This window comes from Musca autumnalis, unplaced genomic scaffold, assembly GCF_047663935.1.
Source record: "Musca autumnalis isolate F117 unplaced genomic scaffold, ASM4766393v1 scaffold_5, whole genome shotgun sequence".
In the NCBI taxonomy this organism is placed as follows: Eukaryota; Metazoa; Arthropoda; class Insecta; order Diptera; family Muscidae; genus Musca; species Musca autumnalis.
Window position 1 is genome coordinate 5,052,710 of NW_027412088.1, and position 288,358 is coordinate 5,341,067.

Below are 288,358 nucleotides of genomic sequence, written 5' to 3' on the forward strand. Positions count from 1 at the left end.
ATTGTTTATTTTGCGTTTTCAAATCCATCCAATAGTAAAAGAAGACATGTAATAACGGCCCTTAGTCGTTTGTAAAGAAAGAGTAAATTTTTTTAATTATAAAATGACTTCAAAAAAGTAATTATACAAAATGTCTACTCAAGTTTTACATTACCATGCCATGCCCAAACACGAACTGTTAAATCTATGACTTATGATTAATTGCAAGTATAGTAGCACTATGAGTATGTACAACATTGTGCATTGTATGTACAACATTGGGGAGCATTCATACAAAGATATGTATTTATGATTAGTACGTTTACATATAACGGGATGTATAAAAAACACTGGATTTCAAATATCTATTCCACTATTCCATGGCATATTCGTCAAACAAATTCTCAAGGCCTACACAAGGTCGAGCAATTAGCCCACTTTATTTATGTTATGATGTAAAATTATTGTGATGTAAAATCACTAATCACAATAACGCAAAATCTATTACAGTCGAAATCGCTTATAACGTCGGTCAAGGGACCGGCCAAAATCGGACTCTATAAGCGATAGTCGTTATAAACGATATTTATAAAAGAGGTAATATTATATTATGTATAGTGACGTTTGGGTATAAATACGTTATTTTATTAAGTAAATAAATAAAATCAATTCAATTTTTTACTTTTTCATTCTATAAATGACAAAATAATAAAAAAAGATCACCTTCAAAATATCACCTTTAAATAGGATATGGGTCTATTTCTAAGAGTCTGTTATTTTAGTTTGTGCCTTTGAATTCCGACATAAGTTTTAAATTTAACTCAGATCTGAGTTTTCAAAGGGTTTCAAAAAAACATTTTTGTTTGTAACATCTTCTGAGTAAATAAATTTTTGAAGAGTTTCTACAGCTAGACACGCCTCTGACACTTACAGCATTTGAAACTCTGTTCATTAGAATTGCTTCCATCTAAAACTTTAAATATTATATCGTCGTCATTATATATGGTCCATGGGTTGTAAAACAGATGTGACATTGGGTGGCAAACATTCAAGCTTAATTGACTTGAAACCGCCATCTTCGAACATGTTGTTGTTGTTGTAACAGTTCGGTTGTATTCGGAAGCTCTTTCCTGAAAATTATAAAGGAAGAATGGAACGAGAAAAGAAAATGGAAATATTATTAATCAGTTGTGTGAATAGGATTTGATGTTGGCAATTGAAGGAATTGTGCTACTTCAATTGGATGTGACCACAAATCAACAGGGGTTAGATTTGTGGGGGCGGACGGACAGTTGAATAGATGTGAAGTATCGTGAGGGCTCTGATGGCAGGAGGGGCACCTGTTTATGGTACCGGGAACAATGCGTTCTCTGTAGGAATTGAGAATGCTACTGTAACCAGACCTAAGTTGTGCCAGTATGGAACGAGTTTGCCTTGGAAGAAGCCTCTCACTATCCGAAATTGCTGGAGGATGTTGATTTAGGACTTTATTGTTTTTGTACACACTTATGGCTTCGGAGACCGCCCGTTGGTGCACAATGTTCAGGGAGTCCGTGTAAGACAATCGGTTGACGTCCGATGGAATGACGTCTTGGATGTCATCACGGTAACACCTGAAGTCCTTACGGATGCGTCTAGGTGGTGGATCTTCCATCACTACGTGACGGTTGGGGTGACTCGGCTGATGGCTAGCCAGCAGGAACTGTCTAGTCAGCAACACATTATGTTGCCTGACTGACAGCATCCTGGTCTCCTCATGAACATGTTGTGCATAAGTTTGGTATTTTGTTGTTGTTTGAGTTTGAAAAAATATACATAAAACAATTTCCTTCTTCGTATGATTCGACGTTATAACCGATAGCAAAATTCAAATATTTCACAAAAAATCGACGTTACAACCGATATGACGCTATAAGCGATGACGTTATAAACGATATTAATTTGTGTGGAATATAAAGGACAGAAATTCGGGACTTTTGGATTTCGTCGCTATAAGCGATATGACGTTATAAACGACGACGTTATAAGCGATTTCGACTGTATATTTGTTGTTGCAATATCATGTTCACAATTAGTAATTTTACAGAAAAAAAATGAAATTATGCGTTTCTAGATCGAGTCCCATAGTATGTTAAAATCATGAAATTGCTGTAGGAATTTGTTTGATTTGATTTAATATCTATTTTTAAAAGGAAATTGAAAAAGGACAATGGAACACGCATGATTCTATTATAAATGTCGGATTAACTGTGTTCAGAAATATTATATTTGATTAAGTGAGCTTACTTTGGAAAGAAAAGGCTTCAATTCAAACTGTACGCAAGGTAGGGCAAGTTCGAAAATTACTATAAGTAAATATGCAACAGGTTGTACTATTTAGATGATTATTTTGATTATTATATAAAATTATGTAAAGCCGCGAAAAATGATTATTTTGATTATTATATAAAATTATGAAAGACGCGAAGTCAAGTTCGTTCTATACATGTTCAAAAGTTTGTTTCATCACAAAGCACAAATATTATATATTTGTTCATATCTTCCAAAACAATATGCACACATAACAAATGGTGTATACTGATTTGAAAGAATAAGGGGCCCAAATAAAAAAATGATATCAGCTGGTTGCTATGGCCTACCTTGTAATGATTGGCTGACTTCCGAAACGGCAGTTGCTTTGTATTAGTGCATGAAACTAGAGGTTCTTAGTTCGAGTTGCATACTGGAGTAATTTTATGAAATTGCGTAGTGGGGAACTCGATCTAATAACCCCTAGTTGTATGCACTAATACAAAGCAACTGACGTTTCGGAAGACACCCATTGTACCATGGTCTATGTAAGGTCGCCTTATTGACCCACCTGTTGTGGGATTCTCTAACGCATTTTTTGGTTACCTACAAAAATCGGTTAAATTAAAATGCTTATATAAAAACAACTTGCATTTGGAAGGAAATAAGTTAGAGGATAGCGAAGCCGCCCCACAGTCGATGTGTCTGAGGAGCCTTCCTAAACCAAAGGCGAAACATGCATGTCACACAGTGGTGATTGTGTGGGTTCGTATCATCGGCTTTCCTTTTTCAAAAAGCATCTTGGTCAGTAAGCTCGTCTCTAACGAGAAATTCTGCCTTATTACGGTTGGCGTAGTCGTAGACGCTCAAGTGACGTAGACGTTGTCGTAGGCGTAGTCGTAAGTTAAATTTTTTATGTGATGAAAAATGATATACAACGACAATTTTTGACTTTTACAGCATGGTATATCTTTACAAAATCGAAAAAAATACATTCGTAATTCCCAGAACGGATTTCTCGTTTTAAATATAACATTTATTTTTTTTCATACGACAAATTGGTATTACGTATGGCGTAATACGACAAATGGGTATTACGTATGGCGTTGAAACACGAGGAAAGAGTCGTGTCCGATTTTGTAAACGACAACATATAAAAATAGAAACAAATCAATTTCAAAAGATTTTTTGGCAATGATTATTAAAACAGTATGTAGAATATCGCCTTCTTTTATGCCACTATAGGATAATGATGGACGTCAACTCTCCCCTCTTTAATAAGTTTGTGTTTAATCGATACTTTAGGAATCCTCAATTGTCATTTCCTATATTTTCGTCGTGGATAGGAGAGCATTCTTTTGTTTTTAGGGTTGCAAGATTTTGGAATCGGTTACCTCTTGACCTACGTAATTTTGCTTTCTCCACCTTTGTTTTTAAGAGAAGGTGTTTTGAGCATCTCTCTAATAGATTAATGTAGATTACTGTTTGTTTACTAGTCACTAGTTACAGGGTATACATATATACTTGTGATTTTTGTGGCTGGGGAGCCATATTTATATTGTTTGTTTTTTTTTGGACTTTTTTATGGATGTGGTTCCTGTAGACCTTCTATGTTCACTCTAGTGATTGAGTGAAACATAGCATTTATTGTGTAGGGACGTCCCTTGCTCATCTCCCCTCCACTTTTCTTAACATTTGTTAAGTGAAGTGCAGTGGTTAGTGGCTATGAATAGGGAGTCTATTTATATTTGTATTTCAATGAATTCCTTTGATAGTCATTAATCATAGTATGCATAGTATTTATGTATATATTTTATTTATGTATTTATATATATATATATTTAATTTTAATTATTTACTTCTAAGTTCTTGGTGTTTGGATATTGTAGTAAGATAATATAAGTTATTGGCCATGTTGGCTTTTTTATATTACAATTGATGAATAAATGAAATGAAATGAAATGAAACATATTGGAAAATAACTATAATAAATACAAACTTTACTACTTTTATTCATTTGCATAACAAAAATTTCGTGTTTTTATCGGATGACAAACTTTCTATTGAAAATCTGCTAGAGTCCTCATATAGCGATTCATGCAATGCGAAATTCTTAGTTTTTGTTCAGGAGATGATTTCGAACGAATTGTTTTACAATTAAAAAAATATATATATTTTTAATTTTGTATGAGAAAAAAATTTTCGTTGTCGTAAATGTTACGTGGTACCAAAAAATATCCCTACGACAACGACTTCGCCAACGACCACAAAAACGTCTACGCCGAACACTTATTTTGATTGTAAAAACTGTAGGATTAGTTGTTCTTCTGAATTAATAGTTTAAAAATGATCTACTAATAATTCTATTAACTTTTGTTAACAAAAGAATTCTTTAAAAATTAAAATTTTTGCTTTTTTGTACAAATACATACATAATACCAATTAGACGTTACGACACGTCAGTTTGCAATTTTGGATACGACAACGCCAACCGTAATAAGGGTGATTAATTAAAAAATTAATAAAAAATGACCTTTGCCTTTTAGGCAAAAATTTTCAAATAAAAATTAAAATGCCTTATTAAGGGGGATTCCTAATTTTTCAATGTACCTCTTGGCCATAACAGCTCAACTCGAAAGAGAATTAATTAAAATACTTATAATTTCGGTAATTAACGAAATCTTTCGCTAAGTTAACAGCCAAAATAAAGTTGTCGCTAAGTCATATTTTATTGATAAGAAGGGAGAAGGGAATCCCCTTCACCTCCGCTCTCTCCTTAAAGATAAAAACATTTGCATGTGATATTTTCAATGTATGGCAGAGTAACCAAAAGTAGTCTAACGACTTTGTATAAACATTGAATGTACGCATACAAGGTGATTATGAATGTAAACTCCCCGTGAGTTTTGTCTTTCTGCCGTTTCAACTTAAAGGAAAAAATGAGAAAACTCGCGGGGAGTTGATATTCATAATTGGGCTGATAGTCCTGTGCCAGACTATGACAATTTTCATTAACGTGAAAATGACATCAATTTGCAATTCTTAAACCAATGAAAAGCAATAAAAAACTTTAATTTTTAATGGTAAAACGCAGGTACGTAAAGGTTCTGTGTGTGGACGTCAATCAAATTTTAAAAGAGAATGGCAAAGAATTTTCTAATAAAAATTTTCAAGTTTCCAAATTCCTGACGATGTTTTACCAGTTAATGAAACGTTCGTCGCATAGAGTTTGATGAGTGGGACTTCGCTATATGTATTTTTTTTTCAATAGAAACTCCTTAGCTCAATTAATTAAAATCCTGTAACTTTATTCGAAAACATAAGCAAGTGACGTTTCAAAATTCAATATGGGCATATAATTATTTTTAACCGTTATTAAAAGTGGTGCAACATTAATGTTGGCAACACGAATCCTATGAATAAAGTTGGCAAGACAGTCTACAATTAGGGGTTGAAGATGAAACGAATAGCCAGTAACTCGTCGTAGCATAGTACAATTAATTTATTCCAACCATAGAGTATCCAGAGCAAATATCTAAGCAGAAAATTGATAAAAAGACAGCAGATTAAAATACAAGTATAACAAAATTATTTAGATTTTGTAAAGAAATAAAACAGCCATGTCAGGATAACACAAAACTCAAGGAAACAAGGGGAAAATCATTTAATTTTTGGAATAAATTTAACTTTATCATATTTTTGTTTTCATATTTGGGCTGATGTAATATTGTGAGTGGAGCAACCCTGTGTGAAAATTAGAATCGATTTTTCAATTTGCTTTCGTTTTTCTCCTACTTTTCTTCCATGCTAAAGATGTACCTTTCGAATTTTGATTTAGACCTGCATTATGTCACAGAAATCCTGTATTGAGTTGAATGAGATACGTAAGTTAGACGAGATTCTACGCCAATGTGAAATTTACGTATCGAAAAATAAGCAAACTCCTCTAGTGGATACCCGAAAGAAAAAATTCCAAATCCTTAGCTCCTCGAAGTTGCAGAAATTTGTGGAACGCGAACTCTTCTCGATGATGTGCACAGCCAACAGGATGAATAAAAAGAGTGTATTTGTTTCGGACATCCTTATGAATTCCAATTTGTTCTCATACAAGGACGAGAATGGCAAATACTTTTTACGTAACACTTGCCAAAAGAATCCCAACAACTTTCGCATGTACCACAAGATATTACGAAACAATATAGATGATGGCGAAGAGGAATTCATGTACCGGAAATGTGCGAAAAACGAACTGTCCCAGAACTGCTTGGAAAATATTAAAAATTGCCTGCACGAAAATTTGAAGCAGGGCAAAAAATATGGATCGAATGCGTACGAAGCAATACAACACAAACGCAAACAGCAACAACAACTATTGTACAAACAACAGCAACAACAATCAGCCAAGGTGGTACACCCACCGCAACACACACCAATAGAAAACTGCACATTAAAACCGATCCATAAAATGGAAATGAATGGATTGGGCAGTGTTTCGTGCGACAAATGTGAGAAACAGCGACATAAAGCTGTACTAATACAGACGCAAGCTGGTTTGAGCGGCATGGATAACACCAGCGAGAAAAGCAAAAAACCCAAATCGGAAGGTTATAGTGGTCACTACGAGCAAGGCGGAGCAGGAGGCACAGGGACTGGTGGTGGCGGAGGAGGGGTTTATTCGAAGTCGACAGTGCAAAGTAGTTGTCAGACAACGCCAGACGAAAAGCGAAAGAACGCAAACAGCAATAGTAACAAATACAAATTTTCCTCACAAATATTTGGTAGAAAACTCTCGTCTAAACATGTCAGCGAACATGGCGAAGACACAATGGACAAAGAGGCATTATTAAGTCCTAAAATGGAAATTAAATTTCCCGATCCTGTTGAAACGGTAAGTGACATATTAAGGTTTTCAGTAATCCTCTAATCGTTAGGGTAGGTTAAAGAACGCGCGACTGTCATTGTTGACAGCCACTTCACTCGGAGACCTTGTGTTCCATTGTTATCCTCTAATCGTAAAAACAAGACGGATTTAGGAATGTGATACAAAAAAAAGCGAATTCACACCATAGTCTTCAAAAGTCAAACGTTTTTGTGCGAAGAATGTACAAAAGATAGAAGAAAGCGATAAAATATTCTTTGCGAAGCTTAAATAAAGATGTTGTACAAAGACATTCTTTATATAAGTCCCAATTTATATTAGGCAATTTTCCTTCCGCCAATTGTCAGTTTGTCGATGAGAGAGGGTGTTCAGAGGCAAAGAGTTACCATATACCTCACCTCTCTCTCCCTTAAACTGACAATTGCCGCAAGGATAATTGCCTTATTTAAATTGGGACGAAGCTAAATATTTGTGAAAGTTTTATTTAATTGAATTAAGGAGTTTGTATTGAAAAAGTGATATCTAGAGAAGTCCACACACATTCAACCAATATGCCACGATCGTTTCGCTGGTGGTTTAATTCATCTCATCAGGCATATTAGATGTGGTGCTAGACAAAGGCTGATTTTGAAAACTTGTATATCGTCATCATAAATGCCCGAAGACGTAACCCACAAAATTAAAACTTTACACGAGAAGCAAAAAACGTTATAAAATGAAAACGGTGTTATAAAATATTGAAAATTTTTAGTATCGTGTTTTAAGACAGATATTTTTGGAAAAAAGTAATTTTTTCAGAATTTCAGAGCATACATTTAAAGAAACTAGTATAAATGAACTATTATAATTAAATTAGAACGGACTTATTGGCCTACGCGAATTTTATACTAGCAATCTGAAGGTGTTGGGTTCAATACCCAGTTCTCACGGTGATATTTCAATGGACCACAGTTAGGTGATGAGAGAAGTCTCCATTGTACCATCTGGGATGTTTGTGGAACAATTTTAATTGTACAATTAGGTGAACTGTCTATTCCAACCATCCCTATAATTTCTTATAATTATTTGGTCTGTTCCAGAACTGGAAGAATCTACTAATTATTACTATTTTTTCCGATAACATAAAGGAAAAAATGTTATCGTAGTAAAAATTAGTAGCTTCTTGCAGGTTCTGGAACATACCAATTTATAATTTCAATTGTATTAGACGATATTTAAATCTGGAATATTATATTTATTGTTGTATTTAAGTCAATTTATGGACAAAAAATAGTTAATATGTATAAATTAAGTGATCTGTAACAATTTAAATGTAACTTTTAATTCTCATAAGGAATATTGTCATACAACTAATGACAATCACTTGGAATTAAGCGTTTTAAATCTTGCATGTGTTGAAATTTCTTTTTTGAAACATTTAGCCTTTGTATGTACATCTGAGGAGGATCCACTGCCTTAAAATTTCCGAAACTTCTCTGTGGTAGAATCTGGTAGTCGTCATTGATATCAGTTTTAAAAAATATGATATTGCTAGGATCAAAAGCCAATGCTCGCAGTTTATTGACTGTAGGATCTCCTGTCTTTTTGTCTAAGTAAACCAATACAGAAAATTTGCGTTTTTCTCTGGACCTATTTGATTACTACAATTTATCCAATTATCTCTATTATACCATGGGTTGGTTGACAAGACCATTTTTGGCAAACTTACAGCCTAATCGTATCAGTCTTTAAAGAATACATCTTTGTATTAGAACGACGTGAATTTTAAGCATATACACGTTTTCGTATCAACGCCTTAAATTTTGAATATTTCCGTTCTTTATTTCTCTTGGAAAAATGAGCAATATCGAGACGATCTACTTTACATCCCGTCTTCATTTGTCTTGCATTGCCTTCCGAATAACCACATCCATTTGTCCGGTTATCATATTGTTTTCCATATGTGCGTTTTAGATGTTTATTTAAATCGGGGCATACGTCTTCTGTCATCGTCTTCAATTATTTCAATTATGGATTTTTTCTGTAAGACCATTAAAAACCGTTTATAGTAAAAGTTGTTGATTTAAAAATTAACTGAAATAATGGTCTTTGTGATTTTTGGAAAAAAAGCTACAATTCTTGAGATATCGTTACCTAATACTATGTTTACATTTACGAAATCCACTCGGTTTCAACTGTCAATTCCATTGCTCAATCGGTTCAGTAGAACCGGGTCTATACCCTCCCTCTGGTATTATAATTGCTGCAAAAATCAAAGACTACATTGTTTGTACTGCTGTTTAATTTTCAAATAATGTGGGTTACGCCTTTTGTGTTTTATGAAAATTACAGTATGCAGTTACGTCTATTGGCATTTCTTGAATAGGATCGTTTATTTTTAAACGTACCCAGCAAAAAGTTTGCCTCCAAAGAGGCAGTTAAATGATATGTACAAGTGATCTGGAAGTGCATCAAATTATGCATTTTCACTCATGATTTTTACAAGAGCGTGACTACTGAAAGAGGTACTCCGTTGCACTGCATTTTAACTTACCCTTTGGCATTGCATTTTAGGTAACCCTTTGGGGTTAAATAGGAGGCAGTCCAAAGCACGTGTTTTGATACAGGAAATTGTGGAAGCCATTACAAAATATCCCAGAACAAATAAAATGCATTTATTATTTGTGTAAAACAAAAATATTAAGAACTTTATCACATTAACACAAATTATGAAAATTCTCCATTGAATTCAATCGCAAACATGCGTGTTTTCTCCGCTCTCCATTTAATCCAAGCTGAACTGTTTTCGCTTCATCTGCTAAATGGGTTGTCTTCCCATCACCAGTTAAGATTTCGACATGTACTCCAACAGCACTCAATTCGGAAATTTTCTTCTCGTGAGTTACCGGAAAAATGTTCAAAAATTAAATATTATTTAGTTTGTATTAACAAATGTTTGGAAATGTTAACACGCTTATCTCTTATTGGAAAATGTATCGTCGGTGTCATGCTTAAGTGTTCCATACGCCATTTTTGATTTTTTGAGATACACATGGTTTCTAGGGTTTTCCGGTATGCTCTTTCTGAATTTCTAGTCGGCTTTCTCCTATCTGCTCTAGTTTACGAGATATCCACACCTCGACGGGAAAGCATAAACTTTTTTCTGTTATGAAATTAATATTTTATAAAATTACAAGTTTAAAAACACATTTCAAAAATCAGAATTTTAATTTTCGAATTAGTAGTATTTAAGCTATTGAGGCAAAGATGGAAATTTTTTTGTCACTTTGTTCCATGTGATTTACAATATTTCACATTTGTGTCATAAGTGCGGATATGGAACAAATCGACGAATTTTCGAAAAAATCTCTATAACTTTTATATTCCAATACATATTCCTCTAAATTTTTGCAATTATGTTCTATATACTATTATTAATATTTCAAGTCAAATATATAAATATTTGCTTTAGCCAGCTCCACGCAGTTGTGACGCAAAACATTAAAATGCGATTATCTCAAAACAGGCAAATGGCGTATGGAACACTTAAGCATGACACCGACGGTATGCCGCTGCCTGTAGAGATGTACAAACTGATTATTTCCATGTAGGGATCTCTAACAACTGCTAATAAAATTTAGCGAACGGAGTGCCTTTTTCACGACTCCGTTTGGACTGCATCCGTATGCTGTTAAATTGTGAGGAATTGGAGTGCCTTTTTCACGACTCCGCTGAACTGCATCCGGATGTTGTTAAAATGTGACAAATGGATGTGATTCTTTGGATTGCATCGAAATACTGTTAAAATGTGAGGATTGGAGTGCCTTTTTCACGACACCGTTTGAACTGCATCAAAACATGCCGTGACAGAACCAGTCCACATTGCACTATTTCCAATTTATTTTGCTGGGTAGAAGCTTGATACTTTGCCAGAGCATGTATTTTAGCTTTATGTATCAGATTCCATCAAAAAAGGAATCTCGGTTTCCATGTGGGTTACTTCTTCGGGCATTTGTGGTGACGATATATACTAAACTTATTGCAAATTTGCAGTTGTGAAGTATTTTTGAAGCCTTTTTACTATCAAGTCGGACTAGTGTCTGGTCTTCATGGAATCCTTCTTCAATACACACCCTCCACCATATGGAGGGTATAATTAAATTTGTCTTTCCATTTGTAACACATCGAAATATTCGTCGGAGACCCTATAAAGTATATATATTATTGATCAGTATAAAATTCTATGTCGATTTGATCATGTCCGTCTGTCCGTCCGTCTGTCTGTTGAAATCAAGATACAGCTCGCATTTTTAAAGATAGAGAGTCAAAATTTGGTACATGAAGTTTTTATTACTTGCAGGATGGTTGGTATTGAAAATGGGATATATCGGTCCACGTTTTGATATAGCCCCCATAGAACTGTACCTCCCGATTTTCGGTATTTTGAAGGTTTTAGCTTCATTATCCTACCAAAATGGCTGAAATTTGGTACGTAGTCTTCTTTAGGGGTATAAAACTTTCCCCCAGAATTTTGTCGGTATCGGTCCACACCTTCATATAACCCCCATAGAACGGTAGGTCCCGATTTTCGGTATTTTGAAGGTTTTTGCTTCATTAACACGCCGAAATGGCTGAAATTTGGTACTTAGTCTACGTTGGTGGTATAAAACTTTACCCCAGAACTTTGTCGGTATCGGTGCATGCCTTCATATAGCCCCCATAGAACGGTACCTCCCGATTTTCGGTATTTTGAACGTTGTGGCCTCAATATTCCACCGAAATGGCTGAAATTTGATATTTAGACTTCCTTTGGGGTACTCAAACTTCCCCTTTAAATTTGTCGGTATAGGTCCACGCCTTCAAATAGCCCCCATGGAAATATACCTCCCGATTTTTCCCATTTTGAAGGTTGTGGCTTCAATATTCCACCAAAATGGCTGAAATTTGGTATTTAGTCTTCAATGTGATATAAAACTGTTCGCCAGAAATTTGTCTGTACAGGTCCACGCTTTCATATTGCCCAATTTCTGACCAAAATTCGTCGGTATAGGTCCACGTTTCGATATAGCCCCCATAGAAGGGTACCTCCCGATTTTCGAAATACTGAAGATTGTGACGTCAATATCCAACCGAAATGGCTGAAATTCGTTATTTCGTCTTCCAAGAGTTATAAAATATTCCAGAAGAGTATTATCAGTATAGGTCCACGTCTTCCTATATTCCCATAGAAGCGTACTTCTTGATCTTTCGTATTTTTTAAGTTTTAGCCACATTCTCTTACCGAGATATAGGAAATTTGGTATTTAGTCTTCTTTGAGCCTAAAAACTTTCCGTCAGAAATTTGTCGGTATAGATCGACGTTTTAAAATAGCCCCCATAGAATGGTGCCTCACATTGTTTTACCGAAATTGCTGAAATTTAGTATTAAGTCCTCTTCATACACGAAAGGAAACTAATTATTCCATTTTACTTCAATTCAACTTGTGGTGGATGGTATAACAAGTTCGGCCCGGCCGAACTTAACGCCGTTTTTCCTTGTTTTTAAATTAATTCTCTAGACTTATTGTTTATGGAATTAAATTGTGGACCAACTATAATGCAATATTTTAACTTCCCTGTAGAAGAATTTTTAGTTAACGACAAAAATCGTTAGAAATTGCAACGCAAGGTTATGAATGAAAAGCACCAATAAATGCTGATATTCATGGTAGAACAAGAAAAGGTAGCAGCAATACCCAGCTGACTGAACTGGGCTGTAGTGTTAGTGTCAAATTCCATACGACATTTTATGTATTTATTTCTATGTTCGATGTATATTAGGGACATATATTTTTTGAAGAAAAAAAATATTCATCTGAAATAAAAACAATTTCCCATAAAGACTCCTTCATATCATTGACATGTAACCTCCTCCAGGTCCGAACTACATGTCGCACACTAAAACACCACTTATAGAGGTGGTACAATATTTGTTAATATGTGTGGTATTTTGTTAAACTTGAAAATAATAAAGCCCTAATAAACATGTGCTTCTTGTTTTCAAAAACAAAAGATTGAAACAGCTTCTCTTTTTTCAATGAATTACGAGCGACCCCAAAAATTTTTGCAAGAATTCTACTTCCTGCGTGATATTGTGCATTTAGTGGAATGATATGGAAACCTTCAAACTGAAAATCTAACGAGTTTTCATTTACATATGTTTTTCAAAATATTCAATCAAATGTGAAAAATTATTAGTTTTTTAAATTCCAATAATTTATAGACATTTCCTTATTTTGTTTACATCATGGTACAATAATACAGGTAGCATTATCATGCCAGCTGATGGTAACATAATGTGTCAACTGCATTGAATTGATGTCAAATTTTGACACCTTATGTTACCAACAATTGCCGATGCGGCTACCTGTGTATTTGTACCATGGTTTACATTTATATTTGACACTCATGGTAGAATCATTACATGGTAGGGCATTGCAAACAGCTGATTACAATTTTTTTCTATTGGTTTGCTTATTCTTTCAAATCAGTATACACAAATTGTGTATGTATGTGTATGGTTTTGAAAAATATGACAAAATATTTTATACATATTAAAATTCAGTCGAAATGAAAATTGTTATTACAACATTTATTATTTGTATTTATTACAACATTATGATGAAACAAACTTTTGAACATATACAGAACTGACTCTGTAAAGAAAACTTTGCCTTCCATTCATTTTTCGCGTTTTTAGTTAATGATCCAAAATAACTTATAAAAAGTACAACCTGTTGCATATTCAGTTATGGCAATTCTGACAGAATAAGCAAATACACCCAGGCCTTGTTTTTCACAATTTGGTCGAACCTGACCTACCTTCCAAATTATTGTACCATGTTTGACACTAACGTTCCAAACAAAAACAAATTCCTTTGTGGTTGTTGTTCGAGTTGTAATATTAACTTTACCTTAGCTTCGTTCCCGTACTTTTTAATAGTAAAACTCGTAAAAGAGAGAACTGCAATCAATTTGTTGTCACACACAAGTTTTTTGAAATAGTTCGGGAACGGAAAAATGGAAAATACGTCAAAAAAACTGGAACAAATGTCAAAGTCGGCATATCAGCCAATCAGACGCCGGCAACCATGTTACTATTTTTTTACTCGCCCAAATTTGTCGTGTAAAAAGTTTTTAAAGAGAACGTCATTCAGCGCCATTTTTGTTTAAAGAGAAGTGAACATTTTACAACTTTTTTGTGTACGGGAACGGTTTTTGGAGTAAAATGTGTAAAAGTCGTAAAAATTGTAAAAACTTTTTAGTTCTGGAACACAGCTCTTGTATTTGTTCTACCATGGCTGATATTGGTAGGCGACTACTTTACTTGTGTCGCTAACAAACCGAAAATTTTCGTTAATTACAGAAATTGTAATCATTTTAATTGTACCGATTTTTGTCGGCAACCACAATCTAAAAGGGTAATGTTGTCATAAAAGAGAGGAAGTCACGGAAGTCATTAGATTATGTTAAAGTTTTAACAACTAAGTTAAAAGAAGGACCCGCAAATTTAAATTGTAAAGCGTCCAAATATGTTTATTTTGTCCACTACTCGTATTCTAGTCCACTAAAATATCCCAAAGAAATCAATGACCCCAAGAGTTAAGAACATCCAATACTGAATCAATCTTATTAACAAATGTTTTTTTTTATTACTTTTTATTTTTAGGTTTTGTCATTGGGAGCCAATGTCTTGCCAGAACAAAAGAATATGGGAGCTAAAACGCATCGATGGACCATACTTCACTATTCACCGTTTAAAGCTGTTTGGGATTGGGTCATATTAATATTGGTGATGTACACGGCTATATTTACCCCATATGTTGCTGCATTTTTATTGGGTGAACAAGATTATCAGAGACGTACCAATAAGTATATAAACAGTGATCCTATAGTTATTGTGGATCTTATAGGTAATTGGAAAACAAAAACCTAGATGCAATATACAGAAAAACAAAACGCAAGGGCGAACTAAGAACACGAAAATATGTAATATTGAACAACAGTGTGATCAGGAAATATGATCTTCTAGCTATACCTTTCTCTATCTTTATCTGTGTGATCTTTCATGGTATTTCTTTTGTACAAATAAGATTATTGTCAGTAGACAAAGGTGTGTATTTAGGCCCATGGTGTGTACGACAGTGGTAGAATGCCAAGTTGTTTGACCGAAATCTGAATAGTTGTCATTAACGGGAGCACAAAAAAAGTATAAAAATATCAAAATATTTATGAATTCTATTAGTTTCCATGGCAGAGCTACTTACATGTGATGCGAAACAAGACAAGTGAATCGATCAACGACTGTCGCCTGAGCCTCAGCTACAAACGGTCTGTATACCCATGAATTTGTAAAGGTCAGACAATCTTCGAAGTCTTCTTTTTTACCTTTGGATCCCATTTGAGATTTAGGGTCTTTACGAATATTGCATGGAAACGAGTTTCAATTTAACCCATAACACATTTTGTAAGAGTTGGATCCACGAAACATCTTGTCCGTGATCTGACCGTTTACAATTTTCATGACCCTTTATATATGCATGTAACCACAGCCATATTAACTAACGGTTGCATGAACCTTCACCTAAACTTCAACACAGTTTGGCCATAAAAGTTGTTTTTTTAGTTTACTAGGATTGGCAAAAGGAAATTATTCATACTGACGGTAATTCGCTCTCGAGCCCAAATTATGCATTATTTATTTACTTCTTTTAATATACAAAATTCTGAGAGCGAAGAACGATTTTTGTACATTGTTCAATTTAAATTACTCTCCGAACAACGATAAAATATGTCCCATCTCTAACAAATGAGAGTATTTATAAAATAAATTAATTTTGACAGGCAAAATTTAAAATTTAAAATTTATGAAAACACCAACATTTTTAGAAAAACTGTAAAGCATGAATGAAAAGTAAACGGTGGAATGATTAGTACACATTCAAATCATTATCGGTACGTTTGGCACCACCTATAAATAAAGGTGGCAGCAAAATCTCTCTCTCTCTTGAACTTTCGGTCGACAAATGAAACAGTTTTGCCGCCCTACACCCGCACACACCTTATCTTATTGAATTGATGCATAGTACAGATCAAGTTTTTCTGATCCTTGAAATCCATACATATACTTTATGGGGTCTCTGATACCTATTTCAAAAACTATTAAAATATCCAATCTTTTTAATTGTCGAAATGAAATTCATAACTCATTGGACTCAATCTCTCAATGGGTTGACATTTCTTTTGACAATTAAAAGTTGTAGTGACATGTACACATGTGCAGAGACAATGAAAGCCGATCCAGGTAAGAAGGACAAACACTAAAGCAAATATCATCTGCGAGACCAGAGTTATCCTTTGGACCTTTCATTGAGTTCTCAACATAAAAGTGCATACATTCCACATTATATTAAATATGTAAATACTTCATCATTATGTACTTCACTCTCTCACACACACACACATCTTCATAGTTGGTGTCTTTTTTTGTTCATTCTCAAATTACATTGAATTTAATCATATTTATTTACTGTACAGTACAGTGCACAGTACAGTTTCAATTTCAATTTTCAATCATGATTAGTTCATGTCTAATAGCTAGTTTAGAAACGGCAATTAAAACTCTGATCTGATATATTTATCCAGGATTGATAAATACTGTCTGTATTGAATATATATAACTCTCTCAATTGTTATTCTATCACCTCTCTCTCTCTCTGTGTCATTCGGCAATATATTTTTATCCTTAATTTTTGCAGTTGATGTGACATTTATCGTCGATATTTTAATCAATTTTCGCACCACATTTGTCAATGGCCAAGATGAGGTGGTTTCCCATCCTGGTCGTATAGCGGTACATTACTTGAGTGGCTGGTTCCTAATAGATTTGGTGGCAGCCATTCCCTTCGATTTACTGTTGGTGGGCAGTGATACGGACGAGGTAAGTTTAGCCAGAAACATCAAACATTTCAGTATTTAGTTAAATGTGTAAAAATTAAGCGCATAGTAATTATTTTTGTTTTGTTTTTATATTTAATTTAATATCGTTATTATTATTATTATGAATAATAGATTGTATTTTGATTTAAATTTGTTTAAAATAAACTTAGTCATCCCTAGCAAAAGTACAAAATTTATAGAACAAAAAAATAATTGAAACAAAAATTCAAATCATTTTGCTTAGCTTTCTTATTTGAATTAAATAACAACCCCAAATTTTAGAAAGGAGGATTACTTTTTATTTTAATTTCAAGAAAGAAGAAAGTTATAGCCGACCCATTCTCATGTATTTGCTGTTTTTTTTTTCTGTTATCAAATAAGAGGATTAAAAGGGGCACCAGAAGACAATTGAAGGGTGTTTGAATGATTTTCAATATAGAAATGCTGATTGAAAATATGAGCACGTGATTCAGTCTCGAAGATTTCAACAAGTTTTACGATATGGGTACTTTTTTAGGTAATATTTCGAATCATTTTGGTTGTAATTCAAGAATTCTACACCATTTTCATATGTAATTCGAATAATTTCAGTTGTAATTCGAAGCATTTCACTTGTAATTTGAGAATTCCAATTGAATTTCGAATTATTTCATTTGTAATTTGAAAATTTCATTTGGAATTCGAATTATTTCTTTTGTAATTTCAGAATTCCATTTGATATTCGAATTATTTCATTTGTAATTTGAATTTTTTCATTTGTAATTCGAATTATTTCATTTGTAATTCGAATTGTTCCATTTGTAATTTGAATTTTCTTCATTTGAAATTCCAAACGAAAAAATTCGATTTACAAATAGAAAAATTTAAATTACAAATGGAAAAATTCGAATTACAAATTAAATAATTCGAATTACAAACGAAAAAATCAAATTACAAATCAAATAATTCGAATATCAAATGGAATTCTCAAATTACAAGTGAAATAATTCGAAATTCAATTCTCAAATTACAAGTGAAATGTTTCGAATTTCAAATGAAATAATCAAATTACAACTGAAATTCTTCGAATTATATTTGAAAATGGTGTATATATAATTTGTAACATTTTATTTGTAATTCGGGAATTCCGTTTTTAATTCGAAACATTTCAATTGTAATTTGAACTATTCCATTTGTAATGTACATGTGTATTTCGAATTATTCCATTTGTAATCGAAAAAAAACTAAATATAAAACCAATGAAACCATTTTTTTTTCGAATTACAAGCAGAACAATTCGTATTACAAATGAAATAATTCGAATTACAAATGAAATAATACGAATTACAAATAGAATAATTCGAATTTCAAATGGAATAATTCGAAATACAAATGCAATAATTCGAATTACAAATGGAATTATAGAATAACAATTGAATAGTTTCGAATTACTAATGAAATAATCGAATTACTAATGAAATGTTACGAATTACGATTGGAATGTTTCGAATTACATCTGAAAATGGTGTAGTGGGTTCAAATGTTTCAAAAAATTTACCATGCAATTTTCAATTCAAATTTATTGAGTCTTTTCCTTTTTCAACATCATTGTGAGTTTCAATGTATTTTGACAGCGATTTTTTTAGTCAGCTGGGCTTACTGCCCGGCCATATATACACAAGATAGATGTTTTTGATATTATGATGGCTTGTGTCTGACACTCTAACAATAATAGCTCTGTTCCCACACCTTTTTCACTGGTAAAAGTTGCAAAAGAGCGAACTGTAAAAAATTGCCACCACATCCAAATACGAGTATGAAAAATGACAGAAAAAAAAACTTGAAGAAATGTCAAAGTAAGCGTATCAGCCAATAAGAATCCAGCAATTATGTTAAAATTTTTTGCTCGCCCAAATTCGCGATGTTAAAAATTTATAAAGAGAAATCTATTCTTCGCCATTTTTGTTTTAAGAGAAGTGAACATTTGGGTATGAAACGTTTCTTTGCAAAAAAATATCCAAAAGTGGTGAAAATTTTAGAAACTTTTTAGTTCTGGAACACGATTGTTATATCAAAGTGTTGTTAGAAAAACCCCAGTAAAAATTAAGTCATTTAACTACGGGATGTCCCCAACTTTGGGACACCGTATTGTATACCCTATTTGGTTTGGTATACCATTTATGTTTTATGCAAATCATTGAATTTATTTTTTCCTTTTCCCAAGTAGAAGTACCTATAGAAAAGATTCCATTAGTCAACGAGTTGTGTATTATCGTAGAAAAAACATTAGCCTATGAAATTATATAGTTTTTATAAGAGGTAATTTAATTTTTTTGTTTTCTTTTATAAAACAATCTGGACCCCTTTAGTAAATATCCTTCATCACACCCTTCAATTGTATAAAGCCTCCTCCAATCACAGTATTTGAAGCACATAAATGGGTATTTTGTTTATTATTATTTTTTTGTGAAAGTTGAAATACAAAAACATTTTCAACTTCCTTGGTCCGATTCTAAATAAAAAACAGAGTATAAAATAAAAAACAAAAAACAAGGAAAATCGGACACTGTCAAGCCTACGTAAGTGAAAACAAAAATGAAAATACAAGCGTTATATACTATAAATAACAACAAAAAAATATATATATTTACTTTTTGGAAACCTTAATCAATAATATATTGGCTTTAAACGACTTTAAACCTTTTCATGACGTTTCGAATAATTTGAAGTAATATTAAAATCAAACTTAAAAACAGAACCTTGCTAAAGTGCAACATTCAATTGGAGCTACTTGTAAAACGTTTCTGAACACACCTCAGTCACAGTTTCTAATCATGGATTTTTATTTATTTCGATTGATTTGAGTTTCGTTATTGTTTTGAACATTTGACAGGGAACTAACTGGCACCCACCCACCCCCGTTACTAAACTGGAAACAGCGAAGACTTAACATAAATTGTTTTACACTATAAGTTTCTAATTAAACATATACATATATATACATACAGACATAGCTAGATAAACAAAACATTAGTTTAAACACACATATTATCATACAACAATGAAAACATACATACATACAAAACTAACAAAAATATAATTAATATTAATAATTAATGTGTTTAAAGCCAAGCGTTGTGTTAAATTTTTTAAATTATTGTTGTTGCTGCATACGATTTTTTTCTTTAGAATTTGGTAATTTTTATTGTTTTTATTTTAAAATAATTAATTTTACAATTGTTAGTGGAATGAACGTGGATACGGTGTTTAATAATTAAAACACATAAAATACATCTTCCAAATATGAAATAGGAAAGGCACACCTGGTGAACATAATCACTAGATATCAATTATGATGATGGGAGGAGACTGACTAGATTTTATAGCGGACACTTCGATTTTACATTTTAGAGGATGGTCCCTATTTGTCGTATTTTCAATTTTATTTAGACTTATATTTTGACGGATTTTCGAAGTAGATCCGATAAGTAAGCAATCGTCCGGACGATTAAAAATGTTTATGTTCACATGTAGAGAAATTTTGCCAATCCCACGGCGGCCGGTTCTATACACCAGATTGACTCGGAGGAATCTTCGACTTGGGGCCGCCACCTCAACAATTACCTGTAGAGATATTTTGCCAATCCCACGGCGGCCGGTTCTATACACCAGATTGATTCGGAGGAATCTTCGACTTGGGGCCGCCACCTCAACAATTACCTGTTTGTGTTCGTGTATTTTTTCACCAATGAAATGACAATTGTCCCTGAATGCCTGCCCCGAGCTCCTTTGGTCCGTGCCGAGATAGAGATCCGCATCCACCAGGTGTCATAGGGTTGTGTAGTTCCGGAACGAACTAGTTCCAAGGAAATATTCCGGCTAAGGAACTATTGACACTATATCCACCTCTTGCGTTTACATAGTTCCTTTAGTTCATATAGTTCCTTCGTTTTTCTGGTTCCTTCAATTTAACGCCTACGTCATCTTACGTTGTTGCTGTTTGTTCGCTGCAATTTATTTATTTTTATGTCAATTCATCCACCAAACCATGAAAACATTTCGGTCTCGGAACTATTTGGAACGAAGGAAACAAAAAGAGGGACGAAAGAGAAAAATTCGTTGAACTATTTCGATCTCGGAACTATTTGGAATGAAAAGAACGATGAAAGAGAAAAATTCGTTGAACCATTTCGGTCTCGGAACTATTTGGAATGAAAGAAACGATAAAAGAGAAAGGTTCGTTGAACTATATCGGTCTCGGAACTATTTGGAACTATGGAACTATATTAAGGAACTAGTTCCTTTTGGGAAAAGGAACTAGAAAGATCGATCCGCTCCGGGAACTAGATTGCCCAACTCTACAGATGTCAGCATCAATGAGATGTAATGTAGGGTGTACTTCCGAGGGTTCTCTGGCCTTAGTCACATCCAGGATTATTGCGATAGGTATATTGCTGCTTGCTGCACCAGAACATCTCCCAGCGTATCTCCAACTTCCTCCTCCGATTCTTCATCGTCGTCGGAATACGAAACGCCCCCACAGTCTCTCCAACCACAACAAACACAGCATATTACACCACAAATTCCTGCAATTACAACGGTCTCCGCAATAAGGTCAGGTAAATTGGGGATTTCTTTCTTTCTTTATAGAGAAGGTGCAGTCTTCGCATTGGCAGACGTACTTGAAAAGTACAAGACCGATATTACTGCCATACAGAAAATACGCTGGAAAGGCGTCACAACAACACCTAAAGGTGACGCACTGTATTATAGCTGCCATGACGTAAAGCATGAGTTTGGTTGTGGATTCGTAGTTAGTCGGAGACTAAAACATCTGGTATCCAGCTTCACCCCAGTGAATGAAAGACTTGCTGCAATTCGAATAAAAGCCAAATTCTTACACATCAGCTTTATTTGCGCTCATGCTCTCACTGAAGAAAAGGACGAACAGACCAAAGATATATTTTACGAGCGCTTAGAATCATTCTAGGCGATTTTAATGCCAAAATTGGAAAGGAGAATATCGTTGGCCCAACAGTCGGGAGATTCAGTCTCCACAGTGAAACATCTGACAACACGAAAGTTAGACATCGGTAAGCTGCAATCACAACAGATATCCACAGCATATTCCACTCAACTAGCCCAATTGCTTAATCAAAGCACTCCTCATCCCGAAACGTCTTTTCCGCAGGAAAAAGAGAGAGATGGAAAAGCGGGAGTGTGAAAAAATCGAGATGTACAGGAGCCAGAATGAAGTCCGAAAATTCTACCAAAGAGTCAAGCATCAAACTGATGGCTTTGGTACAGGCACATCCTCCTGTAGAGACCAGCAAGGTAATTTGGTAACTGATATAGATAGTGTACTCAGGATATGGAAAGAACATTTTTCAAATATGTTGGTATCCAATAGCAGCGAAGATACCACCGTCCCAATCCCAGAAGATGGTACTGGACAGGGGTGCCAAGTTGGTGGTTTTCCCGCTACTTGTGGTGATTTTTGACGTACAAAAACCACTGTTTTACCAGGAATGTCAACTGTTTTAAGGTAAAAATCGCTACAGACCTATGGTGCGTATGTGACTGTAGCAATTTTTACCTCGGAACAGTTGGCATCCCTGGTACTGAATGTATACCGCCCAGCCAAGATGAGGTAAAGACAGCAATAAATCGGCTGAAGAATAATAAGGCAGCAGGGGCCGATGGCTTACTAGCCGAGCTGCTCAAAACCGGAGGCGACACGCTGATAAGGTGTATTCATCAGCTAGTTAGCACCATCTGGCTGGAAGAACGAGTACCCGACGATGGAACCTGAGTATCCTGTGCCCCGTCCACAAGAAGGGAGATAAGACTGTATGCTCTAACTATAGGGGCATAAGTCTACTCCCTATTGCCTACAAGATCGTGTCAGGGATATCGTGCGAACGACTAAAGCCTATGGTGAACGAGATAATTGGACCATACCAATGCGGCTTTAGACCTGAAGTCCACCATTCACCAGATATTTACCCTGCGGCAAATCCTGGAGAAGACCCAAGAGATGCAGATCAACACCTACCACCTTTTTGTCGATTATAAAGCAGCATTCGACAGTCCCCTCCGATCAAAGGTATTCCACGCAATGTCTGAATTTGGTATCCCTGCAAAGCTCATCCGGCTTTGTAAAATGATTTTAACTGACACGAGGTCCTCAGTTAAAATAGGAAAGAACCTCTCCGAAGAGTTTGGTACCAAAAGAGGTTTCAGGCAAGGAGACAGCCTTTCGTGTGATCTCTACAACATCCTGCTGGAAAAGTTTATACGAGAAGCAAACGTCAAAAGAAGTGGCACAATCTACACCAATAGTCACATGTTACTTGCTTCTGCTGATGATATAGACATCATGGGCCGATCAGTAAAAGAAGTAACTGATACCTTTATAAAGGTCGAAGGAGAATCTGCTAAAGTGGGTCTGGCGGTAAACGGTGAGAAGACCAAGTTGATGGTGTCGACGCGCATTGAGTCCATTGCGTCCATTGAGCTCGGACCGACTGTGGAAGTTGGTTCCTATAATATTGAGGTAGTAAAAGACTTTGTCTACCTCGGCACCTCCGTAAACACAACAAACGACATCAGTTGTGAAATAAAAAGAAGAGTTGTATTGGCTAACAGATGCTACTTTGGTTTAAGTAAGCAGTTTAAAAACAAAGCCACATCTCGTCAAACAAAAATAACGCTCTACAAAGCACTGATACTACCCGTGCTGATGTATGGCTCCGAAGCCTGGGTACATGCGCAAGCAGACATGGCAGTGCTTGGTGTCGTATAAATACGGACCGCTTGGCGGTGCACGCAGAATTGGCAGGCCAAGGAATAGATGGCGCAAACAAGTGGATGATGAGATGAAAAGGCGCGGTATTCCAGAGTGCGAAGCAACAAATAGAGAGGAATGGAGATCTTGTCTTAGTTCGGCCTATGGAACAAATGTTCTGTAATGGGCCAGCTAAGTAAGTAAGTAAAATGACATAAGAATTAAAACTTTTGCATTAACACTTATTCGAATCGAACTTTAAATTTCTTTGTATAAGTTGCACCGATAGCAAATGTTTTGGACTCTCATGAAGTACATCTTGTACTGCTTCCGTAAATAACTTCATATTGGTATATCCAGCGATTATGTTCCTTATCATTTTCTTAAAGATTAAATAAAAAATGTCCTATGACAGAAGCAATAGATATACATACATGTTATAAGTTGTTTTTGATTTGAGTTCAATATTCTTTGTGAGAGAGGTAAAGTTTTTGGAATGGTCATCTTCTGTGAGATCTTGTGAGAACAAACAATTTGTCAGCCCCATCACGAACATTCATGCGGAATTCAATTGACGCGGAATAGATTTTTCTCGAGAAAACATTCCTCCAATCACGAATAATTTGCGGAAAATCTTTTAATTACCAAAAGGAACGATTATTTAGGCGGATATACTTCCAGAAGATGGACCAGTAAAAATCTTTTAAAAAGCGATTTCCAGTCCACAGAGGCTTCTAAAAGCTGAACTACAAAATCCTCAAAATACGTGAACGTAAAATACCCTTTCCAACGTGTTCGGTTCGAAACCTATACCAAAAAATTTACTCATGTCAACAATATTGTTGTAATAAGAACTATCCAAAATAAACTTTAAAATGTATGGGACCTTTTAGCGTGTTCCATGCTGTCCTTAAGCCCAAAAATTTGGACTTTTGTGGGGGAGGTACCGGAATGGAGTGGACCATCCATCCATTTGCCATCTACAAAGTTTGACCAAATCTTGCGCCATTTCGGTTGGTGGCCGTAGAGTTTTTACAGTTTTATGGTAATCATTTCAGAAAGTGTGGACTCGCCCTCCAAATTATACGGTCGTAAACGGGGCCTCGAGGACTATCTGCTGTAAAAAAAATTTCAAAACGATCAGCGATTTTTTCCTTTGTTTTCTTGTCGAATATATCTATTGCTATGTACATGGAGATTAAACTAGAACCGCGAAGTTTATTTATTATTTGAATTTTGTTGTTACGTATTCTGGAAAAAATAGTTTTCAAATTGTTTTTGCAGGCAAATGATAAATAAAACGGGTCAACCAACATATTTTTTGCATGTTTGTGTTTCTCTATTGATTTACTTCACATAATTCTTAAATCTAAACTATCAAATCTTAAAAAAATGTAAACAATCAATATTTACGTTAGGCCTGGTAGTAAAATTCCGATTTTACTCGTTTTTTCTTTCATTCACTCCTTTCTTTCACAGTAGACGAACGAAAAAAAAATCAAAATTGTAGAAAGTATTAGATTCTTCCTGTTTCAGCATTTTGTTTAACGTTTTAGCCTCTTAAAGAATTTCAGTTTTTAAATTAACATTCAGCACTACAATTGTTGTTTTATTAAAACATTATTGACAATAAAAACTAGACAGAAAAACATTTCACAATGAAGTGGAAAACTGTAATGAAGGTGTCGAAATTCACTTAGGATCCATCCATGCCTTTATAAAAGGTTTAGATTGCGAAAAGTGACTTTTGACCCATTCAATTGTAGTTCCTTTCAACTGACAAGTCCTTACCATACACACAAACAATAATACATTCCAAAAACCTAGCACACACACTATTACACTTTTGCAAACCAACAAGCGAAATTGGCAGATATTATTTCAGTTTATTTTCAAAACAAAAAACATTAAAACAAAACAGAAATTCAGAATTAGGAGCCGCCTTTTTAAACAAAACAAAACATTCAGCTTTTTTATACTTTCTTCTTCTATTTCTCTACAAAACACCCACCCTTCTTTCTCATTCTCATAATCGTACAAATTCTCTTTAATTTATTGTACAAAAATCTTAATAACAACAAAAAAAATCAAAAAACAATCTCTTTTTAAACTGTTATAATTCCGAATTTAATGTTGTTTTTATTAACAAACATATTTTACAGCTTGGCTTGGATAATGAAGAGGTATTAAAAGCCAGTTTCTACATTTCTTTAAACAAAAAAACCCAAAGCAACCAAAAAAAACAAAAACAACTTTAACTTTAATATTCCACAACATACACGATTTTTGTTTTTAAGTTTTTCAATATTTTCTACTACTTTGCATAAAGAATTTTGTGAATATTCGTATAAAAAAATTGTTTATTTATCCAATTTGTCAATCAGTCAGTCAGTCAGTCGGTCAAACAGACAGGGTACTAGGTATTATAGTTTAAAACTATCAAGCTTAAAACGCGTCAGTCACATTGTCCAAAAACGTTTAGAACGCATTGAAAGTTTTCTTTATTGACAAAGACAATCAATCCGCCCATCCATCCCTACCAAAAACAACTACAACAACAACAACTTGTAAGTATTTTAGACATCTCTGGCCAAGAATTTGTATTGCCTGTAAATACAAAAACAAATATTAACCTTTATCTCTCTCTCTGTTTTGACAAAAAATACTGCACCTCTCTCTCTGTCTCTCAAGTTCAAATGCAACAAAATTCAAAATTCTAAAAAAGAAGCACTTCATAATTGTTTTGAAACTAATTTTAAATGAAAAACAAAGTTATTGAATTCAAATGAACCAATGGCCGATCGACCTTCCACCGCCCTTCCTTCTTTCTAATGAAAATACACACTGCTTTCTTACGTTTGCAAAAAGTCTACAAAACAATTTAGTGTAGGATCTGCTGTAAGCCAAGTGTACCAAGTGACTGATTACCACCTCTACCTATGTACCTACATAACTACTTACAGAATAATGATGTACATCTTACAGTTTATTTATTTAGTTTGGTATTTTTTTCTTAATAAGATTTTATTTTGATTTTTAGATGTTGTTACATTAGAGATCCCTTTCCCCGAATAATCCCATCCAAAATACATTAGAGTTGTATAGTTCATGAACGAACTAGTTCAATTGAACGATTCATTGAAAAGAGCGTATGAACTAGATCAGTCGATATAGTTCATTATAGTTCACTGAACTATAATCAGAGTCGGTGACCGTACGATCAACGAACGATTCACAATCTAGTTCAACATGTCGTTCACATATACATAAAGTGACGGCGTCGTCTATGTTAAGGGATGCCTTCGTAATGTGATCAGTTTGTTTATGTTTTGGATCAAGGTACATGGAATAGCTTTCCGAAAATGAAGATTTCTACAAAAACATACGAGACAGAACATATTACAATAAGTCGAATCCATTACCTATTGAATCTGCCTTTTTGGATAGAAAAAAGGGGGAAAAATAAAAAGAAACACACACTCACAAAGCTTTTTTGCAATGACAATTTCTACACACACACAACATACGATTTTTTGCCAGCAACCTAAATGAAAGATGTTTTTTCTAAAATTAATTAATCTTTCTTTAAGAATACAATAAAACTATGCAAATGTACTATTTTTGTTATGGAGTAGTTAAATTAAATTAGTATTTTGTTAGTTTGTATTGGTGTATGTATGCGTTTTCATCAAACGACCGATTAAGAGCCGGTGAACGATTTTGATCCGAATGATTGAACTGGACAGTGAACTATGAACTAGATTACTGACCTAGTTCAGTTTAATGAGCTGAGCTATTGAACTAGATCTTTCAAATGAACTAGATTGTACAACTCTAAAATACATACACAGTTTAGTTTGAGCGGTGACTATTCACCATTGTATTGGAAAATTGTCTAAAACTTGAATATGCTGCACTAGAATTTCAGATGTTGCTTGCATGCGAGAGCGGTACCAAAATTGCCAATGCAGGCAATTGACGTGACTGCTTTCGTAGAATTAACGAAATAACTACATTTTTAACAAGGACATCAGAGTGTCTCAAAATGAATGGATAAAAAACAACAGGAAAAAAGACATTAGGGTCATGACTTTTTCATACATATATCATATCAATTAAAAATGGTTTGTGGGTGACCTTTTTTAATATTTAAATAGAATAAAAGTTATTTTTGTCATTCACTCTCGCAACTGAAAATGATTTTTGAGAAAAAAGTCAAAAAATCATAACCCTTATTATTACATGTTTCAAAAGGACAATGACCCTAAAAATGTGGGTTTCCTTCAACAAATTCCAAAATCGCAATCAGTGGGTCTGTTCAGTAACTTCTTAACAACTGTACTCATTGTTTAGTTTACAACAATTTTGTTTGAAAAAGTTACAACTTTTCAATCGATAAAAGTTACAGAATTCTTACGCAGGTCATAACACCAGAATTTTGTCCCTACAGTAGTTGTATTTATAGATGACCAATTATTCTGGGTTTTATGATCCCGTGTGTACGGTGGATTTGTCACTATAAGTACTATAACTGCCATAAAAACAAATTAATATCCTCCTGAGGATCTTAAATACTGATTTAGTTATATTTTGTTTAAAAATGTCGAGATTTTTTTACACAGTTCCACAAGGGTTCTTCAGTGCATACTTATTTTTTGTTTGTTTACATTTATGAAGTTTATATGGCACGGTGATGCAGTGATAAGCATGCTCGCTTTGCGCTCTTAATGTTGCGGGTTTGATTCCCAGGCCAGGCCACATCACATTTTTATAATGAAAATTAATGTAGGCGACAATTTAAACTAAGAGGTAGTTTACACTATCTATCAATGTCATATGACACGAAATAAAAACATTCCATATCTACCCACGCAGGCAATATGGAGACGTAATTTTATTAAATTTTTGCTGGTGTGGACGCACAAAGTAAATGGCGTAAGGAAAATCCCCAATATTGCACATATTAGCGACTATATAATGATGGAAAATGTCATGTCATATGACATTTACATATAGTGTAAACTACCCCTAAGAATAGTTCTTTGAATTCATATGTACATTGAAAAAATAATAATAAATAAAAAATTACTGCATTTAAACATCAGACAGAATAATGTCTTATATTAGTACAAAGTTGTATACGTCTTAAATGAATTTAAACAATCGATCGTGTCTGCATAGGCGATAGAAAGTACCTGCCCACGCGATAGTCGTACGCCGTAAGGATTGTTTGTGTAAACAATAAATAATCGCATTTCCATCTTTTTCGCTGACACTAAGTTGTTATTCAGGACAATCAAAGCAGAACTACAATAGCTGTGTTCTTTTACTTACCTGAGGTTAACATTTTGACTATTTGTTACTATTTTTAACCTGCAAAGCGTTCCTTAACCCCGAAAAGTGGCAAAACTGGAAGCAATTTTCAAGAGAGTGAGAGGGGAGAGAGAGCGAAAATGGCTTTCTCTTCTACCACAGGCTACCAGCAAAATTTCTGCAGGTAAAAAATGGCAGAACTGATTTTTCGACTTTTGTTTCACGATTATTTCACAATGAAGAAGAAAATGGACGAAAAACAGAAGAAAAAGTCGACCGCTGACAAAACTAAATAAAAAACTGTGAAATAAAAGACGAAAATTGATTTTTTATGTTTCTTTTTGACATTGCTGCCAGATCTACCATTTTTCCGTTCCTTTACTTTACTGGTAAAAATGTTCATGAGAGAGCAATTTTGAGCAATTTGGACACTTTTCTCTTTTACCACTCTTACCATTAAAAAAGTAAAGGAACAAAGCTAATATGTTTGTTATTGTAAAATTGTAAAGTGTCGTTCTGGTGAGTCGATTGCGATTGCTTTTTGTAGATGGAGTGAGTAACTCACTTCCAAATGCTTACAGCATGAGGAGGCATTGTGACTCACAAGAGAGCCCATGTGCTCTAAGTGAGCGTAAATTTCTTATCGCTCACAGCCTGTGTAGATGCTAACACGTTGTGAACAACAACAAATTTACGCTCATTGAGAGCACAAGAGAGACCCAAAAATGTTCTCTGCCTCACTCTGGCTTACAGGGTGGGATTTCAATGAGTAAAATTGTGTGTGTGCGGAGAGCGTAAGGCTTACTGAGAGCAAAAGTGCACACATTGCCTGAAATATTTCAAAAGAACTGTTGACTACTTTTTTAATGCAGCTAGCTTATGAATTCATATCCGATGCTGCGATTTTTTTTCGCTTTGCTACGCTTACAGCTCAAAAAAGCGAACAATGACAGCAAACTAAGCGAACGAAAGTAGAGTTGGGCAGTATCGGAACCACCTAGTTCCACCACCAAAAAACTATATTTTTATGTAACCGAATACTATGTTTATATTTACGAAATCCATTCGATTTCATCTGTCAATTCCATTGCGTATACGTCAAATGAAAACTCATCTGAAATCGATTGGATTTCATTTGACGTTTGAGCAATGGAATTGACAGTTGAAATCAAGTGGATTTCGTAAATGTAAACATAGTATAAGGTCGGAATTATGAAAACGCGTAAAAACACAAATGAAAGGGGGAAGTATTTAGAAGGACAGAAAAACGAACATAGTATCGGTGTCGGAACTAGATTTGCCCAACGGCAATCTTAAGCAATGCAAATGTAATGACTACTCAAATACGCAATAAAAGAGAATCAGCACTTGCAGACCTCTGGTTTATTCTTCGAAACATTATGTGTGTCTGGTCTTGCTAGAAGAAATTTCTCTAGCAAAAATTTGCAAGTTCTCAATGAAAAACTGCAAAGAGTGCTAACAGACAACAACAACTTGTACAAAACAGACTTTTGGGTAACCAGATAGACCTATTAACATGCCGACTCATTTTGGAACACACTATTAGGGTTCACAGTCGAAGTTCTCTATAAAGTATCTGCCGGACACGGAGAATTACTACGTTATAGTGAAAATTCGTTACAAAGAGACTATTGTGTGGAAATACATACGCATATGGGCCATTATTATATATGTTCTTTTACCATCTGACGAATTTGAAAACGCAAAATAAACCAATTTGGAGGCATTAAAAATATAATTTTTACATTCAAAGATAATACCAAAAAGTTCCCCCTTGGAATTCAATCATCACTTTTAACTTTAAGTTAACCGGAACGCTATAAATCTGTTCGGTAAACCAAACTATAACAAAAGAAGACTTGTAATAATGGGGGTATATGTACGTTTCGTAAAACGATTCGATATAGAGACGTTAGTTAAAATATTATTTCAAATATTTTCTCCGTTTTACTAGAAGTCCATATCCATTCACTTTAATGCACTCTGTATACGAAAGTCCCGCTCCTTTTGTCTTGTAAATATTAGAAATCTTTGTTATCTGAGCTATAGGGAATCTAATTTGGTCATTAGCAAGGACAATGTGATTTGCAGTAAAAGGAAATCAAAGTAAATGCAATACCTTTGAGGCACATCAACAAATATCACAATAAAGAAAAGCAAAAAAAACTCGAATGGAAAATGTTTAAAAACGCAACTCGAAAACACCTCAGTTTTGATCATGTAATATAGTAAGTACATAAGTAGTAGAATTCCACCCAAGAGGTAATAATCGATAGGTCGATAGAACTAAAACTATTTTTATGGGTTTATAAATCCAGAAAATGCAAGAATCAACACAGTTTTACTACGATAACAATTTTTCCTTTATGATACGAAGTGAACTAGACAACTTTGACTTTTTTTGGAAAGTTTCACAGTTTTAAGCCTAACAAGGCGTTTACACCAGACAGTTTGTCTTCAAATACAACTCTGATTTACTATCACATACATACATTTGTCGGCTGTCTCCCAGCTGTCCCTCAGTTTCTCACAGACAGTATGGTTAACAAATTTTTGAAATTTTTTGTAAAAAAGTTTGAGATAATAATTGAAATGTGTTGAAAACAAAAGAACATGAACAAAAACAAAGTTTGTGAACGGAAAACAAAAGGAAATCGATGATTTTCATTCATAATTTTACAACTGTTTTTTGCAGTTGTCGGGACGCCTACGTCACAGACGCAAGTTGTGGGATTTTGACAATCAATACATGAAGTCCACTGTCCTGTCATTTGTAAACGCAGTGTAAGCTTACCCAGGACAGTTTGACATACGACCATGTGTTGGGTTGTTTAAAGTGACTTGAAAAAATCACTTTACAAAAAAATGGAATTTACTTGTGAACATTATCGTTCGATAATTTTTCACAACTTTCGACGTGGATAATCGATAAATCACCATCTTATGGCACTATGAAAAACTGCTTTAATGGTTAATTCAATCGTACCGACACTCGCCAAATTCGGACGTTGTGCCAGAAAAAATAAAGCCGTGTGTGAACGGATAATGCCAGATCGCCATGTTATATACCGTGAGATAGAGACACCCTTGGGCATTTTTTCCACCAACTAATGTTTGATATTGCATGAACACCTGGCCACAAAAATGGATTTTTCTCGCTAGATCCAGCAAAATTGGTCAATCGCTCAAAAAAAGGATCTTGTGGATTGGTGCAAAAAAATTGTGAATAAAAATAATCGCGGTGTTTCAAACGACCTTTATAAGATCGTCACAGACGACTAATCTTGGATCTATGCATAGGAGCCCACAACAAAACAGGAATCGACCGTTCGGGTCTTAGACGGCGGGCCAAATCCAACGAAAGTTGTTCTTGGAAGAAGACCTTCTAAGCAAATGGTCGACTGTTTCTTCGGCAAAACTGACCGTGTGGCGACTATACGCCTTGAGAAATGTAGGAGGGTTAATTCTGTTAATTTGTTTGCCTGATGTCTCCTGAGAAATTCGAAAAACCAACAAGAGAAGACGAATCGTTCTGCATCATGACAATGCGAGCTCTCATACATCGATTTAAACCAGCGCCTGTTTGACCAGACAAAACGTGGAATTGATGAATCATGCGTCGTACAGCCCTGGGGATCGAATGACTTCCAGCATATCAAGAAAACAAGTAAGAACGGCGTTAAGTTCGGTCGGGCCGAACTTGTTATACCCTCCACCACAAGTTGTATTGAAGTTAAATGGAATAATTAGTTTCCTTTCGTATATGAAGAAGACTTGATACTAAATTTCAGCAATTTCGGTAAAACAATGTGAGGCACCATTCTATGGGGGCTATTTCAAAACGTCGATCTATACCGACAAATTTCTGACGCAAAGTTTTTAGGCTCAAAGAAGACTAAATACCAAATTTCGTATATTTCGGTAAGAGAAACTTAAAAAATATCGAAAATCAAGAAGTACGCTTCTATGGGACGTTGACCTATACTGATAATACTCTTCTGGAATATTTTATAACTCTTGGAAGACGAAATAACGAATTTCAGCCATTTCGGTTGGATATTGACGTCACAATCCTCAGTATTACGAAAATCGGAAGGTACCTTTCTATGGGGGCTATATCGAAACGTGGACCTATACCGACGAATTTTAGTCAGAAATGGGGCAGTATGAAAGCGGACCTGTACAGAGTACAGACATATTTCTGGCGAACAGTTTTACATCACATTGAAGACTAAATACCAAATTTCAGCCATTTTGGTGGAATATTGAAGACACAACCTTCAAAATACGATAAATCGGGAGGTACCTTTCCATGGGGGCTATATGAAGGCGTGGACCTATACCGACAAATTTAAAGGGGAAGTTTGAGTACCCCCACGAAGTCTAAATACCAAATTTCAGCCATTTCGGTGGAATATTGAGGCCACAACGTTCAAAATCGGGAGGTGCCGTTCTATGGGGGCTATATGAAGTTGTGGACCGATACCGACAAAATTCTGGGGGAAAGTTTTATACCCCTAAAGAAGACTACGTACCAATTTGGTAGGATAATGAAGCTAAAACCTTCAAAATACCGAAAATCGGGAGGTGCCGTTATATGGGGGCTATATGAAGGTGTGGACGGATACCGACAAAATTCTGGGGGAAAGTTTTGTACCCCTAAAGAAGACTACGTACCAAATTTCAGCCATTTTGGTAGGATAATGAAGTTGAAACCTTAAAAATACCGAAAATCGGGAGGTACCGTTCTATGGGGGCTATATCAAAACGTGGACCGATATATCCCATTTTCAATACCAACCATCCTGCAAGTAATAAAAACTTCTGTACCAAATTTTGACTCTCTATCTTTAAAATTTGCGAGCTGTATCTTGATTTCAACAGACAGACAGACGGACGGACGGACAGACGGACATGGTCAAATCGACATAGAATTTTATGCTGATCAATAATATATGGTGGAGGGTATAAAAAGGGCGTGGTCAGCGATTTTCGTCGCCATAAGATGCTGTAAAAGCGTTCAAAAACCATTTTTTGGAGGTGTCTCAATAAGCCACTGCAAACAACCCAACAACACATGGTCGTTTGTCAAATTGTCCTAAGTACGCTTGGGCTAAAAACTGTCAAACTTTCCAAAAAAATATCAAATGACGCCTGGCGATACTGCGTGTTGCCTAGGCCAGAAAGTTTTCTAGTGCCCCTCGCATGAAAAACAGATAATAAAAATTAATAGATTCTTGCATTTCTGGAACAGTCTTGTAATTACGAAAAATTGTCATTAATTATTCATATGAAGGTATTATTCAGATTTTTTTTAGGTTCCAGACAGGGAGCGATATACTTAAGTGAGTCTGATAACATCCTCAAAATCAGATGTAGACAACGAATGACTCTCTCACCCTCGTTTGCTTTTTTTCAAGGTTTCCTTCAAAATTGTTGGCTTAATTTAAATTCCACAAAATAAAAAATTTGAACTATTTGTGAAATATCTCTTAATTAGGTAGACAACATGTGCTGGCAAAACGAATTTTTAAGTTATTCGTTGTCTGTATAATCTTTTATTAGTCTATAAATCCCTTTATAGGTATATAATTGTCATTAAAAATTTCAGAATACATATTCATTCATTTGAATATTGAAAACGTCTATATAGTGCCAAACATAACTTGAAAGATATTGCATTTATAAACAAGTTACCTTCAAAATTGTATTTTAAAAAAAATACAGGTCAGGAGAAAAACATTTCTTAGCTAAGCATGATTTTTAATAATTATTACTTAGAAATTATAGATTTTTCTTAAATATTTTAGAAAACAACTCCACATTCGAAGAGATATTAATCGACTAATATGGATATGTTCCCCACAAGACAAAATTATATAATTGTTTTATTATTTTGTTCTTATTTACACGCCCCTTCCATTCAATGTTTCCGTTGAGTCATTAAGGCCATCGAATATTTGTCTATTGGAACACAATGATGTATTTGTTAAAGTTTTGTTACAATTTCTTCGTTGATTCAAATTCGAATTGTTCAAATTATAACCCGGAAGTGGGTTATAATTTTTACATTTTTTTACTTGAAAAGTATGTTCGGGAACGCACATTATACGTTACAATCTGCTCTTATATGACAATAATATAAGATCGATGAAAATGCTTATGTCTCTTATTCCAACCAGCCCACCAAAAATTTGGTAGTAACCCATTACCGTGTGATGTAAACAAGCTGCTTTCTGCATTACCGTCACGGTGCTCTTGAAGCAAGTTTAAATGGAAGGTTATTACACCTGGGAAGTTTTTGCGGATTCTGAAACTACAATGTTCATAGATGAGAAAAATCAAGAAACAAAAAAAATCGCCGGAGCGCTTTTTAAATAAATCGCGATTGAAGTCGGCATTTTTTGGGTTTTTTAGGTTTTCACGATGTTGCTTGGAAACCAGAAATCCTATCGAAATGGGACAAAAGAAAATGTTGTAGCTATGAAAATTTTCTACAAGACTGCACTTTATGATAATTTCGCAGGTTATACCGTTATTGAGATATAGAAGTTCAAATTGTGACAATACATTGACTGTGTCGCCCCCATATAAAACTATGTCATGACTGCAATTTCCCAACTTAAACTTATTTATCTCGAAAATGGTACAACCTAGGAAAAAAATACGAGAGCCAATCTTGTAGAGAATTTGCAAAGCTAAAAGATTCTCTTTAGTCCCATTTCGATAAGATTTACCATTTTCAAGCAAATCGTGAAAACCTAACAAAAAATCTGAAAATGTAAACATCTATATATCTCAAAAATGGTAAAACATAGGAACAAATCATATCGGTAAATCCTCTAGAAAATTTTAACAGCTACAACATTTTCTTTAGCCCTATTTCGATAGGACTTGCGGCTTCCAAGCAAAATCGCGAAAACCTAAAATAAACCTAACAATTTTAATTTTGACCGCGATTTATTTTAAAATCCCTTCAGCGATTTGTTCTTGTTTTTGGATTTTTCTCACCTATCAACATTGCTGTTTCAAAATCCGCAACAACATCCCAGGTGTAAGCGGTGTTCACATAAAGTTAGTTAAGGCGCAATATGTATGACATTGTTTTATAAGGTAACGATACAGTCAATGCATTGTCCCAATTTGAACTTCTATATCTCAATAACGGTAAAAACCACGAAATTATTGTAAAGGCCAATTTTGTAGAGATTTTTCATAGCTACAATATTTTCTTTAGTGCCATTTCCATATAAATTGTGGTTTCCAAGCAAAATCGTGAAAACCTTAAAAAGCGCTCCGGCTATTTTTTTGATTTTTGAATTTTTTCATCTATGAACAATGTAGTTTCAGAATCCACAAAAACTTCCCAGGTGTAAGCACATTCCATTTAAAATTGCTTCAAGAGCACCGTGCAGTAGGCTGAAAAATAATGGGTTATTCCTTAAAAATGTTACAAGACAAAACCAAACAAGGCACTGGAGTTTTGTGGAGTGTTGAAATTGATCGTAAAAATTCACTTCAATTGTTCTAAAAATATAACGTGTGTTGTTTACCTTTTTAGGAAGTGCTTCTTTCCCATGTAAAAATAATGACTTTGACGGTCGTTTTGCAGGTCGTCACTACTAACAAGAATAAAGTCATTACTTGGTAATGAAATTGTTTGGTGGGAGGGGAAAGGCATGGACGTGTGCTAAGTCCATTTGGTGTTTCGATTCCCTTTGATGAACATTCACAAAAAAGCATACTGAAACAATAAATTCAACAATCAATTAATTGATTCATCAATTAATCCAACATTCAGCCGGCCACTTCCAATATGGCAACATTCCGTGTAACCGGAGGACATCATCTAAACGAGGGATCCCCTATTGCAAATTGAAACCCCGCCCAAAACAATCTTTAACATCTATACATCATTGTTCTATCCTTTTTTTTTGTTATTTACTACTTTGTTTTACTTTTTTAAATTTGCAGGCCTTGTTCTCCTTCCTCCACAATTACAATTAACTAACCATATTCTTCTTCTTGTTCTATTAATCCACCCACCACTAACCAACCTTAACCCACAACTGCTGTAGTTAACAAAAAAATAACTAACAACTTAAAATAAGGTCCAAAGGGAGTATGTAGTTTGAAAATTTATCCGAATATAATCCCCATTACAATACATACACATACCGATACATACCGTTTTGAATAATATAGGAGCGTGTGTGTATTTGTGAGTAATTTTCATAACAAAGTCGTATGAAATTTCTTAGTGAAATTAGAATTGTAAAAAAAAAGTAAAGTTGTTTTTTTTTGTATATGGAATCCCCTAGGGACTTCCGCCTTTCAAAGTCCAATATTAAAAATATGTCATGAAAAGATTTAGTGTCGTTCAATTTTAGTTTAGTTCAATTTGAATTTGAATTTGAATTTCAGTTTCAGTTTCAATTCTGTTTCTCCCTGTGTTATCACCTTTCGGTTTGGTTTTGTGTATGTGTAAAATCTTCGTTTCGTTTCGATTGAATACTGAGTGTGTGATTTTGAGTTTTGAATTATAGTTTTTTCTTTTTTCCATTCTTGAATATCGATAACTTCTTCAATGCTTTCTTCTTCTTCAATTTTTTCGATTATTGTTTTAGTTTTTTTCTTTCTAGATTATGTTTCCTTGTTTTGGAAATCGAGTGTTGTTTAGATGCTTTTTAAAAACGATTTTAGTTGAAAACTTTTTCGTTTTTAGTTGTGAACACAATTTAATAGACATGGATCATGTCCAAAAACTAATTTTTAATCGGTAAAAACTAAAGACAAAACAACAACAACAAAATTAGTATAAAAACTAGATTTAATTTTATTTGTAATGTTTTAGCAAAAACAAAAGCCATAGCAAAACAAAAAAAAAAAAGCAAAAGAAAATAATAAGAAAACCACCTATACCGACCGACCACCATTACCACCAAAGTCAAACATACATACATATGTGTGAAGTATGTATTAAGTACATACATATATACATATGAGCCTTTTATATACATAATACATATGTAGAGATACAAATACATAATTTGTGTGTTTTTTTTTGGTTTTGTTTTTGTTTTGAAAACACCTCGCCGCACATTTACTAACGAGAGGAAGGTGGTTTCTTGCCAATATCATTGTTATTGTTATATTAAACTATCTAAACTAGAATGCCTAGGAGCTTTGGTTGATGGCGAAGAGTCCTTATTTAGTTGATGCATGCCCCGAATCAATTTCCAAAAATGTAACTGAATGTCACTTTGTCTTATCTTTTATTACCCAGACAACAACTCTGATTGGTCTTTTGAAAACAGCCCGTTTGCTGCGGCTGGTGAGGGTCGCACGGAAAATTGATCGTTATTCGGAATATGGAGCTGCTGTCTTGGTACTGCTTATGGCCACATTTGTTCTCATTGCACACTGGCTGGCTTGCATATGGTAATGTTTTTTTGTTACACAAACTGTGTGTGGGGCTGTTAAAACCTCAAACGTCTGTTTGAAAATTAAGAGAAAAAAACAACAACAAAATGGCTGCGGTCACAAAAATTGCCACAAATTATGATAAGATGTCATTGTTCAAATGCGCCTCGCTTCCCATACCAAAATTTAATTTCTCCAAATCCGTATTAATTCAAACTTTTTTTGAAATTTTGATGACTAATCGTTGTAATTTCGAAATTAGATTTATATATGGTCGAGGTGCATTAAACGATATGAATTTTTTTTGTAGCAATATTACCGATCGCAGCTGAGATTTGTAGTAATGTTATCTAATTATTTTTTGTTTAGATTTGAGTGCGTGGCGTTTTGACCACATTGTAAATTTTTCATTGACTACATCGAGTAAATGTTTGTGTGCGTAAAATATATACAAATTTACAAATGCAGCCAACACCATCACCACCCTTCTTGCTACAGTTTATTCGCCGATTAGTGTGAAGCACAATTAACATTTGTATTTTTGGTAAAATGTTTGGTATTACTGGACAATGGAAGGGAAGCAAATTAAACATACGGAAAAAAGGAAATATATATACGGAAGAAAAATTTTTCTTAAATCTTCACAATACGTGAAATCGGAAGTTTGAACTTTTGTGGGAAGCAACCCATAGTGTATCCATATAGTCCATCTTCAAATTTTCTGTAAATTTGAAAGAAATATTAGGTTAGGGGATGTATAGCCACTTGTGTAGCCAAATCCGGGACACTCTTCAAGAGTTATCTGGCTCACTAGCCATTTTGGTTGAAGGCCGAAGGTTTTTTTAAAGCTTTTGGGTAATTATTTCAGGAAGGATTGAGCATACTTAGTTGGCCCTCTACAGAATTTTGAATACAGCGATTTTCGTAATTATGTTAAGCAACTTCCACAGTTGGTCTAAAATCGATGGAGGCATTTCGCGTTAATACCATCAGCTTGGCCCAGTCAACGTTTACTGCTGGGATGCGGGTTATTGCAAAGACAGTATACTCAGCGATCCCACTGGGTTGTCTTTGCATTTGCTATTCTCACACACACTGTCCGTGAACAAAAACAAACGATAAACATCATTGGGTTGCTGCTTTTTTTCACTCATACATTCACACATGTTTTCGTTGTGATTGTATTTTGTTGGTCTCAACTGGTTTACTGCCAGACCCACTTTAGCAGATTTTCCTTCAACCATCATAAAGGTATCAGTTACCAGTAAAAGAATACGGATCGACCCATGAAGTCAATGTCGCCAGCATAAGCAAGTAACATATGTTGTGCTATTTCTCTTGAAGCTTGCCTCTCGTATAACCTTTTCCTGCAGGATGTTGAAGAGATCTGAAACCTCTTTTTGTACTGAACTGTTCAGAGAGGTTCTTTCCTATTTGGGATACCAAATTCAGACATGACTTGCAATACCTTTGAACGTAAGTTGTTGTTGATTTATGAGAAATTATTCCGAATCCTGGTAAAATTGAAATATAAACTTCTGGTGGCTGCTCTATAATCGGCAAAAAGTAAGTGTTGATCTGCATCTCTCGTTTTTTCAAGGATTTGCCTCAGGGTAAATATATGGTTAATGGTGGATTCACCCAATTATTTCGTTGACTATAGGCTTTAGTCGTTTGCCCAATATCCCTGACACTATGTTTTAAGTAGGGCATTAAGTCGGGGATGCAAGATACAAGCAACGACCCTAAATAGTTTGGTCATGCCAAAGCTCAGGACACTGACCATCACAAGTGGACTCTGACCTTGTCGTGATGTCACCTGGGGAGCTGCCTTTAACACCCGTTAGAGGTAGTGAGCTAACATGTGTCGCGCGTTCACCCATAGTAACCTATGAAAAAAAAAACAAAGAAAAAAATAAATAATGAAAAATGAGCCGCGAGAACTGCCTCCTGTAAAATTTTCAAATTAACCGAGACACGTCTTTAAACTGCACTTTTGCCAAAAATTTGAAAGTCCGAAAGTCGTATTCGAACCTAACCTATGTCTTGAAGAAATATCATGATGTGCAAAGTGAAGAAAAATTATAAGGGGGTTCTATTGAAGTGAACGGCATTATAGGTATGAAATATTCTTCACCTAATGTAGTGAAGAGGTTACTGTCTCTCTTCGCATTATTACTTAGCTACTTTTTATAAATCCGAGATATTTGAAATTAGAGACTATATCTGCTGTAGAGAAGGTTATCGTATATAAAAAGCGGAGAATCCCAACTTAAAAAAAAACCTTTCTAGAAGTGGTTGCTCGACTTTTCAAATTTCATTTTATATTATTAATAAATGCTTTTTATTAGACAACGGATTTTTGCACGTTTTAACCAATTGTAAACCGAGTTATTAATTGAGGATTTCAAAATTTTCAACAGATTTTGTCTGACACCTTTCTTTTCTCTTATGGACTTTGTCGGATTTTTTCGCCCATTGATGCTGTTTAGTATTTATTACAGTCCTAAAGCGATCTAATAATAAACATTAAAAATAATTCTCCCGCTTATTGAGACGTATATGTTTTTAGTTTTTCATCGCTGATGGATCGTTGAACATCACTATTAAAGGAAATTTGTGAATATGTCGTGTTTCTTAATAAGGGAGATACAGTACCACAGGTCATTCCTGAACATTTTCTGAAAATTTCATGAAATTAAGTTCAATAGTTTTGTAATAAAATGTATTGAAAAAAGTGGGCGTGGTCATTAGTTTTCAAGACCTAACATATTTAAAAAAGGGAGCTTGGTCCGGTATTTTGGCTCCAAATATGTACCTAAGGCCGGAGACACAACCCCATTGTCTAGCAAAATTAATGCTGAAACCGAAGTAATCATAGGTCTGGTATATACATATAGCGTTTGAAAGAGATGCTTGGGAAGGCACATTGCCACGGCAGACCTTGAGCATTTCCTGTAAATTTCATGGAAATCGGTTCAGTATTTTGGAGATATAGCATATTTAAAAAAGTAGACGTGGTCGGGTCTTTAGGCCCAAAAGAAGGAACTAGATTCTATATTAATTTTTAAATTTTCAAACCGATACATTCGTAATATTGCAAATGTAGCGTTTTTTTTAAGTATCAAACAAAATATGCAGCATATTTTCACCGGCAGCCATCCCTATACATCCCTGAAAATTTCAGTAAAAACGGTTCCGTAGTTTTGTAGATGCAAAATATTTTAAAAAGTGGGCGTTGTCAAGTCTTTGGGTCGGAAATAAGTACGTATGTATGTTTGGAGAAACAACCACAATTGTCTCGCAAATTAATTTTCAAACCGCTACATTCGTAATTATTGTAAATATATTTTTTTAAAAAATAGGGTATAGATGAAGTTACCCACCCCTTCCGAAATGCAACAAAATATGTAGCCTATTTTCACCGGTGGCCATCGCTGTACATTCCCTGACAATTTCAGGAACAGATTAAAATTGAAATTGAAAAAGTGGGCGTGGTCAAATTGTCTTTGCATACAAACCTAAGTTGGGTTATGGCGAACATTTCAAAAAAAGGATTATCCAAATCGGTCCAGCCGTTCTCAACTGTTGCCATTAGCAACGAACGACATTTGACTTTTATTTATAAAGATCGTTCAAATGATAGAAATTCGATGTCATATTGAAAATAATCAAAAAATCTATTTTTTAATAAACGAATTATTTGCGTTATAATTTTCAAAAATATGCAAAAGTCCGATCTCTACTTATTATATTCTGGAGCTTCAACGAACAATGAATTAATGACTCTTTTTTTCAAAAATTCAGTTTGGGTCTGTAGGAATTACCTTGAAAATCGCGATAGTAAGACTATAAAAATATATATAAAAATTATAATAAAAACATTTATAACAATATCAACATTGGTCAGTAAAAACGCATCAGATTTCGAAAAGGGTTGGTGATGGTGTGATAATGTGTATGCTCAGTATTTTCCAACAAAATATTTGTCTAATATTCGTATCGAAAAACACAGTGCAACAATATTGAGTATTTGACGCAGTTGAGGACCAACCAAATTCAGCTTGAACTACTCTATTCGCATACATACACACGCACGCAAGAATCTATTAAGGTGATGAACAAATAATTGACAAAACAACGACAAAACATCTTGAAAAATCATTCGAAACTCTTATGGGCTGTTTCTCTAAGACGACACGATTTTAAATCCGTTCGACCTACTATCAAACTTATGTATGTTTTCTGAAAAAAAAAAATATATACATAAAAATATTTCATTAATTCTTGTTTTCAATCAAACGACATTTTTCTCCAATAACAGGGATTTGGTATTAATTCGAACGAATTTGAATTCGCTTCGTCTTAGAGAAACAGGCCCTAAGTTCCCTTAAGAGGCATTGGTTCATGAAAAACTCAGAAATATGATGGGACAAAAAACCTACTTTTTTGCCACAATAGGCTTTGTTGTACACTAAGAACATGTATAAAATTGTCATCGGGTACAAGTTAATTTTTTAAATCGATGTTTATGTCTGTTATGTGTAGGCCACGCCGACATAAAGCTAGAATCTACTATGTAAATATTTAAAAATTATCATTTGCTAAAAATTTATTTAAACTTGTCCATAACATCTATGTTAAGTCTTGTCAATGTTTCCGTACCGAGCGACAATGGATTTGACAAAATAAATGACGTGTTTTGTTAAATATCGGTTGGTGTAAATGTGGCTTTACAGTAGAGCTGACAAACAATCGATATTCCCTACATTAAGTGGGGTACACACGATCACTTTTGCTCAAAAAATCGCTTGCTTGCCAGTGTGGCCTTTCATTTTTGTCAGTCATCAGGCAATCACAAAATATTTTGTGGTTGCTGGACAGTTTAACACTTATCGAAATTTCCGAAAAATCGACGGTCAACACTGATCGTGTGTACCCCGCTTTAGATATTTTCGATATTTCATTAAAAAATTATCGTTAATTTGTCATCACCATTAATTTGGAAATGAAAACGGTGGAAAATTTCTATCCTTTTCTTGAAATTTTGCACAAGTAGTTCACAGAAATATAAAGGAGAAAAAAAAACAATTGTTTTTATCTAATAAAAATACACAAAAATATAGTTTACTTTTCCGAAAAATTGCTTTAATTTAATAAAAATACACAAAAATACAGTTTACGTTTCCGAAAATTTTGTACGTGAGATTTAATCTGTTAATATCGATAGACAAAACTATCTATCGATATTGCATTTTTAAGAAATAATCAATATTATCGATAGAGCTATCGAGTTTTTGCCAGCTCTTCTTTACACACGATCAGTTTTGCCTGCGATTTTTCGGAATTATCGATAACTGTCCAACCGTCCAGCAACCACAAAATATTTTGTGATTGCCTGATGACTGACAAAAGTGAACGGCCACACTGGCAAACAACCGATTATTTGAGCAAAACTGACAGTCCAAACTGATCGTGTGTACTAGAGCTGGCAAACCATCGATATTTCCAACATTAGATATTTTCGATATAATGTTTTAAAATATCGATTGATATCGATATTATCGTTAACTTGTCATCACCATTAATTTGGAGATGAAAATGGCGGAAATGTCAATTATTTTCTTGAAAATATGCAAAAGTAGTTCACAGAAATGAAAAGGAGAATAAACAACTACTTTTATTTTATAAAAATGTAAAAAAATACATTTTATTTTACCGAAAAATGTGTACGTGTGACAACGGACTTATGTACTTTCTTACACACACATAACCGAAAAGCAGCGAATTTTCCGATAATATCGATAGACAAAACTATCTATCGATATTGAAATTTTAAATAATAATCGATATTATCGATAGTGCTATCGATTATTTGCCAGCTCTAGTGTGTACCCCATTTTACAGTAGAATTTCGATAATAAAACTGACAACTTCGATAAATCGTACAGTACTGTTAGCACTTGACGTCTCCTCAAATCAAAACCCTCGGTGAATCACGATCGTATTGTTCAAATCATGAAGTGTTCAATGATCAAGTCAATATTTTTTAAAATCGAACAACCCAAATTTAAACATCTGAAAAGCGAAAAATCGATAACTATAGATTTTTATTTGCTATAAGATCAACATTTTGCGTCTTATTTCACCAACTTTGCATTACAGCTGTAAAATAAAGAGCAGTACACATTGTCAGTTTTGAATGTCGATATTTCGCAGTTATCGATAACTGTCCAACCGTCCAGCAACCACGAAACATTTTGTGGTTGCATGATGAATGAAAAAATTAAAGGCCACACTAGCAAGCACCAACAAAGCTGTCATTCAAAACTGGCAATGTGTACTCAGCTTAAAAAAGTCGTGGGACTCTGTAAATAAATAACGGCGACGGCATTACAACGATGACCGTTTATAATTGGGATAAAAAACGAAAAATTGTCGGTAAGTGAAGGACTAACATAAGAAGTAGTCATCGCACTACACGATTGCGAATCGTGGGTATCATATTTGTTGTTCCTTCGCGAGGTGACTGTATGATTTGCGTGGGAATTAAACATGTCAATCAACTCGAAAGTATTATTTTTTTTTTTCATTTTCAAATATAAATTTTGCAATCAGCTTTGAAGGGATATTGCAAATTAGATTGTATAAAAATAATTATGTAATTTAATTAAATTGATAAACATTTTACAGGAAGAAAAGGTAATTATTAATTTTAACACTTTTTTGTCACAGCTTTGCGTATTTTAATTGTAGTATTTGCTTGCTTTATATGTTTGAATTCGATCCCGGTAATATTTCTATCCCCCAAATATCCTGCTTTTCAACAATGTAATATTTTTCTAACTTCTAACTTTGAGACATCTTGGAGACCTGTAAATAAATAAGTCTAGTTGCTTGGAAACCTCTAGCACCTGTAGTTTTTGTTTTTGCTCCTGTAATCCACTCCATATATTGGCTTCAATTCTTTTATAAAAAAGAATCTCTGGATATATGTCCTGAAAAACTTGTATAGATTTTGAATTTAAATATTTGTTTTACTAATCAATGTATGTTTTGTTTTTTCATTCTGCAGTGCAGCACAAAAGGAGTTGTTGTTGCATGTTTTCAAATTTGCGTGAACATAAAATGCTGTTGGAGTAAATTTACACGCCACAGAGCAGCATTCCACGATATAGTGAAAGTTGAAATGTCCTTTAGAAGAAAAAACATGTTTTTTCATTCACTTTCGCCTTCTTTTTCTTCTTCTATTCTATGTGCACAGAGGATGTGAAAACCAGTTAAGAAGTTTAATGTTTCGACGGGAAGTGAAAGTGAATCCGAAAACATATTCAGCAGATTTGGGTTTCGCTAATTTAAATTCCTTTTTTAATTGATGCTATTTTTCGAAATTTTATTTTGATGCCATCGCGGTGTTATACGCAAATTAAAGTTGGTTCGCTAATGTATCGTGTGATGGAAAAGAACCGAGCGAAGTTTCACATGCGATACATTGTGCAGTGGTTCCGGCCAAACGAAAATTGAAAGTATTTTTGGATTTTCAAAGGTAGAAAATAACACTGTGTGTAATTTTTTGAGTCATGGAAGAAAGTTAATCATATTCTGACACTGCAGCGTAATAGAAGACGGAAAATAAGACACGTGCCCCGGCGTGTTTTGCTATCACTTCCACTTTCAAGGTTATGGGCCCTCAAAAAGACTTGGGGCTTTGATGTCAAAACGTATCATTTTGTCATGCTCATATCTTCTAAACCGCAGAGAATTTTAATTTGCTCTCAGAGGCAAAGTTGTAGCTCTGGTCTTAAAGAACAAGAATTGAGAATGTATAAAACCCATCAAACTGCATGGTTAAGGTGAAAAACGTCAAGGTCAAATTTCTTTTATATTTTTTCTTGGGTTTTGTTCTACAGACATCAAACCGATCAAAACTCCTTTTCGTATCGAACTTTAATCAGGAAGGTTTTCAGAATATTTCTCCATTAAAATCTCCTAAAACGTTTTCATATTTTTATTTGGAACCACTGTACATTGCCGTGTCATTGCCACTTTTCTAAAAGGTCATTATCATTATATTACACATACATGTAGTCCATATCCTCTCTGCCCTTTCCTGTCGAACGAGGTATTCCTTTCATACTTATCGATATAACGTCCATCGTTTTGAAGACAATTACAATTTGTCGAAACCAAACATTGAAAAAAGTTGGATCAAGGGTGATAGAATCCATATAAATCCGTTATCGAATACTTACAGTATATAAAATGCACTCAAAACTAGCACAACGCAAAGCAGGAAAATTTAATTTAATTTCGTTTTTTTTTGCTAATGCTTCTCAAGTGAGCTTTTGACGCCTACAACAAAAATACAAACGAATTATTTTCGCTTCGCCTTTATTAAAATATCTCATTTAATTATTGTTATAAAATTATAACCAAATTTAAATGATAAACATTTTAGAAGCTTTAAAGACTTTTTTATTAAAACAAACAGCTTTTTGAGATTTAAAAATTAAAAATATTAATGAAAAAATTAAAAAAAAACATAAATAAACAAAAATTTTTTAGAGGTCAAACTTAAAAATGCTTTTAATATATGCCATAATAAAGTTTAAAATTAAATATTATTGAAAAATTTAATATTTGAAGCTGAAATATACATATTTTTCCAATTTCAGACTCTATAAAAACAACAAAACTTATTGATAATTTATATAACTTTTTCATTTTTAAACATCATCATAAACATTTTAAGAAAATATATTTTCTTATTTCTATAGGTTATTTAACAAAATTGTCTGGACACTGATTAATTTATTTATATATTTGAAATATTATATAAGGATGTATTTGCAAAACAAGTTTTTTTAAAACGAGTTCTCTCTGAAATCGAATTTTAATGTTTTTACAGATATCAGAACAGGTTTTTTTTTATTAAGAAAGCTCTTGTGGTAAAATAAATTATTAGCCGCCTGTTTTTGTAACTAATTTTTGTTCGTTCGTCTATATTCGTAATAATTTAGGCATCCACAGTGCTCAGCCCACGGAATATATACAAAGCTAATTTTTCCAATTCCCGTTAAATATAACGTTAAAAATTCCCCATTTAAAAATTAGCACTCTACATTTGCGCTAAAGCGAGTAAATTGATTTACAAATTTTGACAATTCGCGTGAAAAGTCAGACTTTTGACAGAGGAAAATACATCAATTAATATGCTTTAAGAAGATTGAATCCGTTTCAATTTTCCGTTAGCTTACCGTGATTATGTTAATCTCAAATATTGATAATGATTAGAGAGGTGTAATCGAACGCAAATTTCGACTATCGATTTTTGCATTCAACAAAAAATTGGTGCTCTATATCTCAATTTTGATTTTGTGATTTTTTGCTCCGACCAAATTCGCATGGATACAAATATCAGGATTTTATAACCATTTGTAAGAATGGACCGATTCGTTACCATAGTCCTATCACTATATAGAGCATAGAACATCCTCTATAGGCCGTCCGTTGATTTACTTACGAAGTTTACATCTCGAGTCGATTTGACGTTCGTTGTTTTTTGACGAATAATTTCAGTATCAATATTATCAGTCTTGTTTTATTATAGCTTGAACTTGCCATGATCAAAAAGCATTGTGAATATGCGTTGCTGACTCTGACACAGCTCTTAAGGCCTGGGTACATAAGCTGCCTCGCCTGCTTGCCTTGCTTGCTTTTGATAAAAGAATAAAAAAGAAAAGGCAACCCAGTTCGAAATTTGCTCGGCCTTCTTTATTCTTTTCTTTTTTATTCTTTTATCAGAAGCAAGCAAGGCAATCAGGCGAGGCAGCTTATGTACCCAGGCATTTACTTTCTCAGGTGGCTAGAAGAGAATTTTTGTTAATAAGCTTATTGTTGGCTTCCGATCAATCGAATGCTAACCTTTGCTCTGACTAGGCATTAATCCAAGTCGATGATTGAAGACAAGTTTCTATGCCTCAGGCTAATCACCATCCCAAAGTCAAATTCATGTCCATAATGCAGTGTATGTTCGTACCCTTTTCAGTTATTTGGTTCTGTGTGTCCAGATCTGAAAATGCTGCAACCTGGAGTGACTGCGTCGTTAAAGAATAAGGAGACAGGTGAGTGAGGTTAGCTGGACAGTTGAACAATGCAGCGTGTTTTTCCCTCCCAATCTACATGCAGGTTATGTGTCGTGCCATCAACTCGGACCCAACATGAATTGAGGCGGCGACATTGTTCGGATCTTAACTGGACGTTCATTTGCCTCGATGGATGCGCAAATGCATCAGTGTTAATGCTATTTACGTCCGGCTGATAGGATCGTTGATCTAGAGGTTCTAGCTTGTATCTTTGGACCTCTCTCTCTCTCTGGATCATGAAGATCTCTCCTAACGTGCCTGTGCGGGGCAAGGCTGTCCACTAGATTATTACAGAGATAATCTTGGAGTAACACCTGCATCGACAATATCTTGTTCGCCGGTAAAATGTTCGTCTCCTCATAAAGATGGCCAACTGAGGAACAACCTTGTATTAGTCCTCAGAGCGACTTTCCGGGAGGTTTGAATATTAGTTTACTGTGTAGCGCTAACATTTGCATACCACACTGGCGCTGGCATACTTTACAATACACCGGACAACCTTTCTTTGTCTGCACCCCAAGTGCTTCCAGCCAGCGACTTGAGACCATATTCTTACTTCTGATCTTGTCGAAAATAGCTGTGGCTTGCGATTTAAACATGCTATCGAACGTTACAATATATTGGGTAGTTTGTTGTCGAAATCAGAACACCATCTACGAATATGTTCAAGGGGTGTCTCATTTCAGTCATCCATGTGGTAAACAGCGTGTTAGTGGATTTAGCGGCGTATAATTTTATATTCCTCAGATGGAAGAACTGCACTAAGTCAGCTAGGTAGATATTTAACCTACCATTTATGTCATCGACGATAGGACCCGACGCCAAGATCGTACAATCATCTGCATACATTGGGTGTGGATTTTCAAAAAGGTAGAGTTAAACAATTCCGGAGATATTATTCCGCTTGTTTCACTTTACGGGTCGTAGACTTCTGAATTCCACAAAAGACTGGCGTCCACACATATACAGTCAACCAAAAAAGTCTACATACACCCTATATATCTCGGGTTTTAAGGGTAAGGAAACAGTTTTATGAAAATACAAGTACATAGTTCTATCTCAGATCCCTAATAAACAATATTACATATATCAAAAATATATTCCATAATACGAATAACGGTAAATTCAATAAAAATTAAAAAATTAATAGGGAAAAAGTGTACATACACCCAATGAAATATAGAGATAAGTTGTTAAAGGGGACCCTTGCTGATTTCTTTGAGTTTTTGAGGTTGTTACTTTATAAAACCCCAGAAAATATAGTGGGACTGATAATTTTGAGATCCTAGAGCGCTTTGAAGTTGCCCTTGTAAACATTATATGCTCCTGAACTTCGCTAAATATACGAATTCCTGAGTTTTCTCATAAATTTTATAGTTTTTACAACATTCCAAGGGGCAAATTACATGCAGAAGCCTTCGAATTACCTTGTAATAAGGTCCGGTACAATCCTTGAGCATCTATTGAATCAGCAATGTAAAAGTTTCCGACATTTATAGCGCTTCAAGTGACCCTAGCGATCATAATACGAGAGCATACTAGTTAACAGTGTAAATTTCATGCATTCTTTGGTGGTGCTTTTATTTTGATGCTTTGGAAACATTAGGAGCGGGTTTGTAGAATAATGTTGTACATTACTGATTGAGTTAAGGTCCAAAAATGTATTACAAGGTAATTCCAAGGTTCTTGCGTGTAATTTGACACTTGGAATGCTGTGAAAACTATGAAAAACTCAGCAATTCGCATATTTAGCGAAGCTCAGGAGCATATATTATCCATAAGAACAGCTTCAAAGCGGTCTAGGATCTTAAAATAATTAGTCCCACTGTATTTCCTGGGGTGTCAAAAACTACCAGACTGAAAAACTCAAAGAAATCTGCAAGGGTCCGCCTTAACGAGCTATACGCGAAGTCTGACCTTAAATAATGTCAATTAGAGCACAAATATGTTCCTATTTTGTCTAAAATATATCATAGACAACCATGGTAGAACAAGAAAAGGTAGCAGCAATACCCAGCTGACTGAACTGGGTTGTAGTGTTAGTGTCAAATTCCATTCGACATTTTATGTATTTATTTCTATGTTCGATGTATATTAGGGATATATATTTTTGAAGAACAAATTTATTCATCAGAAAAAAAACTATTTCCCATAAAGACGGCTTCATATCATTGACATGTAACCTCCTCCAGGTCCGAACGACATGCCGCACACTAAAACACCGCTTATAGAGGCGGAACAATATTTGTTAATATGTGTGGTATTTTCTTAAACTTGAAAAGAATGAAGCCCTAATAAACATGTGCTTTTTTGTTTTCAAAAGCAAATGATTGAAATATCTTCTCTTTTTTCAATGAATTACCAGCGACCCGAAACATTTTTGCAAGTATTCTACTGTCTGCGAGAAATTATGCATTTAGTGGAATGATATGGAAACATTCAAATTGAAAATCTAACGAGTTTTCATTCATGTTTTCCAAAATATTCAATCAAATGTGAAAAATTATTAGTTTTTTAAATTCCAATAATTTATAGACATTTCCTTGTTTTGTTTACATTTACGTTGACACTAAGGTTTACAAACAAAAACAAATTCCTTTGTGGTTGTTGTTCGAGTTGTATTTGTTGTAGTATTAACTTTACCTTGTATTTGTTCTACCATGATAGACAACCAGAGACATTCGATAAAGCAATAAAATGTAAAATTTGTATTGCTTATTCCATAAATTTTACGGTAATCTTAATATTTCATTGGGTGTATGTACACTTTTTCCCTATTAATTTTTTAATTTTTATAGAATTTACCGTTATTCGTATTATGGAATATATTTTTGTTGTATGTAATATTGTTTATTAGGGATATGAAATAGAACTATGTACTTGGATTTTCATAAAAATGCTTCCTTACCTATAAAACTCGAGATTTATAGGGTGTATGTAGACTTTTTTGGTTGACTGTAGTTGATTATCAAACGTTTCAAACGCGACAAGAGAACAGTTTGCATTGGTTTATGGTACGAAGGCCTTCGATAGCATAAGAGACGACATGCCCGGTCTATTCTGGTTCAGTCCTGTACAGATATGTGTGGATATGGCGTTGTGATACTGTACATGTTCGGGAATTTGTGCTGATGTTGGACAACTGGGAAACTGTATTCATTATGGTTACGGGTAGTGTCTCTAGAATCTTCGCTAGTGACGATAAGAGGGATCCGACATCCTTCCCTGGTTTCAATAGCGGGACCACACTGTCAACTTTCCAGGTTTCTGGTACAATATGCGTTGCTAACGATAAAACAATAGATTCGGATTCATCCGGATTTGTTTTCAGCTGCTCTAGTCCCAAATATGGTCGCCCACTAGCCTGGCGACTTTAAGAGTAGGTTCCTGGGTATTCACTTTCGCCTTTGTTGGGAAATGTTACCTAACTTCGGGTATTCGACCAGCAGGTATGTAGCGTGCGGTTGCAGCTGTAATGATGTCCCGCTTTCCATTTTGGTCATTGGTCGTAGCCTAGAATGGAATGCCAAAGCTCATGGAGAATACTGAAGTTCTCTGGCAACAGAATGTTATTGCTCTCCAAAAGCGAACTAATATCCGGCACGCAGGTCACAACTATTCATCGGCGGTATTAAGCTCCTCCACCTCGACAGTCGCACAATTTACTGCTGCCCCCATACATTTCATGTATGGCACGGTGCACCTTAACTAACTTTAAAAGAAAGGTGCTTACACCTGGGAAGTTTTTGCGGATTCTGAAACTACAATGTTCATAGATGAGAAAAATCAAAAAAAAAAAAAACAAAAAATTCGCAGGAGTAATTTTAAAATAAATCGCGGTCAAAGTTCACATTTTTAGGACTTTTTTAGGTTTTCGAAATTTTGCTTGAAACCCGCAAGATCTATCGAAATGGGATTAGAGAAAATTATGTATCAGTGAAAATTTTCTACAAGGTTCACCTTCATGACTTTTTCCTAGGTTTTACCATTTTTGAGATGTAGAAGTTAAAATTGAGACAATGCACTGCCTGTATCGTCTCCTTATAAAACACTGTCATGAAGGGTGCACCTTAACTAGCTTTAAATGAAAACCGCTTATACCTAGGAAGTTTTTGCAGATTCTGAAACAGCAATGTTCATAGATGAGAAAAATCCAAAAACAAAAAAATCGCTGGAGGGATTTTTAAATAAATCGCGGTCAAAGTTTACATTTTTATGTTTATTTTAGGTTTTCAGGATTTTGCTAGCAAACGACAAGTCCTGTCGACATGGGAATTAAGAAGATGTTGTAGAGGATTTTCACTGCTACAATATTTTCTTTAGTACCATTTCGTTAAGACTTGCTATTTCTAAGCAAAATCCTGAAAACTTAAAATAAACCTAAAAATGTGAATTTTGAACGCGATTTATTTGAAAATCCCTCTAGCGATTTTTTATTTTTTACGGATTTTTCTTATCTATGTTCAGAATCCGCAAAAACTTTCCTGGTGTAAGCGGTTTTCATTTAAAGTTAGTTAAGGTGCACCCTACATGAGCCGATACAGGCAGTGCATTGTCCCAATTTGAACTTCTGAACTTCTACATCTCAAAAATGGTAAAATCTAGGAAAATACCATTAGAGTCAATCTTGTAGAGAATTTTCACTGCTACGACATTCTCTCTAATCCTATTTCGATAGGACTCGAGGTTTCCAAGCAAATTTGCGAAAACCTAAAAAAAGGCCTAAAAATGCGAACTATGACCGCGATTTATTTGAAAATCCGTCCGGCGAATATTTTTTGTTTTTTTGATTTTTCTCATCTATGAACATTGTAGTTTCAGAATCCGCAAAAACTTCCCAGGTGTAAGCACTTTTCATTTAAAGTTAGTTAAGGCGCACCGTGATGGGTCACTGGAGTCCAGCTTAAGCGAGATAGGTCTGTATTGGATAGACTGGTGTATATGGAAGGCAAGTCCTCCTATATATATATCGCAACATTGTAAGCTATAGGTAAAGGTGAGCTTTGGTTCCTGTCTACAATTTGGTTGAATTTGTTGCGAAGACCCCTGCAATTAAACAGAGGGAGAGATCCATGGACCGGGGTTTTTCTCTATCCTGGCACGTACCAAAAGAGCTCGGAGCAGTCATTTTGGTATATATTGCCGCTACCATGGTGAAAAAATATACGCACAATTGTTGAGATGACCGCCCCTGGTCGAATTGCTCTGAGCCAATCCGGCCGTCGTGGGATTACATAATGCAGTGTGGTATATTTAGGTGTTGTTGTGAAACATTTGTGCGAAATCGGCCTCACAATAAGCGTAGATTGTATGTTCTCTGTAAATAGGTCAAATATTCGTGATCATAATATCACTGTACAACACAAAAAATAATTACAAGATAATTCGGCCAGATTATGAAAGAGGACCGAAAAAAAGAAGACACGTGTATCGGCGTTTTGAAAGTTTACGTCGAGAAGTAACCTAAATAGGCGTGTGGCAAGTTCCGCCCATTTCTACAGGTTTTGAAACATTCGACATCAAATTCCTTGGAATCCTTGCATTTTAGGTATAAACTGTCTCTGGCAATATTACTGGCAACAATGCGGGGTATCTTTTTATGAAAAAAATTAACCGTCATGCGAGTCACTAAAGGGGTCTTTTTGGTCCATTTTTTCAAAAACGCTTAAAAAGTCCTTTCAAATGAGATCGTGTCAGATCAAAATATTCTACAAAATTATTTGTCATAAAATTTTACTATAGGTCCCCGAATACACCAAAACTCTAAATCGTACCTAAACGCCAGGTATCTGTCAAAAGTAAAATCACGTTTTAGGGTTAATGTTGTACTTTATCTGAGTTTATTAAGTTTTGTCCCACAAAACTTCATTCTAGATAGAAGACGCCAAAGACAAAAATATTCTCCATCAAATTTCAATATAAGGTAGGTTCCTGATATTGTATGTGAAAATTCGGGGGGTTCGGACTCGGCGATAAACAGTAGGTCCCATATCATTGAGCTAAATATGAATCGGGGTGCACTCATTGATATGAGAGAAGTCTCCCTTGTCCCGTATGGGATGTTGTGGAACAATGTTCTTTTTTTATCAGGAACCTACGACTTATCCTGATGACTTTATTTTAGTTTATAGTATTAAAATACGTAATTTTACAAAGTCCGATCTGGGTTGTCAATATTTTCCCTATATATATTCACCATAGATATTTCAAAAATAGTTTGGATCGAACACACATAATCTTCTGAAAGAATTTATTATGAAACAAACATCAATAAAATATATTTTGTGACCGCAGATAACGAAAATGTGAATAAAAACGGTAGAATATGGTCCTAAATCGTATATAAAAGGGGAAAACTTCGGGAGATGTTAAATATTATAGCTACAAATTTCTTTTGTTCAGAGACTCATAATGAAATTTGATTTGGAATATTTCTTCTTTTGACACAATCCCCAAAAAGTGAAGTATATTAGGAGATTTTGACTCAGTATGTAATAAATTTTAATTAAGAGTCTAAAAGTTTAACAAATAATTTCTACCTATAATATCTAATTTTGTAACGTCATTTTTTAACAAAGTATATTACTTAGAAATATAGTTTGTTCTGGGACTTATAGTGAAATTTTGTGTAGAATATTTCTTCTTTTAACAACTTTCGTCTAAAACTAAATTTCATGTTACTTTCATGCATCAACCCGAAAAAAGAACAAAACTAATTTATTAAAAAAAAAATATTTGGGTGTTTTGTTGGCAAATGTGATGTATATATTTTCTTGATATATATTGTAAATACACATTTCATTTATTCGGCGACTTATATTGATATTTGATGAAGAATATTTTTGTCTTTGACGTCTTCTATCTAGAATGAAGTTTTGTGGGACAAAACTTAATAAACTCAAGTTCAATTTTGTTGTACAGTGTATTCGGCAAATATGATGATCCTTCAAATGTCATATTCAGTTTTTGTATTATTCTTCGATTTTTATGGTACGACATTTTTCAATTTAGAATTTACTGAGTTGCGATTTTTAACAGGATCGATTGCTATGTTAACAACCGGGGAGTATAATTCGTGTGACTTCAGGTTGACAGTTAACTACGAATCACTATTGCATTCATATTCCGTTTTGTGTTGTTGTCTTATTGGAAAAAGTTGAGCCTTCATTTTGTGTTATACAGTTCGGTTATGAATATGAAGGTCGATTTATATTTATACGAACATTATTGCAAATTTGCAGATATGAAGTATTTTTGAAGGCTTTCTGTCTTTCTCTGTCTTTTTCGAAGGTTTTTTTCCTTCATGAATTGATCTATGTCTTCAAGTTCGAAAGATTGATAGATTGGTAGTGGCTTAGAACGCTAAGACGTCGGCAACATTGTCTGTTTATTGTAGAGGATCCAGGTTAAAACCCCAGCCGGATCAGTCGGGCTCATGCTGTGAATTTTGATTCATTGTTGACGTATTAAAACTAGGGTCATCATTATTTGTGAAAGTTGTTTAATTAATTGAATATATTGAGCTATCGCGACCTAAAGAGTTTTGTATTGTTAGTTATATTATTTTAGTGAGACATTCCCCTCACTGTCTGGGTATTCTCAGTTACATAACTTATATTTTTACCAAATGTATAATCAATTGAAATCTCCAAAAATGTGTCCCGATATATCATTACTTATTTAAGAAATACATTTTCACGATTTTTAAGCGACGTTATAATTTACATACATATGTTTGTATGTCTTCTGTGGATATTTGGCACCGTTGAATAAGCGGAGATTATTAGAATATGATTTTTAAGAAATAAGGAAAATATAAGTTGTTTTTTTTTAATAAATGTATAGTTTAAAACATTCCACGAAAGAACATTATATATTATAAAACATGCTGATGCGCGTTAGTAACTAAATTAACTAACTGCTGCTTGCCCACCTCAAGAGTAAAACAGAAAAATTCAACCTATAATGACGTATCAATCATTGGCATTGATGCGGAAACTCCAACTTGAATCAATGTTTGCAGGCAAAAGCTATTCTCTTCTTCATTATTTTACATCATATTATCCATTCAATACTCTTCTGTTGATAAAAACGAAAGTGATTTGGTTGAAACCGTTTTGAGTGTTCGTTGCACTGTGTATAACAAAAATTATGACTTACACTTCTAGAATACTTATAATAATATCTCTACAATATCAATTGTGTGGTACTGAAAACAATCTAAGTTATTTCCGATTTTTTTTACTATATTTTTTAAGAATACAGTGTGGACTCACTATCTCGAATCTTCCCATTGGGATAATCCAATAGATATTTTATAAAATGTTTTCTCTGTTGAAGTAACTTTTGACAAAATAATACCTAAAGTGATTTTAACTACTTAGGCCTTTAGTAAGGGAATACATCAATGCATTACATAGATTTCCCCAAAATTGTTCATCAAGTTTCAATTACGTTTACCATAGTTTTCTAGCTCTCGATCATTTACCAGTGACAAAGGTATAGTTCTTCAATGGGCCTGGAATTGTTTGCTGTACTTTCCCACTACGAATCATCTAAAAGAAACTGGTGATATGAAATTAGTTCATCTTACAGCCTCTTACCCACTCCAGAATTGGTGGATGTGATATCTGGTACAGTTTCCTAAAAATCACATTTCATTATGGGCCAATACTTTTTACGTTTTGAATAAATAACCTATTGATTGAATTTAATTTGTCGTGTCACCATAACACTGACTTTACTTGTACCAAAATGTAATTTTTAGTTGAATTATCCCAAGGTTGCATTCTTCCAAGTTCTATAATACTGGTTATGGCATATCAATTGAGTCAAAGTGGACTTCTATTTCTGAAGACAATGTTTTGATAGAATCAGCGACGTACCCAGGGAGCCGCGAACACCCCTCCTCCCAAATGATATTCTTTCTATATTCTACTCGATAAATGCCCCAAATTTGTCCATTTGGCCCCCAAAATGGTCACGAGACGTATTTCTGGCTACGTCACTGTATGGAATCAAATGTAACAAACGGTTTTCCTTGAATAAAATCCTACAACATTCCATATTCTCTTGTCACCTGTAAAGTGACTGGACTCTGAATGGACGTAGTTTCCCCAGTGTTCTGATAGCAACCTTTTGGGATTTGACAATACAATACGCATCTTTGTCACTTCAATTAGTCACACTTCCTTCCTTCCTTCTCTCTCAAAATATCCCATTTTGGGAATGATCTGTTTTGTGTCGTTTTAGCGGCTGCACACTGTATTGAATAGTTTTCTTTGGTTATGTTCGCTTTTTGTTTTTGATTTTCAAATTTCCCTACTGCTGCTGGCTGCTGTCCATGGCAGCCTTGATCTTTTCTAGGATGTTCCATGTCGTCACCCCTCCAAAGAGGAGACAATCTAAAAAGAAAAAACTAAATGAATGCGTGTGTGTGTATGTATGTCCGTAGTTGAAAACCAAAAACTATATAAAAACTTAATGTTGCTGTTCTTGTTGTTTTATTTTCTGTGTTCCTATTCTCAATGTTTATCTTAAGAATGACTACACAAACATATTTTATGCTGAGAGGCGCAGCAACAAAGCTTGAAACCAAACTGAAAAAAGCCTCAATGAAGAAAACAAACTAAATTTATAAAATACAAAGTGAAAATTTGAATTTTGATATCTTCTTTTCATGTGTCCCTCTTCCTTCCTCCCTTCAGGTATGCCATTGGCAATGCTGAACGCATTATGCTCACAAAGAATATAGGGTGGTTACATACGTTGGGCAATGATATTGATGAACCTTATTTTGAAAATAAAACCGGAGGTCCATCTATCAAGGTAAAGTGTCTTCTTTCTTTCTCCATACGTTGTTATACTCAAACCAACCAACAAACAAACAAACCAACATACATACATACTTAGCAACAGAGATGGTGGCTGTCTGCATAATCATACAGCCATACAACTATATGAACCAATAAGTGGATGAGCTTACCATCCTCTTGGAGTGGGTCACACGATTTCTAATCAACCAAATATATTTTTCTTCTTCTTCCTGCTTCTCTTCTATGTATATTCTTCTTCTTCTCTTCTGTCTGCATGTTCTGTTCTGTTGTTGTTTTTACAGTCCCGTTATATAACCGCTTTATATTTTACGTTCACCTCGTTGACATCGGTGGGTTTCGGCAATGTGGCGCCCAATACTGATGCTGAAAAGATTTTCACCATTTGTGTGATGTTGGTGGGCTGTAAGTTTACTTTCTGTTCATGTTTGTGATCTGATCCATGCAACACACAATTGTATTCACATGTTCGAATATAATTTCAGCTTTAATGTATGCTAGTATATTCGGTAACGTCTCTGCTATTATACAAAGATTGTATTCGGGTACAGCTCGTTATCATACACAAATGTTAAGAGTAAGAGAATTTATAAGATTCCACCAGGTAAATCATACAAATTGTTTTGAGATCATGTTTCAGCTTGAATTACAACAACAAATTACTTTTATTTCATATATCCTGCATAAACGCCACAACCACAACCACAACCAACAAACACTACCCACCTAAAAAAAACACCTAACCCCAAAAAACACAACCCAACCACACACACATCTCCCGCCGAACTGCAACATCAAAGATACCAAATCCCTTGCGTCAACGCCTTGAAGAGTATTTCCAACATGCCTGGACCTATACGAACGGCATAGATATGAATTCGGTGCTCAAAGGATTTCCCGAATGCCTGCAGGCTGATATATGTTTACATTTGAATCGTAAACTGTTGCAAAACTGTCCAGCATTTGCCGGAGCAAGTCCGGGTTGTTTGAGGTGTGCAACAATAATAACAATAACAACAAAAATGAAGTTTATGCGAAATGATTTTGTTTTGTTTTTTTTTCCAATTTTTTTTTGTCTTCTTTATACGAAAACGACAACAACAACTACAACTCATACAGAGCTCTATCGTTAAAATTTAAAACTACCCATGCCCCGCCCGGTGATGTTCTGGTCCACAAGGGCGATGTTTTGACATCATTATTTTTTATAGCTAGAGGATCGATAGAAATCCAAAGAGAAAATACAACCGTAGTCATATTGGGTAAGTAATCGAGCAACAGCAGCAGCTGGGGGAAACTCAAACTACTGCCTGCCTGCCTGTTCCTCAATATTCAAGTTGTAGTAGTTGTTGTATTAGGCTCTAATATGTATATCATATGAATGCTATGGATGTTGTTGTTGCTGTTCTTGATGTTTGTTATCAGTATTTTATGTTGTAGATATGTATTCGTAAATAGATATGTCATTACAAGTTTAAAGAGTTACTTCGAAGGGCGAGCTTTCAAAGTCAGTGGGACGAATGTTTTGAAATCTTGTTAAAACTTGACACCTCACACTTAAATATTTTTTAAGGTTTTTGAGTGGTTGAATTTAAAAATAATTTCGAATTTCGTTATTCAAATTGAATCCAAAAATATATCGTATTATGTCTACGGTCATGGTAGAACAATATAACGTAACAGCAATACCCAGCACACTGAACTGAGCTGTAATGTTAGTGTTAAATTCCGTATGACATTTTATGTATTTACTTCTATTTTCGATATATATTGGGGATATATATTTTTGAGGAAAAAATATATCATTCAGAAAAAACTATTTCCATTAAAGACTTCTTCAATCAATGAGATGTAACATCCTCCATGTCTGAACGACGTGTCGCACACTAAAACACCGCTTATAGAGCGGAACAGCATTTGTTAATATGTGTGGTATTTTGAAAAATTTGAAAAAAACTAAAGCCTTAATAAACATGTGATTTTATGATTTCAAAAACATAAGATTCAAACACCTTCTCCTTTTCAATGATTTTCCAGCGACCCCAAACATTTTTGCAAGAATTCCACTTTCTGCGAGAAAATATCCATTTAGTGGAATGATATGGAAACATGCAAATTGAAAACAAAAAGAATTTGTCATTCATGTTTTTCAAAATATTCAATCAAAAGTGAAAAAATTAGTTTTAATTAATAATTTATAGACATTTCCTTGTTTTGTTTACATATAACGATGACACTAACATTACAAACAACAAACTATTTTCTATGTGGTTGTTGTTGAGTTGTATTTGGTGTAGTATTTACTTTACCTTGTTTGTTCTACCATGGTCTACGATCTTCTTCAAAGTTTCTATCTTCGTTCGTAGAAATTGTTAAAATGATGTCTCTTTTCTAAATGATAGGTACACATTCATATGTACATATTTCTTTAAGGGGTTACCACCAATTGCAAAAATTGAAATGATTGCCTTATTTTTAATTTTAAACCAAATTTGACTGAGCTATGAGAGTAGAAAGGTATAAATCCGTTGTATTTTGTATGTGAAATAAAAAGCTTTTATGGCCAAAAATATATTTCGAGGTAAAAATTTAAATTTTAATTTTTAAAGCCTTATTTAACGTGCGTATTGTGTTTTAGATAAACCGATTTTTCATAATATTGTACATTAAAACAAATATGTATGTATGTATTACATTTGCTCTCTCATGAAAAAATACCTTTTTTGCGACACCAACTGATGGCAACCCCTTAAAGCGGGGAGATTTAGATTTAGGTGAACAATAATAGTGTTATTGCTAATTATTTATTTGAAATATCACAATGAAGCTATTTAGGTGCAGATGATGTGAAGCTTCATTGATGTAATGCATGTTTTTCATGAGACTACATTTTATTTTATTATAAAAACATTTGACGATATTTATTTTTTTTTTTTATTGAATTTTGCCTGAATTTGAAATATTTGTTTCAAACGATGTTTGTTCTATTCGGGAGCCGAGAGAAAATTTCCTCTACATATACATCAATTTGTGATTTAAGAATACATACATGCATATATATGTATGTATTTATATAACTAAAACACTGTTTCTTAAGAACGTATCAGAGGGTACTTGGGGAGATTTCTCTTATAAAAGAGTTGTAGTTAGACACTTCGTTCAAATTCGACGAAAAAAGAAGTCTTGGTTTTCCACAGCCACAGTTTTTTTCCACAGCCGATATGTCTGATGAGCTGCTACCAACAGCAAAACATGGTTTCGATTCTTCGAATTTCCTTTTTTAATTGCAAACAAAAAATCTTCGCTCATTAAACTGGACTCTAACGAGAAATTAGTTAAAATGTATAACTTTTGTGAGGGAGGTACCCTAAGGAGTGGACCGATGTGGCCCATTTTTCAACATAAACTAAGTTTATACAAACTATTACCAGATCCAAAGCTTGGACCAAATTGGTTGCCCCGTTTGTGAGGTATTGCTCCTAACATGTTAGCGAATATTTTAAACTTTAGTGGGGGTATATAGGAAGGAGTGGATAGATGAGTACCATTCTCGAACTTTGTCTAAGATTTGCAGAAATATTATTATATGCAAATATCGGAAGTTGTATGCTCATAAGCCACTTCATATGGTTGCAGTAGAGTTTTTTTAGCTGTCGGGCCATTTTCTCAGGATATATGGACTTTCCCTTTAAAAACATGTACCGTAGTAATGGGGACAGCGAATACAAGTGGTTGCAAACAAATTAAAGCGATTCAAGAGTAGGTACTGCACTTTTCCGTAATTTTGTGGGGGAGGTACCAGAAGGAGTATCTATGATCTATACCTGGTAGAAATATTACGATGTGGAATTCGGTTAGAATTTTGAACTTTTGTGGGGGAGGCACCCGAAAAGTGCACCAAGATGCGCCATGTCTTCGAATTTAAACTGCCAGCCAGACGAGCAGACAGACGGACGGACATGACTATAACGACTAAAAATTTCCTGAATCGGATTTCGCCCAAACATACCTGCGCTCTAAAACCATTATTTCGATGAGGCACAATTTTGGTCGTAGAATAAGGGTTGAGGGTATAAATATGGTCGGTGATAAATTTGATTTGGATTAGGGAACAGAAGTGTTGAACGTTCATGGTGGATGTACCTGAAGAAATTGACAAATGTTGTCCATTTTGGACGTAGACATAGTCATTCCTTTCGATAGTTATTGTGCTCAACTACCCATTTAAGTTAGACACGATAGACTTTTTTAGAGCTTTTGGGTCAATATGTCAAGAAACATGGATGGACCTGGACACGATTAAAATTTCCAAACAATCCGCAAACAGCGAACATTTTGATATGTTGTGAGGGAAATCCCAGAAGTTTTCCGAAATATTACGATGTACAAAGGTTGGACCAATGTCAGTCATTTCTTATCGCCACCAGGTTTTTTAAAGCTTTTCGAGCATTATACCAGAAAGCACGGCCTTGCCCACGAAAAACATTACATTGCTGGGTTATTTTTGGCAAACACAACCGATCCTCAAACATCCCTTAAGCTACACTTAAGGGGACATTTTGAATTTTGAGAGGAAGGTACCTGAAATTGTTGTTCGACATAAGCCTTCTTAGAACATGGTATACTTCACAGAAACTAAATTAGTAAATTATTGTGGTCGTCATCCCGATTCGTTGGTGCCGTTAGGGCTTGTTAAGCGTTTTTATTGCATTATTTCAAAAAGTATGGACTTGCACCCGGAACAGATTTACCGTCGTAATACTTGTCACGAGAACAACTGCACTTTTGCGAACATTTTAAATATTGTGTGGGAGGTTCCTGAAGGAGTGGACCGATTTAGTCTAAGTGCTGATCTACATATCGCTCATTTACTCAAAGAGTGCCATAACTGAGTTAGCAATTTCAATTTTTTCTACGACTTCTACATTATTTTGTGTAAAATTTTAATGCTGATATCTCTAAAACTCAACGAGTTACAGCTCATTTACTACGAGTATGGCTTAATTCAACAAAAAAGCTTTTTGAGTTAATGAAACACTAAAAAACTTCAAATAATACTTGATCTTGCATAGAAATTTAACACTGATATCTGGCTAGCTCTCTATAAGAAATTGCCCAAGTAGTTATTTTGATTTTTGTGTTAAAATTTTTAAATCGAGAAATCAAATTTGAATCAGTAGCTTAAAATGCGTTTTTCTCGAAACAGCATTTTTGAGATGTGTCACTCATTGAGTAAATGAGCGATTTGTCTGGTAGAAATATTACAACGAACAAAATTGTACAGGTTAAAGAGAATGAAAATTTGTAATTTTTGTATCATAATCACCCATTAAAACGATACACTCAATTTTGTGTGGGTATTGCACTATTTTCCCAAAGCCATTTGCACGACTTTAAAAAACGGACAAGGGTTGCAGGATCTTTTGATGAGACTCCAGTGAAGGTAGATATTTCGTAGTCACCCAATAGTCTCTGCCTAGTATTACTAAGTACTGGGCAGCGACATAGCAGATGCTCAATCGTCTCTAACTCTCCCTCATCCTCACAAAGCCTACAGAAGTCAATACCGGTACTATCCAACTTACAAGTTCTTGACCTGATGCGACAGTGTCCCGTAATTACACCTATCGCGATTCCAATCTCGGACTTACTAAACAAGAGTAGGGATAGAGTTCTGCGTGCCGATATAACTGGCCAGATAAGTTTCGCCACCCGACACTTCAGTTCCTCAGACTAAGCTCAAACGGATATATCCGAGTAGATCTTTACGAGTTCACCAATGAAGTGACACAACGGCGGGCTCACACAACATTCTGTCTGAATGCTTTCAGATTGTGAGCCTATGCGAGCCAATTCCACATCGATTTTATTTCCCCTAATGTTGCAATGTCCGGGTACCCAGCAAAAGACAACTGAGTTTTGAATGTTGACAAGTAAACGTCTACACTTGTAAACAATTTCTGATTTTATTGTGCAGGATTTAAGAGCTTTTAGCGCAGCCTGGCTGTCAACAAACAGGACTACTTGCCTATCCTCACAAACTAAACCGCTGACGACCAATTCAAGGGCCTTCACTATTGCAAAGATTTCAGCTTGAAAAACAATACAATTGTTATTCAATTTATAAGAGAATCGAATACCAAGCTCCTCACAGTATATTCCTGCCCCCCTATTCATTAACTTTTTCACAACTTTACTCATTGTTTATTCTACAACAATTTCATTTGTTTGTTTTGTAGTTGTTACAAAAACAAAAGAAATTTTAACAACTTTTCAATCGATAAAAGTTACAGAATAGGCCTACACTGATCCGGTGTCCTCCTTAATTTTTGAGTACTCCTATACACATTTTTTGAGCGTAAAATGTTGATCTTGTGTGGGTCTTCGAACTTGATCTAAGTTTGGTCAAACGAATATGAGGGCCAATTTTTGGACCGAATCGGTAGATTGCTTCGGGAGTTATAGTGTGCTCCAGCCAGACAGACTGATGGACAGGGATAAATCGACTCCAAATTGTCTGAAACGGATTTCGGCCAAACATAATTAGGGTCTAACAGCCTGTTCATGTATGTCGACCGAAAGGTTTTTTGCGCTTCGGAAGTGGAAAAAAATCATTTTCTGTTCATGTAAACGCCTTCGAAACGAAAATCTATGCGACCGACAAGCCATACAAAATAACACGTAAACGTACACTTTTCCCAAATAAATTTGGGTTTATGTATTTCGAAAGGACTGTCTTTTGTAGAAGGAGAATTTCAAAATCAATCACTTGCTTTGTAGCTGCGAGTAGAACGTAAACTCGCGAACACCGAAAATCTTAAAACAAATTTATGCAACACATTCTTGAAACAAAATAAAAATTTTATAGACACGTTTTAATGGCGGTTTCATTCATTATTTTGAAGAAATCAATAAAATAAAATAATTCAAAATACCGACACATTTTATTTTTCAAACAAAACAAATAACACATATTCCAATGCTTGTATGTATATGTGGATTTTGTTTTCATTTCTCATTTGGCTCTCATTTATAAACATAGTTGCACAAATGTACATTCAAATTAGTAGTATTTCGCATAGGATACGTAGCGGCAGTCGCACGATAGTTTGCGAAATACATGAACGCATTTTTAGACGGAAGTGAGTGACTGCTTTTCTTTCGTACAGGTTTCCGAGCGACATACATGAACAGGCGGAATTAGGGTCTAAAAGCATTATTGTGTTCGTATGAAATTGTATATCGTCACCATAAATGCCCGAAGATGTAACCGACATGAAAAACGAAATTCGTTTTTTGACGTAATCTGATACAAAAAGCTAAAATACATGATCTGGCAAAATTTCAAGCTTCTATGTTCAAAAACAACGATGCTATTCAAGAAATGGCATTTCGAAAAATGGGATAATATTGCAGATTTTGTTGTAATGGAGGATCTCAAAACTAAGCACTTCAGCGGTTTTGGTTTCACTACTAATTCCCCTTCGTATATGATCGATAATATCCCATATACTCGCCTTCGTAAGATTAATATTTCATAAAACAGTTTTTAATTTTATAACGTTTTTTGCTCCTCCTGTAAAGTTTTGGTTTTGTGGGTTACGTCTTCGGGCATTTATGGTGACGATATGTATGCCCTCGTTAGCCTAAAGGCTTAGACTATAATCACATTGCTCGGCTTTTAAACAGCGGCTTTTGGTTACTTGGTATACATTTAACACCATCTTCTGGTATTGGATTTGTGGTCTCATTGGCCTTTCTACAGTTGGGTATCATCAACAGCTAGCAAAAGTGCTATTTTCATAAGCCTAGTATGCTATATTTATCGGTTACCGGGCTGTACCAAAGCTATCGGTGCGATTTTTCACTCGTTTTATGCAAATTTCTGGACTTTAATTTTGTGTCCTGCGTAGTTTTGTTTGGAAGGACTGCTATTGTGACCTCCATGTTTTCTTTAGACGACCAAACGCAAATCTGGCTATATGTAGTTAGCCTACTATTGTCATCTTCTTCTACTCCACTATCAATATCCAGGAAACATCCAGTGTATGCTTTTTAACTTTTATATGGTTGTTTGATTGAAAATTGTATGCACATTTCATTCGTATGTTTTGAAATTAATTTCGAGGCCAACCTCTTTGGCACGATCAACAAGTTCAATTACTTTATCCTTCATATCCTTAAACATATGCGAGACAAATATCGTCGGCAAAGTTCAACTATTTTTATTTTTTTTTGAGCAAATCTTTTCCGCGATTTCGTCAAAAATGACCGCAAAATGTAGTGTGGATCAGCTTTATTACACTCCTGCGATGGTTTTGAAAGGCTCCCAGGTGTTCACTGTATAAAAAATTAGCTTTGACCGCATATAAGTTTGACGTTGAAGAGCTTGCCCTTTATCCATCGCTTACAGTCACTTGTCTATCATTTGCGGACAAAAAGTTATATCACAAACGCAAAACCCTATGAATGACTTGATCTAAGGCAGCTATAAAACAAATAACTTATATCGTTTATTATAGCGTTTTATAACCTCAGCCTTTAGGCTAATGATGTATGCGCTTCATCGGAATAATAGTTTTAGATCCCAAGTACATATGTATGTATTTTTGGACAAAATCTGTTTAAGAAAATTTGAAGTCGATTAAGACATGTCCGTGCATCCGTCTGTCTGTCTGGCCGAAGCGCACGTAAACTATCGAACGGATCAACCGATTTTAAGTTAAAAATTATTCGCTAAAATCTTTCCCACGATTATTTTCGAGGGGATTAACCGATTTGGTCCAAACTTTGCACGTCGTTCTATTGCTTCCAAATGAATATGGATATAGGGGATATATTCATAATACATGTAGGTCTATCACTCCTATTATTGTTATTTTGCACAGTTACAGGTTGAGGGTATATGTATTTCTCTCGGCAAAGCTAACTGAATCTTTTTACTTGTTATAAACGGTTCAGATATAAACGATTCCTGTATAGGAATTCTGTAACTTTTATCGATTGAAAAGTTGTTAAAATTTCTTTTGTTTTTGTAACAACTACAAAACAAACAAATGAAATTGTTGTAAAATAAACAATGAGTAAAGTTGTTAAAAAGTTACTGAATAGGGGGGCTGTTTGTATAAAAAAATTGAAAATGTTTCATTTTTTGTGAATTCAAAAAGGAAATCAATTACGACTCGTTTGGTAAATTTTTACAGATTTTACAGCCTGTCGAACTCGCATTTTAACAATATTTCTTCAACATTGGGCGCCATTATATATATGAAATTATTTACGTACTGCACTATTTTAGCATTATTTTCATTTATGGAGCCTTATAATTTGGGGAATTTATATACAGTCAAAAGATAGCTGTAAAGTAAAGAGTAAAGCCAATTTTATTTCAAATCGAGTGACTGCATTCGATTAGTTTCCATTTTTTGGATGACAAACAGAAACTCTTCTTTCGATTCGTTCGAAGTGAAACACTTCATATTACAAAAGTAACTCTTAACTTGTATTGAGTACCATCCAAGTAATAACTGCTACTAGCAAAAATGTTCTTAATGGCACCCACCCTTATCGCAAAAATAACGGCACTTGATTGTGCATGTCGTCCGTCCATTCAGGCATAACTCAACAGCCATTTACAATTAATATTTCATTAGACACTATCGATCGTATCAGATCAGTCGATAGCATTGGGAGTGGTGTAACGGGCCCTCTCTCATTATTATACACTTAAAGGTGTATTAAGACTCCGGTTGCAATCTAATCTCATTTAAAAGGTGGGGTGTTGTAAATTATCTTTAATTATCTATATATATATAAAAATGGTGTAAAAAATGTATAGTAATTCATAAAATGAGAACGGCTAGGCCGATTTCTGTAAAATTTTTTGTCAGTTATTCGTATTTTCGAGGAGAAGGTCTTTACGGAAGAAAATTTTGGAAAATTTCTCTGGAAAAGTCGGAAAATTGAAAAAATCGAAAATTGAGTTTTTGTATGAAATTTTATTCCTTAATAGCGAGACGAAGTTCGCCGGGTCCGCTAGTGTACATATATTTTTGAAATAAGTCGTATTGTATATATTAAGCACAAAAACTTAAGATTGTATGCAAGCAAATGAATAAAAATTTGTTTTGCAATGTGAATGCTATAACATTCACGTAATTTTGCGTCACCATGAAAATTAATGTTATTGCATACAAATACGCGAACGTGTTAAGGTTGGTAAGATTTACTGTCACATTATAAAAAAACACCGAATTATTTGTAAATAATATTTTCGAAAAGTATTCAAATTTCGTAAAGTATAATTTAAAATCAGGCAATCTTTTACACCAAAATGTTATCCCGTTTTGAAGAAGAACAAAAAAGAAAAACTCAAGTGGAAACCCCACAAATATTTAATATCCGGCTTCATGGGATTGAAAGATATGTTGACGCAGTTATTGGTTTCAAAGCACTGATGAGGATATGCGACGAGATTTGAAACTCTACGTTTTTCAAAAGCAAAGCATTTTTTAGCTATCTTCCACTAAAAAAAAAAAAAAACAAAAATGTTTAGGCCGAATTCTCTACAAATTTTACTTGATAATTTGTAACAATTATTACAAATAGTATGTAATAAGTAAGCAGGCAGACATAAATATAGTAAATTAAAGAACAAAATTGAATTTTAATTGAAACATTTGTTTCTATTGTAATATGAATTGTTGTTGATAAAGTATGTTGTTTTATTTTGATTATTATCAATGTTTTTTTGTAGCAACTTGGTGTTTAAATGCAAATTGCCTTAATTTGTTTTTAATGGAGTCCACATCTTCAAACTTGAATGACTTGTTTTTTTGGTTTCTAACGGACAAACAAAAAATCTGTGGATTACTGATAAACATGAATGCTTACACAAATTTTGACCAAACCTGTCATTCAAGTTTAACGCTGTGCACTGCACTTTTGTCTCAAAAAAAAAAAAAACATCTTTTCTGAAATGGCATCATTCATCGTCTACACCTAAATTGTCTTTCGACTCAAAAACTGGCATGTAGAATGACGTTTTTTCGTAATGATATACATATGTATGTATATATGTAATGTATTAGTATAATGTTGCACAAACGAAACCAACCAACCAACCCACCCACCCACAACCACCACACGCATACATATACACAGCGTTGTACATCTCATTTTCATTTTAGGAAAGGATGATATATTCGGTGAAAATCCTTGTATATATCCCAACATTGGCAAATCCAATGCCAACGTTCGTGCCTTAACATATTGCGATCTACACAAAATTCATCGGGATGATTTGTTGGATATACTACATCTGTATCCGGAATTTTTCGATAGTTTTGTCAATAACCTAGAGATAACCTATGTCATGAGAGATGTAAGTAGAGCGACATTGGAACAGAAGGAGGAGTTCCCACTTCCAATTACAAAATTTTATTAAATATTCCATGGTTTCTTCTTGCAGGAATACACCTCTGGCGTGGATGTAAAACATAAATATTTGCGTGTTAAATCGATGGACAAGGAGCGCAGTACAAGCGATATGAATTCGATACGAATGTAAGTTAATCAAAAATGTATTTTTAAGTTTTGCCTTTTAGTGAAATACCACACAATGTATTTATTTGTGAAAAATATCCTAAAACATTAGTCTTATTTTGGCGTGTTATAATAATTCCAAAAGCAGCACAGGTCCGCCTTGCTAGGGTGGTCTTTTACGCTCCTTTGGGTAAATATAACTTAATTCTTAGTTTTTATTACCGTTGTACCCCAACACATGGTACAATTACTTAGGTAAAAACATAGGCGACCTGCTACAACAAAGCACCTTTTTTTTGTAATGTAAAGTGTCAAAATTTTCGCCAAATGGTCTCTTGTTGTCTCTTTTTATCGCATGTGTTTGCCTATAAAGCGAACACATTCTATCTCTTACTTACAAAATCATATGGTTTTTGTTTTGAATTTCACGGCGAATTCCTCCTTTTTTGACGTTTTAGATTCGATCAGCTGGGCTGAGGCATCTACCTAAGTAATTGTACCATGCCCCAACATAACAGATTTCTAAAACGTCACCGTATTTCGTCTCCACTAAGCAATATTAAAGAATTTTTGTTTGAGTCCATCGGCGCAAACGCTTAGCCCGCTCTATACTACTTATGTGTTAGTCCCATTGGCGCCCAAGTAGAACCGTACAGTATAGTACACTTTACACGAGTTTGGCAAGCACCAGTATCCAAAAATACCTTTATATCTTAAAGCGTTTTACCTATAATGGCCTACACACACATTTTCAAATTTCAAGCTTCAACAGCGTAGCCTTAATTTGATGATTAGTCAATCTCTAATCACCTAACTCTTACATAGTCCCATTAGGCAATTTTGCAGCAATTCGTAGTTTTTACGACCGGTATCGTGTCCTTAACATTAAAATTACTCTAGGCGCCTCCTTCAATCTCCACAATGAAACATGTGAGAACGGAATGAGGAGACATCACAGCGAACAAAAAGAACCAGATCAAAAAACAAAAAACCTAAATTGATCACGTTGTGATATCTGGAAAACATTCATCAAGTATGTTGGATGTACGAACCATCTGAGGAGCAAACATAGACTCGGATCATTACTTGCAACAAGGCAAAGATACGTACCGGATCAAACTTAGCAAATAAATTACGAACAAACAAAACATGGAAGTCGCAACATATAGCCGCAGTATATTTCACTCAAATGGCCCAAGTACTCAAGAAAAACACTCTCGTTCCCATAACTTATCAGTACAGTGCCAAAATATAGTCCACTCCATGCAAACGGATACCAGAAGTCTACACTAAGAAATCTTTGCTATGACCGGGAGTGTCGCGATGCTACCGCAGAGAAGAATGCTGTATATGGGGCGACTATAAAATCAGTCTTATCCACAGTAAAAAAAGAGAGACATGGAAAAGCGAAAGTGTGAATAAAATCAAGATGTACGGGAACCAGAGTTAAGTTCAAAAATTCTACCAAAACTATGAAACGTCAGACTTATGGATTTGGTACACGCACATCTACCTGTAGAGACGAGCGAGGTAATCAGGTAACAAATACAGATAGTGTGTTCAGATTATGGAATAGCATTTTTCCAATACTAGCGAAGACGACGAAGATACCACAAATCGATCACAGAAGATGGTATTGAGCGTATATCGCCCGGCCAAGATGAGGTAAAAACCCCAATATACCGGCTGAAGAATAATAAGGCAGATGGAGCCGATGGCTTACCAGCCGCGATGTTCAAATCCGGAAACGACACACTGATAAGGTGTATGCCTCACCTAGTTAGAACCATCTGGCAGGAAGAAAGCGTATCCGATAGAACCTGAGCAACTTGGGCCCTGTCCACAAGAAAGGAGATAAGTTTGTGTGCCCTAACTATAGGCACATACGTCTGCACGCAGAGAAAAAATATTTTTCGCTTTTGTTGGAACAAAAATATCTGTTTTGGTTCCAAAAATGTAATTGTTTTGTTCAAACATTGTAATCCAAATCCAAAAATACCATCTTTTGTTCCAAACATAGAAAACAAAAACAACTTTCGAATTTCCGCAATATTGTAAAAATCGTTAACAATACCGATTGTAGGAACTTTCATAATATAATTTTGTTTACAAAAAGTATTGTCAACAGAGAAAACCAGCCCAGAAATTTTTGATTTGAGTGTATATACTACTCATATTCACTTTTCACATAACTTTGATATAAATGTCGCGTATAATATTGCAATCATTGATGAACACAATACATGGTTTGCTGCATTGGCTGACAACAAAGACAAACAAAAAGCCACAAACACACACCACAACATAAGGAATAATTAAACACCATAACAAACTCCGGTATAACACCAAACCTCAAAGCACAATGAAGATAGAAGAATGAAATAAAACAGAAACAAATAAAAACAAGAGTCTCATTGTTGGTAATACATACACACAAAAACAAAGCTAAAGGCATCATGTCATACAAACAAAACTCACCATAATTGTTTTTTTTTTCAACACGGCATCGAAAAGCGAGAGAAGAGAAAAAATTGTCGAAGAAAAGAGAGAACTATTGTCCATTTGACAAAAACTATTTTTGGATTTAACAAAACCTAATTGTGGGAAGCACAATACTACATTTGGAATTTAACAATATCTTTACAATACATATTTTGCTCTTCGAATATTGTTGGATCAATCATATTTTTTTCTCTGCGTGTGCTCTCTATTACATGCAAGGTAGTGTCGGTTAGCCCGTGGCTGATGGCATAATTGGGTCATATCAATGCGGCCTTAGTCCTGGCAAATGCACCATTGACCAGATATTTACATTGCGGCAAATTTTGGAAAAGACCCAAGAGATGCAGATCGACATTTACCATCATTTTCTCGACTATAGAGCTGCCTTCGTCCTATACGTTCAAAGTTTTTCCAAGCCATGTCTGCAGTTGGTATCTCCGCAAAGCTCATTCGGCTTTTGACTTTAACTGAGTATCAGTTATAGTTATCTCAGTTAAAATGGGAATAGGAATAGAACTTCTCCGAACAGTTCACTGTGATTTCTTCAAAATCCTACTGGAAAAGGTTATATGAGTTGCAAACGTCAAAAGAAATGTCACAATATACACCAGTATCCATATTGCTGGCTGATATCAGTAAAAGAAGTAACAGATACCTTTAAGGAAGGTTGAAGGAGAATCTGCTAAAGTGTGTCTAGCTGTAAACGTGTGTAACGACACCTATGGCTCCGTTTGCTGAGGCAGCTCGCGGTGGCCAGGGCACGTCCCAGAATTTTATTGATTCCAGTGACGGAGAGTAAGAAGAGGATGTTTTGGGTGTTGGGAGTAGCTTTGGTTTTTATTGGTTATAAAACAAGATGCTCGGGGCTGTGTCCGGGAGTTGAACCTACGGGTGCGCTACCCAGGATGGTTGCCTCTATGTCGTCTATCCTCGGAGCCGACAACGTGAGACCTAGAACAGTTCTCGTAGCGGTGTCCACCCTTTGGGCTGCCGATGCGGGATCTGGGGCGGTTATCGGACGGAGCACTGCGCCGGGGTGGCGGCGGAAAGCCGGAAGGGTAGTTACGATTGGCCTGTGAAAACTCAATCGCCTAACGCCAGGCTTCCACGTTTCGATCGGAGATATGTGCGTGGCCTGTGAAACTCACTCACACGATGGCACATGGACGCTTGTGGTGTCAGCTGTGGGGTTGGAGACCTGGGAGGTGAGACCTTGGACGGTTCTCGGGACCAGGGCGTAACACGGCGCTGGAGTGGCGATGGACAGCCTTTCTTAAGGAACGTCGCGATTGGCCTGTGGAAACTCAATCGCCTCTGGAGTGGCGATGGACAGCCTTTCTTAAGGTACGTCGCGATTGGCCTGTGGAAACTCAATCGCCTCACGCCGGGCTTTCTCGGTTCGAAGGTGGATGGCTTGGAAAACTCACACACACATCGACACTTGGACACTTGGCTTTGTTCACTCTACTCACCTCAGGATTTTTGTTTTAATAGCTGGGTACTTTTACACGGGCACTGGGATACTCTGCGTACATTTGGTTATTTTCACTTTCACTGACTGTCCCAGACATCAGCTTTCCGCGTCCTTTTATAGGGTCCTTGACTACCGTCGGCGTCGTCTCCAAAACCTATCCCTTTACATGTTGTTATTGGTTGTTTACGAACAACGCGGTACAACTCCAGGGCTCCCTTTTGTTGTTGGTTGTTTACAACAGCCAACATTAGATTTTCTAAGGTCCCCTAACTCATTATCAGACCGAAATGTCTGAAATTTGGTATTCAGTCTTCATATTTTTTGTGAGTATTTAGTCTTCGTTGGGGTTTATAACTTTCCTCCCGAAATTTGTCGGTATAGGTCCTCGTCTTCATATAGCCCCCGTAGAACCGTACCTCCCCATTTTCGGTATTTTGAAGGTTGTGGCCTCAATATCCACCCGAAATGATTGAAATTTGGTATTAAGTCTTTATATTTTTTGTGAGCTTATTAAATACATCAAACAACTGTCTTTAAATATCAGAATTTTCGTTTAAAAACGTTTGTTGGGCGATTAATGGTCTAGCTATAGCCAACACCGCAAAACGCTTTGTTAAAAAAGGGGGTAACCCCTGAGTGTGGTGGTCACTGAAATATAGAAATAATATGTTCGTCTGCAAACCTCTGCAGCTGGAACGTTTATACATTGGAAGTACTCACTTTTTGTACAATTTTTTCCCTACTCCACTAATTTTAAAATTTGGTTCACAAAATCGATGTACTAAGTACCGCAGACTTGGGTAGCTGTAAACACCCGTGATCACTATTTACTTCTAAACAAAATTAAATCCTTCTTTATTATAACCAAAGCAACTGTAAAATTTATTTTAGAACGATAACTTACCTTATTTATGAAAATATTGATATTGGAGCATAATAAAAGATATTAAGGACAAAAATTCATATTTCCAACAATTATCGGATTTGAACCTTCACATGGACAAAACTACTTGACAAATCAATACCATAATTCAAATTCCTTCAAATTGAAATGTTTACTATCAATTCTCATCCATAAATTTGTATTTCGAAGTACTTGGTCGTGACACTGTGCGTCGTGAAGAAATAATGTTAACATTTGGAAAGCGAACGAGCTGATTGAGTTTCAACCTTTAGTTCATTCATTCTGTTTTTAATTTTCATAGTTGACCTATAATTTGGTCCTTTTAATCGCTATTATTAATTTATTAATTCGTTTGGGCTTCTAGTAAAAACATTCGTCATTTCAGTAAAGCACAGTCGGTTAATGGAGTTAGTTCTTTAATGGATAAAAATGGTCGATTACACGCAGAGAAAAAATATTTTTCGCTTTTGTTGGAACAAAAATATATGTTTTGGTTCCAAAAATGTATTTGTTTTGTTCAAACATTGTAATCCAAATCCAAAAATACCATCTTTTGTTCCAAACATAGAAAACAAAAACAACTTTCGAATTTCCGCAATATTGTTAAAATCGTTAACAATACCGATTGTAGGAACTATCATAATCTAATTTTGTTTACAAAAAGTATTGTCAATACAGAAAACCAGCCCAGAAATTTTTGATTTGAGTGCATATACTTCTCATATACACTTTTCGCATAACTTGGATATAAATATCGCGTATAATATTGCAATCATTGATGAACACAATACATGCTTTGCTGCATTGGCTGACAACAAAGACAAACAAAAAGCCACAAGAACCCACCACAACATAAGGAATAATTAAACACCATAACAAACATGAAAAGGAAAGAAGAATGAAACAAAACAGAAACAAATAAAAACAAGAGTCTCACAAGTACATACACACAAAAACAAAGGTAAAGGCAGCATGTCATACAAACACACCACAACTCACCAAAATTGTTTTTTCAACACGGCATCGAATAGCGAGAGAGAGAAACAAATTTTCGAAGAAAAGAGAGAAATATTGTTCAGTTGACACAAACTATTTTTGGATTTACAATACTACATGAGGAATCCAACAATATGTTAACAATACATATTTTGCTCTTGGAATATTGTTGGATCAAACATATTTTCTTCTCTGCGTGTAGTTCAGAAGATATTTAAATTGAACTAGTCCGTTCGTGAACTGCAATAATATACTACTACAGAAAACTACACCCTAACTTATTATAGCTATTTATGCGTTAGCTATTAAACATCTTCCACGATTGTTGGATTGATTAGTCGACCAATATTTATCAATAAATTGAGGATATTTATCGATTTCTTTGGACAGATAAATTTTTAATATCTGTAGGATAGATACTGCATATCAGTGTAGTTATGTACCGTGAATGTGTAGCATACATTTGTTATCTTACATCAAAAATGGTCAATAATGTACATATTTATGCGATCGATGTCATTAAAAAATTAAGTTTAATAAAGTGTGAGAGCGCCTTGCAATAGAATTGTTCCAATACCGTTTAAACAGAATTATTATTTTCATTACAAATAAATTACAAATTTTATTCTCATTTGTCCATTTCACAATTCGATAATGACCTCTCTGTGGGTTCTAAAACTATTTATCCAAGACCTTCTAAATTGTAAATGTTTTTTTTGTTTCATTTTAATTACAAACTATAGCTCTGTTCCAGAACTAAAAAGTTTTTACAATTTTTACCACTTTTACACATTTTGCGTTCCCGTACACAAAATTTATATGAAAATCGTTTACGACTTTTACAACTTTTACGACTTTTACCACTTTATAAAGTACGGGAACAGGCCATATTATTGTGTACTACTATTGTTGTTTTTAATGTTGTTGTTGTTATTTTTATTGGTATTTATTGTTTCGTTTGTTTCTTTCGTTGCAGAGTCGGAATGCCATATCAGAAAATAAACAGCAAGGCATACGTGCGTGACGCTCCAATGAAGGAGACGCCAGACGTCAATATTTATGTGGGCAAAGACAGTAACAACTATAAGTATGGACAAGCTCCGAAAAGTGGTTAGTGGCGTTTCAGAAATAACAAAAAAAAAAACTGAAACATAACATAAAACTTCTAACTCAATACTAACTGTTCATAATTTATTAACTGCTCATTAATTATTAATAATTAACTAATAATTTAACATTTAAAATGTATTCTATTTTAGATTATTTTTAAGACAAGAAGACTTCAATTGTTGAAGTTCAATGCTATACATTTAAGATGGAATGTAATCGGCGAGACAATATAATCCCCTACCCCCACTGCAAATATGCAAATACGACATAAGTTTGCATTTTTATTACAAACATTTTTTTTATTTAAATTACGCTAACACAAAATTGATAATACCAACCAACACCAATGCAATTCTAAAACGAAAAGTTGAACCAAACCCAAAACAAGTTGCTGCTTAGAACGAAAAAAAGGACTTTTAAAGAAAATGCCAGGATGTCGTATCGTGTATTCCAGTGCTGGAGCTATAAATGTAAATGCTAGGCAGTTATTGCTATTAAAACAAAAGTTTAAAACTTCTACTTCTCGATAAGAAAAAAAAGAGTTGCTATACAAAATAAAGAAAGGAAAACGAATAAAAAGAGAGAAAAAACATTAACAAAGTAGTTAACAAATAAATAAATTCTTATGTTTTGTCTTTTGTTTAAGTTCACATGAAATTGCAATGAGTGCTCATTTTTAACACAAATGTTAACTTTTTTTTGTTAATAAACAAAATAAGACAAAAAATTATGTTGTTTTAATTTAATAGTTTAATATAACAAATTAACAATCTAAGACTATAGAACACAAAGGCGAAGTTTTTTGAATAAAAGTGAGGTTTACAACAAAGGGGGGTACACGAACAGTTCTAAATGACAGTTTTAATCGATTTCTAACTGTCCAACAATCAAAATGTGCGTGGATGACTGACAAACAAGAATTGCCATAAGGTTTATGACTTTTTTACAACCTCATATCTCCGTATCATATTTTGATGGGCTTTTACCTAAGATTAAATAAAATCTTAATTATAAGGTAATAATTATATAATTGTTCCACAAACATCCCAGGCGGGACAGGGGAGACTTCTCTCATATCAAAGAGTGCACCCCGATTCATATTAGCTCAATGATATGGGACCTACTGTTTATCGCCGAGTCCGAACGGCGTGTCTAAGACACCACTTGTAGAGAAGTTGTACAAGGCTGAAATACTCAGAAAATGTCGCCAACATTACTGAGGGGTATTTTGCCACCGTTGAAAAGTGTTTGATGTTGACTGGCCGGGGAATCGAACCCACGACCTTCAGCGTGCAAGGCGGGTGTGCATACCATTGCACCACGGTGGCACCTTATTTATAAGGTGATTATAAGGTAATTATAAGGTGATTCAATGAAAAAACCTTCCGTAAAAAACAATTTTAAAATTTGTATTTATCAGCACTTTGGAACATTTTTGAAGTCACTGTAAGCAGATATATAACTGAAAACAAGCTTTGGAGCCACGAGACATAACCAAAATGACATAATCTTTTGTTGCTAACTAATGTTCATTAAATATATATGTATAATTATATCATTAAATATATATAATTTTATTCCATATCATATCAAATAAAAGTAGTTTGTGCTTGAATTTTTCAATAATTAAATGGAATACAAGTTTTTTGTCATTAATAGCAAAAGTTCATTCATTTTGCAACAGGAAATCATTTTTGAGAAAAATGTCAAAAAGTCATAACCCTAAGGTACATATGACCAAAAATTGCATGACATACTTTTGAGTTTGCACAGTGTCTGCCACTAGCCCCAATCATTAACTTTTATTAAAATATGTGTGTATGTATGTCTAGCGAAATGTTTATGTACATTCCAGTCATAACTAATTATGTGTGGAATGACTTTTGTTTACTTCAGCTTTCTTTAGTTAGTGCCGATTTTTTTTTTTTTTTTGAAATTAGATAAAACAAGTGTTTTATAAATCATAAATAAATAACAATAACAGATATGAGAAAGAGGAACTAGTCGCGTTCAAGAATTTCATATACATCATACTTTGTTATAATCCCCATTGATGGTCGATAATATTTGAAATAAACACGCGATTTTTAAAGAAATTAGATAGAAATCGATACTGGTAGGAGGTATGATTATGGGGAAAATACCAGATATGACACGTGCTACGACCCAAGGTTTGGTTGGTCAGGACTGGATTTTTGAAGAAAGTGAATTATGTGTGGGTGACGTAGGGGATGGAAGATACCAAGGAACGGTCCTGACCGGTTTTAACATGGCAAAGCCCAGGATTTATCTTGGTCCCTCTTTCATCTCAAGTGGACACTGATCTCCCCGTGGTGTCACCTGGGGAACTGCCTTTAACACCCGTTAAAGGTAGTGAGCTAACATGTGCCGCGCGTTCACCCATAAGAACGTTAAAAACTTGGGTTTGGGCGTCGGGTTAGTAACCCTCCCCTAGAAAAAACAGCCTACTATGAAAAAACGAAAGAAAAGAAAAACAAACCCCTCTAAAGTTGACGAACCCCGCAAACGTTTTAAGGACCATGATCTGCGAATCTGCACCTGGAATGTTCGCACTCTTTATAGAGAAGGTGCAGTCTTCGCATTGGCAGACGTACTTGAAAAGTACAAGGCCGATATTACTGCCATACAGGAAATACGATGGATTGGGAAAGGCGTCACAACAACACCTAAAGGTGACGCACTGTATTATAGCTGCCATGACGTAAAGCATGAGTTTGGTTGCGGATTCGTAGTTAGTCGGAGACTAAAACATCTGGTATCCAGCTTCACCCCAGTGAATGAAAGACTTGCTGCAATTCGAATAAAAGCTAAATTCTTCAACATCAGCTTTATTTGCGCTCATGCTCCCACTGAAGAAAAGGACGAACAGACCAAAGATATATTTTACGAGCGCTTAGAAGAAACATATGACCGTTTCCCTGCCCATGACATTAAAATCATTCTAGGCGATTTTAATGCCAAAATTGGAAAGGAGAATATCTTTGGCCCAACAGTCGGGAAATTCAGTCTCCACAGTGAAACATCTGACAATGGTATGAGGCTGATAGACTTTGCAGCTGCAAAAAACATGGTAGTTAGCAGTACCAGATTTAATCATCTCGATATTCATAAGGGCACCTGGCTGTCTCCAGATCAGAAAACAAGAAACCAAATTGATCATGTTGTGATAGATCGAAGACATTCATCGAGCGTGTTGGATGTACGATCGTTCCGAGGCGCAAACATTGATTCGGATCACTACCTTGTTGCAGCAAAGGTACGCACCCGCTTAAACGTAGCAAACAAAGTACGAACAGACACAACACGAAAGTTAGACATCGGTAAGCTGCAATCACAACAGATTGCCACAGCATATTCCACTCAACTAGCCCAATTGCTTAACGCGAGCACTCCTTGTCCCGATAACATAACAGCACAATGGCAAAATATTGCCCACTCCATGCAAACAGCCGCAAAATCCATACTTGGATTCCAGAGACCTCCACAAAGGAATTCATGGTATGACCAGGAGTGCCGTGCTGCTACCGAAGATAAAAATGCGGCATATAGAGCTACTTTACAATCAATAGCAACATCAAACAGATGGCTTTGGTACAGGCACATCCTCCTGTAGAGACCAGCAAGGTAATCTGGTAACAGATACAGATAGCGTGCTCAGGATATGGAAGGAATATTTCTCCAATCTGCTGGTATCCAATAGTGGCGAAGACGATGATACCGCAGATCCAATCCCAGAAGATGGTATAGAATGTATACCACCCGGCCAAGATGAGGTAAAAACAGCAATCAACCGGCTGAAGAATAATAAAGCAGCAGGAGCCGATGGCTTACCAGCCGAGCTGTTTAAAACCGGAGGCGACGCGCTGATAAGGTGTATGCATCAGCTAGTTAACACCTTCTGGCAGGAAGAACGCGTACCCGACGATTGGAACCTGAGCATCCTATGTCCCGTCCACAAAAAAGGAGATAAGACTGTATGTTCCAACTATAGGGGCATAAGTCTACTCCCTATTGCCTATAAGATAGTGTCAGGGATACTGTGCGAACGAATAAAGCCTATGGTCAACGAGATAATTGGACCATACCAATGTGGCTTTAGACCTGGCAAGTCCACCATTGACCAGATATTTACCCTGCGGCAAATCCTAGAGAAGACCCAAGAGATGCAGATCGACACATTTCACCTTTTTGTCGATTATAAAGCAGCATTCGACAGTCCCCTCCGATCAAAGGTATTCCATGCAATGTCTGAATTTGGTATTCCCGCAAAGCTCATCCGGCTTTGTAAGATAACTCTAACTGATACTAGGTCCTCAGTTAAAATTGGAAAGAACCTCTCCGAAGAATTTTGTACCAAAAGAGGTTTCAGACAAGGAGACAGCCTTTCGTGTGACCTATTCAACATTTTGCTGGAAAAGGTAATACGAGATGCAAATGTCAAAAGAAATGGCACAATTTACACCAATAGCCACATGTTACTTGCATATGCTGATGACATAGACATCATGGGACGATCAGTAAAGGAAGTAACTGATACCTTTAGGAAGGTCGAAGCAGAATCTGCGAAAGTGGGTCTGGCGGTAAACGGCGAAAAGACCAAATTGATGGTGTCGACGCGCAAAGCGTCCATAGAGCTCGGACCAACCGTAGAAGTTGGTACCTACAATTTTGAGGTAGTTAAAGACTTCGTCTACCTCGGCACTGCCATAAACACAACAAACAACATCAGTTGTGAAATAAGAAGAAGAATTGTATTGGCCAACAGATGCTACTATGGATTAAGTAAGCAATTTAAAAACAAAGCCACATCTCGTCAAACAAAAATATCACTATAAAAACGCTGATACTACCCGTGCTAATGTATGGCTCCGAAGCATGGGTACTTGTGCAAGCATATAAGGAAGTGCTTGGTGTGTTTGAGAGGAAAATTCTTCGAAAGATCTACGGGCCGATTTGCATTGACGGTGAATATCGACGTCGTATGAACCACGATCTATATCAGCTATACAAAGACATGAATATAGTTAAACGTATCGAGATGCAACGATTGCGTTGGCTAGGCCATATCATGAGAATGAGCGATGATGAACCCGCTAAAAAGGCGTATGAATACATGCCACATGGCGGTGCACGCAGAATCGGCAGGCCTAAGCTTCGATGGAGCACACAAGTGGATGAAGAAATGGAAAGGCGCGGTATTCCAAAAAGTCAAGCGAAAAACAGAGAGGAATGGAGATCTTTTCTTAGTTCGGTCTATGGAACAAATGTTCTGTAATGGGCCAACTAAGTAAGTAAGAATTATGTGTCCCTAACAATATTCCCTAAATATTTTAGTTCATTTACCATTATGGAACCCGATGAAGAAGTCAATAAAGATAAATTTTATGCCGAATTGGATGCAGCAATTAACTCTGTCCCCTCTGGCGATATAAAAATTGGGTTGGGTGACCTAAATGCTAATGTAGGTTCGAACAACCATAACCTACGCTCTATCATGGGTCAACATGGTCTGGGAACCGATAGAAATAAATAATGGAGAACGTTTAATAGATTTCTGCACACGTCACAGCGTATTTAATGGTGGTACCAGCTTCCCGCACAAAGACATACACAAGTACACATGGGTCTCTCCCGATGGCCGATACAAAAATCAAATAGATCACATACTGATTAGCAAGCTGTTTGTTGGCTCCCTTATTGATGTAAAGACGCGAAGAGGTGCAGATATTGACAGCGACCACAATCTACTGGTTGGCACCTTCCGCCTCCGTCCAGCAGCCACAGGCAAAAACTCTCTACAGCAATGTCTTAGACACAGCGGATTGCCAACTCATGATTGGGACAGCATTTCGTCTTCCTGTAAGGATACCGCCGAGATTACACTTGGTCGACGTCAAAATAATCGTCCCCCTTGGATAAGCGATAATTCCTGGAGAGAAATCGCACGGAGAAAACATTTGAAAAAGAAATTACATCAGACAAAAAGTTCACACTCCAAAAGGATAATTAAAGAAAAATACCGTTCAACAGCAAATGCGGTAAAACACCTAATGAACGTGGACAGAGAAAACTACTATAATTCTATAGCTGACGAAGCTGAAAGAGCAGCTAACACAGGAAATCTGAAAGGGGTATATACAGCCGTTAAAAAACTGTCAGGAACACATCTGAGAAACACACCATCCATAATGGATAAAAACGGAAATGATATTTGCTCTATAAGCGACCAACTTGCTAGATGGAAAGAGTATTTCTCGGATTCGACCGGAATACAAAATAATGCTCATACCTACACGCTACCAATCTCACGACGTAACCCTCGTAGAGAAATATCAACATCAGCGCCCGATGGAAGAAGTTTCAAAAGTGCTAAAGAGCTTATAAAACGATAAAGCCCCCGGACGAGCATCAGGCGGAGCTTCTTAAATACGGTGAACCTGCTGTCGTAAACCACATAACCCAAATTGTGCAAAATGCATGGAGAACGGGCGAAATACCGAAATCTTGGAAAGATGGTGTAATTGTAACGATTCCCGAAAAAGATGACCTGAAAAATTGTAAAAACTGGCGAGGTATAACTCTGCAAAACACCATATCAAAAGTCATGGCCCAAATACTTCTAAATAGGCTTTCCCCTGTGGTGGATACATTTTTGCGTAAAGAGCAGGCGGGTTTCAGGAGAGGACGATCATGCTCAGGTCACATAAATACACTCCGTATCATCATTGAACAGTCGTTGGAATATAACTGCCAATTGTATCTTCCATTTATGGATTTTCAACGTGCATTCGACACTGTGTCGAAACCAGCACTGTGGACCGCTCTAGCCGTAAAAGGTATCCCCGAAAAAATTATGCAACTCATCAAGGAAATGTACCGCGATTCTGAAATAGTAGTCAACTTCAATGGTCACCTTAGCGATCCTTTTGAAACTAGCACCGGAGTTAAACAAGGCTGTGTGCTCTCGCCTACACTCTTCCTGATTCTTCTAGACACCGTTTTGGAAAAAAACAAATCGCGATGCACCACGAGGTATACAATGGACCATAAACGAGCATTTACACGACATCAATTATGCTGATGATATCGACACCTCCAAATAATAGTATGCTAAGTCTAAAAAGTGAGTTTTGCAGGAGAATCTCTCAAAGTGTGGAAATTTTTTTGAACTTCAGTACTATGCTAAGTCAATATTTGTTTATAACTTCTATTCGGATTGACCGATCATTACCAAAATTTGACAGAATTTAAGTTAAGGGACGTTTGACACCTCCAAATAATAGTTTGCTAATTCTGAACAGTGAGTTTTGCAGGACAAGCTCTTAAATTTGGAAATTTCTTTGACCTTCAGTACTATGCTAAGTAAATATTTGTTTATAACATCTGTTCGGATTGTCCGATTATTACCAAAATTTGACAGAATTTAAGTTAAAGGACGTTATATATAAAAATGTAAAGAACTTGAAAACATGCTAAGTCGATTTAGAATACTATTGTTTGGAGGCGTCGATATATGTCTGATTGCACAAAACTTCCGCGACATAGAACTGAAACTGCAAAAATTTGTAGAAAACGCTAGTGCAGTAAGCCTCAGACTCAATATTAAAAATACCAAACTTATGAGGATAAATACTTCAACTTAGGCAACTTTAAATATCGAAGGAGAACAAATTGAAGAAGTCGATAAATTCTGTTACCTTGGAAGTATGCTATCAAAAAACGGAGGTTCAGAAGAAGACATACAAATGCGAATAAACAAAGCCCGTGCTGCATTTTTGTCTCTTCATAAAGTTTGGAGATCAAGTCGCATAACTCGAAGAACAAAGGTGCGAATATTCAACGCTAACATTATGTCAGTCTTGCTGCACGGATGCACCACCTGGGGAACTACCCAAACACAATTGCAGAAGCTACAAACATTTGTCAACCGCTGTTTGAAACAAGTGTTACACATTTTCTGGCCAAACTGGGTGACAAATGAACAACTACTAATGTTAGCCAATGCCAATACTATTAAGTCACAAATACTGCGCAGAAGATGGTCGTGGGTTGGTCATATACTTAGAAGGTCATCAGATGATATTGCCAAAATGGCTTTGGATTGGAATCCTCAAGGACACAGAAGACCTGGCCGCCCAAAAACAACTTGGCAAAGAAATATCAGGAGAGAATGTCAGCAAATAAACAAATCCTGGAATGAAGTAAAGTTATTAGCCAGAAACCGAAGCTCATGGAGAGAAATGATTGACGCCCTATGTTCCTAAAGTGAACCATTTATTTTTTTTATACAAGTGAAATTATTGTATTGTCTTATAATTTACTTCTTGCTTAAAAAAAATGAATAAAGGAAAAAAAAATATGGTATGGTGAGATTTGATATTTGCGAAACGTTCCGTCGCTTACCTTGTCTTGCACATGCTTTTATATTACAGTACAAATGGACTTGGAGACCCGCGTGACATGTAAGGATAACTGTTAGTATACTCATTTTGCCTTACCTAGTAATAATAGGTTTTTAATTTTTTATCCTCTTTTGGGTCCTCTGGCGTAAGTATTTTTGAATGTTTAAGCTTGATATTTCATGAATATCGTCAAAGGGGAAGTTGCACCCCTACGTTAAACTCACAATTTTTCCTTTGGCGTAGCGGCAATAAAATCGGCGTTAGCGATTATACCATTTCATTTAACCTTTTTCCAGGTGGGACCTATCGTTGTGTAGTGGTAAGCACGTCCGCCTTGCACTCAGAAGTTCTGCGGTTCCATCCCCGACCAGAACATCAACGTTTTCGTCGGTGACAAAACCTCTCTCACTGTAATTTTAGCTAACATTGCCAGCGTAGTTGTACATGGCTGAAAACTGCTATACAAGTGGTATCGTAAAACACATCCGGCGATAAAAAGTAGGTCATATATCAATGGGCCAATATGAATCGGTTTTGGTACTATACTGTTCGGAGAGGTTCTTTCCTATTTTAACTGAATGCCGGGTATCAGTAAATATTATATTGAGAAGCCGAATAAGCTTTTCGAAAATACCAAATTCAGACATGGCTTAGAGAACCTTTGGGCTGTATACGGCTGTTTTAAAAGCGACAAAAATATGAGAAGTGTTGATCTGGATCTCTTGTGTCTTTTTCAGGATTTATAAGGTAAATATCTGGCAAATGGTAATAGGGAACACAGTTAGGGTTCGATTATGGATAGCAACCCAACTCCAGTTGCGTTGCCCACAGCAAATTTAGTTACATAATTTTCAATTTCCGCGTTAGAATTTATACTTTTTTACAATTAAATTAATAGCTGAAGGTTCAAAACACTGATATTGATTGAATTTGCCAAACATTTCGTATTTGTACTGATTGTAATTGCATGATTTTCTCTTCTGGCAACGCAACTACAGTTGAGTTGCTATCCATAATCGACCCCTTATGCTCTATAATTTCGCAAGGGACATGGGATGACAACGTTCCAATTATCGGCTACACGTGCTAATTAGCCGAACATAAACCTTATCACCGTGTCGCCTCCAGTCTTGAACAGCCATTGGCTGCTGTTGCCTTATTATTCTTCACCCGGTTTATTGCTGTCTTTACCTCATCTTGTCTGAGCGGTACAATCTCAATATCATCTTCTGAGAGGGGTGAGATCTGTTGAGATCTGTGGTATCTTCGTCGTCTTCGTTATTGGACACGAATAGTTTTGAAATATGTTCTTTCAACAACCTGAGCACAATATCTATTACCAGATTAGCCTGCTCGTCTCTAGAGGTATAATTTTCGGAATTCGTTGTGGCTCCTGTAGATCTCAATTTTTCCCCCTCTCGTTTTTTCATTTTCCTCTGCGGAAAAGACGTTTCTCTCACCTTTCTCCCGATGCCTTTCTTTTGGCGCTCGTTGCTACTGATTGAAAAGTATAGGACTATTCTGTGGCATTCTTCTCTTCGGTAGCAACACGACACTCCTGGTCATACCATATGTCCCTTGGTGGAGGCATCTGGTATCCAGGTATGGAAGTTGAGCCCGTTTGCATGGAGTGGAAAATTCTTGACAAATGTACTGATAAGTTATCGGAACGAGGATTGCTTTCGTTAAGATCTTGGGCCAGTTTAGTGGAATAGGCTTTCGGTATCTGTTGTGATTGAAGCTTGCCGATGACCAACTTCCTTGTTGTGTTTGTTCGTACTTTTTTAATCGGGTACGTACCTTTTCTGTAACAAGGTGGTGATTTGATTTGCTAAGTTTGATCGGGTACGTATATTTCCTGTTCTTCGGAACAATTGTACAATTGTAATGTCGTGGACAGGAACGCCGGTTATATGTTTTTAAGCGCTTTCAAAAAATAGCTTTAGTCTGCTCGTCCTTGTCTTTGGTTGGACATGAACTGAATTGTAGCAATTATTTCATCCACCGGAGTGAAGTGAGAGGCCAGATGTTTAAACCTTAGACTAACTACAATACGCGGATGGTAAAAAGTTTTAATGTTTCAGTGTCTCCCTTTGCTGAATTTTGTACTGGCGCCATCAATACCTATATTTAGATTAAAAGGTAATTATAATCAGCATTCCATGAGTGAATAGAAAAAAATGGCATTTCTTTCTTTTTGGCAATTGTGAGGAATTTTGAAACAAATGCCAGAGACCATTTAAAAATATTGCAAAAATCACCGTGGGCGGTAGCCAAACAATGCATTGCAATGTGCCTGCATTCTGCATTTAGTCTTTTTGATCTTTTTTTAATTCCATGCTTCTAGATAACCATGAAGTGCAGAATGATATCAGTCTTTCAATAAAATAAATAAATACATTTATAAACTATTCATAAATATGTATGGCATGAGCGCGAGCGTCATTTATTTCAAGATAACAATACCAACAACAAATTACAAAAATGCTGAATAAACATTTGTTGTTTTTGTTTGCTTTGTCTAAATTGATATGAACGATGAACACAAAAAATAATAGAAACAGAGATTTTATAGGGGGTTTCCCCCAATATCCCATTCACAGCAACATTATAATGCCGACCTATTTCTTTATCATATCAGATGTAACTTCATATAAAGGTTATATGTACCATATTAAGATATGTATCTTTCAGTTCTTCCTTATTGTCTCTTTACATATCATGGAAAGATACAATTAGCCGTGGTGTAAGGACCCTAACACATAAAGATCCTAGGAAATTTGCAATGAGAAAATGGCTCGTGTTGCTCCCAAGTTATACCTATGACTGGGATTTTTTTTCATACCCATTTATGTCACCCACAGTACTAACAATTACCTCTCTCACTCTCCCAATTTCTCTCGTCAAGCGGAAAAACACAAACATATGATATGAAAGAAATTCCAATTCCTCCCATCTAAAAGAACCACATCCGTAACATATGATTTCCTTCCGAAGAGGCAAACAAAACAAACAGAAAAGGAAAACAAAAGATGAAATAGAAAACACAGAGAATACCGCCACAAAACAAAAGATAAACAAAATACCCCTATTTTTTGCATTTTGCTTTGTTTGTTCTTTTCTGCTGCTTCGATTCCTTGTTTTGTTTATTTTTTGCTGTTGCTCTGCGTGGATACAAAATACACAATAAACATTGGGTGGCGATGTTTGAGAATGTGTGTGTATGAGCTACACCGATACAAATGATAAAATAAAACACATTCATTCATACAAAGGAAAAAAATGTATAAACGCATATCAGCTGTATTCAACAGCTAAAATGCAAACTAACTTAACGATATTTAATAATATAATCACTGATTACACTGTGACACAAAATGGAACTCAAAGTCTGGGGGGTGGGAAATTTCTTTTGGAGATGAAAGCCCTTGATGAGTATACTAAGAACCCAAAAGGAAATTTTCGCCATAGGTCAAGTTTCTGAGATATCGTGCGATGAAGTTTTTAATTTTTTCCCTATAGTACTTGGAAAAATAGCTCCATATCTCTGTTTGGCGTTGTTGTAGCTTCGTTTTGAGATGTAACCGATTAAACTTACATATATGTATACCATTAAAAAGCTTATAGAGTTGTCAATCAAATTAAATTAATTCGCTTATGAAAAATTTGCTAGTTGCAGTTCTAGAACAAAAAACCCGTTTTCATAAACCGTTTTTAAGAAAAAATATCAGTACGCGCAAATATGGAGATCAAAGGCTGGGGGTGAAAAATTCTTTTTGGCTATGAATGTCGATGAAGATAATATGATGAACCCGGAAGGACAGTTTTGCCATAGGTCAAACTTCTGAGTTATAGCGAAATGAATTCTTTCTTGAAAAACTATACATACCTACATGACAAAAACTCTAACGGAATTTGATCACGCCATAACTCAGAAGTTTGACCTATGGCAAAACTGTCCTTCCCGGTTCATCATATTATCATCATCTACATTCATCGCCAAGAATTTTTCACCCCCAGCCTTTGATCTCCATATTTGCGCGTACTGATATTTTTCCTTAAAAATGGTTTAAGAAAACGGGGTTTTATACCCTCTGCATTTATGCTAACAAGGGTATATACACTTTCATAGGGCAAAATGTGCCTCATCGAAATAATGTTTTTAGACCCCAAGTATGTTTGGACGAAATGTGTTTCAGACAATTTGGAGTCGATTGAGCAATGTCCGTCCGTCTGTCTGGAGCGCACGATAACTCTCGAACGGATGAACGGATGAATTTTGCCCAAACTTAGTTTAAGTTCGAAGATGGGCTATATCGGTCCACTCCTTCCGGTACCTTCCCCACAAAAATTCGAAAATGTTCGGAAAATTTGTGGGCACGATAACTCTTGAAGGGAGTAACCGATTTGGTCCATGCTTTGCTCATCGTAAAATGTGTACCAGTCTTAGATAATGTTTCAATATAGACTCAATCGGCCCACTCTTTCGGGTACCTCCCACACAAAATTTCGGAAAAGTTCAGTTTAGGGCTATCTATCGAATCGCTCTGATTTTTGTACTTGTATTCACTGCCCTCCATATGACGGTACAAGTTTCATTAGGGGCAAGTCAATACTTCCTGAGAAAATAGCCTGAAAGTTTCACAAAACCCAAACATGGTTTCAGTTTGAAGATAAACCATATCGGTCCACTCCTTCAGGTACCTCCCCCACAAAAGTTCAAAAATGTTCGCAAAAATTGTTCGTGCGGTAACTCTTGAAGGGGGTGGCCGAATTGGTCCATACCTTACACATCCTAATATATCTACCAGATATAGATCAGGTTCAAATATGGACTATATTTGTCTACTCTATCCGGTACCTCCCACACAAAATTTCGGAAAAGTTCACTTTAAGACCTGATATCGAATGACTTTGATTTTTGTTGAAGCAACTTTCATTCGCTGCCTCAATTACAATGGTAAAATGTTGTTCAGGGGCATAGGGGGACCCCCTATGACAGCATTTGTAATGACTGGAGATCCACTTCCATAATGGTCAATGTCAATCCATTCATTAAGTATCTCCTCCGCAAAACTTTTGATCTTTAATCCTAATCAACATTTTTGTCGGTTCAAACGCCCAAAATTATTAAAACCCCCTAAATACATACGTCTTTTGGGAAAAAATTGTTTCAATATACACAGGCTGAGGGTATATCTCTGTCAACAAAACTGACTGATACTTTTTTACTTGTTTTTTTCTGAAGAATATATTTTTTCTTCAAAAAATAGATATCCCTAATATACATCGAACATAGAAATAAATATATAAAATGTCGTATGGAATTTGACATTAACATTACAGCCCAGTTCAGTCAGCTGGATATTGCTGTTACCTTTTCTTGTTCTACCATGAATGCAAGTATTAATAAGGTCTCCTACGAATATTTCGATGTAGCACATCAACATCATGATAAAGTTAATTATATCCTCCATCTTATGGTAGAGGGTATAGAAACTGCAATGTGAAACTGCCATATGTTAACTTTTAACATCTTTGATTGGCTGACTTCCGAAACGTCATGAAACTAGTAGAACCCCTAGTCTCATGCACGAATACAAAGCAACTGACGTGTCGCAAGTCAGCCATTGTATAATATTGCTAAAACTTCAAGGGCGTTCTCCATGGACCAAAACAAATGACAGTCAGAAGAAGCCAGATCTGGGATATAATGTGGGGAGAACAAAATTTCACACCCATTGTTTTCGGAATACTTTTTGACCGGTCCTCCAAAATCAAAACCATTCCGAAAACCACTTTCAGCATTGGAAATTATGGCTTCGAGTGAAATTCTGCTAATTTTTCGTCGATTGCTCTGTTCAGGAATATCTGATCCAACTTTACCACCTCAAAAGACAAAATTCCAATCTAACCTCAACAAATACCAAAAATTACTAAGATCGCGAAGGGGTAGTTTACACTATATGTAAATGTCATATGACACGAAATAAAAACATTCCATATCTACCCACGCAGGCAATGAGGAGACGTAATTTTATTACATTTTTGCTGGTGTCGACGCACAAAGTAAATGGCGTAAGGAAAATCCCCAATATTGCACATATTAGCGACTATATAATGATGGAAAATTTCATGTCATATGACATTTACATATAGTGTAAACTTCCCCTAAGTAAGTACAAAATCTGCACCATATTGTTTCAGTAAGGGTAATCACATTCGCACAGAACATACATACATACGTTATTTCCATATGATTTTTGCTGCGGACATTTTCTGTATGCCTAGGTAGTTCATTTTTTTCAAATTTTCGGTTGTTGGGTGGTTTTGAATTTCATCTAAGGTTGTGTTTGGGGTTGTATGAAAAACGCACATCCATACGTACATTAATATACAGGCACGGCATATTCGACACATACACACACTGTCTCAAATTGCGCACAATACGAAATGTGAAACAAAACAGAGGAACAACAGAACTTAGAATTCTTTGGGTGCCGCTCCGCGCGTAACAAATGTTGCTACTCTGTTGACTGCTGTGCGGCAAATCGCACTTCAGTGTCTGTTGTTCTGTTCTTTTGTTAAGATTCGTATGTTTGCAACTCGAAAAAGCCAGGCGGCACAACATTTCATTTCGTGTTTTGGTCAACACAACCAACAACAAATTGTAACATCAACAATAATAATAATAGTAGTGTTCTGAGAAGCGAACGAACCGACAAGCGTTCGAACTTGATTAATTTTAATGAATGAAATGGTCTCGATACAGATACAATTCAATTGATGAAAAGTGAAGTGAAGTACAAAGTGACGTGACTTGAAGATAGTAAATAAACGTCGTCGTTATTCCCTCATAGCGTCAATAGCCAGGCAGTCAGGCATACGGCCAGACAGACACTGGCATCCCATAAAGTAAAAACAAGACGTCCGTCCGCGTCCATCGATGCCTTCCCAATTCCAAGCAACCAAATGTCAAGCAAACCATAAATAACTAAAAAGCATCAAAGTCATCATCTTCATCATCAACAATAACAACTACAACAACAACAATCAGCTGCCGCATCAAACGCGCAAACTTATTAAGCCTAACCAATTCAACGCAACTCAATTCAAAGCCCCAACTCAAAAACCGAAAACAGAAAAAATATGATCTTGTCTTTCATTTGTGAATTTAATTTGAAAATTCCGAAATAATTAAAGAACATCAGAACGCAACTTAGTACCTAAATGCCGAATCAATTCGAGAGATAAAAAAATTTGAAATAAAACAAATTAAAAATGTTCAGTATTGAATAAAAATGTATGTAAACATACAAACACACATAATTAAATGTGCTTTTAATGAGAACGAAGCCAATAAAAAGAATTATTTCTAACAAGATCCCCAACAACAACAACATCATCAGCAATAGCAGCAACAAGAAAAAGTTTATGTGTTTCGATTAATTAATGGTAATAATTTATTATTAATAATAAACTACAAATGTACAGTTGTGTGACAAAAGATGATATTGATGAGATGAATTATTGAATGGCCAACGAAGATGAAATGACGAATGGATGTTCTTTGTGTGTGGGAAATCGAATTCTTCAGTAGATGGATGAATGAGATCAGTATTTGGAAAAATTTGCAATACATAAATCTAGTATAAGTTTGTATGTAAGCAAGTACATACATATCTATGTATTTCATTACTAAATTACCAAATTTAGCAAACTTAGCGGATTCAAATTATCACATCCATTGTTTATAAATACAAATAAATCCTTATAAAGAAGATTAACGAGAAAAAGCTCTAATATAAACATAGCATCAGTCGTAACCACCAACAAAGAATTTCCTACAATGGGTATGTTTTTGGGTTTTGTTATGAATGATTCAGTGGTATGACTTTCTAATGGTGAAAACTAGCAGTGGAAATATGTGCAGGCTTTTATAAAACCCCAGCAGAAATCACTTTCTAAATGATTTCATTGAAGGACTGTAAAGTAAAAAATAACTCGGAATCGTACCTATCGATTTTATATCAATATTCAGTATGAGTGATTGGCGATAATTAGCCACTAGTGATCTGAACCAATCGGATGTACAAATCAAAGTTTTAGCACTGAAATATGTCAAATCATAGTATTTTAATTAAAATGAATATCTTAGAGAACGGCATTCATTATACCCTCTACCATAATATGGAGGGTATAATTAAAATTGTCAATCGGTTTGTAACACATCGAAATATTCCTCGCAGACCCTATAAAGTATATACGTTCTTGATCAGAATAAAATACTAAGTCGATATAACCATGTCCGCCTGTCTCTCTGTTGAAATCAAGATACAATTCAGAATTTGTATACCCTCAGCATTTATGCTAATGAGGGTATATACACTTTCATACGGACAAAATGTGCCTCATCGAAATAATGGTTTTAGACCCCAAGAATGTTTGGACGAAATGTGTTTCAGACAATTTGGAGTCGATTTAGCAATGTCTGTCCGTCTGTCTGGCTGGTGCGCACGATAACTCTCGAACGGCTGAACCGATTTGGTCCATAATTTGGCTTTCGAAATATTTTGTCCAAACTAAGTTTAAGTTCGGTCCACTCCTTCCGGTACCTCCCCCACAAAAATTCGGAAATGTTCGGAAAATTTGTGCGCACTATAACTCTTGAAGGAAGTAACCGATTTCGTCCATACTTTGCACATCGTGAAATTTCCACCAAACTTATATGAGGTTCCAATGTGGGTTCAATCGGTACACTCCTTCGGGTACCCCGCATACAAAATTTCGGAAAAGTTCAGTTTAGCACCTTCTCTCGAATCGCTTTGATTTGTTGTATCAACTTGTATTCACTGCCCCTCATACGACGGTATAAGCTTTATCAGGGGCAATTCCATACTTCCTAAAAAATAGCCTGAAAGGTAGAAGAAACCCCTATGACAGCGTGTGTTGTGGTTGGAGCGCAAGATATCTCTCGAACGGATCTGCCGATTCAATCCAAAATTTGGCCATCGTAAAATGTTGTCCAAACATAGTTTAAATTCGAAGATAAGCAATAGCAGTCCACTCCTTCAGGTATCTCCCCCACAAAAGTTCAAAAATGTTCGGACAAATTGTACACACGATAACTCTTGAAGGGAGTGACCGATTTGGTCCATACTTTACACATCCTAATATATCTACCATATGTATATCAGGTTTGAATATGGACTATATTTATCCACTCCTTCGGGTACCTCACACACAAAATTTCGGATAAGTTCACTTTAAGACCTGCTCTCAAATCACTTTAATTTTTGTTGAAACGATTTGCGTTCGCTGCCTCCATTACGACGGTAAAAGTTTTTTCAGTGGCAAGTCCATACTTCTTGGGAAAACAGCCCGAAAGGTGTAAAAAACCAGTATGTCACCATATGTGGCGGTCGGAGAGCACGAACTCGAACTGTTCAACCGATTTGGTCAAACTGTTGAAATGGCCCATATCGGTCCTGCCTAAGGGTACCTCCCCCACAAAAGTTCAACATGTGTGTCTTAGTGCAGTTAATTCGTAATCCACATTTTTGTCGGCAAGTACAAATGTCCAAAAAGGGCCACGAAATTCTGAAGAGACCTTAAATACATTCGATCTGTCCGTAGGTGAAAGTTTCACTTCACAAAGCCGACTGACAGTTTTTTACTTGTTCATATGCAAAAATCTTCGATCATTCAGCTCAAATCCAACGATAAATTAATAGAAAATAACAATAATACCTTTGGTACAAGAGAGATATGACGGATATTCCGTATCCTCTAGAAAAAAATGTTTGTAGCCAGCCATCACAACGACAACCCACAATTAAAATTTCAGTTCGATTCGAGAAGTGGAAGGAACTGACCAATTGTCGTGGGAGGTGAAGGAATTTACCAATATAGGTAATCTTAGAATTTCAGTTTAAGAGTCATTCCTTTCAATAGTTATCGTGCCAACCAGCTATTTTTGTTGGTCTCCGTAGTTTTTAGATCTATTGAATTATTATGTCAGAAGCGAGGGCGAGCCCATGAAAAAAATATATAGCTGGAACCAGAATCACAAGATCAACGTTTTATGAAAATTTTACAATAAACCTCGAAATGCCGTTTTGAACTGGTGTGAGGAAGGTCCGAAGGAGTTGTCCGACTTGATTTAAGTTTGAGCGAAATATCGTGATATGCAAAGGTTGGTCTAATGTCAGTAACTCCTGTCTAATAACTATCGACTGGAGTAATATTTTGAACTGTTGTGAGGGAGTTGTCCTCTTCCCGATTTTCGGCATTTCACCGAAATGGCAGAAATTTGGTACATATGTAGTCTTCGTTGTAGGTATAAAACTTTCCAGCTAAAATCTGTTGGTATAGGTTCACGCCTTCATATAGCCCCCAAAGAACGGTACCACCCGATTTCCGGATTAGAAGGTTGTGGCCTCAAGATTCCACCGAAATGACAAACTTTGTATTTAGTCTTTCGTGGGTTATAAAATATTCCAGAATAGAATGATCAATATAGGTCCACTTCTTCATATAGTTCCCATACAAGTGTACTTCCCGATTTTCGGTATTTTGGAGGTTCAGATATTTCGGTAAGATAGCCACATTATTTTGGAGGTTCAGATATTTCGGTAGGATAATGTGGCTATCTTACCGAAACATCTGAAATTTGGTATTTAGTCTTCGTTGTGGGTATATAACTTTCCACCAAAAACTTGTCGGTGTATGCCCACGTCTTCATTAGCCTCCACAGAACGGTACCTCCCGATTTTCGGAATTTTGAAGGCTGTGTCATAAATATCAGACCGAAATGACAAATTTGGTATTCAGTCTTTCATGGGTTATAAAATATTCCAGAATAGAATGATCAATATCGGTCCACGTCTTCATATAGCTTCCATACAAGTGTACCTCCCGATTTTCGGTATTGTGGAGATTCAGATATTTCGGTAGGATAATGTGGCTATCTTACCCAAATATCTGAAATTTGGTATTTAGTCTTCCTCAAAAATTAAAGGAAATTAATTGTTCAATACAACTCGCGGTGGAGGGTATAAAAAGTTCGGCCTGGCCAAACTTAACCCCGTTTTTACTTGTTCTTTTTTAACCTCGATAAATTGAAATTGTAGAAAAGGATCTGTTCATGCAATTATAAATTATCGCGATTCCATTGTACATATTTAGATGTTAAATCAGTTTCTAATAAAAATCAGCTAAATAAAAATAAATAATAAAAATAATAAATAAATTAAACAATTATTTTTAATTTGCGGAAATAATGTAACTTGAAGGAATAATCGTCATTCGTTAGTTATTAGAAATTTTTTGTTTTAAATAAATGTTATTATTATCGGTAAGCAACTTGCAGAATTCCACTACTGATCGAAAAATATTATATGGAGTTAATCACTACCGAATTTACACACTTGCCATGTATTCAATTAAAAATACATATTTTTCTATTAACGTCAATATATATTTATGACATCCCAGATTAACAGTTACCAATTGTGTATTTATATTTCAGTTAAAAACAGATTAAATACGAGATAATCATCAATCAGACAAGGCTGTATTAATTTACTTCTAATCGCAAAATGTTTGTGCTAAATTCGTGAAACAAACACAAATAAAGAAACTATAATTTATGATCGTTCTTTTTCATTCGATTTTTTTAAAAAAAAGCAACATCATAAAAAATTGTTTTGTAAATAAAACACAAAAAGAGAAAACTATACATTGCATATGCCATATGGCCATACTTAGTACTTGCTGACTAGCTGTCAGAACGTCAAACGTCACTAACGCTCGCTGTCCATATTTAGAAAGTACTCGAATCTAATTTTAATTTGGCATTCGATTTCAATTTTCCCACCTTTGTTGATTTACATTCAAATTGTATAAAAAGGGGGTGTTTTGATGACGAAAGTGACGTTGGTGGTTGTGGTGGTGGTGTTGGTGGCTGCTTTTCCTGGCCGTCTGATATTTAAATGTGTCCAAATGGCCTCAAAATCCGTTTCGGCATTTCTTGTTGATTATTGCTTTTTTTTAAAATCTTTGAATCTGAAATTCAAAAATTTCAATGACAGCGTAAAATGTCAGCGTCCGTCTGTCGTACATTACCAATATTTGTGCCACATTTCGTTTTTGTTTCTTTTCTTCCCCGACATTACATTCAAACATTTTCAGAAAAATTGAGAATTTTTACAAGCATTCATTTACACATGTTGTGCCTGTGTATCTATTTTCTCCAAAAGATTCTTCGTCGATATTCGGCGATTTTTAAACATTTCGTATTTTGAGAAAATATAAACAATGTAAATGCAGAGAGTGAGAGCGCGCCGCGCCAGATAGCAAAACATCACGAACACCATTTATTATTTTTGGCTAAAAACATTCGGTTTTGCACAGCTGTTGTTGTTCCCGAGGCCATATGTTCCATATAAGATCGCTGTTCTTTTTAGCATTAGGTCAAGGACACGTTACAGTGGGGGGCTTTGGTAGAAAAATTACTTTTGTATGTGCATATTATGGATGTATGCATTTTTTGAACACAAATAATTATTTATTTTTGGTTTTATTCATAATATGTGACACTGTATTATTAAGTTTTTTTGTGAATATATTTCACTAATGCAACTCTCTGCGTCTGCAATAAACAAATTGTAAAAGCTTTGAACGAACCATCTACCAAAATATGTACATACGTATGTAAGTAGCAGCAGTTCGACAGGTAAAATCTACTTCAACCTCAATTTCCTCCTGTTGTAACTCCATGCTCCTCTCACAATGTATTTACATGCATACATACATAAATTCTTGATGAACGTGAAAATTTTGAAACAAATCAAGAATTATTGTAGTCATGCCCTGAGATACCGATATATAATATATAACAAATAACTGTTAACTAAATCGACTTTACAACAAGCTTGAGCCCTAACAGGTAAACAAGCATCAGTCGGCTTTGTCGATAGGGATAGCCTCTGCGAAGTAAAACTTTGAAATATTCCTCAAAAAATATGTAAATGTCACTTGGATGGCTTTTTTTGGAAAATTTGGTCTATCATTGAGACAAGTATGAAAATAAAAGTATATCGTTGTAAAAAATAAAAGTATAGCGTTGGAACTCATAACGATAAAACCATTCAGGTTGAATGAAAAAAAACTCATCACTGCAAAAAAAAAAACACATGTCATTTGGAAAATTAAAGTACAATGGCGAGTTTAGTCTTTTAATTACAATAACTTCGGTATAAGTATAAGCTTCGAAGCATTGCTAGAGAAGTCACTTCCACAGCCGATAAGCCTGATGAGCTGCGTAACTATCTTCGATCTTCGATCATTCAGTTCAACTCCAACGATAAATTAATAGAAAATAACAATAATACCTATGGTACAATAGTGATATGAAGGATATTTTGTATCCTCTAGAAAAAATGTTTGTAGTCAGCCATCACAACGACAACCCACAATTAAAATTTCAGTTCGATTGGAGAAGTGGCCTTAAATTGGATATAAGCGCAAAAGTGTCGAACTTTTGTGGGGAAATCCATCTTGGAAATTAGTCTATGTTTAAGAGTCATTCTTTTCAACAGTTATCGTGCCAACCAGCCATTTTAGTTGGTCTTTTGGATTAAGTCAGGAAGCGAGGACGAGCCCACGAAAAAATATATAGCTGGAACCAGAGTCACAAGATCCACATTTGATGACAATTTTACAACAATCTTCGAACGGTCCTTAAACTGCATTTAAGCGAATATTTTGAATTGTTGTGAGGGAGGTACCAAAGGAATTGTCCGACTTGATTTAATTTTGAGAGAAATATCACGATATGCAAACGTTGGTCTAATGGCGGTAACTCCTGTTTAATTAATAACTATCGACTGCAGTAATATTTTGGACTGTTGTGAGGGAGTTACCGAAGGAGTTGTCCTCCTTCCTCCTTGATTTAATTTGAGCAAAGGTTGCTCCAATGTCAGTAACTCCTGTCGATAGTTATTGTACCATCCAGCCCTTTTAGTTGGTCCCCTTTGGGTTTTTAGCGCTCTGTCATGGTCCTGCCCACGACATGACTACAAGGAGTACCAGAAAATTTTGAACTTTTTTAAGGCTGAAGGTGTTTTGAAATTTTGTGTGGGAGATACCCGATGGACCGTTACCCAGCAAAAATTCGGATCCGTTAGTCATTATGTAACCCATTACAAAGTAATGTATACAAAAATAACTTCTTATATTACTCCTTATTAAGTAATGAGTAGGGTGGCACAAAGTTTGTGGGTCCGACTACAAGTCCAAGGGTGTTCAACGTTCACAGTCGGCCGGGTACTTTTTTTAGAAGTCAAAAAACAGTTTCTGGTGCGCATGTAAGCATATGTACACGTTGAAACAATCCTTAATGTTCGTGTGGGTGGCCGAGTGTGTAGCGTGTTAGGCTACAAAACAAAAGTTCGTGTGTTCAAATCCAGTAGATGGCGAAATAAAAATAAAATAAAAAATAAGAAGTGTGTTGAAATTGAAAACAAATTCCACCTCAACGGTTCTAAAAATAGAAAATATATTTTTTTAACTTATAGCTTATTTTTCAACTTCCAGTGGCCATAAAATAACTAGTTATTCTAGTGGTTATATTGGTCATAGATTATCTAGTTATTCAGTGCGACATGGCACTGTTAAAATAATGGGTTAGTAGGGGAGGAGGATTTTTTCTCGGTATAGTCCATATTTGAACATGATTTAAGTGTGAAAGAAATATTACGCAGCGAAAAGGTTGGACAAATGTCAATCACTTCTTTCGATAGTTCTTTGGAGCTTCTGGACCATTATGTCAGGATGCCAACGTAACCCATTACATCGTTGTAAACAGGACCACCAGAATTAATTTTGGTAAAAATTTGCCAGCGATCCTCGAACCGCCTTTTAACTGCACTTAATCAAAAATTGTGAACTTTTCCAGTATTTAACTTCTTGGAACTTGATGTACGGTCAAACTGGATACTCAATTTTTACGTTTTCATGCTCAACAGTCTTTTGAGTTAGTCTCGGCAGAATTATTTAGAGCTTTCGGGACATTACCTCAGGAAGTATGAACTTATTCCCGAGAAAATTGTACCTTTATGAAAGAGGCCGTAAGCACAACCTACTGCAAAAAATTCCACGCCCATTCGAAAAGTAGGCTTAAATGTCGTTTAGGGGCACCTCTCATATACAACGATATATAATTTTCCGGGGGGAAGTCCATCCTTCCCGAAATATGTGTCTTGACATTTTACAATTTTAACGTGGGCAATATGGGCATCGTTTTAAAGCTTATGGAGAATACTTTTAAGCACGCGACCTATTTTTACACCTGTTCATAGGAGAATGTATTAAATTCCTGTTAAAATTTCGGACCGATCCGAAAGGTGCCCCTAAACGACACTTGTTCGCGAAAAGTATTCCTAAACTGCACTTGTGCCAAAAATTTTAAAATTTTGTGTGGGAGGTACCCGAATGAGGATATATAGCAGGATATAGTACATATTCGAAGCTGATCTATGTTTGGACAAAATATTGCGAGAAGCAAATTTTAGACCAAATCGGTTGATCCGTTCAAGAGTTATAGTGGGCATATAGCCAGCCGGAAGACAGACAGACGGACGAACATGGCTAAACCGATCGGCTACAGATTGTCTGAAACGGATTTCGTCCATACATACTTGGCATCTAAAACCATTATTTCTACATGATTCTGTTGAGAACTTTACAATAAAAAGGCTAGTGAACGATAAAAAGAACTAATGAACGGAAAAGGGTTCTCCAATGACACATGAACGAAGGAACTATTTGGAGTCAAGGAACGAGATTGAGGAACTATGAAGTTCATTCTGAGAAAAGAACTGAGAAAGACAGACACGGTTCGAAGAAATGTTCAGTTAATGCATTAACGGAAACAAGCAATGTTGTGGATGTTGCACAGTATGGGAACATGTTACAAAAATGTTCCTAGAAATTTTCGGTTTTGTTTCTGGATGAGTAAAATAAACTAAAAAATGTTCACATATGGTTTAGTGGACTTCTTTGCTCAGTACATTCCCAAGAATCAGAAACGCGAAGGGACCAATAAAGTGTTCAAATCACCCCACCCTATTATTCATATATCTGCGATTTTTGTAGTTATGGCCTTGACTGCAATTTTTTGAAGGAGCACATCGGGATATCTTACTTCTCGGTAGCCTCGAGTTAGGAAGAAGATTCTGCATACTAAGCAAAAACAAGTTTTATGTGCACTAAAATGATACCAGAATATGTAATTTCGAATTCTGCTATGGAGGAACAACTTCAAGGTATGTACCACAGAAGTCGTATCTGCAGACTTCGGCAACCTTTTTATACCCTCAGCATTTATGCTAACGAGAGTATATACACTTTCATACGGGCAAAATGTGCCTCATCGAAATAAAGGTTTTAGACCACAAGAATTTTTGGACGAAATGTGTTTCAGACAATTTGGAGTTGAATTAGCCATGTCCGTCCGTCTGTCTGTCTGGCTGGAACGCACGATAACTCTCGAACGGATCAACCGATTGGGTCTAAAATTTGGCTTTTGTAATATTTGGTCCAAACTTAGTTTAAGTTCGAAGATGGGTTATATCGGTCCACTCCTTCCGGTACCTCGCCCACAAAAGTTCGGAAATGTTCGGAAAATTAGTGCGCACGATAACTCTTGAAGAAAGTACCCGATTTGGTCCATGCTTTGCACATCGTAAAATATCTACCGGACTTAGATGAAGTTCCAATATGGACTCAATCAGTCCACTCCTTCGGGTACCTCCCACACAAAATTTCGGAAAAGTTTAGTTTAGCACCTGCTCTCGAATCGCTTTGATTTTTGTTGCAGCAACTTGTATTCACTTACCCCCATACGACGGTACAAGTTTCATCAGGGACAAGTCCATACTTCCTGTGAAAATGGGCGGAAAGGTGCAAAAAGCGCCTATGACACCTTGTGTAGTGGTTGGAGCGCAAGATAACTCTCGAACGGATCTGTCGATTCCGTCCAAAATTTGGCCTTCGTAATATTTTATCAAAACAAAGTTTAAATTCGAAGATGGACTATATAGGTCCACTCCTTCTGGTACCTCTCCCACAAAACTTCAAAAATGTTCGGAAAATTTTCGCGCACGATAACTCTTGAAGGGAGTGACCGATGTAATTTATACTTTGCACATCCTAATATATCTACCAGATATAGATCAAGTTCGAATATGAACTATATTTGTATACTCCATCTGGTACCTCTCACACAAATTTTCGAATAAGTTCACTTTAAGCCCTGCTCTCGAATCAATTTGATTTTTGTTGAAGCGATTTGCATTCGCTACCTCCATTACGGCGGTAAAAGTTTTTTCAGGGGCAAGTCCATATTTCTTATGAAAACAGCCCGAAAGATGTAAAAAACCCTTATGTCACCATGTGTGGCGGTCGAACTGTTCAACCGATTTGGTCCAACATTTGGTCTTCGTCATATTATATCCAAACTTAGTTTCATGAACAACACCGGTCCACAACTTTCGGTACTTCTCCCCAATACTTAAAAAATTTCACTAAAATGCAAGGACGATATCACTTGAATGGGGCAACCAATTTGGTCCAAACTTTGGATCTCCTAATATTTTATCAACATTTAGTTTAACTTCTAAAATGGCCCATATCGGTCCTCCCTAAGGGTACCTGCCCTACAAAAGTTCAACATTTGTATCTGACACTTTTTTACTTGTTGTTGAAGCAACTTGCATTCGCTGTCCCAATTACGGCAGTAAAAGTTTTTTCAGGGGCAAGTTCATACTTCTTGAGAAAACAACCCGAAAGTTGTAAAAACCCCTATGGCACCATATGTAGTGGCTGGAGAGCTCGAACCGAATACTGCGTTCATCCACACTTTGGATATTGTGAAATTCGAGGGTGGTGCTTATAGGTCCACTCCTTCCGCGACCGATTTGGTCAAAACTTTGGATCTTTAAATATTGTCGAAACTTAGTTTATGTTCAAATTTGGGCTCTATCTGTTCAATCCTTGTGTGGTTCGAGGATCCTTTGGAAATTTTTACCGATGGTGGCCCTGTTTACAGCGAAATTATGTTCTTCGTAGGGTAGTGTGATAAAAAAGCCCTATCTATCGAAATCCCCACAAATTGTGGAGCTTTAATCCTATCCATACTTTTGTCGGTTCATACGCCCAAAATTTTGAAAACATATTTTTTTTTGGAAAAAAAGTATTTCAATCCATTCAGGCTGAGGGTATATCTCTGTCGGCAAAACCGACTGATACTTTTTTACTTGTTTATTAACAAATATTTTATGGTTAGCTAGCGACCAAAATATAACATTGCTGTTAACTTATTTTTAAGTACACCAAACCAAAAAAAAGTGTTGTAGAAATCCGCTATTGATGATCCATAAACAATTGAGGGTGCATACAAGATGACGCATTCGAAGGAGAAAGGATTTATTATACGTCGAAAATGTATATCCTCTTTATGGTCGCAGATACATCGGTTAAATGTCAAATTGAGTCGATGAATTTTGTTCACTTGTCTTAAAATGTTTTCTCACTTTTTTATGAAAAAAGGGTTTGTAGGTATATTTTGCAAATAGCTTTAGGATGTGGACATTATGAAAATGTTCTTGAATGTTAATGAAAATTTTTGTTTAGTGACAATATCCCACGTCTCAAAAGTCTCAAAAGTGTACCCACTAAAACTGTAAAGCGTTAGGCATTAGAAGAAGTTCAGTCGTCTATTGAAAGTGCCTTCAAGAAATGCCTACAGTTGTTTTTTCTTGTGTCGAACTAGGTATGGATAAAAGGAGAGGGAGGGGGAAACCGAAAACAAATGTCCAATCATAAACAAATGAATGAATTATGATTCTCTTTTTTACAAAACACGATTGACAATCGAGCAGAAGAATGCATGTCAGCGTGAATTTTTTAACTGTCGTCTGGAGTCGCATTGATTGGTGATTTGTTATCAATATTGTTCTAGGGTTTTACATACGACACAACAGACGATCATATGTGACGTACAGTGGGGGCTATGTGTTAGTGAATTGGTGTGCATAACTTTTTTTCTTTCGTACAAGTAAACATTAAATAATTTCTTGACACAAAAAGCTGTCGAAATATGCAATGTCGGGCTGATCCCACTCCTCCCTCCATCCTCACCCATTCCATTAATTCATACAACAACAACATTTAATGGGAATTGGGTGTAAAATTGTTTTTCTTACAATTTTGTTATTATTATTTTTTTTTGTTTTCTGTTGATATCTCTTAATTTCCAGTATAATTGTGTGCGGTTTTATGTGTCGCCCCTGTTAGTGCATACATTGACTGGCTGACTGACTGGCCGGCCACTGCTCGTGGAGGGTATGCGTCGACGATTTGTTCCTTCTTCGTCGTTTTCTTTTGCCGTTTCATTTTGTGTAATTATTGTAGTAATAAAACTGAAACACAATTTTTTATTTGGCTAACCATTTAGACCTAAATCTAGAAGAAGCTAAATAACGTCATCGATATCACTGCTGCCCGCGATTGTGTGTTCACACTGCTGCTCCGTGTCTGAGTTGTACAACTGCGGGGCCAGCCAGTGAAAACAAAAATTGTTCTTCGTTCGTTCGGTTGGTTCGTTGTATTTCGTATTACTCATGCGCGTTTTTGGAATGTTAGTTTTCGCATAGACGTTCGTTAGAAAAGTTGTTGCCTTTAACAGCAACGAAACAAATAAAAAAATTATGAAATAATAAAATAAAAATTATAATAATTATAACAATAAATTGCAACAACAACAAAAGGGAGATTTACAACTCCAACAAAGAAAATTTTACAAAAACAAAAGTGCTAGAAGTTATCCAAAAAATTTAAAATATAAATATTACAAATCTCAGTCTTACGCGTATTTGAAGTTTAAACGTCGATGCGGAAATTCGGTTAACGCGGATATTGTGACGGATCGATGCAACAATTAAAAAAATAAAAAAATTCCTGCATTTGTTTATGTGTTACCTTACAAGAGTTTTGTTCAAACATCCTTAATCTCAAGCGAAAAAAACACAAATTCTCGGCTTTCCTTTGGCCAAAAGGATTTTTTATGTAAAAGTAAGGAATCAAAATCGGATGTTAACTATTAATTAAACTATTAGAAAAACAAAAATAATCAATCAGTTCCACTGGCTAGTGCTTGGTTCGGCCAAAAGAAACATTGAGTAGCCACTTGGCCAAAAAATTCCTTAGTCAGCATTTCGTTTTTTTTGTTGCTTTTCACTTTCACGGTGTAGTGTACTCGTACTTGCGTATGTTAACCATTCACAACAATTTGCCTTAATTGATATCAATAAAACACACATTGGAAAAACGAAAAAAAAAAACAACAACAATTAAAACAAAAATAACACAAAAAGTATGTCGAAGTAATTGCTTTGCATAAAAATATGTTAACCATGTCCATCACATTAGAATTCTGAACCGACCAATATCAAAGTCCTTAAATTCATTTTCAAAATTCGTCCCTTACCACTTGCGGAATATCAACACCTGTAACACCGTCACTGCATTCCACGACGATGTCGATGTACTCCCTCCTCCCACAGCCTAATGGCTGATAAACTGTTGAGTCTTTCGTATAGCTTTTCTGTCCATCGTTTCTAGTTTTGTTTTCGCCATGCGATTGGCGGGCGGCACAAGTCGTTGGAACGCACCTCTAGTGGCATTGCACAAATCAAATCGTTGAATGCCGCTGCACACAAAAGCAACGGAAAAAGTGACAGGATACAATTTAGAATATCGATCCAGGTGCATTAATGTACAGCGTTTGATTGTGTTGTTGGTGCTACGCTTATCCTTGGCTTTGGCGGTCAAGATAATAATAACTAAAATGACTTTATTTCTCGGTTGCTTTTTCAAAAGAAAGTAAGAAGTGGAAAATGCACAAAAGTGTCCATGTACTCGTAAATGTTTAGCAACTAAGGTGGAATTATTCAGTTCTCATGGTCATTGAAGTAATAAAACATGTGCTTGTCGGCGGTATAGTGAGTGTGCTTGTGTTCAGCTGTCTGTCGGTAATCTGAAGTGAATTTTGAAAGCAAAATTATTAAATTGGTGTGTCATACGTTGGATGAAAGTCAAAACCTTAAGTTCCAATCGTGTTAAAATATTAATGCAGTTTTGCTTTAAAATGCCATATTGGAATTTTAAATGAAGAAAATTATTGTTAACCTTCGCCAGAAAAGGAAGAAAAAATTGTGTGGTTTTCAGAAAATAAATAAAATACAACATTTCAAAAACTGCAAACTTTCAGGGGTAGTAAAATTATTTGTACTTCACGAAAAATAAATTAAAAATGTCATTATTAAATTATGTAATTGTTTAAAAACGGATTCTTGCGAATTCGATTTATTTTTAAACTGTGATATTGGTTTCAATATACAGCTACTAAGTGGAGTTTTTAAGCGTATCTTGGTGAATTCTCATTCACATGAATTTTTCAGTTCCACTTATTCTTAAGCTTTGGGTTGACATAAATTTTTGGGATCATCACTTCTCATCCCGATAACATAATAATGTGATGGTCACTCCATCTAAATAGCCAAAAAATCCGTATTTGTATACAAGAGGTCTGCACCAGGGTTGTGCTGTTTTCGAAAAATTCGGTATATAGGACTGATAAATAAAGATGGCTACGTCGTATCACGATATAGGAGAAAAGGAGGAAAACACGGCGATGATGTTCAGAACCAATTTCAAGATATGGTATTGAGGTTCAGGTCAAACCGTCAAATAATGAATCAGGAGAAGCCTGTTGTTTACGATCCGAGTTGTTCGAGACCAGAGCCACCTATTTAGCAACAGCTTACAACATTAACCCATACCTGATGAATAAGAAATTATGCCCTTTTCATTAGGAAGAGTATAAAATTGTATCCTGAAAAGAGTATCCGTTTCCGAACTTATATAATGGCAAAAGTGTCGCAAGAGCAAACTGTCGAAAATTAGTTCCACATATACATTTTCTCAATATATGCGGGAACGGATAAATGGCAAAAACATCAAAAACACTGGAACAAATGTCAAAGTCGGCGTGCGAAGCCGGCAAACATGTTGGACATTTTTGGTTACCCAAATTTGTCGTGTAAAAATTACTAAAGAGAGAGCATCATTTTTGTTTAAAGAAAAGTGAACATTTTGCAACTTTTTGGTGTACGGGAACGCGTTATTGGGAACATTTGTAAAAATTGTAAATATGTTTAGTTCTGGAACACAACTTAGGTCTCCTTCACCATAAAATCGTTTTCAGCATATTGAGTGAACAACGAAAGCCTGTGTTCAATCCATTGGGTCATATCAATGCGATTTTAGGTGTGGTAAATTCATCACTCTGGATAAGAACCAATAGGCCAAACCGAAGACTGGAGATGGCATTCCTATGCATTCAAAATTATTCCAAACCATGCTTGGATTCAGTATTTCTGCAATGCTCGTATGGCTATGCAATGTGACATTAACTGACACACAGTTCCCTCTTAAAATAGAAATGAACATATGCAGACAGTTCAGGATCAAACGACGTCCGGCTGAAAATCTTATATCAGTTTCGGAAGTCAATAAATGTAGCACAATATTCATTAAAAATCACAATCTACTTGTTATGCCGGAATTCGGAAGAAATAACATTGAAAATAGCCTAGATTGAATCTTTTAAAGTGGATCTGCTAGGCATTCGGTCATGACAATAATAAGTCGGCCAAATGTGGATGTCGAAAAATTTTTATGTGGTTAATATGGCTTGATCTAACGCCAAAAGACACAGCATTTTGAATAAAGAGGAAATTGTTTTGGTCAACTACAACTAATCAAACTAAAATCACGTTCTACAAGCCATTCACACTACTCGTGTTAATGTATAGATCCACAGCATAGGTATTTGTGCAAGCAGAAAATACATCATTCTACGGGTCAAGATTAGGGATGGTTCGTATACCGATTTTTTTGAACTGTCAAAAAGACGTTTCGTAACCCTCAAACCACGTTATCGTAAATCCTCAAATTATTCCTACGCTGCACAATGGTTCAGAAATCGATTTTCCTGGCCAAAAATCAAAATTTTGTTTTGTCAAATATATTTAATTTTTATATGGGATTCGATAGTAAACATATTGAAACTAAGGAAACCAAAAAAATAGGTAAACATATTAGAAGGCGAGGGCGTGGTGTGCCCCTAAAGACGAACATTTTACCCATTTTTGTGAAATACATAATTTTTGCAAATTTCAGGAGAAAGACGTAGCTATTTCTCGGAAACTATAACAGATATTGTGTTCATTGTGTATTTGCAAGGTTGGTAGGATTGTGGCCTTTAAAACTCGTTTTAGTAAATTACCGTAGCGTTTACACAACATGAACTATTTAATTTTTCCTTAGGTACTAAATTTTATGAAATTCCAAATTTAGTGGACTCGAACTTTTGTGGAAAAACAAAACTCTGTTTTCACAGAGAGTTGCCCGAGAGTCTCCTCTTTCAGCCCATATATACTTTTGTACCCGTCCCGTTCCGTCCGTTTAACGCTTTTTTCGATTTATTGAAATTACATGGGTAAAAATGTGTGTTTTTTACACTGTTTCCATATGACTTACAGCTTTTTGACACAAATTAACATTTTTTTGAGCATATGAGTTTTTACGAGTTATATAAGTTTTATGAAAACCCAATGAGCGAACCAATGTGCGCTGGATTATTTCCTTTGTTGGCCTCTCTATGAATTAGGTAGTAAGTTCGGTATACTCTCCTTCGTGTACCTCCCACACAAAATTTGAAAAAAAGTACAGTCCAACAGTTCGTTTTGGATCTCTTTCGGGCCCTGTTACTATGGCGCTTTTTTTCGGCGCAATTCCATACTTCCTGAGATAATTGCCCAAAAGTTCCAAAAAAAGAAAACGATTTCTCCAAACGTTGTACATCGTACAAATTATTTCTCACAGACTCGGATTATGTCAGAATATTGACTACATTGGACCACTCTTTCGGTTATCTTCCACACAAAGTTTGAAAAAAGTGCAGTTTTAGGGGTGACGGCCACTTGAAAGCCCAAAAAAGGAAATTTTTCATGAATTTTTTTCCAAGAAAACTAGCAAACTTTTTGGTGGATTTTTTTCATCTGAAAGAAAATATCTTAATCTAGTGCCTGAATTTTTTTGTTAAAAAATATTTAGCCCAATTATGAATATGAACTCCCAGTGAGTTTTCTCACTTTTTCCTTTAAGTTGAAATGGCAGAAAACAAAACTCACGGGGAGTTTACATTCAAAATCACCATGATTATGTGTTTTCTTGGCCGTCCAAAACTAATTAACCGATCGTCATATATTATTGTGGGCTTATTTAGAATATAAAGATCTAGTCCTTCATCGATCGATTTTTTTTTAAATATTAGATTTTACTGAAATGGTGGACCAAAAAATCAATGTTTCAATTTTTGGATTGAAGAACTGACGTTTACTGGCCATAAAACGAGCAAAAAATTAAAAAAAATGATTTTGATGTTCTTGATGACCCCACAAAATTGTATGACAATCGGTTCATTAGTTTTCGAACTAGCTTTGGCACAGATTTCGAGAAAAACACGTTTTTATACCCTCAGCATTTATGCTAACGAGGGTAAATACACTTTCATACGGGCAAAATGTGCCTCATCGAAATAATGGTTTTAGACCCCAAGATGGGCTATATCGGTCCACTCCTTCCGGTACCTCCCCCACAAAAGTTCGAAAATGTTCGGAAAATTTGTGCCCATGATAACTCTTGAAGGGAGTAACCGATTTGGTTCATATTTTGCTCATCATGAAATTTGTACCAGACTTAAATAAGGTTTCAATATGGACTCAATCGGTCCACTCCTTCGGGTACCTCCCACACAAAATTTCGGAAAAGTTCAGTTTAGGGCCATCTCTCGAATCGCTTTGATTTTAATTTTAGCTACTTGTATTCACTGCCCTCCATACAAGTTTCATCAGGGGCAAGTCCATACTTCCCGAGAAAATAGCCTGATAGTTGCAAAAACCCCTATGACACCGAGTGAGGTGGTTGGAGCGCAAGATAACTCTCGAACTGATCTGCCCGAATCTGTCCAAAATTTGGCCTTAGTAATATTCTGTCCAAACATAGTTTAAGTTTGAAGATAAGCCATATCGGTCCACTCCTTCAGGTACTTCCCCCACAAAAGTTCAAAAATGTTCGGAAACATTCATGGTAGGTAACTCTTGAAGGAAGTGGCCGAATTGGTCTATACTTTACACATCCTAATATATCTACCAGGTATTGATCAGGTTCAAATATGGACTATATTTGTCCACTCCATTCGGTACCTCCCACACAAAATGTCGGATAAGTTCACTTTAAGACCTGATATCGAATCACAATTATGATGGTAAAAGCTTTTTAGGGGCAAGTCCATACTTTTTGAGCAAACAGCCCGAAGAGTGTTAAAATCCCCTATGGCACCATATGTTGTGGCTGGAGATCCACTTCCATAACGGTAAGTGTCGATCCATTCCTTTTAGTATCTCCTCCGCAAAACTTTTGATCTTTAATCCTAATCAACATTTTTGTCGGTTCAAACGCCCAAAATTTTTAAAACCCCCAGAATACATACGTATTTTGGGAAAAATTGTTTCAATATACACAGGCTGAGGGTATATATCTGTCAGCAAAGCCGACTGATACTTTTTTACTTGTTAGTTTCTATGTTTCATACAAAACACCAATTGTTCCCTTTCAAAGCTCATATCTCAGACAATATTATTCCGATCGACTTTATGCTATTTTTACTACAATATTCTGGGATCGTCTTTATACCCTCAGCCTTTAGGCTATGAAGGGTATATACACTTTCATACGGGCAAAATGTGCCTCATCGAAATAATGGTTTTAGACCCCAAGTATGTTTGGACGAAATGTGTTTCAGACAATTTGGAGTCGATTGAGCAATGTCCGTCCGTCTGTCTGTCTGTCTGTCGGTCTGTCTGGCTGGCTGGAGCGCACGATAACTCTCGAAGGGATGAAACGATTCGGTTCAAATTTTGGCTTTCGTAATATTTTGCCCAAACTTAGTTTGAGTTCGAAGATGGGCTATATCGGTCCACTCCTTCCGGTACCTCCCCCACAAATGTTCGAAAATGTTCGGAAAATTTGTACGTGACGTAACTCTTGAAGGAAGTAACCGATTTGGTCCATAATTTGCAACTCGTGAAATGTCTACCAGACTTAGATGAGGTTCCAATATGGACTCAATCGGTTCACTCCTTCGGGTACCTCCCACACAAAATTTCGGATAAGTTCAGTTTAGGACCTGCTCTCGAATCGCTTTGATTTTTGTTTTATCGACTTGTATTCACTGCCCCCATACGACGGTACAAGTTTCATCAGGGGCAAGTCCATACTTCCTGAGCAAATAGCCTGAAAGTTGCACAATACCCCTATGACTCCGAGGGAGGTGGTTGGAGCGCAAGATAACTCTCGAACGGATCTGCAGATTGGATCCAAAATTTGGCCTTAGTAATATTTTGTCCAAACATAGTTTATGTTCGAAGATAAGCAATATCGGTTCACTCCTTCAGGTACCTCCCCCACAAAATTTCAAAAATGTTCGGAAAAATTTGTCGTACGGTAACTTTTGAAGGGAGTGGCCGAATTGGTCCATACTTTACACATCCTAATATATATACCAGATATAGATCGGGTTCAAATATGGACTATATTTGCCTACTTCATCCAGTACCTCCCAAACAAAATTTAGGATAAGTTCACTTTAAGACCTGCTATTGCTATCAAATTACTTTGATTTTTGTTGAAGCAACTTGCATTCGCTGCCTCAATTACGATGGTAAAAGTTTTTTCAGCGACAAATCCACACTTCTTGAGCAAACAGCCCGAATGGTGTAAAAACCCCCTATGGCACCATATGTAGTGGCTGGAGATCCACTTCCATGATGGTCAATGTCGATCCATTCCTTTAAGTATATCCTCCGCAAAACTTTTGCTCTTTAATCCTAATCAACATTTTTGTCGGTTCATACGCCCAACATTTTTAAAACCCTCTAAATACATACGTTTTTTGGGAAAAAAATTGTTTCAATATACACAGGCTGAGGGTACTTGTTTTATTTGTGGCATAATGTTGTATATGCGGCCCTAGTTACAACGGTACACTTGTTTCGGGGGCAAATCCATACTTCCTGAGAAAATGGGTCAATAACTCAAAAACCCTTTAGACGTCAGAAGTATTGTGTTTACTTATTTTTATTTAGGCCCGAGGCTGAGTGAATACCTCTGTCGACACAGCTGACTGATATTTTTTTTTCTTTAAAATAGGCGAATAATAATTTTCGATTTTTTTTTTGTGTTTTAACCTTTTGGTAGATGTGCAATATTTTGTATTGTTTAATGTTCAAATTTTGGTGCGTATGATAATTATTATGATTCTTCTAGGTTATAAATTTCATACGCACCACTATTTGAACGTTAAAAAGTTAATAAAACACAAACAAAAATTGCATAACTTATCCATTTCTTAACCGATGTTAGTTCTTTTTCCCATTTCCGAAAGTTCACTTAATTTCCTCATTTGTGTGAATGTCACATACGTCAAAGTTTCTGACGGGCCATCTCTGTGTCTCTGTCTTTGTGTCTTATGAAATATGAGCTGTACCAAAAATGGTAAAACCAAGGAAAAACTCCTTATGGTAAATCTTCTAGAAAATGTTCACAGCTACAACATTTTCTCCAGTTCCATTTCGATAGGACTTGCCATTTTTATGCAGAATCATGAAAACCTAAAAACTCCTAAAAATGTGACCTTTGACCTCGATTTATTTATAAAATCCCCCGGCGATTTTTTTTTTGTTTTTCTTCCATGTAATATTCTTTTGGGTTAATTCATTTCATGTTCTTTTCCTTTCAGTGTAGGTCTAAAATTATTGCGATTGAATAGAAGACAAAGAAGACGTTTTCATTCGAAAACCATTAAAAAATGTTCAACAATGTAGTTGTGCAAAATATGGCACCAGTGAGCAAATGCTAACACATTTAGGCATGATACTGTTGTAAAATATGAACTTCAAATGTTTTTGTAACAAACGGTCTGTTAAAATTTAGAGCTTTTTTCATCACATTTTCCAAGCTTTTCAAACAAATAAAGATGCTGAATGGAAAAAAGCATCATTTAACAGGATAACATCTTAGTCCATCCACAAACCAAAATGCTATAGGACGAAAATTTTGATTGCCATATACATACATAAATATTGAAGAACATTGTATGTATGTATGTCCGTACTTTGTGTTTGAGCGCTGTATATACAGTTATTTCAACAAACAAAATAAATGTTTGCTTGTTTGCCCAGTCTAGATAAAATTGTCCTACCTACCCAAATTTACTTAACAAGAGTTCAATGTTCTTTGAAAAAAAAAAAATTGAATGAATGCGCAAGCAAGCAGCACTTGTTCCATGACCGGCGGAAAACTCCAATTAATAAACTAATTAGGACGGAAGGAAATTAATACAAAAACCTGAAATATTTGGCATGTCAACGACAGGACTTAGACGTACTCTCTCACTCTCACACACACATATAAGATGAGTATTTAATTGTGGCTCCTCTTTAAATATTTTAAAGTGTTACAAATCGAATGACAGACTTTGAATATCTTTTTTTTATTTTCACCCCAGAATAAAGGATAACAAAAGAAGAGGGGGACAAGAAAAATAAAAAATAAGGAAATAAATACAGTGGTAAACACGCAAATGTGTATGTATACAGGCTACAATACATGCATATGTGAACATGTGTGTTCGTAACATTAACATAAACTAACACACAGGCTGAAATTGAAGGAATTGTATAGTACCGCGAAACTACAAGAATTTATTTTTGTTTATCTTTGACTGTTGACTATCTAATGTATCTCGTATGTATGTATGTGTGACCATACAGCTCATATAAGTTAGTATGAATGTACGCTTGAGTGTGACCGAGGTCATTTGGAAAATACCACCACTTTAGCCGTTTGTTGTTGTTGTTGTCGTCGTTTTTTAATATTCTTTCCTTGGTTTGGGTTAGTCTCGGCTGTATCGTAAGTGGCTAGACAAAAGCCAGCAACTATGATTTTGCAAGCGTGGGTGAGAAGAGTCCAAAGGGGCAATGGATTTAGGCAAAATAATTGCAATTGGGTAAAATTACAGCCAACGGATTTGCAGTAAATTGTCCCGTTTAATTTGCTTTTTTTTGTTTGTTTTAAGGAGTGTCATTAAGAGGTTGTCTTAGGGATGTGTTGAAAAATAAAAGTTTAAAATGTTTGTTGTTGTTCAAAACATGTTTGCATTAGATTTTTTTTTTGCAGGGTGGGTAAAGTAGGCTACTTTATGAGAACTTATTTGCTTAATCCCACAATTTTTTACCAAATTTGCCACGCAAAATTAAAATTCTACCATGCAACTTTGGAAAATATCAAACACTTTTTAAACAAGTAAGAAACTATCTGTCAGCTGTGTCGACATAGACACACCCTCCGCATCGGACCTAAATAAAAGAAGTAAACACAATACTTTTGACATATATAGAGGTTTTTTGAGTTTTTGGAAAATACGTAATTTTTGCAAATTTCTGGAGAAAGACGTAGCTATTTCTCTGAAACTATAACAGATATTGTGTGTTTTTGTAAGGTAGGTGGGATTGTGGCCTTTAAAAATCTTTTTAGTAAATTGCCATAGCGTTTACACAACATGAGCTATTTTATTTTTCCTCAGGTACTAAATTTTATGAAATTCCAAATTTAGTGGACTAGAACTTTTGTGGAACAACATGGAACAATGTTCTGTTTTCACAGAAAGATGCTTGAGAGTCTCCTCTTTCAGCCCATATATACTTTTGTACCCGTCCCGTCCGTTTACCATTTTTTTCAATTTATTAAAATTACATGGGTAAAAATGTGTGTTTTTCTATACTGTTTCCATATGAATTAGAGCTAACGAGGTCTTCTATTCTATAGAATATTATATTCTATAGAAGATCCCTAACAAGGTCTGCTATTCTATAGACGACCCCTAACAAGGTCTGCTATTCTATAGACGACCCCTAACAAGGTCTTCTATTCTATAGAAGACCCCCAACAAGGTCTTTTATTCTATAGAAGACCCCTAACGAGGTCTTCTATTCTATAGAAGATCCCTAACAAGGTCTTCTATTCTATAGAAGACCCCTAACGAGGTCTTCTATTCTATAGCAGACCCCTAACGAGGTCTTCTATTCTATAAAAGACCCCTAACGAGGTCTTCTATTCTATAGAAGACCCCTAACGAGGTCTTATATTCTACTAGCAAATGCCCGCTACTTCGTATGCGGAAAGGAAACGAAATATATATAAACAATATTTAATACGGGAATGGTGAATACTGGAGATTCTGTTGTACTAAGACCTATTTTTATTACCAATATTTCTTCTATTGTAGTCAGAATTTAAAAAAAAATTTCTTTAAATTTGGACCTTGATTACTCAGAGGATATAGAAGTTTAATTTAAAAAATCTTCACTTCAATCCACGTTTATTAGAAGAGATATTTCGAAGATTTAGAGTATTTTGAAGATCTTCTGCACATTTTCCAACCGAAATTCGGAATTTGTGGCATGAACGATTAGAAAACTTCTTCAGGGGTAAATACCTTATAGTTAACAAAATTGTTTCATTGGACCACGTTTTCAAATTTACATACCAAAGCGGTCAGAACAAAAAACATTTTTTGAAAAGATGCTTCACGTTTGTCTACTTATTTCAGTACATTATTTAGAAACTCCTTGGCGTTAACATCAAATCAATGGGGCAATATTCAGTACAATTTTTCAAACTCAGAACTTTGTCTCAAACTTTAGAGCGATCTTCATAACAAATATTTTTCAATTTCGTATTTTTTGTACAAATAGCGTATTTTTAAATTATATAATCCCAGCTTTGTTCCTACACCCAACACCAAATTTAGTACCTTAACTATTTAAAATGGCTTTGGTATCAACATGTATCCTAACCCCAATTCAGTTTTCCAGTACCCCTGAAACCCATTTGAGGACTCTTTAGTAGTTTTTGTATAAATAAGTGCGAATTTTCAAAACCTCCTCCCTACCTCCACTCTAAACACCAATTGCTAATCTAATACCGAATTTCAAAATTCCAGTTGTACCCTTTACAAAATCACAAATTGTACAAAATTCTATACCATATAGCAAATACCAAAAGGTACCAAATTTTGTATTATTTAGCACTTTTCGTACACGATTTTCCAAAATGTACTTTCATATCTCAGCTCTATCCGTTCACCTAAACCCAAATTATAGCCAATGTAGTTCCATTTAGCACTTTTCCATAAGTACGAATTTCCAAAACTACCTCAATCCTACACTCCAACAATAATCTGTTCACGCAAATACAAAATATAGCGAATTTCGTACCATTTAGGACTACTTCGTGCACATTAGTACGATTTTCCAAAGCTACCTCCATATCTCAATTCTATATTCCAACAGTAATCTTAATTCCAAATTTCAGGATTCCAGCTCTTCAAATCCAAATCATACAAAACTCACTACCATTTAGGACTTTTCGACCTTTGGTACATCTTTCTTACTCTCCATCAGTGACCTTCATTCCAAATTTCAAGATTCCAGCTCTATCCGTTCACCCAAACCCAAATTGTACTAAATTTACTACCATTTATTACTTTTCGTACACTTATAGTTCGAATTCCAAAAACCTTTCATTTTTACTCTTCATCAGTGATCCTCATTCCAAAATTTAGGATTCCAGCTCTATCCGTTCACCCAAATCCAAATTGTACTAAATTTAGTACCATTTAGAACTTTTCGTGCACTTATAATTCGAATTTCCAAAAACCTTTCTTTCTTACTCTCCACCAGTGACCCTAATTTAAAATTTCAGGATTCTAGCTCCATCCGTTCACCCAAATCCAAATTGTACTAAATTTAGTACCATTTAGTACTTTTCGTACCCTTATAGTTCGAATTTCCAAAAACCTTTCATTGGTACTCTTCATCAGTGACCCTCATTCCAAATGTCTGTATTCCAGATCAATCCGTTCACCCAAATCAAAATTGTACTAAATTTAGTACCATTTAGTACTTTTCGTACCCTTGTAATTCGAATTTCCAAAAACCCTTCTTTTTTACTCTTCATCAGTGACCTTCATTCCAAATTTCAGGATTCCAGCTCTATTCGTTCACCCAAACCCAAATTGTACTAAATTTAGTACCATTTATTACTTTTTGTATACTTATAGTTCGAATTCCAAAAACCTTTCAGTTTTACTCTTCATCAGTGATCCTCATTCCAAATTTCAGGATTCCAGCTCTATCCGTTCACCCAAATCCGAATTGTACTAAATTTAGTACCATTTAATACTTTGCGTGCACTTATGGTTCGAATTTCCAAAAACCTTTCTTTGTTACTCTCCACAAGTTACCCTAATTTCAAATTTCAGGATTCCAGCTCTGTCCGTTCATACAAATCCAAATTGTACTAAATTTAGTACCATTTAGTACTTTTCGTACCCTTGTAGTTCGAATTTCCAAAAACCCGTTGGTACATCTTTCTAGCTCTCCATCGGTTACCCTCATTCCAAATTTCAGAGTTCTAGCCCTTACCGTTTGCCTAATACAAAGGGTACTATATTTAGTACCTTTTAGTACTTTTCGTACACTTCTAGGTCGAATTTCCAAAAACGCAGCCTAATCTCACCCCTACACACCAACAGCAACCTACACCCAAAATTTCAACTTTCTAGCTTCAGCGGTTGCGTCTGGGCGCTGATGAATCAGTCAGTCAATCAGTCAGTCAGTCAGTCAGTCAGTCAGTCACTCACCTCACTACTCTTTTATATATATAGATTAAAGACCCCTAACGAGGTCTTCTATTCCATAGAAGACCCCTAACGAGGTCTTCTATTCCATAGAAGTCCCCCAACGAGGTATTCTATTCCATAGAAGACCCCTAACGAGGTCTCCTATTCTATAGAAGACCCCTAACGAGGTCTTCTATTCCATAGAAGACCCCTAACGATAGGAAGCGAGCTGTTAAACTTTACTTTTTACAAATTATGTGCAGGAGGTACACTAAGGAGTATATCGATTTAGTCCATGTTCAAACCTAATGACCTATTAGATTACACCCATCGAGAATTATCGTGCTCACCATTTTAGAGGAAAACTTTGAACTTTTGTGGGGAGGTACCGAAAGGAGTGGACCTATATGGCCCATCTTCGAACTTAAACTAAGTTTAGCCAAAATATTATAATTGTTCCACAATCATCCCAGAAGGGACAAGAGAAGCTTCTCCAAAATATTATTACCATGCCCAAAATTTGAACCATATCAGTTGATCCGTTCGAGAGTTATCGTGCGCACCAGCTAGACAGGCAGACGGATAGACATGGATAAATCAACTCCAAATTGTCCAAACATACCTGGGGTTTAAAACCATTATTTTGATGAGTAATAAAAATAGCAAAAGTACCTGAGTTTTTGTTTCAAAAAATAAGAGGACTGATGAGGATATGTGGCGATATTCGAAACTATATTATCTCTCTCTATTAAATAAATATATTCTGTTAAGATCTGGCCGATGGTGGTAAAGCTGATATAAGGTCTGATAGATAGAGTCCAATTATTTAATTGTCTATTGTGATTGGAATGAGGCTTATCACCCGGTAGCCCACACAAAATCTATTGGCGTCTCTTTTGTTGGAAGCTTACGTTTTCTTTGTCGTTCATGCGTTTCTCTTGCTAGATCGCCTCCGATCTTAACCTTTTCTATGACATTTTAAGACTGAAAGGATTGGATTAAGATTGAATGGTAATGGCTCATACAACTAGCAAATCAGCCCATTCCATAAATTCATCATGTCCTATTGTTTTCAATTTTTCCTGAGATGCTTCTCACCTTTCTCCTTTTTTCCCAATACCTTAGACCTACCAATCATAATTTGGATATTTAGATAAAACTCTGGTATACCTTACAAACTATTTATATGTTACTTTGTTGTTTTGCATGAATTTCTCTTCATTTTTTTCTTATCATCTTGAAATCTCAATATTAATTGCAAAATGTTAATGGGTTTACCCATAACCAGCCGAAGGATGGCACTCAGTCATTCCAAACTGTTACATTGTAATCGATTTGCGTGTAAACTAAATTCACTTCAAATCCCAATGTGCAGCAAAAACCTTATCAGACGACACCAAAAGAGAATTAGACAGTCAGTCAGTAGTCCCAAATGGGTATTGGCTGTAGTTGTGGCTGTGTTTGTGTGTGGGGCTGGTGTCTGGCGAAGTATTTAGCAGCTGCCAGATGTATGGGCTGACGTTTAATACCATTACAAACAGAATAATGGACGACGAATAGACAAACGGAGGGAGCGATTCATCGATGTGTGTTTTTTCCTACGTTCCTACGACAAAGTAAAATTATTTGTGGCAAAAAAAAAAAGAAATACAAAAAGATATCCATCCACCCCACTATTGGTTTAGGCACGCAATGTGCTCAGCTTTTTATCGATATCGTATCGTATTCGCTTTTCTATTGTTTGGGTATTTCTGCTTGGTGGCGGCTAGGCTACCATGCAGTAGTAGCCGCACACTCGAACATTCAAAGCTGAGTAATGGAAGAGTATTTCATACTCCCGCCATTTAAATGCCCCGTTTGTAGTAAATTGGTATTTAACAAAAATTAGAAAATATCGCAAATAGTTGGAAATTCTTAAGTCCCCTTCCTCTCTCAGAACGTAAATAAAAACGAAATAATCTGTAGGGCGACATTGTGACGAAATAACCCAAAATTAAACAACTACAAATTCGATATCGTATAATGTGTTTTGTATCAAACGATCATAACAAACTATTCATAACTAAGAGACATGTTCGGCTATGTTAAAGTTGAGGCACATTTTATAATCTTCAAGGGCAAGACCCGTTACCTTTTTCATATCTATATTTGATTTTCTACCGATCTCGCGTAATTCACATAAAACAAATGGGCCTGTATAAAGTTTTATCACAAAGTAGCAGCACCACGAAGTCACAAAGAAATTTATGTAAACAGAACCGAATTATTGGCTGGATAGTTTTGTTGCCAAGATAATCGAATCGAATATTTTTGCTAATAATAGTTGTGTTTTTTTTTTCTTCTTCTAATTGGACAACCAGTAAATTTGTTTATAAACGTTTGTTGGTTGGTTGCTCAGATGGTAGCTTATCTAATCATTTTGGTTAATTGTTTAACGAGAATGAATGCCTTACCTTGGCTATGTTGGGAGTTATTTGAAACTTTTTATTAATGCAAATATAAAATATGTACAAGGTACTATGAGGTTTTTTCTCAATCTCGAACATTTAGGGCAGGAAAAATGGAAGTGATAATCGGAACATAAAGTTTATGTATGTGTGAAAAGTCCTAAAAATCCACGGTTAGAGACTAAAGTGCCTGATGGGTACAATAACTTTCGAAAAAAGTGATTGACATTGGTTTAACCTTTGCACATCGTAGTATTTCTTTCACAATTAAGTTGTATTCGAATATGGGTTATATCGGCGCACTCCTTCGGGTCTATAACAGAACATTTCAACTTAGTTCGCAAAATCGTAGTTTAGGGACGAGTCTAAGATCGTTTTGAAATTCTTACAGCAGGTAGTCCTTGTGGCTCATATTACGAAACTATAGTTTCTATGGCGAGTAAGTACATATTGACTGAGATAATTTCCCTAAAGCAGTAAAAACTCTATGTCCACCAATTATAGCTCTTAAAGTGAGTCCTCTATTTTGATCAATCTTTGCACATCGTAATCGTTCTTCCATACTTACATCAAAGTTCGAAGATGGACTATCTCGTTCCACTTCTTCCGTACCTCTCCCATAAAAGTGTAAGCATTTAGGCTAAAATAGGTTTAGACCAAATGTGTTCTCCTTTGGCACGGCGGTGCCGAAGTATTTCGGCAATTTACACACATACGACCCGAATGCATAGTAAGAGCGTACGAAAGAGAGATAATGTTTTGATTTGTTTTTGTTTTGTAGCGTGCGTGCATAAAAACACACTAACTCACAGTCACAGTATCTTCTTGGTCACCCATGGTTTAGACGTGTAGTGTATACATTTTAAACTTTATATAGGGTAGTTCTCGGAGGACTCATTACAACAGTAATGTTTTGAAAATTCAACCTATGCTGGTTTTGCTATCTTTCATTATGTCACAGACTGAGGGTAGTATATCTCTGTCTTTGATACTTTTTTACTTCGTTTTAGAGCACTTGTGCCAAATGTTTTGAAAATTTGTGAAAGAGTGGAGTGATATAGTCCATATTCCAAGCTGATATATACATAATAGTTAGTCAGCGGAATCCTATGCAAATGCATATATGGTTAGGATGGTCGTAGAGAAAATCTGATTAGACAGAAACTCGTTTTATCACAAAATAAAACGAATTAGGCCCAGAAATTTTTGCATATTTTGCATATCGTGCATACTTTGACATATTTTTACATATTTGCATAAAATGAGCATATGTAAAACCATATGCAAAAATATATACAAGGATTCGTGGTCTAAAAATTTCACCGAAATGGCTGAAATGTGGTATTAAGTCTTCGTTAGGGATATGAAACTTTACACCTGAAATTTGTCCGCATGGGTCCACGTCTTCATATAGCCCCCAAAGAACGGTACCTCCCGATTTCCCATGTTTTGAACCTCAATATCACACTTAAAGGGCTGACATTTTGTATAAAGTCTTTGTTGGGAGTATAAAACTTTCCACCTGAAATTTCTCGATATAGATCCACGTCTTCATATAGCCTCCATAGAACGGAACCTCCGGATTTCTAGTATTTTGAAGTTTGTGGCCTCAATATCCCTCCTAAATGGTTGAAACTTGGTATTAAATCTTCCTTGGAGGTATAAAACTTTCCACATGAAATTTGTCGGTATAGGTCCACGTCTTCATATAGTCCCCATAGAACTGTACCTCCGGATTTCTGGTGTTTAGGAGGTTGTGGCCTCAATATCTCTTCGAAATGGGTGAAATTTGGTATTCTTTCTTGGGGGTATAAAACTTTCCATCTGAAATTTGTCGGTATAGGTCCACGTCTTCATATAGCCCCCATAGTACGGTACCTCCCGATTTCCGGTATTTTAAAGGTTGTGGCCTCAATATTCCACCGAAATGGCTGAACTTTGATATTAAGTCTTCCTTAGGGGTAAACAACTTTCCACCCAAAATTTGTCGGTTTAGGTTCAGGTCTCCATACAGCCCACATAGAACGCTACCTCCCGATTTTCGGTATTTTGAAGGTTGAGGCTGTGGTTATATATTTCTCTATTTTATTGAGTTGTCTGAAAAGAATATTAAACAGAAAAATTGTACAACAAACATTTTTGTACCTATTATTGAAATATTTGTTGCATAAGAAAATATGTAAAATGCATACATTTTGCATATGCAAAAATGTATAGCATTTTGCATAATAAAAACATATGCAAAATATGTTATATGTTTCGATTGCAATTTAATCAGAAGCCAAAAATATGCAAAATTTGACATGAAAAGGACCAAAAATAGGGGTTGCATAAAATTCGGCTGTCTTATAATGATTGTTCCACAAACATCCCAGATGAGACAAGCGAGACTTCTCTCATGTCAATGGTGTACCCCGATTCATATTAGCTCAATGATATGGGACCTACTGTTTATTGCCGAGTCCCAACGGCGTATCCTAAGATACCACTTGTAGAGAAGTTTTACAAGGCTGAAATACTCAGGAAATGTCGCCAACATCACTGAGGGGTATTTTGCCACCGTTGAAAATTTGAGGTTGTCTGGCCTGGGAATCGAACCATACCATTGCACCACGGTGGCACCCAAGCTGATATATAACTGAAGGAAATATTGCGACGTGCAAAATTTGGACCCAATCGGTTACTCCCATCGAGAGTTATCGTGCGAGTACGCCACATTTTAACGTTTGTGGGGAAGGTACCAGATATGATTAACGTAGGTACCTACCTTCCGGTCTAACCCCACTATGTTTTCACAATACGGACCATGCGACCAATCAGTGCCCTTGCATCACCTTGGTTTGGTACCGAACCCATCTAAAATTCCTGTCTTTCTATGACTCAGACAGCCGGTTACAATGCAAATCTACACGGATACTACCCGCTACCACCACGATACTCCCACAATGAGGCCGACACCAACTACCGGACTAGATCAACAGATCTAGAGGCAACTGGTACCCGTGGTCCCAGAATTAAGTCTCTGGTACGACTTAGTAACCATGAAGACTACTACCAGTTGGTTCCCTAACAGAACCGGCACTGGTGGCCCACTGTGTGTGCACATTATATTATTCTTGTCAGATATATACTAGGTTCGAATATGGACTATATCGGTCAACTCCTTCGGGTACTTTCCACACAAAATTCGGAAAAGTGTAGTTTAGTAACTCCTCTCCGATCGCTTTGAATTTGTTTTCAGCAGGTGGTCCATGCGGTCCCCTATACGACGGTACAATATGTTCGGGGGCAAGTCCACACTTTCCGTGACAATGGCTTAAAACCTCCACGAGACCCTGACAGCACCAACTAGAGTTGTATAGTTCATGAACGAACTAGTTCAATTGAACGATTCATTGAACAGAGCGTATGAACTAGATCAGTTGATATAGTTCATTATAGTTCACTGAACTATAATCAGTCGGCGACCGTACGATCAACGGACGATTCACAATCTAGTTCAACATGTCGTTCACATATGCATAAAGTTACGCCGTCGTCAGTGTTAAGTGATGCCTTCGTAAAGTGATAAGTTTGTTTACGTTTTGGATCAAGGTAAAATGAATAGATGTTCGAAAGTGAAGATTTCTTCAAAAACACAACAAATTCCACATCTGGATAGAAAAAAATAAACACACACGCACAAAGCTTTTTCGAGTTGACAGTTTGTACACACACACAACGTAAGATTTTTGCTATTGTTTGTTTCTCTTTGGTGTATGTATGCGTTTGATTGAACGATTATGATCCGAATGATTGAACTGGATAGTGAACTATGAACTAGATTACTGAACTAGTTCAGTTAAAAGAGCTGAACTATTGAACTAGATCTTTCAAATGAACTAAATTGTACAACTCTAGCACCAACTAAAATGACAAATACGCTAATTAACTCTCGCAGTGAGTTTCTGATTGGTCCAAACGTTGCACATTGTAATTTATCATTTAGTCACGTATATGGTTGGAATATGAATTATATAAGGTACCTACCACACAAAGTTTGGGAACAGTGCAGTTTGAGGACTCGTCTTGGATCTATTTGAAATTTTGGCAGAATGTTGTTTTCACGGTCACTATTAAAATGATACAATTGTTTTCCGGTGTAAGTCCATACTTCCTGAGATAATGACCATATAGCTCCAAAAACCCTGCCGCCACATATTAAAATGGCCAGTGTGCATGATAACTCTCAAACTTTTTCAATTTTTTTTTTCCAAATTTAGTTTAATGTAATTTAATATTTCGAGTTCCCTATAAATCATATGTTTGCTTACTAAAAATGCTTGGACTATATGTCAATGATTTGGTATAGCCCCACATTACAGTACCTACAGATTCCACATATTTTGAAGCGAACTCGTGATACAAAATCGATGTATTTTATATACAGCATAACCATTCTTTTTGGGTCAGAGGCTGAGGATATATCTCCGTCAGTACAGCTGTTGTGTGATTCTCTAACTCATTTTTTGCGTTACCAACGAAAAAAAATTATGAATTAATGTTGACAACACTTTTGCTGTTGGTAGAACTATACGACTACTTTTTATTGGTCGCTAACTTACCGAAAAATATCGTTGATTACCGAAATTATAAGCATTTTTATTTTATCAATTTTTGTCGATAACTCAAAAAATGAGTTATAGAATCGCACTACCGACTGGTACTTTCTTACTTGTTTTTGTATTTGATGATTTTGACAGATTCTTTTATCTTTATTTTACAATATATTACTTTTCCAAGAAATGGACATTTTCTAACAAACATACATATGTACATATGATGAACATATGTATGTATGATTTCCTTGTATGCTTCAACCAATTATGTATATATGTATTATTTACATACAGATGACATTTGTGATAAATATTTCACTCCAACTGCGGCATTTCTTTCGAATAATAAATAACAAAATAACAGTTCATTGCACGGCACCAAGAATTAAAATACGATATAATTATATGGGCAAATAACCCTCCAGGCAGCGAGTAAATCTCTTCTTTGTTGTTGCAGCTGATCATTTCAATATTAAACGGCATGCAAAGGCAGCAAAGCGGTTGAACGCGTGCGACGACCGGCTATTGGTGAAAAGAGTTAAGAACTGTTGCTTTATCGGTAATTGACCGAAGTGTTGAATAATTGTTTCTTGTTTTTCTATAAATAATCAAACAAAAGCAAAAAACAAATCACAAATTATTTATTACGTACATTATACCTATGTATGTTTTATACATCATATACATGTTTCATAGATATTCGAGAATTTGATCATTTCCAAATGTAGTGAAAAAAATAAAAAAAACAATAAAGAATAAACAAAAAATGACATCTGTTTACTATTTCTTAATTTTTACCCGTTATATTCGCAATGATGATGACAGCTTTTTTGTGAGTGTCAACAACGCAGTGATATGAGAGTGACAAGTGTAGATAAATACATACATGCATACGTATGTATGTGCATAGGTTTTCTTCTGTTCTTTCTGCAGAGAAAAGTAAATATTTTCAAAATGTGATTGAACTCGTTGGACCCAAAGACATAGTTTAATTTATAAGATGTGTTTCTGGATTATGAAGAGCCAGTCAATTGCAGAAAAGTATTAAGACAATATTCAAATGCTAATCTACGGAATGCCGGTCAATTCCACCATTTATAAAACGACAAGGCATTTCCTTTCTGTCTAAAATCTGCAGCTAGTTTATGACGACCCTTGCTATGAAATGTGACACTGAATTGTCTCCTCCATTAAGAGTAACCAACAATTTTTTGAGAAAGCAAAAGTTTTTTTTATCGTTTGAGAGTGGAATGCTGTTATTTATGTGTGTACGTACATTAGATTGGCAAAAAAACAATATTTTTTATTGAATGGTATGCATCCTCCAATTTTTTTTTTTATCAAAAAGTCTAAATATACAATGTTATGGCGATTGGTTAATGTTAAAATGTGACCACTGATCGATATTTATTTCCATAGAAATTTGTATGGGGCCAAAGGTGAAATTTCATTGTCTAATCGATGAATAAATTTGACCAGTTTGCTGCTTTGTTTTAAGACGAATCGCAAAAATTTAAAAAAAAATTGACATTGGTATAATAGGTCCGAAAATGTCTAAACTGGATTAGTTTTGTAAATACATTAGGGCGACCAAAAATTTTTAGATTCACTTTTGGCAGTTTTGTTGAGATGTGTATTATTTTATTGTTGTAAAATAATTTCAGCATAATCTCAGGTTTTGTTGTTTTTAAATTTTTAAAACAACAAGTTTTATTTAAAGTGGGATGTAGTTAAAATTGATTTAATTTCAATGCAAAGTTCGCATTTAAACGAATTCATCGGTTGCATTTATTCTTGAGCTCTGGTCGTCATAAAATTGGGGAAGAGTTCTTTGTTTCAATACCAAGAACTAAGACAACTGAGTCCAAGTGGCGTTGGACGAAACTAGTATTCTTTGCCTTTCCCGAAATGAAATCAATTTTAACTACATCCCACTTTAAATAAAACTTGTTGTTTTAAAAATTTAAAAACAACAAAACCCGATATTAATTATTTTACAACAAAAATTTTTTGTTTTTGAAATTTGTACCCCATAATTTTTTCCATCCGATCCGATTTTCACAAATTTTTGTAGTATTCGTTTTTAGCCTCAACAATGAACTGGTAAAGTTTTTTCATCAATTGTACCATAATTGCATGCTTTAGAGAATTTTCGTGAAAACGCACCTTCGGTCCCCTACAAACTTTAATGGAAATATTAGATGGGTCAGAGGGCACGTGTCAACATTAAACGATCGCCAAGTTCATATTTAAGACTTTTTTATCAAATGAAATTTTTTGTTAGGACAGTCTAATGTTCATACATATGTATTTAAGAATGAATTGCCAAAATGTTTTCTCGTTTTATATTTCTCTGCTAAGTAATTCGACATGCTACCCAGGCAGATACCCAAAGCAAACACGTTTCTGTTCCTGTAGACGCTGTCAAGTCAAATGTAAAAACGTCATTTCTGGCGCATTCACGTCTGGATGAAACTGGGAATTTTTCTTAATTTTTTATAGCTGCTAAATGATAAATTTAATAAGATCATCGACACTGAATTAATAAAACTGAAAGTTAAAAATGTAAGGAGAAGAAGGAGTGACACATCTCAAAAAATCACGTTACGATAAAAACGGGTTTTAAGTTGCCGATTGAAATTTGACTTCCCAATTTAAAAAGATTATTACACAAAAAATAATATAACTATATGGGCCATCTTTTGTAAAGAGCTAGCCAGATACCAGTGCTACATTTCTGTGCAAGATCAAGCATGATATGAAGTGTTTTAGTGCTTCATACACTCAATTTTTTTGGTCATTTATGACAAACTCCTAGAAAATAAGCTGTAACTCGTTGAGTTTTCGATATATCGACTATATATAGAAATTGCTAACTTCAAAAACCAATTTTTTGAGTTATGCCACTCTTTGAGTAAATGAGCGATATGTATAAAATGTCCATCCGCTGAAATCAAGACAATGCTCGAAAAATTAAAATAGCGCTTTTAATGTGAATAATGCATTTAAGCGAAAAATATATTGGTTATTGCCGACTCCGAACGACGTGTCTTACGACACTACTTTTAGAGAAGTTTTACATCGCACTATGGGCCCAATGGCTGGTTTCTGAGCCAAAGAGACAATTTTGCAAGACATATATTTGGAAAAAACAGTTACTTGATTAGATTCTTAACACTTTGGACCACTTAAAACAAAGAACATTTCAACCTGGCTACGCTTCATGAGAGAGTACTCGTACATCACACGAAGAATAAAATTCTTTCGCTCGATAATTAAACGGGGTTAACATAATTAATGTTTTAATACCCTCAACATTTATGCTAACGAGGGTATATACACTTTCATACGGGCAAAATGTGCCTCATCGAAATAATGGTTTTAGACCCCAAGTATGTTTGGACGAAATGTGTTTCAGACAATTTGGAGTCGATTTAGCAATGTCCGTCCGTCTGTCTGTCTGGCTGGAGCACACGATAACTCTCGAACGGATCAACCGATTCTATCCAAAATTTGGCTTTCGTAATATTTTGTCCAAACTTAGTTTAAGTTCGAAGATGGGTTATATCGGTCCACTCCTTCCGGTACCTCCCCCACAAAAGTTCGAAAATGTTCGGAAAATTTTCGCACGATAACTCTTGAAGGAAGTAACCTTCGGGTATCTCCCACACAAAATTTCGGATAAGTTCAGATTAGGACCTGCTCTCGAATCGCTTTGATTTTTGTTGCAACAACTTGTATTCATTGCCCCCATACGACGGTACAAGTTTCATCAGGGGCAAGTCCATACTTCCTGAGAAAATAGCCTGAAAGATGCAAAAAGCCCCTATAACACCGTGTGTAGTGGATGGAGTGCAGGATAACTCTCGAACGGATCTGCCGATTCGGTCCAAAATTTGGCCTTCGTAATATTTTGTTCAAACATAGTTTAAATTCGAAGATAAGCTATATCGGTCCACTCCTTCAGGTACCTCCCCCACAAAAGTTCAAAAATGTTCGGAAAAATTGTGCGCACGATAAATCTTGAAGGGAGCGACCGATGTAATCCATACTTTGCACATCCTAATATATCTACCAGATATAGATCAGGTTCAAATATGGACTAAATTTGTCTACTCCTTCTGGTACCTCTCGCACACAATTTCGGATAAGTTCACTTTAAGACCAGCTCTCGGATCACTTTGATTTTTGTTGAAGCGATTTGCATTCGCTACATCCATTACGACGGTAAAAGTTTTCTTTCAGGGGCAAGTCCATATTTCTTAGGAAAACAGCCCGAAAGGTGTAAAAAATCCCTATGTCACCATATGTGGCGGTCGGAGAACACGATAACTCTCGAACTGTTCAACCGATTTGGTCCAACATTTGGCCTTCGTCATATTATATCCAAACTTAGTTACATGGGCAATACCGGTCCACAACTTTCGGTACTTCTCCCCAATATTTAAAAAATGTCACTAAAATGCTGGGACGATATCACTTGAATGGGGCAACCAATTTGGTCCAAACTTTGGATCTCCTAATATTTTATCAAAATTTAGTTTAACTTCTAAAATGGCCCATATCGGGTACCTGCCCTACAAAAGTTCAACATTTGTGTCTTAGTGCAGTTATTTCCTATTTCACATTTTTGTCGGCAAGTTCAAATTTCCAAAAAGGGCCACAAAATTCAGAAGATACCATAAATACATTCGATCTGTCTTAATGTACCAAAAATCATTGATGTAGTATCAATTTTTTTTTTTAATTTTTTTGAAATGGAAAAGACTATCAGTTATGTGATGAATTTCGAATCGATTTGCAATGAAAACGATTTGCCCAAAACGAGTGAATTGTTTTTAGATGTGATGGGATCCGCATCGAATTTCAATTCCACGTTGTTTCAATTTCATTAAATTCCCACAAACAAAAAACGGATTGGTGATCCCTAAGAAGAAAAATAGAAATAAAAAACACTTTTTTAGTCTTGGCGATGGCAAAAGCCGAAAAAATGTAAACAAATAAAATAAATTTGTGTTCTTGTTTAAATTGGCCTATATGGAGGTTTAGTGTGGAAATTCTTGTCCAATTACATGAGGAGAACTTTACAAACAGTCTAGAGGAAAGAAACATGTTCAAAGTAGATTTTTTGATCCGTATTTTTTTTATCGAAATATCAAATATTTTCTTAACAAAATATACTAAATATAAGGCGAATAATTGTAAATTTATCTATTCTATATCCGTGTTTAAATTTCAAGCTTTTTTTCCTAAAAAATATCAAAATTCATTACATCGTTTATAAATCGACCACAAAAATATGACCGTTTTCAAAACGAGAAAAATAAACGATTATCGAACTGCATCACACGTCTTTTTGATAAATTTTTCCATAGAACAAAATGGAATATGAAACCGATATCGAAAACAATTCGATGTCGGAAAATGTACATGCATCACACCTACAGTCGTTTTTGACTCGTTTTGAACTCGAAATCGATTTCCATCACATACCTGTATTTTAGACATTTTTCATGATATACACTTTCACACGGCCAAAATGTGCCTCTCCGAAATAATGGTTTTAAACCCCAAGTATGTTTGGACGAAATCCATTTCAGACAATTAGTAATCGATTTAGCTATGTCTGTCTGCTTGTCTGGCTGGTTGGAACACATTATAACTCTAGAACGGAGTAACCGATTGGTTCCAGATTTCCGCTAAAATGGTGTTCACGTTAACTCTCAAAGGTCCAAACTAATCGCAATATATACTAATAAAAAAATAAGATCAGTAGTGCGATTATCTATCTTTTTCTATATTTTTTTAGTTAACCGCAACAATAATCGATAAAATTCAAATTAATTCGGTAGTTAACGACCAATACAAAGTAGTCGTAAAGATCTACCGATTGCAACAGTGTTGTCAAGATTTATTTGAACTTCTCATTCGTAATTTTGATTTTTTCGGTAGCTAAAGAAATGAGTTAGAGAATCGCACTACAGATCAGATAAGATAAAAAATAGATCAGAATGGAATATGGTCAACTAATTCAGAGCTAATATGGATATGAGAGAACTCTCCTTTGTTTGTGGAACAATTATTCCATTCCTTCTGGTATCTAATCCACAAAAATTCAACACTTTTGCTCTTTAATCCGAATAAAATTTAATAGCAAAAGGTAATTCGTTCGAAACGTCCGTTAAGATAAATGCCTAAAAAGTCTCTTTTTTTATGGGCAAGTTCTTAAGTTCAAACAAAACCACAAAATTCAGACAACATAATTCTTGGAAAAAATTATATCTGTGGTGGAGATGTTTCAATTCACACAGGCTAAGGATATATCTCTGTCGATAAAGCCGACTGACCATTTTTTACATGTTAACTATCGGGTTCGTCAATACTTCCCGAGATAAGCTCTCTGGAAATTTCCTAGAAACCAATGAAAGTGGATTATTTTTGATTGCGTAGGTCCCAGGATTGTCTTGTCATTTATGTCAACCTCCGACTCCAAGCAATTTTGTTAAGACTCCGGCTGCGACTACCAAAATATATTCATATTCAGAATTCACATCCACGTGAAATTTTTTTTCACAAATTTTCACAATAACTCTCGAAGTAACCGATTTGGTCCCTAAATAAATAATTTTTGTTTCCGGTTTAAGATCAGCCCATAGATGGAAGTCTGAATTTCTATCCGAAGGTCTGCAAATGTGAATAGGTCAGGACAATGTCTATAAAAATCATAGAATTACCACAAAACTCTAAAATAAAAATGAATATATTTTACAAGTCCTGACAAACCAAAAGATTCTTTAAGACACAGCCTGAGGATGTTTTTGTTAAAAGTTTGCTCAGAACAAATAGTTCTTCGATGATAACAAAACATTATTTTTGGGTTTTGACATTTACTACTTATTTTACATTTTGTACAAGTATATACATATATGACGTTTTTGACAAATCGCTCGCTGATTGTGGTTTTATCCATCATCCATCCGATTACATGTACATACATACATATATTAAAACTTTCTGCCAGTCGTTTGACGTCACTTCCCTTGTAGTCTTTAATCTAATTGTTCTGTTAAAACAGAATCATGGCTATTCGAAGTAGCCGTTTGTGGTTTAAGTTTGCAAAATAAAATAAAGTTAGTGGTACTTTATTTATAACAACTAAGCCTAAATATAACAAAAAAGGACTAAAAGCTACATACATATTTGAAAACCATTGCAAATCAAGAAGTATTCATACACATACAGTGTGTTAAGTAAATGTTTTCGAATATTTTTTTTTTTTGCATTAGTTATAGAATGCCGTAACGATTTTGTAAAAATTATAGTTTATATTCACGTTTTAAGGGGTTTCTACACGTTATGTTTTATGCATAACGACTGTCACTTTTTACAGATCTGATTTTGTACCATACAAAACCATGTGTGAACCAGACAAAAATGTCAATCCATCAAAGTATATGGGTATACATACGATTCTTTTACGAATAGAACGCTCTATTCTTCTCTATACAACAAACGAAACACGGCTGTTTTGTTTCTTCACAATATAAATAACGAAAATAACAGAAAACGATTGAAAAATAAAATTTTGCCTTGCGGAATTACATATTATTACAATTTTTCAAAGTCTTGCCAAGCACTGATTTAAAAACACTGCGCAACATTTTTAAGTTAATCTTGTGCAAACAATTTGAGCTGAGGATTTTTTGAAAGTATAGACCCAAACAAAAAACCCTGAAATCACGTTGTTTTCAATATATTTTTATACCCTCAGCATTTATGCTAACTAGGGTATATACTCTTTCATACGGGCAAAATGTGCCTCATCGAAATAATGGTTTTAGACCCAAGTATGTTTGGACGAAATCCGTTTCAGACAATTTGGAGTCGATTAAGCGATGTCCGTCCGTCTGTCTGGCTGGCTGGAGCGCACGATAACGCTCGAATGGATTAACCGATTCGGTCCAAAATTTGGCTTTCGTAATATTTTGCCCAAACTTAGTTTAAGTTTGAAGATGGGCTATATCGGTCCACTCCTTCTGGTACCTCCCCTCGAAAATGTTCGGAATATTTATGCGCACGATAACTCTTGAAGGAAGTAACCGATTTGATCCATACTTTCCACATCGTGAAATTTCTACTAGAATGATAGAATGATTTCTACTAGATGAGGTTCCAATATGGACTCAATCGGTACACTCCTTCGGGTACATCCCACACAAAATTTCGGATAAGTTCAGATAAAGACCTGCTCTCGAATCGCTTTGATTTTTGTTGCAACAACTTGTATTCATTCCCCCCCCCCCCCCCCCCATACCACTGTACAAGTTTCATCAGGGGCGAGTCCACACTTCCTGAGAAAATAGCCTGAAAGATCAAAAAGCCCCTACTACACCGTGTGTAGTGGATGGAGCGCGAGATAACTCTCGAACGGATCTGCCGATTCGGTCCAAAATTTGGCCTTCGTAATATTTTGTCCAAACATAGTTTAAATTCAAAGATAAGCCATATCGGTCTACTTCTTCAGGTAGCTCCCCCACAAAAGTTCAAAAATGTTCGGAAAAATTGTGCGCACGATAATTTTTGAAGGGAGTGACCGATGTAATCCATACTTTGGACATCCTAATATATCTACCAGATATAGATCAGGTTCGAATATGGACTATATTTGTCAACTCTTTCTGGTACCTCTTACACAAAATTTCGGATAAGTTCACTTTAAGACCTGCTCTCGAATCACTTTGATTTTTGTTGAAGCGATTTGCATTCGCTACCTCCATTACGACGGTAAAAGCTTTCTCAGTGGTAAGTCCATATTTCTCGGGAAAACAGCCCGAAAGGTCTAAAAATTCCTATGTGTCCATATGTGGCGGTCGGAGAGCACGATAACTCTCGAATTGTTCAACCGATTTGGTGCAACATTTGGTCTTCGTCATATTTTATCCAAACTTAGTTTCATGGGGCAATACCGGTCCACAACTTCCGGTACTTCTCTCCAATATTTAAAACATGTCACTAAAATGCAAGGACGATATCACTTGAATGGGGCAACCAATTTTGTCCAAACTTTGGATCTCCTAATATTTTGTCAAAATTTAGTTTAACTTCTAAAATGGCTCATATCGGTCTTCCCTAATGGTACCTACCCCACAAAAGTTCAACATTTGTGTCTTAGTGCAGTTAATTCCTAATCCACATTTTTGTCGACAAGTTCAAATGTCCAAAAAGGGCCACAAAATTCTGAGGAGGCCTTAAATACATTCGATCTGTCCGTAGGTGAAAGTTTCACTTCACATTGGCTGAGGGTGTATATCTGTCGGCAAAGCCGACTGACACTTTTTTACATGTTCAGCGACCATTTAATAAATATGTCAATAATGTAGTGAAATCCGAAATAAACAAGAAAAAAACATCAGACCGCTTTGCCGACAGAGATATACCCTCAGCCTGTATATATCGATACAATTTTTTCCCAAAAAACGTATGTATTTAGGGGTTTTTAAAAATTTTGGGACTTTGAACCGACAAAAATGTTGATTAGGATTAAAGATCAAAAGTTTTGCGGCGGAGATACTAAAAGGAATGGATCTCCAGCCACTACAGATGGTGCCATAGTTTGTGTGGGAGGTACCGGATGGAGTAGACAAATATGGTCTATATTTGAACCTGATCTATATCTAGTAGATATATTAGGATGGATAAAGTATGGACCAATTCGGCTACTCCCTTCAAGAGTTACCGTATGAACAAATTTTCCGAACATTTTTGAACTTTTGTGGGGGAGGTACCTTAAGGAGTGGACCGATATGGCTTATCTTCAAACGTAAACTATGTTTGGACAAAATATTACTTAGGCCAAATTTTGGACCGAATCGGCAGATCCGTTCTAGAGTTATCTTGCGCTCCAACCACCTCACACGGTGTCATATGGTTTTTTGCAACTTTCAGGCTATTTTCTCAGGAAGTATGGACTTGCCCCTAATGAAACTTGTACCGTCGTATGGAGGGCAGTGAATACAAGATTTTAAAACAAAAATCAGAGCGATTCGATAGATGGCCCTAAACTGAACTTTTTCGAAATTTTGTGTGGGAGGTACACGAAGGAGTGGGCCGATTGAGTCCATATTGGAACCTCATCTAAGTCTGGTAGAAATTTCACGATGTGCAAAGTATGGACCAAATCGGTTACTCCCTTCAAGAGTTATCATGCCCACAAATTTTCCGAACATTTTGAAACTTTTGTGGGGGAGGTACCGGAAGGAGTGGACCGATGTAGGTCATATTCGAACTTAAACTAAGTTTGGACAAAATATTACAAAAGCCAAAATTTGAACCGAATCGGTTCATCCGTTCGAGAGTTATCGTGCGCACCAGCCAGCCAGAGAGACAGACAGACGGACATTGCTAAATCGACTCCAAATTGCCTGAAACACATTTCGACTAAACATAATTGGGGTCTAAAACCATTATTTCGATGAGACACATTTTGCCCGTATGAAAGTGTATATACCCTCGTTAGCATAAATGCTGAGGGTATAACAAAACCGAGAAAAAACTGTGTTTGAAATACGTGTTGTAAAAGGTATGATGCAAAATACCGCTGAAACAGCATGAAGTAAGCATTGTAGAGTTTCATAATGTTCTGAAGAATTGCTAAGAACTTTATTTAGAATATTTTTGCAAAAGGTTACTTGGTTCAACTTACAATAGTTTAGCTGATATTGGCCAGAATTTCAGCAATTCTGTAAAATTATCTATATTTTCCCGATTTTTATCCCCTAGATGGAGTTTTTCTTATGTGGTCTATTCAAATGATAAGTTCTACTGGTTTAGAGCTACAATATGGCCAAAGACAGCAAGGCTAAATTCCTAAGACAGCAAAGCTAAATTCCCTTTCTGAGATAGAGGCCCGATTAATGCAAAAACACTGTAATTTTAGCCCGGTTTAGATGAGGCCATAAAATACGAACTGGATCTGACAGGTCAAACCCCTACTAGGGTTTTTGTAGTCTCAATGTGTACTTTTAACAAGTAAGAAAAGCGTTAAGTTCGGTCGGGCCGAACTTTTTATACCCACCACCACAAATTTCAGCCATTTCGGTGGATTAATGTGGCCACAACCTTTAAAATACCGAAATTCGGAAGGTACCGTTCTATGGGGGCTATATGATGGCGTGGACCTATACCTACAAATTTCTGGGGGAAAGTTTCATACGCCTAAAGAAGACTAAATACCAAATTTCAGCCATCTAGGTGTGATAATGAGGCTAAAACGTTCAAAATATCGAAAATCGGGAGATATTGTATTATGGGGGCTATATCAACACGTGGACCTATATAAACGTTTTATGGTAGAAATGTTTCTTAGCCTCTGGAAACACAAAATACAAAGTTACGACCGATTCTTTGGTCAAATGGGTCTAATACATTCAAAATATATTAAAATGACGCGTACTTTATAAGGGGCCTTATGTGGGGGCTATACCAAAACGTGGACCTATAGAGCCCAACTTTGGTAGGAATGTTTTCTGGCCTCTGAAGACACAACATACCAAATTACAACCAATTCTGTGGTCAAATGGGTCTAATTCATTCAAAATATATTAAAATGACGCGTACTTTATATGGGGCCTTATATGGGGGCTATACCAAAACGTAGACCTATATAACCCAACTTTGGTAGGAATATTTTTTGGCCTCTGGAGACACAAAGTACCAAATTACAAGCAATTCGGTGGTAAAATGGCCCAAATATCTTAAAAATTCCTTAAAACGACGACGCGTCACGCGTCATTTTGTATGGGGGCTATACGAAAGCGTGGACCTACATAGCCCGCTTTCAATACCAAAAGTCCTACGTAAATATAACATATTTTCCCAAAATTTCATCAACCTACGTCAATCCGTTCGGACGCTAGAGTGATTTCCACAGACGGACAGACGGACGGACATGGCTATATCGATGTAGAATTACACGCTGATCAAGAATATATATACTTTGTGGGGTCTACAATGATTATTTCGGGTAGTTACAAACGTAGTGACAAACTTAATATACCCCCATCCTATGGTGGAGGGTATAAAAAATGCATCTAGAAGTTGTTTGCATTTTCAGTGTTGAATAGTGAAATATTATTAATAGGTACTTAACAGAAGCCGATGCTAACCTGTCGTTTACAAACGACAGGTTTAGGCAGACAATAGCAAAAATACAAACCTTTTTCACCAAAACATTTATAAATTTTAAAATACATATTGATTAATGTACAAGTGTATTAGTGAAAAAGGTTTGTGTCTTTGTTATTGTCTACTCAACATGGTATGGGTGTGAACGCCAGGTAATGAACAGAAAACAGAAAACAGAAAATTCTTCATTATATTTAATTCTACGTTTTTTTGGTTATTTTTCGAGATTTAATTCAATAGACGTAGAAAAAAAATGAAAACTTTCAAACACAGTTTCTTTTGGTATTTTACAAATAAATAAAAAATATTATCATTTTATTCCTCCAAAAAGATTTCCTTGACAAACTATATGTACATATGTATGTATATGTACCACAAAACAAAAAAAAGCAGTAATGTGATTTCTACTCAGTTGCTGACTTAATTCTTCAAACAAAAATTGTGATGTGACATTAGCCAAAGTTTTTGGTTTGTGGTTAACATTTTGTTTTCATCTGAATGGCATGTAGTTTTAAAAAGTTTATAAATGTTATGCTCTTTTAGTGGTAGGCCTCCAGCAGGCAGTTGGGTGTGTGTGTGTGACATGGACCACAGAAAACACTATCCATGTACTTATTATTCATCATAAATAATTTTAAAATTAAAAAAAAAATCCATAAAATAAATTCTCGATTCCATTGTAGTTTGCATTTGTATTTCATGTCCATTTTTATTTTATTTTTTATTTATTTGTAGAGCTGTGCAAATCGTAGACGCAACACACATGACCATGACGGATAGATTTAAAGTAACAAAGACTGAAGAGAGTGATGCTCCACCTGATTATCTCTTAGAAGAGTCATGCACTGGCAAATTATTAAACGATTTAAGTGATAATGGTAAGTGTTTTTTTCATCTATTTCTTCTTCTTCTTTGTACTAATACATGTACTACAACTATTACCAACAACAACAACATTTACAACAATAGTTGTAGATTTAATCCCTTTACAAGGATCAAACGGTAAGGGTAAGTATGCTAAACAACAAAAACAGGAACAATTGTTATGTGAGAGGAAACAAGGAACAAAAAACACCTGTATCAATGGATGGCTATATCAATCGTTTTGAGCTGGCCACTGAGTATGTGAGATAACAATGATAATACGAGGTGTTTTTGATTGGGTTTGTGTGTGAACATATTTATACACACACACATATATGAAAAAAACTTTGTTCTTCGTTTAACCTACATCTGTTTGCCAATATGTGTGCGTTTGTGTGTGTTCCTGCTGCTTTATGCCCCCTGATGTACCACCTATAATAATTGTATGGAGAGCTTAGCTTACTGCTACATGTTTCTATGTGTGTGTTACTGACCTACTGCTCGGTTTTTGCAAAAATTGCACACTCACACACACACACTTACACTAAAGAATCAAATGATTTTGTACGTTTTTTATTTTTCTTACATCTGTGTTATGTTTTTTCTGTGTCTTGACTCAGTTTTTTTGCAGCTGCTTGCTGCTGCCAGCTACGATTATGGAACAACATGTGTATTTGACATATGCAGACAGCACTTGTCACATACATTTTGCTCATGTTTATATATGTATGTAGGTGTACATATCTATATCTTCGTTTTATATACACATATCCGACTTTGCTATCCATGTCTCCACTACTAGGCTCTCGATTTTCTTGTTGAGCAAATCATCTCTTTGCATGGCTGGCTGGCTGGCTGATAAAAATCTAGGGATGCTTGAATGGCGTTAATGGTCAACATGAAAAAACTTACATAATTTTATACTGGGGAGTGGTTATGCTAAAGCTTTTTTGCTGCCTGCCAGCTTTGCTTATTCAAAGGTATTTGCTGTTTTTTGAAGGCAAAAACAAGAATCCCTAGATTTGCTCGCTCATTCATCTCTTGGCTGGCTGTGTGTGTTTTTTTGTCTGTTTCTATTTATCTCACGTTGTGATTGTAAAAGCTCCAGGGATGTGGAGAATGAGTTGTGACAGGATTTCCCAGTGACCCACAATTGTGTGAAATTAGAGCTTTCTCCACAAACTCTACGTTATGTTGGAAATATTATTTATGGCAGGACTGACCTCCGTAACATGTTTGTTTTGAAAGCAAAAACGGTGGCACATAATGTAATGCTTTGGGAGAGGGATGGATGGGATGACAACATGAGATGTGATTACCCAGCATATTTCTTCGTTCGCTCTCTGTCTCTCGGTTCGTGTGTGTTTATGAGCAGACACATTTGGCAATACTGGTGCCTAATGGCTGTTTAAGCTTTTAAACACATCCTTTTCAAGGATTTTTGAGATGCGGTATGCTGCTGCTCAGCACATTTTACCAGTCTGGCTGGCTGGCTGTTTACTACGCAGGTCCTCTATCCAGCACAGCATGGACCACACTCTCATCAACATTCAATTGCTAACGCAGCAGCCAAGTCACAGCAATTTTTCGTTGTTATTTTCGGGGAAAACTCAACTCAGCCAGTTTAGTTCGAATTTTCACCAAGTAGCACAAACATTTGACTCTTAATATTAAGCGCCACTCGATAAAACTAAGCCTTTCGCAAAAATGGACTAAAAACCAGAAACCAGAAAACTTGTAAAAAATCATTCAAAATCCATTTAAAAAACACACACAATCTAGGGAAGCAAACAACAATATCAAGTTTATCCACTCCCCTTTGAACAAAATTGAAAAAAAGTTTGTGGTTCTTTTAATCCCCGGACATTGCTATTAATTTTGTATTCGCCTAAAAATCGTGAAAAATAAAATGATTTTGAAAAATATGCATTTATTTATTGGTTAATGTTAACGTTTTTAAAAAACCTCAAACCAAGAACAAAAAAACTGAAAAACCCCAAGCAAAATTACATAAGCAATTTACTTTCTAAACGGGAGCTCGGTAACCTCCTTTCCACGGTTAAACAAAAAAAGAAAAAAAAACACGCCTAAACCTTAAGCCAAATCGCACACAATTCGAAAAATTATTTAAATTTAATTTTATAAAAAAGAAAATAAATTGAAAACCCAAAAAACGGTAGCCTACAAAACCAAAGATGAAATCCTACATCTCATACAAGGATCTATGGAAAACGCAAAGATGTTGAAAATCTGAGACCAGGAGCTGTTTGAGACACTGTCGTCTTCGTTGTCGCCGTCATCGCCATAAGTTGACACTTGGAAAAGGGAACAGCATTCCACCAACAACGCCAGACCAAGATAAATGGGTGTCTAACGCCGAACACAAATCCCCCACAGTCCCAGGACGAAGAACAGAAGAAGACGAAGTTTTACAAGAAGGCAAAACGTGTTGTGAGAATTTGAAACCCCAGAAAGTGAAGAAAAAAAGGATTTTTTTTTTTTGCAAAAAGAAAATCAGGTCTCGCGTAACTGATTCGTCTTTGGATTTACGTGTGTGCGTGTGTATGTGAGTGTGTTCGTTCCGTACATTCGTTCGTTTGAAATTTCGTTTTCGTTGTTGTCGTCGTTGGTGCAATACCTATTAAACTACTGCCCCCCTTTCATCTCCTGCAAACATGACGGAAAATAATGTGGGAGAAGAAAATTCATCCGCAATGGATACAAAAATAAATGAATCAAATACTGAAACTAACCAAAATGGTAAGTCGAAACGAAGCGAAACAGAAAAAATATAACAGCAAAAATTTAAAATTGACTCAAACACACTCACAGCCAAATACAGACATTTGTGTAGGTACATCATAATACAGATGCTCGCTCGCTCGCTCGCAAGGAAGAAGAAAGAAAACAAAATTTACCCAAATCCCTTTATTTTCCACTGAATACCTGATGTACGAGTACATATACACACATAAACATGCAAACCCAGCAAACCAATCGTACCGACTTCGTAACGAAATCGGAACAAAATGTCGGACGTATCGTCCGAAATCGTAACGATATCTTAACGAAAGTTGTATGAAGTGGTTGACATAATTTCGGAACAAAATGTCGCAGCGACATCGGATCGATTTCGGTCCGATTTCGTAACGAAATCTGAAGAAAATCCTTAAGAAATTCGGAAAGGAAATTTCTATCCGACATTCGTTCCGAAATCTGAACGAAATCGGTACAAAATCTGAACTATTTCCTCTCCGAAAAATCGTTTAGAAATCGGAACGAAATCTGAACGACTTTGCTTCCGAAATTGTTCAGACGTGTCGGACATCAGACATTTGGTTTGCTGGGAAGGCATATTCAACAAAACACGCGCACACACACACCAGCAAGCTGTGTACATCTACTTTTCATTTTCCATTTTCATTCAATTGCAATTCACAAAGCATTACCCCCTCCCCACTTCCCCAATGAATTTTCCGAACAAAGCTAAAAGGAAATTTTAACACACTTTAAGTAGATGTGTGTGTGTTTTGTTATTGTCTAGCTGTCAGCGTTATTAATGAAAAGCAAAAAACAAGACAAAAACAACAACAGCAATAATAATTAAAATTCTGTCAGGCATGACACTAGACCCCAAGTACTAAATTCGATAATCTACATATTTTACATAAATTATGATAAAAATCACTCTCTCACACAATCACTGCTCAAAAAAACACACACCAACACAGAGACATACACACAAACAAGCTTACGTTTGCACATAACAGAAATCCTTATACACTCAACAACAACAAAAAAACATGCTTATCATCAGCATATCTAGTATAAATCCCAATACACCACCTTTCACTTAAGCAGCTTCGCTACGCTCATCAGCTGTAGCTGCAAAAAGGGCCAAGTCTCCTTTTGCTTCAGCAAATCAACCTAATCCTTTTTTGGGTACACTTGCAAAAGAAATTAAATACAAAATACCACACCTGTTTCTCAACTATGTATGTATGTATTACATACATATGTAAGTGAGTATTTGATAAATATTTTTGGGTTGGGGGAGGGGATACTCAGATATCCGCTGTTAGGCATTTGACTTGGTCAGTTCTGATGGTTGCTCGTCAACAAGCCATTCACAGCCAGCCAACTAGGCGTATGTTGAGACACCGTCAGGCACCGTCTCAGTATATCTGCGTGTGTATGTGTCTGTATCTACTATTCTTGGCGACAATTGGGACAGTGTTGCGAATCCAGGAAAAAAGGAAATTGGCGAAAATACATAATATGTAGTCACTTAAATCGGAGAAAGCAATGCTAAAAATGTTGGGGTATATCGGCACAGAAATATGTACGCTTGTATGTATGTATGTACAAATCAACGGATATGTGAATACATACACACTCTGAAAATGAATACTTCAACATGAAATTTGTTATTTAGTTTTGAAATAGTTTATTTAACTCTATCAAAATAACAATCACAATAGAAGGGCAGGGGTTGATCTAGACGTTTGAAGTTCGAATAAATAAATCCTTGATGCTGAAATGATACTGTCAATCCTTATAATAACTTAATAAAAAGTTCTGTTGAGGTTGAGGTCCTGCCTTCACAAGTCAAAATGTTGATTTTCCACACAGTGCTGGCACAACTGGTTTTATGTCTTTTTATTCACATCCTTTTGGATAGAATGATTATATTTTGTAAGCGGAAGGCAACTATTTCTCTACAGTTGAAACATAACTTCTTTATTGTCCTAGTCAAATTGATCTAATCATTTATTCAAATATACGTATACCTCATTTTCAATTCACTCGTTATGTGAAGTTTCATCAGTAGGACGGCCCAAAAAGGGCAATTTTTTTTTTTTTTTTTGAAACGTCATTCCATTTGACCCAAAAACCTTATATATTAAATTTTATGGCCGAAGGTGCATTTTCACGAAAATTTTCTAAAATCTGCATTATGGCACTATATAGCCATATCGAAATCTGATCCGATTTTCACAATTTTTTGTACCCAGCAAAAAAAATCCTAACTAAATAATAAATTAGTACTTTTTGGCAGTCGTAACTACTTTCAAAACCCCTAACTAACCCATTATTTTAACAAGGGCATGTCGAACTAAATTACTAGATATTCTATTAGCAGAAGAATGAATAACTAGTTATTCTGTGGCCACTAAAAGTTGAAAAATAAGCTAAAAAAATTTATATTTTTAGAACAGTTGAGGTGAAATTTGTTTTCAATTTCAACACACATCATATTTATACCCTCAGCATTTATGCTAACGAGGGTATATGCACTTTCATACGGGCAAAATGTGCCTCATTGCAATAATGGTTTTAGACCCCAAGTATGTTTGGACGAAATCCGTTTCAGACAATTTGGAGTTGATTTAGCAATGTCCGTCCGTACGTCTGTCTGCCTGGCTGGAGCGCACGATAACTCTCGAATGGATGAACCGATTCGGTCCAAAATTTCACTTTCGTAATATTTTGCTCAAACTTAGTTTAAGTTCGAAGATGGGCTATATCGGTCCACTACTTCCTGTACCTCCACCACAAAAGTTCGAAAATGTTCGGAAAATTTGTGCGTACGATAACTCTTGAAGGGAGTAACCGATTTGGTCCATACTTTGCACATTATGAAATTTCTACCAGACTTAGATGAGGTTCCAATATGGACTCAATCGGTAAACTCCTTCGAGTACCTCCCACACAAAATTTCGGAAAAGTTAAGTTTAGGACCTGCTCTCGAATCGCCATGGTTTTTGTTGTAACATCTTGTATTCACTTTCCCCTATACGAAGGTACAAGTTTCTTCAGGGGCAAGTCCATACTTCCTGAAAAAATAGGCTGAAAGTTGAAAAACAAACCCTATGACACCATGTTTGTGGAAGCGCAAGATAATTCTCGAACGGGAATGCCATTTCCGGTCAAAATTTGGCCTTCTTAATATTGTTTCCAAACTTAGTTTAAGTTCGTAGATAAGTCATATAGGTCCACTCCTTCAGGTAGCTACCCCACAAAAGTTCAAAAATATTCGGAAAAATTGTGCGCACGATAACTCTTGATGGGAGTGACCGGATTGGTCCATACTTTACACATTCTCATAATGTCTACCAGATATAGATCAGGTTCGAATATGGACTATATTTGTCCACTCCATCCCGTACCTCCCACACAAGATTTTTGATAAGTTCACTTTAAGTCCTGCTATTGAATCACTTTGATTTTTGTTGAAGCAACTTACCTTCGCTGCCTCAATCACGATGGTAAAAGTTGTTTCAGGGGCAAGTCCATACTTCTTGAGAAAACAGCCCGTACGGTGTAAAAACTCCCTATGGCACCCCCATGGTCTATGTCGGTCCATTCCTTTAAGTACCTTTTCCTCAAAATTTTTGAACTTTAATCCTAATCAACATTTTTGTCGGTTCATACGACCAACATTTTGAAACCCATGATACATAAGTTTTTTTGTGAAAAAAGTGTTTCAATTTGCACAGGCTGAGGGTATATCTCTGTCAGCTCAGCTGACTGATACTTTCTTACTTGTTTTTTCTTACAATAAACACATCCGATACAACGAATCTGAAAGAATTTTGTCAATATGTGCATCCATAATGATGTTGTAGCTCTTTAAATATGAAAAATATTTCCCCAGGTAATCTAAAGCGATAATCATATGAAAATTAGACGACATTTAAAATAACATTTTCTGAAAAGTTTGTTGATAATATTAAAAGTTTAGGATGGGGATTTGATGGGTGGGCTATGAATACAAAATGTTAGTACAAAAAGTTGACATCAACTGCACATGGGCAAAGTACCGTTATCAAGAATTAAAAATTTAAATTTGATAAAAAAATATAAATTCTTAATATTTGGTAGGGTATATCTTTTGATTGCCACCTATTGCCACCTTGGTTCTTGATTTCCGTTAATTGGACATCTTTTCCGAAGCGAAATGTGTAAAACCATTCTGCCCATCCCTGCAACCTTCTGAGATATATCGGTTCAGATTTTATATAGCCCCCATATACATCTTTTCCCGATTTTGCTACAACTTGTTCAATTTTGATCGAATAGCCTTCAAGTGTAATATGTGTTATTTTCTTAGGCCTCTGAATAGCTACACCAATTGTCACAAAAATCGGTTCAAATTTGGATATAGGCCCCGAATATATATATCCCCGATTTTTATAACTCGGTCAATTTTAATCGAATAGATTCACCGATTTTCGTAAAAATCGGTTCAGATTTGGATATAACCCCCATATACAGTATAGTCTCGATAATCCGGACACTCGTTAATCCGGACAACGCGGTAATCCGGACACTAGAATTTTTTACATTGGAGACTCGGTAATCCGGACATGTGAAATTTTTCGTACCTCGATAATCCGGACATCAATATTTTTTCCTATATTGAGCAGTAGATTCTTATTTATTTCACTAACGTTTTTGTTCTTAGCAATGGTAATTGGTGTATAAATAAGAAAAATTTAAATTTTTCAAAGTATTCGGTCCACATCTCGTCCCTCTGGCTAGCCATTGTTGACTCAGTTATACAGTCAATATGGAATTAACTATTTGAACCTTTCGAATGATTTTTCTACCCTTCAACCATCGATGGCTGACTATGGTAAGCAAAAGTATTTTAAACCTAGTGTTGAGTAGCCGAGTTCCTTTCCTCTAAAGGAATTAGTTAATTAGGCCACCGATTATTGAGATAGCCCATTGGAGCTGCGTAATGTATTCCAATGATATTTTATTAAGATATGTTTAAAACATTTAAAGCGTTGGGATTAATAGCTTAGTATTTAGATTCTCTAACTGATTTTTTGAGTTACCGACAAAAATCGGTAAAATTAAAACGCAAAATTAATAATGAAAAGTTTAAATAAAAGTTGACAGCACTCTTGTTACAGGCAGTACTTAACGACTACTTTTTTAATAGCTAATTTAGTGAAAAATATCGTTAACTACCGAAATTACAAGCACTATAATTTTACCGATTTTTCTGGTAACGCAAAAAATTAGTTGGAAAATCGCAATTCTTGTATAGAAATTGCAATAAATTATGTAAAAAACGCATGATTCCTTTTATTTTCATTCTTGAAAATAAACAAAATCATCGGCAACTACGGATTGTTGTATTGTGTTCTCGTTATACAACCAATCGATTTAAATTCCATTGTCTTATTCGAATGTTATAACATTTATACATATAAAACAATAACTTTTTGGATTCGACGACAAGGTATAGTCAGTTGCTGATGTTCATAGAAATGGCTAAAATACATTCACCATAATGAATTCTGAAGTTATGTCTCAGTTCGTAAGAGGCTAATGTTCCATGGACACTGGAAATCAATATGTGTACATGTACGAAGTTTATATCCTTGAAAAAAACTATGAATGAATCAAATATAGACCAATTGAAAAAATGTGGTGTCCGGATTATTGAGACTATACTGTATATCTTTCCCGATTTTGCCTTCATATTTAACATGAGATGTTCCTCAGGCCCCTGTTCAGTTTTACCGTTGACCTAGGTTGATAAATGTTTGCACAAGTACTTATGAGGGCACAGGAATGAAAAATATCAACTTTGATCCGTATCGGTTTAGGTTTGAATATAGTTTCCATATATAATTTCGTCCGATGTCACTCAATTACGGATAATTAGGTCATATTTTTTTAATTTAATTAATATCTCACATACATTGCGTGTTTAGTACATCGAATACATAAAATCGGGAGAGCTATATCCAAATCTAAACCGATTTTCGCAAATGCGGTGAAACTGAAAAAGGGCTTAAGAAAACATCCCATGTTAAATTTGAAGGCTATTTTTCAAAATTTAATCGATTTATAGCAAAATCATCAAAAATTGAGCGATTTATAGCAAAATCGGGGAATGACATATATGGAGGCTATTTCCAAATCTGAACCAATATGGACCAAGGTTGAAATTTTTCATTCATATGCCCTTATAAGTACTTGTGCAAAATTTCATCAACCTAGGTCAACTCCTTCTATTTTTGTCCACTTTTGTATGGAAGCGGCAACACTGTGCGTCGTATGGAGCTGGCCAGAGGTGCTTTCTACAAATATAAGAAAGTCCTTACTAACCATGACTTGAGTCTCTCGACAAAGACCAAATTCGTAAAATGTGATATTTGTTCCACATTATTATATGCAGAAGAGGCGTGGACAATAAAAAATGCTGATGAGAAAAAACTTGAAGCCTTCGTAATATGGGTACATCGTCGCATTTTGAAAATACCTTGAACTGCGCGGATCACAAATCAAGAAGTCTTAAGAAACATTAATTTGGATCGACAATCATTGCAATCTGTCAAAAGCCGTAAAATTGCATACCTAGGACATCTTATGAGGAACGATAAGTACAAATTTCTCCACACAATTATTGATAGAAAACGAGGACGAAGCAGAAAAAAGTTATCTTGGATGAAAAACATCCAGGATTGGACTGGATACAGTAATGAAAGAAATCTAATACACGCAGCAAGAACTAAAGAACTAATACCACAAACATAACATAAAACAAGTAAAAAAGTATCAGTCGGCTTCGCCGACAGAGATATTGAGGCAGCGAATGCAAGTTGCTTCAACAAAAATCAAAGTGATTCGATGTCCGGTCTTAAAGTGAACTTATCCGAAATCTTGTGTGGGAGGTACCGGATGGAGCAGACAAATATAGTCCATATTTAAACCTGATCTATATCTGGTAGATATATTAGAATATGTAAAGTATGGACCATTTCGGCCGCTCCCTTCAAGAGTAACCGTACGAACAAATTGGCCGAACATTTTTTAACTTTTGTGGGGGAGGTACCAGGAGGAGTGGATCGATATTGCTTATCTTCGAACGTAAACTAAGTTTGCACAAAATATTACGAAGACAAATGGTGGACCAAATCGGCAGATCCGTTCGAGATTTATCTTGCGCTCCAACCACTACATACGGTGTCATACACTGCCGCTCACTTGAATAGAACCCCCATGCAAAATTTTTTTCATCCTCCATTTTTTCCGACTTATACAAGATATGAAGTTTTTAAGTTTTATTATATTTTGCTTCATGTGTTTGGAGTAAACTTAGTCATTCATTTGCATTCAAATCCAATTTGTATAAGAATTATGCAAGGAAAACAAAATAAAGTCAAAAATTTAACTAAAAAATTTAGCTCATTTGAATAGAACCCCCCTTTAAAACTTGGGAATACAGAAAGATTGTATTCGAATATCGATTCATATTCACTCTATATTAAAAACGAAGTAATTTCAGTAATATTCAGTAAAAGTATATCCTTCCTGATTAAGGATACACCCGTATATCCTGCTTTGGCAAGGATTCTTTAAATAATCAGGTGTAATGCCTAACAAAGCTTGCTTTTTTCATTCAACAAGTTTATTTTTGGAAGCACGCTGTCTCCTTTAGTCGTATATTTTACGCATAAGCCATTCCCATACATTTTAGAGAACATTTACCACTGTAGAATATGGCGGCAACACAAGGATATCCGCATTTCTTTTTAAAATTTAAAGTTTTGATGACTCGAAGTGTACAAAAGTTTGTAAAATCGTGATGAAATTTCCACGCGGGATATCCGAAAATGCTTCTAACTATTGGAAATGCCTGTTTTAGAACTCCTTTATAAGTTGTCGTGCGCATTTAGGGTGAAGTAAATTGACGCCCATGTCCTTAATAGTTAGTAATGCGTTCCAGCAACATAAAATCACATTCATCGCTACAAAAACAATTTAGAAGATGGTCTTCCAGTCAATAGACGCGAAAAAAATAGTTATACAGTTATGCAATTGTTTACTTAATGAGGATAGTCCTTACTAATTATGAAGGACTTTGGCGACTATTTCTTTCACCTTAAATGCGCACGAAAATTTACAAAGGAGTTCTAAAACAGGCATTTCCAATACTTAGAAGCATTTTCGGATATCCCGAGTGGAAATTTCATCACGAATTTATAAACTTTTGTACACTTCGAGTCATTAAAACTTAAAATTTTGGAAAGAAATGCGGATATCCTGGAGGGTCCGTCATATTCTACAGTGGTAAATAATCTCTAAAATGTATGGGAATGGCTTATGCGTAAAATATACGTCTAAAGGAGACAGCACGCTTCCAAAAATAAACTTGTTGAATGAAAAAAGCAAGGTTTGTTGGGCATAACACCTGATTATTTAAATAATCCTTGCCAAAGCAGGATATACGGGTGTATCCTTAATCAGGAGGGATATACTTTTACGGAATATTACCGAAAGTACTTCGTTTTCAATATAGAGTGAATATGCATCGATATTCTAATACAATATTTCTGTATTCTCAAGTTTTAAAGGGGGGTTCTATTCAAATGAGCCACATTTTTACTTCAATTGTTGACTTTATTTTGTTTTCCTTGCATAATTCTTATACAAATTAGATTTGAATACAAATGAATGACTAAGTTTACTCCAAACACATGAAGTAAAATATAATAAAAATTAAAAATGGACGTTGAAAAAAAATTTACAGGGGGGTTCTATTCAAGTGAGCGGCAGTGTAGGGCTTTTTTTGTAACTTTCAGGCTATTTTCTCAGGAAGTATGGACTTGCCTCTGATGACACTTATACCGTTATATGGGGGGCAGTGAATACAAGTTGCTACAACAAAAATCAAAGCGATTCGTGAACAGGTCCTAAACTGAACTTTTCTGAAATTTTGTGTGGGAGGTACCCGAAGGAGTGGAACGATTGAGTCCATATTGAAACCTCATCTAAATCGGGTAGAAATTTCACGATGTGCAAAGTATGGACCAAATTGGTTTATTCCTTCAAGAGTTATCATGCGCACAAATTTTCCGAACATTTCAGAACTTTTGTGGGGGAGGTACCGATATAACCCATCTTCGAACTTAAACTAAGTTTGGACAAAATATTACGAAATCCAAATTGTGGACCGAATCGGTTGATCCGTTCGAGAGACGGATCAACTCCAAATTGTCTGAAACACATTTCGTCCAAACATACTTGGGGTCTAAAACCATTATTTCGATGAGGCACATTTTGCCCGTATGAAAATGTATATACCCTCGTTAGCATAAATGCTGAGGGTATAAAAAATGCTGATGAGAAAAAACTTGAAACCTTCGAAATGCGGGTATACCGTCACATTTTTAAAATACCTTGGACTGGCGGGTCACAAATCAAGAAGTCTTAAGAAATATGAATTTTGATCGACAATCATTGCAATCTGTCAAAAGCCGTAAAATTACAAACCTAGGACATCTTATGAGGAACGATAAGTACAAATTTCTCTAGACAATTATTGGAGGCAATGTTGAAGGAAAACGAGGACGAGGCAGAAAAGAGTTAGGATTAATTTGCCAGATTCAAAACCGCTTTAACATAGCCCAATTATATCATTGGTCATTGGCTTTAGACTGAAAACAGAATAAACGTTTCGATGTTGTTTCAGGTTTTGCCTTTACGCCCAATTGACATGAACTTCAAGCTGAAGCACGTAACAACTCTGTCATTCTTGGCATGCGCTTGTTGTTTTTGGAACGTAAAACTTAAATCTGTTTTCAGCTTTGATCGTTTCCACAGTACACTTGATACGATTTTATGAGCGATAGAGAGCAGACTTATGTCTTTGAATTTGGAACCTTTGCTACAAAGACTCCATGTTAACAGGGGCGAGAAATGCTTGCAGGAAGCAATTGGGTACGTTGTGTGGAATATGAAATAACTGTCCTTAGTGATTGTAATTTTAGGATAATTTCTTTTTAAAACAAAGTAATGCGCTTTATGTACATACAACAAACCTCTAAGCCTTTCACACACATAGACATTTTTTTATTAGGACACTAATATCTATTACCGATTTACTTAGTTGGCCCTCTACAGAACATTATATATGTCGAACTAAGACAAGATTTCCATTCCGCTGTTTTTGTTGCTTTATTTCTCCATTTTGGAATACCGCGTTTTTCGATCTTTCTTCTCTCTTCCAATTGTTTACTCCATCGAAGCCTTGGCTTCCAGTTCTGCGTGAACCCGCCTTTTTGGCGGGTTCTTCACGTCGATATTCAACCTCAACGCATGTCAGCCCGTCGATCTTTCGAAGATTTTTTTCTCTCAAACGCAGCTATCACTGCCTTTTTTCTGCTAGCGCAAGTACCCAGGCTTCAGAACCATACATTAGCACGGGCAGTATCAGTGTTTTGTAATGCGTTATTTTTGTTTGACGAGATTTGGCTTTGGCTGCCAAATAACAACTGTTAAAATTCTTCTTCTTATTTCACAAATGATGAGTTTATGGCAGTGCCGAGGTAGACGAAGTATTTAACTACCTCAAAATTATATGTACCAATAATGAGTTCTAGGGATGCATTTAGCATCGATACCATTAGCTTGGTCTTGTCGCCGTTTACTGCCCGACCCACTTTTGCAGCTTCTTCTTCAACCTTCTTAAAGGTATCAGTTAGTTCTTTTACTGATCGATCCATGATGTCAATGTTGTCGGTACTAAACTGTTCGGAGAGATTCTTTCCTATTTTAACGGAGGAGTATCATAGTCATCTTACAAAGCCGGAAGAGCTTTGACATGGCATGGAATACCTTTAAACGTAAGGGACTGTCGAATAGGGATATAACTTTTTGCACTTTTTTGCAAATATCAAAAATACCACCACATAGCCGTGTAGAGCATGAAAAACTATTATGAAATACGGTGACAATTTTTCTCAACCGCGAAAAAAGTTTCCGCACCAAATGCATTGAAGTTCTGTAATGCATTTTTTAATTTTACCTGTCATAACAACATATTTGCTTTTCATTAAAATTTCTATTTTTTTGTAATATAATTTAAAATCATTATCAAAGCGTTCTGGACCAAATTGTTCTTAAATCGCGCCATTTCGGACCATATTAGGATTTTTCGACACTATTGCAATTTTTGGTTTTTCTTTATAATCTCGTGAATTTTATGTTTATATTTTTTTAACCTATCGGACAACAGAATACGGGTCATTTGCAACGAATTCGCGAAAGTTACAGGCTGTTTTTGTTGACTTTGCCTGTGAGAATTATATTTTTTTCTATAAATATTTATTCAAACAAAGCAAATTTAAAATTATAAGTAGAAAAAGCATCAAAAGGGTCTTAGTAATCAAAGTTGGTGCGGAGACTTTTTCACCGAATCGATCTTAGAAACGCGTTTTCATTACTAGGACAAAATTCCCCACATGGTACTGGTGTTGTAATTTTGTAGAAAACAAATACGATTCTCACAAGCAAAGTCAACAAAAACAGCCTGTAACTTTGGCGAATTCGTTGCAAATGACCCCATATTCTGTTGTCCGATAGGTTAAAAATATATAAAAATTTAATTCACGAGATTATAAAGAAAAACCAAAAATTGCAATAGTGTCGAAAAATCCTAATATGGTCCGAAATGGCGCGATTTGAGAACAAATTGGTCCAGAACGCTTTGATAATGATTTTAAATTATATTACAAAAAAATAGAAATTTTAATGAAAAGCAAATATGTTGTTATGACAGATAAAATTAAAAAATGCATTACAGAACTTCAATGCATTTGGTGCGGAAACTTTTTTCGCGGTAGAGAAAAATTGACACCGTATTTCATAATAGTTTTTCATGCTCTACACGGCTATGTGGTGGTATTTTTTTGGTTATAGCCCTACTGTCGAAGGCTGCTCTGTTATCGACAAAAATATGGTAAGTGTCGATCTGCATCTCTTGCGTCTTTTCCAGGATTTGCCGTAGGGTAAATATATGGTCAATGGTGGATTCGCCATGTGTAAGGCCTCATTGGTATAGTCAAATTATTTCGTTGACCATACACGGTGCGCCTTAACTAATTTTAAATGGAAGGTGCTCACACCTGGGAAGTTTTTGTAGATTCTGAAACTACAATGCTCATAGATGAGAAATATCAAGAAACAAAAAAAAAAAATAGCCGGTGGGATTTTCAAATAAATCGCGATTTAAGTTCACATTTTTAGGGGTTATTTAGGTTTTCACGATTTTGCTTGGAAACCGCGAGTCCAATGTAAATAGCCTAAAGAAAATGTTATAGCTTTGAAAATTCTCCACAAGATTGACCTTTATGATTTTATCGTACGTTTTACCGTTTTTGAGATATAGAAGTTCAAATTGAGACAATACACTGACTGTATCGCCTCCTTATAATACAATATCATGCTCAGTACGCCTTAACTAACTTTTGATGAAAACCCCTTACACATGGGAAGATTTCGCGGATTCTGAAACAGCAATTTTTATAGATAGGAAAAATAAAAAAACAGAAAAAATCGCCGGAGGGATATTTAAATAAATCGCGATCAAAATTCACAATTTTAGGTTTTTTTTTAGGTTTTCACGATTTTGCTTGGAAACCGCAAGTCGTATAGAAATGAGTCTAAAGAAAATGTTGTAACTGTGAAAATTCTCTACAAGATTGGATATTTTATTTTTGCTAGGTTGTACCATTTTCAAGATATATAAGTTTAATTTGGGAAATTGCAGTAATGACATTGTTTTATAAGGAGGCGATACAGTCAGTGCATTGTCTCAATTTGAACTTCTATATCTCAAAAACGGTAAAATCTACGAAAATATCATATATCAAAAATTATCCACAGTCAATCTTGTGGAGAATTTTCAAAGCTACAACATTTTCTTTAGGCCCATTTACATAGCACTCGCGGTTTCCAAGCAAAGTCGTGAAAACCTAAAGAACCCCTAAAAATGTGAACTTAAATCACGATTTATTTGAAAATTCCTCCGGCCATTTTTTTTGTTTCTTGATATTTCTCATCTATGAGCATTGTAGTTTCAGAATCTGCAAAAACTTCTCAGGTGTAAGCACCTTCTATTTGAATTTGGTTAAGGCACACCGTGCATAGGTTTTAGTCGTTCGCACACTGACACTATCTTATGTCTATAACAGACCGTATCTCCTTTCTTGTGAACGGGAAACAGGATGCTTAGGTTCCAATCGTCTGGTACGCGTTCTTCCTTTCAGATGGTGTTAACCAGCTGATGCATAAACCTTGTCAACGTGTCGCCTCTGGTTTTGAACAGCTAGGCTGGTAAGCTATTGGTGCTGCCAAGTCTATCAGCCCCATTCCATTGGCAGATGTTTCACTGTAGAGACTGAATTTCCCGACTGTTGACCCAAAGATATTCTCCTTTCCATTTTTGGCATTCAAATTGCCTAGAATAATTTTCATGTCATGGACAGGACAACGGTCATGCGTTTCTTCTAAAATATATCTTTGGTCTGTTCGTCCTTGCCTTCAGATAAAGCTGAAGTTGAAGAATTTTGCTTTTATCCGTATTCCAGTCTTTTATTCAATAGGGTGAAGCAGGAGACCAGAGGTTTTAATCTCTGACCGACTACAAATCCGCAACCAAGTTCATGCTTTATTTCATGACAGCTATAATACAGCGCATCAACTTTCCATGTTGTTGTGACACCTTTTCCAATCCATCGTATTTTCTGTATAACAGTAATATCAGCTTTGTATTTTTTACGTACATCTGCCAATGCGTAAACTACACATTCTCTATAAAGAGTACATTCCAGGTGCAGATTCATAGATCATGGTCCTTAAAACGTTTGCGGGGGTTGTCAACTTTAGAGAGGTTTGTCTTTCTTTTCCTTTGTTTTTATCATTAGTACGATGCTTTTTCCGGGTTGGGGGTTACCAGCTCGACGCCCAAACCCAAGTTTTTATCGTCCTTATTGGTGAACACGCTTTACTACCTTTAAGGTTACACCACACCACGAAGATAAGTCCTGGGCTTTGCCATGTTGAAGCCGGTCTGGTCCGTTACATGGTATTCCCCTACGCAAAACGGTAATATATGGAGCCATTGTTTGGTAATAACATTTTTAAGTCCTTCACCCAAATTTGACTGCATCCTACATGGGGGCTCTACCAAAACTTTGACCAATATTGAAAATTTTTCGCAAGATGAATTCTTCGGCACTCAGAACTATAAATACTAATATGCAAAGAAATATACTGAAGAATGTGATTAAGATCCTTAAAATACATCAAATCGGGAGATATCTTTACATGGGTATACTACATTTAACATTGACCATACTCTAACATTTTGTAAAATTTATTATTTTAACCAATAATTAAAAATGCTTTGATGGTACCAATTCCCTCTATCTCTTTATATAAACCAAAACAGGGTTTCGTTATACTGATTGAGGCGAAAACTTTCGAAAAAGTTTAACAGAACATGAAGACATCCATTGATTCTCCGTCGCTTTCGCAAAAATATGTGTCTTTATATTCATTAATATTTCTGTGCAGATTGTCGATTTATTTTTCATGCACCTAAGGCTTGTGGCCACTGTGACGTGTTACTTCACAACACGTATACGCAAACGTGTTCTATTCCCTAACAAACATCACTGTTTAGTTCTTGTTGTTTATACGACGTACCGTAAAAATAGCACGAAAACATAAAAAAAGATGTAAAACTTCTTGCTTTAAAAATCCATGGAACAATCTAAAAAACGCATACCCTACCCTACCCTGACCAATACATGCATATCTTATACTTATTCTTTTGCTGGTCCATGCTAATTAACCACAACTAAAAGGAATTTAAAATTCATAGCTGGTCTTTTTTTAAGTTAACTGGTCTCCAGCCAACCATTCAAATCCACTTTCGTTGTGGCAAAACGAGAAAACGAAAGTGATTTGGACAGCATCTGGTCGCCACTTCGTCCTGTGTGTGTTGTGATACAAAAAGCTGTTGGTGTGCAATGATCATAAAATATTATGAGCTTTTACAGTTATTATCCTCTTTGTATTTGTTGAGGTTGGTGTTGTTGTTGGGTTTTTTTCTCCTTTTGGGACTACATGAATGTTTTTTTTTTCTCTGCCAGGGCATATTCGACAATGGGTTTTATGTTACTCGCATAATTTAAGAGCAAAAACTAATCATCCATAAAAATAACTCTCCATACTCTCTTTTTAAGTTTTCTGGAGAAATTAAGGATGAGAGTGAGAGAGAGCTTACACTTTTTCACTGCTCATGAAAGTATGCGTGTGAGTGTGTGACCTAGGTTTAGAAAATTTCATTCTCCACTTTTGTATTGTCTGTAGCGGTATGATAATGATTTACAATCATATGAGTGTGTGTGTGTGTGTGTAATGTTCTGTTTTTGCCCCCAGCAAGAGCTGTGGATGTGTGTACTCACATTTGGGTTTAGCTATTCGTAAACAACATATACATACAAAATACCAGGACACGTATTTTTATTGCTGCGCCTTAGTCCTTTTTTGTTTTTGAAGGAAACAACTTTTTGGTATATATATGTGTGTGTGTGCATTTGTGCACTGCTGATGGGTGGGAGGGTGTCTCTCGTTGTGGGTGTTGTTGTTTATTTATTCGTTTAGTGAGAACAAGCTTTGCCATTTTCGTTTAAATACATGTGCATGTTCTAATGTTACAGGTACATCATGTGTAAAAATATTTTGCATATATTTGCATACAAAACGTTCTTATTTACTATAAGAATTCATAACTTGAAAATATGATTTTTTCCATAAAAGATACATTTTGTTTTCAATATATACATACACATACATACGATAATCATATTACATTTCCTAAGAGAAATAAACAAATTGTTAGAATACAATGATGTACCTGCATACCCGTACATGTAAACAAATTTTATTGACAATGAAACAAGTGAAAAACTACAACAGTCGATGCAAAGAACTCATCTTCATCAAGTAAAAAAGAATTAATTCAAATTCAAAGCAATACAAATGAAGGAGGTCTTGGAGGCCAGGGGAATTAGTATTATAATTCCCACATGACAAAGTCCATCTTGGAACGGAATCTAATTTCGGGAGTCATTTTTTCGATAGTAATTATGGCCACTAGCCATTTTATTTGGTAACCGTAAAGTTTTTTTTTTTTTGTCTTTTGGATCATTTGGGGTCATTCTACACATAAATTCCCCGTGAGTTTTCCCATTTTCCCCTCTAAGTTGAAGCGGCGGAATGACAAAACTCACGGAGAATTTTTGATCAGAATAACTCCCATTATGTCAGGAAGTAATGTTCTCTTACGAAAAAATTATATCATTCTAATCAGAATGACATGGAATACCTTCGATGAAACTTTCATTTTCAATTTTCCTCGAGGATCCTTTAAACTGCACTTACGAAAAGTTTTGACTTTTTCCGCGGGAGGTACGCAAAGATGTTGTCAGATATATATTTCAAGGAACTTGATGTACGTTTCAAAGAAATATTTCGATGTACAAAGGCTCAGATTATCGTTACCATCAGTTACGTGTTGCTCACTTGCACAGAAAACAATAGGACCATAAGGACGGACTACCTTCAGTAAAAAATTCGAAACTATCATCGAACAGCACGTAAACTGCAAGCATTTTGAACTGTTTGTGAGGGGGTACCCGAGGGCGTTGTAACATAATATAAGTTTGGAAGAAATGTTACGATGTGCAAAGCTTCGGATACTCAATTGGATAGAAATCGTTCTCATCAGTCATTTTAGTTGGCGCCAAAGGAGTGCATAAGAGCTTCAAAAAATTTACGGATGTAATAGTACCGCAAAGACAAAATGATCTGAGTCATGTCCTTAAACTTCATTTGTGAGACACTTTTTGAAATTTTGTGCGGGAGATAACCGAAGGAAAATACCGATATCGTCTATATTCGAACTCGATCTATAGCTGGATGAAATATTACGAGGAGCTATTATTTAACCAAATCAATTGATTCCATCAGGAAGTTAATTCTTTCGATGAAAAGGTTGAACTTCTGTAGGGGGAAGGGGCAACAGAAGGAGTGAACCGATATGGCCCATCTTCGAACTTAAACTTAGTTTGGACAGAATATTGCGAAGTCCAACATTTTAACCCAGCCGGTTGATTCGTTTATCCAGCCAGACATAGATACAGAAAAACGGACGGACAGACAGAGCTACATCGATTCCAAATTGTCGGAAACGGATTGCCTCTAAACAAACTTGGCGTCTAAAATCATTGTTTTTGTTGAGACAAAATTTTTTCATATCAAAATATATATACACGGTGCACCTGAACCAACTTTAAATGGAAGGTGATGTAAGTTTTTGCGGATTCTGAAACTCCGAATACACATTTTAAGCCCTTTTTAGGTTTTCACGATTTTGCAAGTTGAAGTTCAAATTGGGACAACGCACTGACTTTATCGCCTCCTTACAAAATTCACATTTTTAGGGTATTTTTAGGTCTTCAGGATTTTGCATGAAAACCACAAGACCTATTGGAATGGGACTAAAGACAATTTTGTAGAGAATTTTTACTGCTGCAACATTTTTTTAGTCCCTTTTCGATAGGACTTGCGGTTTCAAAGCAAAATCCAAAAAAACCTGAAAACCCCTAAAAATGTGACATTTGACCCGTATTTAGGCGTTTTTATACCCTACACAACCTTGTGGTAAGGGGTATTATGTCTTTGTGCATTAGTTTGTAACATGCAAAAGGAAACGAGATATACTCATAGTTCCTTTAAGGGATATACATAGAATCACTTTCTGAGTCGATTTACGCATGTCCGTCTGTCCATGTATTTTTGTAAACAAAGTACAGGTCGCATTTATTGTCCGATTTGCATGAAAACTGGGGAAGATAGTTTTTTTTGGCCAAAGGACGAACGCTATTTATTTTGTAAAAATAGGTTCAGATTTGGATATAGCCCCCCATATATGTATGTATATCATATTTAAGGCATTTGGTGCACGAAACACGCTATATATGTGCGGTTTCAATGAATTTTGGAATGTGCGACGGAATTAAGCCTAGAAATAAGTGTGCCAAATTATATAGAAATCGGTTCAGATTTGGATATAGCTCCCGTATATATTCTCGGCCGATTTTAGGTATTTGATGCACGAATCGCGCTATAAATGTGCGATTTCAATAAAATTTGGAATGTGGGCCGGGATTCGGTCCAGAAATAAGTGTGCCAAGTTATATAGAAATCGGTTCAGATTTGGATATAGCCTCCATATATATTTTCGCCCGATTTAAGGCATTTGGCTCATGAAACACGCTATATATGTCCGATTTCAATGAAATTTAGAATGTGCGACGGTATTTAGTCTAGAAATAAGTGTGCCAAATTACACAGAAATCGGATCAAATTTGGATATAGCTCCCATCTATATTCTCGGCCGATTTTAGGTATTTGATGAACGAAACACTCCATATTTGTCCGATTTCAATCAAATTTGGAATGTGTGACGGTGGTTAGTCTAGAAATAACTGTACCAAATCATATCGAAATCGGTTCATATTTGGATATAGCTCCCATATATAATTTGAGGTATTTGATGCACGATATATAGCGTATGTCCAATTTTGATGAAATTTGGACTATGTAACGGAATTTGGTCTACAAACAAATGTGAAAATTTATATCGAAATCTGTTCTGATTTGGATTTAGCTTCCATATACATATATTTTACATATTCCCAGTGGTGTAGGGTATTATATAGTCGGCCCCGCCCAACTTTGATCCTTTCCTTACTTTTTTTTTTTTTTGATTTTTCTCATCTATGAACATTGTAGTTTCAGAATCTGCAAAAACTTCCCTGGTGTAAGCACCTTCCATTTAAAGTTAGTTAAGGCACGGCGCACAGTGGTTCAGAATCGTTTTTTCCTGGTCAAAATTCTGTAACTTTTGAACGGATAGAGATATATTCATAATTCTTTTTTTGTTAGACAGATAATACAATCAGCTTTCCGACGAATTATAAGCGGTCAAGTTCGGTCTGGTAGGTGCAGAGAAATTCAAGGTCAAAATTAAACTTTTGAGTTTTTTAACTATTTTTCATCAAAGTATGAGTGTTTTTGTGGTTTTTATATCTTTCTATGTATTAAAGATGGTCAAACACCCACAAATAAACAAAATAAATACCAAAAAAAAAACTAAAAAAAAAAAATTCGAAAAAATGTCGAAATTTTTTTCAAAAATTTGTAAAAAAATTTACAAAAAAAAATATAAATTTTTTTCAAAAATTAAAAAAATTCTCCTTGGGTTTTAATAAAACTTATATAACTCGTATAAAAACTCATATACTCAAAAAGTTGTAATTTGTGTCAAAAAACTGTAATTCATATGGAAACAGTATAGAAAAACACACATTTTTACCCATGTAATTTCAATAAATTCAAAAAAGTGTCAAACGGACGGAACGGGACGGGTACAAAAGTATATATGGGCTGGAAGAGGAGACTTTCGGGCATCTTTCTGTGAAAACAGAACTTTGTTCCATGTTGTTCCACAAAAGTTCTAGTCCACTAAATTTGGAATTTCATAAAATTTAGTACCCGAGGAAAAATAAAATAGATCATGTTGTGTAAAGGCTACGGTAATTTACTAAAACGATTTTTAAAGGCCACAATCCTACCTACCTTACTAAAAAATAATGAACACAATAACCGTTATAGTTTCAGAGAAATAGCTTTGTCTTTCACCAGAAATTTGCAAAAATTACGTATTTCCCAAAAATGGAGAAATGCTCGTCTTTAGGGGCATCCCACGCCCACACCTTCCAATATTTGGGCCTAATTTTTTGGTTTCCTTAGTTTCAATATGTTTACTATCGAATCCTATATAGAAATTAAATATCTTTGACAAAACAAAATTTTGATTTTTGGCCAGGAAAATCGATTCCTGAACCATTGTGCGGCGCGTGCATGACATTGTTTTATAAGGAGGCGATACAGTCAGTGCATTGTCCCAATTAAAACTTGTATATCTCAAAAATGGTAAAACCTAGGAAAAAGTCATTAAGATCAATCTTGCACAGAATTTTCACAGCTACAACATTGCTTTAATCCCATTTCGATAAGACTTGCGGTTTCCAAGCAAAATCGTGAAACCCTAAATAGAGCTTAAAAATGTTAAATTTCATCGCGATTTATTCAAAAAGCGCTCCGGCGATTTTTTTGTTTATTTTTTTATTTTTTCTCATCTATAAACATTGTAGTTTCAGAATCCGCAACAACTTCCCAGCTGTAAGCACCTTCCTTTTAAAGTTGGTTCAGGCGCACCGTGTATAACCTTGTTAGCCTAAAGGCTGAGGGTATAAAAACACGCCCTTTATGTTTCTGCTATACATTTTACCGAGCCTGTTATGACTCGCCGCACAATGGTTCAGAAACTGATTTTCCTGGCCAAAACCCCAATTTTTAGTCGTCACCGATTTCTAATTTCTACATGGGATTCGATAGTAATCATATTGAATCTAAGGAAACCAAAAAATTAGATAAAGATATTGGAAGGTGTGACGGTATTTTGTCCACATGTTGGGAAATACGTAATTTTGTTGTTGTTGTAGCAACGCATATATGTTCGTTCGTGTATTATTTCAGTTATCAAGTTCCTCTGTATCCAGACTCAAGAATTCTGCAACCTGGACTGGTTGCGTCAATAAAGAATGAGGAGACAGGTGAGTGGGGTTAGCTGGGCAGTTGAATAAATGCAATTGTGGTCCCAATCCACTTGCAGGGCATATGTTGGGTATCGTGGCGTCAATTCTGGCCCAATACGAATTGAGGCGGCTGCATTGTCCGGATCTTAACTGAGCTAAAACCATTCGTGCTTGCCTTGGCAGCTGGCGTTCTTCTGCTGCGATGGATGGTTTCCATGTACGGCATTCACACTGTATCTTCGTACTGCTTGCACAACTATGTTGGTGTGAATGCGATTAAAGCCTGCCTGATAGGCTCGTTGATCTTGCGGTTCTCTTTTATACCTCTCTCTCTAGATCATGAAGGTCTCTCCTGACGTGCCTGGGTGTGGGAAGCCTGTCCATTAAATCGTGACAGGGATGCTCACTGCGGTAACACCCAAGCAGGTACTGCATCGACAACATCTTATTGTGCTGACGCACCGGTAAAACATTCGCCTCCTCCACTGGTGTCATGAGGAGGCACCTTGTTGCAGTCCTCAGGGCGGCATTCTGGCAGGTTTGAATCTCCTTCCACTGCGATGCGCTAACCTTTGCGGACCACGCTGGAGCCGCATAGCTTACCACAGACCGGCCTATTGCATTGTAGGTGGTCAACAAGGTCTCTTTATCAGCACCCCAAGTGCTGCCGGCCAGCGACTTGAGAACCTTGTTCCTACTTCTGATCTTATTGCAAATAGCTGTGGCAAGCGCGGACGACTTGAACATGCTATCGAACGTTACACCCAGTATTTTAGGGTAGTTAGTGGTCGGAATCAGTGCACCATCGACCAATATGTTCAGTGGGAGCCTCATCTCAGCCGTCCATGTGGTGAACAGCGTGGCTGTGGATTTAGCGGCGGATATTTTCATAATCCTCAGATGGAAGAACTGCACTAGGTCAGCTATGTAGGCATTTAACCTATCACATATGTCATCGACGATAGGACCCGAAGCCAAGATCATACAATAATCCGCATACATCACGATCTCTTTGCCGTATGGAGGGTGTGGAATTTCAGAAAGGTAGAGGTTAAACAGTTCCGGAGATATCACCCCTCCTTGGGAAAATCCCTGTTTCACTCTACGGGTTTTGGGTTGATTACCCAACGTTTCAAACATGGCTGGAGATTAGTTTTCTCTATATCCTCCAACAGCATGGCATGGTTGACGGTATCGAAGGCCTTCGATAGGTCAAGAGCTACCATGACTGTTCGGTCGCACGGCCTTTTCTGGTTCAGTCCTCTACTGATATGTGTGGATATGGCGTATAATGCTGTTGTAGTACTATGCATTTTCCGAAATCCATGTTGATGTTGGGCAACTGGAAAATACTTTCTCATCGTGGGGAGGAGCAGCGCCTCTAGGATCTTTGCTACTGGCGACAGGAGTGAAATCGGCCTGTACGATTGACCTCTGCTGGCATCCTTGCAGGGCTTCAGTAGCGTGACCACCCTGCCAACTTTCCAGGCATCCGGTACAACATGGTTGGCTAACGATAGGTTGAGAACACTTGTTAAATACTCAACTCCAGGTTCATCCAGCAGCTTAAGCATTACCATCGATATTCGGTGCGGGCCCAACGCTTTGGATGATTTAGAGTTTCGGATGGCATCTGCAACATCGCTCATCGTAAATTGTGGTGGTACCTCCACGGCTGGAAGAGCTCTTCTTATACGGCGTAGCACACTTCTCTTCGCCCTATCACTCTCGGGGTGCTCTATGAACTGCCGGTTAAAATAACACGCGAACCTCTTTGGGTCAGTTACTGTCACGCCGTTAAAAGTAACAGCCGTTCTGTCATCCTTCTTTTCCGGACTCGAGAGTGATTTAACCGTTTCCCACAATTTACTTATTCCTGCACCAATGTTGCATTGCTTCAGATGGTCTAGCCACTTTTTCCGCTTATGTTCGCCCACTAGCCTGCTGACTTCAAGAGTAAGTTCTCTAACTCTTGGGTCTTCGGGGTTCGTACGACGAAGCTCATCACGTTCATTTGCTAGTCACGTCGCCTCTGCTGGGAAATTTGGTCTTATTTCATGTATTCGACCAGCAAGTATGTAGCGAGCGGCCGCTTTAGTGATGATGTCTCGGAAAGTTCTCTCAGCTACCCGAGGATCTGAGGGAGTGGGCAATTGTCTGAAGTGGTGATTGGTAAATTCTTTGAAACCTTGCCAATCAGCTCTCCCATGGTTCAGGAAAGTACGCCGTTCTGAGGTTATGAAGTCGGGTGGTCTGTTTACGGAGACGATGATAGGGAGGTGGTCCGAACTAAGGAAAATGACGGATTGCCAGGATACGTCATTTATCAGACCTGGTGCCACAATGGTGATATCTGGCGAGCTGTGGCAGTCTCCTCTAATCTTCGTGGGAGCGTCCTCATTCACCGCGCAAAATTAGTTTTTTGTGTTTTTATATTGGAATTTGATCATCTAAAAAAAGGTGTAAAAAACATAAAAACACTCATATTTTTGTGTAAATTAGTTAAAAAGTCAAAAGTTTAACTTTGACTTTTAATTTTTCTGCAACTGCTAGCTGATTGTGTTTTTTGTCGAACAAAGAAATAATTATAGAATTTTGACCAGAATAAAGCGGTTCTGAACCACTGTGCAACCGACTTTACAATTGTGAGGGAAATAAAGATCGATTAGGGGGCACGGGTTGTCGTTAACCGATCATCACAAATTTTTGTAGAAATCGTTTTTTAGCCACAACAATGAACTGGTAAAGTTTTTTCATCGATTGGAATTCATATATATATTCAAATGGACAAAATTTAGGGGGTAGGCGTTTCTGAAAAACAATTTTGTCATTTTTTGGGCCGCCCTAATATACATATGTACATATCTATGTACATAGGGTATACGCTTCTATTACACCATTACATTTAAGAGCAATAAAAAGTGAAAGATGAAAAACTAAAAAAAAAAAAAACAAAAACAAGTTAGTTAGGTGTTATTTGTGTTACAGATTGTTGTTGTTTATTTCACATATGCAAATACATATATTTGTTTGTATGAATGTTTCGTTTTATTTCTCACATAAAAACTGACAAGCGTGTCACCGACGCGTACACACACATACATACATACGTTTGTCCTTATGAGTTTGTCCTTTCTCGCTATTGTTAGTCGCCGTGATTATTTTATGTGAAAATAGCACGACACATTTTTTGATCTGTTTTGTACACAAAAACAACAAAAGCAGAGAACAGAACAGAGAACGGATACTTGAAGTTTCTTATTAACGAGGCATCGCATTAAAATGCACATTAAACAGCTGCTGGTAGTTGATTCCGTTCCACCATCTGTTGGATGTGCACAAAAACTGAAGGTGTTATGGATGTCTACGACCCTTTTTTATGTTTTTTTTATTAAGAAAACTTCAATTCGTCACCTTGTTAGTCAATAAAAATATATTTTTTTTGCCAGAATTCAAATTTGTCCGCACATTATTAATTATTAAATGAGAGATTTATTAGTGAAGATCCTGTTCATATTTGCAAAGAGGATAGACTTGGGAATTCATACCTAAGTAACAATATGGGTTAAAGGATTTAGGGAAAAACGCGATTAAGATGATACATATGTTAATCAATTAGGGGTTAATTTATTAAAATATATATCATCTTAATCGCGTTATTCCCTAAATCTTTTAACCCATATTGTTACTTACTTACTTACTGGCCTTTAAGATTTGGGGGCAAAATTAAATATTTGTAATGTTATATTTTTCAATTAATTTAAATTGAAAAACAAAGAAAATCAAATAAGAAATTAGGCATCATAAGATTTTTGGAAACAAATTAAACTCTCAACAAATTAGGAAATACAACATGTAGGTGTTTTATTTGATTCCATTTAAACAGCTTGTTATATTGCAGAAAGTATAGAACAATAACCGGATTCAACATTAGAACAAATTGTAATGATGGGCTTGGGCAAGGAATCTCCTCCATAATCTCTTTTATAACATTTATGAAGTGCATTAATTTTATATCCGCGATGCCCTATCAGCTTATCAAAATAGCTTTTTCCAAAATTGCAACCTGAAATGCGTATTGAAAATTCGTCCCTTTTTGTAGATATTTATCAAAATACATACATATTATTTATTTTTATTACATTCATAATCAGATTTATTATAATGAAAAATCTGCCCTTTGTATTTTCATTCTTTACAGAAAAATGTGATGTTGAAACCGTAGAAGAAAACAACGAAAAACCAAATAAAGAACCCAACTTATATTTATACGATGATGACTTGGAAACGAGGCCGCATATATCGACGTTTATATCTTCACTTGCCAATTATGAGAATACCATACCTGCTGCCACCGATCCAGATGCTAAGGCTCCGGCGCCTTCAGCGCGTATGGGTAAGTAGCAACAATAACAACAAATTGAAGATATTATCATGTGATAGAAGAAGCCAGTCAGGCAGCATGTGATAAAAACAATCAAAAAAAACAAAATATTGTATTTTTATGACAGGCCACAAGATTTGTGTAATAAAAAAAAACAAGAAATAAGAAAATTAGAAACAAAACAACGACTTTCATATGACCTGTACGTCATACCAGCATCTATCAACTCCACCCACACCACATAAGCACACATACTCGTAAATGCTACATGCTGGTAATGTTGAACTGTGCTGAAGATAATGTTATAAAATAAACGTGACTTTTAAATGGATTCAAACTTATCTTCGTCGTGCTCAAAGCTGCTAACTAAATTTTATGACTTTAACATTTTGGTACACGAGTAAGTTGTTCGAATTATTTGTTAAATTGGGAAGAAATTATTACGGAAGACCATCTAAATATGGCTAATACATATCTGTCAATTACCACTTGTTTTGTAGAAATACATCAGATTTATGACTTTTGAATGATCTTTTGGGGGGTGTCAGTTTCCATTGCTGTTAATTACCTATTAGGCACATTACATCAGTTCACAATTAAATGATTTCCAGGAAAATGTTAGCATCATATGAATATAATTTAGCAATTGCTCACGTGAGCAATTCCATCTTTAGTCGCTGTAGCAAATTAGCACAACACCCACACTGGGTGTCATGTGATACCTACCCCCTTCATTATGATTTTACAAACTGCAAAAGTCTTTTGCAGCTACAATAAAATTATTTTCCTATTGATTGGTTACTTAGGTGATAACTAAGTAAAATATATCCATCAGCAATATGAAAGTGGAGAAATGTTTGGGACATTCGTTCTAATAACTGCATATTTAATCAAATACGAGGGCTGAACGATAACTATCTGGCTTAATAATGAAAACCCGAATATTTACCATCAAAAATAGTTTTATGTAGTCTCCAGCAAGATTTACATGCTTTTTCATGCGCTCAAACCAATTGTTAAATCCCCTTTTCCACACCGATTTAGACACCTCCAAAACTTGGTTTTTGAACGCTTTTACAGCATCTTCTGGCTACGAAAGTCGTTGACCACGCCTTTTTTCTTTATATGTCATTGCACGGCGGATGACCCATCAATTCTAAGTTTTGTTCGGTCAAACAGGCACTGGTTTGAATCGATGTGTGAGAGCTCGCATTGTCATGATGCAGAATGGTTCGTCTTCCCTTGTTCGTTTTTCGAATTTCTCAGGAGACTTCTGGCAAACAAAATGTAGTGTAGAATTAACCGTCCTATATTTCTGAAGCCGTATAGTCGCCACACGGTTAGTTTTACAGAAGAAACAGGCGACCATTTGCATCTTCCAAGAACAACTTTCGTTGGATTTGGCTCGCCTTCGAAAACCCAAAACGTTTCGGGGTCCAATGCGTTGATCCAAGATTCGTCGTCTATGACGATCTTATAATTATTTTTATTCACAAATTTTTTGCACCAATTCACAAGAGCCTTTTTTTGAGCGATTGACCAATTTTGCTGGATCTAGCGAGAAAAATCCATTTTTGCGGCCAGTAGTGGGATTCTCTAAGGCATTTTTTGGTTACCGACAAAAATCGGTAAAATTAAAACGCAAAATTATGAATGAAAAGTATGAATAAAAGTTGGCACACTGTTACTATCGCTTGGACTTAGCGACAGCTTTATTTTGGTTGCTAACTTAATTACCGAAATTATAATTATGTCGGTAATCAAAAAATGCGTTAGAGAATCCCACTACAGGTGTTCATGCAATATCAAATGTTAGTTGGTGGAAAAAACGCCCAAAGGTCCCTCTATCTCACGATACATAACATGGCGATCTTGCATTATCCGTTCACGCGCGGCTTAATTTTTTCTGCCACAAGGGCCGATTATGGACGACCCTCACGACCTTCGTTTTTTGGCTAGTGTCGGCCACGATTGAATTCATTAAGCCAGTACTTCATACTGCTATAGGGTGGCCCTTTACCAACATACAAAAATTTAATTTGACATATGCATTCTTGCCGTGAAAGTTGCGAAAAATGATCGGACGAAAATGTTCACAAGTAAATTTAATTTTTATACCCTCAGCCTTAAGGCTAAGGAGGGTATATACACTTTGATACAATGAAAATCTGCCTCATCGAAATAATGGTTTTAGACCCAAAGTAGGTTTGGACAAAATGTGTTTCAGACAATTTGGAGTCGATCTAGCCATGTCCGTCCGTCTGTCTGTCCTGCTGGCTGGAGCGCACGATAACTCTCGAACGGATGAACCGATTCGGTTCAAATTTTGGCTTTCGTAATATTTTGCCCAAACTTAGTTTAAGTTCGAAGATGGGCCACATCGGTCTACTCCTTCCGGTACCTCCCCCACAAAAGTTCGGAAAGTTTGTGCGCACGATAACTCTTGAAGGGAGTGACCGATTTGGTCCATACTTTGTATAGCATAAACTTTCTACCAGAGTAATATGAGGTTCCAATACGGTCTCAATAGGTCCACTCCTTCGGGTACCTCCCACACAAAATTTGGGAAAAGTTCAGTTTAGGGCCATCGCTTTGATTTTTGTTTTAGCAACTTGTATTCACTGCCCTCCATACGACGGTACAAGTTTCATCAGGGACAAGTCCATACTTCCTGAGAAAATAGCCTGAAAGTTGCAAAAAACCCTATGACACAGTGTGAGGTGGTTAGAGCGCAAGATAACTCTCGAACGGATCTGCCGATTCGGTCCAAAATTTGGCCTTAGTATAATTTTGTCCAAACAAAGTTTAAGTTTGAAGATAAGCCATATCGGTCCACTCCTTCAGGTACCTCCCCCACAAAAGTTAAAAAATTTTCGGAAAATTTGTGCGCACGATACCTCTTGATGGGAGTGACCGATTTGGTCCATACTTTACACATCCTAATATATCTACCAGGTATAGGTCAGGTTCGAAAATGTACTACATTTGTCCACTCCGTCCGGTACCTCCCACACAAAATTTTGGATAAGTTCATTTTAAGACCTGCAATCGAAGCACTTTGATTTTTGTTGAAGCAACTTGCATACGCTGCCTCAATTAATTCTTGAGCACACAGCCCGAAGAGTGTAAAACCCCCCTATGGCACCATATATTGTGGCTGGAGATGCACTTCCATAACGGTCAATGTAGATCCATTCCTTTCAGTATCTCCTCCGTAAAACTTTTGATCTTTAATCCTAATCAACATTTTTGTCGGTTTAAACGCCCTAAATACATACGTATTTTGGGGAAAAAATTGTTTCAATATACACAGGCTGAGGGTATATCTCTGTCGGCAAAGCCGACTGATACTTTTTTACTTGTTTTTTTGCAAAGTGATTTTTTCATGTCACTGTAAACAACACAACACAAGGTCGTGTGACAAAATGTCCTGAGCACGTATAGGCTAAAAGCTGCCAAACTGTCCAAAAAAATTTAAATTGCGCCTGGATAGATAGTTTTCGTGCAGTGTCCTAAAAGAAAGAACGAAAAAAGTTGTTGGTGATGGAGGTTATACCAATAAGTGAATCTGAGCTTAGAATTTTTGGACTACTGGAAACCATAAATGCCAAATTACAGCCAATTTGGTTTAAAAATGTAGATAAAAAACTACAAAGTAACTGGACAACTTCGACCAATATGAGTCACTCCTTATTGCTCCCACCAGACATGTTTATTTTTGTAGGCCACCGTAGGATTTTTATAGCTTTTGGACAGACCATAATATCGCTATAATTAGGACTACAAGGAGTACTTTCGGTGCAAATTCCGAAACTGTTCTCAAACTGGGGTTACCCCCAATCGTGCAGCCCAAACATTTTTTCCATAATTAGGACTACAAGGAGTACTTTCGGTGCAAATTCCCCCAATCGTGCAGCCCAAACATTTTTTCCAAGAAACTACAAATTTTTTTAATAAATCTTTTTTTCATTTGAAAGAGCACATATTAGGCTACTTTCGGCAATTTTCTGTGGGCAAATATTGCATAGTTTTGTGACAAATGACCGCATACCAACCACTGTTTTTAAAAAAGCGTTTTGTGGTGTCCCCTCTATATTGAAATCCGCAGGACCGATCATATATATTTATGACAAAAAAATTAAAGGCAAAACTTTGATGTACATAATATGCCCACAAAAATGCCGTTCACAAAAACGGCATTTCGAGAAAAATGCGTTTAAAAATTCAATATTACATTCTAAACAATATTTCCCTTCCATCGCTTACAACATGTTCTATACTACTTATACATCAGAATAAGGCGATTTTTCGAAAGTGACAAGTGGGACAAAATTTGTAAACCTTTGTGAAGGTGGTACCAAAAGATGTTATCCTGTACAGTCCATCTTCGATCTTGATTTAAGTTTGGGACAGACATTACGATGTGCAACGGTAGGTCCAATGCACTTCTAAAAATGTGTACGAGAAAAAAAATGTGGGCCAAATTGGTTGATGCGCTAGAGAATTATCGTGCGTACAATTTTACTTTTGTGGGGAAAGTATAGACCGTTATGGCCCATCTTCGATCTAGGTTTGGACAAAATATTACGATGACCGAATTTAGGACAAAATCGGTAGATCCGTTCGGGAATTGTCGTTCTCCCTAGCAAGACATGGCTAAATCGCTACTCTAAAATATCTGAAAGGGCATTATTTCAATGAGGCACATTTTCATGGTATGAAAGCGTTTATACCCTCGTTAGCCTTAAAGCTGAAGGTATAGAAATTGTTTAGTTTTATTAACAATTTATTTCTTTGGAAAAGCCGAAAAGTGAGTGTGATTCTCATTCATATGAGAATACTAGACACTTAAAGAGTTCGGTTTTTCGCTAAAAAGGCATCATTTCAAAAACTGAGAAGCCAATTGATGATTGATTGATGATGAAAAAAAAAATTATAATTTTTTCCGAGCTTAATGCTAAAACTCAACTTGCTCCAAAATTAATTTGCAACAAATACCTGTTCCTTCAGAATCTTCAAATGACAACGGGTTGGACATATTCAAAGATGTTCCAGTCACTCCACTTTGTTTTGCCACCTAAAATAAAAGTTCAGCGAAAGTCTTAAGTTATTTATTTTTACTTACTTTCTTCCGGCCATAAATTTTCCAATTGGCAAAAAAAATCGAATGTAAATTTGTATTTTAACAACTCTTGTTTCTTTTTGTTTACAACAAAACAACTCAAATCAACTGATGATTATTCAACAGCTGATCGAACTTACGAATTCTTACTGGACAAATTTTCCCAGCAAGAATTTGTAAGTTCTCAGTCACACAACTGTCAAAAGTGCTCTCTCAATTCGCTCTCTTTTGCTGGATAATTGTGTAAACGAACAACGTCTCGTAACAATTTGTGCAAATTTGTACAAATTATCACGTAAACGAACACACCTATTATTACACTTGTAATTATGAAAGAGATGTAAAAGTATTGCTACCATCTCAGGATTTTGAATTACCCAACTATATCCTTCAAATATAGACATGTTCTAAATTAAACAGGGGGGTTACTAGTAACAAAAACGCACAGTGATTCCGGTTTTAGAACTTTATTCCATGAACAAATACTTAAAACTTACCTTTTGCTAGAAACTTATTTTATATCAATGGTCAAAATGCTTAGCTTGGATTTTGACCATTCTGGATTGGTCTTTGGTTTTGTTATGTATGTGTTTCTTATTGTAAACTTTATTCTTCGTCAATGTATGGCCACTTGCTTTGCTTTGCTATTTAATAATTCTTTGTTCTGCAACATTGTTGCAGATTTAGATTTCTTTGTTTGTTATATTTCAACTTGGGTGACTGTTTTGATCTGTGACATTGTTGCAGATTAGAATTTCTTTATTTTGAATCAGATTTGGGTTTCTTAAAAAATATTTGTCACAGTGGGTATTGTAATTGTGGGTACTGTAACTGTTACTCTCTATTGCGATGCGTAAGAAAAATGCGATGCGTAAGGAAATTAAATGCGTCTCTAATTCGTTTTCGTATGTCCTTTCGCAGCTATTTTTGTTCCTTTTTCCTTTCTGGCATCGCCGCAATCTGTAATACAAAAGCGTATGTCAAAATCGTGCGTTATTTCTTGCGTTAACAAAATACCGAACGCAAACGCATCGCAATACAGAGTAAAAAAAAATTATTTCAATATTTAAGAAATTAAATGAGTAAATTGTTCAAACTTTTCTTTTGCTATTATTCTTCCAAAAGAGAACTTGAAACTTATAGTGGTCAAATAGTAATACCATGGTTATCTTTGATGTAAACAAGTAAAAAAGCTTCATCCTATGTGAATTAAAACTTTCATCTACGGGCAGGTCGAATGTATTTAGGGTATTTTCAGAATTTTGTGACCCTTTTTGGATTTTTGAACTTGCCGACAAAAATGTGGATTAGGATTAAAGTTCAAAAGTGTTTCGGAGGAGGTACTTAAAGGAATGTACATAGAAATGTCCATAGTGGATATTACTTTGAGAGTCATATCGTTTCGATATATATCGCGCCCACTAGTCACTTCAGTGGGTCATTGTATAACTTTTGGACCGGAATGCCAGGAAGCATGGACTTGTCCACAGAAAACATAATATCGCTGTAAACAGGACCACAACGAACATCACCGGTATTTCTAAAGGATCTTCGAACAGACCCTACACTGCATTTAGACACAAATGTTGAACTTTTGTGGTTAAAAGTTAAACTAAATTTGGACAAAATATTAGGAGATACAAAGTTTGCACCAATGCAAGTTGTTACAACAAAAATCAATGCGATTCGACAGCAGGTCCTAAACTGAACTTTTCCGAAATTTTGTGTGGGAGATACCCGAAGGAGCAGACCGATTGAGTCCATATTTGAACCTCATCTAAGTCTGGTAGAAATTTCACGTTGTGCAATGTATGGACCAAATCGGTTACTCCCTTCAAGAGTTATCGTGTACACAAATTTTCCGAACACTTTCGAAATTTTGTGGGGGAGGTACCGGAATTAGTGGACCGACATATCCCATCTTCGAATTTAAATTAAGTTTGGACAAAATATAACGAATGCCAAATTTCGAACCCGATCGGTCAGACAGACAGATGGACGGACATGGCTAAATCGACTCCAAACTTTCTGAAACGGATTTCGTCCAAATATACTTGGGGTCTAAAACCATTATTTTGTTGGGACACATTTTGCCCGTATGAAAGTGTATATACCCTCGTTAGCATAAATGCTGAGGGCACAGTTTATACAGTTGGCCATTCAGCCCAAACTAGTTAGCCCTGACTATTTAGTTTGCTGTCAAATACATAAAATACAAAGGAAATCAAATCACAATAATGAACAATCTATTATGTTTGTTGTCAAATGTTGTTAACAGAACTCTGAATGGCCAACTGTATAAACTGTGGCTGAGGGTATAAAAATTGTAAAAACTACGAAAATATCATAAAGGACAAACTTGTAGAGAATTTTCACTGCTGCAATATTTTCTAAACTCATTTCGATAGAACTTGCGGTTTCCCAGCAAGCATGCTGAGGGTATAAAAAGCGGGTATTTGGAGGTATTTGGTGCAACAATTTCTCAATGTATGTCCAATTTTGATCAAATTTTAAATGTGTGACTGAATATGGACTAGAAATAAGTTTGCCAAAGTAGTTTGAAAACGGTAGAAACGATATGAAAGATATAGTGACGACCGCGTCATTACCCAGTGCATAAGTATGCTTTAATAAGTGTTTCTTTTTTATTTAGCCAATCATTTTGAGAGATCCTCCACAAATTTAGGACGTAGGGAATTTTTTCCTTGGAAAAAGATAGCATTTTGAGCGACGAACTTTAAAATTGAGTTTTTACTTTATTTTAGATTTACTTTATTAAAGTCCTTTTTCCCTCGAACTAACATTTTGGCGGTCTTGCATCACTTTCAATAAAATTGGACATAAATCTGAATTATACCAAGAACAGACGAAAATGTGTGAATGTGCAGTGCAGAAAAATGAATGCGACTATTAATTCTTTATGAAAGTCCATTCACCATTTCGCTGTTAAATTTGGAACTCAAGTAAATGGAAGGCAATTTAAGAGAACGTCAATAACAGTTGTTCCGACGAAGAAATTACATAAAGATCCATAAATCAAATGTCGTCAATGGCAAAATTTATGACTTTTCATAAAAAGACGGCCACAAATGACTCGTCTGCCAAGACAAAATGTGTACGAATAAATAGCGCAATTTCAAGATTTCGTTTCACATATTAGGAAAAATTCAAAAGTTTTTCCCGTTTGAAGGTAATTTTTATGACATACTAATGCTACCTTATACGTAACATTGAGAATGTATCTACATTTTGTTTTCAGTCATGTTTTCACAGGCGACTTGTTATTTATTTCATATTTGTTATTGTCCTTTCAAATCTCAATTGTCGATATTTAATCCTCACTCTCTTTCCAGGAACCCTGATTGGTGTCTTCTTGCCATGTATTCAAAATATTTTCGGTGTCATTCTATTCATTCGTTTAACATGGGTTGTTGGTACGGCTGGTGCGGTATGTGGCTTTCTAATTGTCCTGACTTGTTGTTGTGTGGTAAGTATTCTCCTTCCTATTTATATTTGACATAATTACCTCCCTCTACTCCTCCGCCTGTTTAACGACTTAAGAGGCTTTTGTTGTACGTTCCGCATGTAGTGAATATGGGTAATTAAAGTAAATAACAATTTTCTATTGTTTTGTGTTTTTTTGTTGTTGTTGTTTTTTTCTAAATCTAGACTATGTTAACGGCGATTTCAATGTCGGCTATTGCAACAAATGGAGTGGTGCCGGCGGGAGGCAGTTATTTCATGATATCAAGGTAAGTAGATTGGTATGTACATATGTATTTAATGGGGTGGGTATAATGGAAGACGTACTTAGTGATTTCTTAGTTTTTATTGAACATGGGTAATCATATTTCCATTAGAACGATTACTGCATACATACATAAAAAATTGTATTTTATGTTGGACATAAGTTCCTAATGACTAGTTATCGTAATTGATTTTCCACATTGGATATTAGTAATATAGGAAATTATGCTCTTCAATCTCTGTGATGTGACTCGAAAAAAATATGTCCGTAAACACATGGTGGACATAACTTTCCACAAATTTTGTCAAATCAATTCACCATTAGTAGGACATTTTGTAAAAACGGGCTTCTATTAAAAAAGCCTTTTATGAAACCCTAAAATGCTTCTCTATCTGTGGAAACCGTTTCTGCATTTAATGTACTTTTCAAGTTGCGAAAAATAATTTCCCTTTCCCCCTCCTTCTAATTTTACAGATCCCTTGGTCCTGAATTTGGTGGTGCGGTGGGAATGCTGTTTTATACGGGAACGACTTTAGCGGCTGCCATGTACATTGTGGGTGCTGTTGAAATTGTCCTGGTAAGTAATTGTTGAAATTTACGAAAAACATCTCCGGTTTATATGCATATCTCCCTCCATATTAAACATTAAAAACTGTCTGCTCTCTTTTATTTTTCCACAGACTTACATGGCACCGTGGGCCTCAATATTTGGTGATTTCACCAAGGATGCCGATGCCATGTACAACAACTTTAGAGTTTATGGCACTGGACTGCTTTGTTTCATGGGTAAATTGAACGAAACCAAAACTAAATTGAATGAAACAAAACAATTACAATTTTGTTATGCAAATTGCTTTTCTTTTGATAATTGAATTGAAATTTTCTTTTCCTTTTTACAATGATGATGATGATAATGTTGTCATCCTCCGCTATAGGTTTAATTGTCTTCCTGGGTGTAAGATTTGTTAATAAATTCGCTGCCGTGGCCTTGGCCTGTGTTATATTTTCAATAATCGCCGTTTATGTCGGTATTTTCGACAACATAAATGGCAATGAAAAACTTTAGTAAGTATTATTATTCGTCAAGCAAATAACAACAACAACAGCGACAAAAGCAGATACAAAATGTATATCAGACACACATACTTGCCCCGCTCACAATACACTTACATATACATACATTCAAACAATCAATTTATACCAGGACACGCGTTGTGGGGAGGATACCCATTCCGCCCAAAAACCACTTTGATCAAAATACCCAAAACAAATACAACCATTCAACACTCACTCTCACATGCGACTAATGGACGAACGAACACCTTAACCCTTGAACTTAATCAGAAATTATAACCTTTGTACCAAATCGAATCGAGGAAAAAATTGAAATAGCAACGAAATTTGCTACAAAAAAGGCAACAATTATCAGCTACCCTAATATTATTTCTGGTCATTGAAAGGAACTTTGGCCTTTTGGGAGTTTGGAATTTACATACACATCTCATCTCAGGTATTAGGTTTAGTTTGTGTTACACTCAAGGAAGAAAGTAAAGTTAGGAATGTTGCTGGGCAGACATTCTCTCTTCTTGCATTATGGCAAACGTTCTTCACTGAAAGAAAAACTTTTCCAGCTTCCACTGTTTATTTTTCTTTGATGCTATAGAAAGTTGCATTAATCTAATTAAATGTTTCATTCGGCCAATTAAATCTTACATTACCTACAATTTATTGATTTTTTTTATTTCATCGAATAAGTGAAACGGATTTCATTGATGTAATGAATCTATTTATTTCTATAAATTTAAGAAAAAAAAATATGTGAGTATTGAAATCATGCTAAATAGTTAATCTGTTCCAGAACCTTCGAGAGTCTATACCAAACAAGTGAGAAAAGGCTATAGTCGGTACGGGGTCGACTATGTGATACCCTACACCACTACCTCTGTGCATAATCTTTTCACCCGAAAACATTTCTTTTAGGGAGATACGAAAGTTTGATTGCAGAAAAACGGATGCGATATCTTCGTTGTTTGACCACCATTCTACGTTACATCGTTGTAAAGGTGATATTTTCTACTTTCATTGCCAGGTTTTGCCTTTTATATACCCCTTATAGGCGCTGAGATATTTGCTTTGGAATAAAATGTTGACTTTTTCTCCAAATAAATTTTTTGCTCATTCCGACCCCTAAATATTATCCGACCATCACCAAAATCAATAGGCTTCTTCATCTTTGAGACCCCCATTAAGCCTCAAAAGTTCGTGACGATCCGATCAAAATTGCGACATGTAGCGTGATTTCCAAAAAAATGGGTAAATGGGATGTATCACCGACTATTACGATATCTCCGTTATTCGGTCACCTACGCTGACCTAGTTTGCATCATTGTAAAGATGGAATCTTCTACTTTCATAGCCAGGCTTTGCTTTTAGAAAGTCCCAAACCAAAGCTGTGATATTCGTCATTATAATTAAAATCGCAAACATGAAAATTTGGGCTTTATTTGCGACTATTGTGATATCTTCGTTGTTTGATCACCTACGAGAACTTTTTTACATCAATAGAAAGGTGATATTTTCTACTTTCATTGTCAGGTCTTGCTTTTGGTATATCCCATATAGAAGCTGAGATATTCGCTTTGGAAAACAACGTTGTCTTTTTATCCACATAAGTGTTTTGCCCATTCCGACCCCTGAATATTATCCGACCATCACCAAAATCAATAGGCTTCTTCCCCTCCGGGACCCTCATCAACACCCAAAATTTTGTGACGATCCGATCAAAATTGCGACCTGTAGCGTGATTACAAGGTTTACATGGACAGACGGACGGACACACATAGCCAGATCGACTCAGCTCGTCGAGACATTCATTTTGGTATATATAAGTATGGGTCTACGACCATTATTTCGATGCGTTACAAACTTTTTGGGCAAAACCAACTTATAATACTCTCCCCACATAGTGGTGTAGGGTATAATCAGTAGGCTTCTTTCTTTTTGGGACCCCCATTAACCCCCAAAATTTCGTGACCATCCGATCAAAATTGCGACCTGTAGCGTGACTACAAAAAAATAGGAAAATGTGATGCATTACCGGCTATTGCCATATCTTTGTTATTTGACCACCTACGACAACCTGCTTTACACCGTTGTAAAGGTGATATTTTCTACTTTCCTTTCCAGGTTTTGATATACCTCTTAAAGAAACAGAGATATTGGCTTTGAAATAAAATGTTGACTTTTCTACAAATAAGTGTTTGCCCATTCCGACCCCTAAATATTATCCGACCATCACCAAAATCAAAATGCTTCTTCATCTGTGACGATCCGATCAATATTGCGACCTGTAGTGTGATTTCCAAAAAAATAGAAAAATGGGATGTATTACCGACCATTGCGATATCTCCGTTATTTGATTACCTACGCCGACCTAGTTTGTATCATTGTAAAGACAATATAACTAAAATAGCAAAAATGAAAATCGTTCAGATTTCGTTCCGATTTCTAAACGATTTTTCGTAAGGGAATTCGTTCAGATTTCGTTCCGATTTCGGAGAGAATGTCGGAAGTAAATTTCCCTTCGAATATGCTAATGTTTTTCTTCCGATTTCGGTACGAATTCGGATCGATATGTCGGAAACAAATTTCCCTTCGCACAACAACCACCTTTTGTATATATCTAACAAATTCGCAAATACAATTTTTAAATATTATAAATATAAATGCAACATATAAAAATTCAACAAAGTGCTGATAGACTCAACATATTCGTACACAAAGTTTACATTGATCTACTATAACTACAAAATGATTTTTTCCTTCGATATTTATACGACATTATTCCAAAATCGGTTAGAAATCTTTACGAAGATTCGGAAGGTACCTCAGATTTTCATACGACATTGATCAGAAATCGTTCAGAAATCTGTACGAAAATTCGGAGGAAAAAATTCGCACTCCGAATTTCCGAATTCGGACCGAAATCGATCCGATTTCGCTCCGACATTTCATTCCGAAATTATGTCAACCACTGCATACAACTTTCGTTAAGATATCTTTACGATTTCGGATCAGAAATCGGACGTATCGTCCGAATTTTGTTCCGATTTCGGTACGATTGGCTTGCTGCGTCTTTTCATTAATTCCATGAAGTTATACAGGGTGTTTTTTTAAGCTAGATAGAACTTTAAATTGTAAAAAGTAACACAAAAAATTAAATTTTGATGAAACTTTTTTTATTTGTTTCAGTATACTCTGACAAATCATCATGAATAGACTCACGCTTGAACAACGCTACGAAATTATCCAAATTTACTTTGAAAATCAGTCGTCGATTCGCGCAACTTATAGACGACTTCGTCATTTGTATGGCGTACATAATCGTTTGGCTTAACGGGTACATTTTTAGCTTAACGGGTTTGTTAATAAGCAAAATTGCCGCATATGGAGTGAGACCAATCCACAAGAGACCCTACAGACTCCACTACATCCAGAAAAATGCACCGTATGGTGCGGTTTTCACGCTGGTGGCATCATCGGACCTTATTTCTTCAAAAATGAGGCCGGAGCTCGCGTTACGGTCAATGGAGATCGTTTCCGCACCATGATCAATGATTTTTTGTTTGAAAATATGGATGACATTGATCCGGGGGAGATGTGGTTTCAACAGGATGGCGCTACGTGCCATACGGCGAACGCAACCATCGACTTATTGAAATCAAAATTTGGCGATAAGTTGATTTCGAGAAGTGGACCTGTCAATTGGCCTCCAAGGTCGTGCGATTTGACACCTCTCGATTATTTCCTGTGGGGCTACGTGAAGTCACTGGTTTATGCTGATAAACCAGCAACAATTGATGCCTTGGAGGCCAGCATTGTTCGTGTTATTCGTGACATACGGCCAGCAGTGCTCGAAAAAGTGGCCAAAAATTGGACGTCCAGAATGCACTTCGGCAAGAACAACCGCGGTGCCCATATGCCCGAAATCATTTTCATATGTTAATGTCACGTATTGATCTTTCGAATAAAAAAAAATTTTGATTACAATTTAATTTTTTGTGTTATTTTTTACAATTTCAAGTTCTATCGGGCTTAAAAAAAACACCCGTTACGTTTGTTCAATATCAATGACAAATTTCATTGATTTAACATAAAATTTCATTCATGCTATGAAGACTTTTCTGTCAGTGTTGTACACCCGCATTAGGAAAATAAATCGCTAATTTGCTCAAAGATTTTGTAGAAAATTTATTAAAAGCTTTGCATCATCATCTCGAGGTAAAAATTTGCAAAGGAATTTTTAAGATACCACCGCTAATTTTATACGCAGAATCAATCAGGATAAGGAGGACAATAGTGCTTCATTAAGTCTAAATATGAATTCATTTAATATAGTAACTATTCGATTAATATAGAATAGGCATCCAGGCATCCTTTTATCAGTAAGCCAAATTTTCTGAGCTGCAACGAAAGTTCTTATCAATGACCAAAGTGATTGGGCGCAATTGCGAAAAATGTCTAAAATCGAAAATGCTTAAAATTCTCATTGGACGATTACAATATTGAAAACCAGTCTTTTCATATCCATTTGGCAATCAACGAATCAAAAGAATACATTTTTTGTCTGATACATACCTTCTGCCAAGAACGGCAGCACCTATCTTCAGTTTAGTGGCATTTCTTAGAGTCCAGGAATTAATTACACCATAGAAATTAAATTCAAAACAAATCAAACTTTAACAGTAAGTATTTCCATACCTGAAAACTTCACAAAAAAGTTTACCTCAAAGTATGGAAAAAGAGATATCTGAAACAATTTGCACGTTTTATCATTTTTGCACTATCACAGGAGCCGATTTTCATACAATGTTACATTTCATTTGCATAGAGTTAGAAACTAAAAAATCAGACATTCGGCCAAATATATTATTAATTTTTACTTTTGTTTCAACAAAAATTTAAATATTTCATTACATGGCTTTAATAGTAATTGCAGTAATTCCTGTAACTTTCAAAGTTACGGAGAGCTAAGTTTGCATGCTTTAAAGCTTTATACGATATTTACATTTTGGTTTTCAACAAGTCTTAACATAACATATTTCAATTTATTGTAGGACATTGTTAGGAAGTCCTTCTTTTCAACAGGTACAAAGGAGTCGACGAAAGTCTTCTACTCACAAAACATAACCATCTACTCTGTGACAAGGGAACAAACATTACTCGTTTACTATTTTTTTTAATAAGAACATATAGAAAATAAATGTGAAAGGGAAATTACAGATCTCAAATATTTGACATGAATTTAAACTGTAAACTGTACTGGAATAAACAAATTAGTTAAGTAGTAGTATTAACATACATTTATATTTTTTTTTAAATACCGACAGCATACTTTACCGCAATGGTAAAATTATTGTTCTAAGGTGTATTGTGGAAATTATAAAAAAACACTACTCCAAGTCTACACTTTAGAAGATCTGTATTTTCACCACCGCATACATATATTTTCTATTTTTTTACAAAATTGAAAACCCAAAATCAAATAAATTTTTTTACAACAATATTCAACATTGGTTTTGTACAGCATGTGCGTGCTTGGTAAACGGCTACTCAAGGATATACACATCGACAATTGTACCAAAGAAGATACAGTGCTCTCCGATTTATTCTGTCCAGATGGCAAATGTGATGAATACTATTTGAGTAAGAGTCCCTCCACATGACATTAAAGAGTCCGTTTAATAATCATCCTCCCTTTCCCAATATAGACAACAATGTAACCAAGGTTAAAGGTATTAAAGGTTTGTCCAGTGGCGTTTTTTACGACAATCTTATGCCCTCATTTTTGGAAGTAAGTTTTGACCACATACCGTTTTTAAATGCATTGCAGATTAACCGCCCTCTTACTTTTCTTCCATTGCAGCTTGGACAATTCATTGCATATGGCAAAAATGCATCAGACATTGACAATATGGCTCCATCGACCTACAATCAAGTTATGGCAGATATTACCACATCATTTACCCTGCTAATTGGCATATTTTTCCCCTCAGTAACAGGTTTGTTGATGGGTTTAATTTAATTAAATCTGTGACTCGTGGGAGTTAATTTTTATGGCAATTAGTTATGGTTAGCAGTGGTCTAAACCGCTAATTTATAACCGAAAATGTGTTTCGATTCAAGTGTTGGTTGCTTTATTTCAAAATACATAAAATTAATTGTTGTTGTTGTTGTTTTTCTTTCTTCTTCCTCCCCCAATAATTTTAATAGGTATTATGGCTGGCTCGAATCGATCAGGTGACTTGGCTGATGCCCAAAAGAGTATACCAATTGGTACAATTTGTGCCATTCTAACCACGAGTTCTGTTTATTTGTCGTGCGTTTTGTTATTTGCCGGTACCGTGGACAATCTATTGCTAAGAGACAAGTAAGTATGTTGGGCTACTTTTATTAATACCTCTCAAAACACTACTATACGAAGCATCACAGTGACTATACCTTTACCTGAAGATTGATTACATGTTATAATAGAGTAATTATAGTCGAGGTTTATACTTCTTAGCATGCGGAAATGAATGTTCTGTAATATGCCCCACTGAAAAGTGTGTCGTAGGTGAAGTCGTGATGACAAAAATCATTGAAAACTTTTTAACATGATTTTATATACTTAACCAATACAAGCGTTTTTCTCATAAGCCGAATAAAAAAAAAAGTAAAAAGCTTCAGTCGGCTTTGTCAACAGAGATACGTACATATATTCTCAGCCTGTGGCATAATGAAAAGAAGCAAATTCAGTATCCCAGCAAAAAAATCCTTACCAAAATTTTATAGTACTTTTTGGTAGTCGTAAATACTTACAAAACCCCCTACTAACCCATTATTTTAACAAGGGCATGTCGCATTGAATAACTAGTTATTCTATAGCCACTAGAAGTTGAAAAATAAGCTAAAAAATATATTTTCAAATTTTAGAACAGTTGAAATGGAATTAGTTTTCAATTCTTAACACACTTCATATTTTTATTTTATTTCGCTTTCTGCTAGATGTGGTCATGCGAACAACTGAACACTACACACAACGTTTACTAACATTAAGGGTTGTCTAAGGCTTACATGTGTACCACCAACTGTTTTCTATTTTGTTAACAAAAAACTTGCGTTGAACACACAACCCTACGATTTATAGTCGGACACAAACGCTATACACCACCGTACTCATTACTTAGTAAGTAGTTTTAACAATACTTTGTTATGGGTAACGGATCCGAATTTTTGCTGGTATGGGTTGTGTTTTCCCTATTAAGTACAAATAATTTAACTTTAGCCACAAACAGGTCTCGTAAGCCTAAATGTATGAACTTTTGTGGCGGAGGTATCGGAATAATTGGACTGAAAATGTCAAAACGATCCTAGACATGTCCTTAAACTGCATATTTGTAAAAAATTTGATATTATGTGTGGAAAACCGATATACCCAATAAATCCGCTTTCCACACACAATATCACATTTTTCACACGAAGGAGTTGACCAATATAGCCCATATTCAATGGTGGTCTATGTCTGGAGGAAATATTACGAGTGCAATGTATATGGACGCAATCGGTTACTCCCTCGAGAGTTATAGAAACATTTTCAATTTTGTGGGGGAGGTATCCGAAGGAGTAGAATGATATGGCCCATCACCGAATTTTATCTAAGTCTGGAGAAAATATTACGATAACCAATTGGCTGATCCGTTCGAAAGTTATCGTGAGCTCCAGCCAGTCGGACAGACGGATGGACATGGCTAAATCGAATCCAAATTGTCTGAAATGGATTTCGTCCATACTTAGGGTCAAACACCATTATTACGATAAGGCATATTGTCATCCTATGAAAGTATTTACTATATACCCTCGTTATCCTAAAGAGTTAGGGTATAAAAAGATTTCAACTTCCCCAATTTCTGACTTTATATTTCCATAACTGCAAATTTCGCACTTATCTATAACATATTCGCTTAACTGCCACAGGATTCGATCATAGGAAAGGAAAGTTCGTTTTTTTAACAACAAACCCAGTGTTCTTATGTATTGCACAAAAATATTCTGGATAGCAACTGCAAAAAAATGCATTAATTTTGTGGCCGGTAAATACAAAACTTTTGGCAAAAATGTGTAATTTGATGTTATTGCTATTGTTTGTTTAATAGGATCTGAACTCAAAAGATTTGCGTTAGAAAATTAAAAAAAAAAAATAAATAAATAAATAAATAAAAATTTTAAATTCTTTGGCATAAAAATGCAATTAGCACATAAACGAGTGGCAGCTAAATCCAAACTACCACAAATCTAAAGATTTTATCAAATTTTTAACCGTTGTTGATTTAATTTTTATACCCTCAGCATTTATGCTAACGAGGGTATATACACTTTCATACGGGCAAAATGTGTCTCATCGAAATAATGGTTTTAGACCCCAAGTATGTTTGGACGAAATCCGTTTCAGAAAATTTGGAGTGAGATTATGTTTCCGTGGACAAGTCCATGCTTCCTGACATACTGATCCAAAAGTAATACTAAAGTGGCAAGTGGGCGCTATATCAATTGAAAAGATATGACCACCAAAATAAGATCAACTTCCATAATGGACTATATCGGTTCATTGCTTCAAGTCCCTCTTCCGCAACATTTTGTCATTTAATCCTAATCCACATTTTTGTCTGCAAGTTCAAATATCCAAAAAGAGCCACAAATTTCTGTACTTTTTATCTGTAACTTTTATTTCTTTTAATGTTTACATCCCCCTCCCTCTCCCTCTTTCGTTACAGATTCGGACAATCTATTGGCGGTAAATTGGTTGTAGCCAATATAGCTTGGCCAAATCAATGGGTCATCTTAATCGGTTCATTCTTATCCACCCTGGGAGCTGGTCTACAGAGTTTAACTGGTGCACCACGTCTGCTGCAGGCCATAGCCAGAGATGAAATTATACCATTTTTGGCACCATTTGCCAAATCGTCCAAACGTGGAGAACCCACTCGGGCATTGTTGTTGACATTGTGCATTTGCCAGTGCGGTATTTTGTTAGGTAAGTATGACACCGGAACTCATTATTTTATACATAATGGGTACTTTACACGGTATGTTTTTTACATATGAGTTGTCACTTCTCCCATACAAAATGTATATGCAAAGTGACAACTCATATGTAAAAAACATATCGTGTAAAGTACCCATAAATTTTCTTCATGCTTTATTATTCATCTCCTCCCAGGTAACGTTGACTTGTTGGCGCCTTTATTGTCCATGTTTTTCCTGATGTGCTATGGTTTTGTTAACTTGGCCTGTGCTGTGCAAACCCTGTTGCGTACACCAAACTGGAGACCACGTTTCAAATTCTATCACTGGTCTCTATCACTTATTGGCCTTACGTTGTGCATCTCCGTTATGTTCATGACATCCTGGTACTTTGCCTTAATTGCCATGGGAATGGCCGTTGTGATTTATAAATACATTGAATACCGAGGGTAAGTAGTGCGGCAGCATAGAGATCGACTCAATCATCTTTTATTTTCCTAATTAATGTCAACCTTTAGAGCCGAAAAGGAATGGGGTGATGGTATCCGAGGTATGGCTCTCACCGCTGCCAGATATTCGTTGTTACGCTTAGATGAAGGTCCCCAACACACCAAAAATTGGCGTCCACAAATTTTGGTGCTCTCCAAACTCAATGATAATTGTATGCCCAAATATCGTAAAATGTTTGCCTTTGCTACCCAACTGAAGGCTGGCAAGGGTCTTACTATTTGTGTATCAGTTATACAGGGTGATCACTCAAAGATCGGCTCTCGGGCCATTGAAGCCAAACAGGCATTGCGCAAGCTAATGGATGATGAAAAAGTTAAAGGTTTTTGTGATGTTTTGGTCGCCAAGGAAATTGGCGAAGGTATTAGTTCTGTGTAAGTATTAGTAATGGGAGGTGTAGAACGTTTTGCGGAATCAAATAATACAATTTGGATTTTAATTTAGTGTTCAAACTATTGGTTTGGGCGGCATGAAACCCAATACTGTTATTGTTGGCTGGCCCTACAGTTGGCGCAAGGATGGCGTACAAAGTTGGAAAATATTCATTCAAACTGTACGCACCGTCGCTGCTTGTCACATGGCCTTGTTGGTACCAAAGGGTATTAACTTTTTCCCAGAATCAAATCATAAGGTAAGCTATTGCATATTTGTTGTTGTTTGTAGGGAAAGTTAATATTGTTATTTGCTCTCGCTCTTATTTTCTCTCACTCTTTAGATTGGCGGCAACATCGATATCTGGTGGATTGTTCACGATGGTGGCCTTTTAATGTTATTGCCTTTCTTATTGAAACAACACCGTACTTGGAGAAATTGCAAATTGCGTATCTTCACTGTTGCCCAAATGGAGGACAATTCCATACAAATGAAAAAAGATTTAAAAACGTTCCTTTATCATTTGCGAATTGAGGCCGAAGTTGAAGTTGTTGAAATGGTGAGTACAAAGAGAAGTCTTTTAAGTATACAATTTAAGTGATATCGGATAAATTCATATCGACCATTTACTGTAAAAAGTGGCCAAACATCCTATTTATTTTTAGATTTTTTTGACTAACGGTTCCAGTGATACCATGAAAAAGTCGAATTCTACAAAAACTACATGCAGAGAAATACTCATAATTTATTTAATATTGGCCCAATCGAATAAAAATAGAAAAAATTGCACAGTGGGCTGGGTGCAATTTTCGCTATTTTATATTTAAAATCAATTTTTATCAATGACTGTACCCCTCGATTTTCTCGATCTTTTTGTATTCAACTACTAAAAATTACAAAATTTGTTTTTGGTTGAGAGATTCGATTTTTTTTTAAATTTGTCAATACAATTTTCCTTTATAGCATGAAATATTTGTTATTTTAAACCAAAATTTTACTTATTTTATTTATTTATTTATTTATTATTATTATTATTATTATTATTATTATTATTATTATTATTATTATTATTATTATTATTATTATTTGTATTATTATTATTATTATTATTATTATTATTATTATTATTATTATTATTATTATTATTATTATTATTATTATTATTATTATTATTATTATTATTATTATTATTATTATTATTATTATTATTATTATTATTATTATTATTATTATTATTATTATTATTATTATTATTATTATTATTATTATTATTATTATTATTATTATTATTATTATTATTATTATTATTATTATTATTATTATTATTATTATTATTATTATTATTATTATTATTATTATTATTATTATTATTATTATTATTATTATTATTATTATTATTATTATTATTATTATTATTATTATTATTATTATTATTATTATTATTATTATTATTATTATTATTATTATTATTATTATTATTATTATTATTATTATTATTATTATTATTATTATTATTATTATTATTATTATTATTATTAATTTTTAAATATTAATTCGCGAAAATTGCACCCAGCCCACTGTGCATTTTTTCCTATTTTCTGTTAGATAGCTGATAAAAAACAAAAAAAAAAAGATTTTTATCAGTATTTCCTTGCATATAGTTTTTACAGAATTCGACTTTTCCAAGGCGCGATATCTCTGGAACCGTTAGTCATAAAAATTTGGAAATATACAGAAATGTTGTGCTGAGGGTGAATCCAAAAGGCCGGACTTCGCTAGAAGTCACTTTTTCAATACAAACTTAGTCATGTTAGCTTGATGAAAATTCAATTAATTAAACACTTTCATAAATAATGGTCTTCGTCCCAATAAGACAACAATAACTAAACTGCATTTTATTCGATATTTTTTCACACTTTAATTTTTAATTTCTTCTCCTCTTTTTTTGCCATTTTCAGATGAACAGTGATATATCAGCTTATACATATGAGCGTACCTTAATGATGGAGCAAAGGAATCAAATGTTACGTGAATTACGATTGAATCGCATAGAGAAAACCAAAGTTGTATGTATTGCCAAAATTCGATATTTGCATTTTTTTCTAAATGAAAGAAGAAAATTGACAAAAGTTTAAAGTAAAGTCTTTGTCAATCCCAACAGAAGAAAATCGAATTTTTGAAACAAAGCTATATGTCTGTAAGACTGATTTATGTACATTAACTATATAACTAATATGGAAACTAGTATATATAATTTATTATACTAAATAAGATATTGGAATATTGTTGGTGTATTTGTCGGGTGAACGAACATCAATGTTGATAAATGTTGTTTTCATGTGTCCAAAGACTTTACTTGTCTACAGCGACAACGCGACACCTTTTTATCATTCCCCCCATTGCATTCCATATAACATTTGATATTTTACTCAACATTGTTTTGTATTCATTTATGGTTTATTCTTTTTATGATTATTATTTATTCATAACTCAATTATTTTATTTATGTTTACGTTTTGTCGTATTCTCAAACTCATTGGATCAAATTTATTCGTGTCATTTTTACTTTCGTTGAAACCAACGACGACATACCTACCTATTCAGTTCATTTCGAAGTGATTTTGTTTACAAACATCCACACGCACACCCATGATTACATACATACATATATACACCCATTTGACACCCCCAAACAAGACTATTTTGTTCCTTTATATATGATGTATCTCCCTTTCTATATATGAAGAAATTTATTCGTTTGTATTAATCTAACATTTATATATGTGTGTGTTTCTACAACTACTACAAAACTGAAAACAAACAAAAAATATCAAAACAAATTTAACGACAAAAATTTTGCAAATGGACCAGAAACCAACAACTGGGGAGGATAAAATACCTTTGGTAACAAAACAAAAACAAATCTAATTCTGTTTCTAATACTACTTTTTGTCACTTCTACTTACCACCAACCATCAACCAGCCATCATCACTAAATGTTTAACAAAAAAAGAGAGAAATGTTTTTTGTTTTGGTTTGTTTGTGTGATTGTTTAGCCGTGCATTCCATTACAACTAGCCAATTCAGGCTCTTCGCCTTCTTCTTCTTCTTCGTCATCCATGCCATTCATCCATCCATCAATTAGGCGTATCTTTCAGCATCTGCATTTGTATAAACAATCAATTATGGTTAACTAACACACCTACATTCCGTATTCGTCTTCATTGAGTTTTAGCAAATAACTAAAACTTGTAATCTATTTTCATTTTTCTCTTTCGCCCATCATTCATAAATCTCTTTTTTTGCTGTTGGAGAAGACCACATTTTTTATATGGTTTATATGACAGCTTGTGTTTATCATTGTTTCTTCGTTCATTTATCTTCTCTCGACGTACATATGCATGTACATACATACGTTCTTTATCATCGTCATCATTAATATTCATCCATTTTGCATACCTCCACACATCAATACAAACATTCTGCTTCCTTTTTCATTGAAAATGGTCGTCCATTCATTGTTCCATTGTCGTCCATGTATCACCGACCGATTCTTCGTCATTGCAGAACACTTCTACTGAGATTCTATATCTCATCATATGAAAATTGTCACTTCAATGTTAATTCTCTATGTCTCTCTCTCTATCTCTCTCTTGCTGTCTATCTATCTGTATATTTTTCACTGTTTGTATATATTGTGTTTTGTTTAATCTGATCTGATTGTATCCACAGGATATGATATTAGTTAGTTTGTGTATTTGTTAATTAGATAATATTTTGTAGTTAACTCAAGAGGCACAAAATAAATTGGTTTATGTTTCGACATAGGTTAGTTAAAATAGGCAGGTTTTGAAGGAAATTCCCATAACATTCTACGTAGGTTATGAAAAATATGTACCGCCAGGCCAGGGTGGGATAAAGAAAGCAATAAACCGTCTGAAGGATAATAAGGCCGCAGGAGTCGATGCTGTTTATGACCGAAGGCCAGGGTTTAAAATCCAGCATATAAGAACATTAGCATTAGCTATACACTTCAACTGCTACACAATATTCACACACACGGCTAAATAAGCAACCGAACGCATATTTATTTTTGTGCATTTTTGCTTATTTCGTTTTCTACTCCTAATCTTTTTTTCGTTAGGCAACAGAGGGTGTTTTTCTGATTAGAGTTGCCAACGCAGTAATAAAAAGGTGTCATTTAATGTCAAAATGCCTCCATCATATGGTAGAGCCTAAAGAATACTAATTATTATTGTTTAAAAATTAAAAAATATATATATTGAACGGTTTCACCAAAAATTCACATGTCCGTTGAACGAAAAAGTGGAATTGATTATATCTTGATTTTTAATGCATTACACTGGTAACCCTGATCTCAAAAACAATTGTTTCCTGAAAACATGGCTAAGCCCTTGAAACTTTGTTGCTTTTTACCTTTTCTGATATGTGTTGATCATGTGTGCTGCAAAATATGAGTATGCGTGTTCGATGCTTTTTTATTATAGCAACAATATCAATTAGCATCAGCATCGCTAGCAATATTTTTGCGAATTTTGTTGCTACATGTTGCCGATGTTCATTGTTGCTTAACAAATGTTAGCAGACAAAGCTGCAAAAATTCGGTGCTTTTGCTAATATGGCGTTAGAATTTTAAACCCTGTCGAAGGCGACACACTGATAAAGTATATGCATCAAATAATTAGCACCGCCTGGCAATCATACCCGATAATTGGAACATTGGAATTCCATGTGCCGTCCACAAGAGAGGATGATCAAATCATAGGGACATAATTTTGCTACCCAGTAGTGGAATTCTTTAATGAATTGTTTCGTTATCGACAAAAATCGGCAAAATTAAACCCCAAATTTATGAATGAAAAGTATGAATAAAAGTTGGTAACACTGTTGCTATCGGTACGGTTTAGCGGCAACTTTATTTTGGTTGATAACATACTGACAAATTTCGTTAATTACCGAAATTATAAGAATTTTTTTTTTTTTTTTTGTTTTGCCTTATTAAGTCGAAGGTCATTTTTAGAGTGATATTTGAATTAATTCTCTTTCGAGTTGAGCTATTTAGACCTAATAGGTACATTGAAAAATTAGGAATCCACCGAAGTCCCACACATTCAACCACTATGCTGCGTTTCACGGGTGGTTAGACCGATCATCAGGCATATTGAATGGTGTTTTTTTTAGTGGGTGGACGAAGGCTAAGCTTGGAGACTAGCATTTATATCACAAATCATTCGAAATTTGGATTCCTAATTTTTCAATGTACCTATTAGGTCTAAATAGCTCAACTCGAAAGAGAATTAATTTAAATAAGAATTTTAATTTTAGCGATTTTTGTCGATAACGAAAAATGCATTAGAGAAACCCACTACAGATATTCACCTTGCGGCAAATCATGGGAAAGACCCAAGAGATGCAGGTCGACACTTACCACATTTTTGTCGCTTATAAAGCAGCCCTATACAGCCCCAAGGTTTAAATTTGGTATTTCCGCAGTTCATTCGACATTCTAAAATGACATTAACTGATACCAGGTCCTCAGTCAAAATAGAAAAAAAACTCTCCCAACAGGTTACTACCAAACTCGGATTCTGATTAGAAAACAACCTCTTGTGTGACCTCTTTAATACAATACACGGTAACACAGTAATGAGGCTAAATACAGATGGTCAAAGGGAAAGTTGTAAATCTTCGACAAAATTTGCCTTAAACGATATTTATGTAGCATCAATAAAATCGGTGCTGCGGAAGGAGTACTACTGTCGATGCTGCCTCATGTTACCCGATCAGTAAACGAAGTAACTGACACCTTTAAAAAATCGAAGAAGAATTTGCTAAAGTGGGACTGGCAGTAAACGGCGATAAGACCAAGTTGATGGCGACCATGAACTGTGGAAGTTGGTATTTACAATTTTGAGGTATTTTAAGACTTCCCAGGAAAAATTCGTCATTATGTAACCCATTACAAAGTAATGTAAACAAAAATAACTACTTATATTGCTCCTTACTAAGTTATGAGTAGAGTGGCACAGAGAGTGTGTCTCCGACTACAAATCCTAGGGTTGTGTGTTCAACGCTTACCGTCGGCACGCGAACTTTTTGTTGACAAAATAAAGAATAGATGGTGGTGCACATGTTTGCGTTTAAACAACACTTACAGCTCGTACGCGTGACCAAAAGTGTAGTGTGTTCGACTACAAATCAGAAGATCGCAAGTTTAAATCCAGCAGAGAGCGAAATAAAATAAAAATATGAAGTGTGTTGAACTTGAAAACAAATTCCACCTCAACTGTTATAAAAATTTAAATTTGTTTAGCGTATATACAACTTCTAGTGGTCATAGAATAACTAGCAATTCAGTGCGACAAGTCCTTGTTGGGTTTGGAAGGGGTTTTGTAAGTAGTTACGACTACCAAAAAGTACTACAAAAACCCAGTAAGGATTTTTTTTACTGGATTCATCTAGATCAGGGACGCGCTTCTTTGCTTCTTTGTATAGTGAGGGCGCCCACTGAGTTGTTTTTGCATTTGCTTCTCTCTCACGTACAACGTACGTGTACATAAACAAACGATGAACATCATGTAGTTGTTGTTTTTTTCACCCATGCATTTAGTATTGATGGAAATATTATGGGCGACGCTGATCTAGATTCTAGATCAGCATTCGGCACACAACAACAACAATTTGAGCAAACACTGTTGTCAGTGCATGGTTTTTCAATTAGTGAGTGGAGAGAGAAGCTCTCTTTGCTTGCTCGCGAGTAAATAGGTGCCGCATTCTGAAGAAGAAGAAGTACAACATTGACCAACAGATGCCACTATTGACTAAGTGGACAGTTTAAAAACAAAGCCCCATCTCGCCAAACTAAAATCCGACTTTACGTCTTATGAACCATGAGCTGTACCTATGTACCATGGTTTTGTTTTAAGACAAATTATCAATCAGATCACACTTGGCTTTTCCGTTGACTGTGCGATCCATTTTAGAATAGTTTTAAACCCTCAGCCTGTATACTAAAGAAGACATAATGGTTTTAGAACCCACATATGTTTGGACGAAATCCGTTTGAGACGATTTAGCCCTGTCCGTCCTGCCTCTTTGTCTGTATTGCTGGCTGGAACTCACGACTATTCCCCAAAGGATCAGTCGATTTGGCCCAAACTGTGTATCTCTTATTTTTGTCTAACCTTCGAAGAAGGGTCATCTCGGTCCACTTCGAAGGTACCCCTCTACTACAAAAATTCATAATTTTCCTTTATGCTCCAAATCTCAGTTACTCCCGATTTGATCCAAATTTTGCCCATCACAATATTTTTTCTAGACATAGAACAGGTAGGAATATGGACTATATCGTTCCACTCCTTCAGGTACCACCCACACAAACTGTACGCATTTTTAGCAAAAGTGCAGTTTAAGACCAGCTCTCAGTTCGTTATGAAAATGTTGGTGATAATGGGCCAAAAGCTTTAAAACAACGTCGTCGGGACCAAGAAAAATTACTAATGAGCACTTGAGTATCAGATTTGGCTGAAACCCATTCAAATTTCTTCCAACCGAAACAGACCTTCATGGCACTTGATGGTCTATTTCGAACAACGTCTTCGACTTCTTCCGTTAAAAATGTTCAACATTTTCGTTTAAGTGCAGTTTTAGGGCTGTTCGAGGGTCCTTTGAAAATATTTAGGTAGGTTACTCCTTGTGGTCCTGTTTATAGCTATACTTTGATTTTCGTAAGTCCCGGTCCACACTAGAGCGAATTTCATTAAATTACTCTACTATGGAACTCGGTTTAAAGACGCATAATTTAATGTCAAAATTTCAGTGAAATTGCTCTAGTGTGGCCCGCGACTAAGCAAGTCCACGCCTCCAAAAATTCTAAATCCTACTGTGATGAACTAAAATAGTTGGTGAGCGCGATAACTATCTAAGGAAATCACTTCCAATATAAGATCCAATTTTAAAATGGACTAAGTCGGTCCATACCTACCGTACCCATTACGCAAAAGTGAAATTTGTTAGCAACACGCAAACATTCATTTGGAAAGTCCACACTCGGTGAGATGTAAAACTTTTGATATTTTTGTCGACAAGTTCATAAAATACTCTAAATACCACATTTTTTGGGGAAAAGGATTTCGGTTGTGTAGCCGGTATTCGATCTGTCCATAGAAGAGAGTCAGAATTCATCCAGGCTGAAATGGTATATGAGTCCATTTTTTGTTTGCTCCACTGCTATGAGTTGGAAAGTAATTTCACTAATTAGGAGAGACTTGTATTTGAATCTAGTTTGAAGTGGTTTAATTCCGATTTGCAGGCCAGACAGCATTAGCTTTTCAGGCGTGACAAAAAACCCTATGCCATATAAAAGTACTTTACAAGAGGTTTCAGAAGAGGTTCCCGGATACAACTCCTGCGAAATCATAGACTCAAAATTTCACCGACACATTTCTTAACATTTTTTAAAAGTAGCCGATTTTTGTATCTTTTCAAGGGTTAAGGCCTCGACTCATAAAAAGCATGGCATTCTTGCTTAAGTCATATCTGGTAAATGACTAAAGACCAAGTTCGACCTAATTCAAATATGATTCTGAAATCTTTTTATTAGGTCGAACTTGGTCTTTAGTCTTTTATCAGATATGACTTCAGCAAGAATGCCATGCTTCTTATGTGTCGAGGCCTTTAATGCCTTAATGCCCGGTCGAAGACCGATCTTCTACATAATCATTTAATGTTTTCTAAGGCAAAGAATATTGGGAACGAGTATTCGGCTTTGGTATCGGTCCAAAAGTCTTTATCTTTCAGCGTTTAAAAATTTTAGTTATGTACGGTACCGTCTATAGACACGCCATTCAGACTCTCAATAATGAATGGAATTGCACTAATTATTATGAGAGAAGTTTATCTAGTTCCTCTGGGGGGATGTTCGTGTATTATATATGTTTCTATATATTATTCTACAAAGTTGAAGCTAACGATTTTGGATAGAATTTATTGAATATTCTAAAGTTTACGTAAATATGTATTTATCAAAATATTTGTTTCATTACATTATTCATAAAGAAATCAAATCCTGTGGATACGCAATCTGTTGTTGCACTGACATAGAATAAGATGTGGCATGTCAAGAATGTTTTTGATCTTTACTTTGGACAAATTTTTCGTTATATATTACAACATTTTTTGTTAAGCTTTCTAAATTTGTGACACAGGCTTTTCACAAAAATTTTTTCGTCCATAAGCTTATTTTTAAGTATGATTTACTTCATTTTTTTTAACAATGAGAAATGTACGAATGAGTTTTTGCTTTCGATATGAAGAATATAATTTACGTCATTGTAAACATAGAAAAGAGGAAAACAAAACAAACTTCATGGCCTAGGTTAGCTTTGCTTCTTTCGGAAGGTGCCGATTAATAGAAACAATTCAATATTCATTTCACGGCTTAGCTTTTTAAAATAAGCGATGTTGAGTATGATTTAAATAACAAATTTAACTGCACTAACTCGAGAACCGTAACGTAAATAAATAAGGATGTTTAAGTTTTTGCTTTAAAATATACCAAATTTCAAATAACACACAAAGATACACCATAATTTGAATTAATGGAAAATCAAGAAAAAAATTACATTATTAGTTTAGCAGCAGAATCTAACGAATAATCTTTTAGTTTAGTTCAGTTTGTTCCAAATAATTGGCCTCCAAATTCGTTACAGTGTTTTCTAATAAGTTCCCTTAGTTATGGTTTAATTAATAATTTATAAGTTAAAATATTTATGTATGTATTTATAATTTAATGCACAAATTTTAATTAATTATAAACAAATTGTAATAATAATGATATGGAGAATTTGTTCCGTTAAAGCTTGGTTTGGTTAATGAGATAGTTTGTAATTTTGATTTTCAAAATTAGTTTATAGTTTTATTCAATTTCTCTCTTATAATCCCTATTATCTATGTGTCTCTCTATCTCTTTTCTATTAGTTATGTTGAAAAAAAGAAACCAACAACAAATGCACTTTTAACAAAAACCAAAAAAAAATGATTTATTTATAATTTCCTACTTTTTTTTTAATTTTATAGGTACAAACAATTATCGATCATCATCATGAAAGTATGAAAACCTCATCCAAAGTGCGATTCGCTGATCCCACAGTAGAAGAAAAACACGAACATGTCAGTTTTCCAAAAAATGTTAATTAATTTATTATATGTATTTTTAATGAAATCCTCAGTTCCTTACTAATTTTGTTGTTTTTGCTGTGTATTTTGATTTCAGGAATCCAAGGATGATGAGAATAACATCAGCAAAGCCTACGAGGCGAACGCTGATAACCGTCAAAATGATGACGACGATGAAGATTCAAACAACGATAGCTACGTTGAAAAGAAACCGTAAGTGGCGAGACGTCTTTAATATTAGTTTTGAAAATATCAATATTTTATTTTATTTTTCTTTTCTTTTCCAGCGATGAAATGAATGTTCGTCGGATGCATACGGCTGTTAAACTTAACGAAGTTATTGTAAATAAATCACAAGATGCCCAATTGGTTATTATGAATTTACCTGGTCCACCCAAGGAAATTAATTCAGCTCGTGAAAATAATTGCATCCTTTTCAAAACACAACTGAAATCATTAATCAAAAAACTTATTTACATATATCCATTTACAAATATTCATACTCAATGACAGAATGGCTAGACATGTGATCTTCAAGACATACGATTTTCAGTTGTCGATACGAAAATGAAAACAGGGCAAAAACGTCGGAAATAATATTTGGGAAACTGAAGTTTGGGTGTTTTTTCGTTCGTTTTTATACGCCCACCCTTTAGCCTAACGAGGGTGTATATTCTTGGATAAATGATGAAATAATGATTTTAGATCCCAAGTATATTTGGACGAAATCTGTTTCACACAATTTGGAGTCGATTTAGCCATGTCCGTCCGTCTGCATAATGGCGGTGCACACGATAAATCTCGAATGAATCACCCGATTTGGTTCTCTTAATATTTTGTCCAAACTTGTACGAAGTTGGAAGATGTGGGTATTTCCCCCACAAAAGAACTGTTGAGCATCGGTGTCCAAAAAAAGGAGAGAAAATTGATGGGAGAGTAATGTACCTTTGTTTTTCCGCTACTTGTGGTGATTTTTGAGGTACAAAAACCCCTCTTTAAGCAGGAATGTCAACTGTTTTAAGGTAAAAATCGCTACAGACCTATGGTGCGTATGTGGCTGTAGCGATTTTTACCACAGAACAGTTGGCATCCCTGGTTGTCAGTCCATGGTTTTTCAATTAGTGAGTGGAGAGAGAAGCTCTCTTTGCTTGCTCGCGAGTAAAGAGGTGCCGCATTCTGCCCTACTGTTGAGGTGAATTCTTTACAGTAGTCTCAATGTAGTTCAGTTGAACGATCTAGTTCAATATGTAGTTCCAATCGATCGCATAGTTTGTATAAAAACAAATAAAAAAGTGTCAGTCGGCTTTGCCGACAGATATATACCCTCAGCCAATGTGAAGTGGAACTTTCACCTACGGACAGATCGAATGTATTTAAGGTCTCTTCAGAATTTTGTGGCCCTTTTTGGACATTTGAACTTGTCGACAAAAATGTGGATTAGGAATTAACTGCACTAAGACACAAATGCTGAACTTTTGTGGAGAAGGTACCCTTAGGGAGGACCGATATGGGCCATTTTAGAAGTTAAACTAAATTTTGACAAAATATTAGGAGATCCAAAGTTTGGACCAAATTGGTTGCCCCATTCAAGTGATATCGTCCTAGCATTTTAGTGAAATTTTTTAAATATTGTGGAGAAGTACCTGAAGTTGTGGATTGGTATTACCCCATGAAACTAAGTTTGGATATAATATGACGAAGACCAAATGTTGTTGTTGTTGTTGAGAAGTACCAGATGGAGTAGACAAATATATTCCATATTCGAACCGGATCTATATCTGGTAGATATATTAGGATGTACAAAGTATGGATTACATCGTTCTCTCCCTTCAGAGTTATCGTGCGCACAATACTTCCGAAAATTGTTGAACTTTTGTGGGGAAGGTATCTGAAGGAGTGAACCGATATGGCTTATATTCGAATTTAAACTATGTTTGGACAAAATAATACGAAGGCCAAATTTTGGACCGAATCGGCAGATCCGTTCGAGAGTTATCCTGCGCTCCAACAACTACACACGGTGTCATAAGGGCTTTTTGCATCTTTCAGGCTATTTTCTCAGGAAGTATGGACTTGCCCCCGATGAAACTTGTACCATCGTATAGCGGGCAGTGAATACAAATTGTTGCAACAAACATCAGAACGATTCAAGAGCAGGTCCTAATCTGAACTTATCCGGAGTTACCCGAAGGAGTGGACCGATTGAGCCCATATTGAAACCTCATCTAAATCTGGTAGAATTTTTACGACGTGCAAAGTATGGATCAAATCGGTTACTCCCTTCAAGAGTTATCGTGCGCACAAATTTTCCGAACAATTTCGAACTTTTGTGGGGGAGGTACCGGAAGGAATGGACCGATATAGCCCATCTTCGAACTTAAACTAAGTTTGGGCAAAATATTACGAAAGCCAAATTTTGGACCGAATCGGTTGATCCATTAGAGAGTTATCGTGCGCTCCAGTCAGCCAGACAGACAGACGGACGGACGTTGGTAAATTGACTCCAAATTGTCTGAACACACATTTCGTCCAAATATACTTGGGGTCTAAAACCATTACTTCGAGAGGCACATTTTGCCCGTATGAAAGTGTATATACTTAGCATAAATGCTGAGGGTATAAAAATTCGTATAAGTGATTTCATACATTCGTTTGTATGAGCGTTCTGTGCCACCCTACTCAATACATAGTAATGAGTAATATAAGTATTTTTGCCTTATAATCGTTTAGAGAAAACCCCATTATACTTCAGTCTATCAGTAATGCAGAAGTTAGCTGTTTACATTCCTTTGTAAGGGGTTATTCGGCTCATGTTTCGCAAATTGTTTCTGGGTTAGAGTGGACTGGGAATAAACCTAAAAAACATGTCTAAACCATTCGTCATTGAATTCTGTAAAGAAAATATTCTTTCTCCCAAATTTGTAGCTCTATTTTACAACCACACCGTATACGCCAAAGGTTTTTTCCTTAACTCTCGTCGTTTGTGATTATTCTCTTGCCTTTTTTCTTTTTTTTTTGCAACAATACAGATATGGAATTTATGGAAGTTCTAACAGAAGGACTGGAAAAGGTGCTAATGGTGCGAGGAGGTGGGCGTGAAGTGATAACTATTTACTCTTAAGCAGTAAACCCAACAAATACAAAAAACAAAAATCCAAAAACAAAACACCACCCCAACAAAAACAAAAAACCACAAAAGAACAACAAAGAAACAAACAAACAAAAAGATGATAACAACAATTTTGTAATATTTGAAACTTAGGCAACTTTTTGAATCAATTAATATTCGAGTAGTAATTCTAGGTAATAAATAATAAAATGAAACAAAAAACACAAAACAAAGGAAAAGAAAAAACAAAACAAAAAATAATAAAATGCAATTAAAACTATTTTAACTTAATTTTATGTAAAAAGATAATAAAAAATGTTATAGTAAATAAATAAAAAAAAAACAACAAAACAAAAAACCAAAATTTAGTAAATTAAACCCAGATGTGTAGTTTTGATTTTTATTCTTACTTATTCTTACTTACAGAAATTGAAATTAACAACACCATTACTTTTGTTTTAGTAGAAATTGTCTGCTTTTATTTGAAATGGAATCTTGATCCTATGTTCATCCGTTGAAAATGTTTGATGCTTGTTAACACAACATTGATATGGAAGATTTGATCGTTCTATACCTGACAAATTCACCCATAGGTAAAATGTCTTCTCTTCGCCAAATCCTGACCAAGAAAATCTAATAGCCAGTAAGGTCAAAGGTTTTCCAAGTCATTCATGATTTTGATATTGACTATGTGTTTGCTAATAGAAAAAAACCTTCCGAATATTTCACTACGAAACAGGTTGTCAGATAAGCCGACAGTATGGAAATTGGATCTAAGTTCGGCTTAAAAAAAAGATTTCTTTAAGTGATCGCTCCAAATGTTTCACAATATTTGCTCTTGATGCTAGGAAATTGAACGTGGCCCTTAAGTAAACACTTTCTGACTTCAATCTCTCTTGTAAATTACCACTGAGAAAATGTTGCCAATAATGCGAGCACTAATATTTTCTCCTAATTATTCTGCACAAAAACTATTTTTAAAGAGTTATGTTGAAGATGGGAAACCTTAATTTATGCTGTTTCACTATGTCGAACGAAAGAAAAACAACTCGTGTATGATTTTTAAATTTTGTAGTTGTTTTAAAGCAAACACAAAGTCAATATTGCCATGAAAACCAAAGTTTAGGTGTTTCTCGTTCGCAATCATTTTCTTTTGACATAGTGAAACAGGCCCTTAATGTTTTGGGTATACATGAATATGGAAATGATGAGAAAATGGAGGAAGAAAAAATTATGCTCGAATTTGAATTTTTGAAAGTAAATTTTTACATTTTCTCGACTACAGATTTAGGAATGTCATGAAAAGCAAAGCACACGTTCACAAATGAAATTTATAAAAATACAGCATACCCTTAGGATGGTAACAATTATACAAAATATGATTCGCCATGTTAGCGGGGACACAAACCACTAACATTATTAACTTATATTACCGCTAAAACAGGCATGTAGATGGCACTGCTTTCGTTAAGTTGTAAATAAAAACATGTAAAATAGGACAGTTTACTTTGATGACAGAGATATACCCTCAGCCAGTGTGACCATTGTGCCACTAAAGTATCAATTTTGACACTTTTTTTCGGCATTGATACTTCTGTGCCACTTTTTTACGTTGATACCAAATGTGCCGCTTTTTGAAAATTTGTGACACATTTTCATACCTTGTGCCACTATTTTTTAAATTAGATATATTGTAATGTAATCTCAACTTTAATCACAAGGGAGTGTAGAAAAAGCGTCGAACTAAACGATTTGGAATTAGGGAGTTGAAGCAACATGCGGCAAACAAAAATGTTTGGTAATGGTAGTCAGGCAGTTTGATCCGCATAACGGGTACACTCAAGACACTTCTTATCAAGTGAAGATATTTGCAATGTTATCCTATCTACATTATAGTGTCATTACCTTCCGTGGAATAATTTTGTGGGAATTTCTTCGGATAATTCATTCAGTACAATAAGAAAAAAAGTTGTGTGGATTCCTTATTAGAGGGAAAATAACCAATATTTTGCAAGTAATTATAAAATAACTGTGATTCAATATTATTTTTGGGTTAGTAGTCCTTAGCAGTTCAAAGAATGTTTTTAGAATGTATTTAATATATTGTATATTAATTAGTCTCGATTTTCATTAGGCAATTTTCCTTGCGGCATTTTACTCGTTTCCTTTTAATCTTGCCTCTTATACAAGCAATTATGTTCCGGCAAACAATGTAAATAACGAAAAATATAAAAAAATATCCTGATAATTGCCAGTACGGTCATTTTTTCCTTTTCCTATCCCCTCCTCCTACAGAGACTTGCCGCAAGTAAACTTGCTTAATGTGGATTGGGACTTACTATTTATATACTAATTGTTGCTGTTAAGGTCTGTTCCAGAACTGCAAGAATCTACTTTGTTTCACTATTTTTTTTCCAAAAACATAAAGAAAATAATTTTATCTTAGTAAAAAATAGTAGCTTCTTGCAGGTTCTGGGATAGAACAATTGTTTTACGTTTTTAATAACAAGAAAAATGTGTGCCACTTTTTGTGCTCCATTTTCGAAACACATGTGCCACTTTTTTCTAGAAATGATACTTTTTGTGCCACTTTTTGAAAATTTCCAGCGGTCACGCTGCCCTCAGCCTGTGTGACTTTCAACTATGTATGAACCTTTCGATTATATTTGTTATTGTAGATGTTCGAAATAAATTTAAACATTTTCCTAACAAATTGAATTTGGATTAAATCTAAGAATGTTAAAACGTGTAATGTAGACGTTAAGTTTTGTTGGCTACCAGGGCACTGCAATATTGATGGAAATGGGTCAGTGATGAACTGCCAAGCTACCGCTTTGCTTGTTCCTCAACAAAGTCAGTAAGCTCTGCACAGAGAAACCGTAAGAATTTGGCAAGACGTACCTGGTTGTAAAGTATCAAAGTCAATCTTGTCGGCAATCTCAGGGCGTAGATCTAGGTCCCTTCATTTACTAAATAAATCAGAATCGCTGTAGGGGCCAGTGCGGCATCAGATCGGTGACAAGCAAGTGAGTGAGTTGTTATCGAACAGCAAACTTGTTCAATAAGAGAGAATTGCTTGCAAGAACTTCCAACTACTTTTTACTTGCGAAATTATCTAACAGACCTTATATGTTTTAAGAAATGTCTTTGACATATTCGTGCTCATCAGTAATTTTATATGGGACCAGATGGGTTTTTATAGAGCTTTTTGGACCATTATTTCAGGAAGTACAGATTTGTCCCCCAAAAAAATTGTACCTTTTGCAAACAAATGCAAAACAATTCAAGATCCTGTCTTAAACTGCATTTTCGTAAAACTTTTTGTGGGGAATACCATAAAGGTGGGGACCGATATAGTCCATATTTAAAACTGATCCATGTCTGGATGAAATATTATGAGAAACAAATTTTCGACTAACTCAGTTTTGACCAAATCGGATCAACGTTCGAGATTTATCGTGCACTCCAACAAGATAGACAGACGGACATTGCTTTGTGGGGAGTTGATACGTTCGGGAGTTACCATATGCACTAGAGTTGTGTCAATCTAGTTCAATTGAACGATCACTAAGTGGTTCCAATCGTCCTCATCTTTTGTATGAAAAAAACTTAGGTCATGTTTATATTACAGCCTTTTGCAAGGTTAACCTTCTTAATGAGGATTTATTTGACATATACGTAAAGGAGTTGACATTTGAAAACCAGTGGGTTTGGTAAATCCGGTTATATATAAACGTACTATTACGTTAGTTTGCATGACATTACTTGTAGGGACAGTGAACAATAACTAGATTGCCCAACTCTAGTGCGCACCAGCCAGCGAAACAGACTGACGGATAGAACTAAATATACACACAATCGTCCCAACATACTTGGGTTTTAAAACCATTATTTCGATGAGACATGTTTTGGCCGTATGAAAGTGTATATGTACATTAGGGCTATAACCAAAAAAATACCACCACATAGCCGTGTAGAGCATGGAAAACTATTATGAAACACGGTGTCAATTTTTCTCTATCGCGAAAAAAGTTTCCGCACCAAATGCATTGAAGTTCTGCAATGCATTTTTTAATTTTATCTGTCATAACAACATATTTGCTTTTCATTAAAATTTTTATTTTTTTGTAATCTAATTTAAAATCATTATCAAAGCGTTCTGGACCAATTTCTTCTCAAATCGCGCCATTTCGGACCATATTAGGATTTTTTGACACTATTGCAATTTTTGGTTTTTCTTTATAAACTCGTGAATTTTATGTTTATATTTTTTTAACCTATCGGACCAGGGAATATGGGGTCATTTGAAACGAATTCGCGAAAGTTACAGGCGGTTTTTGTTGACTTTGCTTGTGAGAATCGTATTTGTTTTCTACAAAAATACAACACCAGTACCATGTGGGGAATTTTGTCCTAATAATGAAAACGCGTTTCTAAGACCGATTCTGTGAAAAAAGTTCCCGCGCCGGCCGTGATTACTAAAACCCTTTTGATATTTTTTCTACTTAAAATTTTAAATTTGCTTTGTTTGAATAAATATTTATAGAAAAAAATACAATTCTCACAGGCAAAGTCGACAAAAACAGCCTGTAACTTTCGCGAATTAGTTGCAAATGACCCCATATTCCCTGGTCCGATAGTTTAAAAAAATATAAACATAAAATTCACGAGTTTATAAAGAAAAACCAAAATTTGCAATAGTGTCAAAAAATCCTAATATGGTCAGAAATGGCGCGATTTTAGAACAAATTGGTCCAGAACGATTTGATAATGATTTTAAATTAGATTACAAAAAAATAAAAAATTTAATAAAAAGCAAATATGTTGTTATGACAGATAAAATTAAAAAATGCATTACAGAACTTCAATGCATTTGGTGCGGAAACTTTTTTCGCGGTAGAGAAAAATTGACACCGTATTTCATAATAGTTTTTCATACTCTACACGGCTATGTGGTGGTATTTTTGATATTTGCAAAAAAGTACAAAAAGTTATATCCCTAATGTACATATATCATCGTTATCCCAAAGGATATACGTATGTAATTACTTTAACCGACACACAATGGTTCAGAAATCGATTTTCCTGGCCAAAACCCCAATTTTTTATAGGATTCGATAGTAAACATATTGAAACAAAGGAAACCACAAATTAGGCCAAAATATTGGAAGGTGTGAGCGTTCTCCTAGAGACGACAATTTTTTCCCATTTTGGGAAATACGTAATTCTTGCAAATTTCTAGAGAAAGAAATAGCTATTTCTCGGACACTGCACCAGATATTGTGTTCACTGTTTTTTTTTTTTTTTTTTTTGTTAGGTAGCTAAGATTGTTGTCTTCAAGAAATGTTTTATTAAATTACCGCAGCGTTTACACGTAGTAAGCTATTTTATTTTCCCCAGGTACTAAATTTTAGTGAAATTCCAACTTTAGGGAACAATGTGGAACAAGGTTGGATAATCACAGAAAGATGCCCGAAATAGAGTATCCTCTTTTAGATCATATATACTTTTGTACAAGTTCCGTCCATTAAAAAAAAAATTACATGGGTGAATATGTGTGTATTTTCCATACCGTTTCCCATATTAATTATAGATTTTTTACACATTTTGACTTTTTAAGTGTCACTATGCAACACGAAAATTATTGACCATATACTGACACCACAGCGCGATAGAATACCAAAAAAGAGAAGACAAGCGTTTTTCCTATCTTATAGACTTTTGGGGCAACGTTGTAGCACTTCTCAAAAAGAACAAAAATTGTGAACGCATAAAATCCATCAAACTTCATCTTCTAGGTCATTATCGTCAATTTCTTCTTAAATTTTTTCTCGGGTTTTGGTCTACAGATATCAAAGCGATCTAATTTGATGCAAACAACCAACTACAAAAATGTACCTTAGATCTCAATAGACATCTTTTTAGAACATACGAACTCTGTATAAACGGTTCTTAAAGGCCAAATAGCAAAACAAATGTGGCTTTTATCTAGTTTGCTCTGGTCCACAAATACTAAACCGTTCAATATTCAAGAAAACAATCAACTACAGTTATGCTGCAAAGATATCAGTTAACAACTGTCTGGAACATACGAACTGTTTGTGAAAGGTTCTTAAAGATCAAAATAGCAAAACACTTTAGAAAATATTCGATTTGTATACATTTTTTCCGATTCTGGTGCATAAATACCAAACCATTCAAAGTTTAAGAATAGAATCAACTACAAAAATGTACCTAAGATCTCAGTAAACAACTTTCTAGAATATATGAACTTTCTAGGAACAGTTCTTCAAGCTCAAAGTTCGATTATATTTGCCCATTCTTTCCTGTTCAGGTCCGTAAATACATGACCTTTAAAGTTTTCTTTAATTTTAAAGAGTTTGTTATTTACAGACCCGAGTAGGGTAAAACGTTAACAATAATTGATTTGTTTGTGAATTTCAGCTTATAGCGTCATTCCGAGAATGTTCGTTCATTTTTGTAGTTCACTCTATTATTAAATTTTGGACGGACCAGAATCGGAGAAAAAAGTATAAACATTGAATATTTTCTAAATTGAGCTACAACTTTGGCTCCGAGAGTAAAATAAATTTTTTAACTGTTTGGAAAATGATCAAAATGATCCCTTTTGACATCAAAACCCCAACCCTTTTGAGGCCTATAACTGCGGTGTTAGAATATGGTTAATAAAACATGACTCAAAAAATTACACACAATGTATATGAGTTTTTATTGGAGTTTCATGAAAACACAAGGAGTAATCTTAAAATTCTTGAACAAATCTTTTGAAAAAAAAAATATTTAAATTTAAAAAAAAAAGAATTTGTTCAAAAACATTTTTTTTAATATGATCATATTTAATATATAGCAATATATAGAATAACTAGCGGACCCGGCGAACTTCGTCTCGCTATTAAGGAATAAAATTTCATACAAAAACTCAATTTTCGACTTTTCCAATTTTCCGACTTTTCCAGAGGGATTTTCCAAAATTTTCTTCCGCAAAGACCTTCTCCCCGAAAATGTGAATAACTGACAAAAAATTTTACAGAAATCGGCCTAGCCGTTCTCATTTTATGAATTACTATACATTTTTTACACCATTTTTATATATATAGATAGAAGATAAAAACACTCATATTTTAATGAAAAATAGTAAAAAAACTCAAAAGTTAAACTTTGACCTTGAAAGCTGATTTTGTTATCTGTCAAAAAGATTTATGAAAATATCTTTTTTTGTGTTAATTCCTAATCCACATTTTTGTCGGCAAATTCAAATGTTGAAAAGGGCCACAAAATTCTGAAGACGCTAAATACATTCTATCTGTCCGTACATGAAAGTTTCAATTCACATAGGCTGAGGGTATACCTCTGTCGGCAAAGCCGACTGACACTTTTCATTTGTTTTAAGTTTTTTTTTATAGTTCAAATTGTGTTCTATGTTAGATCGCTTTGGATATAACTTCTAGTAAGTTCAAAGGCTCTCAAGGTAGTTATTCAAACAGATATTTGTTTTTATCAACTCAATGGGGGAAAGTAGGGATAGGTAAGTCGACTTTCGATTAATCGATAAGTCGACTTTTTGCAATTAAAAGTCTAAAAATCGTGGTCGAGTTTTGGCTGGAGGGAAAATCGCATCATCGATTATCTTGTAATCGATTTTCGAGTTTGCCCATTCATTGCTGACTTGGCGGTTTTACATTTTCAAAAGAAAACTCGAAAATCGACGAATAATCGTTTTTCTGCGGTCATAAAAAATTGGAAAGTCGAGTTTTATGACAAGTAATATAATCGCCAGACCGAAAAATCGCATTTTTAGTTTTAGACCAAAATCGAAAAGTCGAAAACCCGATTATTGCTCTCCATTACCTATCCCTAGGGGAGAGCTGCTCCCCTTAATTTCATCCCACATAAAATCCCATAAAATAATTTTTTAAAGGCACCTGTAGGCCTATTCTGTAATATTTATCGATTCGAAAGTTGTTAAAGTTTCGTTTGTTATTATAACAACTACAAAACAAACAAATGAAATTGTTGTAAAATAAAACAATGAGTGAAGTTGTTAAAAAGTTAGTGAATAGGTAGTGGTATTCTGTAACTCATTTTTCGAGTTACCGACAAAAATCGGTAAGATTAAAAATCTTTTAATTTCGGTAATTAACGATTTTTTTGCAAACTTAACAACCAAAGTAAAGTTGTCGTTAACTCCTAACCATTGCAACAGTGTTGTCAACTTTTATTGATAATTTTCATTCATATTTTTGCGTTTTAACTTTACCGATATTTGTCGGTAAATCAAAAAATGAGTTACAGAATTTCATTGCTGATATCATATCTCCACATTAACTCGGAAGTTTAAAAATTAATATAGACTATGTTACTTTCAGAAAATCTTGTAATATACCCTGAAAACGTCAGGAAAATCTATTAAGCGTTTATTAGTTATTATTGTAGAGATATAGATATATTCCCACAAACATCTCAGAAGAGACAGGGGTAACATCTTTCGTATCAATGAGTGCACACCAATTCATACTAACTCAATGATATGGGATCTACCTTTTATCGCCAAGTCTAAAGAGCGTGTCTTATGCTTGGTTTACATTTACGAAATCCACTCGATTTCAACTGTCAAATCCATAGGTTAAACGTCAAATGAAATCCAGATGAGATTTCATTTGACGTTTGAGCTATGGAATTGACTGTTGAAATCGAGTGGATTTCGTAAATGTAAACTTAGCATTAAGCCACTACTAGAGAGTTTTACGAGACTGAAATTCTTCGATAATATCGCCAAAATGTACGCTGAGGGGTATTTTTGACACCGTTGAAAATGTGGTGTTGTCTGGCCTTAGAACAGTGTTGCCGAATTTGACGATTTATCGTCATTTTGATGTTTTTTTGGGCAAAAATTGAAAAATGACGATTTGACGATTTTATGTACCAAATGGACGATTTTTAACGTAAGCCAAAATTGCATGACATGAAAGACGACAACTATATTTTGACCAACATTTCACGAAAGACTTAAAGGAATACAATGTTGCAAACTCGATTTTATGAACTTTTTGAATGTTTTATAGCACACATATCTAGAATACAGGTATTTTCATGGTTTTTGCCACACCCTCGAATTATATCAGCTGAAAATTGTCGTTTAGGGTTGTTATTGGGTGAAAACCTTTCTTGAATTTTTTTCGAGATAAAAATAGGAATTATTTCTATCTCGTTGTGAAAAAATGTAGTCCAGCTTTCTTAACTTCCTAATAATTCACTTTTTAAACGGTTCTTGAGTTCTTTCTGACTGCCCAACAACCAAAATGTACGTGTAGCGACAAACATGGACGGCAACGCTGTCAAGCAAACGATACTTGAGCTAAGCTCGATAACCATAGGAAAACTATATATTTTATGTTGACAGTCTCATTCAACAAACTATCGGCGAAAACATCGCATTAAACGGTAACCAACCCTAGTTTTGGGACATGTTGACGATTTTTGACGATTTTCCAAATTTTGTTGACGATTTTCGATCAAAAACTGTCGGCAATGCTCCCTGAGAATCGAGATCGGTGTATAAAGCTAGTGTGCCAACCATTGAACTACGTAGGGTCAGCAATATATGCAATATGACTACGGATTTTGCCAAAATATCAGCATGAAAGTCGGAATCACATACCAGCTAATAAGACTCTAACTAACAGACTGCAAATTATGCAGTTTCCTTTCCCAATTTTTCGCAATTTTATAAAAGATAAAATATGGTAGAATATGGAGTTTTGTAGAATTAATACCTGACGATAAAACATAAGCAAAAATATATGTCTATTAAACACGCAAATAAACTTCATGTTCCGCCATTAACGTTTCAAGCAACTAAATGTAATGAAACATCAGTACGACTATTTTAAACTTTTTTTCCACGCGTAATTTGTATTTCGTCAACGGTGTGGCGCCAAACAAACTCTTTTTACATAGATCTAATAACAATAAAAAGGGAGGTCTACAAGCTTAAAACCCCCACACAAAATAAAACTTTTCTCAAATAAAGTGGAAAGAATTCTTCATCTACAAATTAATAAGTTCAAGTTCGCCATAACGTTAGTATGCTTCTGATTTATACAATATTCATTTGCAGATAACAAACAGTTACCATCAATCTCTGAAATACTTCTCGATTAAATGATAAATTTAAGAGAAAGTTCTTTAAAACGGCCAAAGTTTATCATCGCATAACGAAATTCCAATAAAAATAATAATGACCAAGTTTTAACAACCGTTACAGAAAAAAAAACTACAATAAAAATTGAATTATGTATTTAAATTTAAACAAACAAAATGAATAGACGACGACCAGAGGATAAGTTCAAATGAGAGATTTGAAATATCGAAGAAAAATCATAAGAAATCTTGGAGAAACAAAGCTTTTCTTTTGTTTAGCTTGAGAGAAAGAGAGTGGGTAATGAAGAGAGCTTTTCAAAACTCGTCTCTCAACAATGTTCAGCCAACACTTTGTCCAGCTACCTAGCTGGCAAGCATATGACTTAGTTGCTTAGAAAACAGCGGTGAGTGTCGTTCAACTTCAGTTTGATAAACGGCTGTGCGCGTTCGTGTCTTAAGTCTTTTGTTTTCACTCCAAGACGCATTTCATTGTTTTTTTACGATTCGTTTCGTTTGATTTGAGTGTGTTGTTGCGGTTTCAGTGTTATTTTTTCGTTAACATATCAAAAGTCAAAGTGCGTATAATCTTGTTGGAAAAAAGGAAAAACAAATAAACAAAATCAAATAGTGAGAAAAAACCATAATATTTTACACCACTACCCATCAACACTAGCTCCTCATCATCAGCCAACCAGGGCCAGACGTCTACAAATCATCATCATGTCATTACATTGCCTAGCCAGCTCTAACTGCTAACTGAAAATGCTTACAATTAAATGTACATTCAACTAATAGGTATGCCGCTACTATTGCTACCATTTTGTACATGTGATGGACGAAGGTGGTGTTGTTGTGGTCTCAGAAAGCAAACTAAATAAAAAAACAGAATTCATGTTAATCTGCATAAAAAATTTCAATGTGTTCAAAATCAAAGGTTCACACTTCGTATGTGACTGACGACTGGCGGGCAATAGTGAAATATAGAAAATTTTATAAACAAAACCAAATCGAGCAAAAAATACAAAACAATTGAAATTGAAATTAAATTTCGCTTTTTATTGAAACCCGTTACAGATAATCATCATTCAGTGAACTTGCCGTGTGCGGCGACCAGCAAACGAAAGTAGTTTGCCATTGTAACCGAGTAGCAGAGCTAAACAAAAACATAAAGTTATAACAAAAACAATTAACCCACTGGTAAATGCCTGCAATAACCGAAACTTGTTCTATGCAATTATAAAAAAAAGAGTAGCAATATTAAATGGGAGGTCTGCAGAAAAATTTACAGTCAGTGTGTCAAGCGTCATTGCCTGGAGTCTTAGCTCACAGCTTAATCTTCTTCTTTTCACAAACAAAAAATAAAAATTCCAAACAATTTGGTGCCTTTTTTGGAAGCTAGATTGAAGCTGGTGTTGTGAGAAAATAACAACAACTAGTTTGAGAAAAAAAATCCAAGTTATCTTTGTTTGAAATCATCACCAAATTTCATTTTTGTTTTTGTTGTTGTCGAGAAGAACAACAATTTGATTTTATTGCTGTGAATTCTTTGGTGGATATTTCCTAGATTTAGAGCTCTAGCATGACGTTGTTCGCTGGCTGAGTTTAGCTTTTTGTTGCTGATCGCTTTGATGACTAAAACCTAAGGTATTTCATTGTGGCATTTTATGTGAGCTGTTGGTATTGTTTTGCAGTCGTTGCCGTTGTTAATACTTTGCAAAATGTGCCACCCCAACCACCGCTGTAATAACTCTTTACATGAGAAATGCGTCATTTTTTGTTTAAAGGCTTGGCAAGCGGTTGGATCGCTTATCCAATTGGAACTCTTCCTGATAATAAGTAGCATGCAATGGCTGGATTTAAAGTCGAAACAACAAAACAAGTGAAAGGCAGGCAATAGTGTTGTTAAACCTAAACCTCTTTTTTCGAAATCCAATTTGCATTACAAACCAAAACCAACAACCATCTTCGTGAATAAATCTTCTTCTCTGCGGAGTTAAAAATAAAACACAACAAAACAGAAACACCATATCAAAACTATTATAAGGTTTGTTGATTTTTCGTCACAATCTGCTTTGTCTGTTGTCTGTTTTGAAAAGAGGTTGCATGTCGTCTTTGTTGGCCTTAAACCCGAAATTAATAACACACCCATCTTCAACACCTTGGCTGGTTTACAAAAAAATACAATACACAGTGGTGCAATAAGCCAAACAAATACCTCTGAGATGTTATTATGGAAATTGTGGACATTCCCTTCGAATGCATTTAAAGATGAGTGACAAATAAAACAAAACAAACCCCACCCTTGGAGGATTTATTTTGTTGTCTTTTCTTGACTACTTTGCTCTACATTAAGTAACTGGACCAGATAATCAAATCAAACAAAAATACAAATAGTTTTTGTTCCCATAATAGAAAACCATTGCCCAATTAAAACAAAAAGATCCCTCACTTTTTGTTTGTTGGTATGTATTTTAAATAATTGGGTGTAAATTGTGTAAGCGTATAACACAAGTGTTAATTTGTATACCACTATCCGACATTTAATAGCAGCATTACTGCTGCTCAAGGTCCAACATCTTTTATGATAATAATTTATGTATGTATATCAAATTATGCAGGAAGCATCATAAATCAGGGTGTTTAACTTTCGACTTGCTTGCCATGCCTTTTCTGGTTTATATATGTGGAGGTTTGTGATCAGTAAGTAGCCCATTTGTTAAAAGTGATGGTGCAGAATATACATATGTACATATATTGAAATATTTCTAATAATAGTTCAAAATATTACTATCTAGTACTATCCCCTACTCCGAAAAGTAACAAAACTCCCACTTCTCTTTAAACAAAATGACGATAAATGGCACTTTCTTCCACTATTTTAAGCCTGATATGCGTGTGTATGTGTACTCAAAAACTTATAAAATTTTTAAAATCTTTAAAGGAAACAATATCAAAGAAAAATCGAAAATAGTAAATTCTTATAGGTTTTAGAACAGTAGAAACTAGTAGTAGATATGCCGGCATCCGATTGGCTGATATGTTGAATTTGAAATTTTTTTCAGATTACTAATTTTATATGTTTTTTCCCATCCCAATTGACAGTTCGCTCTTTTGCTATTTTTACTACTAAAATAGTATTGGAACAAAGCAAATGTTTGCACTCTAAATTACATTCATACATATGTTCCCACAACATCCCCGAAGGGACAAGGGGAACTTCTTTCATGTCAATGAGTGCACGCCGATTCATTTTGGATCAATGATATGGGACCATCGGTGTCCAAAATAAATGAGAGAAAATTGATGGGAGAGTAATGTACCTTTGTTAAACAATGGCTTACATGCTCTCATTTGAATTCGTTATTCTCTGTTGTTACGACAACGTGCAGGCGTGGATATCCCCATATGGGACCTACTTTTTATCGCCGAGTCCGAACGGCGTGTCTTACGACACCACTTGTAGGGAAGTTTTTTAATGGCTGAAGTACTCAGGAAATGTCGCCTACATTAAACTGGGGGATTTGGGGGATTGAACAGCATACCTTCTGAGTGCAAGGCGGACGTGCTTACCACTGCACCACAGTGGAATCAAAATTATGCACAACTATTTTTCAGTTATAGATAGATAACGATTTTGTGTACACTACTATTTCAGCACTTCGTATCTTTAATGCATGTTGTTGTTGTGGTAGCAGCATACGATATGTTTGTACGATCCTGTACCGCATGTTGTGCAGATTTTTTGCACGGAGTCAACAATTCTTGCCTTTTAGACAGCAACCCGAACGTAGTTGAACTAAAACTACTCTGGTTTGTCGTGACAGCTGATGTTTAGTCCGGTCAAAATAGACATTGAAATAGCAAAAATTCCCACAAAGCTGAATTTTGGTGGTGAGCTATGGTTTGCCATTAGAAGCAACGTCCTAAAAGGTTTTCGGATTTATTTTTTGAAAACGGTTGATCTAATCAAAAAGTGACTAGAGTAAATATTGTAGACAGACAAATTATCTACAAGCTTGACCCTTAAAATTTTTTTCTTAGAAGGAACCATTCTTGAGATATAGCTGTTCTAAAAAACATGATTTTTATGCACTTATAAGGGAAATATGCACATATTCAGACGAACCGGCTAAAATAAGCGAAGTAATCGGGTCTGTCCCCCAAAAAATATATATTTTCTTGAAGAGTGAAATTATAGTGTGTGTGTGAAGTGTGTTTAGTAGAGTTTTTCAATATTATAGTCATTTTATGCAAAAATAGCCCATTTAACACACATGTATAATCGAAAGCCCAACGGGAACGACCCCAACGAAAACTCTCCGATTTTTTTCAAGTTTTGTCCAAAGGTAGGGTTTGTTGCGCCGATTACGGAAATGTATAATTTTCCAAGGTTGCGGATCCGGTTCGCCGGTTATTAGACCCGAAAGGCCAAATTTAAAAACCGGGTTAGACCCGGTTCTACTGAACCGATTACTGCAAAGTGGATATCGTTTGAAAGCTTACGGAAGTATCTAACACATAGTGTCGTTACTTTAACCGGTTCGCCTTATAATGTACTTACGCGGCTAATTTTTTATTTGACCTTTAGATCGAGATATCTCGAAAATGGTAAGTCTTTTTTAAGAATCACAAAGACCAATCTTATAGACAATTATTGAATCTACAACTTTTACTTTAGCGGGCTTTTGCTAAGTATTACCGTTTTTGAGAAAAATTAAAAAAACTGAATAATGCCTCCAAAAATGACCTTTGACCCCGAATAACGTGTTTTGCACACATGGGACCGATGGGGACTTTTAGGACGTTGCTTCTAATGGCCAACCCTAGCTCTCCACCAAAATTCAGCTTTGTGAGAATTTTTGCTATTTCCCCCTTATACGCATGTCTATTTTGACCGGACTAGTTCTTCAGCTGCGATAGATTAGGCATGTACTCCGACGACCGCATTCACACGATGGTTGTTTATGGCACCTGCAACGGCATTTGTGTCAATTCTATTGAAACCTGCCACGGTCCTCTTGAACCAACTTTAAATGGAAGGAGCTTAAGCCTGGGAAGTTTTCCTAAATGTTCATAGATGAGAAAAATCAAAAATCGCCGGAGGGCTTTTTAAATAAATCGCGATCAATGTTCATATTTTTAGGGTTTTTTTTAGGTTTTCACGATTTTGCTTGGAAACCGCAAGTCCTATCGAAATGGGGCTAAAGAAAATGTTGTAGAAATGTTGTGAAAATTCTCTAGAGGATTGATCGTTATGAATTGTTCATAGGTTTTACCATTTTTGAGTATAGAAGGTTTTCACGATTAACTTAAAAACCGCTAGTCTTATCGAAATGGGATTAGAGAAAATCTTATAGCTGTGAAAATTCTCTACAAGATTTGCTTTCGTCAATTTTCCTAGGTTGTACCATTCTTGGCATACATACATAAGTTTAAGTTGGGAAATTGCTGTAATGACATTGTTTTATAAGGAGACGATACAGTCAGTGAATTGCCTCAATTTGAATTTCTATATCTCAAAAATTGTAAAACCCACGAAAATATCATAAAGATCAATCTTGTAGAGAATTTTCACAGCTTCAATATTTTCTCCAATCCCATTTCGATACGACTTACGGTTTCCAAGCAAAATCGTGAAAACCTAAAAATGTGACCTGAACTTCCATATCTCAAAAATGGTAAAACCTATGAACAAATCATAACGGTCAATCCTCTAGAGAATTTTCACAGCTACAACATTTTCTTTAGCCCTATTTCGTTAGGACTTTGATCTCGATTTGTTTAAAAAGCGCTCCGGCGATTTTTTTCTTATCTATGAACATTGTAGTTTCAGAATCCGCAAAAACTTCCCAGGTGTAAGCTCCTTTCATTTAAAGTTGGTTCAAGAGCACCGTGCTGCTTGACGGGCTTCCTTATATCGGGGGTTCTCTCTTAGAAATCTGTCTAGATCACCATATAGTGATTGCTCGGCAACGCCGAAGCAATGTCTTTGTGTTGCCGTACTAGAAGAATCTTCGTCTCCTCAATGCAGATAATCCACTGATGACATGAGGGGATGCCTCCTCATTTTTTTTTTTTTTTTGCAGTTCTCAGGACCGTTTTGGTTTTTTTTTATTTTTTTTTTATTGCTTTGCACTTACTTTCGAGCACCACTCTGGCGTGGCATAGCTTGCCGAAAAAGAACGACTCATCGCGTTTCAACAAGGTTTGTTTAGCTGCACCCTAGGGACTTGTGACCTTGTTCCTACAACTCAACTTGTCACAGATAGCTGCTGCAAGCGCGAACGATGTGAGTACACTGTCGAATGTGACCCCTAGAATCTTGAAGTAGTTAGTGGTCGGAATTCTGTTACCATCGACCATGACATTCAGCTCAGTGCACTTCTCAATGCACTATCTGCAGTCAGCTGTGAACAGAGAGGCTGTAGATTTATGGGGGGGGGGGGGGTATATTTGCATATTCCTGGCTAGGAAAATGTAATTAGATCGATTATGTATAAGTTCAGCCTTTCTCAAATGACATTCGGAAGAAGGTATCCGAAGCCAAAATCAAGCAATCATCCACAGATATCACCCCACATTGGGGTTATTCTCTACGAAAATTCCCCGTGCATTTTCTCACTTTCTCCCTTAAGTTGAAAGGCAAAAGGACAAAACTCATGGGGAATTTTCTTTCAGAATAACCCCCTCTACGTTTCGACTTATTGGGGGTTATTCTGAACGAAAATTCCCCGTTAGTTTTGTTATTCAGCTGTTTTAACTTAAATAGAATGTGAGAAAACTCACGGGGAATTTAAGTTCAGAATAACCCCTATTATTTCTGAATTCCATGTACGACTGACGTTTACACATATAATTGAATATTTAACATTTCAAATTTGATTGGAGGACAATCTGTTCGATGACCTCAAACAACATGGAGTACTTGACAGTATCAAAGGCTTTTGAGCCTCACCAATACTGTACTGTCATCGTATAGCTTATTCTGGTTAAGCTAATATGTTTGGATATGGCCTGTTGGGTTGTTGTTTACGGAATCCTTGCTAATGATCGGCTACCTATTGCCGACGCTGGGGAAGAGTAAAGCCTGAAGAGTTCTTGTTAAGGATGACAAAATCGAAATCGGTTTGTACGATTCACTTTTGCTGGCATCTTTGTCTGGCTCCAAAAGCGGACCCATCCTGTCCACCATCCAGACTTGGGGCACGATGTGGGTGGCTAGCGACAGGTTGAGATCTTTAGTAAGATGCCCAACTCTTCACAAGTTATTCGGAATTATTTCAGAAAGATTGGATGTACGTCATCTCTATACGCGGCACTTGCAAGGTATCTATAAACGATATTTTTTCTCTCTAATCGGGAAGTCATATGTCTAATCGATATATACTTTTTTGAAGCGATATGTAAGGAATTCTCAATCTTATTTTAGAGGACAATTAGTTTCAATCGTGTAAATCCATATCTATAATGGAGATATACACATGAAAACTAAGTTGTAAATTGTCCTTGCAGGTCTGGAATATACTATGCTTACAGCACTGATATAGCTTGGGGTGGCGCAGAAGCCCCCAACTGGTATCTTTTAACTTTTTTGCATATTTTATTTGAGAAAGTTAACATTTTAGAGTGCCTGAAATGGTGTCGAGATGCAATTTCTGGCTACGTGCCTGGCTTACAGCAAGGACCCTTGGAGTATACAATTCAAAGGTTTATTTTATATAGATTATAAATGATTTCGAAGAAAACCACATAATAAAAAAGGAATAAAAACATAAATTATATTCAAGAAAATCCCCAAACATTTATGCTCGATTGTTGTAATGAAAAACAATATTATGTTTTTACAACAAACAACTTTAAAACGTGTATATCAAACACGAAAAAGAGTTCGACATACAACTTGTCAATAATTGCCTAATGAAGTCCAATGTTGGGCATTCGCTGAACTTGAAAAATCATTAACAGCAGCAGATGATACAACAGTTTGAAAAAAACTGTTGTGTCATTATTTATCAATACTAAGGCCAACATTTGTTTACTCATAATTTTTGAATACAAAATTCAATGCAAAAATTTAAAGTTAGCCGAGTTTTACAAAATTTTAAATTAATTATTTGACCTAATAAATTGAATTAAATTACAAGCAAATTTATATAGCATTTTGCCAGACGTTTCTAACATATCAAAATGTTGATAACAGAATTATATTATTTTGTTGTATCAAATATACATATATTACATAAACAGAATATATAATCGTAATGGCTAAACTCCTCTTATAAAAAATTAAATGTTTTTAATAGTTCCAAAATTTATGTGTTTCGTACTTGAAAATCCGTTTACAGTAGCTGTTTTTTTTTAATTTTTTTCATAAGGAGACCAAAAGACTTATTCCATGCCACCAATAGTAACAAAGAACCGAATTCATAAAGAAACGTCATGCGTATAGCAATTTTCGTGTAAGGAACATTTACATATGTATGCATATTCTCTGAAACATTGTTGTTTTTATATTCCTTTTCGTAAATTGTTTTAATTTCTGAAATCCCGTTATCCCCTTTAGATTTACTTTCCAATTGTTTATAATTAAAATTTCAAATTGTTTATATCAAACCACTGTACTGCCACACCGCGCCAAAACACACTCATCCTACACCAAATAATTCATATTTTCAATTTCATTTTCAATTCAAATGTGTGTGTGTCTTGTCATAATTAACGTAACAATTATTCACAACAAAACAAACAATGTTCGCTGAAGAGTTTATTGGCTTTTCATGGTCTATGGTTTGTTTACAAGGAGGGACTGCTGTTCTTGTTGTTGTTGTTAATAAGCCTTTACAAGTACCAACAACGACAAAAAAATATAATTGTATAAATTATTTTAATTCATATTTCTTTGCCGTTTTATTATACAAAATTAAATCATCTTTTCAAAGGTGAGATGTCTTCTTCTTTGTCAATGCTAGAGCTAAACACTCCTTCCTGTATGTCGGCAATTACCGCCCACGTGAGTGGTTGTGGCACACCAAAATAAACACACCAATTCCAAATCATCTTCCCACAAATAAATCATCATCTAGAAATGGTTTAAACTTAGCAATGCAATCTTTGTTTCTGCCAAATGTTTCTATTCGCATCAGCTTTTGCATCCACTGTCGCTCTAATCATCGCTTGATTAGACAGGTTAAACAAACTTTGTACAAATAAGGCCAATGTTCAAAATGGGAGTGCTTCAAAAGAAGATTGTCGCCTGTCATAGCTTTTCGATTCGCTGCACATGAATGTAGGTGAATTTTTATGAATTTTATGAACATAAATATGCATGTACGAGCGTGTTAGTATATTGACACATAAAGTATTTATTTGGATGGAACCGATGAAGAGTGGAGTAACAACATTTTAATTAATATAAATATTGTTACGAATGTAACTGATAGGTTTAAGTTAATTTAGTTTAATTTCCGTTAATTTAAAAATTTGAATTGTAACGTAACGTTTTATTACGCAGTTATTTTATTTAAGCAACAACAACTACCATGTAGAACTCTCTTCATCATTCTAGTCGTTACATTACCTTTTGTTAATGTTCTTTTGTTTGTTTTGCCAAAATCATGTAATTATCGTTTAGTTTGTTACTTCTTTTCTTGCATTTATTTGTTGTTGTAATTACGTCATTGATCATCCCCCATGTATGTGAGTCTGGTTGTTCGCTTAGTGCGAATGTGCGTCTGTGTGTTCGTTGTACATATTCGAGGAGTTGCCAGACATTTTCTAGAGGACTCTCGAACAGGGAGACTTTGGGATATAAATACAGGGGAACTGGCAATGACGAGTTGAGTTGTGTTTTAAGCGTTGAACTGAACAGATCGGTTAAAGAATAGCTGCGTGCTAACTAGAGACTTGCTGTGTGCTTAGTAATTAAAGTAGGTTCTGAATAATAAAGTAAATAAAGCATTGTAGAAACGTAATCTAAAACGAACCCTGTTTTATTTGGTACAAATCGTACTGGGGAATAAAACAACGTCTACACGGAGATTAGTTAAATCTAATTCCGTAATCATTACATATTGAATGAGAGGAATGATGACTTCGCTCAAGGACGCATAATTACAGGTAAAATTGCTTAGTACTAGGCTCACTTTAGCAGATTCTTTATCGACTTTGCTACTTAACGAGGTCGATATGCTATTTTTACAGCCTCAGCCTTTGGGCTAATGAGGGTATACACCCTTTGGTAGGATGAAAATGTGCTTCATCGAATTAATGGTTTTAGACCCCAAGTATGTTTGGGCGAAATCCATTTCTGAGAATTGAAGTCGATTAAGTCATGCTCGTTTGTCTGACTGGCTGGAGTACACGATAACTCTCGAACGGATCAGCCGATTTGGTCCAACATTTTGTTCACGTAATATTTTGTTCAAACTTAGATGAAGTTCAAAGATGGGTAATATGGGTTCACACAAAACTTAAATAAATTTCGCTAAAATTATGCGCACGATAAATCTTTAAGGAATAACCCGCTTTGGTCCAAACTTTGCACAATGTAAAATTACTTTCCGACATAGACCAGGGGCCTAATTATGACATTCGATTCGATCGAGTATTTGCTAGTGAATGAAAAATCGAACTATGAAAACCTATTCACGCCACCAAACGTACATTTACTAAAGGGCTGTTTACACCATCTATCAATGTCGTATGAGATGTCAAATTTTCTACCTGCGAATGTTGTACACGTAGTGTGACCACTATGAAAATCTCTCATCTATCAAAATGATTTGGCAACTCATATGTAAATTTTTCATTTAGGGAGCGCTCTATTTGATACGGCATTCTCGTATGTAAACATAAATTTATCAGCTGTTTTCTGGCATTCTCAAAAAAAAAATTGAAAAGTCCGTGTTTAGACACACGGGAAAGTAAATTCAGTTTGTTGGCAATAGGGGGTAGGAAAGAGTGTTGAGGAGCTCTTTCCTCTCCGCTCTCTCCCAAAAACTCAATTTACTTTCCCGAGAAATTTGTGTGTCTAAACACAGACAAAACAAAATATTTTAAAAAAGAAAATGGATAAAGAAAATGGAAAGTTATGTATATTTAAATATTTAGAAAAGTAAATAAATGGTGTTAATAATGTTATTTTCAGATCGATTGGTCGAAAGAAGCAGTATTGGAAATGATTGTTTTGTGGAAAAAACATGAATGCCTCTATAACCCCAAAAACCTATTCTACCACAACAAACATGCTAGATATTCATTTTCCTTCAACCAAAATTAAAAATTTCGCAAATTTGATAGATAGATACGTTTGCAATCTCAATCATTTCTTACATTTTTCTAGCACAACTTCATTCGAATATTATTAAGCAAATTATTATTCAAAGGTTTCAACAAATATTTACATTTTTTCATTCATAATTAGTTTTTATTTTGAAATAAACGCATTTTTTACCATCTACCTTCTTAAGTGCAGTACACATTGTCAATTTTGAATGACGATTTTTTGCAATTATCGATAGCTGTCCAGCAACCACAAAATATTTTGTGGTTGCATGATGAATGACAAACATGAACGGCCACACTAGCAAGCAAGAACAAAGCTGTCATTCAAAACTGACAATGTGTACCCAGCTTTAGTGTTCTTTGAAGAACGCATAGATTCTCATAGTTCGATTTTTTCATTGACGAGCAAATACTCGATCGAATCGAACGTCGTAATTAGGCCCCAGTTTCGAATATGGACTATATCGGTTCACTACTTCAGGTACCTCCCACACAAATGCAGTTTAGGAACTATTCTCGGATCGTCATAATTTTTCTTTTTTTGCAGCAGTGATACTCGTTACCCCTTTTATGACGGCATCATTTTTGTCGACGGCAAGCCCATACTTCATGAGATAATGTCCCAAAAAACTCTAAATACCACTGGCGGCACCAACTCAAATGACTGATGAGCATTGTAGCTTACGAATTGTGTATCCAATTTGGACGAAACTTTCTTCCAAACGTACAAGTTCCAAGAAGGCCTCTACTGAAACAAATCTTCGGGTACCTCCCACACAAAAGTTCAACTTCATGCCGATTTTTAGGTTTTGGCCGAATCATGGGCGCTGTGAACTTTATATTATATATTTGAATACTGGACTATGCCATATGAAGATCCCATGACTTCCCAGATGACGTAATTACAACATAAAATACTCAAAATATGCAATTTTTACAAGGTCCGTCGTATGTTTCCTATATTTTTATGATATATATTCATCATAATTATTTCAAAAACTTTTTGTATCGAGCGTAGAACATCTTCTTTATATAATAGTGTCGAAAAATTCACAAAAAATGTTTGTTTGTATCCGAAAATAACGAAATTTTGGGTAAAACTCGTGAAAAACGATTTTGAGCTATATCTCAATAACAAGAGCTGATGGAGAAAAATCACAACCGGATTTGAAAATAACTCGCCGATTTCAGTTAGAAACGAAAAAAAATTCGTCTGAAACAAAAGACGTGTTGACCAGTGTAATCAATTAGATGATGGCTTTATACATTGCCAACAGAGTACCTCTTCGTCCTTGTCCCACGTTGTACCTGAGTACCTGTCGTTTTTGGACATTCGTTTTGAGGGTAGGAGCATTCTTGAAGAATATAAGGATGTTCTGGAAGGTGACACCCAGGATCTCCCATCTTGATGTGTAATGCTGCTTTGGACTTTGGTGGAGAGAGTTTTTAGTTCCGGTCTCGCGATAATGACAGCTAGGTAATAGCGCGCCTAGGTAATTGCTCACATTTTCGTCTAGCTCACCCCGGTCTCCATTACGGCGCAGTCGTCTGCATATATGACCAGTTTATCGCCATCTGGCGTTACAGGTAGTTTTCAGAGATAGTTGTTAAATAAAAGTGGAGAAATTACTCGGCCTTGCGGAGTCTTTGACTTATCATAATAACAAGGGAGACGTATCATATCAATGAGGCTCAATGATATGGGAACTACTTTTTATCGCCGAGTCCGAACGATACCACTTGTAAAGAAGTTGTTCATGACTGAAATAGTTAGAGAAATGTCGCCAACATTACGCTAGGGGATATTGTCGCCACCGTTTAAAATGAAATGTTGTCTAGCCTGGGAATCGAACCCGTTCATTTAACATGCAAGGCGGGCGTGCATGCCACTGCACCACGGTGGCACCCACTCTTCGACTTATTGTGTCTAAAGTCTACGTATTTTCATTTTATCTCGATCTCGAAAAAATCGGTACAAATTTACGTTGCAACACAAACGTCAGTCCTCAAAGACTTTTCCTCATACCGCCACTCTCAGTTATCAAAGCTTTACAAGAAACTGATAGCCTAATTATTAGATTAACATCCACACGTTTGGTCGTTGCAATACGAGTATCAGCATTAAATTAAATTCCAAATCACATTTGTTCATATTTGAAAATTATTTTACCAAATTAATAGGTTGGTGGTTGGTTTGAAATTTAATAAATATTAGTGGTAGAAATAATTACTTTATTTTGCCCTAAATTCGAATTAGTCATAATTATTTGTGGTTCGAAATTTCACATATTGAAGAACCAAAAAAGCTAAGAAATAACTCCGGAGGCTAAGAGTTACTACGAACAACACAAATTCCATGTAATTAAAGTTTATATCTTAAATCGTTGACATTGCATCAATAAACGGTTTGATATATAATTCAAAGAAATAAAAAGTCCATAATTATTGGGCGCTACAACTTAGTAATTTGTTCGAATTCGTTCATTCAAAATTAGTGGTTTTTTTGTATAAACTTAAATTGTAGGACAGACAATCCAATCACACACAACACGACAGAGTTTCGTTGACCGGAACCCACAGTTAAAGAGGAAATCAAAAAACAACTACTATTCTTATTATTGCAACAAAAACAAAAAAACTCAAAACCGTACGGGCCTGTATGACTTTTCATTACATTAAGTGAAAAATTCTGAATTTCAAAAACGTCGTTTACAACAACATCGTTTTTATATTCAACATTTGCAAACCTCAAGAAATTATGAATGTGTATGCCGGTAGATGCCATTCAGTAGGTATGCAACAACAGTCTTTGGAACTGTTCAACGACCACTTTAGTTTAGAAGAGAGTGCCAAATGTATTCCCAAGGCTAAGGATATTGTAGAAAACCGTAAAACAAGTAAATAAACAAAATACTTCCAATTTAATTCGTTTCTGAAGAAATTTCTTTTTAAATAAAATTTTGGTGAATTATTTGTCAATCTATGCTTCATTAAAAAGGCAGTGGATTCTTATCTTCTAAAATGGTATGGACTATGACTCATAAGTTATTTCATTTTAACTTTTCTTAAGGCAGAAACATGTGATGTCGCCATTTAACTTGACAATTGCATATCTAGTAAAACAGTGAAGTGCAAATCATACCGAAAGTTATTTTTACTCTTTTAAGTTTTACGAAACTACTAGTTCATCTTTAGTTATTTGTCCAACAGGGAAACTACACTCGTATGTGCATATGCAGGTACACTCACACGAAGTGCTTGCCATAAAAACCGGGGGCCGGATATATGCACCTATAATATAAAAAATTGTAAGAAACAACAAAAACACCAGTTTAGAATCTTGGCTCAAGTCAGCCAAGTCAACAGACACTGCCACACATACGCACAAGCAGACAGACACCAATTCACATTCATTCAATCACAGTTTAACCGTTCATCGCTCGTATTTAAATGAAAAACTAATAATAAGAAAGAAACAAAAAAGGTCTGCGCTTTTTTATGGCTGGCATAAACGGTCTGTCTTAACCATGACTAGGTAAACGCAATTTAATGTTTAGTGCGGTAACGCATATTACCGCAACGCATGCCTATTGAGCGTTTTTCCCTATTATAGACACAGCAAACAGCAATCCGATTATCATAAACGAAACGACATGGGCTGGCTGACACAAACGGCAATAAATGAATCTCTGAAGTTAAGCCACTCATTCGTTCCGTTTTGTTCGGTTTTTATATGCAAAATATGAAATTAGAACTTTATGGTCAACAGTTTTCGTCTTCGTTGCCTCTTGAATTTCTTTCAATTGAACAATAAAGCCAAGAACAGTTATGTTTCTTGTTCATTTCTTTATTAATTTCCCTTCTGTGGTTTTTGCTTCTCCATTCTTTCGACGCCCTACTCTCTTTACGAACCAATCTTTTCCGTTCCGTTTGTAAATGTTGTCTGTAGTTGTTGTTTTTGTGTTTTCAATATCTAAGTGTTATTTCCATTGCTTTGTTATCCATTGATAAATGGCTGTTCTTTTATTTATTTATAGACAAGACACTGACAAACACACGCACAAACATGCATTAGTATACAATAAATACACAAGAAACGAAAGAATCTATTTTTCAACAACCTCAACATACCGGCTGCTCTTGCCATGAAACACCATGAAAAAATGGTGCTTATTTAAATTGAGTAGAGGTGTTCGTTTCAAACCACCTGATAATGAATACTAAACACTTCGAAAGCAACAAAACACAAGCGTTTGATTTGTGATTAAATAATCGAGAAGGAATCTTAAATTAAATTGTTAACCGAAAAATCGAATGTTGTATACGGTCAAGAACTGGGTCATGTTCAGGCTGAGTGGCGGTTAGGTGAAAAAACAAAACAACAATGTGGAACGAAATACAATTCTAAAAATGTAGGCACTATATTCGTGATTTTTAAATCTTTGGCTATGGGAAATTCGTTTTCCATTAAACATATTGCCAACACAAAAAAGTTATTGGTTTCAAAATTATATCCGGGGCTAAATATTGACTTATACAAATTAAGTATTTGTAATTAAAGTTTGTGTCTTAAGTCTTTTGTTTGTATATCAGGACAAGCATTTGTGTGGGGGGAATACTAAAAAGTAGAACAACTTACACAATTTTCTGTAAGTCCATGTCCATGTACCCATATCTTCAACAAATTCAGTGAGTGTCAAAAATATTCGGTTTTCAATTTTACCAACAATACGACCTCAGTATTTAATGCCATGTTCATACCAGCATTTGAATCACTTTGTTCGCTCTCATAATTATGTAGACGAATTAACCCGTTCATACGACATGGTACATAATTCATAGCAACATGATTCATATTTTCATACTTTTTATTTTCTGATTTTAAAGAAAGTTTCAGCAAAAAGACGTGTAAAATTAATTCATATGAACTGAAAAAATAGTTGTCCTTTTTTCTGATTCTATTTAATATTAAATTATATTATTTTCATTCATATTTTCTATTTTTTCTCACAATTTTGGTGTTTTCAGCAAATTTTTTAATTTTTCTATTTTTAAAAAAATTAACGAGAGAGAGACCTGCCAAAATAACTTTTTGGTATACAGACTTTCTGGCAGGAATTTGATTTTTGTTTTTAAATTTGTACGCGAATTTGAAACGATGGACAAGAAATACAACTGCAATAAAATAAAAGAGAAAATTTTCTATGATTTAAATGTATACTAGTCGTTAAAACGTTTACTTTTTATTCATGTTTTGCAGTTTTTCTAAAAATGTTTGGGTTTTTAATGAATTTTAAATTTTATATTTTTTCTCTCATTTGTTAGAGATGGGACATATTTTATCGTGGTTCTGAGAGTAATTTAAATTGAACAATGTACGCAAATCGTTGTTCGTTCTCAAAATTTTGTGTGGGAAATGAATTAATTGATTCGTATTTGAGGGTCGAACAACGAATATAGAGCGAATTACCGCCAGTCTGAACAAGGCATTAGAAGCTCATACTCAATAACCAAAAAAACCCAAACACATAAAAAAATGTTGGTCCTGTGGCAATTTAAAAATGCATATAACATGGATCCACGGCAACCCTATAAGTGCGAATAATGAATAAAAGTTTGTTAAGCCTGTTTTGTATGCGTCAAAAATATTCGGTTTTTAACTGTGTTTAATATTTGCCAAATAACAGGTCATTAGCGACCTTTTTCGGCAATATTAGTATACATTTAAAAAATGCGAATAGAAACTTTGTTTCTGTGTAAAATGTAAAATTTAATAGCAAATTAGTATAACACTATGCAACACTGAAAATGCAAACAACTTCTAGTATGAATTTTTTGAAAGTACATATTTAGACTACAAAAACCCTAGTAGGGTTTTGTCCTATCAGATCCAGTTCGGATTTTATGGCCTCTTCTAAACCGGGCTAAATCTACACTTTTTTGCCATTTAGCAGGCCTTTATCACAGAAACGAATAAGAATTTGGGCTTGCTGTCTTTAGCAATATTGTAGCACTAAACTAGTAGAACTTATCTAAAAAAAACCCATAAGAACAAGCTTTGTCGACAGATATAACCCTCAGCCAATGTGAAGTTAAACTTTCCGTCACATTTGCTGACATAGGGGGTTTTTACACCTTTCGGGCTGTTTTCCAATGAAATATAGACTAGCCCCTTAAAAAAAGTTTACCGTCTAATGAAGGTAGCGAATGCAAATCGCTTCAACACAAATCAAAGTGATTCGAGAGCAGGTCTTAAAGTGAACTTATCCGAAATTTTGTGTGAGAGGTACCAGAAGGAGGAGACAAATATAGTCCATATTCGAACCTGATCTATATCTGGTAGATATATTAGGATGTGAAAAGTATGGATTACATCGGTCACTCCCTTCAAAAGTTATCGTGCGCACAATTTTTCCCAACATTTTTCAACTTTTGTGGTGGAGGTACCTGAAGAAGTGGACCGATATGGCTTATCTTCGAATTTAAACTATGTTTGGACAAAATATTACGAAGGCCAAATTTTGAACCGAATGTGAAGATCCGTTCGAGAGTTTTCTTGCGCTCCAACCAGTACACACAGTGTCATAGAGGCTCTTTGCAACTTTTAGGCTATTTTCTCAGGAAGTATGGACTTGCCCCTGATGAAACTTGTATCATCGGGGCAGTGAATACAAGTTGTTGCAACAAAAATCAAAGCGATTCGAGAGCAGGTCCTAAACTGAACTTTTCCAAAATTTCGTGTGGGAGGTACCAGAAGGTGTGGACCGATTGAGTCCATATTGGAACCTCATCTAAGTTTGGTAGAATTATCACGATGTGCAAAGTGTGAACCAAGTCGGTTATTCCCTTCAAGAGTTACCGTGCGCACAAATCTTCCGAACATTTTCGAACTTTTGTGGGGGAGGTACCGGAAGTAGTGGACCGATATAACCCATCTTCGAACTTAAGCTAAGTTTGGACAAAATATTGCGATAGCCAACTTTTGGACCAAATCGGTTCATCCGTTCGAGAGTTATCGTGCGCACCAGCCAGCCAGACAGACGGACGGACATTGCTAAATCGACTTCAAATTGTCTGAAACACATTTCGTCCAAACATACTTGGGGTCTAAAACCATTATTTGGATGAGGCACATTTTGCCCATATGAAAGTGTATATACCCTCGTTAGCATAAATGCTGAGGGTAAAAAAACTCCATCTAGGGCATCAAAATCTATAAAATATAGAACATTTTACATAATTGCTGAAATTCTGGTCAGTATCGGCTAAACTATTGGGAGTTGAACCAAGTAACATTTTGCAAAAATCTTCCAAATAAAGTTCTCAACAATTCTTTAGAACATTCTGAAACTCTAAAATGCTTAGTTCATGTTGTTTCAGCGGTATTATTGACATTTCTATTAACTCGTCGTTGAAAAATGTACTGAAAACATCGGCATAGAGGCATTTAACAACAATGACATGTTCTGAAGAGTTGTGTATTCCAGAGAATATTTTTCCAAAAGAAAATATTCAGATAAAATTAACGGTTTTGGAGATACGTTGCGAAATATATAAAAATTGTAGAATTTTTGCATATATTTTGAAATTTGAGGCAATAAATGTAGTTTTTCGAGTTCATCATTTCTCCAAATATTTTATTCTTGTCCTTATCTACAAATTTGATTCAGAGGTCAGAAGAAGATTCGCATTGGTTTCAGAGATATAGCCCCGAATTTCTTTAAAAACTCAATATTTAACCATGTTTAGATGGGGCCATAAAATCCGAGCTGGATCTGACACAACAAAACCCAACTAGGGTTTCTTGTCGTTTGGGTCTGTACTTTCAAAAAATCTTCAGTTCGAATTTTTTGCACAAGATCACCCTAAAAATGTTGCACAGTGTAATTTGGCGACAAGGAAAAACGCTATCCTAAAAAGGAGAAAACTGGGTGTATCTCGTTATATAAACGGCAGAAATAAAAGGAAATTTAGCTTATTTTTGCATATTTAGTCCAATATAGTTCAAAACATGTGCAAAAGTCTCGATAATATAGGAATGAAACACATAAGCCAGCCAAAACCAAGGACTGGGAGGGGAGGTAGAGGATTATCCTGAAAAATTACGGTTAAACTGCCCTTAATTTTCTTGAAATTAGTCAGCGAGTCCTAAGTGACTTTCAGAAGATAGAAAATATGCACTTACATTTCAAAAAATCATAAGGTTAAAGCTTCTCATAGTCTTGTAACACATCATAAGTCTTTGGTAAATAATACATGTCTCCTAGGAGTACACAGAAAGGCCGGAAACGTTGTGATTTTCCTACTTAGACATTCAAAAATAACTCCATTTCACCAAGTATCTGGTGCACATCAAGTTTTGAAGGTACTTCAAGGCGAAATTTGAACTAGATTATTGGCTACGTAAATAAGCCGATGTAGAGCTGGCAAACCATCGATGCAAATATCGATATTATCGATACTTAATTTTTTACGCCAATATCGACGAATAGTTTTTTATATCGATACTATCGGCCATTTTGACATCACTAAAGAAAAGCCATAGAAGCAATAGCCAGAAATTTTTACACCCTCAGCATTTAAGGCCTGCATACATAAGCTGCCTTGCCTGCTTAAAAATGAAAAGGACAACCCAGATCGAAATTTCCTGGGCCTTCTTTATTCTTTTATTTTTATTATGTCAAAAATGAAGCAGGAAAGTAAGGCAATCGTGCAGAGTAGCTTATGTACGCAGGCCTTTAGGCTGACGAGGCGGCGTCCTTTCGTGTGTCTGTCAGACTGTCTGGCTTGTGATCACGATAATTCTCGAGAGATTAGAACCAAATTTTGCATTTCGTAATATGTTGGCCAAACTTAGTTTAAGTTCGAATATGGGCCACGTCCGGTCCAATTCTTCGAGTACCTACCCCACAAAAGTTCAAAATTTTTCTGTAAAATGGTGTGAACGATAACTATCGAAGAGATCAATCGATTTGTTTCAAACTTTGCACATCATATTATTCCTTCCAGATTTAGATCGTCTTCGAATATGGTTTATCACGGCTTACTCCTTCGGGTAGCTCCCACAGAAAATTCGGAAGATGTGAAGTTTAAGAGCTCCTCTCGGATCGTGTCGAAATTATTTTCTGCATTTTCTTATAAACGTCTTTTAAATCACCGCGATCGCAGTTTTTCGATATTTCTTGCACAGATCAACGCGGGATCCGACGAGAAAACTCCGTTTTTCATAGTGTTATAGGATGGTTCTTTATTGACATACAAAGATTTAATTTGATCGATGCACTCTTGCCGCGATTATCCACGTCGAAAGTTGTGAAAAATTATCGGACGAAAATGTTCACAAGTAAATTCCATTTTTTTGCAAAGTGATTTTTTCAAGTCACTGTAAACAACACAACACATGGTCGTATGTCAAACTGTCGTGAGTACGCTCAGATTAAAAATACTGCGTGTTGCTTAGGCCGCAAACTTTTCTAATTCGCCTCGTATTTCACTGACATGCGAAATGTAAACAAAACACATTTGTCGGCAATTTTAGATTCTAAATAAATAGCAGTAGGAAATGTACGATAGTATCGATTTTATCGATATTTTGAAACGGAAATATCGAAAAAATCGAATGGGGCCGATATCGATAGTTTGCCAGCTCTAAGCCGATGGTTTTTGATGTTTTACAAGGCTATGAAAAGCGGTTTAGCCGTAATTTTTCACGATAATCCACTACCTTCCCTCCCAGTCGTTGGTTTTGGCTGGCTTATGTGTTTCACGAAATCTATTATTTCTATATTTTCGTGGCTTTTGAACACGATTTCAACTATATTCGACTAAATATTCAAAAATAAGCAAAATGTACTTTTATTTCCGCCGTTTTTATAATGAAATATAACCAGTTTTCTCTTTTGCAGGATAGCGTTTTCCTTAGCGCTAAATTTTAATAATTTGTTATAAAATATTACATTTTTATACACAGGAGCAAAGTTTCTATTCGCATTTATTAAAAAGATTAATAATATTGCCGAAAAAGATCGATTATAACCTGGTTAAGCCTGAAAAAGTCTATAATATAAACATGGCATAATAATAGTTAAAAAAAACCGAATATTTTTGACGCATAGAAAACAGGGTTAACAATCTATTATTTATTATTCTCGTTTATAGGGTTGACGTGGATCCATGTTATATGCATTTTTAATTGCCATTTTTTGGGCTTCTAAAATACTGAGGTCTTATTATTGGTAAAATTGAAAACCGAATATTTTTGACACCCACTGTACCTAATATCTGAAAATATTATTATGTATGTATATACATATATGTATATTTATGTATGTACATTTCGCCTATTTACTCAAAGAGTGGCATAAGTAAAAAAATGCGTTTTTAGAGATAGAAATTTCTATTTTTTCTACGACTTCTACGGGAACTCAATGATTCGGCTTTATAGATGATTGGGAAATCAATGGCTCTATGTTTGGATGTAGGCGCCTTTAAGATAATCAGGATCGATCATTCGTTGTTCATGTTAGGGTTGTTCGTCAGTGCTAATGCCACGAGCTAGCCTCTGAAAGTACTACAGGTTCTAATCGAACATCCGAAGATGGAGTGGAGCAACGCACTAAGATGACGTGACACTGAGTGAATGCAAATTATTTCTTTGTAAACCGTTATCAGCACTGATGAAGTTGCAACGAATTCTAATAAATCCATATAAATATTGGCAAGCCTTAGGATGGACTGTGTTAGGAACTGATGTGCAATGTGTCTATGGTAGGTTTATGTACGATAGCATTTTTTCACTGTAACGGCTAGAATGTTTGTTTTACCTCAACTAACATATTACTATAGGATAAGGTCGTAGGTGGGTATATCATACAAAGGGGACTTTTTTACATGGATATGGAAAGTGTAGTATAGTATAGTATTCCATTGAATTGCATTGTAGTATTGTCCATAGCCAGTCTGGTAGGAATGATGATGATAACATACAGCCCATGAACCTATACATTTTTTTTTCCCGTTTTGCAAGAAAAAGAAAAAAACATATGTATATTTTTCTTTCTATTATGAACTGGAAAACTATTTATCCCCCTTCCATTTATCTATTATGAACAAATGTATAACGCAATACACAAGTAATTATCAGCTTGTGGTCGGTCCCACAGCATGTTGTTTTGGGCACGAGCCAAGAAGATAAACCGAACTTTCAATTTAATTTTAATGAGCTACACCTTTGATAGTTTAAACGTATAGCCATCATCATAACCAATCGTATGAATTTCTCTCACATTTTACCAGGCTTTTTAGCGATGCATCAACAAAAAATGAATACAAATGCTTGAAAGCCATAAATTACAAATTATCCACTATTTTGGCATGGATTCTTGGAATTCTTATTGCGTTGCATTTGCAGCATTCACCGATGATGACTTAAATAAATCAGGTTTTCCTCATTAAACGAAATCATTTGTCATTTTGGAATATAATTGGCAACGACTTCTTAAAAATCTGATTCGGTTCTAGGTGATAATTGCGTGTGTTTCTTCTTCTTCTTAACAATGAGCCACTCAGCCAGGCAGTAAGTCAGTCAGTCGGTTAGTAAGAAAGCAAAATATGTATGTGACTAAAATTAAGCTCATCAACTCAATAAAACAAGATTTCATTATAACATTCAACATGAGACTTGCAGTTTAACCTGTTGTTGAGTGAACTCACAAATGGTAGGTAAGCTATGATCCTCTGCAGCGTGGACATTGACTTGATTTTATTAAAACGTTAAACGTTTCATTTAAAAGTGGCGTTTTTTAATCTGCTACCTTAGAGAAAATCCTTAACGTAATAAATGTTGGTCACACAGTGGGCGAAATACAAAAAAATATATATTTATACCTAGCTCCAAATGTATGTGAAGCAATATATGGAAACTACAATAGGTGTGTCTTTTTACGTGATAATTTGTAATAATTATTACGAAATGTTACTAAATGCTGTCTTTTTACACAAAAGTTCAGTAAAAGAGAGCGAAGTGAGAGAACAAGATTGACAGTTGTTTGCTGAGAAATTGCTAAAAGTTGCTGAAAGAATTTTTCCCAGCAACCTTTAGCAAGTTCGATCAGCTGTTTTTTAATCATCTGCAAATGGTCAGCTGCTCAATGTTTATCTTATTTATTGTGGAAAAATACTATAAATATTACGACTCAAGTTTATTTATTGATTATTTTATTAATATATTAATTATTTTCTATTTATTTTGCTTAAAATTGAAAAACTTTTTCATTGCTTTGGAGTTATTTTTTCGTTCATGCATTGGCACCAATGTTTTTGTTTTGGTTATCAACTGTTATCTTGCTAAAGTTTACTAAATGCTGTCTTTTTACTTTTTTCTCTATTTTCGTATCAAAGAGTAAAATCTCTCTTATTCTCTGAAAAGAAGTTACTGAATAATTATTACTGAAAAAGTAAAAAGACACAACTAATAAAACGACACATCGCATAAGCTCTGTTCCTTTACGTGCAAGAATCTTAAAGTTTTACCACTTTTTACCGGGAAAGCGTTCCTTCAGTTCAGGCACCATACAATTCATATGGGAGCAGTTTACAACTTTTACTACTTTTGCCGGGTTTACCATTTTCAAAAGAAAAGGAACAGACCAATAAAAAATCACTATTCATAGATATGTAACGCATGAACTTCAGCATTCATTTGTCTGTCAAAGTTATTACCGCCTGCATAAGTAAGAACGCATATGATTAGGATCTCATTGGGAAGGATATGTATACGTTTCCTCATATTTTTTATTCCACACCACTGTAGGCCAGAGAAATCCCTCCATGTACTCCATCTCGACAAACTTGTTAACACATTTAATAACATTTATAGTTTTATAATTTCATTTCTGTTTTTTATTATTAATTTAATTTCTTTTTCTAACGTTTTTACAGCTTTCATTTCATCGCAGTAACATTTTTATTAAAAAATTAAACCAACTTAAAATAATAAATACAAGTGCAGTCAGTCATACATTCAAACATTAACACAAGTCATACCTACATACAGACATATTTATTTATAATCAGCTTAAAACACCTGCCGCCAGTAAACAAAAAAAAAACGAAATTTCAGCCCATTTGACAAAAAGAAACTTGGAAAATTATGAGCCACTACAAACCAAGACGATGATGATGGTGCTTCGACGCGCAACATTTCATAAAGCAACAACAATTATAACTAGACAACTAGACTGACTTAGAACCACATTCGATGCTCTAAAAACTAATTTTTATAAGCGAATAAAAAAAGAATTACGGCTACTTAATACCCCAACAGCGAAGAAAGTAAACCATAGAAAAATTGCTTTCATCAAGAAAGAAAGAAGAAGAATTAGAAGAAAAAACTGCCCAACAACATTTTAATCATTTCGCACATACAACGAGCACCCCTCCACCACACCTATGCCTATCTATCATTTATTGGGTACTACTCGTAAAACATTCCCATAGTCCCCTTAAAGAATCATCACAACATTGGAATTTGGCCACCTTCACGACCCAAACGATCGATCGACCGACCATCATCAACTCCACCACCACCACCATTTATTTGCTTCCCATTTGTCATCAGCGACAATAAACGAAATAATAATCGTGCAATGAATTGTGAAAAACAGAGTGAGACATTCAAAAGCGGTGGCAGCGGTGGAACGGATGGCATAACAAGCTTTTTTAATCAATACATCATGGAACGCTTTATAAAAGCGAATCTCTTTGTCATTTGCTGTGTTGCTGCCGGTTTATTGTTGGTAAGTTGTTGCACATCTCTTGGCCTTTGTTAGAGAATCCAATAGACGAAGTCTAGAAGATTTATTTATTTGCTAATTAAAATAATTTTGTATCCGCAATATTCTTGATATCATTTATATTTGAAAATCGAAGAGGGAGAAACAAAGTGGGATCATATTTCAAATGTTTAAATTAATTATTGTTTAAATGGATTGAAACACACTTCTATTGTGCAAGAAAATAAATATTTTACCAAAAACAAAAACTCGATACAAATCTATTATTAGTTCGTCTTATGGGACAAATCGTTTGGTATATTGCACCACCTAAGCAAGCAAATACCTTTATTAAACTTTCTAAAAATCCTGATATTTTATTATGGTGCATAATATGCTCTCCTATAACAACCAAGCCTTCTAAGGATTCATTTATTTAGATAGCACCTAACCTAGCTTGTTTTTCCAATTTGTTAATATTAGCCTCGTTCCAGTACTCTTTTATTTTTAAAGAAGCTAAAGAACGAACTGTCAAAAAAATCTAGCAGAAATGTAAAAATCAACCAATCAGCAAATCAGATGCCAGCAAATATGCTGCTAACTCCTACTCAGCCAAAAGAAAATAGGAGAAACGAGTGTCATTCCGCGCCATCTTGAAGAGAAGTCCAAGTTTAGCCACTTTTTGGTAGTTGAACGCTTTTGTATGGCAAAATTTACAAGACATAGATCAGGTTCGAATATATAGAACTATATACATAGGTCCACTCCTTCGAGTACTTCCCACACTGCTCTCAAATCGTTATTATACCCTCAGCATTTATGCTAACGAGGGTACATACACTTTCATACGGGCAAAATGTGCCTCATCGAAATAATGGTTTTAGACCCCAAGTATGTTTGGACGAAATGTGTTTCAGACAATTTGGAGTCGATTGAGCAATGTCTGTCTGGCTGGCTGGAGCGCACCATAACTCTCGAACGGATGAACCGATTCGGTTCAAATTTTGGCTTTCGTAATATTTTGCCCAAACTTAGTTTAAGTTCGAAGATGGGCTATATCGGTCCACTCCTTCCGGTACCTCCACCACAAAAGTTCGGAAAATTTGTACACACGATAACTCTTGAAGATAGTAATACTTTGCCCATCGTAAAATGTGTACCAGACTTAGATAATCTTTCAATATAGACTCAAGCGGCCCACTCATTCGGGTACCTCCCACACAAAATTTCGGAAAAGTTCAGTTTAGGGCCATCTCTCGAAGCGCTCTGATTTTTGTTTTAGCAACTTGTATTTACTGCCCTTCATACGGGGCAAGTCCATACTTCCTGAGAAAATAGCCTGAAAGTTGCAAAAAATCAATATGACGCCGCGTGAGGTGGTTGGAGCGCAAGATAACTCTAGAACGGATCTGAAGCCATATCGGTCCACTCCTTCAGGTACCTCCCCCACAAAAGTTCAAAAATGTTCGGAAAATTTGTTCATATGGTAACTCTTGAAGGGAGTGGCTGAATTTGTCCATACTTTATATATATATAATTGTTCCACAATCATCCCATAAGGGACAAGGGAGACTTCTCTCATATCAATGAGTGCACCCCGATTCATATTAACTCAATGATATGGGACCTACAGTTTATCGCCGAGTCTGAACGGCGCGTCTAAGACACCACTTTTGTAGAGAAGTTTTACAAGGCTGAAATACTCAGAAAATGTCGCCAACATTACTGAGGGACCATACATAACAAATCCTAATATATCTACTGGATATAGAGCAGGTTCAAATATGGATTATATTTTTCCACTCCATCCGGTACCTCCCACACAAAATTTCGGATAAGTTCACTTTAAGACCTGGGGCCTAATTACGTGATTCGATATCGAGTTGTTTCGACCCGAGTACTCAAAGTTGGGATGACAACATTCGTTATCGAGTAAAATTATCGAGAAATTGAGCATAAATTTGCGAGTAATTTCTCGTAGCCAAATGGCCTATCGTAAACAAACGAAAAGAAAGATTTCTTATTTTATTTTTGTTTAAAATGTAAAAAAAATTGTTGTTTATTGACGGTTTATAGAGGAAAAATGATATTAGTAAATAATTGTGAGCATTCTTTACACAAAATAACAAGAGAAATTGGGAAAAGTCCTTTTCAGACGTTTTGAGAAATTGTGATAAAATTAGAATTAAAATAAATACATATGTATGCTATCATTAACCAAAAATTAGTGTTTGCAGTCGTTAAAATACAAGTTGAAAAAATATGATTTTCTGCAAAACAAAAAATTATTTAATATTAATAGCCTTCACTTTATAGGTGAACAACTTTTAATAAAGTGCATTTTAAACAGTTCATCCCCCGTTGTTTACCAAAGGAAATACTCTCTCAGAGAGGCTAAGTCAAAACACCCACCAAATTCGCTCATTTATTTTGAGAGAGAATTATTAAGGTAGATGTATTAGCAAACTGTAACAAGAATGTCAAAACAATTTTGCAAACATTACTAATTTTCATATTTTCTTAGCACAACTTCATTCCGAAATTATTATTCAATGTATTGTTCAAAAAATTCCACAAATATTTACATTTTTCATCCATAATTTTGTTTTTTAGTTTTTGTTTTGAAATAAACACATTTTCTTGACATCTACCTTCATAACATTCCCTGAAGAACACATAGTTCGATTACCGGTTACTCTCGAAACATTCGATCAACGATTTCGATCGAGTCTTATCATGCCGTTTTTTTCTCGTGTCGAAAACTTATTCACGAGTAAATTCACGATCGAATCGAATCACATAATTAGGCCCCTGCTATCGAATCACTTTGATTTTTGTTGAAGCAACTTGCATTCGCTGCCTCAATTACGATCGTAAACGTTTTTTCAGGGGCAAGTCCATACTTCTTGAGCAAGCACCCCGAAGGGCGTAAAAACCCCCTATGACACCATATGTAGTGGTTGGAGACCCACTTCCATAATGGTCAATGTAGATCCATTCCTTTTAGTATCTCCTCCGCAAAAATTTTGATCTCCAATCCTAATTCCCAAAATTTTTAAAAACTTCTGAATATATACGTTTTTTGGGAATAAAATTTGTCAATACATATACGCTCTGAGGGTATATCTCTGTCGGCAAAACCTACTGATACTTTTTTACTTGTTTTTGTAACAACTTGTATTCGCTGCCTCCATTACTAAAGTACACTTTTTTTAGGGGAAAGTCCAAACTTCCTGAGAAAATAGTTCGAAAGGTTTAAAAAATCCCCTATGGCATCAAGTGTAGTAGCTGGAGCGCACAATAACTCTCAAACGGATAAGCCGAATCAATCCATAATTTGGACTTCGAATCCCTTTGGAATTTGTTGTAACTTGTATTCTCTGTCCCCATTACGACGTACAGGTTTTTCCAGGGGAAAGTATCATACTTCCCGAGAAAATTGCCCGAAAGCTGGCTGGATCGCGCGACTAGTCTCGAACATATCATCCGATTCAGTCCAAAATTTGGCCTTCGTAATATTTGTTCAAAATTAGTTCAATTTCGAAGATATCGGGCCATATCAGTCTACTCCATCAGGTACCTCCCCCAAAAGTTCATCAAATCTCGCTAAAATAGTGCGCACGATAATCGTTATTTTTCTGCGAGACATAGATCAGATTCGAATGTGGACTATATGGTCCACTCCCCTTCAGATACCTCCACCCAAAAGTTCAAAATTTTTGTTTATATGCAGTTTGGGGTCTGATCGAAGATCCTTTGGAAATGTATACCAATGCTACTCCATGTGGTCCTGTTTACAGCGATATTATATATTTCGTGGGCAATCCAAGCTTCCTCACATAGTGGTTCAAAAAAATCTAAGTTATACGGTAACCAAATGACATGACTGGTGAGCGCGACATCTATTGAAAAGAATAAGATCCACTTCCGAAGTGGAATATGTCGATCCATTCCTTCAGGAACTTCGTCCGCAACACTTTTGTGCTTTAATACAAATACTAATACATAATTATTGGGGAAAAGAACTTTGGCTGCGTAGCCGGTATTCAATTCGATATTAGCTTTGTTCCAGAACTAAAAAGTTTTTACATATTTTACGACTTTTATACATTTTACCCGAAACCCCATTTCCGTACACAAAAAGTTGTAAAATGTTCACTTCTCTTTAAACAAAAATGGCGCAGAATGACGCTCTCTTTAAAAACTTTTTACTCGACAACTTTGAGCGTGTAAAAAAATAGTAACATGGATGCCGGCGTCTGATTAGCTGCTACCCCGACTTTAACATTTGTTCCAGCTTTTTTGGCGTTTTTTCAATTTTTGCGTTCTCGAACTTTTTGAAAAAACGTTTGTGTGAGAATAATTTTTCTCTCTTTTACGAGTTTTACTATTCAAAAGTACGGGAACAAAGCTATTGTCAATATATGAAAGTTTCAATCAACACAGGCTGAGGGTATATCTCTGACGGCAAAGTCGCCTTATACTTTTTTACTTGTTAAGTATATCTGTTACTTCTTCTAACGTTCGATCGAAGATATCGATGACGTCAGATAAACGTGTCATAAGTGATCATTTGTCTATGTTGAACTTTATTTCTTCAATTTCGCATTGCGACAAGATTAAACCAAGATCCTCCATCCTTGAGCTTGATATAATTTAACACGAAAGAAACATTATGCGCGCTAGTCAGACAGAATTGAGATCATTAGTCAGTCGACTCCGCGATTATGGCATTCATTTATTTCATCATTTATCAAGTGGCGTTATAAAGTCTAAGCGTTAATATGAACTACTTGGGCAGCAAAAATTTTTTTAAATAACAACTTAATAATACTTACTTTTTAATACCTTTTCAGATTGTCTACTTAGGTGCATTCTCCTGTGAAGTGTCATGGATTTTGGAGGCACGAGGCGACTTACCCTATGCCTCATATGTCCTCTGCACACAGTATTTTATTGTCTTTGTTGCCACAACGATACTCATACATGGCCTAGTAACAGGCCTGCCATGGGGTCTATTCGCCTGGTCGGTGGTTATTGGAATTCTATCAATTCCTGAATTGATATTTGTTATGATTATGACGACACAACATTGGGTAAGTTCATGCAATAAAGATGATCAAGCAATTGGATTGTAACCGCATATTACCAATAACAACAAAATTATTACATTTCTAGGGACTGCAATCGGTGCACGGCCTAACGGAGTTAATAGCCTACCTCATACGTTTGGTTATAAATTGTTTTGCTTTGATTTGCGTGATACCAACTGGCCTGCGGTATGTGAAAATAATAACAATAACAAGAAAATATTTTGATGTAGAAAAAAAATTAGATAAATTTCAAAACATTGAACTGAAATCGAATGAAAATACAAAGAAACAAAACAAAAATTGAATGAATGAGATGTACTACATGTGTAGCTACGATTGTATCCCATGAAAAATATAGTAGCTTGTGATAATTGATAATGTTTTGTGGTGGTTGACCAGTTGACCATTAAATCAAACCACTTTCATTTGTTTCGTTTTTGTTTTTCTCTTCGCTTTGGGGAAGCTGCTAATTTCATCATAAATTAATAGATTATACCAATCACTTTAGGTTATGTTAGCGTAAACGTTAATTATTGCGTATACGACCTTCAAGGGAACGGGAACAATTTGTTAAATCAATATCCATATCTTTGTTAGAGAAATTTAATGAAATGTTTTTTTCTCCCCTTGTCAGATGGCGACGAGAATCACAAGTTCTCACCCAATTACAGGATTTAGCAACCCGCCTACAACTGCAAACACCCCCACCTAGCGTGCCAATGCTAACATCAAAAGCCGACTCAAGACGATCCAGTAAACGCATGCAGAATCAACAAAATGCTTTTGAAAATTCCGGTTATCAAGTGACCGAGGTTACCAAACCAGTAGCCGCCAATGGCGGTGGCTCACAACCGCAAGGAATAAATGTGTTTGGATCACAGAACGAGTTCAATGCCAGTATGTTTGCATTGCCATTTATCCAGCAACAATTTAATCCGGCAAACGGTGTTAATCGTAATGGTAAGAGAGCATTACAACATCAAGAGAAATACCGTTAACAAGTAATATCAAGATAAAAGGAGTCAAAGGAAGTCAACATAATTAAATATGTTTATGGTTTTCAAAATTAGCTCTGCATAGAAAAGATTTTCTGTAGGAAGTATATATCGTCTGCTACGCACGAAAAGGTCGCAAGTACACTTTTTTGGAAATCGCGTTTTCGTTACAAGTCAAAACACGTCGTATGATACGAAAATGGTAGTATGTCGCGTTTTCTATATGTTTTGCCCATGTCGGAAAAGGTCGTAAATCCACAAAACGTACAAATGGTAGTATGTCGCGTTTTCTATATGTTTTGCCCATGTCGGAAAAGGTCGTAAGTCCACAAAACGTACAAATTTGAGTACGAAAATGTCGTAAGTCCAAAGGAAAATGTATACTTTAAAAGAATACTACAGCTAATGTAGTTCAGATATAGTGTTCAACGTCATCCATAGTTGGTGTACATTGCAAAGAACTAGCCTACACCTTTGGATGATAATCAGATGATATTTGGCAGAGCCAATGGACCAAACTTTTGAACAAAAATCTGATAATTTCTACTTAATAATTTAATTATTTATTTTGCAAGGAAAATGTATACTTGACAGCTATGTATGTTGCTATATAAGCGCAAACGTGGACTTATGGCCTTATCATTGATGCCAATTGTGATGATGTATGTGTTCAAATACCTAGCATATTGCAAAATTTGTAAAATATTCCAACTTTTTTTTTTTTTTTTTTTTTTTTTGACGTACATATGTATGTATGTACATATATCTTACTTGAAATTGTATGTGGTGCTTATTGTTTTCGCTGATTACATGGCATTTGCAAAGCATTCCGTCATAATCCCGAGCCATATGATCATACATTTGTATCACCGACGTAGCCCCCGAAATGATTTTCGATCCCATAGGATATTAGCTTATGTTACACATTTTTTTTTAATTTTTGAATACAATTTTAAAATGTTTTAAATTTTTCAAGAAATATGTAAAGTATTTGGAGGAAGTATTACAGAGAATTATTTAACTACATTGGTATACTTATTGTCCAACATATTTGAAAGTATAAAGACTAATGAAAACGTTAGGCTTTTTGAGCAATTTTCCGCATAGTTGTTGTTAAATTTAAAGATGTTGTTTAAGCGTTTATTCGTAATTTTAGGCTTATAAACAACATCTAGAAAAAACATTCTTGCAATCTTTTGTATTTGAAATTTTTGATAAAAGCAATTCAACAATAAAAAATAAAATCGTTGCTAAATGTTTGTGGTTTTAAATTTTTGTATATAGTTTCTAACACGCTTTTGTAATGAACTATTCTGAACATTATAACAAATACAAATTCCTTATTATGTTTGAAATTTGCAAAAAAACTATATCAACCATTTATTATGATATAATTCTGTTCCACCGCAGTGTCGCCCATTGAGATTATTTGAAACGGGTTTCTTGCTACAAATTAGTAAATGTCTATTGTACAAAAAAAAGGATTTTTCTGTCGTATTTTTATGTTTTGTTAGACTTTTCGAATGATAGTAAAATAAAAATTATTGAGGTTAAAGTTTATATTTTATTTATTGCATATTGTTTTTTCCAATATTTCGAAATTACATTGAATTTCATCTTCAGGGATTTTTCTGTCGATTACTCATTGAATTACATTTTGGGAAGTACTTTCAATGGATACACATTTCTAGAAATGTTCCTTTTTCCTTCTTCGACAAAGGACTTTGTGACGACAAACGATATAAATAAACTGGTCTTCGTCAAAATCTCAACAAGTATCAGCCGGCTTTGCGGGCAGGAATATAACCTGAGCCTGTGTGAACTGAAACGTTTATCTATGGACAGATCGAACAACGGCTACACAACCAAAATCCCTTAACCCAAAGCTATGTATTAGGAGATTTTCAGAATTGTGTAGCCATTTGGGGACGTATGACACGGTGCTCTTGAATCAAATTTAAATGGAAGGTGCTTACACCTGGGTAGTTTTTGCGGATTCTGAAACTACAATGTTCATAGATGAGAAAAATCAAAAAACAAAAAAAAATCGCCGGAGTGCTTTTTAAATAAATCGCGATTCAAGTTGACATTTTTAGGGGTTGTTTAGGTTTTCACGATTTTGCTTAGAAACCGCAAGTTCTATGAAAATGAGACTGAAGAAAATGTTGAAGCTATGAAAATTCTCTACAAGATTGGCCTTTACGGTATTTTCGTAAGTTTTACCATTTTTGAGATATTAAAGTTCAAATTGGGACAATGCACTGACTGTATCGCCCCCTTATAAAACAATGTCATGAAGGGTGCGCCTTAACTAACTTTTAAAGAAAACAGCTTGCACAGAGGAAGTTCTTGTGAATTCTGAAACAGCAATGTTCATAGATGAGAAAAATTCAAAAACAAGAAAAAATCGTTGTTGGGATTTTTAAATAAATCGCGGTCAAAATTCACATTTTTAGGTGTTTTTAGGGTTTCACGATTTTGCTTGCAAACCGCAAGTCCAATCGAAATGGAGCTAAAGAAAATGTTGTAGCTGTGAAAATTCTCTACAGGATTGACGTTTATGATTTATTCTCAGGCTGTACCATTTTTGAGATAAAGAAGCTCAGTTTACATTTGTAGGTTTTTTGTTAGGGTTTCGCGATTTTGCTTGAATACGCCAAGTCTTATCGGCATGGGACCTGAGAAAATCTTATAGCTGTGAAAAATCTCTACAAGACTGGCTTATGTAATTTTTCCTAGTTTGTACCATTTTTTAGATATATAAGTTTAAGTTGGGAAATTGCAGTCATGACATTGTTTTATAAGGAGACGATACAGAATTGAATTGAATTGTCCCAATTTCAACTCCTTTGTTGTTTTGATTTTTAGCATTTATGAACATTGTAGTTTCAGAATCCGCTAAAACTTCCCACGTGTAAGCACCTTCCATTTAAATTTGATTCAAGAGCACCGTGATGAACTTTCCAACAAAATATGGATTTTATCCTTGATCACAAGTGTTGCGGAGAAGGTACCTGAAGAAATGGACCGGACCAACATAGTTTATTTTGGAAGTAGATATTATTTTGGGGGTCATTCCTTGTAAAAGTTATTGCGCCCACCAGTTATTTCAGTTCTTCATCAATGTGGTTCATTTTCGAGCTTAAACTAAGTTTGGACCAAATATTACTAAATCCAAAGTTTGATCCATTCAGGAAAAATCGCACATACCGCTTTAGCTAAAATTCTTGAAATTTGAGGGAAAATACCAGACCGAAAATCACCATCTTCGAACATTATATAAGGCTCGCAGAAATATCGCGATAAACAAAGTTTGGACCAACGCAGTATCCGGTTAGAAAGTTGTCGTGCGCACCAACCACTACACATGATTGCCGTAGGTGTCTTTTACAGTTCTCGGGCCATTTTCTCTGGAAGTATGTACTTGCACCTGAAAAAACTTGCACTGTAGTAATAGGGGACCCGAGAACGCTTGTTGCAAAAAAGCAAAGCGTTTCCCGAGAGGTCTTTTTGTTTATTAATTTCATATTTTTATGGATTTTTGCTAAAAGAATGTATACATGTATAGACCTGGATTGGTGCTAGAATTTCATTTTAAAATAATTAAGGACTGGTTGCCAGAGTTTTCCTAGTTCCTGATCAACTTATGAGAAGATCCACGATAGGAAACCAGAATTTCTATAAGAGAAGTCCGACCATTGTTCCGCGATTGGGTGCTAGAATTTCATCATGGAGTGAGTCTACACTATTGCCCAGCATTAGTTCTCTATCAAGAAAACCACTATCAGCCTTCAGAAATTCTTTGCGATAAGATCTACGATTGGACACCAAAATATACTTAGGAAAATAACTACAATTGGTTTCTTTATGACAATAACAACGATTGGATTTCCGAAATTGACCACATTCTGACACGGCAGCGTGATAAAAGACAAAAAAGAAAAAGTGATATCACTCAATTACATAACATTCACTGTAGTTGTGAGTTATTTGATAAATGATGCACCCTAAAATATATGTGATTATTAATATATCTATTGTTTTGAACATATATTAACTCTGATATATTGTCAAAAAACAAGGGACATTGGCCTAGAGGTCTTACGTCATTTTAATTAAAATATAGTAATGAACATTATTTCATCAGTAATATAAGTCTAAAATAAGGTTTACATCTTTGCTAAATAAGAAATTTTCACCAACATGAACTTTCAAAATTTTGGTCAGGTGGGCCCCCCCCGAAATGAAATCCTGGCTACGTCCCTGATTTGTATGTATGTATGTATTTCAATCATACATTTTTTAAAGTTTTAGAAACGTTACATTCTTTGAAACTATTCTATCTGGTCGATGATGCAAAAGTGGCGGATATGTGTGATTTTAAATACATGCCAAATTGAGATCAATTGTTTGAACGGAACTTTTCGGATCAGTGGACGAGTTCACCTGAAAAAATTAATAATGGAATAATTGCATTGGAGTTCTAACCCACATACATATATATATTATATACATATATGTATATATGTATATATTTGACAATTCCGTTATTTAACCGATACTTTAATTTGCATCAATGGAAAGGACAAAAGTTCTTTTCCATATATTTTTTGAAGCAACTTTGTCGAAATATTTGCTGCATAAATTAAAATATGCACCAAAAATTAGACTTGTATATTTTTAAAACCATATGATAATTTTCACCCGCCAAGTAGATATTGAACTTTAAATGCGCTCTCTAGCGTGATAATCGTTACACTACAAACAATTAAAACTGTGGATCCCAGTATATATTTGGCTGAAACTCTGTTATCTGACATGCACATCAATATATTTGGCATCAATGGAAAGATCAATAATTTCTCTTCCAAATATAAATTACGTGGGTGGAACGTTTCACCCAAAAGTTTTGGCCCATTAAACCCGCTAATTATTAGTCCCGGGCCACACTAGAGTAATTTCACTGAAATTTTGGCATGAAATTATGCGTCTCTAGATCGAGTTCCATAGTAGAGTAAAATCATGACATTGCTGTTGTGGGGAAATCGACCTAAGAACGCCTAATTTCATGAAATTTTTTAATGAAATTCACTCTAGTGTGGACCGGGACTTATCTGATCATCATGTTAAATTGCAAGCTTCTTCTTTGTCTTAAACTCAAATCATTCTTTCAATTTCGCTTCGATTGCACTATTATTGCGACCTACAGGACAACTACAAAATCGAGTTAAAAATGATGGTTTTGGTCCATTTCACCCGTTAAGATCATCGCCAACATATAATTGGGTCTCTTCTGGTGAGAACTCATCCTATCTACAAAATTTCGTAAAGATCGCTTCATAATTTAGGACTAGAGTTTTATTACAATTTTTAATGGACGGACTGACACACATAGTACGGTCGCCTTACCTCGTCGAGATATAAAAAATGGCAATGACAATGCCGTTTTCATTGGGATAGCGTTGCAATTTTGTTTTTTTTTTATATCCTCAGCATTTATGCTAACGAGGGCAAAATGTGCCTCATTGAAGTAATGGTTTTCGACCCCAAGTATGTTTGGACGAAATCCGTTTCAGACAATTTGGGGTCGATTGAGCAATGTCCGTCCGTCTGTCTGTCTGGCTGGAGCGCACGATAACTCTCGAACGGATGAACCGATTCGGTTCAAATTTTGGCTTTCGTAATATTTTTCCCAAACTTACTTTAAGTTCGAAGATGGGCTATATCGGTCCACTCCTTCCGGCACCTCCCCCACAAAAGTTCGAAAATGTTCGGAAAATTTGTGCGCACGATAACTCTTGAAGGGAGGAACTGATTTGATCCATACTTTGCACATCGTGAAATTTCTACCATACTTAGATGAGGTTTCAATATGGACTCAGTCGGTCTACTCCTTCGGGTACCTCCCACACAAAATTTCGAAAAAGTTCAGTTTAGGACCTGCTCTTGAATCGCTTTGATTTTTGTTGCATCTACTTGCATTAACTGTCCCCCATACGACTGTACAAGTTTCATCAGGGGTAAGTCCATACTTCCTGAGAAAATAGCCTGAATGTTGCAAAAAGCCCCTGTGACAACGTGTGTAGTGGTTGGAGCGCAAGATAACTCTCGAACGGATTTGCCGATTCGGTCCAAAATTTGGCCTTCGTAATATCTTGTTCAAACTTAGTTTAAGTTCGAAGATAAGCCATATCGGTCCACCCCTTCAGGTACCAAAAATGTTCGGAAAAATTGTGGCCACGACAATTCTTGAAGGGAGTGACCGATTTGGTCCATACTTCAGGTTTTAATATGGACTATATTTGTCCACTCCTTAATGTACCTCCCACACAAAATTTCGGATAAGTTCACTTAAGACCTGCTCCCGAATCACTTTGATTTTTGTTGGAGCAACTTGAATTTGTTGCCTCAATTACGACGGTGAAAGTTTTTATCAGAAACAAGTCCATACTTCTTAAAAAACAGTCCGTAGGGGTAAAAAATCCTATGGCACCATATGTAGTGATTGGAGAGCACGATAACTCCCGAACCGATCAACCAATTTGGTCCAAACTTTGGTTCTCCCAATATTTTGTCCAAATTTAGTTTAACTTCTAAAATGGCCCTCTTCTTCTCTCACAAAAGTTCAACGTTTTTGCCTAAGTGCAGTTAAGGCTCTGTTCGAAGATCGTTTGTAAATGTATACCGATGATGTTCGTTGTGGTCCTGTTTAGAACGATACTATGTTTTCCGCGGACAAGTCCATGCTTTCCATGATTCCAAAATTTATACGATAACCACTGAAATGACTAGTGGGCGCGATTCCACTTCCAAAATGGACTATGCCGGTCCATTCCTTCAAGTACCTCCTACGCAACACTTTGTAACTTTAATCATAATCAACATTTTAGTCGACAAATTCAAATGTCCAAAAAGGGCCACAAAATTTTGAAAAGACCCCAGACATAGGCCGTGGGTACATCTCTGTCGGCAAAGCCGACTGATACTTTTTTACTTGCTTTTTTTTCAAAATAGTCTGGCTTAATCCCATTGTTGTTGTTTTAATATTTTAAAACTGCGAATTTATTAGTAGAGAAAATTTAGCATTTTTCGCCAAGGGGTAAGGCAGGGAAGACTATGGTTTCTGTACCGACAAAAATCGGTAAAATTTAAAATTATCAAAAATTAAAAAGCAAACATATCAACACTATTGCTATCGGTAGGACTTAGCGACGACTTTATTTTGGTTGTTAATTTACCGAAAAATTTCGTTAATTTCTCTTCAAAAGAGAAAAAGTATAAATTGGTCATTTTTATTATCATTTCTTTCTTTTGTTTTATTTTCATTACCAGGCAATCGCACTCAATCTCTAATGGATCTTCGCTGTACCCTTCCGGGCCTTTACAATCCTCGCTATGTTCTGGAGAACAGTGATGAAAAGAATGGCAAATATTTCAATATAACAATTGATGATTTGAAAAACAATTTACAAGATTCACACAAACAACCCGCTTCTCTTGTGGGTTCTTCATCGAATGATCCGATTTATTGTTCCATTGAACCAAAACAACCATCGCCACCGACACAACCAAGAGGACAAAGAGAACCAATGGCATTGCCGGGACAACCACAACCACCCACAAAATTACAGCGTAATTGTATATCCTTGGAGAACTTGGAAGGTATAAACAAGGTTCAGAGTGATTTGGCGGCCTATGGTGCTAATCTACTGCAGAATTACAATCAGCAGCAGCAATACTATTTAGCCATGTTGGGTTATCTGCAGGAGCATCAACATCATTCGCCACAATTTGCCATGAACGGTGGCATCTATCGTCGGCCCGGCAGTCAGACGAGCTTAAATCCCCAAGTGTTGGCTGGCACCGGTGTAATGCCCCAACAATTCCAAAGACGTAATTCCCAACAGCTACAATACTATGGTGGCTTTGGTTATGCAAATTACACGAATCCGTATATTACAGCTAACTCAAAGCTTTCTTTGGGCAATGAATCCGATGATTATCGCAAATATCGCGATGTGGCCTTGTAGAATATAGACATAGTTTAATATAATTGTAATATTTGTTTCCATTTTTTTTTTTTAATTTTTTTGTTAATTCCTACGGTGCTAAACTATTTACACAAAAATAGCAAAGTAGTGGTTTCCAGTCATCATTTACAATGATTTATGAAAATAAGAGAAAAAACGAATCTAAAGAAGAAGAAATTTATGTTTAAATGTTTAGCCAAAGATCGATAAACCCAACTAACTCAAGTGTTATACCAACTATAGGCTATATACGATCCACAAGTAAGCTACATGGCAAGAACTATACGGTTGCCTCTATTCAAGCGAGATTTATATTCAAAGTGCAATTGATTTTTTTATGAAACAATTGATATTTATTTATATATTTGTAATAATTATTGTAATATTTAAAATTAAGTTTAATATAAAGAACAAACAACGATTTTTGCTTTTGTAATATAACTATGTAATCGTATGTATTCGTACCATAATCATAATTCTAAGAACAAATTGAAATGTAAATATAAAAAATTAATAACTGAAAACTTTTAATAAAAATATGTAATTCGTTATACGAATTTTGAATGCACTTTTGCTTTCTATTTGCTTGAGGGGGTGTTATAAAAGGTCAGCCAATGGATTATCGGCTATGGGAGTTGCTTCGATTGATTCCTTTATTTTGGTAGCAGCATTGGTAGCCGTACCATGAGCAGTGATAGTTGCACTGGGATTTTTTGTTGCTACAGTTATAAAACAAAAAACACATATAAGAATTAGAAATGACCTTCTCTCTCTCTTTTTCACTTACCTTTGGTTGTGGTTTTAAACAGATCATTATCATCATCGCTCTCGATATCACTAAAAATACTACCGGAATGTGTTGTTGCTTTTGGTTTAGTTTTTGTTATTTGAAGTTTGGTGGTTGGCTTCAAGAAATCATCATTTTCGTCCTCACTATCGTCACTGAAGATTGACGAATGTTTCTTTGTTTCAATTTTTTGAATTGAAGAAATATTTTTAGAATTTGTATCAGTGTTTTGTGTTTTACTGCTCGCCAAATTCGTTGCCTTTGTTGAACCCAACTTGGCAAAGAAATCATTTTCACTTTCAGAATCGGAATCAGTGAAAAGACTTTTAGAGTTAGGTTTAACTTCCTCTCTTGTCTTCGATGTACTTGATGACACCTTATCAGCATCTGCACTTGATGTATTCGGTGCTGTGGGAGTTGTTAAGGGGTTTTGCTTGACATAGGGATTTAAAAGTGTTCCTGAGGTTACGATGTTTTCGGATTTTACAATTGAATCTGGTGTTGTTAAAGTTAATGGTGGCCTTATCTCTTTGGTAATATCCATTGGGCTTCCTACGTGTTTATTAGAATCGGATATGATTTCTGATTTTTTATTGGAATCAATAGTTGTGACACTTGTTGATGATCTCAAATCTTTTTCGTTACCTATTGTGTTTGAAGTTGCGTTGGAATTTGAAGCAGTTTTACCATCTGTCTTATTAACCATTTTTCTGTGTATAACACTTTTGAATAAATCTTTTTCGTCTTCTTCGTCGTCGTCATCATCGAGAAAAGTATTAAGAGGTGATTTTTGTACTGTTTTTGCAATGTCTTCGTTTTCTTTACTGCTTTTAAAGGTCTCTACATTTTTGATAAGGCCAGTACTTCTAAGATTTTCATTACTACTTTTAAGACTGTCTCTAGTTATTGGAAGAACAACATCAGGTAGCTTTTTAGATGGAATTTTCCCAGGCCTAATGTCATCATCACTTTGTATTTTATGGATTGCTTCATTTTGGTTATTCAGTAGCTGTTCCTCTAACAACGACTTTCGAATGTTTTCTTGTCTTGCTTTTCTTGTCGAAGGCCTTCGATTGAGTGGAGCTCTTACGCGATTCTTATTTACATTGGGTAAAATATGATCTTGCTGCTCAGTTGGTACAACATTATCTTTGTTAACTGATTCTATTTGCTCTGGAAGGGGTAACGATTTTTCAATTTCTTCACCTTCTTTTGGAACAACTTTTAAAGAACTGGGTTTGCCAACACTTCCCGGTAGCAGGGCCTGGACATTTATATTAAATTTTGGCATTTGTAATTTTGAAATAGGACGGTTATTAAAAGACTTCTTATTTGCTTCATTTTCAGTATTCCTGTTTTCAACCTCGACCTTATTCTCAGTAATGTGTCCCACTTCGTCAATTTTATGTTTGATGGAAAGTGGACTAGGGTTAAGGTCAGCCACATTCTTCTCCATATTCACACTATTTTCCTTAGTATCGAAGGAGGATTCTTGCTTGTCAATACGTTCAGATTCTGTAGTACTTTGCTTATCAACACTGGGTGGCTCATCATTAAAAACTGGATGTACATAAGTGGAGCTTTTGTTTTTATTTCGATCAATTGCCTCTATTGTTTCATCAAAATCATCATAAAACACATTGCTAAGTGGTTTTGTGCTTCCTTCTATTACATTCGTATTGGATACAGCTTCAAAATCATTATCCTCAGGTGGTATATCACTAAATAGCTGCAATGCTTTGTATTCTGAGACTTTTTCTCCGGTTGCAGCAGACGATGATAATGATGTTTTAGGTAATTCAGGTTCAGAATATAAATCATGATCTAAATCAAAACCACTAAATTTCATGCTTGGATTTTGAGTGGATTTTCCAAGAGATTCGAAGAAATCATTATCATCGGGAGGTTCATCAAAAAGCAAACTTGAATCGAAATTGTAAATCTTGTTTGCGGAAGGCATTGCAATGGCTGGTGAATCTTTGTCTGCCGATTCAAATTCGTTTGTTTTTTGTCCTAACTGAAGTTCATTATTTTTATTTTCAGGATTATTCTTGGTAGAGACGTCACTAATCGATATATCAATATTAGCGGGTACCATCGAAACATTGTCAATCGCTTTTGTAGATTGTTCGTTTTCTACCACAGCAAGGGGCTTAGCTTCTAAACTCTCTGAAAACAAAGACTCTTCTTTATCGCTCATTTTTGTGTGATTTTCTATAAAAGAAGAATTCATATCTTGGTCGGTTGCAATAGGCACATTTTTATCAATCTCTTGATTGTTTTGACTATCATCTTCAAATAAAATGTTTCTATGGATGTTTGTATTCTCTTGAGTTTCTTTTGTATCATTTGAAATATTTGCTTGTTCTATGTGGTTAGTAGAACCTTTGATATCACAGGGTGTTTTTAGAATATTCCGATTCTCAATCTCATCGTTTAGAGATGGGATAATCTCAAATATATTGCTAGACTTTCTTGGTAAAGGAGAAGGTGTAACCTCTAATATAACCTTTTTGGCCGTAGGTAAGTTCACACTCTGATTTTGAGTTGGCGCTCCTAAAGTTGCAGCATCATCAAATAAATTTTTGTTTTCCACATTACTGTCCTTGCCTTCGGCATTCAGGATATCAGGTTTATCATTCGAAGCATTACTAGCCATTCTTGGCAGAGGAGAAGGTACAATCTTAACATCTTCCTTAGCTGGTTTGTTACTTCCAGGAAATTTATTTTGCTCACCTAAAGTTCCAACATTATCAAACAAGTTGTATTTTGTTGTTATTGGTTGTATTTGATCGCCTACCGATGATTTTGGTGTATTATCGACATCTTTCTGGCTATCGTTTGAAGGTTTGCTTGGAATTTCTTCAGTATTGGTGAACAAAACGTTTGCTTTTTTAGGAAGTGGAAACATTTTATCAAAGAAATCCTCTTCTTCCTCCATTTCTCCAAAGCTTGAAGAAACTTTTTCTAATTTGTTATCCTTTTTAATAAAATTATCTGCTCTTTCTTCAGTTCCCTCTTCTTCTTTTTGGTTTTGTTGTAAATGTTTTCCTTCCTCTTGAGATTTATTCAGGCCTGCTGAAAATATTTTTGATTTGGTCTTAAAGAGATCGTCCTCTTCTTCATCATCGTCATCATCGAACAAATTTGTAGTTTTTAAGCTACTAAGTATACTTGGTTTAGAGATATTCTCCTGCTTAGCATTTATGTCTTTAGGCGTTTGGGCGGTGATTTTATTCTCACCCTTTAAATTGGCAAAATCATCATCGTCCTCATTACTATCTTCAAATAAGTTTATTTGTCGATTTTTATTGACATGAACGTCTTTGGAAACAGCCATGGTGTTTGTTGCAGGAATTGGGCGTACAAAGTTCTCTTTAAGAAGCGATGACGATGGCACAGCAGACGATGAAGGAATTTTTTGCTTATTGACAAAAGCACTTAAAAAGTCATCATCATCTTCATCATCGAATAGATTCGTGCGAGTTTTAGGTAGAGAAACGGAAGATACTTTGTTATCCTTCTTAACCACAGATGATGTTCTTCGAGGAGTATCTGTTTTATGCATGAGTTTATCTTGGAGTTCTTCAACAAAAATAGGTTTGGAAATTTCGTTAATTTTCGGTTTAAAAGCAATTTGTTGTTCTGCTGTGGGCTTTTCCTCAATGTTACCTGTTGTTTGTTCAATCTTAGCTATGGGTTCATTACCTTTACTTCCAGCTATGACTAAATGCTTATAAACATCGTCGTCGTCGTTGAAAAGATTAACAGTCTTACGTGAAAAACTCGAGGAGGGAGTCGATTGTACATCCTCTGGCGGTTCGGAAAATAAATCGGTATATGGTGGTATATTCGATTGGAAGGGCCGAGATGATGGTATTGCCGTTACCCTTGGTAGGATTGGCTCTTGAAAACTAGGAGTTTTTGAATTTGTAGAACTGCTACTTTCTGACCGCTTAATACTATTAATTGGAGTGTGGAAATTTGTGATCCTTGCATTGTTAGAATGCGCTGAGCTTGATTCACTAATTGACTGTGCGTTTGAAATTTTGGAATTTGAAGGCAACAACGTTGATGTGGCATTTCGAATTTCAAAGTTGCCACCAAATGTATTGTTGCTTGCTGTAAAACTTGAAGCACATTCCGAATTCGTTTCATAGGAGTCATCATTGTCTGCTGCCGCTGATGCTGAAGATTCCGAAAATGCATCAGAAGCTTCATCGCCCGAATATGTATTTTCTCGCTGTTCGTATTGTAGGCCAACGTGGGATGTTGTATGCCAATCTTTGGAACCAAAGATGTGTGGTAAGGGTCTTTCGTTGTAGGGATTGATAGGCTGGAAAATGCATCTGCAAAGCCACAAAGATAACATAATTTTGTTTATAATTTGGTTTGTCAGACTTACGCCTTTTCTCGTTTTCCCTCATCAATGTCATCATCGTCGTCTGAATCGTACACATCTAATGTATACTTTTCGTAAATACGCAGCAACTTTAAATTGTTATCCAAGAAGGCAGTAAAGGCTTCTTTAGCTGTTGGCTTTTCCAAATTCTAAAAACAGATTTTTATTGTCTTTCAAATAATTCATATTCAATTACCCTTACATCCCCGTTGGTGGAGCATAATACATTTCCTGCAGGCGAAGTCGTCTCATCGTCATCTTCAACACGACACTCCACAAACTGGTTACCATATTGAAGAGCTGTCAAACTGTTGGTTACATTATCCAAAGCAGTGTGTGTATACTTTATGTTATTATTAAGTCTATCCAACTTCTCTATGGTACTTGAAGCTCTTGTTTCCAGACTCTAAAAGTGGGAATTCAATGAATTCACCTTCAAAAATCGGTCTAATCTCTAGTTTAGGAAAAACTCTCCGATTTTTTTTAAGTTTTTTCCTGAGGTAGATAGATATAGATATTTTTGCAATGATCACGGGAATGTATAATTTTCTTGGGGGATGGATCCGGTTACCCGGTTATATGACCCGAAAGTCCGGGTACAAAGCCCGTGTTAGAGCCGGCTCTACAAATGTTACAAATTGGTATCATTGGAAAGCTTATGAAAATACCTATCCAACAAGTGGTCATACGATGGTGTTCTGACGATATAGCCCAGAAACCAATTTTTCGTCCCGGGGTTTCCCATAAAACCTTATAAAGCCGAAAATAGACCCATTATGGGTGCTAACTTAATTGTAGTACGCACTTTATAATTTCCAAAATGGTGCTATATGTTGTAATAACTTATATGGATCCAGAAATATGGCCCTTAGAATCTTGATAGCCCGGTTTTTCTAAGTGAATATTTAGAGAAAATTTTATATTTTAAAATAAAAATGTTTCCCGTTCCCGATATTTGCACTTAACCATATGAGAAAGTCTTAAATCCCCGGTCAAAGGCCGGCTATTTAATGAAAAATTTATAATTAAAAAAAAATGTTGTTCCCGTTCCCGAGTTTTGCACCTGTCCATAGGAGAAAGTCGTAAATCCCCAGCCGAAGCCCGGCTATTAAGAGAAAGATTTATATTTTAAAAGAAAATGTCGAACTTAAAAATTTTCCGTAGAAATGAGCCTAACCGGTTTATCAAGATTCCAAGGGCCATATCTCTGGATCCAGAGAAGGTATTATAATATATAACGCAATTTTGGAAAGGTAAAAGTGCAAGCTATAATTTTGCATAAGGCCAGGAAAAAAACAGTATCAAAAAATAGGTTTTTTGGCTATAGTAACCGAACACTTGAAAATAATAGTTGTTGGATAGGTATTTCCATAAGCTTACCAATTGTGGTACCAATTTTGTATCAATCGGTTCAGTAGAACCTGGTCTAACCCGGACTTTCGGGTCAAATAACAGGATAACCGGGTCCGTCCTCCAAGAAAATTTTACATTCCCGTGATCAGCGCAACAATATTACATCTGGAAATTTCAAAAAAAATCGGAGTTTTTCTAAACTAGAGTTGTGTCCCAAAAATCGGAATGACTAGCAAAGTGAATTCAATACCTGGGATATTTTATTCATCCACTGAAATAATTGATAATCACCCGCGAATGTCCATTCGCCAGCTTGATCCAATATTGTTCCCAGATTTATATCCATATTTCCTCTTGTTTTATTTTTGTTTTTGATATGTTTGTTTATTCAATCATAAGGAGTTAAATTTTCCTTTAGCCAAACTAAGCAGATTATTGCTATCGCAACTTCTGAAATATCTCTAATTTGAAGTTCGCAGATAAACAATTAAACTATAAAGAATATAATGTAATTTAAAATTTTATCTTTATTTTGTCGCTCTAGTGTTTTCTTACAAAGAAAACGGAAGGGAAAATCGAATAAAGATGAAGAATAAAAACAAAACGACCAAGAGGCTGGTTGTTTTCGACTGCTCGTATGAGCGAGCCGATTTTCAGTCGGCGGCTCGCGGCCGCCACTTGATTTAAACATAGCCTTTCATCATGTTGAATGTAGCATACCCTGCGTTTACACATGACAGTTGAGTTCATACATTAGGTATGTTCGTTTACTCAATAATTTGTACAAGTCCAGTAACTTCTTGTAGTCGACTAATGTCTTTTGCATGGTACTGTAGAGTAAACGAACAACATCCAGTAACAATTTGTATAAATTGTGAGTAAACGAACACAACAATTGATTGTCAAAAACCCAAAACGTGCCTGTGAGAGGTAGGCGTCCAGACAACTGCAAAAACAGTTGTAAAATTATGAATGAAAATCGTCGATTTCTTTTTGTTTTCCGTTCACATATTTTGTTTTTGTTCATGTTATTTTGTTTTAAACACATTTCAATTATTATCTCACTTATTTTCACAACAATGCCAAAAATTTGTTAACCCGACCAAGGCACATTGAATAAGGTAGCCGATTCACGCGAGCTGATTGAACATGAAATGTCAAAAAAGTTGTTGTAAACAACATACAACAACAATTCTTCATACTAAAACATAACAAATGTTGACATTTAAAGTGTACAACGAGAGGTTTTTTGTTGTTGGTTCCCAGCAAAATTTTATGGTAGTGGTTCTCTGAGATGCCATGATTTCACTGGATCTTTTGCATTGGTTCAAATGAAGTCGTGAAAGATCCGATCTTTTCATCAGCATTTGAACCCATTCGAAGGAAGTCGTGAAAGATCCGATCGTTTCATCAGCATTTGAACCAATTCAAAGGAAGTCGTGATAGATCCGATCTTTTCCTTAGCATTTGAACCCATTCCATCGATCCAATAGAGATGAATTTTGTGTTTTTATTTTTACACATGCATATCGTCACCATAAATGCCCGAAGACGTAACCCACAAAACCAAAACTTTACAGGAGAAGCAAAAAACTTTATAAAATTTAAAACTGTTTTACGGAATATTAATCTTATGAAGGCGAGTATATGAGATATTATAGATCATATACAAAGGGGAATAAGTAGTGAAACCAAAACCGCTGAATTGCTTAGTTTTGGGATCCTCCATTACAACAAAATCTGCAATATTATCCCATTTGCCGAAATGCCATTTCTTGAATAGGATCGTTGTTTTTGAACGTAGAAGCTTGAAATTTTGCCAGAGCTTGTATTTAAGCTTTATGTATCAGGTTACGTCAAAAAACGAATTTCGATTTTCATGTCGGTCTTCGGGCATTTATGGTGACGATATATTCTTTTATTTACCTAAATATGTACGTTTAAAGCAATGCAAGATTTATTATGCTAGGAAGTCCCAATCATTGAGCTAAAAGAAGAGTCGGACTGCACTCTTTGGTATTAGTCGTGTTCCTTTACGTGCCTGAGGTTACCAGTTTTTACCCGCAAAGTGTTTCCTTACTTTTATGCCCGTAATTTCTAGCCCTAGGTAACCGGGTAGGTAGCTACCTATTAGTTATCTTTACCTACGCGTTTGGTAATTTCTACGTGCCATTTACCGAGGCGTGTACATTTTGAAAACATGTGGTAACATTGGTGATTTTCATTCATAATTTCGTAAAAGCATTGCCACATATAAGTGTTTCAAAAATTTTAACACATTGGCAACGATCAACCAGGCAAAATCCTTGGTGTAAGTAACACGGCCGTTTTCGAACCGGTAACGTTACCTATGGATTGAAATTTTGAAATGTTGCTTACACAGGGGATATCTATGCACTCATAGATAACTACGTGTAGAAATTACGGGCATTAAAAGCATACACTTTATATGAGAACAGTTCACCACTTTTAACATTTTTGCAACAATTACCATTTTTAAAAGTAAAGGAACAGACCAATTATAAAAGTTTCCTTGCCTGCTCTAGAGAACCCCGTTCAACAAGTCGATTTGTAGATCCCTACAAAACAACAAACATTTCCAAAACGTTGTAAAATAAAATTCACGAAATAGTAATCTGCAGTTGGAGTCAATATCGAAATCTGCACTGCACTGATGGGAAGTAAAATCCTTTTGTTCAAAACCTGTTGCGGATGAAGTAAACTCTGTTGCGTGCAGCGGCGGTGTTTAGACTGCAACTGCTGGGACGGCCGGAAGTCAAGTTTCTCACTTAAATTTACAACCTGTCGCTTGCCAAACACATCGTTCCCGAAGTCTGGAAAATAGGCCAGCTACTGAAGCCCGAAAAGGATGCCAGCAAAGGCCGATTTTGTCGCCCGTAGCAAGGACCCTTGTGGCTTTAGTTCTTCCACCATCAGAAATAACTTTCCAGTTGCCGATCAATAGCATAGGATCCATAAGCAGCACAACGACTGCGCTGAAGGCCATCTCCATATTAGCCGAAGACTCACTCAGAGCAAGCTGTGCGATAGAACAGTGATAGTGACACTTGATTTAGCAAAGCCCTTTGATTAGAGCTGGCAAACCATCGATATTCCCAACATTAGATATTTTCGATAATGTTTTAAAATATCGATTGCTATCGATATTATCGTTAAGTTGCCATCACCATTAACTTGGAAATGAAAATGGCGGAAATGTCAATGATTTTCTTGAAATTTTGCACAAGTACCCAGCAAAATTTTATGGAAGTGGTTCCATGAGATGCCATGATTTCACTGGATCTTTTGCATTGGTTCAAATGAAGTCGTGAAAGATCCGATCCACAGTTTATACAGTTGGCCATTCAGAGTTCTGTTAACAACATTTGACAACAAACATAATAGATTGTTCATTATTGTGATTTGATTTCCTTTGTATTTTATCTATTTGACAGCAAACTAAATAGTCAGGGCTAACTAGTTTGGGCTGAATGGCCAACTGTATAAACTGTGATCCGATCTTTTCATTAGCATTTAAACCCATGCAAAGGAAGTCGTGAAAGATCCGATCTTTTCATCAGCATTTGAATCATTTTTACAGATCACTACAAAAAAAAACAAGTCGATTTGTACATCCCTACATGTAGCGACATCAAAACAAAAGTGTATACATTTCCAAAAATTTTGTTATAAAATTACATGTTAAAGGAGTGCTGTTTGAGACCATGTCAAAATCTGAACTGGTGATGAGAAGATAATAGAAAAGCTTTTGTAAGATGAAACAAAATTAGTGGCTGAGAGTGGACGAAGTAAACTCTGTTGCGGTGCAGCGGCGGTGTTTAGACTGCCACAGCTGGGACAGCCGGAAGTCAAGTTTCTCATTTAAATTTACAACCTGTCGCTTGCCAAACACATCGTTCCCGAAGTCTGGAAAATAGGCCAGCTACTGAAGCCCGAAAAGGATGCCAGCAAAGTTGAATCTTACAGGCCGATTTTGTCGCCCGTAGCAAGTACACTTGTGGCTTTAGTTCTTCCACCATCAGAAATAACTTTCCAGTTGCCGATCAATAGCATAGGAGATCCATAAGCAGCACAACAACTGCGCTGAAGGCCACCTCCATATTAGCCGAAGACTCACTCAGAGCAAGCTGTGCGATAGAACAGTGATAGTGACACTTGATTTAGCAAAGCCCTTTGATATTGTCAAGCACCCTCGTTGTTTGATGTCATCGAGCAGACTACGCACTGTCCAAGTTTTAAACGTTGGATAATAAATTTTAAGTGTGGATGACAGTAGTACGTAGAATTTAGGATCAAGAAGTCCAAGACCCGTAGAGTGAAGAAAACCTCTTCTGCATTCCAAACGCTGCAGACGGCATTGAGAACGTAACGTATGCGGATGATTGTACTATCTTGGCGTCAGGTGTCATCCCTGACGACATTTGTGAAAGACTGAGCTCCTTTTTGTCTGATCTTACCATTTTTTCCACGCGAGGAATATGCAAATACCAGCCAATAATCTAGAAAGAGAAGTCTAACGTTACAAGAGAGAACCTCGATCAACAAGCCTTTCAACCAGGTTTAAGTAGCATTCACACGAATGCAGTCGCAGATGCAGTAAACAGTTATCGTGTGAATGCGGTCCTTGGAGAACATCCACCATCTATCGCTGCTGAGAAGCGCCAGCTGTCAGGACAAACCAGAGTAGTTTTGGGTCAATACGCTCGGGATGGTGCAGCCGTCAAAATTCCTATAGGGCAAGTACTGATGACACCGTGGAAAACATCTGCCCAGCACACAGCACAGGCCCCCACGACACACTGCTCCTTTTCAATTGCCCTACCAGTCCTGCTAAGAAACTTAAGTTTGCAGCTTTGTCGTTACAAACCATATAAATAGCGAAATAGCCACATTCTTACGACTGATAGACCAAGAGTCAGATTAAGTAGAAAAATGAGAATACAAACATATTAACTACTGTTACAACAACGAGAACAAACTGCAAATATAGATGTAAACTTTATGATGATAAACAAATTATAGTTATTTCATTAATTCCTTTGAATTAATAAAATAAAAAAAAAGTAAAATCATTTTTCAATACAGTATTTTCCATTTTCCGAACAAGACGTGAAAATTACATGCCAAAGGGTTGGTGAAAATGACATTTTAAAGGTTAGTGAAAATTCTATTCTTGGGAATTGGTTAAGATGGCAGGATTGGTATAGATGCCATGCCAAAGAATTGTTGAAGATGCCATTCCATCGAGTTAGTAAAGATGACATGCTTAGGATCTGAAAATGAATTGCATCTTTTGGGGGTCACGCTCTTGTAAAAAGAATGAATGAAGATGCTGAAAAAATGACATTCCATTTCACTTGCACCCATTCTTGAATAGCATCTTTGGCATCGAACATTTTGCTGGGTATTTGTCGAATCGGCTACCTTATACAATGTGCCTTGAACCCGACTGTCAGCCGACAAATGTATGTATGTGTTATTATGGCTATATTACACCATATGCTTTTTCACATGTATGACATCAGCTGGTCTGTATATTATGAGTACTTTACACGATATGTTTTTTACATATGAGTTGTCACTTTGCATATACATTTTGTATGGCAGAAGTGACAACTCATAAGTAAAAAACATACCGTGTAAAGTACCCCTTAGTATACCCAAAGTGACTACATACATGTGAAAAAGCATATGGTGTAATCATGGTGGAATAAGAAGGTGTAGCGCCAAAAGCAGCTGATCATCATACTAGTTGTCAAAATGCATTATTGTGAATAAAATCTCATACAAAATTTAAACAAGCAATTCACAGCAAAGCATTATTGTGACCAAATTTGACGTTTGGTATGATTTGATGTAACACCTTCTTATTCCACCATGGGTGTAATATAGCCATTAATAAATCAGAGTTGTATATGCAGACAGTTTGTCTTGTGTAAACGCCTAGTTAACCCTGCGTTTACAGATGGCAGGGCAGTTGAGTACATGTATTGATTGTCAAAAACCCAAAACCTGCCTGTGTGACGTAGGCGTCCAGACAACTGCAAAAAGAGTTGTAAAATTATGAATGAAAATCGTCGATTTCTTTTTTTCGTTCACATATTTTGTTTTTGTTTTGTTTCATCCCATTCCTCTTGTCTTTTTTTATTTGAAATAGTTTTGTTCTCATTTATTCAAAAATGTCCATGTTTACTGCTTACGAAAATTACCAGACAGTGCCGAGGCAACTAGCCAAATGTTTGTATGTATTAGTAAATCAGAGTTGTATTTGCAGACAGTCTGTCCTGTGTAAACGCCAAGTTAGCAACTAATGTGACTTACCCCCTGTTTTTGTAAAAAAAAATGTATGTTCTCACACGAATTGTCAAATTTACTCGCCTTAGCGCAATTTGGAACGAACGCTGGTTTTTAAATGAGGAATTCTTAAGTAAAATATACAGAAGGTGTCTCTAAGTAGACGAGCCGGCCATTAAACAAGGGAATTTTCGGAACTTTAGAGGCCTATATCTCGGGAAGTATACATTTCCCCAGCAAGTGTCGTTGGGATAAGGACGAAAAGCACTATCTGTGGTAAATTTTTCATAATTTTCTGCATACTCATGGTACAATAATACAGGTAGCATTATCATGCCAGCTGATGGTAACATAATGTGTCAATTGCATTGAATTAATATCAAATTTTGACATCTTATGTTACCAACAGTTGCCGATGCGGCTACCTGTGTATTTGTACCATGTGCATACTGTCGGTAAGAGATATGCCTAAATACGCCCGTATTCCCAGAGCGTGTGTGGTGAAAAAAGTAGAACACATGTCGATCGTATTTTATTTCAAGTTAAACAAATTCAACTATTGCTTGGTTTACATTTACGAAATCCACTCGATTTCAACTATCAAATCCATTTGAGCTATGGATTTGACAGTTGAAATCGAGTGGATTTCGTAAATGCATGGTATAAGTAAAGAGGTAGATTTAAATGAAAAAAATCTATAGAACCCTTGTTTTTCCTGAATTCCTAAAACTTCAAAATTAAGCAACAAGTGGGTTTGTTTTTACAACACCAATTTTGAGCATTATATAAAAATCGCGAAAAATGAATGAAGGACCAATGTTTCTCCGCATAATCAAGTTGTGGGTATGTTAAAATGCTTGTTTCAATGATAACCTGACGAATTATTTCCATACAAATGTTCCAAAAATAATTTTAAAAATCATTGAATTCGATTGTTTTTTAAAATTGTTTGACATATTATTCAAACACCACACACACATACACAGTTTGTGTATATTGTTTTGAAGTTTTAGGAATACTCGAATGAAAAAAATTTAAATTGACATAAAGCTTTGGCTAACCTTTCTTATTAAACCATGCGTAAATGTAAACCAAGCATATGGCAGAACGTATATGTTTTGTATGTATGTGTTTTATATTTTGAAAACAAAAGCCCAACAAAACCTGAAATACAATTCATTGCAAAGGAAAATTATTTATTTTACAATGAAAACAAATAACTTTTGGTCGTAAATTGTGTGTTTTAAATGCGATTTTGCACTCAACGTATTTGGGTAATACGGACGATCAGAGAGCTTTGTTGCGGTAGCAAGGTGAAATATTTGTGTACGTCCCGTCGTTAATTAGGTATAGCAGTAGAGGAAAGATAAAGACATGAGTACTTGTGTTTTCTTCCCATCACCAGTTGAGATTTCGACAAGTATTCCAACACCACTTCATTAGGAAATTTTCTGCTCGTGAGTTACCGTAAAAATGTTCCCAACTTTTGGTTGAATTTTTTTGGCCTGTTCCAGTACTGCAAGAATCTACTAATTTTTACTATTTTTTCTATAACATAAAGGAAAAGTTGTTATCGTAGTAAAATGTAGTAGCTTCTTGCAGGTTCTGGAACAAAGCATTTATTTTATATACAAATTTTAGAAACTTTTTCTATCTTTGAAAAATTTCTGTAGATGTAGGTATCTACAAATTGGCTTGCTTGCTAGGGATCACTAAGCAACTGCTTGTAAAATCTATCGAACGGAGTGCCTTTTTCACGACTCCCTTGAACTGCATCCGGATGCAATTTAAATGTGAAAAATGGATGTCAATCGTTGGATCGCATCCAAATGCTGTTAACATGTGAGGAATTGTAGTGCCTTTTTCACGACTCTGATTGAACTGCATCCAGGTGATGTTAAAATGTGAGGAAAGGATGTCTTTCATTGGATCGCATCCGAATGCGCTTAAAATGTAAGCAATTGAGTGCCTCTTTCACGACTCCGTTTGAACTGCATCAAAACATGCCGTGAAAGAATTATAGCTTTTTGTATTTTCTAGCAACATGTTGCCAAAACAGAGTTGTATACGAGGATTTATGCCAGGTTTAAAACAAATCCACTCATTACGAGGATTTATTTTTGTATGGGAAATATGGTAGATTTTGGCTGGATTTAGCAAATAAAACCTGATAATGTTCTAAATTCGGCTAATGAAGTCATATCTAAATGGGCTATTAGTCTACATTGCACTACTTCCAATTTATTTTGCTGGGTGATAAAAGAATAAAAAAGAAAAGGGCAACCCAATCCAAAATTTGCTCGGCCTTCTTTATTTTTTTATTTTTATTATGTCAGAAATGAAGTAGGAAAGCAAGGCAACAGGCGAGGCAGCTTATGTACCCAGGCCTTAAGCCCATTTTTCATTGTAGCAGTTACACATGCCAGTAAATTGGTGCCAGTTGAGCATGGTACAATAATACAGGTAGCATTATCAAGCCAGCTGATGGTAACATAATGTGTCAATTGCATTGAATTGATGTCAAATTTTGACATCTTATGTTACCAACAATTGCCGATGCGGCTACCTGTGTATTTGTACCATGCAGTTGAGTACATGTATTATACTCAAAAATGCCGAAAAATGTTTGACTGCCATGTAGTTTTCTTGTGTGATTACACATGCCAGTGCAAGTTCAATTTCAAAATTATTTTAAGCCGCATACAACACACAAAATTGCATTATATTTCAGATTTAAAACACAATCCACAAAATATTTTATTATTTTTATTTTATTTCGTTTTAAAAATATTGTTTTCAACCATAAACATAATGAATCTGGTATTGCCGTCTTTTCAATATTATATAATCCCAGGGGGGAAATTATTTATCAACCTATATCTTCATGAAAAACATCAAGATTTTGTCTTTATTTACCACTAATATATTGCATCTACCCCCTGTTTTGTAACTATTTTTTGTTCGTTCGTCTATATTCGTAGTAATTTAGGCATCCATAGATCAGTAGTGGGATTCTGTAACTCATTTTTGCTGTTACCGACAAAAATCGGTAAAATTAAATCGCAAAATTATGACTAAAAACATAAAGAATATTAGGCATCACTGTTTGTGTCGGTAGAGGCTAGCGACTACTTTTTATTCATCGTTAACTTGCCGAAAAATTTCGTTAATTATCGAAATTATAAGCATTTTAATTTTACCGACAATTATCGATAACAGCAAAAATGCGTTACAGAATCCCACTACAGCCCCCAGACGCGTTCCATATATAGTTAAGAAATCCTATTTTAAAAATCAGAGCTCTAAATTTGCTCTGAGGCGAGTAGATCGATCAACATAATTTGACAATTCGTGTGAGAAGAATAAAAACTTTTACAAAAACAGGGGGTTAATCTTTGCATTCTTAACCCTGCGTTTACACATGGCAGGACAGTCGAGTACATATATTGGTTGTCAAAACCCAATAGCTCTGTTGCAGAACTACAAAGTTTTTACATTTTTTACCACTTTTACACATTTTGCGTTCCCGTACACAAAATTTATATGAAAGTCGTTTACGACTTTTACCACTTTATAAAGTACGGGAACAGGCCATCAGCCCAATCATAAACATCATCTCACCGTGAGTTTTCTCACTCTCGCCTCCTCCCTTATTATAAACATCATAAGGGAGAACAAAACTCACGTTCGTGAGAAAAGTAGCTATCATAAATGTCAAAAAAGTGAGAATGTGAGGCAATTTTCTCTCACTACAGAATTCAAGGTGAGTTGAACAAAAAAATGTAAATATGGAAATTTTTTATAGAAAAAAAATCGGCGAAAACGAGTATTTTTCATTTGTAATGATAATTGATTGCATTTATTTGTGTTTTACGTTGAAAGTAACAAATAAAAAACATTTAGAAATTCTTTTGGCAAATGTACATGTTCATCCGTGTTTTAATGAAGCAAGGAAGACCTCAATCGGGTTTGGCGTTATTTGAAGGCGGAGTTGAAGTTGGCCAATATTTTTCAGATATGGGAAGCGGTTCAGAATCATAGGATGGCAACAAGAATGGGAGAGGACCCAATCAGGAGCAACCGCTTCCTGCAATTGTTGTTCCTCGATAGAACAATGTGCATATTAATGTACATATGCATGTAAGTACTTACAAACTTTGCGGCAACTCGGTGACATATCGTAAGTGCCTTTGAATTGTTCTTTGTTCGCTAAGGTTCCCAACAAAATACTCGATGCCAAAGATGCTATTTAAGCATGAGTGCAAGTGAAATATCACCTTTTTACCACCTTCGCCCATTCTTTTTACAAGACCGTTACCCACCAAAAGATCCAAATCATTTTGGATGGCATCAAGAAGGAGTCAAAATATGAAGGATTAAATTTATAAAGTTAAATATAAAAATATTATAAATAAAAACATAACAAAAAGAAAGATAACATTATGAAACTGGTTTAAATGTTGAAGAAAGGGATTTAATTGAATTGTATTTAGCATTCATAAAATTGGTCCTAATTCTGGTGAAAAGATCGGATGTTTCCGTATTGTATTTATTTACAATTCTTGAAATTCATTCAAATGTTGAAGATGGGATCATTCACAACTTCAATTGAACTAATACAAAAGATCCAGTGAGATATTGGCATCGCATGGAACAACTTCCACAACATTTTGCTTGATTTTCTTTGTATTCCTCAGCGTTTGTCGTTTCGGCCATCATCCAAAATGCAAAATTAAACATTTTCATTTCTTTTTGCCATTTAATGACCTTTAAACGATGTTTGATCACTTTTTGCAAATTGCAGAAATTCTTCGGGCGTAAATAAACAGTTTTTACATATTTGTCAAAACAAAAAACAGCTGTTACAAATGCTGCCACATGTCAAACATTTAGTAATTTTTTATCAATTACCAGGTATTTTTAAAGTGGATTGTTGATAAAAAGTATTTTTTGTTTTAGAAATATTAATTTAATTTAAAATATAGTAGTGTTTTATAAAAAATTACGATTATTTAGATATTGCAAAATCATTTGTAAATAAAATAACGATATGGCAACACAAATTATATTTTCAAGGGTTCACAAAATGCGGCACTATTTTCAATTTTCCAACTTGTGAACCCTTCTTCACTTTTTTCGCTCCTCCCTTGTCATTTGTGATAGGTCGAGACGTGAGAAGTGAGCTGCAACTCACTCGTGAGAAGCTCCCTACGTGAGTATTCATGATTGCTATGCATATGTGACGTAGGCGTCCAGACAACTGCAAAAACAGTTGTAAAATTATGAATGAAAATCGTCGAATTCTTTTTATTTTCCATTCACATATTTTGTTTTTGTTCACGTTTTTTTTTTTTTTTTTTTTTTTTTGTTTTCAACACATTTAAATTATTTAGTCTGTTCTAGAACTGCAAGAATATACTATTTTTTCCGATAACATAAAGGAAAAAATGTCATCGTAGTAAAAAATAGTAGCTTCTTGCAGGTTCTGGAACACAGCACTATTATCTCATACATTTTTCAAAAAATGTCCTTTACTTTTAGTAGTAAAAGTTGTAAATTGCTCCCATATGAATTGTATTGTGTCTGAAGTAAAGGAACGCTTTTCGAGTAAAAAGTGGTAAAACTTGAAGATTCTTGCACGTAAAGGGACAGAGATTACATTAGTATATTTATGTCTTTGGAAACTTTTTCGTACCTTTCTTCCCTCCTTTGCCACTATTGCTCTGTTCCAGAACCTGCAAGAAGCTACTAGTTTTTACTACGATAAAATTTTTTCCTTTATGTTATCGGACAAAATTGTAAAAATTAGTATATTCTAGCAGTTCTGGAACAGACCATATATTTTCCCACCCTGACAGCAAGTACGAATAAACATCAAAACGGACACTGCGAAATAATGTCGTTTTGACGCACTGTGTGAACGAGCTCTTAGAAAGAGAAAAGCGAACAAAAACATAAGTGAAGTAAACATCATACATAGAAGTAGAAGGAGGATAAAAATACTTTTGTTTTTATAAAAACAATTTGGATTTAAACTTACCTTAATATTTGGCCAATGTTGTTATTGCAAAAACGCATAAAACCAACAAAATTAACGGAAGTGTGGAATTGGCTTTTTTGAAATTTTCACCAGGGCAAAGATCTATTTTAAGTAATCAATAAAGAAAAGTTGTGTGATTGGTGGTATTATGATATTGGATGAAATAGTTTCATGGTATGTGGTTGTTGTAAAGATAAGGCGACAAAGAGCTAATCTGAATTACACATAGTTATATTCATGAAAATTGCGTTTCTTTACTCATCAGGTATCAGAAAAAGATAGGAACCTATGACAAAGAACCATGGGAGAAGACAGTTGAAATGAAAATATTGGATGGCTTTAATAGCGGAGTGACATTGAAAACAGCAAAACTAAAGACTGAGTTAATTGATGTTGACTTGGTTAGAGGTAAAGTAGTAGGAAGATAAGCTTTATGTCTTATATGTATACAAAATAATAGGTTTATAATACATTATTTGAATTGTTAATTGGAAAATTCTGGTATGTATGTAATAGGAATACACTAATACGACCCCCACCCCAATTTCAATTGTATCCATTAACATACAATCCACCTTTAAATATTAACATACCAATCAATTTTTCTTTTCCATGTTAATATTGGAATATTGATGTACTTTACATAATTTGAAAGCGTTAATTGTCTTCAAACAAGATTTCACACCCACCTAATTACTTTGTTTCTTTTCCAGGTTCAACCTTTCCCAAGGCTAAGCCGAAACAAACATTAACAACCGTCATACGTTTGTCAATACTGCGTTACATTTTTCTTCCCCTCTATGCACAATGGTGGGTAAAACAAACCTCACGGAATGCTTTTGGTTTATTATTCTTTCTCTATATAACCCAAATGATAAATTGGGCTGTTTATACGTGCAATGTAAATCGTTTGGAAGCTGCATCAGCATTAAATGTAAGCGACGGCCTTCAAACGACAACCAATATAACTCAAACAACAATTGGAAACAACGATGATAAATCAGAGAATGATGTAATATATTAAACGGAAGTAATATAACTATAGTAATCATAACAGTTTCATCACTTGACTTTTTCAGCATATTGTTTCAATATCCGAGCTTTTGATTCCTATGGCCTTAAGTCTTCTATTAAGTTTAATACACTCACAAATTGTTGCAACAAATATAGCACAAAGTGGTGGCGTCAAGTGTAAAAGAAGACGATACTCCAATGCAAGTCAGGGCAGCAATGGACGACAAGGAAAACTACTGCGTAGACGCAAAAAGCTTGTCAAGTAAGTAGTAAGCAATAGTGAGAATGAAGACCATTAGTAATTTTGACAATTTTTCAGAATGCGAAGCCATGATTTATTAGAAAATAAGAAATATGCCACAGCTGGTTTCAGCAGTGAATCGACTGCCAATACAAATCCAACTAAATCGATTTTAGAAATACCATGTTCATCCACCAACTCAAATGTTAGTGCAACGTTACAACAACCACCTACAACTTTAAAAATTAATGTGGCGACATCACAGCCCAATTATTTAGCGCAATTAAAACTCGATCTCAGTGACACGATCACGAATTCAGAAGACTTTTTAGTGAACAATGAAGCCGAATGTACTCTGCGTAAACGCAACGTTAAATTTGCCACACAGGAGAAGCAACAACAAACCTCACCACAGTCTGTCTCCACTACCAGTAGTACACGGACATCGTTAAGAGGTGACAATTCCAGCCCATCATCCAACAGTCCATGTCTATCGCCAAATAAATGTGTACGCATAGATGATTGCGTTCAAGAGTTCTACGATGACTTGATTAGTAGGTCATCAGCAGCCACGCCTCAACAACTGTCAAATGTTCCGGCTGAAGGACAAAATCCCTCGAATCCACGACGTACAGTGGGTGATGATGATGGATTTGAAAGCCTTAACGGTAAAAGTTCAAGTGGTGAGGACAACAATACTTCGCCACATGCATTAAGGTTGCGTACAAACATTGCCAACAATCATGAAAGAGTGGAGCTACTGCCAGAGGTATTTATTCAAAACTACAAAATATTTATTTCAATAACAAGTTATTATATGCTTCAGCGTAAAATAAAATCACAACACAGCAACGATACTAAAACTCGAGATGTAAGCAGTGATGAAACTGAGGAGGATGGAGATGATGCGGAATTGATTTCAAGTCCAGCATCACAAGGCGGTAACACATCAAACTGTAATGAATGTACGACATCTGCCACAGAATGGCTGGGGATAACCACGAACAGTATGTTTGTTCTCTCTCTGTTAATCTTTCCATACTATTGCATTTTTAAGTAATTTTTCTCTAACTACATCATTTTAGGTGACGAATGTAGCTATAGTTCGGAATATGATAACTCCGATGATTACAAAGCCAATCAATATTCCGAAGAAAATTTATCTGATTTGGATTATACGCCAAATATTATTCTCAATCCTCATGGCACCAGTGATAGAAGTAAAAAAATTACTTCTCTTACACTTCTCAAATCTAAATAATGTTTTCTTTATCTTAGTTAGTTGCACCATATGGGATCATCGTGAAATCAAAAAAGCACAAATGTCTGTCTTGGAGATATCCTCAGCTATTATTGAGAATGTCGAATTGATGCCCGAAACAAATGACTACATCTTTATTGGCATATTCTTCTCCTTTGTATTATCGCTGATACCCGTATTCTGCAGACTGTGCGAAATAACAATGGATTCAGAAAAATCCAGCGATATCAATTATTTTGATTTACCCATGATGCTGTGGGAGAAGGCCTCATTTTCTTTTACCGCTATATTTCGTTTTGCTTTCGGCGACACCAAATGGGAGAGAACTGTGTTAATCATTGGATTCGTCAATCGACTGTGCTTGACACTTATACTTTTTATGTTTTTCAGTGTGGCCGAACGTACTTTTAAACAAAGGTAAAGCTGAACATATTTCAGACTGTGTCACCCTGAGATATTTTCTTTATTTTTCTCAAAATCAGGTTTCTCTACGCCAAGCTTTTTTCACATTTAACATCATCAAGGCGCGCAAGGAAATCTAATTTGCCTCACTTTCGTTTGAACAAAGTGCGAAATATTAAAACCTGGTTAAGTGTGCGATCATATTTGAAGGTTTGCATAATTGAGTTATTCAACTAGGCGAATAAGTACATTAACATTTATTTACTTCTAGAAACGAGGTCCTCAACGTTCAGTAGATATTATTGTATCAGCGGCTTTTATTGTTACCTTATTGCTATTGGCTTTCTTAAGTGTCGAATGGCTAAAGGATTCAGTACACTTACACTCCCACCTAAACCTAGAAGCATTACTATGGTCAAGTACAATTGGCATATTTTTGTTACGCTTTATGACCTTGGGCAATAAGATTCATCACAAATATCGAAGTGTATCGGTTTTAATAACTGAACAAATCAATCTTTATCTACAGGTATGACTATCTTAATAACTAATGGATAACAGGAATAACCATCAATCCTCTATTCTATTTTTACTAAGATTGAAAAGAAGCCCAAGAAGAAAGACGAACTAATGGTCTCAAACAGTGTTCTAAAACTGGCATCGGATCTATTAAAAGAGCTAGAAACACCATTCAAAATATCCGGTCTTAGTGCAAACCCATATCTATTTACAACAATTAAAGTAGTGATTTTATCAGCCTTATCCGGAGTTCTTAGTGAAATGTTGGGCTTTAAGCTCAAATTACACAAAATCAAAATAAAATAATGTACCTTCATAAATGTAGCACTTGATGTCTGTACTTTTCTTAGTTCTTAATTTGTCCACACAATACAGACATTATTGGTAGAGTTCTGTTAATGTTATTTTCTTAATGTTTGAAAGCCCAGAATAAAAATTTACAGAGCAGACCAATAAGGTTGTGATTTCGATATACATAGTGTGTAGTAGTATAAATGGATACATGATGATGATTAAAAAAAGAAAATAGAACAAACTATGCCATACAATTATTTAATGTAGAAAAAAAAAGCAATACTGTAAGGGCCATTATTATATGTGTTCTTTTACTATCTGATGGATTTGAAAACGCAAAATAAACCAATTTGGAGGCATTAAAAATATAACTTTTACATTGAAAGTTAATGCCAAGAAGCTCCTCCTTGAAATTCAATCATCACTTTTAACTTTAAGTTAAGCGGAACGCTATAAATCTGTTCGGTAAATCCAAAATATAACAAAAGAAGACTTGTAATAATGGGGGTATGTGTCAATATTTATCTAAAGTAATTTGTCTTTTTGTTTTCAATCTCAAAAATATATTCTTTAAAATGTATAGTATATAAGGATAACACATATAAAAGAGGCAAATCTAATGTTCATTTATCGTAATAAAAAATACTTATTGAAACATCAGTTAAAATGTTTTTCTTAAACAAATTTAACCGGAAATCAAAGTTGATTGGAGTTAGGCCAAAAGAATCGTAGGTAAATATGAGACGTTATTTAGAATGTAATTGAGTAATTTGACGTGATATCTTGCCTAGTGCAATCATATCGTCAGTTACTCAATGAGTTCATAACTAAAAAAAAAACATTCATCGAGTTAACGTCTATTTTTCAGTACATTCTATCTCGAAATTTTAAACGAAGTATTCTTACCTATTATGACTAGATGCTGCTGTTTTAGGCGCATGTGTAAAGTGAGATTAAACACGATATATGTATGTACATATAACTGGATTAAGTAAATCCATACGTCAGATAAATCCTCATCAAAGAGGTTAACACGGTAAAAAGCTCTAATGTAAACATGACCATTAAATTTAGAAAATTATTATAATAGCCTGTTTATATATGCTGTGTCCCTTTACTTTTTAGTAAGATTTGCTCAGTAACTTCTTTTCAGAGAGTAATAGGCCAAATACATACGGTCCGTTGCGTGACGCGTTGCGCGTTGAAAACAACAATCACATGAAAAATGTGTAAGTGATGCCAAGTTTGTTCTTGAAGTTTTCATGTGGTTGTTGTAACGCAACGCTCAACGCGCCTTATAAGCTGAAAACACATCCAACGTTTGAGTAAAGTTTTGTGTCATTTCTGGTAGATCAATAAAAGACAAAGTGCTACCAGTTTTTTACCCGTATTGTTGCTCCATGAGCATCTAATCATACTTGCACTTTTTTACCCGTATTTTTCTTTATTCTTCTACCACAAATGACACAAAACTTTACTCAAACGTTGGATGTGTTTTTAGCTTAGCAGTTGGTTAAAAAAACATTGGCTCCAATGTATAAAAGAAAAACTAGTTCAAAAGCAATGAAAAAGTTCTTCAATTTTAGGGCGAAACCTACAGCTCTGCGTGTGCGTTCAAAAATACAAAAACAAAATACATGTATTTGTTGTTGTTTTCAATTTGAAATACATGTATTTTGTTTTTGTATTTTTGAACGCACACGCAGAGCTATAGGTTTCGCCCTTATTTACTCAAAGTAAATAAAAAATAATTAACATCCCAGCAAAAAATTGGAAGTTGTGCAATTGTAGTTATGATTTCACAACATCTTTCGATGTAGTCCAACATAGTTATGAAAAATGCAGTCCGTTCGAAGCATTTTGTAAGCAGTTGCTGTAGAGATCCCTACAGAAAAAACAGTTGGTTGATCCCTAACCGTCGCTGCCGACATAATTTCTTGAAAATAGAAACGAGTGTGAATATATTTCGAAGAATTTGTTATAAAATAAAAAATACAAACTAAACTTGCGAATATTTTTGTGGTAATTTACGAGACGAAAATTTTTAATGAAGTGGAGATGGAGTCGAAAGCTGAACTAGTGATGGGAACATCAACATAAAAAACCTTTAGGGTGACGAAGCAAAATCAGTTGCGCTTGCATTAAATGAAGAACGGAAGAAGTACACTCAATTGTGATTGGATTTAATGGACAATTTTTAATTTGTGTTTATATTGTTACGAATGTAACTGATAAGTTTAAGTTAGTTTAGTTTAATTTCCGTTAATTTAAAAATTTGAATTATAACGTAAAGTTTGTATTACGCAGTTACTTTATTTAAGCAACAACAACTACCATGTAGAACAGGTATCGGCACCAATACAAATGCATTGTTTGCGGCCTCACGCATACGACTCTCTCTCGCTCTCTCCACAAACAGCGTGTGCGTTAATGCATTGCTAAAATTAAAAATCATTGAAACAACCGACAACAGAACCTTCTTCTTTGACTTCTGAACGAAGACTGAGAGGTGGTTGTTCTGTTGTTATTCTCATCAAGGGCACGTGTGCCCCTTTTTGCCGAACATTGATGTAGAACTCTCTTCATCATTCTAGTCGTTACATTACCTTTTGTTAATGTTCTTTTGTTTGTTTTGCCATAATAATGTAATTATCGTTTAGTTCCTACTTCTTGTATTTCGTGTAGTTGTTTGTTGTTGTAGTTACGTCATTACTGTGCTTGTAGGTATGTGAGTATGGTTGTTCGCTTAGTGCGAATGTGCGTCTGTGTGTTCGTTGTACAGATTCGAGGTGTTGCCATATGCTCTAGATATTTCTCGAACAGGGAGACTTTGGGATATAAATTACCGGGGAAATGGCAATGACGGAGTAGTTGTGTTTTGAGCGTTGAACTGAACAGATCGGTAAGAGAATAGCTGCGTGCTAACTAGAGACAAGCTGCGTGCTTAGTAATTAAAGTCGGTTACGAATAAGTGTAATAAAGTAAATAAAGCATTGTAGAAACGTAATCTAAAACGAACCCTGTTTTATTTGGTACAAATCGTATCGGGGAATAAAACAACGTCTACACGGAGATTAGTTAAACCTAATACCGTAACAATATAATAAAGTTCTTTGTATTCTTGTTTTACACAAATAATAAATGCATTTTATTCATTTTGGGATATTTCGCAATAGCTTGCATTTTTACTGCAACTTTCGATTAATTAAAAACACAACCCGAAGAGTGCCTTTAAGTTCAATCCAAACGACTACATCGAAAGCTGTGATTTGGATCGAAAACGGAGTGCATCCTAGCTGTGTGCTGTGGAAGCAAACTAGAGTGCATCCTAGCTGCGCGCTCTTTTGTAAAATTCTTAAGTGAATTCATAGGAAAATATGTACTCCAACGGCCAATTTACTGTACACTTGTAGTGATTCAACTGCATCCGCGGGTGCAAATTTTTTGCTGGGATATTAATAAAATAATCAATAAATATAGATTAAACTTAATCTTCCCAGCAAAAAGTTTGCATCCGCGGATGCAGTTGAATCACTACAAGTGTACAGCACAAGTGCCGTTGGAGTACATCTTTTTTTATGAATTCACTTATGAATTTTACAAGGGAGCGCGAAGCTAGGATGCACTCCATTTTGCTTCCACAGCTAGGATGCACTCCATTTTCGATCCAAATCACAGCTTTTGATGTAGTGTTTTGGATTCAATTTAAAGACCTTCTTCGGATTGCATTTTTAGTCAGTCTAAAGATGCAATCAAAATGCAAGCCATTGCGAAATATCCCAGAAGAAGAACTCAAAGAACTTTATTATATTTATTATATAAACACAAATTAAAAAAAAGTTTCCATTAAATTTAATCACATTTGAGCTTACTTCCTCCGTTCTAAATTTAATCCAAGCGCATCTGATTTGCTTCATCATCCAAAAGGTTTTTTATGCTGCCTTCCCATCCCTAGTTCAGCTTTCGAAATGGACTCCAACACCGCTCCATTAAAAATTTCCGCCTCGTGAATTACCGCAAAAAGTTCGCAACTCAAGTTTTTATTTCTTTATTTTATAACAAATTCTCCGAAATGTATACACTCTTGTTTGTCTTTTGAAGAAATGTGTAGGGATCAACCAACTGGTTTTTTCTGTAGGGATCCCTACAGCAACTGCTTATAAAATGTATCGAACGGAGTGCATTTTTCATAACTCTGTTGGACTACATCGAAAGATGTTGTGAAATCATAAATCCAATTGCACAACTTCCAAATTTTTTGCTGGGTATAAACATGTCCTTATGCTTGGTTTACATTCACGAAAACCATCTGAAATACATTCGATTTCTTTTGACGTTTAAGCAATGAAATTGACAGTTGAAATCGAGTGGATCTCGTGAATGTAAACTTTATATTACACGTTGGATTTTAAATCACAGAACCCTGGGGCTCAATTCAGTTTCTATGAAAATGTGAAATGAAAAAAAAAAAAATAAAGGAAATAAATGTCAAATGAAAAAAATCATAAAGAAAATATTTTTCATTTCAAATTTTCATAGAACAAGAATCCAGCCCCTGGTTTGCCTTAAAAAGTACCAAAAGTTGCAACACTTTTCACGTATCAAATAAACAAGGTAGATGGCTAATTGCTGCAACAAATCATTTTTATATCAAAATTTTGTACGTCCTGGTCTACACTAGAGCGATTTCATTGAACAATTTTCATGAATTAGGCGTTCTTAGATCGAGTTCCCCACTACATAAATTTCATGATTTTTCTTTACTGTGGAACTCGATCTAGAGACAATTTTTTCAATGAAATTAGGCGTTCTTAAATCGAAGTCGATCTAGAGACGCATAATTTCATGCAATTTTTTCAATGAAATCACTCTAGTGTGGACCGGGACTATGCATTTGATTGAACGATTATGATCCGAATGATTGAACTGGATATGAACTATGAACTAGATTACTGAACTAGTTCAGTTAAAAGAGCTGAGCTATTGAACTAGATCTTTCAATTGAACTAGATTGTACAACTCTAATGCATCATTTGTCAACACACCCATGCACAGTTGTCACGGCGTTATCGTGCAATATAACACGACTTTGGACTATCGCCTAGTAGTGGTGGTTTTTTGCATCTTGTCTCGTTTCTAGTTTTTCTATCAAGCAACTAACCAACGTGTTTTTTTCCATTTGGTTAAAGAGTTGTTGTTGTACCCTATGTAAGCATTTTGTTAACAATAAATTATAAAATACTTCGCATATAAAACATCAAACATATTTGTGCAATTAAAACAACATTCTAGTGATGTAAAATCAAACCGTGCAGATTTCTATTTGTGAAGTATGAAAATATGCGAAATATATTTCAAGTGGCGGGGAAGAAGTAGACAGCATCAATACTTCGCATATAGAATTGAGTGCGATAGACAAGGACAAATATATATCTAATTAGATATTACATTGTTCTTGTTGTGTTTTTTCTTCGATGTGTAAATGTGTCTGTGTTTTTTCATTATAATTCACCAAAGCAATCGGTATTGTGTAGAATAGAACTTCGGTTAAAATTGTTAAGTAAAATAACACAGTACTCCTAGAAGTATCAATAAAAGGGAGTAGTATTTCGTAAATAAGGATAAATAAAATACATAAATTATTATTGAATAAGAAGCCAGTTGGGTCGTTGAAGTTATTCGACTCAATAATCGTCTGGGTCTCTCCTTTATCGCATCCAACAACGTCGTCTTTCTCGTCCTAAACCACCCATTCGCTGTAAGTTCGAGTGATTGATTTGGTTGAGAGTATATTAAAGGTGTGAGTGAGTGCATGTGTGCTTCTTGGTTGCAAATAACACAAAAATTCTTTGCACAAAACGATTAATAAATGGTTAATACTTAAATTGATTCGTATTTATGTTGTTTTGTATGTTTAGGAGTACAAAACAATTTCTGTCGTCAGGACTCCCGGAAGAAGGTTTATGAAGCACTGACAATATTTGTGGGGTGCAAATAGACTGTCTGCAGCAGCGAGCAAACTGAGATAAATTTGACCCCGATTTCTAAATTTCTGTTGTTTGTGTTCTGTTGTCACCGCCTCTGAAAAAAATATAACACAAAAATGAACAAGGCTGACGTCAACAGACGGGTTTTGGCCATCCAAGCCAAAAAGAAGCGACACAAGCCAAATAAGAAACGTGGTAAAGCCAATGGTAACGCTGGTGGCGGCGGTGCAGGTGGTGCTGGTCAGCAGCATATGTCTCAGAACGATGTAAACGATGCAACACCATCGCCAAGCGATGCTGCAATTCTTCTCGAAGACAGTATTGCCTTGAAATCACCGAATTCCATGCCAGAAGTTTGTGGCATTTCTACAAAAATCTCAAAATCATTTTGTGCTGCACCCTCATCAAGTGGTTCAAATTCTTTAGCGGGTAATACTCCCATAACTGGGTCATCTAATACATTGGATGAATCAACATACATTGGTACACCATCGTCTAAGAAGTATTCAAATTTCATACAACCCAATGATGTTTCCACTGAAGATTACATGCCCCAGGATAGCTATTTGGAACAACATCATTTGAACCATGACGATTATATGCACTATCATCAGCAGCAGCATTATGTTGATCCAATATATCATGCTGAATACGTGAAGAAACAACAATTACTCCAACAACAACAACAGCAGCAGCAACAACAATATCAATATCCACCACGAAGTTCTTCCAACGATTCTGAAGAATCAGAATTGAATAGTGAAAACGAGGAACAAGAACTAAAAGAAGACTATTGCAAGGGAGGCTATCATCCAGTTAATATTGGAGATCTATTCCAAGGTAAGTGTGTTATTTTTCGCTTGTTTTTATCAGTCTGCAAACATATTTTAATAACTACATATAATCTTTCTAAAGCTTAGAAACATTTCAACAACACATGATAAATGTTTCTCTTGTGCGAATGATAGTTAGATTTTGTTCTGTGATTCACTCAGAACAGATAATTTAGATGTTTCGAGAATGAGAACTAGCCACTCAATCAAATCACATTTGGCTAATTGTTAGTAACCGATTTTTGAAATATGTGTCAATGTGCCCATTATGTAGTCGAAAATTTTATTTTTGTTACGATTTCTCATCGTCATCATCAGCCAGCGATTGCACTACCCACCTACCTATTCTAATGTCCATTTGCATTTATGCATTGTTTGCTTTTGTTGTTTTCTTTTTTGTTTACATTGCCAGCAACAATAACAGCGACTACCCCTCGAAATACACTCTCATAAGAAATAGCCTATGAATGAACAAACACAGTTAGTCAACTAATTGTTTACAAACGTAGACAGAGTATAGTGTACTAAAGATTTATTTATTGGCATAAGAAGAGCTGGCCAACTATGCTCGGATCGAAATGAAATTTTTATCACAGATAGATCTCGTCACCCTGATCACAAATATATATAACATTTGTTGCGGAAGTCCATACTTCCCGAGATATGGGCCTTTGAAGTTCCAAAAATTCCTTTGTTAAAGGCCAGCTGATAAGAGAAAAATTTTTAAATTTAAATAGGAGAAATTCTTAAATCTCCGAAGGCCGGCTACTTAAAAAAATACAATTTAAAAAAAATTTTTGAGCATAGTGCGTCAACACTACTTGTTCCTTTTTTAGTTTGTATATGTTTAGTAGTAAGGCGATACAAAAAAAAAAAAATTATAGTCAATAACCTTATATGTATATGAAATTTCGTTGCGATCGGCCACCGTTAACCCTAGGCACCTGAGTGATCATTGTTTCCATAGTCCTTGGTCACACTAGCGAGTTTCATGAAACGAATAATGGGAAGAGGCAAAATCGCAAATACAGAAAACCAAAACCAAAGAGGCATTTTCACGAAAATTATACTGTAGTATACAGCCTTAAGGTCGAAAGACTGGGCATATGAAAATTGAAATAAATAAATAAAATTCCGCTGTGCAACACTGAAAATGCACATTTTCTGACAACACATACGAGTTGAATCAACGACACATACGAGTGGAAGAAGGTTTGCTTTGTTTCGTAAACACTTTCGTCAGAGTTGTGTTAGGTTACCAAAGAAAAATTTCTCATTGAAGGGTTTTCTTTGTTTACGTTTATACTTCGAGCTGACGATTGATGTTTGGGTATAAAAAGTTCCTTGTTGAAGAAGTTATTGAAAAATAACTTCGGTGGAGAATATCCACAAACAAGAAACAAAGGGAACTGATGAGATCCAGTGGCGTGGATCGAAACTAGTCTTCCTTGCCTTACCCCTTGGCGAACAATGCCAAACCTTCTCCACTAATAAACTTGTTGTTTTAAATATTAAAACAACAAAAGGGATTAAGCCAGACTATTTTGAAAAATCAAAATTGTAACAGCTATCCCAATTAAATAAACGCCACCAATGTTCTAAAAACAAAATCTTTTAAAAAAGAAAATGGAAAGTTATGTATATTTAAATATTTAGAAAAGTAAACAAAGAGTGTTTATAATGTAATTTTCAGATCGATTGGTCGAAAGAAGCAGTCTTGGAAATGATTGCTTTGTGGCAAAAACATAAATGCCTCTATAACCCCAAAAACCTATTCTACCACAACAAACATGCTAGATATTCATTTTCCTTCAACCAAAATTAAAATTTGCACAAATTTGCAACTCAACAATAAATGTAAACAATGACAAAAACAGCTGTTTTTATCTTTATAGGTTATGTCATACGAAAATAACAATAGCTGTGTCTTTTTACGTGATAATTTGTAATAATTATTACGAAATGTTACTAAATGCTGTCTTTTTACACAAAAGTTCAGTAAATGAGAGCGAAGTGAGAGAACAATTTTGACAGTTGCTTGCTGAGAAATTGCTAAAAGTTGCTGAAAGAATTTTTCCCAGCAACATTTAGCAAGTTCGATCAGCTGTTTTTTATCATCTGCTAATGGTCAGCTGCTCAATGTTTATCTGATTTTTATGGAAAAATACTATAAATATTACGATTCAGCTATATTTATTGATTATTTTATTAATATATTAATTGTTTTTCATTAATTTTGCTTAAAATTGAAACACTTTTTCATTGCTTTGGAGTTAGTTTTTCTTTCATGCATTGGCGCCAATGTTTTTGTTTTGGTAATCAACTGTTACCTTGCTAAAGTTTACTAAATGCTGTCTTTTTACTTTTTTCTCTATTTTCGTATCAAAGAGTAAAATCTCTCTTACTCTCTGAAAAGAAGTTACTGGATAATTATTACTGAAAAAGTAAAAAGACACAACTAATTGTAGGTATGAACGCACAAATTGAAAGTTGTATGGATGACGTCAATTTTGACAAACATAGAGAATGTCGAATGGATGAAAGAAATGACAGCTCATATGACATTGATAGATGGTGTAAACAGCCCTTAAGCTATATCTACATCAAATTTGGAGCTAAAAAGTACTCTCATTACTTATGGAAAACTAATAGTATTCAATGTTATCCGTTTGGTACTCGTTTTTAGTAAAGGATTTCCTGGTCTGAGCAAATTTTTCATTCAATACAATTGCTATTCGCGTGAGAAAATGATAACGATTATGATGTTTATATTGTTGTCCGGAAAAATTCGTGTATTAGTTCCTGGACTTCGGGCTATTCATAATTTATAATATGGGACAGTGCATGTACGAGCTGTGTAGAGCAAAGTTGTGACTAAGACTTTGTTCAATCGGTAGTTAGTTGCACGATCAAACGTTAGTGGATGAGAGTGGACAAGAAGGAAATTGTTAAGAGATATTTGCACAGGACATAAAACAAAAATGTCTTCTGCGCTCCTGATGTCAGTTTATTTCAGAAAAAACTGATGTCATATAATTTTGTAGTTGCGACATTTTTATGTTAATATATTTTGTATATGGCGAGTTTTATTTGCAAAATACTAGTTGTGAAACTGTATGCACAAGTTTACGAAAGACAAAATAAATCAGCACAGCATCTTCATAATAATATTATATGAATTTTCAATTATTATAACACCGGTATGTCCTACTCCTGAATATTAAAATACAGTTAGAACATTTCCATATAGTAATAGGGATTCTTCTATAAAAAATGAAGAAATAGAAATACCAATAGCAGACAATTATGGATAAGGTATAAAAATAATGAATATATAATGAAATGTGAAATAATGTGGCTTGAATATATCATTAGAAATCCCAATATCATTTGTGTACTCACCATCAATATGCACAAAATAACTTTACATTTTAAATATATTGGTATATTGTGATTTTGATACGGTTTCTAACTGTATATTATTTTTGCGCAAACCCATATTTTTTCGCCATCCCAATTAGATATGTCCTGGATTAATGCCTCAAATTATGTACTAATTTATAGTAATTTCAAATTGTTAGAGATTTATTCGCACATATTAATGAACTCAAACGTCTGATGGCATTTGAAGAAATAGTCATGCTAGCCCAATTTTACAAATTATTTTTAGAACATACATTTGCATATGTGTTTTTATGACTTTAAAAAACGTTTCTGCATGACGACGTCATTTGGGATATACTTATGCATAAACATATGTATGTATTAATATGCATGCTTTGAAATTGGCAATATTTTTAAAATTATATAATTTATGCAAGACTTGGAGTCGGTACAATTTTTTCTCTGTACAAAGTTGCATTTTAAAGTTTGCGGCGAGATGCTGCAGTAAAAAATGTATTTTATGTTTTGGTCCATTATATCATCCGTCAACACAGAGATAGCGATCTAGGGGATTTTTTGGCAGTCAAAAAATATAACTGTTTAATTTCTTTGCAAGTTTAAACTAATTTGTAAAATGTTCCATCTTTCTATGTTTCACTGTCTGTCGTTAACCTCTCTTTCTCTGATAATCCACAAAATGATAGCAAACCAAGCTGATGGATTGTGGCATTACAAACCCTCAAGTTCTACAAAATGTTCTGTCTCTTCAGAATAAATAATCCAGCTATTCAATTGTGATTCACATACATACGTATGTATAAAATGCTTGTAATGCCTACATATGTACACAGTACATATGATATGATTGAAAAGAATGCAATGACCATAGCAAGGGTCAATAGGCGGCGATGATGAACATGAAAATAAAGTAGGTACCATGGAAGGGTAGATGTGAGAGGATCTCAGCCCAGCTATTTTGTATTAAAAACGTATTATAGTTACATGAACCATGGAAATTAGTATCAACCTGATAGTAACATTAAACAGTCAAGCTGACTAAATTACTCGTCAGGCCGATGCTTGTCGCAATACAAAAATGGATTTACTCAACGATGACACTAGCTTTACAGACTTTATATATCTTTTAGGTTGTAATGTATACAATTGATAAAATAGACAATACGATCTAACACAAAAATTGAAGGTGTTTACTTATTGTTTGCTACCCTTTTGTATTTTTGCAGGTCGCTACCATGTGGTACGGAAATTAGGTTGGGGTCATTTTTCTACAGTTTGGCTTTGCTGGGATTTACAGGAGAAACGATATGTGGCCATTAAAATCGTTAAATCAGCTCAACATTTTGCCGAAACGGCTCGAGATGAAATAAAAATACTCAAATCGGTGCGTGATTCAGATCCAAATAATCCACGCCGTCAGAAAACCGTCCAATTGTTGGATGACTTTAAGATAACGGGTGTAAATGGAACCCACATCTGTATGGTGTTCGAAGTGCTTGGTGACAATCTCCTCAAACTGATACGCAAGTCCAACTACCGTGGTATTCCCATCGAAAATGTGAAAACAATAACGCGACAGGTACTCGAAGGGCTTGATTATCTGCACACATGCTGTAAAATCATTCATACCGACATAAAACCAGAAAATGTCCTATTGTGCGTTAATGACAACCATGTACGGAAATTGGCTAACGAGGCCACCGAACTTTATGTTATGAACTTTAAGATGTACCCATCGTTTGTTAGTCGAGCTCCCAAGGAATATCGGGAGCCACAAATAACGGGCAAAATGAGCAAGAACAAGAAACGCAAACTGAAGAAAAAGGCCAAAAAGCGTTTGGAGCTATTTAAGAAACAATGGGATTATTTGGAGCAAAGTGGTGCCACGGGTAATGGTGATCCAACGCAGGAAAAGTCGGAGATTGATGGAGGACCATCAACAGTGAAATCCCTACAGAATGGCGATGCATCGGATAATGACGAAGATGATGAGCTACAGGACGACATTGCTGAGGAAAAGGCTGCAGATGCTGATGCTGACGACGATGATGAACATGTAATGGAAGTTCCGATAAAACCAACAAAACCAAAAGCTTCAAAATCCAACAGCGGTAAGCAGCAACAACCGCAGCATCAGCAACAAGGTGACGTTGAACAAAACAATGCTGAAACAGCTGCCACTACGGAAAATAAAAAGAAGAAGAAAAAGAAAAATAAGAGTAAGTATCCTCTCATTTTTTTATAAATCAACCTAAAAACACTCATTATAATTATATTACAGAAAAAGCTAATCAGCAGCAACAGCAGCAGCAACAACAGCAGGCAGATAACGAAAAGACTTCAAAAGTTGTTACGGGCAATTCAACAACTTCTTCAAGCAGTGGCAGCAATACGATTAAAGGCGAAACAAATGATTCAACTAGCAGTTCATCGGTTACTCTGAAAGGACAATTGTCGAATGCATCCGATTCTGCTGGCAAAGGCAAGCAGCAAAAACAACAGCAGCACCAGAATAAACCTCCAGTAAAGGGCAACAATAATAATAACAACAATAGCAAAACAAACAACAAAACCAATCAGAAGAACGCCAATACAAATCAGCCAACACAACATAGCCCAATGCAGCCACAATTACATCAACCGGTGGCAATCACCAATGGCCCTTCAGCAGAACCCGATGTTCGGCCAAAGGACCCTGCCTTAGAACCTTGCGATTTTGAGGTTAAAATTGCCGATTTGGGCAATGCTTGTTGGGTAGACAAGCACTTTACGGAAGACATTCAGACACGTCAATATCGTTCCTTGGAAGTGATATTAGGCGCAGGCTATGACACGTCGGCCGATATATGGAGCACAGCCTGTATGGCGTTTGAATTGGCCACCGGTGATTACTTATTTGAACCGCACTCGGGTGATAACTACACAAGAGACGAAGACCACATTGCCCATATTATTGAACTTTTGGGTCCCATACCTCCTCATATTGTTTTCAGGGGAGCCTATGCAACGCATAGTTTTAATCGCAAAGGCGAGTTACGTAATATAACTGGCCTGAAACCATGGGGTCTAGTTGCCGTCTTACATGAAAAATATGAATGGTCTTTGGAAGACGCCGAGGCATTTGCCGACTTCTTAAAACCAATGCTACAATTCGATCCTGCAAAGAGAGCAACAGCAGCCGAATGTTTAAAGCATCCTTGGTTAAGATAAGATACACTTATTAACCCCTGTAACCGCCCCCAATTTCCCCACCACAGTCACACCAACAGTCCCCAATCTGCATCAAACACAACATTGAATACAACCTTGAACGACGATGACACTATATCGCCTACATTATGTACTATTAGACGGCAGCAAAAGAGTTTATTGCCCCGTTTGTCATTGCCTCCTCCCCTTGATAGTGGTGGCGAATCCCTAGCAGCAGCGGCAACGGCCTTATCCTCATCTTCGACTTCTACATATTTGCGTTCTCCATCATTGCCTGCCGCAATACCCTCAGAAGCAGCAGATATTCTCTGTGAAAATAGCAGATCTCCTTCTCGATCATTGATGACATCAATATGGCGTCTATCAACCTCAAAGTCGCTTTCGCCACAACCTGTGGCCTCAACAAATGCTGCGCATAATTTGTGCTGGCGCAAAGCAAAAACCTGGCGTCGCATTTTCAAAAAGAATTGAAGTGAGCAAAAATAAAAATAATGGTTGAAATCTGGATGATAATGATGATCGATAAATAATATCAAAACTACTCTCCTCATCGTTTAGGCGTCATTTCCCTACCCTATTTATTTATGTTCGTTAATCCCCTTAAAAAAATTACATTGTGAGAAATCTAATGAAACTCTCACTTTAAATAATAATAAAAACAACAACAACAAACAACTGCAACAATAACTTTGTTTAGAATTAGAACAGAATTCATTTATATGCGAAAACCTTTATTATAGAAAGGACCCTAATAATGACAACAGAACTATCATTTAGCGAATAATACAAATAATAATAATAATAAAACAAATAAATATAAAAACTAAAAAGAACTTTAATGAAAGAAACAGCATCAACAGCAGAAAATACACCACGAATTTCTTTTGAGAATAGTTTTTCTTTCATTTCACCTGCATCAATTTTTATTGTGTTTTTATGAGATTCAATATTCAAAAACCAGGCATGATGACTGCATAATAATTTCAGTTTTGTAAATTTCTCAAGAACCTCCCCCTCCTCCCACATGGAACAACACACGCAAAGTTCCTGAAGTAATTAAGAATTTCTTTGGGTTGTAACTTTGCGCTTTAAATTGTAAAACATTTTAAAATAACTTTGTTTTAATTTTAAAATTGTAATAATAAATTAACTTATTTTTTTCTCACATAAATATGTAAGTTTGTTCTTTTTTATTGTTAATTAAACAAAATCAACAACTTAACAATATTACCTATAGTATCTATTGTAGAGGAAAGGCAGAGATCAGACATCTCCTTTCGACATATTAACAACACATATACATACAAGGAAAGATGGTTGAACGAATGAACCCTCCTCATTGGAAAGCAGCCTACTAAATTATTAAAGAGAAAACAAACAAAAATATGGCATTATTAGCATAAAAGAAATACGAATATATAAATACGATGACAACTAACATTACTCAAAAAAGCTAAAACATTGTAGTGAATATTACAATACTTATAGCAAAAACACAAAAAAAAGAAACAAATAGCAAAAATAAAACACCATATTGCAAGTGTTTACATGAAATTAGTGTGTGTTATTTGATGTTGATCATGGGTTCTCTTGCATTCGAAAACATAGGTGCCCTACAAATAAAAGTATTATGTCAAAAACCAAATAATGACATATCCGCCCTTAGTTGTCTACGCTTAGTTTCTGAAAGATCTTGCAGGAGAATTCCCTATTAGTTGATTTCACACCCAAATGGTAGTTTTGATTTTTACACACTATCGGGTATGTGATGAAAACCGAATCGACTCGATTTGCAGAATCGAAATGGTATATAATCGGAGTGCCTTTGATGATATATATAGTTTTGCTTCGCAAACGTCCCTTATTTGAATAATATTTTTTAAATCCATTTTCAATTTCATTAAAATATTCACCAACATTGGAGATATACGATTTCGATTTATGGCAAAACGAGTCGAATCGTTTTCCATCACATACCTGGGGCCTAATTACGTGATTCGATTCGATCGAGTATTTGCTCGTGAAAAAGATTTCGACACGATAAAAAAGCGGCATGACGAGATTCGATGGAAATCGTTGATCGAATGTTTCGAGAGTAACCGGTAATCGAACTATGAAAACCTATGTGTACTATAGGGAATATTATGAAGGTAGATGTAAAAAATGGTGTTTGTTTGAAAGCAAGATCTATAAAAACAAAATTATGAATGAAAAATGTAAATGTTTGTTTAACAATACATTGAATAATAATTTCTGAATGAAGTTGTGTGTAATCCTCTCTCAAAATAAATGAGAGAGAGTTTGGTGGGTGTTTTGCATTAGCCTCTCTGAGAGAATATTTCCTTTGGTAAACAACGGGGGATGAAATGTTTATAATGTACTTCACTTATAAAATAAAGGCTATTAATATTAAATATTTTTTTCTGTTTTGCAAAAATGCTTATTTTTCAACTTTTTTTAATGACTGCAAAAGTAATGGTTAATGATTGCTTGCATTTTGATTCTAAATTTATCACAATTTCTAAAAACAACTACAAAGGACTTTTTGCAATTTCTCTTGTTATATTGTCTAAAAAATGCTGCCAATTATTTACTAACATCGTTTTTCTTCTATAAAACGACAACAAACAACAATTTTTACATTTTAAACAAAAAGACAATAAAAAATCTTTCATTTTATTTGTTTACGATAGGCAATTTGGCCTCGAGAAATTACTCGCAAATTTATGCTCAATTATTCGATAATTTTACTCGATAACGAGTGTTGTCATCCCAACTTTGAGTACTCAGGTCGAAACAACTCGATATCGAATCACATAATTAGGCCCCTGTATGTATTCGTCTTCCCAATCCTTCTATTGCAGGGAAAAAGATAGCAATGTAGTTTTCTCAATAGGTAAAATCTAAAGTAGTTTTACAGGCTGATTTCCGAAACGTCAGTTGCTTTGCAAATGTCTTAGCATCATGTTCCATATCGCAGTAATACAGATTTAATGCCAAGTAGTGCATTCCAAAATGTCGCTGTTGCGCATTGGAAACGCAGAATATATTCAAAAGAAGAAACAGGAAGAAAAAATGCTGATACATTAAGTAGATTTTGAAATGGTGTGCACTTTATGGGTCGATTCAGTATTGCGACACGAACCGTGTCGCGTTGCCAGTCATCTCTGCGACAAAATTTAAAATTTGTATTACGTAAGGCGATAAATATTAATCGCTGATAACTTGTTATCGGCGATGTAGCGGAGCGTTTTTGTTTTGATTTGAATAAATGAGAAAAAATATCAGAACAAATTGTGAAAAAAGGAATATTTTTTCTAAAATTATAAGCTCAGTGG

At 35.4% G+C, this 288,358-nt stretch overlaps 6 protein-coding genes across 56 annotated transcripts; 5 read left to right on the plus strand and 1 right to left on the minus strand.

Annotated features, from left to right (window-relative positions):
• Positions 1–5,703: 5,703 nt before the first annotated feature.
• On the plus strand, positions 5,704–77,755 carry sei (potassium voltage-gated channel seizure). 2 transcript variants are annotated; one of them, XM_073988629.1, is made up of 15 exons: positions 5,704–5,997; positions 6,082–7,156; positions 14,835–15,078; positions 16,924–17,105; positions 26,033–26,053; positions 38,491–38,645; positions 58,480–58,600; positions 58,890–59,010; positions 59,091–59,209; positions 59,406–59,596; positions 59,725–59,867; positions 69,795–69,988; positions 70,076–70,170; positions 77,002–77,135; positions 77,285–77,755. In XM_073988629.1, exons 2-15 carry the CDS (start codon positions 6,116–6,118, stop codon positions 77,293–77,295), a joined length of 2,772 nt encoding a protein of 923 aa, XP_073844730.1. In that variant the 5' UTR covers positions 5,704–5,997; positions 6,082–6,115; the 3' UTR covers positions 77,296–77,755. The 2 variants fall into 2 exon arrangements, with proteins under 2 accessions (XP_073844730.1, XP_073844731.1); XM_073988630.1 differs by lacking the exon at positions 26,033–26,053.
• A 14,227-nt stretch (positions 77,756–91,982) lies between these two features.
• Positions 91,983–200,004, plus strand: kcc (solute carrier family 12 member kcc). 35 transcript variants are annotated; one of them, XM_073957124.1, is made up of 24 exons: positions 92,044–93,013; positions 138,454–138,596; positions 138,688–138,726; positions 166,327–166,521; positions 174,985–175,118; positions 175,301–175,383; positions 175,854–175,956; positions 176,060–176,165; positions 176,315–176,444; positions 181,966–182,084; positions 182,150–182,232; positions 182,305–182,440; positions 182,652–182,808; positions 185,192–185,451; positions 185,638–185,890; positions 185,960–186,322; positions 186,393–186,579; positions 186,664–186,879; positions 188,279–188,386; positions 189,192–189,224; positions 196,419–196,511; positions 196,615–196,730; positions 196,805–196,944; positions 199,547–200,004. In XM_073957124.1, the coding sequence occupies exons 2-24, from the start codon at positions 138,482–138,484 to the stop codon at positions 199,636–199,638; spliced, it is 3,261 nt and encodes a 1,086-aa protein (XP_073813225.1). In that variant the 5' UTR covers positions 92,044–93,013; positions 138,454–138,481; the 3' UTR covers positions 199,639–200,004. The 35 variants fall into 35 exon arrangements, with proteins under 35 accessions (XP_073813232.1, XP_073813239.1, XP_073813246.1 ...); XM_073957126.1 differs by lacking the exon at positions 92,044–93,013 and adding an exon at positions 105,111–105,694; XM_073957115.1 differs by lacking the exon at positions 92,044–93,013 and adding an exon at positions 106,247–106,504.
• Positions 200,005–210,170: 10,166 nt separating this feature from the next.
• Positions 210,171–249,517, plus strand: Rcd6 (Reduction in Cnn dots 6). Of its 12 annotated transcripts, none has more exons than XM_073957160.1 (7): positions 210,171–210,362; positions 210,461–210,582; positions 234,010–234,866; positions 239,699–239,938; positions 240,021–240,121; positions 240,570–240,895; positions 248,263–249,517. In XM_073957160.1, exons 3-7 carry the CDS (start codon positions 234,717–234,719, stop codon positions 248,958–248,960), a joined length of 1,515 nt encoding a protein of 504 aa, XP_073813261.1. In that variant the 5' UTR covers positions 210,171–210,362; positions 210,461–210,582; positions 234,010–234,716; the 3' UTR covers positions 248,961–249,517. The 12 variants fall into 12 exon arrangements, with proteins under 12 accessions (XP_073813261.1, XP_073813262.1, XP_073813269.1 ...); XM_073957161.1 differs by lacking the exon at positions 210,461–210,582 and adding an exon at positions 210,862–210,984 and having other exon boundaries at positions 210,173–210,362; XM_073957166.1 differs by lacking the exon at positions 210,461–210,582 and having other exon boundaries at positions 210,252–210,362; positions 234,010–234,025; positions 234,689–234,866.
• FAM21 (Family with sequence similarity 21) lies at positions 249,285–256,161 on the minus strand. Of its 3 annotated transcripts, XM_073957114.1 has the most exons (6): positions 256,058–256,161; positions 255,753–255,994; positions 254,352–254,555; positions 254,153–254,298; positions 249,748–254,096; positions 249,285–249,679 (listed from the first exon to the last, which is right to left on the minus strand). In XM_073957114.1, the coding sequence occupies exons 2-6, from the start codon at positions 255,846–255,848 to the stop codon at positions 249,558–249,560; spliced, it is 4,917 nt and encodes a 1,638-aa protein (XP_073813215.1). In that variant the 5' UTR covers positions 255,849–255,994; positions 256,058–256,161; the 3' UTR covers positions 249,285–249,557. The 3 variants fall into 3 exon arrangements, with proteins under 3 accessions (XP_073813215.1, XP_073813214.1, XP_073813213.1); XM_073957113.1 differs by having other exon boundaries at positions 249,382–249,679; positions 255,753–256,161; XM_073957112.1 differs by having other exon boundaries at positions 249,382–249,679; positions 254,346–254,555; positions 255,753–256,136.
• An 11,541-nt stretch (positions 256,162–267,702) lies between these two features.
• Positions 267,703–272,248, plus strand: phtf (putative homeodomain transcription factor). Its single transcript, XM_073957153.1, has 11 exons — positions 267,703–268,031; positions 268,123–268,265; positions 268,571–268,869; positions 268,937–269,133; positions 269,191–269,881; positions 269,939–270,119; positions 270,198–270,332; positions 270,391–270,790; positions 270,856–270,985; positions 271,047–271,304; positions 271,373–272,248. Exons 1-11 carry the CDS (start codon positions 268,006–268,008, stop codon positions 271,598–271,600), a joined length of 2,688 nt encoding a protein of 895 aa, XP_073813254.1. The 5' UTR covers positions 267,703–268,005; the 3' UTR covers positions 271,601–272,248.
• Positions 272,249–276,611: 4,363 nt separating this feature from the next.
• On the plus strand, positions 276,612–286,191 carry SRPK (SR splicing factor protein kinase). Of its 3 annotated transcripts, none has more exons than XM_073957155.1 (5): positions 276,667–276,796; positions 277,106–277,346; positions 277,507–278,415; positions 283,037–284,029; positions 284,092–286,191. In XM_073957155.1, the coding sequence occupies exons 3-5, from the start codon at positions 277,692–277,694 to the stop codon at positions 285,018–285,020; spliced, it is 2,646 nt and encodes an 881-aa protein (XP_073813256.1). In that variant the 5' UTR covers positions 276,667–276,796; positions 277,106–277,346; positions 277,507–277,691; the 3' UTR covers positions 285,021–286,191. The 3 variants fall into 3 exon arrangements, with proteins under 3 accessions (XP_073813255.1, XP_073813256.1, XP_073813257.1); XM_073957156.1 differs by having other exon boundaries at positions 276,697–276,796; positions 277,106–277,386; XM_073957154.1 differs by lacking the exon at positions 277,106–277,346 and having other exon boundaries at positions 276,612–276,796.
• The last annotated feature ends 2,167 nt before the right edge of the window (positions 286,192–288,358 follow it).

Bases quoted from the DNA above. Each gene is read 5' to 3' on its own strand.
- phtf (XM_073957153.1), top strand. From the start codon at position 268,006: ATGATATTGGATGAAATAGTTTCATG. The intron at 268,266-268,570 runs GTAAAGTAGTAG...TTTCTTTTCCAG, and splicing joins TGATGTTGACTTGGTTAGAG to GTTCAACCTTTCCCAAGGCT. The intron at 270,333-270,390 runs GTAAAAAAATTA...TCTTTATCTTAG, and splicing joins TCATGGCACCAGTGATAGAA to TTAGTTGCACCATATGGGAT.
- FAM21 (XM_073957112.1), bottom strand. From the start codon at position 255,848: ATGGATATAAATCTGGGAACAATATTGGATCAAGCTGGCGAATGGACA. The intron at 254,556-255,752 runs GTATTGAATTCA...TCCCACTTTTAG, and splicing joins GGATGAATAAAATATCCCAG to AGTCTGGAAACAAGAGCTTC. The intron at 254,299-254,345 runs GTAATTGAATAT...ATCTGTTTTTAG, and splicing joins CCACCAACGGGGATGTAAGG to AATTTGGAAAAGCCAACAGC.
- Rcd6 (XM_073957160.1), top strand. From the start codon at position 234,717: ATGAATTGTGAAAAACAGAGTGAGACATTCAAAAGCGGTGGCAGCGGT. The intron at 234,867-239,698 runs GTAAGTTGTTGC...ATACCTTTTCAG, and splicing joins TTGCTGCCGGTTTATTGTTG to ATTGTCTACTTAGGTGCATT. The intron at 239,939-240,020 runs GTAAGTTCATGC...TTACATTTCTAG, and splicing joins TTATGACGACACAACATTGG to GGACTGCAATCGGTGCACGG.
- sei (XM_073988629.1), top strand. From the start codon at position 6,116: ATGTCACAGAAATCCTGTATTGAGTTGAATGAGATACGTAAGTTAGAC. The intron at 15,079-16,923 runs GTAATTGGAAAA...TAATTTTTGCAG, and splicing joins AGTTATTGTGGATCTTATAG to TTGATGTGACATTTATCGTC. The intron at 59,868-69,794 runs GTAAGTAATCGA...TTTTCATTTTAG, and splicing joins TACAACCGTAGTCATATTGG to GAAAGGATGATATATTCGGT.
- kcc (XM_073957115.1), top strand. From the start codon at position 106,326: ATGCCGCTGCACACAAAAGCAACGGAAAAAGTGACAGGATACAATTTA. The intron at 182,085-182,149 runs GTAAGAGTCCCT...TTCCCAATATAG, and splicing joins ATGTGATGAATACTATTTGA to ACAACAATGTAACCAAGGTT. The intron at 182,233-182,304 runs GTAAGTTTTGAC...CTTCCATTGCAG, and splicing joins TTATGCCCTCATTTTTGGAA to CTTGGACAATTCATTGCATA.
- SRPK (XM_073957154.1), top strand. From the start codon at position 277,692: ATGAACAAGGCTGACGTCAACAGACGGGTTTTGGCCATCCAAGCCAAA. The intron at 278,416-283,036 runs GTAAGTGTGTTA...GTATTTTTGCAG, and splicing joins TATTGGAGATCTATTCCAAG to GTCGCTACCATGTGGTACGG. The intron at 284,030-284,091 runs GTAAGTATCCTC...ATTATATTACAG, and splicing joins GAAGAAAAAGAAAAATAAGA to AAAAAGCTAATCAGCAGCAA.